General features: G+C 44.0%; 20 protein-coding genes across 23 annotated transcripts; 2 read left to right on the top strand and 18 right to left on the bottom strand.

Moving 5' to 3' along the window:
• The first annotated feature begins 33,247 nt into the window (after positions 1-33,247).
• Positions 33,248-52,658, top strand: LOC134761469 (protein diaphanous homolog 1-like). 2 transcript variants are annotated; one of them, XM_063724508.1, is made up of 10 exons: positions 33,248-33,346; positions 37,922-38,016; positions 38,346-38,447; positions 38,678-38,917; positions 39,037-39,166; positions 39,918-40,043; positions 41,157-41,320; positions 41,444-41,579; positions 43,387-43,473; positions 48,679-49,194. In XM_063724508.1, exons 2-10 carry the CDS (start codon positions 37,945-37,947, stop codon positions 48,879-48,881), a joined length of 1,260 nt encoding a protein of 419 aa, XP_063580578.1. In that variant the 5' UTR covers positions 33,248-33,346; positions 37,922-37,944; the 3' UTR covers positions 48,882-49,194. The 2 variants fall into 2 exon arrangements, with proteins under 2 accessions (XP_063580578.1, XP_063580577.1); XM_063724507.1 differs by lacking the exon at positions 48,679-49,194 and adding an exon at positions 50,673-52,658 and having other exon boundaries at positions 33,252-33,346.
• A 2,052-nt stretch (positions 52,659-54,710) lies between these two features.
• PCDHGC5 (protocadherin gamma subfamily C, 5) lies at positions 54,711-228,352 on the bottom strand. Of its 2 annotated transcripts, XM_063723858.1 has the most exons (5): positions 225,647-228,352; positions 220,593-223,097; positions 72,776-72,834; positions 62,194-62,282; positions 54,711-56,739 (listed from the first exon to the last, which is right to left on the bottom strand). In XM_063723858.1, exons 1-5 carry the CDS (start codon positions 228,068-228,070, stop codon positions 56,510-56,512), a joined length of 5,307 nt encoding a protein of 1,768 aa, XP_063579928.1. In that variant the 5' UTR covers positions 228,071-228,352; the 3' UTR covers positions 54,711-56,509.
• On the bottom strand, positions 85,059-92,771 carry PCDHGC3 (protocadherin gamma subfamily C, 3). The gene has a single exon (XM_054555987.2). It carries the CDS (start codon positions 91,527-91,529, stop codon positions 88,938-88,940), a length of 2,592 nt encoding a protein of 863 aa, XP_054411962.1. The 5' UTR covers positions 91,530-92,771; the 3' UTR covers positions 85,059-88,937.
• On the bottom strand, positions 128,320-139,594 carry PCDHGA12 (protocadherin gamma subfamily A, 12). The gene is made up of 2 exons (XM_063724504.1): positions 133,998-139,594; positions 128,320-133,906 (listed from the first exon to the last, which is right to left on the bottom strand). Exon 1 carries the CDS (start codon positions 136,712-136,714, stop codon positions 134,075-134,077), a length of 2,640 nt encoding a protein of 879 aa, XP_063580574.1. The 5' UTR covers positions 136,715-139,594; the 3' UTR covers positions 128,320-133,906; positions 133,998-134,074.
• Positions 139,245-139,589, bottom strand: LOC134761470 (protocadherin gamma-B1-like). Its single transcript, XM_063724512.1, has one exon. It carries the CDS (start codon positions 139,587-139,589, stop codon positions 139,245-139,247), a length of 345 nt encoding a protein of 114 aa, XP_063580582.1.
• On the bottom strand, positions 142,762-147,142 carry PCDHGA11 (protocadherin gamma subfamily A, 11). The gene has a single exon (XM_054555988.2). The coding sequence runs from the start codon at positions 146,202-146,204 to the stop codon at positions 143,694-143,696; it is 2,511 nt and encodes an 836-aa protein (XP_054411963.2). The 5' UTR covers positions 146,205-147,142; the 3' UTR covers positions 142,762-143,693.
• LOC129059554 (protocadherin gamma-B7) lies at positions 147,146-149,906 on the bottom strand. Its single transcript, XM_054555994.2, has one exon. It carries the CDS (start codon positions 149,570-149,572, stop codon positions 147,146-147,148), a length of 2,427 nt encoding a protein of 808 aa, XP_054411969.2. The 5' UTR covers positions 149,573-149,906.
• Positions 151,695-154,690, bottom strand: PCDHGA10 (protocadherin gamma subfamily A, 10). Its single transcript, XM_054555989.2, has one exon. The coding sequence runs from the start codon at positions 154,237-154,239 to the stop codon at positions 151,723-151,725; it is 2,517 nt and encodes an 838-aa protein (XP_054411964.2). The 5' UTR covers positions 154,240-154,690; the 3' UTR covers positions 151,695-151,722.
• On the bottom strand, positions 154,695-161,991 carry LOC129047348 (protocadherin gamma-B6). The gene is made up of 2 exons (XM_024246626.3): positions 156,805-161,991; positions 154,695-155,482 (listed from the first exon to the last, which is right to left on the bottom strand). Exons 1-2 carry the CDS (start codon positions 159,220-159,222, stop codon positions 155,459-155,461), a joined length of 2,442 nt encoding a protein of 813 aa, XP_024102394.2. The 5' UTR covers positions 159,223-161,991; the 3' UTR covers positions 154,695-155,458.
• Positions 166,714-171,104, bottom strand: PCDHGB5 (protocadherin gamma subfamily B, 5). The gene has a single exon (XM_054555992.2). It carries the CDS (start codon positions 169,358-169,360, stop codon positions 166,904-166,906), a length of 2,457 nt encoding a protein of 818 aa, XP_054411967.2. The 5' UTR covers positions 169,361-171,104; the 3' UTR covers positions 166,714-166,903.
• Positions 170,855-174,691, bottom strand: LOC129059551 (protocadherin gamma-A8). Its single transcript, XM_054555991.2, has one exon. The coding sequence runs from the start codon at positions 174,689-174,691 to the stop codon at positions 172,229-172,231; it is 2,463 nt and encodes an 820-aa protein (XP_054411966.2). The 3' UTR covers positions 170,855-172,228.
• On the bottom strand, positions 174,820-179,705 carry PCDHGB4 (protocadherin gamma subfamily B, 4). The gene is made up of 2 exons (XM_054555995.2): positions 177,208-179,705; positions 174,820-174,949 (listed from the first exon to the last, which is right to left on the bottom strand). Exons 1-2 carry the CDS (start codon positions 179,602-179,604, stop codon positions 174,926-174,928), a joined length of 2,421 nt encoding a protein of 806 aa, XP_054411970.1. The 5' UTR covers positions 179,605-179,705; the 3' UTR covers positions 174,820-174,925.
• On the bottom strand, positions 182,110-186,415 carry LOC100455994 (protocadherin gamma-A7). Its single transcript, XM_002816005.5, has one exon. The coding sequence runs from the start codon at positions 184,582-184,584 to the stop codon at positions 182,131-182,133; it is 2,454 nt and encodes an 817-aa protein (XP_002816051.4). The 5' UTR covers positions 184,585-186,415; the 3' UTR covers positions 182,110-182,130.
• On the bottom strand, positions 194,277-196,974 carry PCDHGB3 (protocadherin gamma subfamily B, 3). The gene has a single exon (XM_054555993.2). The coding sequence runs from the start codon at positions 196,782-196,784 to the stop codon at positions 194,340-194,342; it is 2,445 nt and encodes an 814-aa protein (XP_054411968.2). The 5' UTR covers positions 196,785-196,974; the 3' UTR covers positions 194,277-194,339.
• LOC100454534 (protocadherin gamma-A5) lies at positions 199,384-203,816 on the bottom strand. The gene has a single exon (XM_002816002.5). It carries the CDS (start codon positions 202,821-202,823, stop codon positions 200,382-200,384), a length of 2,442 nt encoding a protein of 813 aa, XP_002816048.1. The 5' UTR covers positions 202,824-203,816; the 3' UTR covers positions 199,384-200,381.
• On the bottom strand, positions 204,568-207,306 carry PCDHGB2 (protocadherin gamma subfamily B, 2). The gene has a single exon (XM_002816018.6). It carries the CDS (start codon positions 207,055-207,057, stop codon positions 204,583-204,585), a length of 2,475 nt encoding a protein of 824 aa, XP_002816064.4. The 5' UTR covers positions 207,058-207,306; the 3' UTR covers positions 204,568-204,582.
• On the bottom strand, positions 208,622-212,865 carry LOC129047347 (protocadherin gamma-A4). Its single transcript, XM_003776682.5, has 2 exons — positions 209,532-212,865; positions 208,622-208,910 (listed from the first exon to the last, which is right to left on the bottom strand). The coding sequence occupies exons 1-2, from the start codon at positions 212,043-212,045 to the stop codon at positions 208,875-208,877; spliced, it is 2,550 nt and encodes an 849-aa protein (XP_003776730.3). The 5' UTR covers positions 212,046-212,865; the 3' UTR covers positions 208,622-208,874.
• PCDHGB1 (protocadherin gamma subfamily B, 1) lies at positions 213,386-218,336 on the bottom strand. Its single transcript, XM_002816006.5, has one exon. It carries the CDS (start codon positions 216,851-216,853, stop codon positions 214,421-214,423), a length of 2,433 nt encoding a protein of 810 aa, XP_002816052.3. The 5' UTR covers positions 216,854-218,336; the 3' UTR covers positions 213,386-214,420.
• A 2,292-nt stretch (positions 228,353-230,644) lies between the features above and the next one.
• On the bottom strand, positions 230,645-246,188 carry PCDHGA1 (protocadherin gamma subfamily A, 1). Of its 2 annotated transcripts, XM_063724506.1 has the most exons (3): positions 245,917-246,188; positions 240,406-242,291; positions 230,645-239,281 (listed from the first exon to the last, which is right to left on the bottom strand). In XM_063724506.1, exon 3 carries the CDS (start codon positions 236,377-236,379, stop codon positions 233,908-233,910), a length of 2,472 nt encoding a protein of 823 aa, XP_063580576.1. In that variant the 5' UTR covers positions 236,380-239,281; positions 240,406-242,291; positions 245,917-246,188; the 3' UTR covers positions 230,645-233,907. The 2 variants fall into 2 exon arrangements, with proteins under 2 accessions (XP_063580576.1, XP_054411965.2); XM_054555990.2 differs by having other exon boundaries at positions 230,645-242,291.
• A 47-nt stretch (positions 246,189-246,235) lies between these two features.
• On the top strand, positions 246,236-248,526 carry TAF7 (TATA-box binding protein associated factor 7). Its single transcript, NM_001132839.1, is given in 1 exon segment — positions 246,236-248,526. A coding segment is annotated over 1 exon segment (1,050 nt). The 5' UTR covers positions 246,236-246,972; the 3' UTR covers positions 248,023-248,526.
• The last annotated feature ends 8,908 nt before the right edge of the window (positions 248,527-257,434 follow it).

Here is a 257,434-nt window from a genome sequence, read left to right as displayed (position 1 = left end):
GAGTTCAGCCTGCTCTACCTTGTTCAGTGAGTCTCTTAGCAGAAAGATGTCTGTTCCATCAGTTTCTTATTCCACTCAAATCGGTAGGATTAGGACTAGAGGTACTAGTCAAGTGAACACTTGTTGGGAGTCTTACCTTTTAATTACTTAGCTTCTCTTGGGTTTTGAGTAGGGTCAGACTACTAGCACAAAGAAATTGGGAAGTTCTATAATATCAGATAATAGTCCCTTGTGATTTAAAAACATAGATCTATCCCTATTATCTGGGGTTACCAGAACTTCCTCACATGGAAAAAGTACCATACCTCCTCCAGGTTATCATCTCACTGTCACTAGTGATATAAAAAAGGAACCTAAACTACCCCCTCATATACCCCTCTACACCCCAACCTTTCCATCACCATTTTCTTTTAATCCACTGGATCTAATATTATGCCATTTATCTTGGTTTGTGTCACTTACCACAGGCAGCCCCAGACTCCTGGGTCGTCCATCATCTCCCATAGTTTAATTGCGATAAGGTTCTGTGTGGTTCCTATTCTGTCTCCTCCCATCCCACCTAAGCTCCTGAAACTGGTCCACTGTACCCTCTGGAATTCATGGTCCATTACTGGCAAAACCTTTTTCACTTTGCTCTACTGGAAACCTGGTTTTCTTTCAATACCACGTTCCCTTTTGCTTGCTTATGTGGTTTTGTTTTGTTTTGTTTTTGAGATGGAGTCTTGCTCTGTTGGCCAGACTGGAGTGCAGTGGCAAGCTCTCAGTTCACTGTAGCCTCTGCCTCCTTGTCACAAGCAATTCTCCTGCCTCAGCCTCCCGAGTAGCTGGGATTACAGGTGTGCGCCACCACACCTGGCTAATTTTTGTATTTTTAGTAGAGACAGGGTTTCACTATGTTGGCCAGGCTGCTCTTGAACTCCTCACCTCAGGTGATCCACCCACCTTGGCCTCCCAAAGTGCTGGGATTACAGGCGTGAGCCACCAGGCCCAGCCCATGTGGTTGTTTTTCTTTGTTCTCATAGACCTCACCCCAGTGGGCTTGGAGATGGGGTAGATGTAATCTTTGTTCTTCATTGCCACTCTCAGATCATTTTGCCTCTTTACTAAAAGGAAACAATTCCTAAAAACCAACAACTTCAAATCTTATGACATCAAGTTATGTCACCCATTTTCTCTCTTCGTGTTGTCATCCACTGACACCCACGTTACTCCTCATTTCTCGAACAATTTAGCTCTTGACTCATATCCACTCTTCTATACTCCAGTACTACCTCTGACTTAATTCTTAGGAATTTTTATACGAAAAGGTCATGATCCTACCAATATTCTGGCCTTTCAGTTCCTTGAATTCTTCTACTGATTTTGTCCTCTATCCTACCTCAACCATTCCCCCCTTCTAGGATCTCATGTCATACCACCTAGGTTCTATCTTTTTACCTTACTCCCTTTGCTATCCTGACCCCAACAGTCCTCCAGCCCCGCTAATCCATTTGTCCTACCAGCATTTCACTGTCCTTCACCTCTGATGACTTCACTCTTTCCCTGAGCTAAAATTTCTTGGTTAATCATTATAATCTTCTCTTGGGTTTTGTTCTTCCATTATCTCTCTCATTTCATACTCGATTGGCAAAACCACAATCCTGGTTAATTCCTTTTCTGTCTTTGTGCTGCTCCTGTAGCTGTGCAACTGAACATGGCTGGAGAATACCACACAACTGGGCCCTCCTTTGACAGACTTTCTTCTCTTAGCTTTCAGGACAGGAAACACTTACTTTTCCTGCTAACTCACTGGCTGATCTTTTTCCCAACTCTCGTCTGCTTAATTTGTGAAGTTGCTTGCCCCTTGATACTGCCAGGCAATCATATTTGAAGCATTACAAATTCATTGTATTTCCTGCTCTCCTAAAGGTTATTTCACACCTTTTTTTCCTCCTCAACAGCCCAAACCTCCCTCATCCTCATTCTCAGTTCAGGATGTTTTCTTTCTACTTCACTGACAAAATTGAAGCAATCAGAAAAGGAACTTCCAAAGACTTCCATCATTACTTTTACCTAGCAGAATTCTGTCTTCCTCCGTTACCATGGTCCTGTCTAAAGCCAGTTCCTGGACTAATTTGTTATCATCCTTTTAACAAATATGTAGAATACACTGGAAATACAGGGTAAAAAGGTGTCCTCCCCCAGAGTGACTGTGGTTAAATCATACTTTTTATATGCATATGTTATTCTAATAAAGGAATGGGAAAACCCTTTTCTTCTTTAGTTCAAGTGAGAAAGGTAAATTTTTGAATAAAACTTTACTGGAAAAGGGGCAAGGGAATTAAAAATAAAATTACAGAAACATGAGGGTATACACACTTCTTTTTTAATGTAATTGGTGTGATCTTATACGTATATACTGTTTTGTATTTTGCTTAACATGTTTTAGCATCTTGATGTCCTTACATATAGATCTGTGTCATTATTTCTGATAGTTGTATTCTGTCATATAATACAAATAAGTTTTCCATGTTTTTATTACAAGCAATGCTGAAGGAAACATCCGTTTTTAATGGTCTTTGCAAACTTGTATTTCTGCACAGTAAATTCTTAAAAATAAAATTTCTGGGCCCAAGTTGCTAGGTACAAGATTGTAGTAATTTATACTTCCACCAAAAATAATAAAGTATTTATGGTAATGTCTAGTAGGGGAAAAGTGATATGTTGTTTTAGTCTGACCACTAATAAGATTGCACCAAAGGTTATCTTTCATACCTTGACTCTCTCTGTAAAGTGAGATACATGAACCTAAAAGATATCTTTCAGCTTTAAACTTCTGGTTCTGTTACTTTGTTTTTTTCCTTGCAATAAGCTGTCTTTGGTGTTATCTGTCATGTCAAACTCTTCTTTTGTTTCTGACAGCCTTCCAAGTCCTTTTGTTATTTTGTTTGTTTTAGTCTGAGTTTCATTCTCTTATTCTATGCACCAAACGTCAGGCATCAGGAGCTGCTGCTTGCTTACAACCAGTGTTTAGGAGTATAGAGCTAAACTGGGGCAAAACTTTAAAACTATTGCACAAAGGCTGCTGATGTAGTTTCCACAGAAGACTTACTGGTGGAGATTTAAGGGACTGCATCATCAGGTAAAGGAATTAAGTTTTAATTTTCTTCTCAACCATAGGAATTTGATATTTTATTTCTAGCAGTGTGCTTTACTGCTTTCTGCCACCAGATGGCACATGGATCCCTTTTATTTTAGATGTGTCATTGTTGCGTTTGGTAGTGATGTCATCACGTTAGAGAGAGGCAACCTCTGTCCTTTCCAAATACAAGCGGCTTAGTATACTGCCCTCTACCTGTCAGGAAATTTATTTGGAGGACTGATCAAGAGTTAAATTATGCAGAAAGCTACAGCTTGCCCTTTTACAAAAGGATCTTGTCCTGTTGCAGCTAGTATTTTCAATAGTAGCAATATTCGTGTTCTTTTTGGGGTCCAGAGGCTGGAAAGGGTTTTTTTTCTTTAGTCTGATACCTTCATGAAAGCATAGCCTTCCTTTGAGAGGGCTCAAAGAGAGGTTTGTATTTTATCAGCTTGGTAGCTCATTGTAGCCTCATTATATACACACTCATAATCCGATCTCTGTCTCAGTTTCTGCTGAAAAACTACTTTAAGCACATAATAGAACCTACCCACATTATATATTGATAACTAGCTTGAGATAATATACTGAATCCATTTCTTCAGGGAATTCCCCTGGTCTAACTTGGATAGAATATGCTGGTGCAGAAAGATTTTCACAATCAAAGTCAACCCTTTGTGTCATATGTTAACTCCTAATTATCCCCAGCTAGTCTCATTTTTAGAGCCTCTTTCTAGCCATCCCAGCTTTAGTGTGTGCCTGTATTACTCTTTTCTAGAAACATATAGACTGAAATGGTATCTTTTAAATCCAAGGTACCATCTGCCATTATCTGTGGATTCCAGATTTTATTTCTAACCAAATGTCCTTTTAAATGTCATTGTCTGAGACTCAGACCATCTAGTTAGGGGATCAGTATTACTTAAACTTCTAACATCTTGGTACAGTCAGTTCCTAGCCTTAAATGTCTGTTGATACCAGTAAATCTCAAACTTTAGTATAGGGATTACGTGAGGAGCATGTTTGTAACATGTAACATGTTTACATGTTAATGGTGTGAATTAAGCCACTCTTCACCTGTTCTCTTAATAATATTTTAATATCTGTATCTGAATAGGTATTATATTAGTATTATTATCCCTGTTCTTATGGAGGTCATATGAGATTGATTAGGAAACAATTCCAACATTTTCTGTTGACTTGGCAGTCAATTTTGGAGTCACTATTTCAGAGGCACTTTTCTTGCCATCTTCCAAACCAGGTCTCAGTAGCCATCTTAGAAGGACATTTTGAAGAAGTCCTCTGTGGTCAGTGAACTAGCTCGGAACCACTTAGAGATTGACTCAGCTGGAGAGGATGGATGGGATGGAGGGCAGAGTGATTAGGGCAGAGTATTGTGCTGAACTGGGGCTTGTACAACACGGAAGGAGTTGTGAGAAACTGGAGGAGATAGAGATCAAGATGAAGAATGTTACAGTTATACAGACATAACTTTTGTTCAAGCTTGGTTATTCTCTTGCTGTGGAGACCTGGAGTTGGTAGAGATCAGAGATATGTTTAGGTGAAGAAATGGGATATCTAGCAAGTGTCAAAGCAGAACTAAGGATTGGGGTGAACATAAGAGTGATCCAGTGCTCTCTTACTACATACTAGAACTCAAAACTGTTGCCTTAAGGAAAAGGCACTGTTTTGAGGATCCCTTGACCTTACACTATTTGGGAATCGTTGGACCTGAAATGACTTTGCTGCTGATGCTGAACAAGTCTCCCTCCAAACATAAGGTTGTAGACAGGCTAGTTTGCAAGGAGTGCTAAGGATGTCTCCACAGAATGTTTCCTCTGGGGCTTTCCTTTCAGCTTCTCTGTTATCTGTTTTTTGTTTTGTTTTTGTTTTTGTTTTTTTTTTGCATAGATAAGTGGTTCAGAAGTCAAAACAGTATAAAAAAGTCTCATTCCCACCCTAGTATTCATCCATGCCATCCTTCTCCCTCCCCTACCTTCTAGAGGTAACCATTTTTATTAGTTTGATTATCCTTTAGACTTTCTTAAAAAATGCAGTTATAAACAAATACTGACACAGATTCTTGTCCTTCCTCTTACCAAAACAAGGAACATACTATCTGTACTGTTTCTATACCTTGCTTCTATATCCTGGAGAGTCTTCATATCAGTATGCAGAGACTTTCCTCATTAAAAAAATTATAAGTTTTTAATAAGCAGGCATTACTTTTATAATGAACACAAGGATAAAACAAAAGTAATGAAATAATTGTTCTTTTTTTTTTTTGAAACAGTAGCTACAGTAACCCATTTGATCTGACTGCATCTTAGCATGTATACATGTCCTTTTGATCTTCCTAAAAAAACTCATACGTAATAATGAATTGAAGAGTTAGTTACCCACATCAGCTCTGTAAATGTATGGCAACTTATACTAGAGCTTATAGCCATTATGACATGGGGAAGAGAGACTTGCAGAGTTCAGCCAGGGGACCTTCCAGACTTCACTCGAATGTGATACTTGAACAGGAGGAGATCTTTGTACTGCTGGCAAAAAGATGCTACTCTATAAAAGGTCTTTAAAGGAAAGGAGTGGCGTACCTTATTTTTTTTCTTGCTTCCATTTCAGTTTTTGTTCTGGAGATGAATTGCTCTAGAACTTAGTGTCCTGTAACTGTTCCATGTATTAGAACTCTCGTCCATTGCCTTTGGAGCAGTGTGGAGGAATGCTTGTGATTCAATGTTTGGTGGGAAAAGCAGGAAACAAATTATGTACACCTTATTACAATTGTTTCATATTAAAAAGAAATGCATTAGTGAAAGATTAGAAGGGAATATACCAGACTACTGTAACAGAGATTTTGTTAGGGTACTACATACTTTTTCTTTTAATTTTTCTATAATGCGGTTATATTGTTTTTATAATGAAAAAGACACAGGGTTAAAAAGGAAATTTCAGTGTCTGAGATGCTTGGAGAAGATTCTAGAGCACTTCTAGATTTCTAGAAGTACTTGGACCTGAGATTTCATCTGCCAAGCCAAGTACTAGCATTCAGTTCTATAAAGCAAGTAACAGTATCCTTTACTTCACTCTTAACAGTTTCTTTTTGAAAAAACAGATTCCAATGTAAAAAAAAAAAAAAAAAACTTTTCACTTCTAAGTACCATTGGGCAAGAGACCCCAGTGATGTAACAGAAGGGCATTGGTAACCCCATTTCTGCAAGATGGGATGGAACCATTCTTTCCTCCTGATCCTACAATAACCCCAACTCTTCTTAGAGCCAGTGATTTCTTCTTTTAGATCTATTAGATGGGAAGATACGGCACTCTCCTGTGTGTGTTTGCATTTCTTTTAGCAAGAAAAACTGCAAAAATCCTTCCCAAGAATTTCCCGTTTTTCCTATTCTGCTTGCATTTTTCTTTTCGGCCACGGGGGGAGCGCAGTTGAGCTATTTTGGCTCAGGTTCCAGATTGTGAGGTCAGAGACTAGGGATTGGAGGAGAAGATCAGGTGACTTTCAGTAACAGAGATGGCGGTCCTCCCATCTCCACCCCTTCCCCCCTCCTCTTTCCCCACCCTTTCCTGGCTTCCACCTCAGGAACAAAGAAGGGAAAAAAACAGCAGTATGACGAAAACCAGCAGCTGTCTCTGCAGGCTCAGGCTGGGGGCTGGGTGTTTATTCCATCTGTTCTCTTTGTTCTGCTCTTACCCTGTTACTTCCCTTCCCAACCCTGAATAAAACAGAGTATTTCTAGAATCCTTTGTTATGGAGAATGGTTTAGAATTCTGCAGTTTACTCAGTATTTATTTAGGTTAGCGTGGGTGAGACACAGCAGAGATTAAAACTGATCTGGAGCACCTAAAAAAAAGATGAAGGTACTTTGCCTTCTCATTCAGTCTTAAATTATGAATACCTATTTAATGTCAGATTTGTGACAGGGGATTATCAACTATTATTTCCAATTATCGAAACATTATTTCCATAATGCCTAATTGGTATTATCTTTGTTTTATAATTGAGAGATATAAAAGAGAATTAATATGTCCTTTGCTTATTAAGATTTTATAGCAAGTAAACCCCAAGCCAGAATTTGAGCCTAGATATATTGGGCTCAGAATCCAGCACTTAGTGAAAGGGAGTGGCAAGAATGCAGGCATGTTGAGAGAAACCTCAGGTGCTTGCTTCCAGTGACTGACAGTGTAAAGTCACTGTGCTAGTGCTTCTGCTTTTTACCAGTGATTAGTGTCCTGATTTCTTCAACAAATAAATTTCAGGGGAAAAAATGAGATGGAGAGGAACATATAGATTGAGAGAATTTTAAATTTTATCAACCAGTACAGTATATGGAACTTATTTAGATCTTGATCCAAATGAACTATACAAAACACTTGACATTTGAGACAGCTGGAAATTAGTGTGATAATGGTTTCATGGCATTTTTTAAAAAGCCATCATCTTTTAGAGATGCGTATAGAAATAATTGTGGATCATTATGGGATTTAGAAGTGGGTTGGGGTGTAGATGAAACAGAATCGGTCACGAGTGGATAACTGTTGAAACTGAGTGATGTATGCATAGGGATTAATAATTCTTTTTGTATGTTTAATTTTTCCCATAATAAAACATTTTTTAATCCAGGAAAAGAGTTTTATTCCTAGTACCTTATTTTAATGCCTTTTCTTCTGCCCTCTAGCCTGTTGTTTCCTTGCATAAACCTGTCCTCTTTGCTGACATACCTGAGTCCTTGTTTGGGATAGTGCCTGTCCTTCCAGTCCTTCCCCACCCACATCCTAGAAGCAGACCTCTTTTTAGCACTCCCTAATTGAGTCACCATCCTGGGTGTGCTGGGAAAGTATCTGTGGGAAACTCAATGACTATATTATCTGAAAGACCAAATGCTTGGTGAAGTGCCCAAATTTTTAATACTGCTTTTCTGCTACCCTTCCAGACTTACATCTGTCCCCTTCTTTATAACTCTCAGCATCTGGTTCTTCCTTTGGGATTCTGTGTGGCTTTGTTCTTGTCCTTTAGGTTTGTTCATTAATGCCAGTTTGCTCTGTCCCTCCTTACAGCTTGCACATCTGTGATGGTCTAGTTCTGTGGGATTTTGCAGATAGTTGTATATTTTGGCCAAGATATCAGTGATATGGTTACCTTTGGGCAGGGATAACTGCTATTCGGTTGGCATGATATTTTTTCCTTCTATAATGTATACCTTAGTGATTGTTTTAAAGTGCTGAATTTATCCCTTATGTATAATTACAACCATGAAGAATATAAATCAGAAGTCCTCCATTTGGGCAGCTTCTTATATTAACACTTATATTAACATTAAGACCCTCTTACTGTCTCCTCTTCCCAGAATTAGAGAGTTGATGTAGTGTTTAATAGACATGGCTTATTGTATGCTAGGTGAACTTGGCAATTCCATAGCTATGTTACCCTCACAGAAAGTTATTTCCTGGAGAGATTATTAAGTGTTCTGATCTTTCATATATGCCTGAGAGATCTAGGATTCTTCCACAAAGACCCTATTTCTTCAGGGAAAACTATAGTGATGCCAGAGTCTTTTTTTTTTTTTTTTTTTTTTAACAACTTGTGATTTTTGTGCACCTGTGTTGTATGTGTTGCCATTATCGCACATTAGGGACGTTGGATAAACTGGAGTATTTGTGCAGCCTCATTTAAGTAGTGGCAACCATTAATGACTTGTACCCACAAGTTTTTCCAGATAATTTCTGTTTTTTCCACCTTTCTTACATGTTCTCTTTTAGTCATAGGTACTTGGCTTACTCAAGGGAGGTGTAACGTAAGATAAAGATAATGGAGGGTGTTCCCTGTAGAATAGGTACAAATGCTGCAGGCTTTATCTTGGGCAGAGCAAGTAGGGTTTTGGTCCTGAGTGAGTGAGTGAGGTTAGGTGGAGCTGCCTGTCTTCCAGCCCTGCGGATATAACTGACTTTAGAGTCAGTCCGTGTTCTCAACAGTTTTTGAAAAGCCCATTTTTCTATCCCACTTACTCCCACCTGCAGTTCTTAAGAACGTAGTTTCCAGGATCTCAGGCAACTCCCCACTCCTCCATTTCCTGTTTGTGGTCTTCATTGAGAGACGCCTGCAACAGGAATTCCTGGGGAAGTGAAGGCTATAGCGGTGGGATTCCGGGGGTCATTAGTCCATTATTGAAGCTGGGGAATCATGTACTATAAAAGGACCTCCCTTCCGTTCTGTTGTCTCCTAGAAACTACTACTAATCATAACCAAGCAGTAACTGCAACTGAGGGCTGTTGACTTGTGCCCTTTGTCTTTAGAGACTGAAAATTATTTTCCCTTCTTATGCCTCAGTTTCAATTATTTGAATTTTAGAGCTCAACATCAAGATTTGTGACAAAATTAACTTGGACTCTGTAGGACTGATTAGTTTGAAATGCAAAAGTAGTGAAGAACATAAAACAGACTCCCTATCTTGGACGCCAGGGGGTGCCCTTTCCCTTCGCTTTACTGTCTGGCACTCCTCACTGCATTCAGCCATTTTAGACAGATTGTTTTTGCTCCCAGCTAACTCCATTTTGTATTTGTGACGCAGGAATAAAAAAACGAGTTAGGCAAAGGAGGAGTCTGGTTTGCAGAGGGAGGGAGACTGGCTGAGGCGCAGCTACGTACTCTTTTACTCAGCAGTTGCTCATCAGGGACACACCTTGCTGCAGGCTGCCTGCATCCTGAGCAATCGATGCCGCAAGTCCTTGCCAGCAGAGCACAGAGCAAAATGGTTTGGCTGCCGGACACCTACTAACAGTGACAAGGTGCTAGCTTTTGAGGCAGCAGGCCAGGGCATCCCCTCTGCCTCATGTAGACTCTAATCCTGGGTTTAGGTGTTTTTGCTACAGAGATGTTTAGGGCAATATTCTTAATTATAGGATCAGATAAGAAAAGATACCCCCCCAAAAAAAAGAAAAAAAGGAACCCCTTTCACTCAGCTGTCTGGGAAGAATCAAATGCCCCAAGGACTCTAGGGAAATGGTCTTGAATTAAAAAAAAAAAAAAATGTTATTTTTGAAACCATGAAAAACACGCACACATACACACATATATGTAAAGAGACTAGTATGAACACCCCTATGTCCATCACCCATTTAAAAAACTTAATCAACAGCCAGTCTTGTTTCATATACCTGTATCAACTTTGTCTTTGCCACCCATTATTTTTACATGTATCCTTGTTCATATTATTTAATCCTTAAGCAGTTCAGAATGTGTGTCAAAAAAATTAGGACTTTTAAAAGAAGATAATTACTACCATTATCACATCTAAAAAATTCTTTAATATCAGATAGCCAGTTAGTATTAAATTTCCCAAATTATCTTATGATAGTTGTTTTTTTTTTAAATAGTTCATTTGAATCAGAGCCAAATAAAGTCTACACATTGCAGTTGGTTGATGTCTCTATAGGTTCTCTCTTGTGCTGTCTCTTTTTTATTTTTTATTTTGCAATTTATTTATAGACTTAATTTCTTTTAAAAATAAGATCTCTGCCAGGCGCCGTGACTCACGCCTGTAATCCCAGCACTTTGGGAGGCCGAGGCGGGCGGATCACCTGAGGTTGGGAGTTTGAAACCAGCCTGGCCAATATGGCGAAACCTCTTCTCTACTAAAAATACAAAAATTAGCCGGGCCGCCTGGTGGCGCATGCCTGTAATCCCAGCTACTCGGGAGGCTGAGGCAGGAGAATTGCTTGAACCCGGGAGGCGGAGGTTGTGGTGAGCCAAGATTGCACCACTGCACTCCAGCCTGGGTGACAGACTGAGACTCCATTTCAAAAAATAAATAAATAAATAAATAAATAAATAAATAGAAGATCTCTCAGGTTGGGACTGAGAAGATACAAAGCCAGACTTCCCTTCTTGCCAGAGCACAGCCTCTTCTTTAGGATTTCCCCCAGAGGCTATTGGTGACGAAGTGAAGGAGCAAATGCCCTGCCACCTTCAGAGGGAGAAAGGGCTGGACTCTTACTTTTCTCCTGATGTGATAATCTGTTACCCAAAGTCTTGAGAAAAGTTTGCACACTGCTTTCAACAGAGAACATGGTCATAGAAGTGGACCTCACCCGTTCTAAGAATTAAAGGAGAGCTTTTAAGCTTTGGGACAACTGTGTTTGGCCACTGTGTAATAGCTGCATCCCTATGGTGATTCTAGAGTATCAGCTTTTTTTTTCCCGAATACTTTTTTTTACTTAAGTAGCAACTTTCTCCCTGGTAAGACTCAATGAATTAACAGCACTTCATGGACTTTTACGGAAAGAAAAAGTCCTTTATGGCTTCAGGATTATAATATCGCTGCTCCTCCCCTTGACCTTTTTGGAGATACTCCCTGAGACTGACTTAGATGCAAATGATCAGATGAAAGTTCTTGCTTAATATTCTTCTCCCCCTTCTGAAATGGGTCAGTGACTCTGACTTTCAGCAGCCACAGCAAGCAGTCTATTCCCTTGCCCAAAGGGAGGGCACAGGTGATAGAAGGGAATTAGCAGGGTCTGGCTTCTTGGCAAGGCTGGCAGGACACTCATAGAGTCTGGTCTGTGGAGACTAGATTGGCCCCATGTCTAGTTTGGAAACTATAGTTCCCACTAGCAAAGGGTTTAGAATCTGCTGAATAGGTCAGGATTGCAGCAGCTAGAAATACGGATCCTGGCACGGCCACTTTTTAACCACATAGCTAGGTGTAAGGGTCTCTCTTTTCTACTATTGTCTGTTGAGAGTCACAGCCTTTGCAGAAAAAATTTTCCTCTTTTCCTTTGTGCTAAGGTGCTATCTATACCCACCTATTTTGGTCCGTTATTTCACACAATTCTGTAAACTGAAATTACTCAGCCCTTGATGTTGTTTTTAGGGTGAGGGACAGCATGAGGCCTTTGTTCTGGACTTCTCATCTTTGCTCTTATGAAAATGGGGGCTGGAACCCAAGCATTGATAAGGTTGTATATTAGGTGCTTTAGTATCTGGATGATTAATTAGTGCACCATTCCTGTAAGAAGGCTGGGAAGGCGGCAAATGGGAGCATTCTATGAGTTCTATATTTGACTGCCTGTCTTTGCTGCTGGTTGTCAGTGGGAGTTCTTCCTAACCCACCGTCAAAGTTGAACCAGGCCTACCTGTCTAAGGATATGAAAATAAAATAGGTGGTGCCCAGAGCCATATCTGTCTTACCTTTCTCACAGTTTCCTGGTTGGTGACAGTTTTTAAAATTTACACATAGTTACATTATCACACTATGTTAACAAATCAAACTGTTTTAATTTGTTCATATTCCCTTGTAGTCTTTGCCTGTGCTGTATATATAGCATTTACATGGTTGTAATCAGAAAGGGACGTGTGTGTGTATCTTAGTTCTTCTTCTTTATTTCAGGTCGAAGTTCACAACTCATTATGCAGCATTAAATTTAAAAAAATTAAAAAGGAAATTTACATTCATGTAATCAAGGTCTGAGACCAAGATGCCCTTTGTTATGTACCCCCCTTGCAGTTATAACTGAACCTCCACCCCCAACTTAGAGTACCCACCATCCTGAAGGGTTTTGCCTCTAGCTTTTGGTATATATACACGTTGTCAAAGAAGTTTCTTCGATTTCCAGTATGCTAAGACTATTTATTCTGAATGGATATTAAATTTGGTCAGATTTTTTTTTTTGTATTGTTGAGAGGATCATATAATTTTCTCCTTTAATCTGTAATTGTGGGAAGCATATTAAATGATTTCTGTTACACCGATTTTGCATTCCTAAAACAAATCTAACTTGGATGTGATGTTATTATTTTTATTTTATACCCCTTAATTCACTTTGCTATTAGGAATTTTGTGCCTATGTTTATGAGTGAAAGTACCTATGATTTTTTTGATACTGTTCTTTCACATTTTGATAGTGAAGTTATGCTAGCCTCACAACATGAGTTGAGAAAATATACTTCTGTGGAAAATTTTTTTGCGTAAAATTGGTGGAATTATTTATTCCTTGAGTGTTTGAAATAATAGCTGGGGAAGTCATCTGGGTCTCTGAAGAAATTTTTGATCACTGATTTAATTCTTTTATGGTTATAGGACTGGTTTTCTCTTATTGGATAAGTTTTGATATGTTATTTTTCTAAAATTTATCAATTTTATCTAAATTTGCAGACATATTTTGTATGATATTATTCCTTTTTTTTTTTTTGAGATGGAGTTTTGCTCTTGTTGCCCAGGCTGGAGTGCAGTGGCACAATCTCGGCTCACTGCAACCTCTGCCTCTCAGGTTCAAGCGATTCTCCTGCCTCAGCCTCCCGAGTAGCTGGGATTACAAGCATGCACCACCATGCCTGGCTAATTTTGTATTTTTAGTAGAGATGGGGTTTCACCATGTTGGTGAGGCTGATCTCGAACTCCCAGCCTCAGGTGATCTGCCCGCCTCAGCCTCCCAAAGTGCTGGGATTACAGGCATGAGCCACCGCGCCCTACCTGATATTATTCCTCTTAATGCTTGAGCCTGAGCCATATTTAGTTCAGTCCTGTATTTTGTTCCTGATGTTATACTTATGCCTGATTTCTCTGTTTTTCTTTCTTGTTTTAAAATACTGAATTTAACTTGTCTTAAAAAAAGTGTTTTAAGCCAAAACTGTTGACTTTGTGAATCCCCTCTGCTACAGATTTCACTAATTTCTGTTCTTGTCTCTATCTTTAAATTTTTCTTTCGGTTTATTTTACTATTCTTATTCTAATTTTTTTAAATAGGTACTTACCTCTTTCGTTTTTAGTCTTTTTTCCCTGTCATGTATGCATTTGAGACTATGTTTTCTTGGGGGGTTTTTTTGAGATGGAGTTTTGCTCTTGTTGCCCAGGCTGGAGTGCAGTGGTGCGATCTTGGCTCACCGCAACCTCTGCCTCCTGGGTACAAGCGATTCTCCTGCCTCAGCTTCCTGAGTAGCTGGAATTACATAGATGCCCACCACCACGCCTGGCTAATTTTTTGTATTTTCAGTAGAGTTGGGGTTTCGCCATGTTGGGCAGGCTGGTCTCGAACTCCTGACCTCAGGTGATCCACCCGCCTTGGCCTCCCAAAGTGCTGGGATTACAGGCGTGAGCCACCGTGCCCGGCCGTGACTGTTTTTGTTTAAATTATTGTTTGGGACATATCTCTTAAGTTGTTTTTTTGAGACAGGGTCAAAAAAAAGACAGCCTGTCACCCAGGCTGGAGTGCAGTGGTGCGATCTTGGCTCACTGCAACCTCTACCTCCTGGGATCAAGCAATTCTTCTGCCTCAGCTTCCCAAGTAGCTGGGGTCACAGGCGTGTGCCATGACACCCGGCTAATTTTTGTATCTTTAGTAGAGACAGGGTTTTTTTCACCATATTGGCTAGGCTGGTCTCGAACTCCTGACCTTAAGTGATATGCTCGCGTCAGCCTCCCAAAGTGCTGGGATTACAGGAGTGAGCCACCATGCCTGGCTCACATCCCTTAAGTCTTGATAGGAAGTGTATTTGTTTGCTAGGGCTGCCGTAAGAGAGTACCACACAGACTGAGTAGCTTAAAAAACAGAAATTTATTTCTCATAGTTCTGGAGGCTTGAAGTCCAAGATCAAGGTGTTAGCAAGTTTAATTTCTTCTGAGGCCTCTCGCCTTCTCTTGCAGATGGTTGCCATCTTGCTGTGTCCTCGTGTGGTCTTTTCTTCTGTGTGCGCATTCCTTGTGTCTCCTTGTGTGTCCAGATTTCCTCTTCTTTATAAGGACACGTCAGATTTGAAGTACTTAATTTCCATATATATGGAGTGTATTAGTTTCCTATTGTTCCTATAACAAATTACCACAAATTTAGTGACTTAAAACAATGCAAATGTATTATCTTACAGTTCTGGAGGCCAGAATTTCTAAAATCAAAATGTTGGCAGGGCTGTATTCCTTCTGGAGGCTCTAAAGAAGAATCTATTTCCTTTCCTTTTCCAATGTCTAACGCCTGCCCAGATTCCTTGGCTTATGGTCCCTTCCTCAATCTTTAAAGCCAGCAGCATAGCATCTTCAAATCTCTTTCTCTGACCTCTGCTTCTGTCATCACATCTCCTCTCTGACTCTGGTCCTCGTATCTCCTTCTTATAAGAATCCTTGTAGCTAAGTGTGGTGGCGTGTGCCTGTAGTCCCAACAGCTCAGGAGGCTGAGGCGGGAGGATTGCTTGAGCCCAGGAATTTAAGGCTGCAGTGAACTCTGATTGCACTGCTGCTCTCCAGCCTGGGTGACCGAGTAGGACTGCAACTCTAAAAAAAAAAAAACAACAAACAACAACAAAAACAACTTGTGATTATGCTGAGCGTACCCAGATAATCCAGATTAATCCTGTCATCTCAAGATCCTTAATTAAATCATGCCTGCAAGTCTCTTCCGCTGCATAAGCTTGTTCAATATGTACAGATGGTGGGAATTAGAATGTGGACATCTTTGGAGGACCATTATTCTGTCTACCACATGGAATTTTCAGGATTTTTTGTATTTCTTGTTAATTTCCGGCTAATTGCATTCTGGTAGGTGCTCTTGTGATTTCAGTCTTTAGAAATTTGTAGAGTTTTGCTTTATGGCTCAGAATATTGCCAAATATTATAAATGTTCTGTGTGCACTGAAAGAACACGTATATGGTCTTCAGTTACGTGAAGTGTTCTGTATGTCTCCATTTGTTCTTGTCTGTTAATTGTGTTGTTTAAATTTTCTGTATTCTATTTGTTTTATCAATTACTGAGAAAAGTAGTCAAAATATCTCACTTTGTGGAGTTAGCATTGTAGTTCTATTTGGTTTTATTTTATATTTTTTCTTTTGATTTTTTATATTGACATAATTTTAGACATACAGAAAAGCTGCTAGAATAGTACAAAAAAATTCCTGCATTTGGTTGACCACTGTCATGGTCAACCAAATCAACTGTTAATATTTTACCTTTGTCTTACCCTTTTCTCTCTCTGTGTGTGTTATGTGTGTATGTGTATGTGAGTATAGTATTTTTTATTGAACTATTTGAGGGTAAGTTAGACACGATGCCTTTTTTTTTTTTAAGAGACAGGGTCTTGCTCTGTTGCCCAGGCTGGAGTGTGGTGACACTGCAACCTTTGAACTCCCTGGCACAAGCAATCCTTTCACCTCAGCCTTCTGAGTAGCTGGGACTACAGGCGTGTGCCACCGCGCCTGGCTAATTTTTTGATTTGTATTTTTGGTAGAGATGTGGTCTCACTATGTTGCCCAGGCTCTTCTTGAACTCTTGGGCTCAAGTGATCCTTCCTCCTTGGCCTTCCAAAGTGCTGGGATTATAGGCATAAGCCTCTGAGCCCGGCCCAGTGTGTTTTCTAATAACAGGTCCATAAACACGGTACGGTTGTCAAAGTTAGAAAATTAACATAAGTGCAATACTGTTATTTAATCTACAGACTTTCTTCAGATTTTGCCAATTGTCACAATAATGTCCTTTATAAAAGAAAGTCCTGGATCATGCACTGCATTCATTTGTTTTTTATCCTTAGTCTCATTTAATTGGGAACAGTTCCTGTTATGGTCACCTGCAAGGGCATTATAGACCCCCACTTAAAATTTGGTTTGGATGTTAAGACTATTGGTGTTACATGCATAACAAGAGGGTATGAAAAGTTTTATTAACTTACATAATTGAGGTCCAGGAGAGCAGGGCAATCCTCTCAAGCAGGTTTGAAATGGTTGTAGAGAACAAGGAAAGGATAGCTGGGTATGGTGGTGTGCACCTGTATTCCCAGCTACTCAGGAGGCTGAGGTGGAAGGATTGCTTGAGCCTGGGAGGTGGAGGTGAGCTGAGATTGTGCCACTGCGCTCCAGCCTGGGCAATAGAGTGAGACTCTGTCTCGAAAAAAAAAGAAAAGAAAAGAAACAACAGGAAAGGAGATTCGTTTGGGCTTTTATTGTGGTTAGGGGCTTGGGCTGGAGTGAGAGTTCTTGCACAAGAGCAGACTTTGCCTAGTTTGGATTTCTTGCTGGTTCCCAAGGAAGGAACATCTAGACTTTCGTATCAGCTTGCCTGGATAAGGGACTTAGGAGAAAGAAAAAGAGGTGAGGTTTACATCTGGCTTATGTCCAGATATAGGACATAAGAGAAAGAGGAAGAGGTGAGCTGTCAGCAGTTAAACATCAAAAAATGAAGTCAGACTCTTTGTTATAGTTCCTCAGTTTTTATTTTTTATGACCTTAACGTGTCCATCAGTTTGGATTTGTCTCATGTGTTCTCATTATTAGATTCAGGTTATACATTTTTGGTGCTTTATTTATCTTAAGATAATGTTATTCGGTGCATACAAATGTAAAAAACCTACATTTTCCTGATGAACTAAACTTTTTTTTTTTAGTCAATATGGAAAGTCCCTCTTTATCTTCTATACTGCTTTTTGTTACCTTAAAGACTATTTTCGTCTGATGTGAATGCAACTTGGGCAACTTTCTTGTAGTTAGAATTTGCCTGGTATAGCTATACTTTTTCTTCCTTTCTGTATCCTTGCTCTAGATGTTTCTCATAAACAGCATATCCTTGGACTCTTGTTTTTTAATCCACTTGACACTATACTATTGGTCTTAACCAATACAGAGTGTGTAGTCTATTTACATTTAATGTAATTACTGAAATATTGAGGTTTAAATCTACCATCTTATTTTGTGCTTTTTTATGAGTTCCATTTGTTGCATATGATGTGTTGATTTCATTCCATTCAAAATATTTTTTTGTTTCTATTTTGTGATTTCTTACCTGACTCCAGAGTTATTTATATATTTGCTTAATATCCAAATAATTGGGTATTTTTTGGTTATCTTTTTACCGATAGCTTAGTACTTTGAATTATTTCTATCCTTTGAAATTTGTTGAAGCTTGCTTTTACCCGTATATGGTAAATTTTGGCAAATATGCTGTATACGTATGAAAAAAGATACGTTAGTATTATTGGGTACATTGTTCTAACATGTCAGTTAACTTTGTTAGATGTGTTCAGATTTTCTATATCCTTTCCAAGTTTTTATCTGCTTGTTTTATTAGTATTGTGTGAAGGGTGTTAATTCTTCCACTGTGGTTGTGGATTTGTCTTTTTCAGCCTTTAGTTCACTCAATTTTTAACTTTATATATTTTAAAACTAAATTATTGGATATTTTTAGATTTAGAATTATTATATTTTCCTCAAGGATTGACCCTTTATTATGAAATGTATGTATCATACCAGTTATTAGAGATGATATCTCTATCTGATATTAGTATAACTACACCAGTTTTCTCTTGATTATTGTTCTTTTGATTAGTATATCTTCTTCCACTATTTTACTCTCAATATATCTGTGTCTTTATTTAAGGTGTGTCCCTTATAAGCAGCACATATTTAGTATGTTTTGTAACTCCAGTCTGACAGTTTTAGTCTTTTCATATATTTAATCCATTTGAGTTGATATATACCCTATTTCTATTTGATTTCTGTTTGATTTTCATGATTTATGTTCTTTTTTCTGTTTTTGCCCTCTACAGATTAATTTAGAACTGTATTATTTCACATTTCCCCTGTTGTTATATACCTTTTTACTGTCCTCCTAGTGAGTATCTTAAAAATTACAGTATACATACTTGACTTATGATAGTCTAATACAAATTATAATTTTACTACCCTCTAGATAATGCTAGAACTTTACAGCATTTCTTTTTTTATTTTTCTTTTTTGAGGCAGGGTCTCACTTTGTCACCCAGGCTGGAGTACAGTGGCATGATTGTGGCTCACTGCAGCCTCAGCCTCCTTGGGCTTAGGTGATTCTCCCACCTGAGCCTCCCAAGTAAGTGGGACTACAGGCACACATCACCATGCTTGCTAATTTTTGTACTTTTTGTAGAGACAGGGTCTCAACCTTATTGCCCTTATTGCCCAGGCTGGAACATTTTAGCTCTGTTATGTACCTTCCTTTTGAGTTATTGGTGTCATGCATTTTGATTCTGTAGGTGCTTTAAACCCCACAAATATTTTTACTATTACTTTGTAATACCAATAGTCACTTAGAAACACCTTTCTAGTGTTTTTGCTTCCTGTCTACATTTTTGTATTTCCTTCGGGATAATTTTTTCTTTCTTCTGCCTGAATAAATACTCCCTTTACTATATTAGTTCAGGTCTGCTGGTAATGAATTGTGTTTTTTTGTGGATATATCTTTATTTCATCCATATTTTGGAAGATGTTTTTTCTTTCTTTTTTTTTTTTTTTAAAGAATTCCACTGTCAGTCTTATTGTTTTTCATTTGAAGATAATATGTTTCACCCCCTGCTATTTTGAGGGTTTTTTTTTTTTTTGAAACAAGATCTTGCTCTGTCGCCCAGGCTGGAGTGGAGTGGCGCAATCATAGCTCATGGTAGCCTTGAGCTCCCAGGCTCAAGGGAGCCTCCTGCCTCAGCTTCCTGAGAAGCTAGGACTACAAGCGTGCACCACCGCACCCAGCTAATTTTTTAGTTGTTTTGTAAAGATGGAGTCTCACTGTGTTGCCTGGGTTGGTCTCAAACTCCTGGGCTCAAGGAATCCACGCACATTAGCCTCTCAAAGTGGATTACAGGTGTGAATCATCTGGATCACCACGCCCAGCAAGGATTTTTTTTTTTTTAACTCTGATTTTTAGCAGTTTTACTATGATGATATGACACAGTGTGGTTTTCTTTGTATTTATACTTGAGTTTCTCTGAGCTGCTTGATTCTGTTTGTTGAAGGCTTTCATCACTTCTGAAAAATACACAACTATTTTCTCTTCAAATCTTGCTTCTGTCCAATTTTTCTTCTCTTTCTGGGCCTCCAGTTATACATATGTTGGACCATTGGCCTTTTCAATGTGTCTCACTTGTCCATTACCTTCTTTTTCATTCTTACCATTTTTAACCTCTGTGCTTTTAGTTTGGATCTTTGTTACTATCTTCCAGTTCACCCATTCCTACTGTGTCTACTGTTAAACCCATCTGTTGAGCTTTTAGTTTCAATTATATTAATATTTTTTAGTTGTAGAATATTCATAGATTTTTATTTTTTATTTTTATTTATTTATTTATTTTTGAGGCGGAGTCTCGCTCTGTCACCCAGGTTGGAGTGCACTGCCACGATCTTGGCTCACCGCAAGCTCCGTCTCCTGGGTTCACGCCATTCTCCTGCCTCAGCCTCTCGAGTAGCTGGGACTACAGGTGCCTGCCACCACACCTGGCCAATTTTTTGTATTTCAAGTAGAGACGAGGTTTCACCGTGTTAACCAGGATGGTCTTGATCTCCTGACCTCATGATCCACCCGCCTTGGCCTCCCAAAGTGCCGGGATTACAGGCATGAGCCACCATGCCCAGCTGAATGTTCGTAGATTTTTTAAAAGTAAATTCTATTTCTCTGATGAACTTCTCCGTCTTCATTTATTTTTATTTTTTCCTCTATATTCCAGAACATGATAACCAGAGTGATTTTAAAGTCCTTGTTGGGAAACTGTAATGTCTGAGTTGTATGTGAATCTGTTCCTGTTGGTTTGTTCCTTGAACTTTGGGCAAATGATCCTCCCTTTTGATGTTACTAGTAATTTTGATTAAATGCCCAGGCATTGCATATAACAATGGTGGAAACTCCAGATGATGTTACTTTTCTCTGAAAAGAGAAGTCATACTTTCCTCTCTAGACAGATAATAGTAGAGGCTGATTGTGTTAATCCAGTCAGGAATTGAGCTGTGCCAAGACATGGTTGTGGTTTTGGAAAAGCTTGATCTACCTCTTTCACCCTGTTCCTAGAGTGTAGTCTTTCTAAGGCTTTCAGCTGTGAGCCTGTTTTATTCAACTTTAAGGATATAGCCTTTTGTGCTCCCAGCTTAAGGAGGAGAGTCTCTCTTTTTTTTTTTTTTTCAGACAGAGTCTCATTCTGTCACCCAGGCTGGAGTGCAGTGGCACGATCTCAGCTCACAGCAACCTCCACCTCTCGGGTTCAAGCAATTCTCCTGCCTCAGCCTCCCAAGTAGCTGGGATTACAGGCGCCTGCCATCACGCCCGACTCCTTTTTGTATTTTTAGTAGAGACGGGGTTTCACCGTGTTGGGCAGGCTGGTCTTGAACTCCTGACCTCGTGATCCACCTGCCTCAGCCTCCCAAAGTACTGCGATTACAGATGGAGCCACTGTGCCTGGCTAGTCTCATATTTTGTTTGTTTGTTTTTTGAGACGGAGTTTTGGCTCACTTCAGCCTCTGCCTCCTAAGTTCAAGCAGTTATCCTGCCTCAGCCTCCCGAGTAGCTGGGATTACAGGCATGCGCCACCACGCCTGGCTAATTTTTGTAGTTTTAGTAGAGACAGGGTTTCGCCATGTTGGCCAGGCTGCGCTCAAACTCCTGACCTCAGGTGATCTGCCCACCTCAGCCTCCCAAAGTGCTGGGATACAGGCATGAGCCACTGTGCCCGGCCCCAGAGTCTCATATGTTTTACTTTATACCATCTTGATTTTTTGTTATTCTTAGGGAAGTTTTCATTTATTCAAGATTATATTTCTGTTTTTTATAGTTAGATTTTTAATGTATCTAGAATTTAGTTTTGTGAATATCATAAAATTAGGATCTTACTATATTCCTTTAAAATGGAAAGCCAGTCATCCCAACACTATTGGTTAGACCAGGAGTCAGCAAACTACGGCCAACATGTTTTGTTAATAAGGTTTTATTGGAACACAGCCATTCTATTGTCATTGTCAATGACTATTTTCATGTTATGCCAGCGGAGTTGAGTAGTTGCAACAGAAACTATTAATATATGGCCCACAAAGCCTAAAATATATGTCTGTTTATGGAATTTCTTTTATTTCTTTATTTGCTTAATGTGTTCTTCTCTCATCGTCTCACACTGTTTTTTGTTGTTGCTTTTTTTCTGACAGGGTCTCATTCTGTTGCCCAGGCTGAGTACAGTGGCATAATCACAGCTCACAGCAGCCTCAGCCTTCTGGGCTCAGGGGATCCTCCTACCTCAGCTTCCTAAGTAGCTGGGACTATTAAGCATGTGCCACCATGCCTGACTAATTTTTTATTTCTTGTAGAGACAGACTGTGTCGCCTAGGCTGGTCTCGAGCTCCTGGACTCAAGCAGTCCTACCACTTGTCCTTCCAAAGTGCTGGGATTACAGGCATGAGCCACTGTGCCCAGCTGTTCTCACACTATTATAGTTATTTTAGCTTTATCCTACTGTATTGGCCTTGAAGATACAATTTGTTTAGTCAGGTTTGATGAGATATAATTTATATATAGTAAAATTCACCCTTTTTATGTGTACAGTATTATATGGCTGACAAATGTATACAGCCATATAATCACAGTCACTCCAAAAAGTTCCTTCATGTTCATTTGTTAGTCCTCCTCCTTATTGCCAAACCCTGGCATACCACTGATCTATTTTCTGACAGTTTTGTCTTTTCCAGGCTGTCATATAAGTAGAATCATACACTAAGTAGCCTTTTCAGTCTGGATTCTTTGATTTTAGCATAATGTCCATTATGTCCATTCACTGGCTGATGGACATCTGGGTTGTATCCAGTTTTTGGAAACTATGAATAAAGCTGATAGAAACATTTGTATACAAGATTTTGTCTAGACAAATATATTTTCATTTTGGAGGGATAAACACCTAGGGTTGAGATTGTTTGTTTGGTTTTGTTTTTAGTGATTTTAAAAGATTAGACTTTGTAGTTTTAATTCCTAATGAGTTTAATTCCTAGTACATAGTTTTCATGACTTACTGATGATATTGAGCAGCTTTCTCTGTGCTTAATTTGCCATCTGTATATCTTCTTTGGTAAAGTGACTTTCCAAATCTTCTGTCCATTTTTTAAAATTGGGTTGTTTTCTTATGATCGAGTCATAACTTTTTAATCTGTGTTGGGTATACTAGTTCTTTATCGGATAAGTGTTTTGCAGATATTTTCTCCCAATCTTGTCTTCTCATTTCTTAATAATGTCTTCAAAAGAACAGAAGTTTTTAATTTTGATGAAGTCTGCTTCATCAATTTTTGTTTTTATGTTTTGTATTCTTTTCTTTTCTTTTTTTTTTTTTTTTTTGAGACGGAGTCTCACTCTTGTCGCCCAGGCTGGAGTGCAGTGGCTCCATCTCGGCTCACTGCAAGCTCCGCTTCCCAGTTTCACACCATTCTCCTGCCTCAGCCTCCCGAGTAGCTGGGACTACAGGTGCCTGCCACCACGCCCGGCTAATTTTTTGTATTTTTACTAGAGACAGGGTTTCACCGTGTTAGCCAGGATGGTCTCGATCTCCTGACCTTGTGATCTGTCTGCCTCAGCCTCCCAAAGTGCTGGGATTACAGGCGTGAGCCACCGCGCCTGGCTGGTTTATACTTTTTTGTGTCTTACCTGAGAAATTATTACCACCTCAAAGCTGTGAAGATTTTCCCCTGTTCTCTTCTAGATGTTTGGTAGTTTTAGGTTTTCTATTTAGTTCTGTGGTCCGTTGTATAGATGCATGCTCGTCTATATGCAGGTATACATTTATTGATTGATTGTATTGACATATAATTCACATATGATAAAATTCATCTTTAAAGTATACAATCCCATTTTTTGTGTGTGTACAGATGCTCCTTGACTTACAGTAGAATTATGTCGTGAAAGCCATTGTGAGTCGAAAATATTGTTAAGCTGGAATGCATTTAGTAACACCTAACTCACCAAACATCTTTCTTAGCCTAGCCTTAAACATGCTCGGAACACTTATATTAGCATACAATTGGACAAAATAATCTGACGCAAAGCCAGTTTTATAATGTTGATAATGAATTTTGAATCAAAATTTGAAGTGCAATTTCTACTGAATGCATATGGCTTTTGCACCATCATAAGCTAAAAAAAATTGTTAGGTTGAACTATCTTAAGTCAGGGATAGTCTGTATTCAGAAAGTTGTCCAGCCATTACCACTATCTAATTCCACAGCATTCTTATCACACTTACAAGAAACCCTGAATCCACTAGCAGCCACTCCCTACTTCCCATTCCACCCAACTTGGCAACTGCTAATTTACTTACTATCATATGGATTTACCTGTCATGGACATTTTGTGTCAATATAATTAATAAAGTATGTGCCCTTTGTGTCTGCCTTCTTTCACTAATCATGATGCTTGCAAGGTTCGTGTTGCAGCATGTATTAGCACTTCATTCCTTTTTATGACACCACATTTTGTTTTTCCATTCATCAGTTGATGGACATTAGGATTGTTTCCACTTTTTGGCTATTATAAATAATGCTACTATGAACATTTTCTTTTCTTTTTTTTTTTTTTTTTTAACTAAACTGAGATGAAGTACCAACAGCATGACCTTTTACCCTTAAATTCTTCAGCATGCATCTTCTAAATACAAGTTCTATAACCACAGTGTAATTATCACATTTAGAAAATTTATCATTGATAGGATACCGTTATCTAATATACAATCCATATTCAAGTTTCACCAATTGAATTAGTTTTTAAACATGTGAGACAATAAACAATTTTATTGAGATAAAATTCACACAACATAAAATTAACCATTTTAGAGCAAGCAATTTAGTGGCATTTAGTATACTCGTAATTGCCAACATCATATCTATCCCCAGTTCCAAAACATTTTCATCACTCCCAAAAGAAATCCTTTACACTTTAAGCAGTTGCTCCTCATTCCTCCATCCCTTTAGCTCCTAACAATCACCAGTCTATGTGTGTCTCTATAGATTTACCTCTTCTGAATATTTCATATAAGTGAAATAATATATGTGACTTTTGTGTCTGGCTTCTTTCACTTTAGCGTGATGTTTTTGAGAATTCTCCACATTGTATCATGTTATCAGTAGCTCATTACTGTTTATGGCAGAATAATATTCCATTGCATATGCCACAGTTTGTTTATGCATTAATTGACAGACAATTCTTTTTTTTTTTTTTCCAAGACAGAGTCCCACTCTGTTGCCCAGTCTGGAGTGTAGTGGTGCGATCTTGGCTCACTGCAACCTCTGCCTCCTGGGTTCGAGTGATTATCTTGCCTCAGCCTTCCGAGTAGCTGGGATTACAGGCATGTGCCACCATGCCTGGATAATTTTTTGTATTTTTAGTAGAAATGGCATTTCACCATGTTGGCCAGGCTGGTCTCAAACTCCTGACTTCATGATCCGCCTGCCAAGGCCTCCCAAAATTCTGGGATTACAGGCATGAGCCACTGCGCCTGGTGGACAGTTAGACTATTTCTACCTTTTGTCTATTTTGAATAGAGCTGCTATGAATGTGCATGTACTTGTATCCATTTGAATAGCTGTTTTTGGTTTTGGGGAGTATATACCTTAGCAGTGGATTTGCTAGATCATATGGTGATTCCGTTTAATAGGATGAAAGGATGTGTTGAATCTGTAGATCGATTTGGGGAAAATATACATCTTTCAATGTTGAATTTTATGTTCTATGAACATCATGTATCTTTCCATTTATATAGGTCTTTGATTTCTCTCATCAGTGTTTTGTGGTTTTTAGCATACAGTTTGGTCACGTAACTTTTGTTCACATAACTGAAATGTAACTGAAGTGTTTCTTTCTCTTCTTTTCTATTTATTTATTTGCTTTTGTCTTATGGTACTTAATTTCTCTTTCTAGTTGTTCATTTCTTTTTCTTTCTTTTTTCCTTTTTCTTTCTTTCTTTTTTTTTTTTTGAGACAGAATCTTGCTCTGTTGCCCAGGCTGGAGTGCAGTGGCACAATCTTGGCCACTAGAACCTCCGCCGCCCGGGTTCAAGCGATTCTCGTGCCTCAGCCTCCCGAGTACCTGGGATTACAGGCACACACACCACCACCAGCTAATTTTTGTGTTTTTAGTAGAGACGGGCTTTCACCATGTTGGCCAGGCTGATCTCGAACTCCTGACTTCAAGTGATCAACCTGCCTTGGCCTCCCAAAGTGCTGGGATTACAGGCATGAGCCACTGTGCATGGCCCGTAAATATATATAAAGAAATATAATTTAGAGAGTAGTGAAAGCAAACATATTTACCTTGTTTCTGGTTTCTAGAGTCTCAGAATTCAATCTTTCACAATTAAGCATAAAGTTATTTGTAAATTTTTCATAAATGTACTTTATCAGGTTGAGGAAGTTCCCATTAATTCCAAGTTTACGTAGAGTTTTAAATCATGAATAGGATTTTAAATTTTGTCAAATGCTGATATGATTTTTTAAACATCTCTGAAATCATGATGTTTCTCACAGTGGATGTCATAGTTTCATTGGCAGGACTCTTTCATTTTTAATGGTGCATAAAATAGTGTGTATTTTATAATTGCTGCCATCATATATTTGATGAAATGGCCCAAGCTGGAGTGCAGTGGCGTGATCTCAGCTCATTGCAACTTCCCCCTCCCGGGCTCAAGCTATTCTCATGCCTCAGCCTCCAGAGTAGCTGGGACCATAGGCGAGTGCCACCACACCTGGCTAATTTTTTGCATTTTAGTAGAGATGGGGTTTCACCATGTTGCCCAGGGTGGTCTCGAACTCCTGATCTCAGGGGATCTGCCCACCTCGGCCTCCCAAAGTGCTGGGATTATAGGCGTGAGCCACCGCACACGGCCTGAAATGGCATCTTTTGATAGGTGATAGTGCTGGTATCATGTCTGTTTAAAAATTTTCCTGAGACCAGGTGCAGTGGCTCATGCCTGTAATCCCAGCACTTTGGGAGGCCAAGGCGAGTGGATCACCTGAGGTCAGGAGTTCAAGACCAGCCTGGCCAACATGGTGAAACCCCATCACTACTAAAAATACAAAACTTAGGCCAGGTGCGGTGGCTCACGCCTGTAATCCCAGCACTTTGGGAGGCCGAGGCAGGCGGATCACGAGGTCAGGAGTTCGAGACCAGCCTGGCCAGTATGATGGAACCCCATCTCTACTAAAACTACAAAAATTAGCCAGGCGTGTGGCAGGCGCCTGTAGTCCCAGCTACTCAGGAGGCTGAGACAGAAGAATCGCTTGAACCCGGGAGGCGTAGGTTGCAGTGAGCCGAGATTGTGCCACTTCACTCTAGCCTGGGTGATAGAGCGAGACTCCATCTAAAAAAAAAAAAAAAATTAGCCAGGCATGGTGTCATGTGCCTGTAATCCCAGCTACTCGAGAAGGAGGCTGAGACAGGAGGATTGCTTGAACCCAGGAGGCGGAGGTTGCAGTGGGCTGAGGTCATGCCACTGCGCTCTAGCCTGGGCGACAGGGCAAGACTCTGTCTCAAAAAAAAAAGAAAAAAACAACCTTATGCCTTATGGGATTTACAAAAAGCAGTAGTTAGAGGGTAATTTATACCTGTAAATGCCTATAGTAAGCAGGAAGAATGATCTCAAATCAATAACCTAACCTTCAACCTTAAGACACTAGAAAGAGAAGAGCAAACTAAATCTAAAGCAAGCAGAAGGAAAGAAATAATAGAGATTAGGGAGGAAATTAACAAAATAGAGAATAGAAAAAAAAAATAGAGACAATCAGTGAAACCAAAAGCTTATTATTTAAAAAGATAACAAAATTCATAAAACTTTAGCCAGATTGACCAAGAAAAAGAGAGACTTGAATCAGAATGAAAGAGTAGACATTACTACCAACCTTCCGGAAATAAAGAGGATTACAAAGAATACTGTGAACAACTATTCACCAACAAATTAGATAACCCAGATGAAATGGCAAATTCCCAGAAATATACAAACTACCAAAACTGATGCAAGAAAAAATAAACAATCTGAATAGATCTGTAACATGTGAGGAGATTGAATCATTAGTCAAAAACTACCCAAAAAAGGCTGGGGGCACGGTGGCTCACGCCTGTAATCCCAGCACTTTGGGAGGCCAAGGTGGGTGGATCACGAGGTCAGGAGATCAAGACCATCCTGGCCAACATGGTGAAACCCTGTCTCTACTAAAAATACCAAAAAAAAGAAAAAAACTACCCAAAAAGAAAAGGCCTAGATATCTTCACTGCTGAATTCCACCCAACATTTAATGAAGAATTAATACAATTAACACTAATTCTTTGCAAACTCTTCCAAGAAATAGAATATTTCACAACTCTTTTTTTTTTTTTGACACATGGCCTTGCTGTGTTGCCCAGGCTGGAGTGCACTGGGGCAATCTCCGCTCACTGCAACCTCCACCTCCTGGGTTTAAGTGATTCTCGTGCCTCAGCCTCCCAAATAGCTAGGATTACAGGTGTGCGCCACCATGCCTAGCTAATTTTTAAATATTTTTAGTAGAGACAGGGTTTCACCATGTTGGTCAAGCTGGTCTCGAACTCCTGGCCTCAAGTGATCTGCCTGCCTCAGCCTCCTTAAGTGCTGGGATTACAGGCGTGAGCCACCACGCCTGGCTCACATCTCATTTTATGAGGCTAGTATTACCCTGATGGCAAAATCAGACAATGACATTATAAGAAAAAACTATAGAGCAATATTTTTTATGAATATGGTAGCAAAAATCTTTAATGAAAAACTATGGACTGGGTGTGGTGGCTCATGTCTATAATCCCAGCACTTTGGGAAGCTGAGGTTGGTGGATTGCTTGAGCCCAGCCCAGCCTGGGCAACATGGCAAAACTGTGTCTACAAGAAATATAAATGTTAGCCAGGTGGGCTGGGCACGGTGGCTCATGCCTGTTATCCCAGCACTTTGGGAGGCTGAGACAGGTGGATCACCTGAAGTCAGGAGTTCGAGACCAGCCTGGCCAACATGGTGAAACCCTGTCTCTACTAAAAATACAAAAATTAGCCGGGCATGATGGTGGGTTCCCGTAATCCCAGTTACTCGGGACGCTAAGGCAGGAGAATCACCTGAACCCAGGAGGCGGAGGTTGCATGGTGGTGGGTACCTATAATCCCAGTTACTTGGGATGCTGAGGCAGGAGAATGGTGTGAACCTGGGAGGCGGAGCTTGCAGTGAGCCGAGATTGTGCCACTGCTCTCCAGCCTGGGAGACAGAGCGAGACTCCGTCTCAAAAAACAAGCAAACAAAAAGCCCAGCGCAGTGGCTCACGCCTGTAATCCCAGCTCTTTGGGAGGCCGAGGCGGGCAGATCACGAGGTCAGAAGATTGAGACCATCCTGGCTAACACAGTGAAACCCTGTCTCTACTAAAAATACAAAAATTAGCCGAGTGTTGTGGTGGGTGCCTGTAATCCCAGCTACTCAGGAGGCTGAGGCAGGAGAATGGCATGAACCTGGGAGGCGGAGCTTGCAGTGAGCCAAGATCGCGCCACTGCACTCCAGCCTGGGCGACAGAGCGAGACTCTGTCTCAAAAAAAAAAAAAAGCCAGGCATGGTGGCTCATGCCTGTAGTCTCAGCTACCTGGGAAGCTGAGATGGGAGGATTGCGTGAGCTCAGGAGGTTGAGGATGCAGTGAACCATGATTGAGCCACTGCACTCCAGCCTGGGTGACCAAATGAGACCCTGTCTCAAAAAAACCCCTCAAAAACAAAGATTCTATTTTGATTTATTTGCAGTGTGTGAGTATATTGCTTTATATAGTTTTCTTAGATGTTGTTGTAGGTATTACAATATACGTATATAACCTATCCCAGTCTAATATATAACCTGTCCCAGTGTTTTACCAAGTTGAGTGAAGTGTAGAAACTTTTTTTTCTATTTAAGTCTCCTTACCCTCTTCACTTTTTAAATATAACTGTCTTAAGTATTTCCTGTACATGAAGCTACTCCATTTTGGTGGAACTGGAAGTGCATATGCTTGTCTTTTGTCTGTCAACCTTACTGAATGATTAATTCTTGTAGTTCTTCCTTGGGTTGTCTTGAATTGCTATATACAAAAATGACATTTTCATCCCTTCCTTTCTTCTGTCTATACCTTTTATTTTTCTCACTACAAGCAGAAAAAAATGAGTATGGTTTTGTTTCTCAACATCAATAATGTATGTATATTTTTTCACTTTTCCTATGTAAAATGAGATACTTTTTTTCTCCTTCCCTGCTTCTAAGTTTTTGTGATATAATCTGGATGCGTTTTGTCTCCATTTTTATCTGACCATAATTTTTTTTTTTTTTTTTTTTTTGAGACGGAGTTTTGCTCTTGTTGCCCAGGCTGCAGTGCAATGGCGCAATCTCGGCTCACCACAACCTCTGCCTCCCAGATTCAAGCGATTCTCCTGCTTCAGCCTCCCTAGTAGCTGGGATTACAGGCATGTGCCACCACACCCGGCTAATTTTGTATTTTTAGTAGAGACGGGGTTTCTTCATGTTGGTCAGGCTGGTCTCGAACTCCCGACATCAGGTGATCTGCCCGCCTCAGCCTCCCAAAGTGCTGGGATTACAGGCGTGAGCCACCGCGCCTGGCCAATTTTCATTTTTTATATGATTTTCTTTTTTTGGAGACTAGGGACTCTCTCTGTCATCCAGGCTGGAGTGCAGTGGCACAGTCATGGCTCACTGCAGCCTCAACCTCCTGGGCTTGAGTGATCCTCCTACTTTAGCCTCCTAAGTAGCTGGGACTATAGGCATGTGCCACCACGCCCAGCTAAATTTTTTTTTAAATGGAGACAGGGTCTCACTATGTTGCCCAAGCTTGTCTCAAACACCTGGACTCAAGTGACCCTCCCACCTCGGCCTCCTAAAGTGCTCAGATTATAGGCATGAGCCACCATGCCAGGCCTATTTTTTTTACGTGATCTGTCTTTACCTACTTCTCTCACTTCATCTCCTGCTCTTTCCTTCATTCCATCTACTTTTAGCCTTAGTGACGTTTTTGCTCCTCCTTCAACAACACATCCAACATGCTCTATCTCAGGCCTTTGCATTTGTTATTGCCTCTACCTGGAATGCTTTTGCCCCTTTCCTCTGGATATTTATGTGGCTTGCTTCCTCACTTTCTAAGAGGTCTTTACTCAGATGTCACTTACAGTGAGATCTTCCCTGACCATCCCTCTAAAATTGTAAACTGCTCCCCTCATCAAATCCCTGTTTTTCTTTTCACAGCAGCTATGATAATATAGTATACTATTTTATCTATTAATTGGTCTAGTTTATTTATTTTTGTTAGAACCTAAGTTCCATGAAGGCAAGAATCTTTCTCTATTTTGTTCACTTCTTTTATTTCCGTTGCCCAGAATGGAGCCTGGCACATATAGGTACTCAATAAATATTTATTGAGATAATTAATCTTTGTGTATTTAGTATTTTTCTTCCTCAGACTGGGACTACTGAGCTCCAAAACAGTGAATTTTTTTGAGACAGGGTCTCACTGTGTCATCCAGGCTGGAGTGCAGTGGCACCATCACAGCTCACCGCAGCCTCAACCTCCTGGGCCCAGGTGATTTTCCCACATCAACCTCCTGAGTAGCAGGGTCTACAGGTGCGCGCCACCATGCCCGGCTAATTTTTGAGTTTTTTTTGTAGAGACAGGGTTTTGCCATGTTGGTCAGGTTGGTCTCAAACTCCTGAGCTGAAGTGATCTGCCCACCTCAGCCTCCCAAAGTGCTAGGATTACAGGTGTGAGCCACTGCGCCAAGCCAAGAGTGAATGTGTTTCATAGTTCTTTGTACCTTTTGTATGTAACTTTTTTGTTTTAATTCTTGTTTATTTGTACCAGGTAATACTTTTCATATGGTTTAAAATTCAACTGGTATAAAAAGGTTGTGTTCAAAAGTATTCCTCCCACTGTCGTGTTCAAACACCCCATTCCTCTGCTCAGAAGCAGCTAGCTTTGTCAGGTTCTCAACTCTCCTTTCAGGGATATTCCCATATGACTTTCTGAAAATTTGATACCAAGTTACACTATAGTACAACGTATTTTACAATTATATCTGTCCAGAATAGTTACTTGGTTTTTTTCTATGTATTGCTCAACCCTCCTTGGATAGCCAGCATCAACCATTTTTCAGAGAATGTTACTATCATGAGAGCCATTAAGGGAGTGATATAATGAAATACTGTTTTGCTCATGCCCTTGAAGTTCAAAATCTAGGTGGGATGAGAAGTATCCACACTTATTAAATAACAGAGGCTTTAAAAAGATCAAGATAATACGTATGCAATGTCACAAAACATTGAATAATTAATTGTTGGATAAGAGATAGATAACAAATACCATGAAAATAAGTTTATCAAAGCAGAGAGCGAGTATCATTTATCAGGGAACGTTTCACGAGAAGGGAAGAATATGATGGCTTTGGATAGTCTGAAAAGAATGTAGAAGGCAGAAGTATATTTTACCTCAATCATAGGCAGTTGAGAAAACAAAATTTTTTTAGAGAAAGTCATGTTCAAGATGGAGCTTAAGGTGGGGCAACAGTGGCTCATGCCTGTACTCCTAGCAGTTTGGGAGGCTGAGGCAGGCAGATTGCTTGATCCCAGGAGTTTGAGGCCAGCCTGGGCAATATGGTGAAACCTCATCTCCACAAAAAATACAAAAGTTAGCCAGGTGTGGTGGCCTGCACCTGTAGTCCTAGCTCCTTGGGACACTGAAGTGGGAGAATTATCTGAGCCCAGGAGGTCAAGGCTGCAAGTGAGCCATGATTGCGCCACTGCACTCCAACCTGGGTGACACAGTGAGATGCTGTCTCAAAAAACAAACAAACAAAAAAGATGGAGCTTGAAAGATAAGTTGGATTTTTAAATAGGCACAAAAGGAAGGATAACATGGTGGAAGGGAACTGCTGAACTACTACTAACCAACTGTTCTTGTGAATCAAGTTTTAATGGAACACAACCATGCCCATTCATTTATGTATTGTCTATGCCTGCTTTCATGCTACAGTGGCAGAGTTGAATAATTGAGACCATATGGCCTGCAAAGCCTAAAATAGTTACTGTCTGGTCCTTTACAGGAGGCTTGCTGATCCCTGCAAGTAGATAGGATGTAGGTAGGAAAGCATTACTGATAAATATTGAAGAAATGAAAATGAGATATTTATTAGAGTTGGGGGAGGTTCAGTAATAGAAGGGTGGTTGGTTGAAGAGGAGGTTAGTTTTGAAGGAATACAATAGAGAGACCATTATAATAGAGAGGAAGTGAGGGGCCATTTCATGCTGGACAGTAGTTGCTCAGTAAAGCACAGAGGTGGCTTACTCTTAATCATGCTTTTCTAATCTTTTCCCTGCTAGCCAAGAAGGATCAAGAAGGTGGAGAAGAAAAGAAATCTGTGCAAAAGAAAAAAGTAAAAGAGTTAAAGGTGTTGGATTCAAAGACAGCCCAGAATCTCTGTGAGTAGCTCTTGGTCCCAACTATTCGAAATCTGAAGGAGTTCTTTTAAGAACTTTTAATTCTCTTGAATCTATGGTCCCTTGATATAGAACTTTAATTGTTCAATTCCTGCTATATACCAAGCATTGCACAGTGAATTTTCAGTATCATGTTTAATTTCTTCAGTAGCACTGCAAGATTTTTAAGTATCCAGTTTTATGTCAAGGAAACAAGCTAAGACTTTTAGGAATTTGCCTAGTCATAAAGCTAGTAAGAAGGAGGTCTGGGATTTGAGCCTTTGTTTTTTTTTTGTTTGTTTTGTTTTGTTTTGTTTGTTTGTTTGTTTTTGAGACGCAGTCTCACTCTGTTGCCCATGCTGGAGTGTAATAATGCGGTCACAGCTCACTGCCACCTCAGCTTCCCGGGCTCAGTTGATTCTTCCACCCCAGCCTCCCAAGTAGCTGGGACTACAGGTGTGCACCACCATGCTCAGCTAATTTTTTGTAGAGATGGAGTTTTGCCATGTTGCTCAGGCTGGTCTCAAACCCCTGGGCTTAGGTGATCCGCCCAGCCGTGCCTCTGACTTTCTTATTTAAAAGTCCTTACTATGTCCATTGCATTCACAGAAAGTCTGCCACAGATGGTCTAGCCACTGGACATTTCCTCTTTCCCACTTTTGCTTTTTTATTAAATAAATAGAGAAGGGGTCTCGCTATGTTGCCCAGGCTGGTCTCAAGCTGCTGGCCTCAAGTGATCTGCCCACCTCAGCCTCACAATATGTTGGGATTACAGTGTAAGCCCAGCTTTCACTTTCTGATAAGTAAAGGTACTAGCTTGGCTTCAATTAAATTTAAAATTACTTTGTGATTTAAAATAACTAAGGTAAATTTTGTACTTCTCAGAGTAGGATCAGTAACTCCAGAGAAGGGTTCTGTTCTGAAGTTTCCACATATACTCGTAACTGTTTGGTAGCAAAATTTCAAATAAGAAATTCCTCTGCAAAGTTGATATAGGTAGTACTTATTTGATGATCAGGACAAATGTTAAATTTTTGTTCTTTTTAATTATTCATCTACCTACTTCATACCAAGAAATATAGACTTAAATATTTATTTGACAAATATTTCAGGGTCTACTATGTTATAGGCTCTATTAGGCACATACTAGGCATGTGTTCCAGAGATGAAAGGGTATTTTCCATAAAACCCACTCACAGTCTTGTGATGCAGTTATTGTCCCTGTTTTTCCAAATGAGAAAACCAAAGTTTAAATGATGCAAAGTGCCCAGATCACACAGCCAAAAGTACACATACCCATAAGTAAAGTTAGTGATACAATGAGACCAGTAAACTGTCACATTATTCTTGATTATATAATCTTAAATTATTGTCAATAACTATTACTACGTAGTGTCTGTGGTGCAGTCTTATGGAGACTAAAGTGTATTGTGAGTCAGTTCCTCTTCCCAGGAGTATCTCTAGGAACATAAGACATGAGTAATTGGTTTAAAAATGATACAAGAAAGACAATGGTGTAGTACATTATGATTTCTAGTGTTATGGTATTGATATGGAAAACAGAATTTAAGAAAAGAAAATTGAGAGTAGTATAGGATAGGATGGTCTGGAAGATGGAATTTAGTGATTCAACAGTGATTAAATGTCTCTCATGTGCTAACGATACAAAGCTGAATAAGACAATAGTCCCTGTCTGCATGAGCCACGTATTTGGTAAAGGGAGAAAGGCAGATGATAACAGCACAGATTGATAAATGCTATGATGGAGGTATGCTAGAATGTTTATGAGAGTATTAGGAAGGGAGGGATCTAAATCAAGTGGGGGCAGTGTTGGAGGGGCAAATCCCAGAAGATATTCTAAAGGAGGTACTACTTAAACTGAGTTGAAAGACCAATTAAGGAATTAAAGAGGCTGGGCGTGGTGGCTCATTCCTGTAATCCCAGCAGGAAGCTGAGGTGGGAAGATTGCTTGAGACCAAGAGTTCAAGACCAGCCTGGGAAACAAAGCAAGACCCCTGTCTCTACAAAACATAAAATACTAGCTGAGCACAGTGGCGTGTGCCAGTAGTCCCAACTACTCAGGAGGCTAAGGCAGAAGGATCACTTGAGCCCAGGAATTTGAGGTTGCAGTGAGCTGTGATTGCACCACTGCACTGCAGCCTGGGCAACAGAGTAAGACTCGTCTCAAAAAAAAAAAAAAAAAAAAATTAAGTGAAGGCGGGAAGGTTGGCTTGTTTCGGGAGAGAGATCAGCATGTATGAGAGCATGAGATAACATTGTGCAGTTCAGGAACTGCAAGTAGTTGAATACAACTGAGTAAAGTTTAAATCAGGAAAATGAGTGAGATTATCCTGTGTAATTTTTCGGAAGGCTGCTTTGGCAGTGATTATGAGGCTGGATTGCTAAGGTAAGAGGAGACTATAGGCAGAGATGAGTTATGTCATTGTTTTAAACTAGGTGAGATGTGATCAGGGCCTGAAACTAAGGTGATGAGAATAAGAGAGAGAGAGGATATTAAGATGGTAGAATTAGGCTAGGTGCAGTGGCTCATGGCTGTAATCCCGGCACTTTGGGAGGCCGAGGCAGGTGGATCACTGGAGGTCAGGAGTTCGAGACGAGCCTGGTCAACATGGCAAAACCCTGTCTCTACTAAAAATAGAAAAATTAGCTGGGCATGGTGGAGCACCCCTATAATCCCAGCTACTCATGGGGCTGAGGCAGGAGAATCGCTTGAACCCGGGAAGCGGAGGTTGCAGTGAGCCGACACCACGCCGTTGCACTCCAGCCTGGGCAACAGAGTGAGACTCATCTCGAGCAATAAATAAATTAAAATAAAATTAAAAACTAGCCAGATGTGGTGCCGCATGCCTATAGTCCCAGCCACTTGGGAGACTGAGGTGGGAGGAGGATTGCTTAAGGATGGGAGGTCCAGGCTGCCATGAGCTATGACTGCACTGCTGCACTCTAGCTTGGGTAAAATTAATGGAATTTAGTGATTGACTTGGGATAAGGGAGAAGGTGATTAGAGGTTTAGGTCACTCTGTGGAAAGTGGTACCATTACTGACATTACTGAAATAGGAAAATTCAGCAAGAACAGGTTATCTTTTTGGGGAAGTGGATGTGAGAGGTAGCAGGATGGTGTCTTACCTAAAGTATATTTTCTAAGTGGCTGCCATCTTTTCATTGGCTTTGTGGTGATGGAATAAATCAGAATCGTGGAAGTGAGAGAGAATAGGCTAGTTTAGATTGCTATAAAGTGAAAGAAAGAGAAACTGGTAATTTAGAGAGGAACATTGAGTAAGAGTAAAGAAACTTGATTATGTATATATGCTGAAGGGAAAGGTCTGTGGGGCTGCCTCTTCTGTTGACACATGAGGAAAGGATGAGTACATGGGAGTATATATACTTAGACATAAATACGTATATGAACGCATGCCTCCTATAAGCTTACGAAAGTGTTGGTATAGTTTTCTTCTAGGCGATTCCAAAAGGCTTATCTGAGTCTTTTCTAGTCTGGCTCTAACCAAGAGCCCTAGTGCTTTATTTTTAAGTAGGATAAGATAAAGCTGAGCAAGTAATTTGACCAGTGGCTTTGATTTTTCTCAGTGAAGAGGAGCAGGGTCTTCCTGGAACAAATGGGGAAGTGGTGAGGCAGTGGGGAAAGTGGGAATATGTTGGAGGACCTGCCAAGAAGGGTTGGAGAAAGTGGAATTGGGACACAGAATTGCTTACAGCGCGGAGGCCCCAGTTATCATTGGTGCTACTGCAAATTCATAGACTCCAGTCTGCATCAGCCCAGGTGTCAGAGTAGAAAAATGAAATGGCTAGACTGACCAGGGACCAGAAGGAGAAGGAAGGAAGAGAAAGGTAATAGTAGGAGTAGTAATACTAATGGGAGTCATAGTAGAGAGCAAATGAACTGATGGTTTAGAGGCTCCTAATGAAATAGGAAAGGCAGAGTGGAACTGATATATCGGTGAAAACGGAATGGTCAGGAGACTGGAAAGAGAGGTCCTGATAAGGCTGAAGAGTCAAGTGAGAGATTAGAAAGGGAGAGTTGAAAAAACAGGATGTGTTTGTTAGGGAATAAGATATGGCGGTTTAAGGTCAAGGCAGCTTTGAGGATCAAGTCCTGAGAGTGGGGAACTAAAGTAGAGTGGGGTGAAAGTCTTCGATGTATATAGACTTTTTTGAGACGGGTCTCGCTCTGTTGCTCAGGCTGGAGTGCAGTGGTGCAGTCACAGCTCACTGCAACCTGGACCTCCTGGGCTCAGATGATCCTCCCACCTCAGCCTGCTGAGCAGCTGGGGCTACAGGTGCACACCACCACGCCTGGCTAGTTTTTGTATTTTTTGTGGAGATGAGGTTTCCCCATGTTGCCTAGGCTGGTCTCAAACTCTGGGGCTCAAGCGATCCGCCCACCTTGGCCCCCTGAAGTGCTAGGATTACAGGCATGAGCCACTGTGCCTGGCCTAAAAGAGCCCTGTTAGGAAGATTATCCAGCATAGGTTTGCAGGATGGGTTGGAAGCGGGAACAGACCAAGAAGAACATGTCTTAATATCTCATTTTCTGGCAGCAATCTTTTTGGGTTCCTTCCGCATGCCCTATCAAGAGATTAAGAATGTCATCCTGGAGGTGAATGAGGCTGTTCTGACTGAATCTATGATCCAGGTAAGGAGTAAGGTGGTTCTGCTGGAACAGGCTCTTCTGTGTCGCTGGGCACTGGCCTCATCTCTGTGTAGATGAAGAGGATCCTCCTCCAGCATTGCTGACTTATGAATGCTGGCTTTGAGAAACTGCCTTTTCTTTGGTGGTCAGATTACTTCTGGTATATTTTGCAAAAGTCCCCCCATCTCAGTAGCTGCCTCTCCTCTCCCACCATATGTTTCTTTCTGTATGGTCCTTGAGCAGAGTGTGGGACTGACAACAGAGTAAAAGTTGTTTAGGCTTGAGTTGTTGGCGAATCCCCCTCCAGCTGAAATGTCTCTTCTCTCTTTCAGAACCTCATTAAGCAAATGCCAGAGCCAGAGCAGTTAAAAATGCTTTCTGAACTGAAGGATGAATATGATGACCTGGCTGAGTCAGAGCAGTTTGGCGTGGTGGTGAGTGAGGCCTGTGGCAGTAAGCGGTTCTCCACCTCCTGTATTCCCCTCCCCTCTAGAGAGCAGCCTGGGCATATGCTCCTTGCCGCTTGTCTGTTTTTGAACCTGTCTTAATCTCTCTCTTCTCCCTGCTCTGGAGCTCTGATCCTCCCATAGGAGGCTCAAGCCTGTATCTTTTTCTGACTTCGCCCTCTTTTGACTGTAATGGAACTGCTTGTGTTCTCTACTAGATGGGCACTGTGCCCCGACTGCGGCCTCGCCTCAATGCCATTCTCTTCAAGCTACAATTCAGCGAGCAAGTGGAGAATATCAAGCCAGAGATTGTGTCTGTCACTGCTGCATGTGAGGAGTTACGTAAGAGTGAGAGCTTTTCCAATCTCCTAGAGATTACCTTGCTTGTTGGAAATTACATGAATGCTGGCTCCAGAAATGCTGGTGCTTTTGGCTTCAATATCAGCTTCCTCTGTAAGGTGAGCCAAAGAGTTAGGGCAGGACAACACAAGGAAGGCTGCAGCCTCTATGAGTTCAGTGTTGGCAGGAGGCCATCTTGGACATGTCAGGATTTAACAGTTTCTCCTCTTTCTCTAAGCTTCGAGACACCAAGTCCACAGATCAGAAGATGACATTGTTACACTTCTTGGCTGAGTTGTGTGAGAATGACTATCCTGATGTCCTCAAGTTTCCAGACGAGCTTGCCCATGTGGAGAAAGCCAGCCGAGGTGGGGCAGTTTGGAATGAAGCTAGAGCCCAAAAGTCTCTGCATGGGGAGGGAAATAAGACACAGTCTAGATTTGAGAGCATTTTCAGTTCAGACTATTTCAAGTAGAAATGAGATAGGATTTAGGCATGGTGCCTAAGTCACAAGGGCAGAGCGTAAGGTAAGGCTGAGGAGAGATCTTTATGTGTAGAAATAGGAAGCACTCTTTCTCTTCCTAAGGAAACACCAAACACCAAAAAACAGCTAGAAAGGCAGGTGTTTTTAGTCTAGGTTAATAGTTCTTTTCATTAAGAAAACATGGACTATATTAACAAAAATTAGGCCTTACTCTCCTGGAACTAGACAAAGAAAAAGCAGCATTCACTGGAAATTGGAACAGATTTCTGCCCCCGCCTCTATATTTCTATGTATATCTCCTTCCTCCCAAACCCTGTTCTCTAAAATAAATGAGACCAAGATCTCAGGGGATTTCATAGATTCATGTTAAATTAAATGAAGTCTCTCTTCTATTCCTAGTACTGCATACCTTGTGAAGGCTGGAGGTTCAATGATCAAATAATTTGTAGTCTCACTGGAAAGATGAAAACTTAAGTATGTGACACAACTAAAGTACATAAGGAACTAAGATTATTAAGTACCAGAATGTGTGTATAGACTGAAGCTATGCTCTGAAAGGTGAAACTAAGGGGTGTTGAGGCTGGGATTATTGGTAAGCTCTTGCTGTGTTTTTATGGTGTTTTTTTTTTTTTTAGTTTCTGCTGAAAACTTGCAAAAGAACCTAGATCAGATGAAGAAACAAATTTCTGATGTGGAACGTGATGTTCAGAATTTCCCAGCTGCCACAGATGAAAAAGACAAGTTTGTTGAAAAAATGACCATATCCTCTCTTGAAAGGAGGGAGTTGTTCCTAGGAAGGGAAAGAAAACTTCCTGTAGTGGGGGAAAAACAGGATAGATAGGGCAATATGCAATTTTTTTTCTCTTAAAAAACTCTTTTTCTTTAAATACATAGTTTTTTGGGTTTGTCAGTATTTTGAGACAGGCTCTCTCTGTGTCACCCAGGCTGGAGTGCAGTGGTGCCATCACGCCTCACTGCAGCCTTGACCTCCTGGACTCAAACGATCCTTACCCACTCAGCCTCCTTGGTAGCTGGGACTACAGGCATGTGCCACCAGGCCCTGCTAAACTTTTTTAACCTTTTTTTTCTTTAGAGATGGGGTCTCACTTTGTTGCCCAGGCTGCATAGTTCCTGAGAGCATTCCATTGTTGTGGAGTGGAAGCAAACCATGCAGATCAACTATAAAAGTCCCCCAACTCCCCTGCCTGTACCCCATCTCCACTACATACGCTCACACATGCTTCCCTCTCCTTCCCCTCCCCAAAGGTAACCACTGCCACTGGACTTTATTCTGATTTGCACCTCATACATTTATTTTAAACAAAAACTGCATTGTATTGTGTTTTGCACGTATGTCTTGGCCATGTTTCCATAATAGTATTTATAGAAAACCCCCTTTTAGGTCAAGAGATCAAGACCATCCTGGTCAGCATGGTGAAACCCCATCTCTACTAAAAATACAAAAAAATTAGCTTGGTGTGATGGTGCGCACCTGTAGTTCCAGCTACTTGGGAGGCTGAGGCAGGAGAATTGCTTGAACCCAGGAGGTGGAGGTTGCAATGAGCCAAGATCGCGCCACTGCACTCCAGCCCGGCGATAGAACAAGACCCTGTCTCAAACAAACAAAAAAACACAAACAAACAAAAAACAACCGTTTAAACTGCCAGCTTCTTTTTTTATAGGTGTACCATAGTTCATGGTTTACTATTCCCCTATTTAGGGGTACTTACATGGCTTTGGTTTTTGCTATTATAAACAGTGCTGTATTGAACATCCCTTTGCATGCCAGTACTCATCTTTGAGTAATTCCTTGGGCTAGAGAAGTGTGTCTGCTTCTTGGTTTTGGTCTTGGTCCTTTACTCCTTGGCTGCACAGCTTTGTGAAGGATGCACAGGAACAGTATAACAAGCTGCGGATGATGCATTCTAACATGGAGACCCTCTATAAGGAGCTGGGCGAGTACTTCCTCTTTGACCCCAAGAAGTTGTCTGTTGAAGAATTTTTCATGGATCTTCACAATTTTCGGAATATGTTTTTGGTGAGCAAGGGATACTTGCTGACTGAATCTTTTGTGGGCATTTCTCGCTTTCCCCTGGGTTCCTGTTGGCTGGTAGTAGGTATACAGTGCCCATGTGTTCCTTCCTCCTCTTCCCTGCCCCAGCAAGCAGTCAAGGAGAACCAGAAGCGGCGGGAGACAGAAGAAAAGATGAGGCGAGCAAAACTAGCCAAGGAAAAGGCAGAGAAGGAGCGGCTAGAGAAGCAGCAGAAGAGAGAGCAACTCATAGACATGAATGCAGGTGAGGAGTGAAGACGGGTTGATGGGCTGAGATAGGAATGTTGGGAAGACTTCTCTGCCTAGAGTCTAGAGGCAGAGTCTCATGTCTGAGCTCACCTCCTGGCAAATGATTTTTGGCAGTCTTCTACCTCCAAGATCCCGATGCCGGACTTTAACCCCAATTCAGATACATGCGCATTCCAACTTGCCCTGGTTAAACTATTACCTTTTCTCTCCTTTGCTGGCTCTTGCATTCTCTGTCATTCCCCTGTGATTGTGGTATTGCTGTGATATATACTGTCTTCCTTCTGTCAGTCCAAACGTTCCTCTGGCCTGTTCTCATTCCCTCCACTACATCTTTCGGGTTTTTTTCTCTAAAATATTTTCCTGATGCTCCTCCCATCTTTTAATTGTGGCGTGTCTTCCCTTTCTGCTTATTTCACAAAGTACTATGTCCCTAGTACCTTAGCCCAGTTGTACACACGATTAGATTTTAAATGGATTGAACTTTTGGAGCGGGTGGGGAGCCGGTCACCCTCTTCTTTCTTCAGCAGAATCTCTGTTTCACCAGAAGCATGTCTTTGTTGAAACATATGGTTTCAATTACTGGCCCTCTGTTTCCTGTCTCTGCTTGTTTCCTGCTGCAGATTCCCTACCCCTTCGCCCCCACTGCTCTCTCTGTGGGCAGCAGAAATACAGCATACACTGCTCACACAGCACTGAGCTGATGCCACCCTCCTCCGAACCTGAGGGGCCACGAGCCTTCTGCAAATGAAGAGGTGTTCACAGAGCTGCTGAGTTTGTTAGGAATCAGTATTTTACAGAGCACAGGCACAAGGGCTGGTCTGATACCTCTTGCTACCAGGGACTTTTTATACTTTTCTGTAAAGCAATTTCCTTGCCCTTAGTTGTAAGCCACAACTTTGTAATGCTATTAAAGCCTACACCAAGTATCCTTCCCCTTCCCCTGGGACTTCAGGGTTTGTCCCCAGGTACTGGCTAGGATGCAGTGGGGGAAGGTGGAGTCCCGCTGACATGTGGGATGAGGGCTGCACACGGTCAACAGGTGGCGTAATGGACCTTGCCCAGTTTCCAGTACCCAGGTCAAGCAAATGAGGGTGGAATGTAGGGCAGCTGCACTGGTGATGCTCAGCCAGCAGGTGGCGCTGGGAGCAGTGAGCCCCAGCCTTGGATCTGGCAGCCTATGGACTTTTTGGGATTTCACAGTTTCAGATTTCACTATCCTAAGCTGTTGCCATGGAAACCGAGCCAGGCTAGAACAAGGATTCTACATTAACTCTTTGTATTCCAGCCAGGCTGCTCCTCTTAGATGCAGAGGACTTAGACATCAGGAAGACTTAGGCACTGGAGGCAGTACTTCAGGAAAGTGCACTCTTTGATCAGTGGTCTTTCTTCAGCCCTGCTCTGAAACCTAACCAGGCGAAACACTTTAGGATAAAGAGGGAGTGATATAGTTGCTTACTAATTTCACAATCATAGTCTCTACTTATCCTGGTCTTGGAGTTGGGCAGTTGTATAATTTTGTTTCTAGTCCTGATTGGGTGGGGAGGATGGCATTGCGGGAAAATATCCCAAGGTCTGCGTTGGATAATAGGCAATGAGATCTTTTGTTTTAACCATTTTTGAGCAGATACAAGTAAACATGAGCGTGTGAGACTTAAGGCTGAGCTCTCTTTGTCTCTTCTTAGCTGCCAGCTGCTGTGGGAGAGGGGAAATCAAGCAATGGCCATGCATTTTGTGTGGGGCTTGATACTTGCCATGCTGCTCTGGCTGAAGAGTTCACATCTCCATCTTGTTCTTTATAACAGAGGGCGATGAGACAGGTGTGATGGACAGTCTTCTAGAAGCCCTGCAGTCAGGGGCAGCATTCCGACGGAAGAGAGGGCCCCGTCAAGGTAAGTAAGCACATGGAGCTTATCCTGGGTGTCGAAGGGGGTGAGGGCTCTCTACTCCTGCCAGTCTGCGGCTAAAGAGCAAATAATGATGCTCTAAGCATCTTTTTAGTCCCTGCATCCAGAACGGATTATCTAGTCCTCTTCTTCCCATGTTACAGAGTAGCGACTTAGAAAACTGGGGTTTAAGGGACTGGCAATAAATCATTTACATTGGATTAGGCTGCATTTCTCCCCACTCTTGAAGCAGATATTTGGAACAAAGGAACTGAGCTGCAGGACCCAGGGATTTGAGTGGGCATTTGTGTGTATGAACAAAAGTTGATCTAAATACAAAATGTATATTAGGTATGGATTGAAATTCAAAGAAAAAATAAGAGTCCTTACTCTGGACTTCACAAGCAGAAGACATACATAGAGAGAACTAATAATAGAAAGTATAAAATTTTGTAGACAGGTTTAGGCATCATTATTCCCAGATAGAAAAATATAGAGGAGCATCTCAATTGAAGGATTATGGCGTGTCTGAAAACTACCTTTCCCTTGAGTGCAGTTAGCCTCTATTGCCCTTGCCTTCCCCCCATCACTGCCCTGCAATCTCCTTTCACATCCTTTGGAAGATCTAAGTGGATTACATTGAGCTAGAGATTCTAAAAAGAATTATGGAGCTAGGACAAGTGATCCAGGCATTAGTATGGGAAAAGATTAATGAATAAGTTCCCTTTGAGGGAAGCTTACAGTGGCCAAGGGACTAATTCAAAAGAAGGTATAGGCAAGGCTGCCCGTCATGTGGAGTTGACCTGCACTATCGTGTCTAGTGAAGGTCTTTTGAGGCTAGGAGTGGTGGCTTCTTTACTGATTTGAAGAGTGGGAATTACAAAAAAAGGCATCATTAAAGGTTTCTACTTCAGAGGGACTTAAATGTATGTTCCCTATTTCTTGGCTGTTGCATTGTGTAGGCCCATTTGATAGTTATACTTTGAGATTATTGTAAACAGAAGGAGTTACACAGCTTGCTTTGGCCAGTGCTTAGCTATTAATACAGTGGTATCTGTAGGGCCTGTAGTACCTGCCACAGCCTGGAAAGGGGGACCTTAGAGCATGATAGCCTATGTAAACTCAGTATTCTGGCCCAACAACAGCCATCACTGTGAGTTTCATCTGTAGTGGCTGGCTGCCCATTTCTACCTGTACTCTGAATAACCAGAGTGATACTCCCTTCTGAGGGTTCTCCTGTATGACATCAGAATGTTCCCCAAACTGAAAGCTCCCGAGTCAAAGTTCTTACCCATTTTCTGGCATTCTCTGAGTACAGGCTTTCTAAAGGCGGGGGAGAAGTGGATATGAAGAGCTGAGTACTCTCTGGGCTCGAGCATTTAGTCTTATAGATAGGTGTTTGCAAGGAGAGTACAGCTAGAGGTACTATTACTCCTGTATTTCGTCTTTATAGGTTCTTACAACGTTATTTCCTACTGATCACATAAGGTGATGTGGCCTTAACATTAAGCATTTCTAGCCTTACAAAAATACATTGCATCTTATTGTTTTTGTTTTTGTTTTTGTTTTTGACCCCGTCAGCTAAGTGCCTGGCATCAGACTTTTTGGTGGGGAATTCCCTTTTAAGCCTCTTCCTGTGGAACTATACTAGAATCCCAGATGCTTCCTGTGCACAGGTAGCCAGACATCAGTGGCTTCCCTCTGCTGGGGAAGCCCCATTCTTCACTTCTTTCCAAGTGGAAAATCAGAACTCACAGGTGGAGGAAGGAGGAATTTTGTTGGAAACTAACCTTCCAGCAGAGGACCTGAATTAGTCAAAGTACTCTCTCCCATGCAAGAGGGAATAGGAGGAGACTTATATTAGGAGATACTAAATTGGAAAGTAGGTGAAATGACAATTACATATATTTTAAGTGGCTCTAGCCTATAAGCTTATCTTTCTAGGCTCTGGGTCCACTAAATACACTTGAATATATCTGGGAGAATCTCAGGGGAGACATTCGTAGTTATTCTGGTAACTCTTTAGACCTTCGTGCATTCACATCATGTAAAGTGATGTGATGTGGCCTCACATTAAACATAAACAGGAGGATAGCCATCAGAGTAGATTACAAAGAACACAGGGCTAGGTAGGGATCAAAAGACCTAAAGTCACATCTAGTTTTGATGCTGTCTGTGTTATCCTAAGCAAGTCACTTAATGTTTCTGGGACTCAGTTCCTCAGGTATAAAATGAGAGTTGGACTAGAATGAATGGTCTCCAGGGTCCCTTCCAGCTCTAATATTTTTTTGTGCAGTGACAACAGGATTAAGAGGAGAAGAGAGAGAGGCTGGACTTAGATGGCCCCATTCTCAAAATACAAAGTCTCCACTGGCTATAGGTTTCTCTATGCGGCTACTGGATTTCGCTGTTCCACCCCTTGCCTGACTGTCTCTGACTATTCCTCTTGGCTGATTGCTTTGAGCTAAAAAAAAACAGAGGCACTGTGGAGCATATCTGCCTCATAGCCCTCCTTTTTTCCAGAGAGGCAGCTGTCCCTATTCAAAGACACTAGTTTTTTCCCTAGAATTTAAAGGAATGTTAAATTCTTCCGGTCTCTGGAGACCTGGGGGAGTGACCAGTATACAAAGACTCATTGAGGAGTTGGAAGAGGAGAGTTACTATCAGGCTTGGTTCATTAAAAGCAACATGTAAACTCCTGTGATCCGCAGGGTGTGGGAGAACAATGGTTTGAGTGTCAAGGGGAAGAATCCATGTGATTGTATTACAGCTGCTATTTCAGGCCCATGATTGAGTCAGCTTGTGGTTTTAATGACTCAACTTTATCTCCATGTCTGAATTGTGGCCTCATGTATACAAGTCATTTGCTCACTGGGATAAAAGCCAAGGGAAGAAAGAAATTCAACTCTTCCTTTCCTTCCCTCTACCATTTCCCACCTTCCCTATAAGCTCCATCCATCTAATAGAACCATAGAGTTGGAAAGACTCTAAAGACTTCCAGTGATTAGTATCTAACCTGCTCATAGGGGAAGGAATTAAAACCAGATAAGGTGACTAACACGGTGAAACTCTGTCTCTACCAAAAATACAAAAAATTAGCTGGGCGTGGTGGCAGGCACCTGTAGTCCCAGCTACTCAGGAGGCTGAGGCAGGAGAATGGCATGAACCCAGGAGGCGGAGCTTGCAGTGAGCCAGGATTGCGCCACTGCACTTCAGCCTGGGTGACAGAATGAGACTCCATCTCAAAAAAATAAAAATAAAAAACAGATAAAGTCTTGCCTAGGTCTACATGGCTATCTAATGACAGAGCACTGTAGCCCACTTTTGTGACTCCAAGTCCAGGCCTGTTTCCCCTCAGCCTGCGTGATTGAACAGGAGACGGCAGTGAACCCACAGTATGGGCCAGAAATACTCTTTCATACCTTCCAGCAAGGAGAGTCTTGGACATGATGACATTGCTTCAGGAAGGTGCTCTCATGACCACCTGTGTTAGTCTATTTTGTGTTATTATAAAGAAATACCTGAGACTGGGTAATTTATAAAGAAAAGGGGTTTATTTGGCTGACAGTTCTGCAGACTGTATAGAAAGCATGGCGCCAGCATCTGCTGTGGAGGCCTCAGGAAGCTTCCAATCAAGGGGGGAGAAGGTGTATCACAAGGCGGAAGTGGGAGCTAGAGAGATGCCAGGCTCTTTTAAACAACCAGTGCTCGTATGAGCTCATTACTGTGGGGAGGGCACCAAGCCACTCATGAGGGATCCACCCCATGACCCAAGTGCCTCCCACTAGGCCCCACCTCCAACGTTGTAGTCCACATTTCAGCATGAGGTTTGGAGGGTCGTCCATCCAAACCATGTCACCTCCTATCTAGAGAAGGTTGCTAAGAATATTTCCTGTACCACTACTTATTCTCCCCCCTACTTTTATAAATAGGACAAGAAACATAATTAGGAGAGTTTGAGACAAGAATGAGTTATTTAGTGTGATGATGATTGCCCCATCTGTCCTAGTTTCCTCTTCCCTAAGGAAGCTTATTTTATTAACAAGAGCACTTCCTCTTTAGTAATAGTTCCTAGCCTATGTTTTATAAAGGTCTTTTTTCAAATCACTAACCTTTTTAAAACTTGCGTTATATGGTTGATTTTGCTGGTGTTTTTATCCTAGCCCACTCCTAACTTCTAGGAATCTGTCCTCAGAGAGCATTCACCAGTATCTCAACATTGTTCCCTTTTCCCACACAGCCTATAGGCCTGTTCTCTTGGAGTTAATGATCCTCCCTGATCATTAACTCCATCTAGTCAAAAGATTTTTCTGGTTCTATAGCTACTTTTCAATAGTCTTATAACAAGTGAGTAAGTTGGGGGAAGCATGGGGAGGTCAGTTTTTCTTGACTGTTCAACCTGCTGAGCATAATGGTGACTGAGTGGAAAGCTGGGAGACCTGTTCCAACAAGAGCTTTCTCATCCCCTGACCTTAGGCCACATCACACCCTCCCTGGTGTGTAGGCTTTCAAGGCTTAAAAGGGAAATTTTGATCTTCTCCCTGCCTACTCTCTGCTCCTGGTTCTTATGAAGTTTGTAATACATCAGAAGCTTCTTGAGTCCAGAAAAGTCTAGAAACATCACTTGGTTAGGTACAACTGGTATCTTCTTATTTTGGAGGAAGAAACCACAGAAAGCAGCAGCTTAAGACCTACCACATGGGACCTCTGCCTTCTCCTGTGTTGCCCAGGACAAATGGCCCAGTGTTCTTTTCCCAAGGTCTGGAGTCAGATGTTATTTCAACATATATATACCACTAGAGTTACACACACACACACACACACACGCACGCAGAGTCGCAGTGTCTTCTCAACTGCTGGAGACTGAATTCAAAGAAATAATAAAATGATAGGAAACTACTGCCCTTCTGGATATGAGAAATGGGGTCTAGAGAGGGAGTACTTCAGAAGAGAGTGGAAATGTAGGAGGCCTGAGGAAGATTTTGGTGGTAAGGACAGTATGAGAAATGCACACATATAGACCATCATAGTCACACTCACATAGGCTCCTTTTCCTCACTTGTCTCGGTCACGGGGCAGTAGTTTATGTTCATAATCCAATACGTGGTTTTGTGAAATTCCCACAGTCTCAGTCACATACCTATGATCTGTAACTAGATAAGTCCTGTGGCTGTCAGTCAGGGTCTTCACTATTCTTTCTCCTCTTGGTAGACAACCTCTTGTGCCCCTGGGAAGTAGAGGAGGAGGAGGAGACCTTTAAATTGGTAACCTGTGTGCATGCTGCGTGTTCCCTGCTTGATCTATGGGCAGCCTCTCCTGGGATGGAAACAGTAGCTCTGGGTCATGGCTCTGCAGGGAGAGAAGACCTGGTTAAGACCTGGGCTTTGGCAGGCTGTGGTGACTCATGCTTGTAATCCCAGAACTTTAGGTTCCAAGGTGGGAGGATTGCTTGAGCCCAGGAGTTCAAGACCAGCCTAGGCAACATGGAGAGACCCCATCTCTGCAAAAAAATACAAAAATAGCCAGATATGGTGGCACATGCTTATAGTCCCAGCTGCTAGGGAGGCTGAGGTGGGTGGATCACTTGAGCCTGGGAGGTTGAGGCTCAAGTGATGTGATTACACTGCTGCACTCCAGCCTGGGCGACTGAGATTCCATAAAAAAAAAAAAAAAAAAAAAAAAAAAAGACGGGCTATCTGATCCTGTTTGGCTTCTGCCTACCTAAAACTTTTTGCTGGTCCAAAAAGGCGCTTCATTCCAGTCATGCAGCTGCCCTAGTCTTGGTCTTCATTTAGGAGTGCTCGGCTCTTTGATCCGGTCCTGCTTCTAAAACATTCCGGTACTGCTTTCTCCACTCCAGCTTTCCCAGATCTCCAGGAAGTCTTTTTTTTTTTTTCTTTCCAATTGGGATATCATTTACATACCTAAAATTCACCTTTTAAAAATGTATAATTCAGGGGTTTTAGAATAGCCACAAGATAGTGTAACCATTACTACTATCTAATTCCAGAACGTTTTCATCATCCCCAAAAGAAAAACTTCATAATACCCATTAGCAGTCACTTCTGATTCTCCCCTCCCCTTGCCTCTGGCAGCCACCAGTCTATTTTCTATCTCTGGGTTTGCCTGTGCTGGACATTTCATAGAAGCTGACCCATAACATATGGCCTTTCGTGTCAGGCTTCTTTCATCCCAGACAGCTCTTTGTGTATACACAGTTGCTCTGTGCTGTTCTGGGGCATGTGAGGAGGAGACATCATGAGATGGGCATGGTCTCAAGGAGTCGCCTTCTTGCTGCAGATACTGGGGCCATAAGCCTAGATACCATAAATGAATATGAGAGTCTTGGGGATGAAACCCAGCAGTTAGAACAGAAACTTGTGGATTGATTTGGTTCTTCTTTTCTAATCTGGTATGACAGCCGGAACTTGACCATCCCTTAGCCACATGGGCTGAGATTTCTTGGTAGGGGTCCTCTCCTGTCCATCTTGATCCCAGTTCTGCTTCCCTAACATAGCTTTTATTACTACCTCCCCCCGCCACACCACCCCCACATACTCTACACACCTTGTAGGGCCCTTGGCATTTGTATTACGGCTGCTACCATTGAAGGGGTGGGAAAGAGCTAAGGCGTGTGGGCATCTGTTGTTGGAGGAACACGTGGGAGTGCGGTGCCAGTGCGTGGCTGCTGTTCCTCTTTGCGGGAGTCTCTCCAGCCACTTATGGAAGGTCGCCTTCTGCTAGGGACAACCCTCCCAGGGCTGACTGAAAAGTGTTTTGGCCTAGGAGTTTCCTGGGACCTGTCAAGAAAACAAAAATAATACTATGTACTAAACTTCAGTCTATTTAATTCCAACATCCCTATTACGAGAAAATAGACTTTGAGTACTTCATCTCTCCCTAAGTCACATAGCTAACACTTCAACCCAGTTCTGTCTGTGTTCAAACTTTTGTGCTATTTTCACACAGGGAAGCAAGGGGGCAAGGCTTGCTTTCCTGTTGCACCACACTCTCTTACATTCTTTGCCACCCAACAATATATTCCACATGCTGGATCTCTGCCCCTCTTTCTTCAAAGTAAAGGCCTCTATGAAGTGGCCAAGGTAGTCACATCTGCATGGCTTATGCTGATTATCTGCTGTAAAGTTTGAAAGAAATTAGAAATGAGGCCTTCCATGGACAGAATCTCTCGTCTTCTCTTGCAGCCAACAGGAAGGCCGGGTGTGCAGTCACATCTCTGCTGGCTTCGGAGCTGACCAAGGATGATGCCATGGCCGCTGTTCCTGCCAAGGTGTCCAAGAACAGTGAGACATTCCCCACAATCCTTGAGGAAGCCAAGGAGTTGGTTGGCCGTGCAAGCTAATGTGGGTCCTGTGACCGCGGCAGCTCCTCAGCAGAGCTGCAGACTGTCTTGCCCTGCAGCATGTGCCTAAAGGCTTCCTCTGGGGTGGCCGCTCCCACCACCCTGACCCTGTCCTCCTCTCTGGCCTGCTGCTCTCTCAACGTCACATACAGCTTCAGTTGCCTGGAGGCCAGAAGGAAAGGGCAGTGTGGGGGAGGCCTGAGCCCAAGCTAGCCAGCCCTGGCTGTTGTATTACCAAAGCAGGGTCCATGTTTGCTGCCTTAACCCTGTCTCCTCTCTGTTACTCAGAGGGCCTCATCTCAGACAAGGCCCAGCCTGCTTTTTCTCAGCCCTGACTTTCTAATGGGCTTTCCCCCCAGGTCAATCTTGCTGGATTTGTGCTTTTCTTTTGTGGTTTCTCTGGCCCTGAGAACAGCATGGGGCTTGTAAACCTTTGGGCTAGATCCCTCCTTTCATTGCTGTTGTCTCTGCTCTTCCCTCTCCTGGCTGTGGTTATTTATTATTAGTGGTGTGGCACTGGGAGCTGCTCCTAAGGAAGCAGGGAGCAAATCCCACCTTTACCCCACCTTCCTGGGAAAGGCCTCCAAAGCAAAGGATCTGGACCACTTTCCCTGCTGTGCTGTGGCCCAGGCCGGAGCCTGTGGGCAGGCAAGCAGGGCATAGCGACAGCGTGGGACCTGCCCCCAGCTTCTGCCACGCTTTATGCCCTTGCCTCTCTGGACGCTCTGCACCAACCCCAGGCTACTGAGCCACCTTCCCTCCTCATGCCTTCCCTAAGCTTTGGTGTATCTCATCTGGACTATGGGTTGTATTGTGACCATCCCAACACCTCACCCTCTGTCTACAAGGAAATGGGAGGTGGAGCCTCCTGGCTGAGAAATTGTTTTGCAAATGGATCTATTTTTGTATGAAAAAAAAAATTTTTTTAAAGAAAACTGCTCCTTCCCCCTTTCCCCTCCATAATGTAAGAAGCTTTGGTGGCAGGTTACAGAGTTCCTGGGATTTCTCCTCACAGGCCCAATCCTGAATGTGCCCCTGGCCCTTCTGGACCCTTGAGTCCAAGGCAGATCCTCTCTCCCAGGGAATCCGACACAGGAGGAACCCCTTCTCTGGTTGAGCTGGGCCAGGCCTAAGAGTAGCGGGAACTCTAAGACCACAGAGTTTTTTATAAATGTATAAATGTATCAAGCCAAATGTGCAGATGCTAACTGGACATTCTGGGGAACTGGGCACCAGGAGTGCCTTCATACACTGTACCCCAGCTCTCTTCTAAAAGAGAAGTGGGTGGGCACACTGAACTGTTTGGTAGCCCCAACCACAGGAAGCTCCAACTGTCTGGCTTAGGGTGACACTTTTGCCCTCCTTGTGCCCCTCTCAGCTTTCCATCCCCAGCTAGGAAGAAAGAATGGCACTCTTGGGCTTGGCCCAGAATTAGAGTTATTAGAGCAAGAGAGAGCTTAGGAAGCATGAGGGCAACTATAGTGAGGCCTTACTGCCAGGAGAGGGGGTTTTGGTTGCTGGCACTTGTGTATAAAGGGGCAAGAGCAGCTCCTTTGGACTATTCCTGGGAGGACTCTGATGCAGGGCGTCTGTTGCTCCCCTGGGTCACCTCCTCCCTGCTCGCTGACATCTGGGGCTTTTGACCCTTTCTTTTTTAATCTACTTTTGCTAAGATGCATTTAATAAAAAAAAAAAAAAAAAAGAGAGAGAGAGAGGTGTGGGGGGACAAAAGGCAAACCTATTTCCCTTGCCTCATAGGCTTCTGGGATGTCATCACCTCCAGTTTGTTGGTTTTGTTTCCAACTGTTAATAAAGCATTGAAACAGTACTGCCTTACAGCTTCCTGTGTGAATTTCTGAGCTGTTTTCTTTTCACTGTAGTCCAGGCTCCTCTAGTCTTTCCTGCCTCAAATCCCTGGTTGACCTGACAAATCACTGTGAAAAAGCTAAAGGTGCCAGACACTTTACTTGGGCACAGGGCTAGAGATGATTAATACATGGTGGCTGCTGCCCCACCAGAGCTCACCTCAGGGCCGTTTGACCACAGTAAAGGAGTGGGCGCCTGGTTCCGCTCCCTGACTCTTCTACATTGCGGCTCCTTGGTTTGGAGTCCCTTTTTGGAACTCACTTGTAACCTTTCATGTTCCCAGATGTCACACAAGGTTTCCTGGCAGTACCTGTGTCTCTTGCTGAGGGAAGCATCTGACTCCCATTTTCCCATCCCCTCTGCTCTGTTGGTGGCCACAGACCACATTCTAGAGTAGAGGGGCTTACCCTGGGGTAGAAACCTGAGCCTGCCCAGCAGAGGTTGGGAGCCTGAGGTCATGCTCCAGACGACTTGCCACTTGGAGCCATACTTGTCTGAGCGTGTTATGACCTGCACAAAAAAGCCAGACCAGCAATGAGCAGGCCCAGGATAGACAGGGAGAGGCCTGGAGAGGACCACAAACCCATTCGGGCGAGCTCTGGAACTGGAAATAAAAGCCTTTTAAATAGCCCTGGAGCCTGGGCAGCTGCCTCCCCAGTATGTCCTGAGGTGTGGGGATGGGTTGCCTGCCACCTCCCTCCTGTCCCCCCGGAGGCCACGCGTTTCTGGCTCAGAGCTTTATAGGCACACATACCAATTAGGGGACCAACCACAGCTGCTCACGCGCTCTGCCAGTCTGCTGCTGTGCCTGGAATAGAACCCAGGCGCCCAGCACCCCGCCCCTCCGCAGCCTGGCTCTGAGTAACAAAACCCTGCTTCCATCTCAGCAACCTTGCACACCACCCTTCCTCCCACGCTAGAAAGTCGCCCCCAGATTCTTAAGTTGGAAGGTTTGGTTTCCATGACAACAGACTTGAGCTGGTAGAATGGTGACCTGGCTCTGGGAGGCTCCGCAGCGCGGAGGAAGCCGCATACCCTTGCTGACCAGCCAGATAACCCCAGTGGCTCTGTCTTTGTGTTCTTGGGTCCTTCCGGGTAGTTCTTCCCCTTTTAAGTCCCCCTTCACCCCCAGCTCCGTGTTTTCTGCAGCTTCTCTGGCTGCAGCAACCTCGGAATCCCACAGTGCTTCGAGGAGGCAGGCGGAGGGGGCGGGGAGATGGGAGAGCAGGCGAGTGAGTGGAAAAGCACCGACAGGAAGGAGGGAGGGGAGCTGAGTCCGATGGATCTCATTTCCTGCACGTCCTTTCAGTCCCCTTGACCCCCTCAAGAAAAGGATGAGCCCTCCAATTTCTTATGCTTCGCTGCGGAGATGTCAGCGGGAAGGCGAATTCCAGATGGGGAAACTGAGGCTCGAGCTGCAGACTTGGCTTTGGAAGACTCGCCTCCCGCATTCCCTCCCACTCCCCGGCTTTCCCAAAACCCCTAGGCAGCGGGGGTGGGGGTGCGGGGGCAAAGGAGAGTCCACCCTCCTCCCGTGAAGCCTTCCGGGGCGCTTCGAGTAGGCAATTTTAGTCAGGAAGGGGCGGGAACTAACGAAACGTCCTCTACCCTCTCCCCAAGGCGTTTGCCCGTCGCCAACCCGCCCCCGCCCGCGCCGGGGTCTCCTCTTCTGCCTGGAGACAGCCGCAAGCGTAGACTGCACACTCAACTGCACACTGACACGCCGCACTCAGATCCCCACCCCCACAGCGGACCGATCACACAACGGCACACGGTACACAGATCCACAGGCACACAGTCAATCGCACACTCTCATAGGCACAACGGCATTGCAAGCATACACAGCCATACTGCAGTCACACACACACACACACACACGCAATTCGGAAACATCTAGAAGCGCAATGACACAAAGTGGCCTCCCGATTCCGCCCTTCTTCCAGCACCCACCTCAGCTCATCACTTCATGCACACATGCCAGGAGCTTCCATCGCTTATACAGAAACGTTCAGCCTTTCAGAAGAAACCTTTTTATTATTTTTTTGTCGAAGAAAAAAGCCATATAAATATTAGAGTATAAAACTTGCGTGAGACACAGGAAGAGGGTGGGGTGGGAGCTACGTGACTATGCGAAGAGAAGCGCTTATAGGAGAAGTCAGTACGGGGGAGGGGGTCGCCTTAGCGCGTGGACACAGCACAAAACACAACACGGGCCGCCGCGGGCAGATTAAGGACAGACGGCTGCGCGGAGCCCGCCGCCCGCTGCCCACCCGCCATCACGTAAAAGCACACCGCACTACACTACTGGCTATTCTACACCAGCCGAAAGAGGGAGGGGCGCTACACTACTGTAAGGGCAGGTCTGGGGTTCTCTGGCAGCCCCGCTGGATGGCCGGGGACCCAGGGGCAGAAGGGGGTGGGAGAAGAAGGTCTATGCACAAGGAGGCACTGGGGAACTTTAACCAGGCTATGGCCACTAGGGGGCGCACTGGGGACCTGGGCAGTGGCCTTCACGGAATAGAAACGGCACCTGGCAAGGTGAAGGACTGAGGCTTCAGGAGGGCAGGGGCCCTGTTGAAGAAGCCCCATCCTGGGCTGAGACTTTGTTGATTTGGTCCCTGCCCTAGCTCCCTGCCTCCCCAACCCAGGGACTAAGAATGGCCTGGCTGGCCCGCCCTTCCTGCTGGGGCTCCACTGACACTTCCACCAGTGGCACCTCTGGAGTACCCAGCACCCACAGAGGCCCCTCTGACCTCTCAAGGGGACCTGGTCCTAAACCTGCTTCGAGCTTCCTTGGACTGAAATGCCAGTTTAATCCATTGGTCCTGTTAGCTCAGCCCAAAGCTGGCTGCCTGGGCTGAGCCCTATTATGTAGTGGGAAGGGTCCAGCCTAGTTATTGGTTTATGGCTGGAATCTGGAGGATGTTGTCAGTCCCCTGAGGACATACAGAGCCACCTCCAAGGCCTTGATAACTTGATGTGTCAAGCTTTGTCCATGCCCCCACCATCCACATCCACACACTTCCCTTCTTTATCTTACCATCCCATACGTCTTGGAACATGCAGTGGAGTCTCTTGTTTGAGGAGGAGGTGGGGGAAGTCACAGCATGCAGTGGAAACATCAAACAATGAAAAACAAAACAAGACTGGTCCCCAGGGCATTGGGAAGAGGCTTGGTAGCAAAATGCCCTCCCTAAATCCAGCAAGCGTCAGTACCATGGGGATGGTGATCATGTCCTCCAAAACTTGAGCATTGATCTCAGGCTCTGGAAGGAGGTGAAGGGGCTGGCACCAAACCATGCTTTGGGGGAAGACTGAGAATCAAAGGAGAGGCCAAGAGGTCATGATGCCCTTCCAGCTTCTCAGAACTAGGAGCCTTGTAGGTTACCTCGTACTTCAACACCCCAACCACCTTACTCAGGAAAGAGGAACTGTTGGAGTGGGGTGGGGAGGAGGGAGGCATAGGGATGGATGGGCCTGATTGATTTGGAAAATGGAGGAGTTCAGCTGTAACTAAGTGGGGTGTGGCAAATGGTTCTTGGTGTCTACACTAACCCCACTACCCCCATGGGTACAGCAATTGATTGGATGGGGGTTCCCAGCAGAACTCCCTTTGCATATTCAACCCCCTGGCGGGGGGAAGGGGGTGGGTGTTGACTGGGCACTTGTTTCTGTTTCCCAAGGGGAGCATGGCCTTGGCCCCTACCAGTATTCTGGGGGTTAGCCCTGAAACTCTGAGGCCTGGGTACAGGTAAGGAGATGCTGGGCTGGTTGGGGGGAGGCTGTCCTGTGGCTGTTGGCCTGGCCTCCATGTTACTTCTTCTCCTTCTTGCCCGACTTCTTCTTGTTGCCATTGCCACCTGCTGGGGCCTTGCCATCCCGCTTGCCAGCTGCGTTGTTGGTCAGTGTGGCATTGCTGCCTGGGATGTAGACATTCTGGCGGTAGTCGGGCACATGCTGCAGGGTGAACTGGGGTCCGTAGCGGGCGCTCAATCCCATGGTGCCGGCACCCCCTCCCAGGGTGGAGCTCCCATCAGCAGCTTCTGCAGAGACAGAGGAAGATCAGGTGGGAGCTAAACTTAGGGTCCTCAACAGTCACTGTCTTGTATCCCCAGCAGTTAATGAATGCCTATATAGCACCCTGGGCCCTGACCACGCTGAGCACTGCGAATATAGGGGTCACCAGCGTAGTCTCTCTTCTCAAGAGTTGAGGGTAGAGGTTAAGAGGCTCTGGAGTGAGAAAGTCTAGGTTTGATTCCTAGCTCCTTTCCTTACTCACTGTGGTCCTGGGCAAGTCTACCTAACCTCCCTATGCCACTTCAGTTTTCTCATCTGCAAAATGGGGATGATAATGGTAACCACCTCTTCTGGTTTTAGTGAATGCTAAATAAGAAAATGTATGTAAGGTACCTAAAATAGTGCCTGGTAGATGTAATTGCTCAAAACACATTCGCTGGTATTTCTCTCAGGGCTGTGACACGGGCTCTCAGTTCCTTGCCCTGGCTTTCTCAAGGGAGCCTCTGACTCCCACACTAGACCATGGGCTCCTGGAGGGCAGCAGCCATGGTTTGCACATGCCCCTAGCCTTTGCCAAGCAAGGCCTGGCATGGAGTAGAGATTCGGTAGTTCCGTTAGTAATTAGGTGGGGTGGGGGTGAAGAGCGCTCTTCCAAGCCTCCATTTCAAAACAGCATTTTTTTTTTTTTTTTTTTTTTTTAAGATGGAGTCCTGCTCTGTCGCCCAGCCTGGAGTGCAGTGGCGCGATCCCAGCTCACTGCAACCTCTGCCTCCTGGGCTCAAGTGATTCTCCTACCTCAACCTCCTGAGTAGCTGAGATTACAGGTGCACACCACTAGCCCAGCTAATTTTTGTATTTCAAAACAGCATTTGAGCACCTACTGTGTGCCAGGCACTCTGCTGGATGCTTCACATGCACAATCACTTTTAACCTCTACATAACAGCCCAGCCAGGTATGTGGTATGACCCCCATTTTACAGATGAGGGAACCAAGGCTTAGAAGGACCAAGGCCATACCAAGTAGCATTTGTTAGAGGGGAATTCAGGCCCAATGTACCTAAGCGCATGCTGGAAGGGACAGTCAGTCACCATCACCACCAGCAGCTTGGACCTTATCCCTGTTCTGAGTGAATGGGAGGTGGAGAGAAGATGGAGAAGAGCCCTGCTCTATGAAGCTGAGGAGATGATGATCTCAGGGACTAGACATCTCAGGGACACTTTAGGCACAGGCTCAGAGTGTCACAGCTAGGTGACATCAGACAGCACCTCCAGCCCAACGTTCCACTGTTCAGAAGAAGAAACTGGGGCCCAGAGAAGTCCACACTCTGGCCCTGGCTCAGCATCACCCAGGAACTTGTTTAGAATGCAGCCTCTCAGAATTGCCAGCTGATTTGTACGCACTGTGAAGGCTGCTGTGAGGACTAAATGAGATGGTGCTTCATCCTGTGCAATACATCATCAACACCGTCATCATCCAGCATGCCATCACCTCTACCCTTCACCTGCCCTGACAGGTGAGAGGAGGAAACAGGAGTTTGACTCATTGGGGCTCACTGCTGGAGGCCCTGAGATCCTCTGTGGTTAGGAGACAGTTAAAACCTCAGGGATGCCCAGGCCAGCCCAGGCCCAGCTGGCAGTAGAGCTGCTCTCCCAGCCTCCCTCTGCCCCCACCCTGGACCCTGGGAGCGGGTAGAGAGAGTGACTAAAGCCGGAGAGGCTGAGTAATCCTGGGACATCAACCAGGGATTGAGAAATAGACAGACAGGAAATATTTTCAAGCCGGCATAAGAGGAGGAGGGCACACGGGAGGGGAAAGCCGGGATGCGCCTCGGTTTTCTCTTCACGCACCAGCGCTCAGGTTTCTACAGCCTCCATTTCATGTCGCAAATCCCCAGAGCTGAGAGCTTTCTGAGGGCGGGGGAGAGGGGCTGAGTGGGAGGGAGCAGCTGCCCACTTCCTCCCCTCCTACCCCAGCTGGCCCCCCACCCCCAGCCCTTTCATTCCGCTGACATTTCTCTGTTTTCCCTAATTAACTCCAAAAGGAAGCCAGATCCGCCACCGCCCCGCCCCCTCCCCTCCAGCCGTCAGCCTCTTCAGCCTTTCCCAGCCTGGGAATGGAAGGGGTAGGGGAGGGGGGCCCAGATCTGGCTTCAAAGAGCTAGGATTCCAGAGTGATTTAGGGGCTAGAGGGGGGACCTCAGAGGCGCCAGAGAAAGAGCGGGGTGGGGGGTGTAGTCTCCCTGCACACAGAAAAGAATGAGGAGGAACACGGAGAAGCAGGGAGAAGGGAGGGAGAAACAGAATGACAGGAAGGGCCTGACGGAGTAGCTAGAAGCTCGGCCCACCCACGTCCTATGTGCACCCAAGATCTCTGAGTAGCACCCCGAGTGGGTGCAAGTGACAAAGCCATCCCCCGCCCACCTCGTGGGGGGTGCCCTGAGGTTGGGCTGGACCAGGAGGGAGAGAAGATATGGAAATCCAGAATGTAAAAGAAAGAGAATATCTGCTCTGCTCTGCCACTAAGGAACTGTGTGAGTTTGGTCAGGTCTCTGCATGGCTCAAGCCTGTTTTCCCATCTATAAATCTGAGGGGAAGAAGTTGGATTGCCAGCTTTGACTTTCTGTAGAGTCAGTTCTCCAGTGCCCCTCCCTCTACACCCCACTCCCCCCAAGGCCCACCTTGGTCAAGAACCGGGATTTTCTCTTGGTCCAAGGAGAGGCAGACTTAGGAGAGCCTCAAAAAGTTGGACATCTGGCCTGGACGAGGTGGGGGTGATGCCTCCTCTCCTGTGCCAGCCTCTACTCAGGGAAACTCAGCCCCCAGCTCCCTGACCTCCCTCTGTCCTCTTAACCTACCCCATCCCAGGGCTGAGGCAGCAACTCCAGAGTAGCCCAAGGAGGCCTGATTAGCTGGAACACAGCTGGCTGAGCTGCAAACCGCAGCCTCCTTGAGAGCATCCCTCCCCCGAGATGTTTATTTTAAAAGCCTCCTCCCAAGTGTCGGTTTTTACTTTCCCTCTTACTTAACCCCTCTCAGCAGCCCCATAGGCCTGGCTGGGCTGGACTTCAGGAACCTCTCTGGTTTCAGGGCTAGGAAGTGGGTGTGAAAGTGAGAGCAGGGCCTGACCCACCACCTCCACCCCCAGGGTCCGTTCCCCAGGGCGCACGCAGGCTTAGACGAGGGTCAGGCCCTGTGTGGGCCAAAGGAGGGAGGCCTTGACAGGGGAATGAGCTGCATGACTTGCTTGGAGGGTTTCGGGCCATAAATACTGATTTCATTTCTGTTTTTAACATCTGGATTTAGGCTAAAAAGCTGCTTCCTGGCCTCAGGGCGCAAGGCCACAACAGCTAAATATACCTGTTTATTTCCCTCAAGAGCCCAACTTGGCATCTCCTCAGACCCAGCCGCCTGCCACTTTCATACTCAGTCTCTGGCCTCTCTGGAATCATAGCCCCACCAGACCTGGGAAAGCTCTGCCTCAGGAGGCCAGCAGTCCCTGCCACCTCTCTCTCTGTCCTTCCATCAACCGTAGGCCTGGCCCCACTTAACCTCACAGACAACTGGGGTAGAGTTGCCAGATTTAGTAAATAAAAGTACAGGGCTCCCAGTTAAATTTGAATTTCAGGTAAACAATGAGCATTTTTTTTTTTTTAGTACATTATGTCTCATGCAACATTTGAGACTGACTTATGCTGAAATAGTACTTGCTGTTTATCTGACATTCAAATGTAACTGGGCATCCTGTATTTTATCTGGCAACCCTGATCTGGAAGAATAAAGCAGAGCTTGAGGAAGAGGTCAGCCTCTCCTGCTCAGGTAATAGAGAAGCTGAGGCTGGATCCAAACGCAGCCATGGTCTCTATAGTAGAAAGAGCATAAACTTAGGAGTTGAGCCAGGTTAGAACCTCAGCTTGGCAGCTCAAAACTGAGGACCCTGGGGCAAGTGCCTTCTCGGTTCTCTCATCTGTCAAATGTGAGAAATCAGACCTGCCTTGCAGAGCTATTGAGAGGATTCATTAACAGGAGGCCCCTAAAGTTTGTTTAGTGTGTGCCCAGGTGTGATGACAGTGCTTCTTGTGATTTCACCTGGTTCTCTACCCACCAGTCCTCCAGACGTGCTGGAGGGCAGGGCTATCAGTTCATGATATAGGGCAATGCCTTGATCCTCTGCCGGCCTCCTTATAAGCCCAGGATTTGCTGCTCCAGAAGCTAGTCTGTATTAATAGGCATCATTCTAATTCTGCTTTCTACCCAGTAAAAAATGGGTTTGGGTCAGCAAATGTAATAGTATATTGTGCCCTTACTCTCTGCCAATCCTGCGCTGAGGGACTTGCATTTGGCCCTGGTAACACCACAATGAGATCCGTTAATACTGTGCCCATTAATAGTAAATGAAACCGAGGGGGTTTAATAACTTACCTAAGGACTCATTGCTAAGTGGTGGTGCCAGGATTTGAATCCAGATTGGCCTGCCTCTAAAGCCTGTGCTCTTTTTTTTTTTTTTTTGAGACAGAGCAAGACTCTGTTGCCCAGGCTGGAGTGCAGTGGCGTGATTTTCTGCTCACCACAGCCTCCACCTCCCAGGATCAAGCGATTCTCCTGCCTCAGCCTCCCAAGTGGCTGGGACTACAGGCACGCACCACCATGCCCAGCTAATTTTTGTATTTTCAGTAGAGACGGGGTTTCACTATGTTGGCCAGGCCGGTCTCAAACTCCTGACCTCATGAACCTCCCGCCTCAGCATCCCAAAGTGCTGGGATTACAGGCGTGAGCCACCACGCCCAGCCTAAGCCTGTGCTCTTAAGGACAAATGATATTCTTCTTCTCCTGCTCTGGGCCCTAGTGACTCTTCAGGGACAACCACCACTGGCCAAATCTCTACTACAAAGGAAGCCCTTGGTCAACCTTATGGGAAAACCAGAATCCTACTCTGGAGTTAGGGGCAGCAAAAGAGGAACCTCGCATAAAGAGGAGGTGTTCTCTCTGCTAGGGATTTCTACACCCACTTTCATTGCTTGAGGGCTTCTAAGCGCCAGGCCCAGAACTCTATGCTTTGCGGTATCATCTCATTTAATCTCTACAACAACCCTTTGGGGTCCCTGTCCCCACTTTCTAGGCTGAGGAAACTGAGGTTTAGAGAGATTAAGCAAGTTGATCCAAGTCCCAAGGATAGTAGCAGAGCTAGGACCTGAGCTACACTGTCCCATTCCAGAGCTAGACGACTTGTAACCACTATTCCCTCCATGAGTCTTTTCCTTGTTCGCTCTCCTTCAGGCATCCCAGGACCCCCAACCCCTCTGCTGTTCCTTAGCCACAATTCCAGGCTTTTTATGTTTGGAATTGTGGGTCCTTTCAGACCTGCTGAAAGATCCGGAGAAATTACACAGGTTTGACATCCAGTCTGCGGGCATGGTGGCTGTGAGATGCACCCCAGAACCCCAGGTCTCCCACTCTTCCATACACACACTGACACCACTTACCACTGGCGGAGGCCAAGATCATGGCTTGCAGCATCTCTGTGTCAAACTGGTTGTTGGGCCAGGTGCCGGTGTCATCGCCATTTTGGGAGCTGGGGAGAGAGTAGGATGGTGAGCACAGACTCCCAGGCCGGCACAGCTCATGCCCCTCCTGTCCTCTCCCAGGGCTCCCAAACCTAGTACCCTAACCCTAACCCATGCCCAAGACCTGTTTCTCTCAGCAAGGTAGGAGGCACTTCTACAATCCTTCAGAAGCCAGAATCCCACAAGTCAGTCCCCCAAACCAGCTCTTTGCTGTCTCCAATGCTTTTTTCTTTTTTTTTTAGACAGGGTCTTGCTCCGTCCTCCAGGCTGGAGTGCAGTGGCGTGATCTTGGCTCATTGCAACATCCACCTCCTGGGTTCAAGTGATTCTCCTGCCTCAGTCTCCCAAGTAGCTGGGATGACAGGCACCTGCCACTGTGCCAGGTTAATTTTTGTATTTTTAGTAGAGACGGGGTTTCACCATGTTGGCCAGGCTGGTCCGATGCATTGAACGTAGTGCATTCCCCCACCCACCATGAGAGAGCCTGGCTTCCTGTCACAGTGAGGGAGATCAGACCTTCTCCAGAGGACTGTGAAAGTGGGAAATGGAAGAGAATGTTCCAGAGCTAGAGAAAAAGTGGGGACCTAGGAAGTACCTAGGGGGAGATGTAGGAGGCCCCAAGAGACCCTGGAGCAGGGAGAAGAAATTTCTAAAATTCAATGGCTTCCTAAGCCCTCAGAGTAAAATCCATGGCCATATAAGAACCTGCCCCTCCTATTTTACAAGAACCCCCACCCCCCACCCTCAAACACTCTATCATCAAACCTTTTCCAAGGTGCACTTTCCTATCCCTCAAGTTCCCTCTTGCTGTGAATCCTGGGCAGATGGTGTTCCCTAGAATGCCAGTCCCCCAACATTTGCCATGATGACACGAATAAAATGTATCAGAGGAGATCCACTCAGACGGGGCAGGTGCCTCCACTGTACTCCCATCCCAGCGGCTACCCCACATGGCACTAGTCACACTGCAACTGTTGTTGTGCCTGTCTGTTCCTCCCCCACACTGACTTCTGTGAGGCAGCGACTCCACCTGCTTCCTACTGAAGCACCTAGCACAAAGCCTAGCACTTGGACCTAATTGAGACTTTTAGAAACTCCGAGTGTTGAAAAGACTTGAAATGATTCATAATTTAAAAAAAATACTAAACCAAAAGAAGAATTCTCTACTTCTTAGAAGGTTCAGCTCTACTTGGAATTTTCCCACAGTGACAATTTCCATGATTTTTTTGAATTTCCAAGGATGAAATTATTTCAATTTGCAGGGGAAATTATTTCAATTTGTTTCCTGTTGGCAGGAAACAGCCCTGGCACACACACAGTCTGCCCTTTAGGTAACTGTTTGGCACCATCTGGCTCAGAGAAGTTTTTCAATAAATATTTGTTGCCTAAATGAGTGGGAAGAGGCCAGCAGAGACAGTGAAGTGACTGTAAGGTAAGAAGAAGGCTTTGGCACCATGGGAAAGGCTGTAGGGTAGGCCTTGAAGGCATGAAAATGTGTGTGTGTGTGTTGTGTTGTGTGTGTGTGCATATTTTCTCACGGTGGGTGAGCACAACTAAGAACTGCTTTACCATTTTTCCAAGGTCTGTCCCTGCTTTTGGTTTCGCCCAATCTGGGATTCCCAGTCCCTAAGTAGATGAACTCAGCTTAAGAACAGACACAAGGCTGCCACGTGTGACCTCTATACCATCACAACAAACATAAAGCTAGGGTTGAAGGGGAAAGCAGGAATCTCAATTCTCCTTCTCAAAAGTGGGAAGAGTTGTAATTCTGTTTCCATTGATTCAATAATGATTTCTTTTCTTTTTTTTTTTTGAGCTGGAGTCTCACTCTGTCACCCAGGCTGGAGTACAGTGGTGCAATCTCGGCTCACTGCAACCTCTGCCTCCCAGGTTCAAGTGATTCTCCTGCCTCAGCCTCTTGAGCAGCTGGGACAACAGGCGCACACACGCCACCATGCCCAGCGAATTTTTGTATTTTTAGTAGAGACGGGGTTTCATCATATTGGCCAGGCTGGTTTCGAACTCCTGACCTCATGATACACCCGCCTCCGCTTCCCAAAGTGCTGGAATTACAGGCGTGAGCCACCGTGCCCCTCCAACAATTCTTTCTTGAGCAATTACTATGTACCAGACACAGAGCTAGGTGCTGGGGTTATGGCTGTGAATATGATAGAAATTGTCCATCTTTACGGTGCTCATGGTGGGCACTGAGAGGCTGATTTTAAATAATTACATAATAGAGTAATTGCAATTGTGATACTTGCCATGGGCTGTGTCAGGGGCTATCAGAGGGTATGAAGAGAGGCAGGGGTGGGCAGACCACGAGGTCAGGAGATCGAGACCATCCTGACCAACATGGTGAAACCCTGTCTCAACTAAAATATATATTAAAAAAAAAAATTTAACCGGGCATGGTGGCACACGCCTGTAGTCCCAGCTACTTGGGAGGCTCAGGCAGGAGAATCGCTTGAACCCAGGAGGTGAAGGTTGTCACTGCACTCCAGCCTGGCAACAGAGCTAGACTCCCTGTCAAAAAAAAAAAAAAAAAAAAAGAGAGAGAGGCAGGGTTAGGCAGCTCAGCCAGTCCAGGCTTCCCCGAGGAAAAGACAGTGAATTTAAATCTGAAGAGATTATCCAGGTAATTTTCAGAAGAATACCAGCAAATACATGTAGAAGGAATGACAGAACATCACCGCTTTGTAATCACTGATGTAAAAACAGATACAGGCAAGGATCATCAGGGAATACTAAAATTGCATGAAGGGTTGCTGCCTATCTCAAAGTATCATCCACAGATTACTTATATTTTCACAAATATTTTAAAATATCTTTATAAAAATATATTTTTATAATGGAGAGATCTGGGACACTGTTTTTACCACACAAACGAACTCAGCATCACTGATAGTGGGACAGGCCGACGTTAGATGAGTCCCAGTGTGATGTTGCGGGAAGTATTCCTACCAAGGTGTGTAATCTGAATCTAACCATCAGAGAATAGCCAGCAAATCCAGGTTTGGGGACGTTTTAAAGGACAACTGGCTTGGACTCTTTAAAAATATCCATGTCATTAAAAAAATAAAAAGACTGGGAGCTGGCTCCAGATTAAAGGAGAGGAAAGACGTGACAACCAAATGCAATCTATGCTCCTTGATGAAATCCTGGATTTAAAAAAAGGATAAAAGAACACGCAGAACATTTATGAAAATCTGCTGGTGGATTCTATATTATTGTATTAATGTTAAATTCCTCAACTGAATATCTGGGGTCCTTACTTCCTGCCCGACTGAGCTCTCTCTGGGCCTGGCTGAGGGTGCAGGGTCAAGGCCAGGTGTTCTCAGCCCCAGGTGAAGAGGGCTAATGGGAATAAAGTAGGGAGAGCAGGCAAGCGGCGGGGGTTGCAGGGAGGAGAGCATGGGGGTTGTGAGGGAGACAACGGGACCAGATGCCAGAGGTTAGGAGGATGACCTGTCACGGGGAGCAGTGGTGTTGAGGGAATAAAGCTGAGTGGAAAAGTGGGCTTGGAACCATGATGGTCAGGAGTGTAAGGAGGAGTCCTGGGAAATGGTTGAAGGTTGAGGGCCAAACAGGTGGGTGGGCTGCCAATTATGTGAAGCTGGGTAAGAGATGAGCAGAGGGAGAGAGACCTCTTTTTTAACCATTTACTGAGAGCTTCCTATTCTAAGCTGACTGGGTAATATATTTGTTTTTTTAATCCTCAGAACCACCCTGCAGATAAGTGTTGTGATTATCTATATTTTCCAACAGATGAAAACAGGGCTCAGAGAGGTTGAGAGACTATACCAGAGTCACACAGCTGGAACTGATAGAGTTGCAACCTGAAAGCCAGCCTAATATGATTCCAGGGCCTATGATCTTATACACAACAACGTACTGGGCTTCAGCACGGAGGCCTTGGAGCCCCAGCAGCAGATATAAGGGACTCTTCCACGATTTGGGGAGTAGTGAAAAGTAAAAATGGAAGAAATGGACTACATTTAGTCAACTGTTTTCCAAGCAGTGGCCTGTGACAGGACCTAGGATTTAAGAGATGATGAATATGGTTCTTGCCCTATTGAGTTTGGGGGGTGTGTGTGTGTGTATAAGGGAATATCCCATAGACTGGACTATAATAAAATACTCCCTACATCATGCTCAAAAAACTGAGAAATCTAGGAAATCACCCTGACAACAGCCTGAATTTAATTGTGTTAAAATGTAAATGAGGCTGGGGACGGTGGCTCCCACCTGTAATTCCAGCACTTTGGGAGGCTGAGGCAGGCGGATCACGAGGTCAAGAGATTGAGACCATCCTGGCCAACATGGTGAAACCCCGTCTCTACTAAAAATACAAAAATTAGCTGGGTGTGGTGGCGCGTGCCTGTAGTCCCAGCTACTCAGGAGGCTGAGGCAGGAGAATCGCTTGAACCCGGGAGGCGGAGCTTGCAGTGAGCCGAGATGGGGCCACTGCACCCCAGCCTGGAGACAGAGCGAGACTCTGTCTCAAAAAAAAAAATGTAAATGAATGTGTATGTTTTCTAATGTAGCAAAAGCCCATTAGCATTAGAAAAATAATATGTATATTCATATGAGGACTTGTTCTGTACAATAATATGTATATTCATAAGAGGAGTTACTCTGCAAATGACTTGGGAAGAATTTTGAAAGACATGGGGAAATTCTCATGATACACTGCAAAGAAGAAAAAAGCTATAATTCTGTTGGACAGTATGGCCTCAGGTGCTATTTTTAAAAAACTAGTAGGAAATGTACCGTATGACTGGGAATAACAGTTCTTAATATGTGAATAAAGTGTCACATGAAAGTGTGACAAGTTTGTGAACAACTTATTTAGGTGAATGAGATTTTTTAAAAATGAAGCTTGGCTGGGCGCGGTGGCTCACACCTGTAATCCCAGCACTTTAGGAGGCCGAGGCGGGCGGATCACGAGGTCAGGAGATTGAGACCATCCTGGCTAACACAGTGAAACCCCATCTCTACTAAAAATACAAAAAAATTAGCCAGGCGTGGTAGTGGGCGCCTGTAGTCCCAGCTATTCTGGAGGCTGAGGCAGGAGCATGGTGTGAACCCGGGAGGCGGAGCTTGCAGTGAGCCGAGATTGCACCACTGCACTCCAGCCTGGGTGACAGAGCGAGGCTATGTATCAAAAAATAAATAAATAAATAAATAACTAAAAATAAAAATGAAGCTCATGCATGTTCTTTGATTACACAAAGAAAAGTTTAGAAAGATACATATGAAAAGGTAAGGATTCAACAAATAAATTGCAAAAATGGAAGATGAAGGGGAAGTCTTTTACATTAAAAGAGCGTAAGATACTTACAAGACACTCACTCAAATATAAAATGTGGACCTTATAAAAGAATCATCTGGCCGGGCAAGGTGGCTCACACCTGTAATCCCAACATTTTGGGAGGCCGAGGAGGGTGGATCACTTGAGGCCAGGAGTTCAAGACCAGCCTGGCCAACATGGCGAAACCCTGTTTCTACTGAAAATACAAAATATTAGCTGTGTGTGGTGGTGCACACCTGTAATCCTAGCTACTTAGGAGGCTGAAGCATGAGAATTGCTTGAACCCGGGAGGCGAAGGCTGCAGTGAGCTGAGATTGCGCCACAGCCTGGGCGAGAGAGTGAGACTCTGTCTCCAAAAAAATAAATAAATAAATAAATAAATAAAAGTCATCTGTTAAAGATGGTGGAGACCAAGATGAAATTATATGATGTCTGAGATTTGCTTCAAAAGAATCCAAGGACAGGATAAAGGTAGGGATATAGGTGAAACAAGATAAGGCATTAGTTGAAGCTGGATAGTGGTATCATACAGGTTCATGACTCCATTTTCTCTACTTTTGTACATATTTGAAATGTTTCATATTAAACTGTAGTTGGTGGTGGTTCTCCTTAGATTGTAAAATGATGGGTGGTTTTCCTTTTAATTTTTTTTCTATTTTCATGTTTCTATAGTGAGCATGTACTATTTTATAAGCAGAAAAATATTAAGTTGCTATTTGTTTGTTGAATGACTGCCCAAACTGAGAGAGAGCAGGGATACTGTCTCTCAGAGGAGGGATGGTAGTGTGGAGCCATCAGAGAACAGGCTAGGGACCAAATGGAGACTCTTTGTGCAGAGGCTGGGGACAGCTGCAGGGCAGAGCCTGGGTTATAGCCTAAGAAGGGGGAAATGGTTTGCTGGGCTCAGAGCTTGAGACAACAGCTATTGGGATCAGACACCCAAAGGATGACCTGAGAAGGGATAGTGGTGGGGAGGAGAAGCATGTGCCAAGCAGGAACTTCAGAATGTAAGTCTTCTTCATTTTTTCTCCCTTTTTCCTTCCTTCCTTCCTTCCTTTCTTCCTTCCTGCCTTCCTTCCCTCCCTCCCTCTCTCTCTTTCTTTCTTTCTTTCTTTCTTTCTTTCCTGATGGAGTCTCGCTCTGTCACCCAGACTGGAATGCAGTGGTATGATCTCAGCTCACTGCAACCTCCGCCTCCTGGGTTCAAGCGATTCCCCTGCCTCGGCCTCCTGAGCAGCTGGGACTATAGGTGTACACCACCACACCTGGCTAATATTTTGTATTTTTACTAGAGACGGGGTTTCATCATGTTGGCCAGGCTGGTCTCAAACTCCTGACCTCAGGTGATCCACCCACCTCAGCCTCCCAAAGTGCTGGGATTACAGGCGTGAGCCACCACACCTGGCCAGGTCTTCTTCCTTCTGTCTAGGCAGTGTGACCCAGTGCTGACTTGAACTTGAACCAAGTTTACTGAAGAACTCAACAGTAGCCCTGCTTTGAAGCTGGTGTGTCTGACCAGACGAGGCTGGAGGGCAGTGGGCAAGATGGTGGGGAAGGAGTGAGGCAGGGCATCAACAGAAGGCTGGAACCAGGGTTAGACTGAATAAAAGGAACCTCTCCTCTTCATCCCCTCACTCCAGTGCCAGCAAAGAGAAAACTCCCTGCCATTCCCTTGATCCCAGGAGGCCTCACCACAAAGCTTTTGCATAGGCTTTTCCCATTTGGAATGCTCTTCCTTCTTTGTAGGCAGTGCGACCCAGAGCTGGCTTGAACTTGAACCAAGTTTACTGAAGAACTCAACACTAGCCCTGCTTCGAAGCTGGTATGCCTGACCATCTGGAATGCTCTTCCTTCTTTTCTTCAGCTGGTTAATTTGTATTTGTCTTTCAGATCTCAGCACAACTTCATTTCCAGGATGTCCTCCTGCTCCCTAAATCAAATCCCTATTATACGCCCATACCACCAGATACAATTCTACCTAGCACTTATGACAGTTTCAGTCTCACATTTATTGTTGTAATTATTTGGTCAATATTTTTCTCCTTCAATGTGCTGTAAACTCCTTGAGGGCAGGGGCCTCCCACATCGAGAACACTGCCTGGCCAACAGAAAGTGCTCACTGACCATTTGTTGAATGAATGAAGGAGAGAAGTTGAAGTTACTGGAGTAGATCCTAACGCTTATTTCACTTTGGAGCCACTGAATCAAAAATGTTTGTTGTGGCCAGGGGCGATGGCTCACACCTGTAATTCTAGCACTTTGGGAAGCTGAGGCAGGTGGATCAGTTGAGGTCGGGGAGTTTGAAACCAGCCTGGCCAACATGGTGAAACCCATCTCTACTAAAAATACAAAAATGAGCTGGGTGTGGTGGTGCACACCTGCTGTCCCAGCTACTCAGGAGGCTGAGGCAGGAGAATCGCTTGAACCTGGCAGGCAGAGGTTGCAGTGAGCCAAGATCGCACCACTGCACTCCAGCTTGGGCAACAGGGCAAGACTCTGTCTAAAAAAAAAAAAAAAAAAAGTTTGTTGCATCCTCCACAAGTTAACTAAGGCAGCAGAGAGAGGAGAGAGAGAGAGGTTCCGCACCTTCTCCTCCATATCTCCAAGAGCTCCCACATGTATTCCAGGCCACTAAGCCTCTCATTTGATGAAAAGGGAGTTGAGGCAGGGGTAAGGTGCTCACCCCAGAGGACACATGAGAGGCAGTTGGTGGGGCTTCCAGGTTCAATGGTGAATTCTGCTTCAAAGCCAGTGTATGGCCTGGGGTGGAGGTAGGTAGAGGGAACATAAATGGCCTAGAACTTCTCAATGTCACCTCCTCCTAGAAGCCTTCTCTGATCTTTCCCCCCATTACACTCACATTGTTCTCTGCCTCTCAGAACTTACTGTGATTTGTGGCTAGATTATTTTTTTTTTCGTGATCTCGGCTCACTGCAACCTCTGCCTTCCGGGTTCAAGCAGTTCTGCCTCAGCCTTCTAAGTCACTGGGATTACAGGTGCCTGCCACCACGCCTGGCTAATTTTTATATTTTTAGTCGAGATGGGGTTTCACCATGTTGGCTGCCAGGCTGGTCTCAAACCCCCGACCTCAAGTGATCTACCCACCTTGGCCTCCCAAAGTGCTGGGATTACAGGCGTGAGCCACAGCGCCCGGCCTTTTTTTTTTTTTTTTTTAAAGTGTTACTTGTTGCAAATTTTCAGTCTCCTCTGCTGGCCTGGAAGCCTATGAGTTCTGGGATCACATCTACTTGTTCACTTCTATAGCCCAATGTTTAGCATAAGGCCCTGCTCATAGTAGATGCTCAATAAATATTTGTTGAATAAATGAATGAATGAATACATTAATGACTTAATGGATAACTTATGAGAAGGTTGGCAAGGCCAGCAGGGAGAAGGACAACAGCTGGGGTCAAAGGAAGGGCAAGGGCAGCCCAAGCCTTTTGATCTGCTGCTTTTTAGGGGCCGTCTAAGAAGCGCTTCGCATTCCTAAGATGGGTGACAGGACTGTGCATGCCCAGGAGCTAGAATCTCTGCCATACACCAAGGGCTCCTGGGTCCTTGTGGCAACAAGGGTTTGGTTGGTTGCAGGATGGGGAGAGAGAACTCTTGGAAGCTCAGCATCTGTAGCAACTTGGCAAATGTGGACAGCAAGTACTCAACCATTGAGGAGGTAGGGTAAGGTGGCCCAAGCTCCTGCTTCTCTCCCTGGGCTCTGAGACTCCTCCAGGCTCCTGACTTCTAACTGGAAGGCCTGGCCCAGAGCCTATCCCACTCTGCTCAGACCAACTGAAGGTCTTTCTGCTGAAGTTTCCCTCCCCTTCAGCCCGCAGGGGGTTCCTGTCTCAGCAGGAATTCATACCAGATTGAAATGAGCAGCTGGGGCTGCTTGGATGGGAGGGTGTGTGGTGGAGAGCTGCGATCAAAGGCTCAGTGTGTGAGGGGCAGGGAAGGAAGAGAGCGGGGTGTTGGTGGGTGGTGGGTGGGGGGTTGTGTGTGCTGGCTTGCCCACAAGCACAAAAAAATGAGAGACTGAGACAGAGGCTCAGAGGAAAAGACAAGATAAAAGAAAAAGAGATATAAAGAAAGAGTAACAGAGAAAGAGGCAGAAAAAGACAACAGGCACAGAGAGATACACAGAGACAGAGACAGAGAAAGAGATGCAGTGAGGCTGAGAACAGAGAGGAAAGCAGAAATAGTGAGAGACAGAGAAATATAGAGGCTGAGGATAGAAGAGCACAAGGCGCTAGGAAATGGTGAAAGGAGAAACAGAAAAGAGGTCCAGGACAAGGACAGGGAGGCAGAGATAGAGAAAGAGAAAGAGACTAAGGGTCCCGTGTAGTTACTCACTCCACATTTATTGAGCACTTATGCCATGGCAGGCACAGTGGGTGGCACAGATCAATGCAAGTAGACAAATGAAAGGGACTGAGGCTGAGGTGCAGCAATCAAGACGGAAGCTAAGACAGAGATGGAGAAGAAAGGGAGAGGCAGAGATTGCAAAGCGAAATAGAGACTGAGGGAAGGACTGAGAGGTAAGAGAAAATGGCAAAGACAGAAACTCAAGAAAAAGGGGCAGAGACACGGAGACCCCATAGACAGAGAGCAGGACAAGTAGGGGCAGAGGACAGTGGGAGGAGGGGCCGGAGAGGGGGGCATGCTCCATGCCCTGCCCAGTCCTTCCTCAGTTCCACCTCCAGCTGTGCTGCCTCCACTCTCCCCAGGCTGCAGTCAGCCTCGGCTCTGGAGGCTCTGGAGAAGGCGCTGAGTGCAGACGGCCTCCTCCGGTCAAATGTTTTTCTGCCTGAGCCCCAGGTCAGAATGGAGCCCAGCTCAACTCAGGGGAGGGGGTTAGGCAGTACATGGGCATAGAAAGCCTCGCTTTCACCCAGAGACCAGCTTAAGACCGTCCTTTGGTTCCACAGTGCCCTCAGGGGATAGGAAAAGGTGCCAGTCGTGGGGAGGAGGGAAGGGGCAAGCATGTGAATTGAGCTTCCTGAACAGTCAGGGCAGTCGCCTCTTCCTTCTGGGGTCTGTGTGCCAGCTCCCCACACACCAAGACCTCCCTGGGATCTCAAACTGAGGGAGAAGCCATTTGTAGCAAATGCTGAGCCCTCCCCCATCTCCTCCCACGTCATCCCTGAGAAAATGCCGCAGAGAAGAGGGTGGGCTGGAGAATCAGTCACCTACCCGCTGGTGCCGGGTCTCTGGGCCTGAGAGAAACGCCAGTCCGTGTTGGGCGGGGCTTGCTGTGGAGAAAACAGAGGGAAAGGGGCTGAGTACCCATGAGAAGTTAGAATGTCACCCGAGCCCCTAGTGATGGGCCGGGAGAGAAGGAGGGGAGTGGGCACAGAGAAGAAAACAGGCTAAGAGGGGGCAGGGTTGGACTCATCTCCAAAGACAAAATACACCTCAGGTCTCAGAGGTCTGAGGTACCAGAAACCAAGAGATAAATCACATTTCATCTGACCACAGTGAGCAAGCTGAGACTCCTTTCCTAAAGAAATGGCCCCTTCCTCCCTGCCCCCAGAGTCAGAACTCCTGAGCCAAAATTCAAGGACTGAAGGCATCTTCTGTGGAACTGGGGGAAGAGGTGCAGAGAAAGCCCCCTAAAGTGGCAGAGGAGGCTTTTCAGTGAGAATTCTACCAGCCCTAGAATGAATTTATTCAACTCCTCAGCTGGGAACAAAGCATCCTCTGCAGCAAGATGGCTGCTGCTCCTGGTAACCCTTTTGGTGCCAGGTTGTGCAGTGACACATTCACAGGGACACCTTCTCTGGGCCCTTGGCTCACAAGAATCTCTTCCCACAGCTAAATACATTATTAATTTAGGAGTCATGCCAGATTGGGCCTTTGCAGGGCATCCAAGTCCCGGGACACTTCTCACCCCTAGAACTCCGTGCCAGACAATGGTCTGTGACTAAGGAGAAGAGAACAAGGCTGCTCTGTCTGAGATGGAGAAAAATGGAAGGGATGCAGGGGGGAGGGATCCAGCTCCCACAGCCTCCAAGCAGGGCCAACTAAGTCTCCAGGGCTCCCAAGGGGCTGATTTGTAGCCATCTCCCACCTAGCTGAAGGTGTGGGGCTCTGGCCAGCCACTTCATTCCTGAGTCCCTTCTGGTCTTTCCAGGGGATGTGTTATCCCATCACACACTCTCATGGAGCACTCCTAGAGCCACCTCCTCACTGGTTCTGGGGTGGGCTGGTAATTAATAATCATACTTGCTCCCAGAAGCAGAGAGTGTGAGTATCTCAGATTACTCCAGGGAGAAGGAAGCTCCAGAACTGCCAGTGCTCACTCAAGGCTCACAGGTGGCAGTGATATGAGCAGAACCCAGAAACCTAGCATTCCAGGTGTATCGGGAGTCACCAGCACCATTCTGGGGCTGCCACGGAGAAGGGCACAGGGATGGCAAGCCCTCAGCCACTGTTTTCTTAGACACAGCAGAATCTACATGGAAATGCAGTGATTGTGATAGGAGGAAAGGGAGCTGGGGGAACTCAACCTACATAAGGTGAGTTTGAGCCAAGTTTGCGCTGCGGGGACTGCTCAGAAATGAGGAGCCGCAGAAGACTTTCCCCACATGTAAGGTCCTAAAAGGGAAGGAACCCCACCCTTGCCCCATCCCAGCAGAAGCAAAATCCCAGCAGAGGCAACTCCCCTCTCCTGTCCTCAAACTTTTAAAGTTCCAAGTGCCAAGAAATTAAAAGCACACTTTCTGGAGTTAGACAGGGGTTAGAATCTCTCTTACTTGCTCTGTCACTTGCAAGTCACTTGACCTCTGTGAAGCTGTTATAAGAGAGGTATGTTAGTACCTAGCCAACAGCAATGGTGGGAAGAGCAAATGAGATGAGGTTCTCAAAGGAGTTATATAGTAAGTTTCTCTCAATCAGCTATCAAAATCACCTGGGGGTGTTTCAAAATACAGTCCTAGGAGCAGAGTTAGGCATAGATATATTTTGAATAAAAGCTCCTGGAGTTGGGGAAACTTGTGTTTTTTACTATTGTAGTTTCCTCACACATAAGGGCACCCTGGCATCTGGCAGAGCCTATAGCTTTCCATCCGCCAGAGGAGACAGGACTTGTTAGAGTCTCAGATAGTTTGGTCACCTCCAAATCTCTGACCCTAGATCGCTGGGCACATTGTGATCACGACGGCGCCAAAAGCCTGTATCTCTGGGGGTTGAGAGCCAGGGCGCTCCAGGCTTTCACTTCCTGCGGGAGGAAGGGGCCGCTGGTGCCACTGGAGTCCCAGGCCTGCTGTCCTATAGAGGCTCACTCACTCGCCCAACGCCGAGCCCTGCCGCGCCTCAGGCCACTGGGCAGCTCTGCCTGTCCGCCTGCTCGAGGCTTCTGGGTTGAGGGGTCGCCACCCCTGAGACGGAGTCCCGGGACCATCCGGACCTCTGGCCCAAGGATCGTAGAGTCCCACCCGCCCGACACTTAGAGCGGGAGTCGCTCCAGCGCTCCTGGCCCCGCGCCTCGCTCAGGCCGCCCCCCAGGCGACCCAGCCCAGCCCGGGGCGCAGGTGGGAGAGGTGAGAGGAGGCTCTGGAGTCCTTGCCTGGTCCTGGGCGGCCGCGATCTGGGACCCTCACTCAGGCGCGCACAATCAGCTACGAGTACCCCTGAGCCCGGCGGAGGGAGCGGCAGAGGGGAGCTGCGAGTGGGCCGGGACAGGCCTGTGAATCTGGCCGCGAGCGAGTGGCAGTGAAAGCTGGTATTCGCGTAAGCCCACGTGCGAGGAGTGCGTGCGTGCGTCCGCGCACGTGTTGGCGGGGCGTGGCGAGCCCGTGCACCTTGTGTGGGCTGTGGGGGTGGCCTGCAGGGAGGACACGCATGAGCCCCGCGCGCACACCTAAGTCCTGCAGACAGGTGCGGTTGGGTGATGCGGGGATAGGGAGGGTAACAGTGAAGTCACAGATGCTGGGAGCTGGGGAGAAATCGAAGAGGAAACCTACAGACCCGCGAAGCGTGCCGGAGCCGGCGCCTAGGAGGCTGGCTGCAGGGGTGGATCTGTGACTGCCTCCTCCCGGGATCCCCGACACCCGCGGAAATCGCCCGAAATTCACCGGAAGCTCGAAGGGGGCCCCAGCCTTTTTTGAGTGTAGGGGTGGGGGTCAGTCCCACCTCCCCTCGCCCGCAGTCGCCACCACCCCCCGGTGCTCGGAGCCCCATCCCTTAATCGGCCACTCTGGTTCCGCGCAAACGGTCCAATGATCCCGAGAATCGGGTGGAGCGCAGCCAGCGGCCGAGGCGGCCGGAGAGGAGTGGATGCAAGTTCAGTCCCTTATGAGGACGGGCGGCTTCTCCAGTGCCGCCCCCAGGGGTCGCCCGGGGCGGCGCCGAGCCCCTCACCTGGCTCCGCTCCCGCAGCGTATTAGAGCGGGACCGGATGGCGTCAGGCTCCAGCGCCAGAGCTGTGGGCTGCTGAACGCTGAGGGGTCTTAGAAAAGTGAAGTCACTGCCGTCCGAGGCCGGTGAAAAGCACGTCCTGTAGCAGTGGCTCTGCGAGTCTGTGGGCCGCAGCGTCACCTCCATGTACTTGAGCGTGCCGTCCGAGCTCACCTGCAGGTTGGGGCTGGACTGCTTATAGAAGTCCCGGGAGGGTGAGTCCTGGCGCCTGCAGCACTGCCCTCCACCCCCGTCCCCGTCTGCGTTTCCCTGAAGGCACTTAGCTGACAGAAAGGTGAAGGTGACTAGGGATAAGAGACTGACGGTCGCTAGAGCCACAATGAGGTAAAGGGTAAGGTCTGAACGCTCAGGAGGGTGTATGAGGAAGTCACTGGATTTGGGCATTTCCTCAGGGTCCTCATCCTCCAGAACCAGCAGCACTGTGGCTGTGGAGGAGAGTGAAGGGTCACCATTGTCCCTCACCAGGACCACCACCTGCTGGGTGTCAGAGTCATCCTCCAGTAAGGCCCGGGCTGTGCGCACCTCACCAGTGTGTGTAGACACGAGGAACAGTCCTGGGGCTGTGGACTGTGGCAACAGTGAGTAGGAGAGCCACGCATTGTGGCCTGCATCAGCATCCACGGCTGTCACCTTGGTGACCAAGGAGCCAGGAGGAGCAGAGCGAGGGAGACGCTGGGGGGCTGAGTGTTCCCAGCCTGGCCGTGGGTGCAGCACAGCTGGGGCATTATCATTCTCGTCCAGGACAAACACATGCAGAGATGTGTTGGCATGCAATGGGGGAGAGCCGGAGTCTCGAACCCCAACCACAATCTGCAGCATCTGCAGCAATTCATAGTCAAAGGTACGCTGGGCAAAGACCCGTCCATCCTCTGGGTTGACATACACAAAGGAGGAGGCTGGGGCTCCCTGAACCTGATTTCCTACAATGGAGTAGGTGAGGCGGGCATTATCCCCAATGTCTGGATCTGAGGCAGCCACAGTGCAGAGAAGGGAGCCTGGAGGCCGGTTTTCTAGGATGTAAGCAGTGTAAAGCTGCTGGTTGAAGCGGGGTGCATTGTCATTGACATCTGAAATGTTGAGCCTGATGGTGAGATGTTTGTGTAGGGGAGGTGAACCAGCATCGCTGGCCAGCAGCTCGATGGTATAGTGGGATGTGGCCTCCCGGTCCAAAGACTGGCTGGTTAGCAGCGAGTAGTGATTCTCAGAAGGCTTAATCTGAAATGGCAGGTCCGGAGAGATATCAAGGCTCACTTCACCATTTCTACCTGAGTCTCGGTCTCGCACATTAAACAACCCCACTACTGTGCCCACTGGTGTGCTCTCTAGGACAGGGTTGGCCAAAGAGGCCAATAGCACCTCTGGGGCATTGTCATTGACATCACCCACATCCACTTGAATCACACAGTGGCCCTCCATGGCAGGCTGTCCCTGGTCACGGGCTTTTGCATGAATTTCATAGAAACGTGACTCCTCAAAGTCTATGGGACCCAACACATGGATTGCCCCACTGCTAGGGTCTAGGCCAAAGAGGTTCCGCACTGCCTCAGATGTGTGGTCTCCAAAAGAATAGTCTAGTTGGCCGTTGGTGCCCTCGTCTGGATCAGTGGCATTGAGGCGGAGCAGCAGAGTACCAATGGGTGCATTCTCTGGGATTCCCACACGTAGAACTGAGGATTGGAAGGTTGGAGCATTATCATTGATGTCCAGCACGATGACAGAGATAAGGGTGGTCCCTGAGTGGGCTGGGGTCCCCCCATCCACAGCAGTAAGCACCAGCTGATGTCTTGCCTGGGTTTCACGATCCAGCTGCTGCTCTAGCACCAGCTCTGGGAATGGCTTCCCATCTTTTAGGGTCTTCACATTCAGAGAGAAGTGGCTGTTGGGGCTTAGAGTGTAAAAGCTCACGGTATTGGTGCCCACATCCGGATCCTGGGCACTGTCCAGTGGGAATCGTGCCCCAGGTGCCGCTGATTCTGAGATGCGCATCTCTCGCTCAGGGGTGGCAAAGCTAGGAGAGTTGTCATTGAGATCCAGGATCTCTACCTCTACACGGATTAGCTCCAGGGGGTGTTCAGTCACCACCTGCACTGGCAGCAGGCAGCTGGTGCTGGCTCCACATAGGCTTTCTCGGTCAATCTTTTGATTCACTGCCAGGGCACCACTCATCAAGCTGAGGGAAAAATAGCGCCCATTCTCCTCAGAGCCCAATTGCAGCCGCCGGCTCAACAGATCTGTCATCTTTAAGCCCAGATCCTGAGCAACATTCCCCACCAGCGTCCCCGGCTCAGACTCCTCCACCACTGAGTAACGAAGCTGCCCAGACACCCAGCCCCAGCAGCACAAGGACAACATGCACAGCACTTGCCATTTCCCAGCGAGCTGTGGGGGTGTCTTGGGCCCCATGACCCAGAAGTCCCTTTGTGGAGAGTAAGTCTGTGCTGTCCTGTCTCCAAGGTAGACCCAGGGCTTGGAATGCAGCAGCTGAAGTCTCTTATGTCTCCTTCCAGCCTCTTAAAAACTGCTCGGAGGTTTGCCTGCTTGCAGCAGTTCTTCTTAGTCACCGAGTGGCGGGGGTGGGGAGGGGGGAGGGGAGCTGAATTTGAGTGGAGCTGGGGAGCTGGAGGAGGAGAGGCGGGCTGGAAGAGCAGATCTCCCACCTCAGCTCTGAGTCTGATTGGCCAAAAAGTCTGTGTGCTCTCAACCAATTATGGAGTCTCCTCAATCCTGGAAACCTTGGGAACACAGGCTGCAAATCTGTGTCACAGAAGCTTCCTACCTCCCCACTCACTTCGTGCTGCAGGTTGATTCAGCCCCCTTGGCAGCAAAGTTTGACAGCTCAGATGGTACTCAACAGGGAAGACAAAGTGATACAAAACTCCTCAGCGTTCTGTCCCAGCAACTTCCTGCATGACTTCAGAAGCTTCCACCACTTTGCTTGAACCAGCAAAATCTTGTCCTTCTGGGAGAGGCAAAGCCCATGTATTCCCCCACCCTCCCCCATCGTGCTGAATGCTGCTAAGGTGAGAGAAAAGATTAGTAAGAACCTTGTAAAGTCTTGCCCTGACTCTCCAGCAATGCTTTGAGGAAATCTCAATGTCAGCTGACATGGGACTTAGCTTTTCTGACGCCCCAGACCCCAAATGTGGAATGAGTGTTACAGTTTTTGGGTAGGGGAACCTTTCTGGGGCTGAATCAGGTCACCCAGGAGGGTGGTCAGAGGCCAAGCATGGATGGCTTCTAGGTTTCATGGTTTCACCAAATTCAGGAGAACTCAACTTAAAGATGCACAGGGTGGCTGTTTCTATGAATCAGCCAACTGTAAACTAGTTTTCTGACATAAGTGATTTCACTTACTGCTTTTTTCCAAAGGTGATGAGCAGCCCACACCAACCTTCTAATTTACCGCATCTAGTTGAAATCCCCAGTAGGGACTTGATATGAGTCCTGAGACCCAGACCAAAAGATCTATGCTACCACTCTGATGTGTGCCTCTCTATTCCTTTAGTTCTCTCCTCTTTCTGCTGTCTGCTATGTTTCAAATAGAGAGATCCCTTCACAGTGTACTAGATGCTGTGAGACAAAGATTTTATTTCCCCTCAATCCCTTGGAAAATGGTAACCTAGAGTTAAGGTACTTCAGAATCTGATCCCCTTTTTCAGGAAGAGTAGAGAAAACAGCCACCTTTGTCCAAGTGACTGCCTGGTGCACTGTACCCTGTGCACTGTAGCCTCCTGTGCTCCCACATTCCATCATCATGCTTCCACAACAGCCTGGCTCTTGATCACCAATTACTTTCATTTCTTACTCAGATATAGGCATGACCCACCCCCAATGCTAAATAGTGACAACTCTGGTTAATTCATAAAATAGTTACAAAGCACAGCGTCTACCACATAGTTACCTCTTACAAAAATGGTGACATCACTATGGGCTCTTACTGAGAGGCCAGTACTCTCTAGGACATGGCCTAGCCATATGCCTGGATCAGAATAACCCTCAAGCATTGGCTGAGCCTGCAAAGGTCTCACCTCTAGCCCATACAGAAGATCAGAGGGTGGGCAGCTTGGGCGAACAGGCTCCCCTGCCATAGGTGCACTGGGTGACTTCACCATCATGAAGCTATCACTCCGAGTGGGTGCAGAAGCCAAGGGTGTACAGCCGTGAGAGTGGCCTCCCACATCAACAAACTTGATAGGGTCATCTGACCCTAGCTGGATTCGGAGGATCCCATTGGAAGGGGGAAGCCCCTCCCTCCTTCGAGATCTGGTGAGACAGGCACAGGTGCCAGCAGGAAAGCAGGTCACTCCGCAGGCTGCCCCACGAAGACACTTAGAGAGTAGTGCCACGAATGAGCCAAAGGAGACAAAGCAAATTGCCACTAGGGACACAGCCAAGTAGAGGGTTAGACGAGATTCTCCTTCCCTTGGAGCTGAAGATTCTCGAAGATCTGGGACAACTGGATGAGTATCTTCCTCTAAGGACACTAAGAGAGTAACAGAGGTAGAGAGTGGTGGACTACCACTATCCTTTACCACAATGACCAGCTTCTGTGGTGGGAGGTCAGCTGGGATGGGAACAGCCGTCCGCACCTCCCCAGCATATCGAGAGACTGCAAACAGGCTGGGATCTGGGGCCTCCAGGAGCTGATAAGAAACCCAAGCATTGTAACCTGAATCCAAGTCCACAGCAGTCACCTTTGTGATTAGGTGGCCAGCACCAACTGATGGAGGCAGTGCTTGGGGACATAAGGAACCAGGCCGGGCCCGAGGACGGAGCACAGCTGGGGCATTGTCATTGAGGTCCAACACAAATAGACGAACTGTCACAGTGCTGCTAAGGGGTGGGTTGCCCCGATCCCGGGCCTGCACCTCAAACTGCAGTGTCTGGGTTTGCTCATAGTCAAAGGATCGAGTAGCATGAACAGCTCCTGTCTGGGGGTTCAGAGAGATGAAGGAGGAAGCTGATACATCTCGATTCCTGGGCTCCAAGAGCGAGTAGGAGATAAGCGCATTCAAGCCAGAGTCTGGGTCAGAGGCTGCAAGGGAGCAAAGCAGGTCCCCTGGGCGATTGTTCTCAGGAACAAACACCTCATGTGACCTCTGAAAGAAAGAGGGTGGATTATCATTCACATCTGAAATATTGAGGAAAATAGTTCTGTGGGTACTGAGAGGAGGGTTCCCAGCATCAGAAGCAGTGACCATGATGTCATAGCTAGATTTGGCCTCTCGATCCAAGGGTCCAGCAGTCACCAGGGAGAACTGGTTCCTGAAGGCAGACTTGAGGGCAAATGGCAAGTGGTCGGGAATGCGGAGGCTCACATCTCCGTTTGACCCTGAGTCCGGATCCTGCACACTGATAAGTGCCACCACAGTGCCAGGTTCTGCACTCTCGGGGAGGGTTCCAAGCTCTGAGGTCACCGTGATGTAAGGCGCATTGTCATTTACGTCCAGCAGATCCACTCGAAGGCTGCAATGTTGCTCCATGGCTGGAGAACCCCCATCGCGAGCCCGCACATCAAATTCATAGTAATTCTCACTCTCAAAGTCTAGGGGCCCCAAAAGAGTAAGCTTTCCAGTAGTGGGGTGCAGGCTAAAGAGGTTTCTTACACGATCAGGGGTATGACCACTGAAATAAAAGGTGACGTTACCACTGGGACCCAGGTCCGGGTCTGAGGCATTGAGCTGGATGAGCACCATGCCCGCTGGTGCGCTCTCCAACACACTAATCCTGTAGCTGGATTGCTGGAAGGCTGGGGCGTTGTCGTTTACGTCCAGCACGGATACCCGGAGCTCTGCGGTGCCAGATCTCGGCGGGTTCCCTCCATCGACAGCAGTCAGCACCAGGCGGTAGTCCGATTGCTTCTCTCGATCCAAAGGCTTCTCCAGGAGCAGCTCTGGGACCAGGCTGCCGTCGCTGCGCTTCTTCACATCCAGTGCAAAGTGTTCATTGGAGCTCAGCCTATAGCTGCTAATCGAATTGCTCCCCACATCTGCATCCTGAGCCTTTTCCAACGGGAAACGCTGTCCTGGAGGAGCTGCCTCCCCAATTTCCAAGTCCAGCTGCTGCCGCGGAAAACGGGGGGCGTGATCATTCACATCTACGATCTCTACCTCTGCTCGGTACATTTCCAAAGGACCTTCGGTGACAAACTCCAGGGGCACGATGCAGCTGGCACTGAGCCCACACAGTGCCTCTCGGTCGATTGGGTTCTTGATGAGCAGGGCTCCGCTGTCCAAATCCACACGGAAGTGTCTTTGGTTCACCTCTCCAGCGACCTGCAGCCTGCGAGCTGACAGACTGTCCGTATCCAGCAGGAAATCTTGGGCGACATTCCCTACAAAAGTCCCTTCCTGTGACTCCTCTGGGACCGGGTAGCGGATCTGCCCACAAACGTAACCCAGGTGGTAAAAGAGGAACAAAGGGGTAGCCCACCGCCAGATTTCTGTCCAGCTTCTCACCTTGAGGAGCATTGCTGCCGCCCGCTAATTCTCTACTTGCTCCTGAGACGCGGATGAAGCCGACCCGCCCCAAACAGCCACAGCAGCTGGAGACACCTATCTCCCTTTCCCCGCGCCAGCTCTGGCGCGGTTCGGCCGGCGCCGCAAGGGTTACGCGCCGTTTTTGCTGGTGGCGGGGTAGATTTGTCTGCCTTTCACCACCCGATTGGCAGACAGCGGCTCCCCGGCTCAGCCAATAGGCTGAGCAGAGAACGTCCCAACAGCAGCAGGGTTAATGCGTCGCAGCACTGGAGGGGAAAAAGCCCACCCTATCTTCCACGCTCCCCCACCCCGCAAAAACCCAGCCTATCTTTTCACCTTCCTCCCGCTCAACGGCATGTTTTTCCAAAGGTTGTTACCTCTGTGGGGAGGCAGACAACATATATGGTTTTGTTTTTTTTTCTAACACACCGACTGACCCCGCCCCTTTTCGGCGGGGAAAACAGCCACAGCCTGAGCCCTAGCAACCTGCGGCCCACTGAGAGGGAGAGTAGCCATTGGAGAGTGGTCACTTTGTTCAAGCCAGTGTTGTCATCAACCAGTATTCTAAATGAGTAGCTTCCGTCTCAGTCTGATTGTATTAGAGCAACTGCTAATTAGAACCACTGCCATATACTCAAAACTCTGCCCTTAGAATATTCAGAAACGGATCCATCTCTTTGCAGAAAAGGCTTACACATTAATGTAGCCAATTAAATTTATGCAATACATGTTCTCATTGTAACAGGAGGCACAGCGGAAACCAAACCTCTCTTATTCAGACATTTGCTAGTGATACACTAGATACACTAAATTACCATTTATTGCTTTCAAGGACAGTATGGAAGCAGGGTGGAGGAAGCCAGGAGAGGGAGATGTTTCAAAACAGTAAAGAATCAGTGTGTCTGGGAGGTGCTAAGAACCAGATCTCTTTACCTGGCAGAATGCTAATATTCACAGATTTAATAGCTTCCTTGAATGATTGAGCTATGAACCAACAGCATTGTGCCTACAAATTCCCTTTATTTGACACCAAGGTATTCTTGATCTGTTGTTAATTACCAACGAAGACCATTTCAAAAGAGCAAGCTTTTCACTTAGCCCCAGGGGACCACTTGGAGCTGGAGACTTGATCTCACCCCACCCCCACCCTCATCCAGACCTCCCAGCAACCTAGCTACTCCCTTGCGCAAGCACAGAAACAGCACAATTCACACTGTAGGTACATACAACCTGCAATCTGAGTGGGAAACACACCAGAGCACAGAGAAAGAGAAAAATCCATCCTGATCTGGACACGAAATTTCTTAATTCAACCAAGTCCTTACCTAGGTTACACTGGCTGCCAAAAAAAGCAGCAACAACTGGAGTTCTTATCCTTCCCCAATATTTTTCCAAGCCTCGATCCTCAGGAATATCCTTTTGACTATGGTGGGAACCAATATTCTGGTGTCAAAAAGAGGAATCTGGCTTTCTGTGTTCTTTTACACACACACACACACACACAAACACACATCCCTCTATACCTTCTCCCATGGGAATGATGGAGGTGTAAACCAGCCTGACCTATTAGGTGTTTATGCCAGAATTCACTGTCTCTGTGAATGGCACTGTCATCCCCCCAGCTGCCTTAGTCAGAATCTAGGGGGATCAACCTTGACTCATCCCTGTCCTTCACTTCCTATATCATGTCAATCAACAAGTCCTGATGATTTTATTGTAGTCAGCTCCCTCCATCTGTACTGCCACTGTGCTGGTTCAAGCATTTATCAATCTTCTCTTCAAATATTGCAATAGCTTTCAAACTATTGCAAAGAGATAAGATCTCTTTGCCTCCAGTCCCAATGTCCCCAGTCCCTTCACTTATGACTGACAGAATAATCTTTCTAAAACAAAAAAACCTCATGATATCATATGCATATCAGTTCAAATTTCTGCAGTGACTCTCCTCTCATCTATATGGAATAAAATAAAAACTCCTTGGCATGGCCTACTTGCTTCACCTCAGGATCTAACTCCGGCCTACTTGCTTCACCTCATCTCCTACAAAGACTGTCTGTTTTACACACACACTTTTTTTTTGAGATGGAGTCTCTCTCTGTTGCCCATGCTGGAGTGCAGTGGCCTGATACCAGCTCACCGCAACCTCTGCCTCCCGGGTTCAAGCAATTCTCCTGCCTCCGCCTCTCAAGTAGCTGGAATTACAGGCACCCACAACCACGCCTGGCTAATTTTTTGTATTTTTAATAGAGATGAGGTTTCACCATGTTGGCCAGGCTGGTTTCAAACTCCTGACCTCAAGTGATCTGCCCACCTTGCCTCCCAAAGTGCTAGGATTACAGGCATGAGCCACCGTACCCGGCCACACACACAGTTTAAGGTTCAGTGATAATGAAATACCATAATCCCTCTGCATGGAATTTCTTGCAATGGCCCCTCCCTGCCCTGTCCTTTCCCCTTTACTGTCTGACAAACTACTACTCAACCTTTAGTTCATAGCTCAAGCATCACCACCTCTATCACTTCTTCCTGGTTTCCCCAGGCTGATTTAGGTGTTTTTTCCCATTTTGTCCCACTGCATCTTATGCTATGCAGAACTCTATTATCTTTTTTTTTTTTTTTTGCATATCTGTCTCATACTGTATTCTGGGTACCAGAATGATAACTTTTAATTGTTTACAGTGTCTGGCACATAGGGATGCTAAGACATGGTGAATGTCAGTATTATTATTTTTAGTTCAACAAATAGTTATTGAGTACTTGCTCCATACAGGGACTTTATATGCATTACTTTTCACTCTCACAACAAGTTTGCAAAGCAGATATTCTCTTTATTTTATAGATGAGGAAACTGGAGTTTAAAGAGATTAAAAGACTTATCTAAAGCTAAACAACTAGTATGTACAGTACTATACTTACATTGGCAATTTCACACCAAAACAAGTACCCAGTCTGTTTTACTAGAACTAGAGCATAAAGCCTTAATCTTACATATCTTTGACTTGACCTTTTTATGCCAGCCATATGATTCTCCCAACTCTAGATTTTTTTTTTTTTTTTTTTTTTTTTTTGAGATGGAGTGAGTTTTACTCTTGTTGCCTAGGCTGGAATGCAACAGCATGATCTTGGCTCACTGCAACCTCTGCTTCCTGAGTTAAAGCGATTCTCCTGCTTCAACCTCCCAAGTAGCTGGGATTACAGGCACCTGCCACCACACCTGGTTGATTTTTTTTTTTTTTTTTTTGAGATGGAGTTTCGCTCTTTCACCCAGGCTGGAGTGCAGTGGCGTGATCTCGGCTCACTGCAACCTCCACTGTCAAGTGATTCTCCTGCCTCAGCCACCATGCCCGGCGAATTTTTGTATTTTTAGTAGAGACGGGGTTTCACCATGTTGGCCAGGCTGGTCTTGAACTCCTGACCTCGTGATCAGCCCGCCTCCGCCTCCCAAAGTGCGGGATTACAGGCGTGAGCCACCAGGCCCGGCCTGATTTTTGTATTATTAGTAGAGATAGGGTTTCACCATGTTGGCCAGGCCGGTCTTGAACTCCTGGCCTCAGGTGATCCGCTGGCCTCGGCCTCCCTAAGCACTGGGATTACAGGCGTGAGCCACTGAGCCCAGCCCCATCTCTAGATTTTTATTGAGACATAATTCACATACCATACAAATCACATATTTAAAGTGTACAATCCGATGGTTTTCAGTGTATTTACATATACTAAACTGATGCAATCATCATCACAATCTAATTATACAACAATTTTGTCACATCCCTCCAAAAAGAACCCAATACCTATTGAACAGCTGTAGATGTTTAAATAATAGTTGTCCAGGGGCTAGTGCTTTAGGAGGGTTTTTCCCTTAGATGACTGAAATACCATTTTATGTCTTCCTGCAGTGATCTTTTAGAGCTATTCTATGTAATACTTTAAAGCTGGGAGACCTTACCATGTTTTTTAAAAAATTGGGCCTGGCCCAATAAAGCTGGATTCTGGTTCTGCAAATACCAGAATAACACTTTACTTCACAAATATGCTAAATGAGGGATTGGCAGGTTCTAGAGTACTGCTTTTCTTTTTTTTTTCTTTCTTTCTTTTTTTTTTTTTTGAGGCGGAGTCTCGCTCTGTCGCCCAGGTTGGAGTGCAATGGTGTGATCTGGGCTCACTGAAACTTCCGCATCCTGGGTTCACTGATTCTCCCTCACTGATGCTTCCGCCTCAGCCTCCAGAGTAGCTGGGACTACAGGTGTGCGCCACCATGCCCAGCTAATGTTTGCATTTTTAGTAGAGACGGGGTTTCACCATATTGGCCAGGCTGGTCTCAAACTCCTGATCTTATGATCCACCCACCTCAGCCTCCCAAAGTAGTGGTTTTCAAATTTGTCTGCACATTAGGATCAAGTGGGGACCTTCAAAAAATGATGCCTGTGTCCCACCCCCAGAGATTGTGCTTTAATTGGTTGGGGTGTGGCCTGGGTTTCAGAATTTTTAAAAGGTCTCTAGGTGATTTTAATGTGCAACCAAGTTTGAAAACATTGTTCTAGGGAAAATGCCAGTTGTTTTCCAGGCTGACCAGGAGAGCGGCAGTTATTTCTTGCTGGCTTTCATGCTTTCTTAGTCTTTTCATATGTGCTTCTACTTTGTCATTTTTGGTTGTTCTCATATGTGTATTTCCAAGGTGTGTTTAAGATTTTAGGTGGGTGAAGAACTAATAAAAATAATAATAGTAATAGCTGATAATTTTTTTTGATACAGGGTCTCACTCTATTGCCATGGTTGAAGTGTAGTGGTGCAATCACAGCTGACTGTAGCTTCAACTCCCAGGCTCAAGCAATTCTCCCACTTCAGCCTCCCAAGTAGCTGGTACCACAGGTGCATGCCAACATGCCCAGCTAATGAAAACACAGTTTTGTTTTTTTTTTTTTGTAGAGACAGGATCTCACTATGTCGCTCAGGCTGGTCTTGAACTGCTGGCCTCAAGCAATCCTCCTGCCTCAGCCTCCCAAAATGCTAGGAGCTGGCTAATAATTGTTTAACAGTTATGATATGCCAGGCACCATGCTAAACACTTTGCATACATTATGTCATGCATGAATCTTATAAAACACTTATTATTCCCTTTTTGCATATGAGGAAGAGGCTTAGAAAGGAGATTGAGTAACTTGGCCACAGACTCATAGTTGGTAAATGGTAGAACCTCATTTGTCTAACTGCCAAATCCAAGAGTTGATAGCAACGATGCACTAAGTAACAAAATAACAGTGGTTCTCCTACAGTTAAGAGTATGTATAGGGTTCTCTCCAGGGCAAAGGCCTTGCAGTCACCTTGCACGGATACCATGCCTTGGATAGTATCCTTGCATACCACCCTGAATTAATGAATGCTTTACCTTTCTAAGGACATGAATTTATCTACTTTTCACATTGTGCATATACTTAAGAAAAATAAGGCTGGAAGGACAGGGACTAACACTGGAGGCACCAAAAAGACTCTCCTTTTGTAGTTTCTGGGATTTTTGTTGTTGTTGTTTTTGTTATTGTTAAAGAGACATGGTTTCCCTACATTGCCTAGGCTGGAGTGCAGTGGCTATTCACAGATGTCATCCCACTACTGGATAGCACAGCAGTTTTTACCTTCTCCATTTCCAACCTGGGCCAGTTCACCCCTCTTTAGGCAACCTGATGGTCCTGCCCTCCCAAGAGGTCACTGTATTCATGCTGAACTTAGTGCAGACAGTGGATTGATCAATTGATCAGCATAGTGCACCACAGCCCAGAACTCCTGGGCTCAAGCAATCCTCCCACCTCAGGCACTGAGCAGCAGGAACTACAGGTGTACACCACTGAGTCTGGCTACTTTATGTTTTCTTGGGTTGACTAGATTTATTTTTGAAATAAATTATTACTTTTATTTATAATTCAAAGTGGATATCTTTGGGTTTGGAGATTATAGTTTTAATTTTTTAAATACTTTTCTGTATTTTCTGAATTTTCTAGCAAACATGCATTACTGTTATAAGGTAAAAATATTTTGTAAGTAGGGTGCACATCATTTCCAGTAGAGTGCTTGAAATAAAATTTAAAGGATGCCTGGAATTTCATTTCATTCATAAAAAATTATCTGAGAATGAGGTACACGATCTGTATAAACAAAGGAAAATTATCAAAAAGCTATTAGTTTTACTACAAATGTCACAATCACTTGAAAGGTGGAGGAATGAGGTAGTTTTTGTATTCCTAGAAGCTGCCACTGGTTAGAGGTATCCAGCAGCTTATTCCTAATGTAAATGATACCAAGCTAAACTCTGATCGCTGAGATCTTGTGTTTTGGCTTAACCATCCCTTAGTAAGATTGGTTAGTTGTGACAGCAAATGAGTGCTGAGGATGTGAATTGGGTCCACAGATGAGTCAAGTATCTTCCCCCTGAAATGGGACCACAAACCACACTCTGGCAGGCCACCATCTCACAAAGGCACTAACTTTGATCTAGGAAGGGCCAGGTGAAAGTGTGAATGCATCATCAGGAAAACATCTTTATCACTAAAAAAACAGCTCCATTCCTTCCTCAATATGATGTAGGAATAAAAAAGCACTAACAGGGTCAAACATGACTTGCTAAACCTTACCTGTCCGGGAGGGGCGCTCTCTGCACCCAACACCTGCCTATAGAACACGGGATCACAGCTCCGCAGCGTGTTCTGGCGGCTGGCCAGTGGACTGGCTGCACCAGGTTTCTTCAGCAGCGGGTCGCTGCGGCGGGAGTCCGTGGTGAGATACACCTGATGGTAAAGGTGCGGCGACATCAGGCCTCCCCGCACGGCGTCCGCGTGCAAGGAGGGCCCTGGTGTTCGGTACAGTGAGCTCACCGGGGCTCGGTATAGGTCTCTAGACTGCTTCCACTTGTAAACTTTGAATATGATTACTCCGAACACTGTGACCACGAACCCCACAGAAACCAGGATTAGAGAAAGAAGTAGATAAAAGGTGAGATTTTTGTTCTGCTCCCGGGGGGCAGAGCCAGAGGGGAACTCGGCTCGGGCTTCAGGAGAGTCCTCGGTTACTGACACAGTGAGGGTAGCAGTGGTGGAGAGCGAAGGCTCCCCATTGTCTTTGATCAACACCGTGAGAGTCTGCCTGGGTGAATCTGTGTCCTGGACTGGACGGGCAGTACTGATTTGACCAGTGTGGAGCCCTATGGCAAAAAGGCTCTGGTTAGGGGATCCCAAGAGACTGTAGGAGAGCCAGGCATTGTGCCCTGCATCCGCGTCCCAGCCTACCACCCGTGACACTAGGTGGCCTGCTGAGGTACCTCGAGGCAGCATCTCCACCGAGCTCCCACCTGGCCGAGGATACAGGACCTGGGGGGCATTGTCATTGCGATCAGTGACAAATATGTTCACGCTGATGTTGGTGGCCAGGACTGGGGTGCCCCCATCGCTGATATGAGCTGTTAATTCAAATTCCCGCCGATCCTCATAGTCTAGGGGCACTAAGGATGACACTATGCCATTGTCACGATTTATTGTGAAATAGCGACCCACTAGCCCAGTTTCAGCTCCTTGCTCCAAGAGAAAGAAAGAAAGCCGAGCATTCTGCGGGGCGTCGGGGTCCCAGACACTTAGGTTTAGTATTGGAGCCCCGGGGAGGTTGTTTTCCTCAATGTAAACGTCGTAGGAAGATTGAGAAGATTGTGGAGGGTTGTCATTGATGTCGGACACTTGAACACGCACTATTGTAAGGGCTGAGAGGGAAGGGGTTCCGGCGTCTCGGGCGGTGATGCTGAGGTTGTATTCTGGCACAGTCTCCCGATCCAGGTCTGCACTGGTTTTCAAAGTGAAGTAATTCTTGAGGGAAGAAGTAAGGCTGAAAGGGAGACCCGGTGGAACTTCGCAGGTCACCAGACCGTTCTCGCCAGCATCCAGGTCAGTCACACTGAGCAAAGCGATGACAGTCCCCAGAGGGGCATCCTCGGGTACTGGGCTGTACACGGAGGTGACTGTGATCTCCGGAGCATTGTCATTCACATCCACAACCTCCACCAACACTTTGCAATGTGCTCCTTCGGGATTGGCGCCCTTGTCTTTGGCCTGGATGTAAATCTCATGGAGTTTGGTGTCCTCGAAGTCCAGTCGACCCTTGATTGTCAGCATCCCGGTTACAAGGTCTAAGGCGAATAGTTCCCGCACGCCAGCGCGGTTGTGGCTGCCGAAGGAGTAAATAATTTCACCGTTGGGGCCTTCATCCAGATCCGTTGCAAGGACTTGTACCACGCGCGTGCCGGAGGGTGCATCCTCCAGGACGCGCGCCCGGTACAAGGACTGGTTGAAGACAGGCGCATTGTCATTCGCGTCCAGCACCGTGATGTGAATAGGCAGGCTGGCGGAGAGGGCTGGGGTCCCCCCATCCAACGCCGTCAGCACTAACTGGAGACTAGGCTCCCGTTCTCGGTCCAGGGCGCGCTCCAACACCAGCTCCGCGTACTTGGTGCTGTCCTCCCGCGTCTGCACGCGAAGCGCAAAGTATTCATTTCGGCTCAGCTCATAGGTTTGTAAAGAGTTGCTTCCCACATCGGGATCGTGCGCGCTCTCGAGCGGAAAGCGCGTCCCCGGAGCCACGGCCTCGCTAATCTCCAATTTCATTTCCTGGGTAGGGAAAGCAGGATTGTTGTCGTTGATGTCCTGGATCACCACTTCCACGCTGAACAGCTCCAGCGGGTTCTCCACTACCAACTCCAGAGTTACAGTGCAAGAGGGCAGTGTCCCACACAGCTCCTCTCGATCCAGACGGTCGTTCACAAACATCTCTCCGGTCTCCCGGTTCACCTCAAAGAATCTTCGGCTAGCTCCAGACACCACCCGGAGCCTGCGGGCTGACAGGCTACCGAGATCCAAACCAAGGTTCGCGACCACGTTGCCCACAGCGAAACCCTTCTCTCTTTCCTCCGGGATCTCATAGTGAATGACCGTGGAAGCCTTGTTCAAGGCACCAAGCAGAAGCAAAACTCCGACTACCCTCCCGGTGCTTACCAGTCCGCTCCTCCAGGCCTCTGGGACCATCTCACTCAAAAGCAATTCCTTTCAGCGGGATCCAGATCGTCCCTGAGATTTCGCTGAGAAACTTTCAGCGGGTTAGCGCTTGGGCGCTGGGCGCCGAGTCCGACATGGCTTTCTGGATGCCGTTGATTTGCTCGCCGGCTGTTCAGTCTCTGCCTCATCCCGGGGCGCAGAAAGGGGACGGGCAGGGGCCCGATCTCCAGCGTCTTCATTGGCCGACAGCGGCACACAGAGTCCCAGCCAATAACTGCACGAAGAATGAGCTAGCGCCGGGCTCTCTGAGCAGGACACGCGCTAGCGCCAGGAACTTCACTTTCCTTTGGCTTCCTTCCAGAGTTTCCAGCCAAAGCGCCTTGCCAGTATCGGTGCATAGGAAACCTACCTTAGGGAAAGCCAGCCTTGGGGCTGTGAGGCTAGCCGTTCTGCAAGTCTCCAATCCAAATCAAGACCCATTAAACATTTGAATTACTTTCTTTGATCACAAGAAAGGGGATCGAACCAAACCGAAAACTACGCAACGTTGTCTGGAAAAACACCAACAAATCTGGTTTGTTGGAAGACAGACAATTAGCCGGACCCTACTTGTAAGGAGGCATTTAGCATTTCCGTGGAGACATTAATAATTTCAGTTTTATCTCTTACCAAATGAAATTAGCATTCCCTGTCACTTCCTCATTATCTGGAGCTACTATCAAATTAGCAGGAGTTACAATCTATTGGTTTAACTCTGGCTTATAAAGTTTAAAAGTACAATTCAGATTTTATTTCTTTTAAAACTGGATGTCATTGTTAGCTCTCATTTCTTAAGAACCAGGGAGTAATAAGAAATTTCCCTACTCTGTCTTTCACAAGGAGCATGATCTCAATTGTAGAGCACACTCTCTCTATCGTTTCCCTTTACTTGATCAATCCTTTTCCCAAGATCTTGGGTATCATATGCCACAAGAAGTTGCACTGCTAATGAAGAAGAAGACGGAGAAGATTTTAAAAAGAAAAAAAGCCAGGCCTATTTATCACCTAGGATCTTTATAAAATTATTGAAATAATGGCAGCAAAGCTCCACAAATCTTTAGAAAATACAAAGCCTTTAGTCATAGAATAAAGAGCCTTAAGTTTTCTGCATTTAGAATTGTTGTCACCAAACAAAATTATAATGATTAGGATAGTGAATAAAAGAGTCCACTGTGATATAAGCCAGAGATGAGATGTATATCTTTGAACAAGAAACGAACCTCTAAAGTTCCTGCTCCTATCCTATTAAATGAAGAAGGCAGGTAAAGTGCCTGGCACAGAGTAAGCCTCAATTAATGATGCAAACCACTCCATTAGATGTAAAGTGTTAGAGCCTCATACTATTTCTGTATATTTGTCTTGGACATCACTTTGATTGCATAGAGTCCTTTTGAAGTATAACAGAACCGTGAACATAGGTGAAGGGGTAAGCACATAGGTTAGGTAGGTAGAAAAGAAGTAAGGATATATAGGATATTTCCCAAAGAGATGAAAAGCCATATGTGACCTATATTTCCATGTCTTTAACACTTCAATTAATCTCTGAAAACCCCCAGTTTTAAATGCTCAAGTTTGATAATTAGCCAGACCAGCAAGAGGGCTGATAGGCATTAGAAGATAGAATACATTTAGAATTTAGAATATAGAGTATAGCCCAATCACTTGCTACTCAAAGTGTGAGGACCAGTGGTCTAGGCATCACTGGGGAGCTTGTTAGAAATGCAGAAATGCCCTCCTCTAGACCTACTGAGACAGGACTTACATTTTAACAAAACATCAGGGTGATTTGAAAACACATTAAAGTTTGGCAAGCACTGATCTAGTGGGTTATTCAGAGATACACTGGTTCATCAATCTTTTTTTCCCCTATTCAGCATCACTTAATTCACAATCTGGTTTTTGAAAATCAGCTTTTAAAAATGTAAGTAGTTTTCTCAATAATAAGGCCTGTCATTTTCTTGATAATAAGGCCTGTAGTTTTCTGAGACTTTTGTTGTTGTTGTTTTTGTGGTTGTTTCTTTTTGGTTTTTGTTTCTGAGGCAGGATCTCGCTCTGTCATCCAGGCTGGAGTACAGTGGAATAATCATAGCTCACTGTAAACTCCAACTCCTTGGGCTCAAGGGATCCTCCCGCCTCAGCCTTCTAAGTAGCTAGGACGACAGGCCTGAGCTACTGCACCCAGCTCATAGTTTTCTTAAGACCTCTTCATGAACCAACAGAACCCTTGTGTATGCATTCTCCACAATAGTGAGGTTGATCTTCCTAAAATTTTAATTGGATCACACAATTGTCCAGCTGCTCCTCAGTAGCATCATATTGCTCTTGAATTAAAATACCAAATCCTTTGCATAGTATCCAAGTTCTCATGTCTTCTCCCTCTCTCACTATACTCCATTGCACCACTTGGAGGGTGGTCAGAACCCCAGCCCTTCCCTGTCTCAGGGCCTTCACACAAGTTGTTCCTTTGCCAGGAAAGCTGCTTTCTCCTCCCTCCCTTTGCTTTGCTAATTTCTACAGGTCTTTCTGGTCTTAGTTTAAATGTTATTTCCTAATAGAGGTCTTCCATTAGGCCCCAGTTAAAACCAGGATCCTTTGTTATGCTCTCTCAGAACACCTTATATTTTTTCCATTGAACTTGGCACAACTTTAAATTTTGTAATTATTTTTGCATAAGCAAAATGTCTGCTTCCCCCACTGAAAAAGAAAAAAAGAAGCTCCAGGAGGGCAGGGACCATGCTATTTTGGTGGCCACTTGTATCCTTACTGTCTAGCACAGCAGGCACTTAATGCTTATTAATATAGCAATCTTTATGCTACTGACATAGTAAAATAATCATGGCATACACTAAGGACTATATATGTATTCATTTGTGTGGATCCAGTCTCCCTGGAAGTAAGTATTTTTTAGAAGATATATTTACTCCTTCAAGTTACCAGTGGGCCTTCCTAGCCCTAATGATCTGAAGAGATAATATAGTTTGCCAAAGAGCCAAGTAAGGTGTGGTAATACAACTCACAGTGGATAATAAACAAAGATGCCGTAACTTGTTGTATCACTTCTTTCTTTCTTCTTTCCTTCCTTCCTTCCTTTCTTCCTTCCTTCTTTCTTTTTCTTTTCTTTTTTTTTTTTTTGAGTTTCACTCTTGTTGCCCAGGCTGGAGTGCAATGGCGTAATCTTGGCTCACCACAACCTCCTCCTCTCGGGTTCAAGCAATTCTCCTGCCTCAGCCTCCCGAGTAGCTGGGAATACAGGCATGTGCCACCACGCCCAGCTAATTTTCTATTTTTAGTAGAGATGGGGGTTTCTCCATGTTGGTCAGGCTGATCTTGAACTCCCAACCTCAGGTGATCCGCCAGCCTCCACCTCCCAAAGTGCTGGGATCACAGGTGTGAGCCACAACGCCTGGCTTGTATCACTTATTTCTAGGGGAAATGGAAGGACCAGTATACAGGATTTATATACTGATTCAAAACAATTTCCCAGTCTTTATCTTTTTTCTTCTTTGTTTTATAATTTCAAGAGAGCTTCTGACCAATGAGATGCAGCATTTATAATATAATTTTTTTCTCTTGAGATGGTGTCTCACTCTGTCACCCAGGCTGGAGTGCCGTGGCATGATCTCGTCTCACTGCAAGCTCCGCCTTCTGGGTTCAAGCGATTCTCCTGCCTCAGCCTCCCTAGTAGCTGGGCTACAGGTGCGTGCCACCACGCCTGGCTAATTTTTTCTATTTTTAGTGGAGACGGGGTTTCACCATGTTAGCCAGAATGGTCTCGATCTCCCAACCTCGTGATCTGCCTGCCTCAGCTTCCCAAAGTGCTGGGATTATAGGTGTGAGCCACTGCGCCCGGCTATAATATAATTTTAAAATAGAAAGTGAATGTATTATATGATCGAGAGTAAGGTCTTAGTGTCAAAAAGATTCAAATTCCAATACCTAGTAGCTATGTAACCATGAAACTTTTATTTTTAACTTCTCTTTTATTTTCTTTATGTATAAAATGGGAATAATAATAGTACTCATTGTCAGACATATCAATCATTTTAAAAATCTTTTCACAGCTTTCTACATACAATATAGTGCCCCTACATGATGCAGGGATTTTTAATAAATTTATACAGTAATGCAACCAACCCCACAATCCAGTTTTAGAATACTCTCATCACCCCTAAAATTTCCCTCATGCTTGTCTGTAGTCAATCTTCCTAGCTTCAGCCTCAGGCAACCACAGTTTTGCTTTTTCTGAATATTTTATTAAAAAGGAATTATAAAATAGGTAGTCTTTTATATGTCTTTTATATGACATAGCATAATGTCAAACTCATCTTTTGACCACACCCTCAAATATGTTATGTCTCCAACCTTCCTTACCTGGTAAGTGGCACTTCTATTCCAGCCAGAATTTCAGAAGTAATTTTAAATATTTTTTTCTGCATCGCCACATCCAGTATATTACTAATCCATATCAATGCTTACTACTCCCAAAATATATTTTGAAACTATCAATTACTTACCCTATCTACTGCTACCCCTGAGTCAAAGCAACCTTAAATGCCATCATAGCTTCCTCGCTGTTATTTTTACTCCCTCTCTTGCATTCCCTAAATTCCATTTCACATGCAGAGACCTGAGTAATCTTTCAAAAGGTACATGAGATTATACACCTTCCTTGCTAAAAACATAACTAGGCCTAGCTATGTAGCTTGTAGCGTCAGTGCAAAATAAAAATAGGGGGCTTGGAGGCCGGGCGCGGTGGATCACACCTGTAATCCCAGCACTTTGGGAGGCCGAGATGGGTGGATCACTTGAGGTCAGGAGTTTGAGACCAGCCTTGCCAACATGGTGAAACCCCATCTCTACTAAAAATACAAAAAAATTGCTGGGCGTGGTGGTGGGTGCCTGTAATCCCAGTTACTAGGGAGGGTGAGCCAGGAGAATCACTTGAACCCAGGAGGCAGAGGTTGCAGTGAGGCAAGATCGCACCACTGCACTCTAGCCTGGACAACAGAGGGAGACCCTGTCTCAAAAAAAAAAAAAAAAAAAATACAGGGCTTGGGCTTGTTAATAAAAATGATTGACCAGGCACAGTGGCTCATGCCTGTAGTCCCAGCACTTTGGGAGGCTGAGGCGGGAGGATCACTTGAGGCCAGGAATTTGAGACCAGCCTGAGCAACATAGGGACAGTCCCATCTCTACAAAAAACAAAAAACAAACAAAAAACTTATCTGAGCACGGTGGCATGTGTTTGTCATCCTAACTACTCAGAAGGCTGAAGTGGGAGGATTGCTTGAGTCCAGGAGTTCAAGACTGTAGTGAGTCCACTGCACTCCAGCCAGGGCGACAGAGCAAGACCCTGACTCAAAAAAATAAAATAAAAATTATTAAGAATTTCAAGACAGTAACAGCAAAGCCCTAACCAAAGGGTAGGGGCCTTCAAAGCAAGGGGGCCCATCTAAGCATGAAGCCCTGTGTCCCTGCATAGGTCGCTTGCCTATGAAGTTGATCCTACTTGGCACAGAGGAAACTCTCAATAAATATTACCTAATATATATTTTAATATTAGCTAATTGTCTAATTACCTAATATTATTCCCAGAGGGTTAGTAATATCAGAAAATCCTATTCAAGATGCTATTAAATTACTGCACACAAGGAAAAAATACATAAAATCCTCTTAAAATCCTAAATATCATCGAGTAGTCTTTCCATTCAACCTAATGTGTCTATTTGAACAGCTTCCTAAGGTCAAATTATGGGATCATTTGAGGAAAAATGGAAGAAAAACAGTTAACCAATAAATCAAACAAACATGTATCTCAATTTAGACAGGTGGGACATTCAAGGGTTTGGTGAAGAAGCTGAATGGTTTAGCCTTCATATTTATCTGAAGTTTACCTGAATATTTTGCATACTTTGATTTGATAAGATGATCTATGAATCTTTTTTTTTTTTTGAGACGAAGTCATGCTCTATTGCTCAGACTGGGATGTAGTGGCATGATCTCGGATCACTACAGTCTCTGCCTCCGGGGTTCAAGCAGTTCTCGTGCCTCAGCATCCTGAGTAGCTGGGATTACAGGCGTGCCACGAAGACCAGCTAATTTTTGTATTTTTGGTACAGATGGGGTTTCACCATGCTGGCCAGGCTGGTCTCAAACTCCTGACCTCGGGTGATCTGCCTGCCTCGACTTCCCAAAGTGCCAGGATTACAGGCGTGAGCCATTGCACCCGGTCTGAATCTTAAGAATAAGTTTTATATGACCTCCATTCTATCTACAATGTTTTTGCAATTACAAATAACGCTGTAATAAATAACCTGGTACATATGTATTTTTGTAATTTTTGAGGTGTGTATGATAAATTCCTAATAGTGTGATTGCTAGGTCATAGGACAAATGCATATGTAGTTTTGTTAGAACAAGAAGAAATTATGTCATCAAAATATTTTGGAAGTACAAACATTTATTTTATTTTACTTATTTTGTTTTATTTATTTATTTATTTAGAGACAGAGTCTCACTCTGTCACCAGGCTGGAGTGCAGTGGCACAATCTTGGCTCACTGCAACCTCCACCTCCCGGGTTCAAGCGATTCTCCTGCCTCAGCCTCCCAAGTAGCTGAGACTACAGGCGTGCACCACCACGCCCAGCTAAGTTTTGTATTTTTAGTAGAGACGGGGTTTCACAATGTTGGCCAGGATGGTCTCGATCTCTTTACCTCATGATCCATCTACCTCAGCCTCCCAAAGTGGTGGGATTACAGGCGTGAGCCATCGTGCCCACTCTATTTTGTTTTTATTTTTTGAGATGGGGTCTTGCTCTGTTGCCCAAGCTGGAGTGCAGTGGGGTGATCATGGCTCACTGAAGCCTCAACTTCAAAAGGCTCAAGCAATCCTCTTGCCTCAGCCTCCCAAGTAGCTGGGAATACAGGCATGTGCCACCATTTCTGGCTAATTTTTAAATTTTTTTAGAGACAGGTTCTTGCTTTGTTGCCTAGAATGGTCTCAAACTCCTAGGCTCAAGCAATCCTCCCACCTTGGCCTCCCAAAGTGCTGGGATTACAGGAGTGACCCACCGCGCCCAGCAAAAACAATAATTTTGGAGGTCAAAAGCCTAAGGTAAAAAAAACCCACAGGTTTACCCCATCTCCCATTTTAGTGCTACTCTCTTCTAGTCTGGATCATATTAGTACCTTCTTCTTCTTCTTATTTTTTTTGAGACAGAGTCTCACTCTGTTGCCCAGGCTGGAGTGCAGTGGCTTGATCTTGGCTCACTGCAAGCTCTGCCTACCGGGTTCACGCCATTCTCCTGCCTCAGCCTCCCGAGTAACTGGGACTACAGACACCCGCCACCACGCCCGAATAACTTTTTATATTTTTAGTAGAGACGGGGTTTCACTGTGTTAGCCAGGATGGTCTTGATCTCCTGACCTTGTGATCCGCCTGCCTCAGCCTCCCAAAGTGCTGGGATTACAGGCGTGAGCCACCGCGTCCGGCCTTTAGTACCTTCATATTGTTTACTATATCACAAATGTTAAATATGTCAGGAAACTGCCTGCAAAAAATTTACTAAATTTGTCCACATGAAAATCTTCCATGAGACCTACATTCTCCTCAGAAATAATTTGTTTTAATTTTGCACCCATATTTTGCTATTACCTTGCTATCTAACTTATTATTAGTTCTCACCAAATGGGTAGCCTTGTATGGCTGAGTTATTTCTTTTTTCTTTTTTTTTTTTTTTGAGATGGAGTTTTGCTCTTGTTGCCCAGGCTGGGGTGCAATGGCGTGGTCTCGGCTCACCACAACCTCTGCCTCCCAGGTTCAAGCAATTCTCCTACCTCAGCCTCCCAAGTAGCTGGGATTACAGGCACCCACCACCATGCCCAGCAAATTTTTCTATTTTTAGCAGAGACAGGGTTTCACCATGTTGGCCAGGCTGGTCTCAAACTCCTAACCTCAGGTGATCTGCCTGCCTCAACCTCCCAAAGTGCTGGGATTACAGGTGTGAGCCACTGTGCCCGGCTTAGTTTTCTAAATGAAGTAATTTACTTCAACATATAACAGAGGAAGAAAGAATTGTGGTTTTCTGATCATTAAAATTTTCTGGCAGCCGGGTGTGGTGGCTCATGCTTGTAATCCTAGCATTTTGGGAGGCTGAGGTGGGCGGATTGCTTGAGCTCAGGAGTTTGAGACCAGCCTGGGCAACATGGTGAAATCTCATTCTACAAAAAATATAAAAATCAGCCTGGTGTGGTGGCATGTGCCTGCAGTCCCAGCTACTTGAGAGGCTGAGGTGGGGGCACTTGAGCATGTGAGGCGGAGGTTGCAGCGAGCTGAGATTGTGCCACTACACTCCAGCCTGGGCAACAGAGCCAGACCCTGTCTAAAAAAAATAAAAATCTTCTGGCACTATAGAAGTTTGGTACATGATAAAGATGCTATCTCAAATCACTGGGACAAAGAAGAAGTGCTTAATAAATGGCATTGGGACAACTGGATAGCCATTTGGGAAAAAAGATATAATCAGATCCATATTTCAGCACACACAAGAATAAACTCCAATTAGATCAGAGATCTAAATGTGGAAACCAAAAACCATGCAAGTACTAGCACTGGAAGAAAAAAGTAATGAATGTTTCTGTAACCTAGGTGTGGGGAAAGGCTTTCTAACTATGACTTAAAACCTAAATGCAATATAAGAAAACGTTGATTTGGCCGGGGGCAGTGGCTTACGTCTGTAATCCCAGCACTGTGGGAGGCCGAGGTGAGTGGATCACTTGAGGTCAGGAGTTCGAGACCAGCCTGGCCAACATGGTGAAACCCCGTCTCTACTAAAAATACAAAAATTAGCCAGGCATGGTGGCATGTGCCTGTATACCCAGCTACTTGGGAGGCTGAGAGATGAGAATCGCTTGAACCTGGGAGGCAGAGGTTGCAGTGAGCTGAGTGAGATTGCACCATTGTACTCCAGCCTGTGTGACAGAGTGAGACTTGGTCTGAAAAAAAAAAAAAAAAAAAGAAAACACTGATTCATTTCATTACACAAAAAACAAAAACAAAGGGAAAAAAATTGCATCGCAAAAAAATGCCAAAAGGTAAATGATGAGCTGTGAGAAAATATTTGCAGTCTATTTATTGGACAAAGGACTAATATTCCTAATACAAGGAGTTTTCAAAAACTTCATGGAAAATGCATATTATGAAAAAAAATGCGTGGATTTCAAAATATTTCTTGCACCAAAATAAACCCATACTAACTTGTTATAACATGTCTGAATAGGATCTAGTTTGAGGCACTAAGAAGAATTAAGATAACAGTTTGAAAAGAGCCCCTATCAGAGTAACATGAATTCTGCTAAAATGGAAACAAGAACAGACATCAAATTTATGATGAAGCTTGAGTAGAAGAATGGTGAAATCATTGATGTTTTGTGAAAAGTTTATGGAGACAATGCTCCAAAGAAAACAGCAGTTTACAAGTAGCTAGCTTGTTTTAAGAAGGGATGAGACAATGTTGAAGATGAAGCCCATGGCAAAAGACCATCTACATCAATTTGGGAGGAAAAAAATGATCTTGTCTGTGCTCTAATTACAGAAGACCTACAATTAACAGCAGAAACAATAGCCAACACCATGGACATCTCGGTTCAGCTTACACAATTCTGACTGAAAAATTAAAGTTGAGCAAACTTTCCATTAGATGGGTGCCAAAACCATTACATCTAGATTAGCTGCAAAAAAATTATCCAGGCATGGTAGCATGTGCCTGTAGTCCCAGCTACTTGGGAGCCTGAGGTGGGAGGATTGCTTGAGCTCACCAGGCCAAGGCTGCAGTGAGCCATGATGGTACCACTGCACTCCAGGCTGGGTAACAGAGCAAGGCTGTGTCTGAAAATAAAATAAAATAAAATAGATCAGCTGCAGTAAGACCAGAGCTTTCACTTGATTTTTTTTTTTTTGAGCTGGAATCTCGCTCTGTTGCCCAGGCTGGAGTGCAGTGGCATGATATCAGCTCACTGCAAGCTCCGTTTCCTGGGTTCATGCCATTGTCCTGCCTCAGCCTCCCAAGTAGCTGGGACTACAGGCGCCCGCCACCACGCCCGGCTAATTTTTTGTATTTTTAGTAGAGATGGGGTTTCACCATGTTAGCCAGGATGGTCTTGAAATCCTGACCTCATGATTTGCCCGCCTCGGCCTCCCAAAGTGCTGGGATTACAGGCATGAGCCACTGGGCCCAGCCTCAGTTGAAATTTTAAACAAATGTGATCAAGATCCTGAAGGGTTTCTTAAAAAAAAAAAAACTGTAACAAGAGATGAAACATGACTTTACCAGTCTGATCCTGAAAACAAAGCACAAGAGGTAGAAGTGGTCTAGTTAATGCAAAAGCAGACTGGTCAAGAGTAAATGTCATGGCAATGGCTTTTTTGGATGTTCAAGGCATTTTGCTTGTTGACTTCCTGGAGGGCCAAAGAGTGATAAGATCTGCTTATTATGAGAGTGTTTTGAGAAAGTTACCAAAGCTTTAGCAGAAAAAATTCCTGGGAAAACTTCTCCAGAATCCTTATTGACCACGACAATGCTCCTGCTCATTCCTCTCATCAAGCAAGGGCAATTTGGTGAGAGTTTTCTTGGGTAATCATTAAGTGCCCACCTTTCAGTGCTGATTTTGCTTCTTCTGACTTGTTTTTGTTCCTAATCTTACAACTTTAATGGGCACCCATTTTTTCTTCAGTAACCAATATAAAAAATACTGCATTGACATGGCTAAATTCCCAGGACTCTCAGTTCTTTAGGGGTGAACTAAATGGCTAGTATCATTGCTTACAAAAGTGTCTTGAACTTGATGGGGCTCATGTTGAAAAATAAAGCTTATATTTTTATTTTTATCTTTTAATTAAATTTCTTCATAAACATTTAGAGTTCCTTCATATATCCCCTAAACTTTTTACAAATTTAGGCTAAAACACTTTAAAAAAAAACTACTAGAAAAATGAAAATAAGACATGAACAGACAATTCAAAAAAATATATAGGGTCATTTGTGGTGGTTCATGGCTGTAATCTTAGCACTTTGGGAGGCTGAGGTGGGAGGATCACTTGAAGCCAGTAGTTCAAGACAAGCCTGGGCAACATAGTGAGACCCCACATCTCTACAAAAAAATAAAAAAATTAGCTGGACATGGTGGCGTCCATCTGTAGTCCTAGCTACTTGGGACGCTAAGGTAGGAGGATTGCTTGAGCCCAGGAGTGCGAGGCTACAGTGAGCTATGACTGCATTACTGCAATTTGGCCTGGGCAACAGAACAAGATTCCTGTCTCTAAAAAAACAAAAAGATATAAACTGGCTTTTAAACATATGAAAAACTATTTAACCTCATTCATAATAAGAGACATTTTAATTACAATTATTTGGAGATATCTTTTTACCCATCAGGTTGGCAACAATTAAAAAGCTTGACAATATACTCTGCAAAGGAGACTATGGGACAATGGACATTCTCATCTATTTGTAGGAATGCAAGATGGGGAATAGCTATATTTAACAAAACTACATATGCCTTTACCTTATGATGCAGCAATCACACTATTAGGAGTTTATTATGCATACACACTTCAAAAATAACAACAACAACAACAAAAAACACATATATCTATATATATAGATAGATAGATATATCTCAGGTTCTTCATTAGCATTTTTTATATTGCAAAAATATTGGAAACTACCTAAATGACAAGTCATAGATGGGTTGAACAGATAATGATATGTGCACATACAATGGAGTTTTTTTTTTGCTTTTTTTTTTTTTTTTTTTTAGACGGAGTCTCACTCTGTCGCCCAGGCTGGAGTGCAGTGGCGCGATCTCAGCTCACTGCAATCTCCGCCTCCTGGAATCAAGCGATTCTCCTCCCTCAGCCTTCCAAGTAGCTGGGACTACAGGTGCCCACCACCACACCCAGCTAATTTTTGTATTTTTAGTAGAGACGGGGTTTCACCATGTTGGCCAGGCTGGCTTTGAACTCCTGACCTCAGGTGATCCACCTGCCTTGGCCTCCCAAAGTGTGGGATTACAGGCATGAGCCACCGCACCCGGTTTTTACAATGGAGTTTTATGAAACTATTTTAAAAATGAAGATTTCTATAAATTTATATAGAATGATTTCCAGGATATATTATTAGTACAAAAAGCAAAGTGAAAACTTTTCCTTTCAGTCATGTGAAACCAGATATACCACTATAACAACTAGGAAGTGGATCAAAATGTGTGATAAAAGCTTTTAGACATTGGTTCAAAAGACAGTGCAGGATTCTAATCCATAAGAGAAGAGAAGCAGGCCGGGCGCAGTGGCTCACGCCTGTAATCCCAGCACTTTGGGAGGCCGAGGTGGGCGGATCACGAGGTCAGGAGATCCAGACCATCCTGGCTAACACGGTGAAACCCCGTCTCTACTAAACAAAATACAAAAAATTAGCCGGGCGTGGTGGCGGGCACCTGTAGTCCCAGCTACTCGGGAGGCTGAGGCAGGAGAATGGCATGAACCCGGGAGCCGGAGGTTCTAGTGAGCCGAGATCACGCCACTGCACTCCAGCCTGGGCGACAGAGCGAGACTCCATCTCAAAAAAAAAAAAAAAAAAGAAAAAAAAGGAGAAGCAAATGAGGATCCGCAAACTAGGATCTCCATTTTTTTGCCTGGAGACAACTTTCAGACTGTGGGGCAGGAAAGGGGAAATCCAAGAATAACACCATGGTTTTGCTGAGTTGAGGAATAGATATTAGAGTTTGAGGAGATTAGGAGATTGAGGCAGCCAGAGTTTATGGGATAGAGTACTAAAGAGAATGGAGCTACACAAAGAACTCCAGGAATATTAATATGGATCACCAAGTCTTTGGCTAAATAATAATCTAAGCATACATAGAGTGCACTGACACTTCTCTGCAGCTGGGCGAAGAACTGCCAGGGAGCTATTAGCTGAATTCTTAGTGGTCACATAGGGCTGGAAAATGTTTGAATTTCATTTAGCCATAATAAAGAGATGCTGCTGAACACTCAGATTAATCAAAAAAGTCAGAATTAAGTGGTAGACCTAAATTAGCCCAAGGCAAAAGTTACTATAGACCTGTCCTAACAAAGCTTAAAAACAAGCCTTGAAAAGATCAACCTGATCTGCAAAAAACATAATAGCCTTCCAAAACAAACTGCAATAGTTCTTAAAGAAAGACAAAATCCAAACACTCAAAAATATAACATTACAATGTCTGCTGTCCAATAAAAACATTATTAGACATGCAAATAAGCAACAAATTGTGACCCCAAGCCAGGAAGAAAATCATCACTAGGAATTACAGAGGTGACAAAATTAGCAGACAAGGACTTTAAAACCTCCATTATAAATGTGCTCAAAAATTTAAAGAAAAATATGAAGATAATGAGGAGAGCAATGAAAGAGTCAAATGGAACTTCTAAAAGTGAAAAATACACTATATGAAATGGAAACTTCACTGGATGGGATTAGCAAATACAGTAAACACTGAAGAAGAAAAGATCACTGAACAACACTGTTACTATCTTGACCTAGTTGACAATTATAGGATACAACAACCACGAGAAGCAGAATACACAGTTTTCAGTTACACAGTTGTGTGTAAGCAACACTTACCAAGATAAACCATATTCTGTGCCATAAAAGAAATGTTAAGGAATTTAAAAGAATAGAAACCATACAATGTATATTTTTGGATCACAATACAATTAAATTAGAAATCAGTGACAAATATATTTGGTTAATACTTACATATTTGGTGACTAAACAATACACTTTAGGCCGGGCATGGTGGCTCATGCCTGTAATCCCTGCACTTTGGGAGGCCGAGGCAGGCAGATCACCTGAGGTCAGGAGTTCAAGACCAGCCTGGCCAACATGATGAAACCCCATCTCTACTAAAAATACAAAAAATTGGACTGGGTGCAGTGGCTCATGCCTGTAATCCCAGCATTTTGGGAGGCCAAGGCGGGCAGATCACCTGAGGTCGGGAGTTCAAGACCCACCTGACCAACATGGAGAAACCCCGTCCTTATTAAAAATACAAAATTAGCCTGGCGTGGTGGCATATGCCTGTAATCCCAGCTACTTAGGAGATTGAGGCAGGAGAATTGCTGGAACCCAGGAGGCAGAGGTTGCAGTGAGCTGAGATCGTGCCATTGCACTCCAGCCTAGGCAACAAGAGCAAAACTCTGTCTCAAAAAAAAAAAAAAAAAATTAGCTGGGTGTGGTGGTGGGCACCTGTAATCCCAGCTACCTGGGAGGCTGAGGCAGGAGAATCGTTTGAATCTGGGAGCCGGGATTGTGCCACTGCACTCCAGCCTGGGCAAAAAAAGTGAAACTCTGTCTCACAATAAACAAACAAAACAACAAACTTTAAAATAATCCATGGGTCAAAGAAGAAATTGCAAGGTGTATTAGAAAATACTTTGAACTAAATTATAATGGAAATATAACATCCAAAATATTATCTTTGCAAAGTACACATCTGACAAAGAACTAGTATCCAGAATCTACAAGGAACTAACAAATCACCAAGAAAAATAAAACACAATCCCATTAAAAAGTAGGCAAAGGACACGAATAGCCATTTCTCAAAAGAAGGTACACAAATGGCCCACAAACATATGAAAAAATGCTCAACATCGCTAATCATCAGGAAAATGCAAATTAAAACCATAACGAGATACCACCTTGGTCCTGCAAGAATGGCCATTATTAAAAAGTCAAAAAACAATAGATGTTGGTGTGGATGTGGGGAAAAGAGAACACTTATACATTGCTGCTGGGAATATAAATTAGTACAGCCTCTATGGAAAACAGTATGGAGATTCTCTAAAGAGCTAAAAACAGATCCACCATTCAATCCAGCAATCCCACTACTGGGTATCTACCCAAAGGAAACTAAGTAATTATATGAAAAAGACACTTGGACACATATGTTTATAGCAGCACAATTCACAATTGCAAAAATGTGAAACCAACCTAAGTCCCCATCGACTAATGAGTGGATAAAGAAAATGTGGTATATATACATATATATATATGTGTATATATATATGTGTGTGTGTGTGTGTGTGTGTGTATATATATATATATATATATATATATACATATACACCATGGAATACTACTCAGCCAGGAAAAGGCATGAAATAATGTCCTTTGGAGCAACTTGGATTGAACTGGAGGCCATTACTTTAAGTGTGTATATATGTATACATACATAAATAAATATACTTCATGTGTATATATGTATACATACACATGCAATATGTATATGTTCACATACATATATAATGTGTATATATACTTATAACAATAGTTTATTCTCATTCAACTGTTGGTGGATATATAGATATATAACTGTGTTTACAGTTACATATGTGCAAACACAGTTATATATCTATATCTGTCTATCTATCTATCTAACACAGAGAGACCAGAAAAAACCCACACCTACATATGTACATGGCCAAATGATTTTTTATTAAGATGCTAAGATTATTTGGTGGGGAAAAGATAGCCTTCTCAGCATATTTTTCCAAAGAGACAATTGGATATTCCTTTGGAAAAAAATATGAATCTTCACTGTTACCTCACACAATACACCATACATAAATATCAACTCAAAAGGATTCATAGACCAAATTATAAATGGTAAAACTATAAAACTTCTAAAAGAAAATATAGGAGAAAATCATCATAAGATTTCAGTAGGCAAAGAGTTTTTGAATAGGACATAAGAAATACAAACTATAAAAGAAAAAAATAAATTGGGCTTTATCAAAATTACAGCTTCTGCTCTTCAAAAGACACAACTAAGAAAATGAAAAGACAAGTCATAGTCTGGGATAAAATATCCACAAAATATGTATGTGACAAAGAGCTCACATCAAGAATATATATATTGTATATATTATAATCATATATAATTACATATATAATTATTATTTTTTAGACAAAGTCTCACTCTGTTGCCCAGGCTGGAGTGCAGTGGTGCAGTCTCGGCTCACTGTAACCTCCGGCTCCTGGGTTCAAGCGATTCTCCTGCCTCAGCCTCCTGAGTAGCTGGGATTACAGGCACCTGCCATCACGCCCAGCTACAAGGATATATTTTAAAACTCCCATAGCTCAATTTTAAGAAGGCGTTCAACTCAGTTAAAGATGAACGAATACTTCAAGAAGATATACAAATAGGCAATAAACACATGAAAAGATGCTCAGTGTCTCTAGTCAACAGGGAAAAACAGTTGAAACTTCAATGAGATAGTATCACACACCCACTAGAATTGCTAAAATTTAAAAAATTGACAATAGGAAGCATTGGTGAGAAAATGTAGCAAGCGGAACTCTTTATGCATTGCTCATGAAAATGTAAAGTGATATTACCACTTTGAAAAATAGTTTGGCATCTTCTTATAAAGTTAAGCATATACTTCCCATTTCATACGACCCCCAAAACAATTCTGTTTTTGGGTATTTATCCAAGAGAAATAAAAAAAAATGCCTACAAAAATACTTGTACATGATTGTTCACATCACTTTAATTCAGAATAGCACTAAACTGGACACAACTCAAATGTCCACCAACAGTTGAATGAATGAACAAATTGTGATATATCCACACAATGCAATACCGCTCAACAATCAAATGGAACACGCTGCTGATACACACAGGAACATGAATGAATTTCAAGAACTTTTGAGCAAAAGAAGATGGATACAAAATAGTATATGTTATAGGATTCCATTTAGATGAAATTCTGAAAGAGGCAACACTAATTTATAGTGACAGGAAGCAGACCAGTTGTTGCCTGGAGCTGGAGAAGTAGTGAATTGATTGCAAAGGGGCATGAGGGAACTTTTGAAGGTTATAGAAATGTTCTATATTTTGATTGCATGGTGGTTACACAGATGTAAACAATTGTCAAAATGCATTGTGCTGTATAATTTTAAAAGGTAAATTTTACGTTATATAAATTATACTTCAATACAGCTGGTAAGGCTGGACGTGGTGGCTCATGCCTGTAATCCCAGCACTTTGGGAGGATGAGGCAGGAGGACTGCTTGAGGCCGTGAATTTGTGACCAACCTAAGCAACATAGTGAGACCCCGTCTCTACAAAAAATAGAAAAAATTAGCTGCACATGGTGTGCATGCCTGTAGTCCCAGCTACTTGGAAGGCTGAGGTGGGAGGATCACTTGAGCCTGGGAGGCAGAGGTTGCAGTGAGCTGAGATCACACCACTGCACTCCAGCCTGGGTGACACAGCAAGACCCTGTCTCAAAAACCAAAACCAATAGCTGGATGTGGTGGCGAATACCTGTAATCCCAGCTACTCGGGAGGCTGAGGCAGGAGAATTGCTTGAACCCGAGAGGTGGAGGTTGCAGTGAGCTGGGATCTTGCCACTGCACTCCAGCCTGGCTGACAGAGTGAGACTCGTCTCCAAAACAAACAAACAAACAAACAAACACCCAAAACCAAAACAAACAAAATAAAGCTGATAAGTTTTAAAAAACAAAGTGTCAAACAGTATGTACAGGCAGTCCTCATTTTCCGCAGTTGTACAGTATTTTAAAAATTGCTAATGTGGGGGACCTCCTCTTTCAGCTTTGGAATGCCCCCTCCCTCTGTCTCTGCAAGGGGGAGCATCTTCCTTCTCTCTTCTCCCTTCCTTCTTGCTTATTAAACTCTCCACTCCTTAAAACCACTCCACGTGTGTCTGTGTCATTTTATCTAAACCGGCATGAGGACCAGGAACCCTGTTTTTCCTCCACTCATCAGAGCTGTATCATTTTGGTGCATGGACTGGGAAAGGAAACTTATTTTAAATTATTTATGGCCTTTAATAATCAAGTAAGGTATACTACTGTGAACAAAATTTGGAGCATGTTCATTTTTCTCTGCCTTGTTCCTCTAAAATTTGGAGACTACCTGTAAGTACTCTTAACTTACGGCCATATAGTTGTTCGCATCAGTGCAGTAAGAATCCATTTTTCTTTGTCAACAGAACACAATTGGAAAAACTGGTTATTTTACCAAGGCTTTAACTGAAAGGGTGTGTTTCCCTTTAAGGAATCAAGCTTGACATGCAGAGCCAATAAAAGCCCCTTGGGGAGAACTGGCCTTGCACCTTGTCTACACAGTCCCCACACAGGGTTCCTAACCTGTGGTCAGTGAAGAATGTCACTTTCTAACAGGTCTGGAAACTCTGAGTTTATCTTGGGACCTCAAGAGGAGAGGATAACCCAACTCACAGGTATTAAAGGATACAAACCCATGTCTGGCTCAGCTTCAAAAGTCTTATCTGAAATTCCTGTGGAACAGTGTTTCATCAAAGCCAATCCAAAAGTCCTATGTAGAAATAACCATTCTTGCTGCACTTCATGCAAATAATCAGGCCAAGTATAAGACTAAATTTCATTCATAATTAGTTTTTACCAAAAATGAGGACTGGAGAGAAAAATTTTGCTCCAAAGCTTATCATACATTTGTCATTAAATTCTAGTCTCATTAATTGTTTTTAAGCTTTTTGCCTACATTTTAGACTAACCCTGCTTATTCCTGTGAATCAAGTGGTGATCTTCTGCAGCTTGTGGGGGTCAGAAAAAGGGATGGGTAACGTAAAAATGTGAATCAATATGCTAGTTCTGGGCAATTATTTTGCAAATTGTGCCAGGTAATGAGAGTAAGTAAGGTGCCCGTAACCCAGAGGTTTCTTTGTTTGGGAAAATAAAACCAAGGAACTTCGTAGGCCCACAGAGGGGAATTCTATATGTTGGCAAGTAAAATTTTAGATGGAAATTACCTACCACACCACACTTGTGGGAATTGCTGTCCTCACTCTACTATTTGCAATAGGGTTATCCATGGTGGCACCTTCTAACTGAAATATTCGACAGAGTTTCCATTGCTGTCATATTTTGCTTAATTAGTATCCTTATAGCAGAGATAATAGTTACTGGCAAAAAGGAAGCATGAAAGTTTTACTATCACTGAGTCTACTAGGACTTTTTATTGGATTTAGTAATGCAGTTTTTGTTTGTTTGTTTGTTTTGTTTTGAGACGGAGTTTTGCTCTGTTGCCCAGGCTGGAGTGCACTGGTGCGATCTTGGCTCACTGCAACCTCTGCCTCCCAGGTTCAAGCAATTCTCCTGCCTCAGCCTCCCAAGTAGCTGGGATTACAGGCGCCCGCCACCACGCTGGCTAATTTTTTGTATTTTTAGTAGAGATGGGGTTTCGCCATGTAGGCCAGGCTGGTCTCAAACTCCTGACCTCATGATGCTCCCACCTCAGCCTCCCAAAGTGCTGGGATTACAGGCGTGAGCCACCACGCCCGGCCCGTAATGCATTTTTAAATGAAACATGCTGCTTTGGGATTAACACCTCTAGTAAAGTAGAGGAAAATCTACAGGTACTTAAAAATCAAATCAAAATTATTGACAGGCTCAGGGAAAATGTGGGCTTCAGCCCCGAGTGGCTACAATCCCTCTTTAATTACTTCCAGTCTTCTTTATGGAATTGGTTAACCTCTTTATTAAGCACTCTCGCTTATACGTCTTGTGTTGATATTTGGACTCTGTATACTCAATACTACAACTTGAATTGTTTCTTCTCGCCTAGAAGCAATCAAACTCCAAATGGTGCTGTAAACTGAACCACACATGGACGCCATTCTTCTGAGGACCCTTAGATCGACCCCAGGAGGAGCCCTAGCTGCTGTTCTGTTCTCCATTTGACGCCCCTTTTCAGCAGGAAGTAGCCAGAAACAATGGTCGCCCAAAGCCTCCTAACAGCAGTTAGTTTGATATCGCCACAGGGAGGAATGTGGTAGGAGTTATTAAGAAATTATTCTGTAATCCCAGCACTTTAGGAGGCCGAGGCAGGCGGATCACGAGGTCAGGAGATCAAGACCATCCTGGCTAACACGGTGAAACCCCGTCTCTACTAAAAATACAAAAAATTAGCCGGGCCTGGTGGCGGGCGCCTGTAGTCCCAGGTACTCGGGAGGCTGAGGCAGGAGAACGGCATGAACCTGAGAGGCGGAGCTTGCAGTGAGCTGAGATCGCGGCACTGCACTCCAACCTGGGCAACAGAGCGAGACTCTGTCTCAAAATAAATAAATAAATAAATAAATAAATAAATAAATAAATAAAATAAAAAATAAAAGAAATTATTTTATGCAGATAGACAGGAAAAGGGGTCCTTGGGAAGTTTTCATTTTTTAATGCATTTCTGGAAAAGTTTCTTTTAAAGCCCCGGCTCTTAGAGCCAGGCCGGCAACCTTTGATATGCAAATGCAGGCCATTAGAAACTGGGTCCATTCAACTTGGCGATTCCCACAGCCTTCTTGCCCTTGCCCCACAAGTTCCTGGCCACATGGCTGCCCCCACATATCTCCACGTGTTTAGAACATCCAGGGCGCCCTACATTTGCATATTAAAAGACTGGGGAGGGAGGGACAGCTTTTTCTCGGGCCACGTGAATGACATGCCTGGTCAAACCAATCCCCTGAGCCCTATGCAAATCAGACATCACCTCCTCCAGCCTCTGCATATATACCCAGCTGGTATCTGTGGTAGATGGGGACCATCTCTTTTGGAGCCCCACTCCCTCTGTCTCTGTATGGGGGAGCTCCTTCTTTCTGTCTTCTCCCTTCCTTCTTGCCTATTAAACTCTCCGCTCCTTAAAACCACAAACACACACAAAATTGCTAATGCAAGATGAAACTATGTAAAGTGATGTTAATAATCAATGGGAAAAAATGCGATTGTACTATGACCTTTAATATTTTTGTCAAAGCATTAAAAACTCTTATTATTGGTTGCAAATTTGTAGGGAAATAAAAAAACTAAAAAAAACCCCAAAAACTAATATTTATTTAACACAGTGTAATTTAAAACATTAGACCCGCCGGGCGCAGTGGCTCAAGCCTGTAATCCCAGCACTTTGGGAGGCCGAGGCAGGCAGATCACAAGGTCAGGAGATCGAGACCATCCTGGCTAACACAGTGAAACCCCGTCTCTACTAAAACTATAAAAAAAAAATTAGCCAGGCGTGGTGGCGGGCGCCTGTAGTCCCAGCTACTCGGGAGGCTGAAGCAGCAGAATGGTATGAACCCGGGAGGTGGTGCTAGCAGTGAGCTGAGATCGTGCCACTGCACTCCAGCCTGGGCGACAGAGCGAGACTCTGTCTCAAAAAAAAAAAAAAAAATTAGAACCATGGAGTAGTATTTCATTGTAAAAAATATGTCAAGATTAGTTTGGCCTCTTTTCATCCTATAACATATAATATGGAATAAGCAGGTGGAGCATGGTGGCTCATGCCTGTAATCCCAGTGTTTTGGAAGGCTGAGGTGGGCAGATCACCTGAGGTTGGGGGTTCGAGACCAGCCTGACCAACATGGAGAAACCCTGTCTCTACTAAAAATACAAAATTAGCCGGGCGTGGTGGCACATGCCTGTAATCTCAGCTACTTGGGAGGCTGAGGCAGGAGAACTGCGTGAATCCGGGAGGTGGAGGTTGCGGTGAGCCGAGATCATGCCATTGCACTCCAGCCTGGGCAACAAGAGTGAAACTCCATCTCTAAATAAATAAATAAAAAGGAATAAGCACCTTTTCTTCATCTTGACAAGTTGCCATATTCCTTTCTAAGTCTGGATCAACTTCCAACATTTTATTTATTCTTGGAGGTTTCAATGTTGTGAAATATCTGAGAGTTCCTTTAATGTGAAGTTTTTGCTGGCATTACTTTCTCTGGGACATCTTCATCCTTTTCATCACAACTACTTTTCTCATTCACGTCAATAAATTCACCTTCACTAAGCCCCTTTAGCTGCCCTTCTAGAGATTCTTGAAAGTAGCAGTGTGAACATTCCCATGGTCAGCTATTTCTTCTATAACTCCATTTATGTTCAATTCAGATTTCACTGAAAACATTATCACTTTTGTTTCTTTGCTGCACTTTTATCTTTGCTGGCCAATTCTTAATATATTTTTGTAAAATGTTATGTGGGTTTATCACTGGAAGGCAACACGACTACATGCTTTGCTGTCTGTGCATGAACTAAATAATAGGCACATGGTGACTAATCACTGACATACTTTGAAAGAATTCATGTGATTGGTCACATTATTTTGCTCATCTGTTATTTTCAAAGTGATCTGTGGACTGAAGGGCTAGCAGCCAAGTTTGTCCTTTATGGAACTACTCAAAGTTAATATAACATGGTAACTAAAATTTGAATTATTTTTAGGAGACTTATGTTATTTAAGCTGTAGTAACAAATATTTCTATAGTGAAACTGTTCAAAGCCAGGACTACCTACATAGTGTGTTACCTTTTGTGTAAGAAAGAAGAGGACATAAGAAAATATAAATATGTATAGGTTTTGTTTTTGTGTTTTGCAAAAAGAAACACAGTGAGGATAAACCACAGACTAATGAAATTGATTATCTACAGAGTGTGGTGTGAATGAGGCAGAAGGTACAGGGGAGGAATGACAATTTTCTGAGTACACCTTTTTTTAATAGTTTTGACTTTATGTTAATGTTTTACATATTCAAAAAAGAATACTAGGCTAGGTGTGGTGGCTTATGCCTGTAATACCAGCACTTGGAGGCTAAGGCAGGAGGATCACTTGAGCCCAGGAGTTCAGGGTCAGCCTGAGGCAACATAGTGAGACCCCATCTCTAAAAAAAAAAAAAATTAAAAAATTAGCCAGGCATGGTTGTGTGCACTTGCAGCCCCAGCTATTTGGGAGGCTGAGGTGGGAGGATCGCTTAAGTGCACAAGGTTGAGGCTGCAGTGAGCTGTGATTGTACCACTGGACTCCAGCCTGGGTGACAGAGCAAGACCCTATCTCAAAAACAAAACAAAACAAAAAAGCAACAGAAAATATACTAATCAACCAGAGTGTGGCAAAACTCTAAAACCGCACATAATAGAAACAAATTTTATTTTAATGAATCACATAACTATACTACAAGTAACTTTTCAGCACTGTACTTTGACAATATACCCTCAGTTTAAAGACAACCAATTGCAAGCAAATCTTCAGCAGCTCTTTCTTACTGTATAATGCCAACTAATAAAAGTAGAATAAATTATTAAAAATGGAGTTAGAAAATCATCTCCCCAGAGTGTGGGCTGGACCAAGTGATTTTGCTTCTTATGAACAAACTACAGCAAAAATGATGGTATGTCACTTTCTCAGTCTTTCCCTCCCTCCCTTCTCTCTCTTCCTCTCTCCCTCCCTCCCTCATTCCTTCCTTTCTTTCTTGACAGGGTTTCATTCTGTGGCCTAGGCTGGAGTGCAGTGGATGGAGCAAATGAGTAAATATATTCATAGCGCTGGGAGCCAGGGTTCTTACTGTTGGAAAATAAAAATACAAAGATGGAAAGGGGGAAGGCTAGGAAGAACCAGAACTGGAGGTATCAATATGAACTCATGATTTTGAGGGAGTGTGTGTACAAATATAAATATGGGTGTGTTTATGTGTGTTTTTCCTAGCTCTGTCTGCTGACAAGGCCTAGAAACAGTGATAGCCCATTAGCAGTGAGCATACCTCACACCCAGATCTTAGTTTCTAAATACTATTCCCTACCAAAATGAAGTAAGGCTTTTGGATAAATGGTTCATCTCAGAACTGGAACAAGGAAAGTATGAGTCTCTAATATCTTCTTATATCAGAAAGTAAGAAAGGGTTCAAGAAAATGAGAGAGTTATGGCAAAAGGACACAAGAACCAGCTTGAAGAGGTTCTTATTGGCAATATCTAAAACAATTTGAGGTCAAAATAAAAAATGGCAGTAATGGAATATAACTCATTGGAAAAAACACATGAGCCATACATGAATAAATAAAAAGAGAAAAGAAAGCTCTTTCTTACTGTATAATGCCAACTAATAAAAGTAGAATAAGTTATTACAAATGGAGTTAGAAAATCATCTCCCCAGAGTGTGGGCTGGACCAAGTGATTTTGCTTCTAATGAACAAACTACAGCAAAAACGATGGTATGTCATTTTCTCAGTCTTTCCCTGCCTCCCTACCTCCCTTCCTTCCTCCCTCCCTCCCTTCCTCCCTCCCTCCCTTGTTCCTTCCTTTCCTTCTTGACAGGGTTTCATTCTGTGGCCTAGGCTGGAGTGCAGTGGTGTGATCTCGGCTCACTGTAACCTCCGCCTCCTGGGTTCAAGCAATTCTCTGGCCTCAGCCTGCTGAGTAGCTGGGACTATAGGCACGCACCACCAGACCAGCTGATTTTTGTATTTTTAGTAGAGGCAGGGTTTTGTCATGTTACCTAGGCTGGTCTTGAACTCCTGGGCTCAAGCAGTCCACCCGCCTTGGCCTCTCAGAGTGCTGGAATTGCAGGTTTGAGCCACCATGCCTAGCCTGGTATGTCACTTTCAAAATTAGGTTTATAAAAAGATTGTGGCTTTCATCACATTTGCCCTCTCTGGCACTCTCCTTTACTTGCTCTAACAGAAGCTGGTTGCCCTATGGAGGTCCACATGGCAAGGAACTGAGGTAGACCTCAAGCTAACAACCAGCAAGAAACTGGAACCCTTATTCTAACAATCCACAAGGAACTTAATTTTGCCATTAACTATGTGAGAGAGATTAGAAGCAGATCCATCCTCTGTTGACCCTTCAGATAAGACAATAGCCTTAGGTGACACTTTAATTGCTGCCTTGTAAGACTTTGAGGCAGAGGCACTCAGCAAAGCTATACCCAGTCCTGATCCACAAAATTTATGAGATAATAAATGCTTCTTTTAAGCCAGTAAGTTTTGGGATAATTTGTTACACAGCAATGGCTAAATAATATACTACCAAAAAAATGTCTAGTTTAAATACAATCATAAGGCTGGGTGCGGTGGCTCACGCCTGTAATCCCAACACTTTGGGAGGTCAAGGTGGGTGGATCACAAGGTCAGGAGTTCGAGACCAGCCAGGCCAATATGGTGAAACCTCGTCTCTACTAAAAAAAAATACAAAAAAATTAGCCAGGCGTGGTGGCACATGCCTGTAATCCCAGCTACTTGGGAGGCTGAGGTAGGAGAATTGCTTGAATCTGGGAGGCAGCGGTTGCAGTGAGCCAAGATCGTGCCACTGCACACCAGCCTGGGTGACAGAGCAAGACTCCATCTCAAAAATAATAATAATAATAATAATAATAATAAATAAATAAATACAATCATGAGGTCCGGGCACGGTGGCTCATGCCTGTAATCTCGGCACTTTGGGAGGCCAAGGCGGGCGGATCACCTGAGGTCAGGAGTTGGACACCATCCTGGGCAACATGGCAAAACCCCATTTCTACTAAAAGTACAAAAATTAGCCAGGCATGGTGGCAGGCATCTGTAATCCTAGCTACTCAGGAGGCTGAGGCAGGAGTATTGCTTGGACCTGGGAGGCAGAAGTTGCAGTGAGCCGAGATTGCGCCACTGCATTCCAGCCTGGGTGACAAGAATGAGACTCCATCTCAAAACAAACAAGCAGACAAACAAACAAACAAACTCTCTATATATAAAATCATGAGGAAACATAAAACAAATATAAATTAAAAGCATTATACAGGACAAATGGCTTCTAGTCTTTACAAATGTCAGTTTCATATAAACAAACAAGGCTGAGAACTGTTTCAGATTAAAGTAGATTAAAGAGACATGGCAACTAGGCCACGCATGGTGGCTCACGCCTGTAATCCCAGCACTTAGCTGAGGTGGGCAGATCACTTGAGGTCAGGAGTTCAACACTAGCCAGGCCAACATAGTGAAACCTTGTCTCTACTAAAAATACAAAAATTAGCTGGGTGTGGTGGGGGTGTGGTGGCACATGCCTGTAGTCCCAGCTACTCAGGAGGCTAAGGCAGGAGAATCATTTGAACCTGGGAGGTGGAGGTTGCAGTGAGCCAAGATCATACAACTGCATTCCAGCCTGGGCGAAAGAGCGAGACCCTGTCTCAAAAAAAAAAAGAGACATGGCAACTAAATGCAATGCATGATATTTTGGACTAAAAAAAATTACTCTAAGGTATAGTAAAATATACTATAAGGTATGGTAAAATTTAAATATGGACTATACGCTAAATAATTATATTGTATTGATGTTAAATTTTCTCATTTTTATTATTGAAATTTAATTATGTAAAAGAATGTCCTTGTTAGGAAATACACAAAGAAGTGTTTAGGAACAAAGAAACATAATTTCTACAACTTACTCTCAAATGTCATAAAAATAATCATGTCATAAAAAATCATATATAAAAATAATGTGTGTGTGTACATACACACAAACATATACATACACACTTGGGTGTGTACGTAAATATGTATATATAGATACATCTTTTTAAAAAACTTTTTTACTTTTTTTTTTGTTTGTTTGTTTGAGACAGAGTCTTGCTCTGTCGCCCAGGCTGGAGTGCAGTGGTGCGATCTCGGCTCACTGCAACCTCCGCCTCCCAGGTTCAAGCATTTCTCATGCCTCACCCTTAGGCGTGGGGTACCAGGCCTGGCTAATTTTTGTATTTTTAGTAGAGATGGAGTTTTATCATGTTGGCCAGGCTGGTCTTGAACTCCTGGCCTCAAGTAATCCACCTGCCTCAGTCTCCCAAAGTGCTGGGATTACAGGAGTGAGCCACTGCACCTGGCCTATAGATACAATTATATAATACACCTATATATATATATATACACACACACACACACACACACACAGAGTGATAAAGGAAATTCAGCAAAATACAAAATGTTAACAAAGGTGCATCCGGGTGAAGGAGATACAGTTCTTTGTACAATTCTTGCAACTTCTTTGAAAATTTGAAATCATTTCAAAACAGAAAGTTAAAATTAACACTTCTTGTGAAAATACCTAAGAAAATTACACCTATTTACTCTTTGACCCAGCAATTTCAATTCCACTTCTGGGAATTCATCCCAAAGATATACTGCATAGGTAAAAACTGATGTAGGTACAGGGCTATTCAATAGCGTTCATTTATGAGACTGGTTAATAATCCAAAGGAATACTAAGCAACTGTTAAAAAAAATAGCTTTCTATATATTAATATGGAAGTTTTTTTTTCTGTTTTGTTTTTTGAGTTGGAGTCTCGCTCTGTCGCCCAGGCTGGAGTGCAGTGGCGCGATCTCGGCTCACTGCAAGCTCCGCTTCCTGGGTTCACGCCATTCTCCTGCCTCAGCCTCTCGAGTAGCTGGGACTACGGGCGCCCGCCATCATGCCTGGTTAATTTTTTTTTTTTGTATTTTTAGTACAGACGGGGTTTCACCATGTTAGCCAGGATGGTCTCGATCTCCTGACCTCGTGATCCACCCGCCTTGGCCTCCCAAAGCGCTGGGATTACAGGCGTGAGCCACCGCGCCCAGCCAATATGGAAATATTTTTAAAGGATATAATGTGAAGAAGGGAAGATACAGAGTGGTGTATAGTATTTTATCTTTTTGTGAAAAAAAAATGGGGAAATAAAAATATATGTACATATTTGCATAAGAAATGCTGACAGGATACTTAATAAAGTTATAAAATGTTTACCTACAGGGGACAGGAGGAAGCAAGGGTGGAATAGGAATAGGATAGGGATGGAAGTCAGACTTCTCAATATATACATAGTATATTGTTTTGATTTTTAAAACCATGTAAATGTATTTCCTATTCAAAAATAAAATAAAGAAAACTACTAAGATTGAGGTAGATGGCTATAAAGATTCAAAGAAAAGGTTCCTTGAGATATTAAGTGGGAAGAGCAAGTTGCACAACAGTATATATACCGTAAAATGATCCTGTTGTGCAAAGAAAACCCCAAACATACATTCGCATACACACAGAAAATGTTTGTAAGTGTACATAACCAGGGATGAATAGTAGTGATATTTCAGGGGTGAGTCTGAGGCATAGTGAGGGTGGGGGAGGCTAATTTTCTTTTCTTTTCTTTTTTTTTTAAGATGGCATTTCGTTCATGTTGCCCAGGCTGGAGAGCAATGGCGTGATCTTGGCTCACTGCAACCTCCACCTCCTGGGTTCAAGCGATTCTCATGCCTCAGCCTCCCGAGTAGCTGGGATTATCGGTGTCTGCCACCACGCCCAGCTAATTTTTGTATTTTTAGTGGAGACGGAGTTTCACCATGTTGGCCAGGCTGGTCTCGAACTCCTGACCTCAGATGATTCACCCACCTTGGCCTCCCAAAGCACTGGGATTACAGGCGTGAGCCACCACACCCAGCCAATTTTATTTTCTTAAATTTATTTTCAATTAAAGTACAATTTATATACAGTCACATGCAAGACTCTTAAGTTCAATGGGTTTTGGAAAATGTGTACATCCTTATAACCCATCCCTCTATCAAGATATGGAACAGTTCTAACTTCCTGGGGGGGAATATTCTACCATCATTAATACTATTGGTTTCGACTTTAAAATGCTGAGGACTCTGTAGGATATTTAAGGTATGTGTAGACATAGGATCCTCCAAGTGTACTCATAACATTAAAACCCAACAATTTTGTTATGATTGTTATGCATCTTTTATCCTAAACATTCCTTCTATGCAGTTTTACAGATGGTGAAGAAAAACTGAGGTTAAAAATTTCCGCCGGGTGCGGTGGCTCATGCCTGTAATCCCAGCACTTGGGAGGCCAAGGTGGGCAGATCACCAGGGTCAGGAGTTTGAGACCAGCCTGACCAATATGATGAAACCTGGCTCTACTAAAAATACAAAAATTAGCCTGATGTGGTGGCATGCGCCTGTAATCCCAGCTACCTGGGAGGCTGAGATAGAAGAATCACTTGAACCCGGGAGGCGGAGGTTGCAGTGAGCCGAGATCAAGCCATTGCACTCCAGCCTGGGCGACAAGAGCAAAACCCTGCTTAAACAAAAACAAAAACAAAAAACAAACAAACAAAAAAATCCATGGAGCACATATAATCATGTGAAAGAAAATTAAACAACAAAAATTAAAACAGCCTGACACATTTTAATAGATTTCCAGACAGAAAAAAACCAAAACAAAACTGAACACTAGGACTAGTCTGAAGAGTGGAGTATCAATTAGACAGCAAATTTCCCTGGGTGCTGGATGTTTCTTACAGTGAAAAAGAGATCAGGAAGATAAATAAAACACAAAAGTAGCTCAGCCATGAACCCCAAAACATACCAGTGTAGAGCTATCAGGAAGCTTATTATGCTCAGCCTTATAAGGATCTACCCATCTGACTAGATGATCACAACGGAGGAACTCAGAGTAAAAGAATGGTAACCAGCTGGGCGCGGTGGCTCACGCCTGTAATCCCCACACTTTGGGAGGCCGAGGCGGGCAGATCAGAGTTCAAGACCAGCCTGGCCACTATGGTGAAATGCTGTCTTTACTAAAAATACAAAAATTAGCCAGGCGTGGTGGTACACGCCTGTAGTCCCAGCTACTCAGGAGGCTGAGGCAGAAGAATCACTTGAACCTGGGAGGCAGAGATTGCAGTGAGCTGAGATAGGGCCACTGCACTCCAGCCTGGGTGACAGAGCGAGACTCCATCTCAAAAAAAAAAGAATGATGACCATATGTCTAACCACACACTGAATATCTGCACTGTTTCTCAGATCCTTCAAATGAACATGACTGGAACTCAACTCTTGATTCCTCTTAAATCTACCATTCTCTAGTCTTCCATTCTCACCAAATGGTAGCTTTGTCCATCCAGATCCTTAATGTGGAAACCCAGGAATCACTCTTAATCCCTGCTCCCCATTTATCCATTGTATTTATTCAGTTAATAATATTTCACTGAAGATCTACCACTTGCCAGGCAAGACAACAATTTTTTCAGACACCTAGGAATATAATAATAAACAAAACACCCCCTGCCCTCATGAAATTTATATTCCACCTATCCCATTATTAAGTCTTATTGAACCCATTTCCTAAATATATCTATAATTCATCCATTTATTTATACATCCACTTCCTCCCCTTTAATCCAAGCCAGCTCTTCTCCCATTTCTTACCAGGAATATTGCCATAGTCTCCTATCTTGTCTTCCTATTTCTATTTATAACCCTCATAAATCAATTCTCCATCTAGCAGCCAGAGTAAGCTTAATAATTCAAATATCTTGTCACTGCCTTGTTTAAAATGTTTTAATATCTCCTAAGTAGAAGGGTATTTAGAACAAAATCCAGAATTTTAAGTGTGATTTACAAGGCTCTCCCTGCCTTTTTAGTCTCATTTATTTATTTTCTGTTTCTAGCCTCCCTAGCTCTTTTCAATTGCTTGAGTCACACCTTTTATTTTTTAAAAAGATCTTTACACATGCTATTTCCTCTGCCTGACAATTTCTTTTTTACTCTCCTTGTTACCTAGATAACTTCTACTCATCCTATTAATCTATTCATCTCTCTAAATATCACTTTCTGAAAAAAAGAAAGCCTTCCTTGACATTCAGATTAGGCGAAGCTCCCCTACTATAAGCTTTCTTTTAGTGCTTTTGTATTTCTCCTTGTTGGCTTTTATCAGACCTGTAAAATATCATGTATTAGAATGGGGCCCATTAACTCAGGAATCATATATGCCTTGTTCATTGCTGCATCCTTAGTTCATAGGTCAGTGCCTTGCATATAGCAGACAGTTAATAAATATTTGTTATGTAAATGAATGAATGAACCACCCAGGACCAGACTTGGGCAGACACCAATGTTTACTGTTTCTGGATGGGTTCTCTCAACCTACAAACTGAAGAGAATGGAAGCCTGAACTTATGCAGAGTGGTTTCGACTTATATTCTCACACAATATAGTGTAAGAATAGAGCACCTTGCACCTCTTACTTTTCAAAAGCATATAGAATACATAAAAACAATAGTTTTTAGTTTTTCTGTAAACTAGAAATGAACAATTAGAAAATACAATTTTAAAAGTACTATTTACAATAACATTCAAAAACATCAAATATGTAGGGACAATTTAATGAAAGGCATACATGACCTCTCTACCCTGAAAACTATACAACATAGCTGAGAGAAATTAAAGAAGACCTAATTAAATGGAAATATATACCATGTTCATGGATTGGAAGTGTCAATATTGTTAAGATTATCCTCCTCCCTCCTTCCCTCTTTCCCTGATAAAGCTATAGATGCAATGCCATCCCATTAAAAAATCCCTACAAGCTTTGTCCTGTAGTAAGACTTTGTAGCAAGACTTACTGTAAAGCTACAATAATTGAGACAGTGTGCTATTAGTAAAAGAATAGACAAATGAAACATGATCAAGAATATAGAAATAGAACTACATATATCAGTGAAATGACTTTCAACAAAGGCACCAAGCCAATTCAACAGAAAGAGGAAAATATTTTTAATAAATGGTATTGAAAAAAAATGGGAAATAAAGAACTTCAACCCCTACCTCAATGAATTGGTGCCTCATGCCACATGCAAAAATCAATTTTAAATAAGATAAGTAGAAAGGAAGAGTCAGAAGTGTCAAATAAGTGCCTTTTGCTCACTAGACACAGTCACTGTCTCACCTACTATACTGCTAGAGCAAAGTATTACACAATATAAATCTAGTATGCTACCAGGTGCGGTGACTCATGCCTGTAATCCCAGCACTTTGGGAGGCCAAGGCAGGTGGATCACCTGAGGTTGGGAGTTCGAGACTAGCCTGACCAACATGGAGAAACCTTATCTCTACCAACAATACAAAATTAGCCGGGCGTGGTGGCACATGCCTGTAATCCCAGCTGCTAGGGAGGCTGAGGCAGGAGAATCACTTGAACCTGGGAGGTGGAGGTTGCAGTGAGCCAAGAGCATGCCATTGCACTCCAGCCTGGGCAACAAGAGTGAAACTCCATCAAAAAAAAAAAAAAAAATCCAGTACACACAAGTGACACATATCTGTTGAGATGCTTCACTTTTCTTGGTTTCCAAACCTTAGCAGACTTTTCAGGTGAGCATCAGAATCTAGATTGAAGATGCCAAATTATCTGATTTACTGAATTCCTTTTAGAAGCCAATACCCAGGTAGCATTTAAAATAAAATTAACATAGCTTAGATGGACCACAGAATCCATATCAATAAGGAAACCTGCTATGAATAGTCAGATACAATTTTATGAATTTTCCTGCGAATATTCCTTTTCTCTTGACTTACCAGTAATTTTTTCACTGTTTTCAGACTTTCCATATTACCCATTTTACCTAATTATGTTTTCCAAAGGTAACTGTTTCCTTTTCATTTTTTTTTTGTCTTTTTGGTAATATTTTATATTGTAAGCTTCCAATTCACTGATAGGGAAATATATGAGGAATTTTACATGCAAATATTATTCTATAATTTTTGAAGTGTTTGTAAACTACTAGTTCAGTAAAATGCTATGCTAACATTATCTGGATCAATTTTTACAATCACCTGATTATAAGAACATTTCATATACAACATTCTGTTTTAGCTCAAGTCCATTTAAAGCATTTGAATTGGAACAATTTCCCAAACTTTAAATAAGTCATAAGGAGAGAAGCTCTTTATTTGTTTGTTTGTTTTGGGACAGGGTCTAATTCTGTCACCCAGACTGGAGTACAGGAGCGCAATCACAGCTCACTGCAGCTTCAACCTCCCCAGACTCAGGTGATCCTCACACCTCAGCCTCTCAAGTAGCTGAGACCACAGGCATGGACCACTACACCTTGTTAATTTTTCTATTTTTTTTGTAGAGATGGGTTTTTGCCATGCTGCCCAGGCTGGTCTCAAACTCCTGGGCTCAAGTGATCCACCCGCCTTGGCCCCCCAAAGTGCTAAGATTACAGGTGCGCCTGGCGAGACAAGCTCTTTGTACTATAGAGAATGATGCAGTGGACATGGGTAGGGAAACACAATGCAGTATCACTTATGATAGTGTTCTTAATCTGGTTTGAAAAGCAAGGTTCAGCTTGAGAAGGAGACTGGAACACTCAGTCATAAGACGCTCTTCAGTGGAACAATAATTTTCAAAGTTTAGGTCTGGCAACTTCCATTAGTCATATTCTTAGATTTACTGAAATTATAGGCTAACTTTATCAGCCAGAATGTCTTTTTGCAGTGAGAGGAAGTTTCTTAAATAGAAAATGAAACAGTTGTGTGCTGAAGGAGAAGTGATAAGCAGGGATTCTGAGTTGTAAATTTACATCTCTCATACTACAATGGCCAAGATTTGTCCCTCCCTTATTTTTGGATCAGTACAATTTGAATATCAAAGTAAAATTATAAAATATAATCAAACACATATAAATATATATAATCAAAACATGTTCCCTACCTACAGGCCCCAAATGCTCTGGCATGTCTGATACTCTTGTCTGCCTGACTACTGTCCCTCAAGCTCACCATGCCAAATATTTCTCAGGCCTTTGGTCTTGCTGCTAGAAATGCTTTTTACTGAGATCTCTGAAAATATTTAACGCTAGAAGAAAACCTGCTTGTGACTGAACTTAGTTTCATCAAGAATTTTTCACCTTGGAGAGTGGATTCTGCCCAAGCAATTAGAATAATCACGATCATCCCCTTCCCCAAGGGGCTTTCTGCAGTGAAGCTGCTATTGAGTCCTGAGAGGTAGGGATTCAAAAAAGAAGTTCACTTAGCCCTGGATTAGTAGGAGAAGCACACACTTGGTAGGAATATGGCATCACAGAGCTACAGTTACCCAGAAACCTGGGGCTTAGCGCGGGATAGACATCCGTGGGAAAGACTCAAAGACAGGATCATTTTGGGGTCTTCGGCACTTTAAAACCAGCACAAACAATGCAATCAGGAAGAATAAAAAGGAAATTAAAGCTAAGGCAATCACCAGATATAAATTAATTTTGGATTCAGACTGTAACTTTGCAGAGTGATCGCTGAGGTCTGGCAGAGCCACCTGCAGGCTGTCGGCGAAGAGAGGCGGTGGTGGTGGTGATGTGGCGCTGGCGAGTCGCTTTCCTGTGGCCCAACGCGCGAGCTGTCCGCACCTCGTCGGTGCGCATTCCAGGCTGAAGAGCCTGGGCTTGCTGGCCTGCAGCACGTGGTAGCACAGCCACGCATTGTGTCTCACATCTGCATCTACAGCCACCACCTTGGTGACCAGGTAGCCACGCTCCGCGGCGTGCAGCACCATATCCAAGAGCACGAAGCCATCGCGCTCCAGAGCTGGGGTACAGCACCCACGGTGCGTTGTCATTGAGGTCGTCCACCAACACGCGCAAGCTCACATTGGCGCCGAGCGCGAGCTAGTCCTGGTCGCGGGCCTGCAGCGTGAGCTTTAAGGCTCGCGGCTGCTCTTGGTCGAAGGCACACTGCGCGCTCACGGACACCTAGGACCACAGCGCCTGTGGCTACAGGTCACTGGCCACCATCGAATAGGGGACTTGGCTGTTGGGTCCCAAGTCTAGGTTGGAGGTGTCTACTTGCACACTATGGAGGCTTTGGGAAGATTGTTCTTGGCCACGTGGACGACGTAGGAGGCCTGGTAGAAAACCAGAGCATTGTCGTTGACATCGCCAATGAGTAGGGTGACGCTTGGGCTGGAGAAGAGGGTTGGCTTGCCTCTGTCAGTGGCAGTGATGCTGATGTTATACCTTGGGTCTGTTCCTGGTCCACGGCCCCATTTGTTACAAGCATGTAGTTAATCATTGGAGGAAGATTTTTCTCAAGGTGCATTTTCTTACATCAGACATCTGACCTCATTTTCTCCTGAATCCAGATCTTGTGATTTAAAGATCTTGTGATTTAAATCCTGGACAGTGATTACCGTCCAAGGTGCAGAATCTTTGGGAATCATTGTGGAATTAGAAGTAAAAATCGCCTCTAGGATATTGTCATTATCTTCTAGAATTTCAGTCTCAACTGTACACTGGACAATGAGTCCCTCTCTGTCACTTGCTACCAAAACCATGGAAATTTTAAAATCTTTAAAAGTCCAATGTACTTAAGGTTTTCATTTCTCCACTATTTGATCAAGGCCAAACTAGATATGGGTACTCTGGATTGCAAAGCCATATGTGATCTCTGCCTTGACACTCTAGTCCTGGTCGCTGGCCCTCACTTTCAGCACATAAGTGCCCGGATGCACATTTTCCCGAAGGCTGACGCTGTACACATCCTAGATGAACACAGGGTTGTCAATGGCTGCAACCAATAGGATCAGGAGCTGAGTGATGCTGCTTTGTTGGGGGCTGTCTAAGGCTGCTAGCACTACGGGTTGGGAGCTCTGCTTTTCCTAGTCAAGCGGCTTCTCTAACACATGATCAACATATGTCTTTCCACTGTTGGTCACTTTTACTTCAAAGAGAAATATAGAGTTGCTGCTAAGGTGATAATTTTGTAAGGAATTTCTCTCAACATCAGGATCTTCTGCAGGTTCTGTTGCAAACCTTGTTCCAGCTGGGTAAACTCAGAGATATGTAACTTAATAATATTCCTGCTGAAACGTGGTGCATGATCCTTCATATCCTGAATCTCTATATTAATGTGAAAAACATTTAAAGATTTTTCAACTACTGTTTGTTCATTTTTTTTGAGATGGCATCTCGCTCTATCACCCAGGCTGGAGTGCAGTGGTGCAATTGCCTCTCAGGTTCAAGAGATTCTCCTGCCTCAGCCTCCCGAGTAGCTAGGATTAGAGGTGGGAACCACCATGCACAGTAATTTTTGTATTTTTAGTAGAGACAGGGTTTCACCATGTTGGTCAGGCTGGTCTCGAACTCCTGACCTTGTGATCTGCCCGCCTCGGCCTCCCAAAGTGCTGGGATTACAGGTGTGAGCCACCATGCCTGGCCTTCAACTATTTCAAATCGTTATGGCCCAAGCTATAATTAGGGGGCGTATCTGCTCCTGATCCATTCAGTCACTCACAAGTAAGTCTCCACTTTCCCCACTTAGAATGAAGTATTATTTCTCAGCATTAACCCGAAGCTTTCAAGTGGGCATGTCCTGGACACTGAGTCCCAGATCCTTGGCAAGGTTTTCCACCACCAAACTCTTGGCCAGCTCCTCTGGGACTGAATAACGGATCTGCATCATAGAGAATGCCCAGCAGGATAGAAATAGCAGGAAAGGAAGCAGTAGTTGCCTTGGTTCTACCCAGACTGTCAGTCCAGCACCATTCCCCATCTCTTCCACAGTTAGAGTTGCTGCTGCTCCGGCCCAGATAAGCCCCTTTTCAAACTCTTCTTGGATTATAGGGTCTCCAGCCAAGAAGGAGCTGAACTCATTGCCTGTAAATCCGTTCCATTCCTGCTTGTAATTTGTAGAACTAGGAGCCATAATAGGAATGTTGTGGGTCTGCTCTTGGATTTGCATTCCATGAAATTAGAAAAGCCACCAAGCGGGAATGTTTGGGGATCGGCTCATTTATCTCTGTTTCCAGACTGGCCAACGGTGGCACTCTGAGTCCCTACTCTAGAACTGCAGCCTGAAGAAATGGGAGGACAGCATTCTGTAGAATTAGTTGAGAGCAGAGAGAAAGACGTTTCTCACTGGAACTTGCAAGCTGAAAGGCAGTAGTGCAGTCTTGCTCCTGCAATAAAATATTCCTGGGAATTTATAACCTCAGTGATGTCAGCTCATGAAGTCGAAGTGATGACTTATTTTTATTTCTTCTTGATGTTTGAGTATTTGTAGGCTTAGAATCTTTCTTTCTATTCCCACTTCCATGCCTGGGCTTTACTTTTTCCATGGAACACAGTCTCAGAATGAACTGTTGGCTGAATCTTCAGCTGAAATTATATAGGAAGCTTCTAAGAAGTTTCACATATGGATTTTTTTTTTTTTTTGTCAGAGTCTTACTATGTTGTCCAGGCTGGAGTGCAGTGGCGTGATCTCAGCTCACTGCAACCTCTGTCTCCCGGGTTCAAGTGATTCTCTTGCCTCAGCCTCCTGAGTAGCTGGGATTACAGGCGTCTGCCACACAATATGGAAATCTTATGAACTGAGGCATCTATTTTCAAAATTTGACAAACAAACCAGGTCCTTAGCCTTTTAAGATAAGTCAGACAGTTGGCAGGGTGCGGTGGCTCATGCCTATAATCCCAGCACTTTGGGAGGCCGAGGCAGGTGGATCATCTGAGGTCAGGAGTTCAAGAGCAGCCTGGCCAACTTGATGGAACTCTGTCTCTCCTAAAAATATTTTTAAAAATTAGCTGGGCATGGTGACAGGCGTCTGTAATCCCAGCTACTGGAAAGGCTGAGGCAGGAGAATCGCTTGAACCCAGGAGGCAGAGGTTGCAGTGAGCTGAGATCACACCACTTGCACTCCAGCCTGGGTGACAGAGCAAGACTCCAACCCCTACTCCAAATATACATATATATATATATTTATCAGACAGCTGCCTCTTATTAGGGTTTAGATATAGAGGAAAAGTCCATGTAAAATAATTGGTTTTGCACTATGGTTCTTTTTTCTCCAAGAGACCACTTTCCAATAATTGAACTCAAGCATTGTATTGAGTACTTAGAAGGTGTACAAACTACTGTGTGAAATACTTCAGAGAGTTAATGATGAACTAAGAAATTATATCTGCCCTCAATGACAATACACAGAGTAGATCCTTATATGACATGTATAAGAAAAATTATGGTGGTACCAACTTCTTTTACATACAGATTAAATTATTTTGTTTGATTCTATGTTCTCTTCAATGACAGTTTTTTAAAAACATTTTCCTGAACCAGAGCCCTTCCCATATGCTATCCAGAAGTCTCATCCTTTATAAAATATTTTTTCCAATTAGCTTTGCCATTGGCTGGCTATCTTTTGTCATCAATATTTTAGGAATGCATCCTAAACAGTATGCCCTGTTATTGGTAATTTTCCATTAAGTATGGTTTCTTAAAAGTGAGCTCAAAGTGGTTGGGCACGGTGGCTCACACCTGTAATCTCAGCTACTTGGGAGGCTGAGGTGGGTGCATCACAAGATCAAGAGATCGAGACCATTCTGGCCAATATGGTGAAACCCCATCTCTACTAAAAATACAAAAATTAGCTGGGTGTGGTGGCACGTGCCTGTAGTCCCAGCTACTTGGGAGGCTGAGGCAGGAGAATCACACGAACCCAGGAGGCAGAGGTTGCAGTGAGCCAAGATAGTGCCACTGCACTCCAGCTTGGTGACAGATTGAGACTCTGTCTCAAAAAAAAAAAAAAAGTGAACTCAAAGTGTAACATTAGAGGGTGACTGTGTCTCTTTCTTGAGATTTAGCCTCATCAGTTTGATCAATATCCCTTCAAAACTATGTGTTTGCTTTTCTGAACCTGACATCTTATATGAGGATAAAGCAGATTTTTATACCAGAACTATTCAATTCATGATCACAGCTATACTCTGTTACATGTCATAAAGAAAACTGATACAATTTGCTCATTTGTCATTAGCCTTATAATTCATTGAAAAGTGATGTATGAGATTAAATACACTATAAAAGTGCAGTATAGTCTCCTCTACATTCCTATGCTATTGCTGCTTCAAAAAGCATAATACTTCTGGAATGAAAGCAGTGGAAGAATGTCTTCTGATTGATTACATTCCAATTTTAGGTACTATAAAACAGTGAAGCTACAAATTTTAAATTATAGCTGAATGCTTTAACTTATTAGATGAAATGGATACATACACATCTGTCATACACATAAGAAGACAAGGAAAGTCCTTGACATAATTTTATGACTGGAATCAGAAGAAATGTAAACACATCCAAACCCACTGCCCAGTTAGTCTCAGAAAACAATCAATACATATCTTAATTATGAATCCTAAATTATCAACAAGTGTCCTAAAAATCCTAAAGCTAAGCCATTAGTTTCCATTCTTACATGGCCCAAACCAAATAATGATCACCAGCCTTCTGGTTTCGGTGATCCATTTTCTGGTGAAATTATCTAAGATCCCATTGAAGTAAACTGCTTCTTTAAAATAAGTTTCACAAAATCCTTGTTTAGATTTCACTATAGTTCAGACAAAGAAAAAGTAACACTCACAAAATTGTCTCATATAAAAATCTTTCCCCCATCTTTTATGGCCTAAAACTGTGGCTTCTAAACCAAGAATGTGCCTAGGCACTTAAGATTTTTAAACCAGCTTTCACAAAAATTCTAGAACAGTTTTATTTCCATCCACAAATCATCCCATTGTACCACATGGAGAAGCACACAAAAATCATTATTATTTTTCCCAACAGAACATCGAGTGTGCTGGCATTGAAAATATAAGTCCTTTTTCTTGTCAACCATTAAAAATGGCTACTGTTAATTAATTGCATGTTGTGAATCAGATTTTTGTTAGCCCTAGCCATCACCACGACCTTTCAAATTAGATATGATTATTCCTACTTTGCTGAAGCTCAAAGAGATTAAATAACTTGCTAAAGGTGACACAGTTAAGAAGTTACCTAATTGCAAAGCTGCTATCCTTCTATGATACATCCGAAAATTCAGAATCCTGGTATCAGGTAATCCCCAGAGTACATTATTTGTTTATCCATTCATTCAACAACTATTTAATAAAGCCTATTCAGCTCAAACTGGAAACATAGTTGATTGAAACCACTGATATTTGAGATATGGTCTAAAGGTCTTGACTATTCATGCTCTAACTCTCAATGATTTGTTCCTAAATCAAGTTAGGTGAGCAGAGGTCAGAATAATTAGACCATGTTAGCTTAGCTTCCCAAATCATTTGTTTTCCTATTATGTCTTTCTTTCTATTTGACTATATATGAGAACTGTCCATGTGATAAACATTTTGGTAGTTCATACAAGATGATGGAGGAGAGAAGTTTCATTGTCCTCTATTTCTCAATATTACTTATAGAACACTGTACTTATTAAATTCTATTTGAAAACTAATGTAAATACAAATTTAGTATTTTTAGATAAATTCAAATACTTTCTTTAAAAAAATCACACAAGTAGAACCACACACTCTATATTTTGCATCCTTTTTTGGTCTCAGAAGCAGCAACTGCCTCATTTTAGAGTCCTTGGATGTCTTTCATTCTCTAAGTGGTTTCCAATCTCTTTTCTGAGTTTTAACTATTGTATCTTTCAAAGTAGATAGGCAGCTAACAAAGAAGAAAGAAAAAATAATTGGGATGTTATGTTTCCCTAAACCTTTACAGAATTCATCAAAAGAAATCAAGCAATGCTTTTCAAAGAGTAATACACTTTAGCATTCAGTATCTGTAAGCACTCTACAATAAGCATAAAGTTCTCAGAAAACACTTAGAATCTGTGCACGTTTCAGAAATTTTCCCATAGTTGTAAAAGTTATGGGGAATTTAATGTAGAAAGCAGGCGATATTACTGCAAATTTGCCCCAGTACTAAAAAAAGTACTCAAAACACATTTTGTTAATTCTGAATATTCCACAAAGTCATCATTAGTATTATTAGTGTAGGAAATGGGCAAAAGAAATGTCTAACTTGGAAACACATACAGATATTGTATTAATGAAATGCATAACAGAAGTGAAAAATAGTCTTTACCATTTTTCGTCATGGCAATACAGTATATTGTATATTTAAGTGATAAAATTTTAAATACAGAAGAAATAAATTCACTATATTTGTAAGTTCATGAATGATTTAAAACTATGAAATGACTTGGGATACTGAGAAAGTATAAATGGACATATCCCTAATGGCCAGAAAGAATTTCTGCACTTTGAAAGAAACTAAATTCACTTTATGAATTTGCTAGCAATCTCAAGTATAGTTAAAAGCCACTCTATATACAAAAGTTTATTAAAATTTTATTTATATTTTCCATTGAATTAGATTTCTCCCCCCTAGATAAACAGATCAGTTGTTATCAGATGCTCTACACAAAACTGCTGCATGGTCAATGGGAAAAAAATGAAAGTGGGAAAAGAGCATTATCATTGATAAATTCAGCTAGAAAATGATATAGAGTATTAACAAAGTAATTTTATAAATTGTTAATAACTTATATCTATTATATAAAATATATGTACATAAATAAGGTATGAGGGAAGGTGACTGGATTGTTGTTGGTGTCTGTCACATATATATAAATTTATTGATGTCTGCTTTATAAATTCCAAGTGTACTAAGGGATATATATCTCCAAGCTCAGAAAAAAAAAATATATATATATATATATTTTTTAGAGGTGTAAAGTGGGAAATCAGGGGTCTCACAGCCTTCAGAGCTGACAGCCCCCAACAGAGATTTACCCACATATTTATTAACAGCAAGCCAGTCATTAGCATCGTTTCTATAGATATTAGATTAACTAAAAGTATCCCTTATGGGAAACGACGGGATGGGAGGAAATAAAGGGATGGGTTGGGCTAGTTATCTGCAGCAACGGCATGTCCTTAAGGCACAGATCGCTCATGCTATTGTTTGTGGTTTAAGAACACCTTTAAGCGGCTTTCTGCCCTGGGCGGGCCAGGTGTTCCTTGCCCTCATTCCGGTAAACCCACAACCTTCCAGCGTGGGCGTTACGGCCATCATGAACATGTCACAGTGCTGCAGAGATTTTGTTTATGGCCAGTTTTGGGGCCAGTTTATGGCCAGATTTTGGGGGGCCTGTTCCCAACACAAAGAGACAAGCAGCAAGAGGAAGAAATGCAAGATCCTACAGGAAAAACAGAGAATACCTCTAATTTCCACCTCCCCCACAATGCCCAAGTCATCTAGTCCAGAAATCGTACTTTGCTTACACTGACAGAAATAAATACACTGGAATTACAAATCTTGGATATAATCCCAAGCTTGCTGTAACAGAAAGGACACAGAAATCAGCCTAAAGGGAGTCCCAAAGGCCAATCCTGGGACAATTTCAGCATCAAAATAAATAACTGATATTAACAGATTACGGGCCATTGAATAAAATAGAAAACCATGCTTCCAGAATCATAGAAACAAACATATATAGAGAATATAAAATTCTTCTTCAAGGTAGAAAGCCAATTAACAACTGTAGAAGAAACAATGGAATTATAAAATCTTCATTTGGAAGCGATTATAATAAGTGATTAAAGCAAGTGTCATCAGTGGATGAAACTAGAGGATAAAGTTTTTTTTTGTTTTTTTTTTGAGATGGAGTTTTACTCTTGTTGCCCAGGCTGGAGTGCAATGATACAATCTCAGCTCATTGCAACCTCCACCTCCCAGGTTAAAGCAATTCTCCTGACAGCCTCCCAAGTAGCTGGGATTACAGACATGCACCACCACGCCTGGCTAATTTTGTATTTTTTTTAGTATAGACGGGGTTTATCCATGTTGGTCAGGCTGGTCTCAAACTCCCAACCTCAGGTGATCCAACTGCCTCGGCCTCCCAAAGTGCTGGGATTACAGGCGTGAGCCACCGCGCCCAGCCAGAAAAGAATATCTGATAAGGGCGGGGCACTGTGGTTCACGCCTGTAATCCCAGCACTTTGGGAGGGAGAAGCAGGAGGCTCGCCTGAGCCCAAGTTCCAGATCAGCCTGATCAACATAGTGAGACTCCTGTCTCTACAAGAAAGTAATAAATAGGTAGATAGATAGATAGATAGCAGGTGGCTTGCACCTGTAGTCCCTGTTACACCGGAGGCGAAGGTGGGAGAATTGCTTGAGCCTAGGAGTTTGAGGCTGCAGTGAGCTATGATCGTGCCGCTGCATTCCAGCTTGGGCGACAGAGCAATTAAAAAAAAAAAAAAGAAAGAAAATTTGATATAAACTCACCTGAATTAACCCATGACTGTCTTTAGAAAATACCGAATCACCTGACAGCAAAAGGGGCTCGCTTTTTTCAAAGCTCTCCTGGCTGACGAGCATGTCTGCATAGTTGGGCTGCGGGAAGATCAGGTGACTCTTCCGCGAGTCCGTGGTGAGGGAAACCTCGTGGGAATAAGTTTGCAGAAAAGCCTGCACCCCGTCCACGCCCACAAAGTGCGACGCCGGCGCTCCTGTCAAGCCGCCTCCTGAAGCCTGCAGCAGGCGTGACTGGTGCCAGCGCCGCAGCCTGAGCGCCAGCAGCACGATGACGAAGGCCAGGAAGACGCAGGAGACCGCGGCCACCGCTACCACCAGGTACAGAGTGAGGTCTGAGGTTTCAGAGTTAGCCAGAGACTCGAGGCTGCCGAGGTCCGCCAGGATTTGGGGGATGCTGTCGGCCACGGCCACGGTGAGCGTGACAGTGGCGGAGAGAGGGGGCTGGCCGTGGTCCTGGACGGCCACTACGAGGCTCTGCTTGAGCGCTTCTCTGTCCAGCAGGGCTCGCGCCGTGCGCACCTCGCCCGTGTGCAGACTCACCGCGAAGAGTCCCGGCTCGCTGGCCTTGAGCAGACGGTAGGACAGCCAGGCGTTCTGGCCCGAGTCTCTGTCCACCGCCACCACCTTGGTCACCAGGTAGCCGGGCTCTGCGGAGCGGGGCGCCAGCTCCACGCCAGTGGAACCGTCTGTGGGGAGGGCGGGGTACAAGATCTCGGGCGCATTGTCGTTCTGGTCCAGCACAAACAGGCTCAACGACACGTTGCTGCCGAGGGGCGGGTGCCCGTTGTCCCGCGCCATCACTTTCACTGGCAAGTCTCGGAACTGCTCGTAGTCGAAGGAGCTCAGCGCATACAGTACCCCAGTGTCGGAGTTGATAGACACGTAGGACGATAGGGGTGCCCCTTGGATGGTGTCCTCAGCCAGGGAATAAGTGATCTGGGCGTTCTCCTCACAGTCGGGGTCGTGGGCGGTCACAGAGACGAGGGAAACTCCTCTGGGATTGTTCTCTGGGATATAAGCGGAATAGGAGGCCTGAGGGAAGACCGGCGGGTTGTCGTTGGTGTCTGCCACGTTCAGCGAGATATGAGTTTCCGTGGATAAGGGCGGGGTTCCCCGGTCAGTGGCGGTCACTGTGATATTGTAGTTAGGAACTTGTTCCCTATCCAAGACTATGTCTGTGACTAAACTATAGTAATTTCCGTAAGATTTTTCTAATTTAAAGGGCAGATTTCCTTGGATGAAACAGATCACTTGTCCGTTTTCCTCAGAATCTTGGTCATTTACATTTAAAAGGGCAATTAATGTCCCTCTGGGAGAGTTTTCGGGAACCGAGCTGGCGAGAGAGGTGAGGACCACTTCTGGGGCATTGTCGTTCACGTCCAGAACAGTGATCAGGACTTTGGCTCGCGCAGAATATCCTGCATTATCCATTGCTTGCACTTCCATCTGGTAGAATCCTGACTCCTCGTGGTCCAACTCCCCTATTGTTGATATTGTCCCTGAATTACAATCTAGTTTGAAAACTTGGGCCGCCTTATCGTCCACATACCGGAAGGAATACCTCACTTCCGCATTGACTCCTTCGTCAGGGTCGGTAGCGTTGACTACAAGCAGCTGCGTGCCCACGGCCAGATTCTCCGGAACGCTCGCGCGGTACTCGGGCTGAGCAAACGCTGGTGCGTTGTCGTTCGCATCCAGAACCATCACGCGGATGCGCGCGGTACCTGTGCGCACCAGGTCGCCCCCGTCGGAGGCCGTAAGGACCAGGTGGTGAGCAGCCTTTTCTTCGCGGTCCAGGGCGCGTTTCAGCACCAATTCGGGGTACTTACTACCGTCGGCTCCATTTTGCACGATCAGGGAGAAGTGAGTATTCGGGCTGAGCTCGTAGCTCTGCAGAGAGTTCTTCCCGATATCCGGATCCCAGGCGTGGGGTAGAGGGAACCGCATCTCAGTGGCTGCGTTTTCACTAATTTTTATTTCTAATTCACTTTCACGAAAGTAAGGCGCATTGTCGTTAATGTCCCTTACTTCTACTTCTACTCCATATATTTTCACTTTATCCTCCATCAGAATGTCTAGATTTAATTGACACTTGATGGCCCCCATACAGAGCTCCTCCCGGTCTATCCTGCCCGCCGTGACCAAGCTGCCGCTGCGCGGGTTCAGGGCGAAAAGCTGCGTCCTACCTCTGGGGATGATGCGGACTCCGCGTTCCGCCAGCTCCCGGGGCTCCAGCCCCAGGTCCCTGGAGATGTCGCCCACCCTAGAGCCTTTCTCCAGCTCTTCCGGAACTGAATAGCGTATCTGGGTGCATCCAGTCTCCCACAGAGTCCCCAGGAGGATTCCCAGCAGGACAAGCCCTTTGCAGTGCCGGTGCGGTCGCGCAAGAATCATTCTCATCTTCCTCCAGAATTATTTTCAATTCTGCCCTTAACCACTGAAGTCAGGAGCAGTTCCTTCGCCCATAGAATGGGACAGTTGGGAAGTCAGAGCTCCTCCGTTGTTTCCTCATAGTCCCAGGGATGGTTGATTCCTAGCTATCTGCTTTGTGCTTCAGGCGCGTGCAAGGCGAGCAGGATCTCCGCTTTTCTCTCCCCCATTGGTGAACAGCGGCGCTCAGAGTCCTAACCAATAACTGCACAATCTTGAACTCCCAGAAAGGAAATTTCGTTTTTATATCTTAAATAGCTCCACCTACTGTTCTTCAAAAGGGGATGGAAATCTACAGTATTCGCTTTAGTAGAAACTTCAGTGAGCTTCTTTTTTATTTATTTATTTTTTACCCAATGAGCTTTTTTTCCCCAATGAGCTTTTAAATGAATTGTAAGTTTCTATAAACAATGATTTTAATCTTATAATGTTAGTGCATATGCTTTGAGATTACTGTTCCCCCAACACACCTATTATGGGGTATGTCTCCCTAGGAGTTTCTCTTTTTGACAAATCATATAATATAATAATTTAAACTTTCTGATTCAGCTATAATTTGGGGAAAACATTTTTAAATAGATTCCTTGAACGATCCTGAATGGAAGGATTACTTTACCAGGTTGTTGACATTTAACGCTTAAAAATCAAATTTTCATGATATTATGGAAACCTAAAAATGATATGTGATTGTATACATTATCAAAATCACACTTAACAAGAACCCAAGTGAAAAAGAAACATTAATATTTTTAGCATAAAGTAGAAGCATTCCAACTTGCATTGACTGGAAATAACGGAAGTACTCCAGAATACTATTAACACATTATATTTCAAAAATATTTATTGTTGAGGAAACTTAGTAAAAGAAAATTGGTAGTCCAAAGAATGTTACAGACTTACCTTTTCCTGGGTAACTGACCTAATTGTAATTACTAACAATTACTGGTAATACTTTTGGAAGCCCATCAAAATATAGGGAAAAAATTCTCCCTAAGAAATAACTGGCTACTGTACTTTCATGAGCGTAAATATTTATACTGTAAAGATAAGATATTTGCTAGGCATAAAATAATATATTTTAAATTGGGAAGAAATATATAGGTAGCTGTGAGAAAAGATCAGACATAAAATTGAGTTTACTTGAATTACAAGAATCACAAGTAAATGTAACTGAATATTACCAAATCATTACTATGTTCTTATTTTTTTAACCTTTTTTCTCTGCCAGGCACAGTGTCAGGCAACTGTAGTCTCAGCTACTCTGGAGATTGAGGTGGGTGGATCGCTGCAGCCCAAGAGTTTGAGTCCAGCCTGGGCAACATAGTGAGACCTTAATCTCAATTTTTTTTTTTTAAAAAAAGCATTTTCTCCATTTTCTCATGAATTTTCTTCAAAATTTATAGTTAATGGATTAAAGATAAAGCCTTATATACTCAAATATTGATGTCCCAAGAAACACCACAGGAAAAAAATTTATTCCTCAATTAAAATATCTCAATGACAGCAGTATCATAATACCCACTTTTCACACGTGTGTGTGTGTGTGTATAAAGAATGTCTCCGGGCAGGGCGCAGTGGCTCACGCCTATAATACCAGCACTTTGGGAGGCCGAGGCGGGAGGATCACGAGGTCAGGAAATCGAGACCATCCTGGCTAACACGGTGAAACCCCGTCTGTACTAAAAATACAAAAAATTAGCTGGGCGTGGTGGCGGGCGCCTGTAGTCCCAGCTACCCGGGAGGCTGAGGCAGGAGAATGGCCAGAACCCGGAAGGCGGAGCTTGCAGTGAGCCGATATCACGCCACTGCACTCCAGCCTGGACCACAGAGCGAGACTCCGTCCAAAAAAAAAAAAAAAGTCTCCTGTAAAAATGGTCAAAATGTTTCAAAAATACATGAAAGCTAATAATGAAGTTACTGGCCCACACAGAAAGGAACAGAAAATATTAAGAGTGGGCAAACAAACCTGAAGCAATAGTAGATATAATATGTTTAAGATTTTCTTGCCAAAATATTGGTTTGAAAATTAAACCACACCCATTTGTAAATGAAAGACATTTATTGGAACTCATGTGAGTAGGAGCAACAGAGTTAGAGCTTATCTTGTTATTCTCTTCAGTGAAGCTTGCTACCAGAGAAACTTCATTAGAAAGATCTTGTGGGGGGACTGTTTCTGGTGTCATGGTGAGAAAATTAAATCTTTTTCTAGAATCCGAGGGAACATAGAGATTGCAGGAATAAAGCAAATTTCCCTCATTGTAGTTGGGAGAAACCCTTGGTCTAGTCTTAGAACACAGACCAGGGTTAAAGCAACCCCAGGCAGAGGGGCTGGAAGAGCATCGCAGGTGCAAGGCGATCGCCAAAATCACTGCGAGGAAGAAGAGCATAGAAATCAAGGCCAAGGCCCCGACCAGGTAAATCTGCAGCTTTGCCTGGGAATCAGAGGGCACAGGACCGTCACTGAAGTCTGGCAGTGCCTCCTGCAGGCTGTCTGCGAAGACTAGGTGAAGCGTAGCGGTGCAGAGAGCGGCGGCTTTCCTCCGTCACGCACAGCAACCAGCAGGTTGCCCGTGTGCAGCCCCAGGCTGAAAAGCCTGGGCTCAATGGCCTGCAGCACGTGGTAGGACAGCCAAGCGTTGTGTCCCGAATCTGCGTCCACCACCACCACCCTGGTCACCAGGTAGCCGGACTCTGCGGCGCGTGGCACCATATCGAAGAGTGCGGAGGCATCGGGCCCCAGCGCGGGGTACAGCACCTGCGGCACATTGTCATTGAGGTCGCCCACCAACATGCGCAGGCTCACGTTGGCGCTGAGCGCGGGCGAGCCCTGGTCGTGGGTCTGCATCGTGAGCTCAAAGGCGCACAGCTGCTCGTGGTCGAAGGCGGGCTGCGCGACCACCACCCCGCTCTGTGCGCTCACCGACACGTAGGACGACAGTGCCCGCAGCTCCAAGTCACTGGTAACGATGGTATAGGAGACTTGGTCATTCAGCCCTAGGTCCAGGTCAGAGGCGCTGACTTATGCCATGGAGGCTCCGGGAAGGTTGTTTTCGGCCACGTGGACCACGTAGGAGACCTGGTGGAAAACCGGAGCATTGTCGTTGACTTTACCAATGCGTAGGGTGACGCTTGTGCTGGATGAGAGTGGAGGCTTGCCCCTGTCAGTGGCAGTGATGGTGACGTTGTACTCCGGGATCCACTCCCAATCCAGGGTCCCATCTGTTACAAGCTTATAGTAATTATTGGTGGAAGATTAGATACTAAAAGGAACTCTTTCGTTTATGAGGCATGTAACCTCTCCATTTTCTCTCGAATCTTTATCATGTGTTTTGAACAGAGTGATCACCGTCCAGGGTTCTGCATCCTCAGTTACAGAACTGGACACTGAAGTAAAAACCACGTCTGGGGCATTGTCGTTCTCATCTAGGATTTCTAGTATAATTTTACATTCGCTGGTCATGCTTCCACCATCCTTAGCTTCTATGCGCATGGTATAACTGCTACGAATTTCGAAGTCTATTAAGTCTTTGGATTTACTTTCCCCATTTTGATGGTCTAGCACAAACATATTTCCAATATCATCTCGTAGGGATTTGAAAGAGTAGGTGATCTCCGCATTGACACCTTCATCCTGGTCAGTGGCTGTACAGAGGTGCCTGGGGGCACATTCTCTCTAAGGCTGACTTTGTATACATCCTGACTAAAAACTGGGGCATTATTGTTGGCATCAGTGACCTCAATTTGAATTGCAGCAGTGCCATTTAGGACTGGGTCACCCACGTCCATTGCTTTCAGGACCAGGAGATGAGAGCTCTGTTGCTCCTGGTCCAGGGGCTTCTGGAGCATTCTTGCCGTTAGTGTTGTCCATCATCAGAGAGAAATGTTCATTAGAACTGAGCTGGTAACTCTGGAGAGAGTGAGGCCCTACCTCTGCATCTATAGCAGATTCCAGGCCAAACCGAATGCATGGAATTGCTAGTTCATTGATTTGTAAAACAATGCTATTTTGGGGAAAATGAGGTGGATTATCATTTATATCTTCTATCATCACATTTATGTGAAAAACATTTAGAGGATTCTCTGCTACAATCTCTAAGGGTATGACATGGAGGATTTTGAGGACAGTGACTCTCAATCTATTTTGTCACTCACAAGTATGTTCCCATTCTCCATGTTCATGGTAAAGTATTGTTTCTCTGCACTAACTCTAAGGTTTCAGGTCAATAAATCCTGAACATGCAGCCCCATGTCCTCAGCAAGGTTCCCCACCATGGAGCCCTGGACCGTTTCTTCTGGAATAGAGTAGCAGATCTTCTCCGAGGGCGCCCCGCAGAACAAAGGCAGCAGGAAAGGGAAGAGTGCTTGCCGCTGCCGGGTCCTGCTTCTCTACTTCACCCTGTTTCCCATCCTTCCCGTGCGTTGCTGCAATCTCCGACGTTAAGAGAAAATGTTTCACAAAGTGCTTTTAAAATATTTACTTCCACACATAGAAAACTCAATGCTCCCAGTTTGAGGGCACCCCAATCCATATGGAATCAGATTTGCAGGAGCAGAAAGCCCAAGTCTTGGCCACTCTCCAACTTGCTTCTGTGACTGAACAGAATATTGTCCTGGTAGATCCCAGGCTCCAGTTCTTGCAGCACATTGGCCAACAGCGGGGCTCTGAGTCTATTTAGAAAACTGCAGCCGGAAGCCTTTGCTAATTCAATGGGATTCAGAATTTACACAGATGTGTTGGACTAATGTATAGGAAACTAGACATTTTGTGAGTTCTGGTAGTGACTATTTTCCAGTGTTTACTACCAAAGAAGATTCCTTAGAGATGGGATCCTACAGAACAGTCATTAACCCAGTAAAGAGAAGTTAAAAGTTTGGTTTTTTCTAAGCAGAAGCAATGCACATGTTGCAAGAACTAGGCAGTCTTCTCTCCTGATGTAGAACGAAAACCATGTGGGAAAACATCCCCATCAAGTGGTATGGGAAAATTTTGACCACTATGAAATGATATGCACTGTTATTTTCAATCTGATGTGCAGATAATTTTCCTCCTAGTTTTATCAGAGAAAACTGGAGGAGCACTGAGAGCTATATAGGGCATATTCAGAATAAAGTTAGCCACACCCTTCTTATCACTTATAAAAGAGGTTTCTGAAAAGGATTATTAAGTGTTTCATGCTTTTATCATAAAGAGAATATAAAGCTATAGCCTAGTAGGTTGCCATAGGAATTAATAACATGAAATGTGATGGTGTTTTATTTTTATCCTCTGTTTAATGGGACTATATGTTATACATTAACAGAACTTTATCACTACCTCCAAATCAACATAACCCTCTTAATATCACATTTCAAAGCCAACCCTTCCTTTTTGTTCTCCAAGATCTTGGGAAGTTAGTATAGATGAGGTTTTATAATATGGAACAATCTCCTTTTCCCAGCCAAATACCTCATAACCTTTTTATTTAACTAATTCCAGTTAAAGTACAATGCCTTACATCATTTTTCTCAGTTTGGAATTCCACAAGTATAAATCCTATCCCTAGATGCTCAAAATACCCGAACATTTTTCTTGACTTCAAGAAAAATGTAGGCATCTGTTGGAAGACTTGCCTTTCCTACAGTTGAAATTATTTTTGTCTGAGCCCTAGATAGTCAGTTTACAACTAATGACATAAGGTAAATTCCTAAATGAGAAAACTAAACTTGAAAGGGAACATAAATATGCAAGTAATTTGGGGCAAATACCTAGAAGTGATGTGAGAGTGTTGACTGAATTGATTATGGAAATGATTCCTGTGATCAAAAACCCTAGATAAGTCTCCTGTCCTCATTTGGCTTTCCTAGGCATTGCTTCAGATAACATGTATGTCAGGCAACTATCAAGCTTCAATAACAAGTTGGTCTGAATAAAAGAACTGAATGTACTATTTGCCATAAGAATGACCTTATAAAGAAAGAAAGAAGGAATCTATGACTCCCAAGTACACTGAAAATGAACAAAAAAATAGCCAGAAGGATACTAGCTAAATCAGTTTAATTAAAGTCCAAATACCTTCAATCTATTTATATATTCACAAACTACTCTATTTGAATAAATCTGTAGACATCTTTAGCACATTTGAAAATAGGTTTTTGAGAAGCACTGAATCAAAATCAAGTTATTTCTATATATCGATTTACTACATTAAAAAACCTTCCATACATACAAACACAGACACCAAAGTAAAAGAATAAAAGGAAATAATACCAGTTCAATAGTTCAATTATTTCCTCATAACAGTAAATGTAACTTCACCATAGTAATGGAAAAGACATCTAGAGCTTAAGAAAAAATGTGATCTAAATTTTATCTCCCAAGGAAATCCAGTAGTTAAAAGCCAGTCAATATGTCTGTGTTGATAGGATGAAGAAATGAGACAAAGTTGAAATAGTCAACAGGATCTAAGCATATTACCAGCCACCAAGAATCAAACTAAAATTGCTCAGAGAAAAGCTTACATGTATAAGTGTGTGTGCATGTGTATAGATAGATAGATGAGAAAGAGAGCTAGAGGGAGCATGCTATTAAATCAACAGGATCAAAATTTGAACATTAGCAGTAATAGCAAATAATGGTGGAATATAACTACAAATCAGTGAAGGCACAGCAAAATTGAAATGGAAATAAAAAGTGTCTGTGAATCATTAATTTGTATCTATATATAATAAATTGAGAGCCTCATACACTGATAATAGAAAAATAATACTAAAATTCAACTTACTCCAAACCAAGCCAGCATAGTTGAATGGCCCCGTTGAAATCAAAAGAAAATATGCCAGGACTGAAAAATGACTTTCACAAAAACGTTCTGAAAGATTATGGTAATCTCATGAAAGGCAAAGTAAAACTCACATGTATTGCTCTAAATATATATGAACTAAATATATGCCGCCGCCCCCCAAACAGTTTTCATAACAGGCTCAAAAAACATCTCCTTAAAAGACTTGTGCCAAGACACCAACAATTAGGAGGCAGAGAAATAAATCTCACCTGATTGCTTGTCGGGTCACATTTGCCTAAAATGATAGCCGAGTCTTCAGCTATCAAGAGTGGCTCGCTTTTCTCACAGCTCTCCTGGCTGATGAGCGTGTCCCCATAGTTGGGCTGGGGGAAAATCAGGTGACTCTTCTGCGAGTCCGCAATGAGAGAGACCTCGTGGGAATAGGTCTGCAGGAAAGCCTGTACCCCGTCCACGCCTACAAAGTGTGAGGTGGGCATACCTGCCAACCCGCCTTCAGAAGCCTGCAGCAGGCGTGACTTATGCCAGCGCCACAGCCTGAGTGCCAGCAGCACGATGACAAAGACCAGGAAGATGCAGGAGACCGCGGCCACAGCCACCACCAAGTACAGCGTGAGGTCTGACGTTTCAGAGTTAGCCAGAGACTCGAGGCTGCCGAGGTCCGCCAGGACTTCGGGTATGCTGTCGGCCACAGCCACGGTGAGCGTGACGGTGGCCGAGAGAGGGGGCTGGCCGTGGTCCTGGACGGCCACCACGAGGCTCTGCTTGAGTGTGTCTCTGTCCAGCAGGGCCCGCGCTGTGCGCACCTCGCCCGTGTGCTCCCCCACCGCGAAGAGTCCCGGCTCGCTGGCCTTAAGCAGGCGGTAGGACAGCCAGGCGTTCTGGCCTGAATCTTTGTCCACTGCAACCACCTTGGTCACCAGGTAGCCAGGTTCTGCGGAGCGGGGTGCCAGCTCCACGCCAGTGGAGCCGTCTGTGGGGAGGGCAGGGTACAGGATCTCGGGCGCATTGTCGTTCTGATCCAGCACGAACAGGCTCAGCGACACGTTGCTGCTGAGGGGCGGGTCCCCGCTGTCACGTGCTATCACTCTCAGTTGTAAGTCTCGAAACTGCTCATAGTCGAAGGATTGTAGGGCATAGAGAACACCAGTGTTGGAGTTAATAGAGACATAGGAGGACAGAGGCACCCCCTGGACAGTGTCATCCTTCAGAGAGTAAGTGACCAGGGCATTCTGTTTGCTGTCCGGGTCGAGGGCGGTCACTGAGAAGATGGAGGCACCCCTGGGGTTGTTTTCAGGAATGTAGGCAGAGTAAGAGGAGTGAGGAAAAACGGGAGGGTTATCGTTGTCATCTGCCACATTCAGCCAGATATGAGTTTCTGCAGACAAAGGCGGGCTTCCCTGGTCTGTGGCTATCAATGTTATATTGTAGCTCTGGACCAACTCCCTGTCCAGCACTCTGCTTGTTATCAATTTGTAATAATTTCCATAAGTCTTTTCTAATTTAAAAGGCAGGTGGTTAGGAATAAAACAGGAGACTTGACCATTTTCTCCAGAATCTTGATCTTGCACATTTAGAAGAGCAATGACTGTACCTGGAGGAGAGTTTTCCAGAATTGAATTAATAGAAGAGGTGATAGTTATTTCTGGAGCGTTATCATTCACATCCACAACAGTGATCAACATCGTCGCGGTGGTAAAGAGACCTCCACCATCTTGGCCTTGAATTTCCATCTCATAGAATCTATATTTTTCAAAATCCAGAGACCCCCGTACTTGAACTTCTCCAGTTTGTGAATCCAATTGGAATATTTCAGAAGCCTTGCTTTCCATGCTCCGAAATGAATACATTACTTCCCCGTTGATTCCCTCGTCTGGATCCGTTGCATTAACCATCAGCACCTGAGTTCCGGAGCTGATGTTTTCTGGAACACTCACGCGATATACGGACTGTGTAAACATTGGGATGTGATCATTTACATCGAGGACCACCACACGAATGGGAACTGCGCCCTTTCGGATGGGATCGCCTCCATCTAAAGCTGTGAGGAGGAGCAGGTGAGCAGCCTCTTTCTCTCGGTCCAGGCTTCCCTCCAGTACTAGCTCTGGATTCTTGGCCCCATCCGTTCTGCCCCGCAGTTGCAAGGAAAAGTAATTATTAGGGCTGAGCTGGTAGCTCTGGAGGGAGTTCACGCCCACATCTGGATCCCTAGCATTAGGAAGAGCAAATCGCGCCCCAGGAATTGCGTGCTCACTGACTTTTATCTCCACTTCTTCTTCCTGGAAGCTGGGAGCGTTATCATTAATATCTATTATTTCCACCTCCACTCCGTAAATCTTCAAGGTGTCTTCCACGAGAAGTTCCATATTTAAAAAACAGGAGGACACCGTCTCACAGAGCTCCTCCCGGTCTATCCTGCCTGCCGTGATCAAGCTGCCGCTTCGCGGATTCACAGCGAAAAGCTGTGTCTTCCCTCTGGAGACGATGCGGACTCCGCGCTTCGCCAGCTCCCGGGGCTCCAGCCCCAGGTCCTTGGAGATATTGCCCACGAAGAAGCCTTTTTCGGTCTCTTCTGGCACCGAATATCGGATCTGCCTGGCCCTGAACCCCCGCAGCGTCCCCAGGAAAATGCACAGCAGCACCAGCCGACTGCGGTCCAGGCGCTGTAGCCGATTCGCCATCGCAGGCTCTAAGCCGATATTCCGCGGTTTCTTGAGCTGGTTGGTTGTGAATCGGCTTATGTATCTATGAAGTCCTAGGCCGACTGCATCCAAAATATATCAGAAAGCGAAGGAAAATACTTCTAAGTCTCCAGTGTCAGGATCTGTGAGTATCCATCTCATTCCGCTTTGTGTGGTAGAGGCGGGGGAGGGAGGGACTCAATGGCGCGCAGCTTCCCATTCCCTGATTGGTGAACAGCGGCGCCTAGAGCCCATTCTTATTATTGCAACGACTAAGAAATTCCGGAAGAAATGATTACGCTCACCTCTTTGTGAATCACACGTTATTTGTAGAGCTTAAAAACGATGATACACAATACTTATATTATGTGATGTTAAAACTTTACCAAGAACACCCACGAAAGGAGTAATTATTAAAAGGGCTTGCTTAATTTTTAAAAAGTTTTCAAAATATTACTGGAGCTGAAAACTTGTAGGTTATAGTTGGTTCCAGTTGATTTTAACTGACTGAAAGGAACGACATTTCTGGAAGTGGAAATAATACGGTCCCGATAAAATCATCAGGTAGGATGCCTAACTATAATTCTTACAAGTGTTCCTTTATTGAGTAAATGAAGATGAAATACTTGAGAAAAATTGAGTAGCATCAGGGTTTCAATTAAAATACCATGCCATAAAAATATACCAGTATTTTATATTTTTAACGGAAAGGTATTTTCATAAAAATGTCACCGCAGATTACCCATGTAGTTTGCTTTAAAATGTCTTTGAATAGTAGGAAGACTGAGGCATTTAATTTAAACTTTTGTTTTAATAATGATAACCATAAATTTGACCTATATTTTGGGAACTCTATGAAGAGGTTAACTAGAATCTTAAAATAATACCACTATATTGGAATATATTGTCATAGTGTAATATAAAAAGGATTAAATACATTTTTAAATACTTACCTGTTTAAGAATCTTCTTATCTGCTTCAACGCTGGGAGTTAAAATGTTAGCCAGTAGCATGCTATCTTTGTTGAGGTTATCTTGTGTGGCTGGACAATGATCAACAGATGTGAAAAAATTAAATTCTGGATTCATTTGATCCCCAGGCACACAAAAATTATAGGCATAGGGCAACGTTCCCTCACCGTAGTTGGGGGGACCCATAGGTCCGGACTTGGAGCAGAGAACTGACTCAAAGCAGCCCCCTGCAGTAGGGCTGAAAGACTGTCGTAGGTGTAGAGCAATAGTTAGAATCACCGCGAGGAGAAAGAGCACAGAAATCAAGGCCAAGGCCACCACCAGGTAAAACTGCATCTCAGCCTGGGAGTCAGAGGGTGTGGGACGGTCGCTGAAATCCAGCAGTACCTCTTGCAAGCTATCTGCGAACACCAGGTGCAGCGTGGCAGTGGCTGAAAGGGGTGGCTGTCCTCCATCTCTTACAGCGACTAGCAGACGCTGGCGGACCGAGTCCTTGTCACCCAAAGCACGCACCATGCGCACCTCGCCTGTTCGCAGCCCCAGGCTGAAGAACCCGGGCTCACTGGCCTGCACCACGTGGTAGGACAGCCAGGCATTGTGCCCCGAGTCGGCGTCCACGGCCACCACCTTGGTCACCAGGTAGCCTGGCTGCGCGGCCCGCGGCACTGTGTCGAAGAGCGCGGAGCCGTCGGGACCCAGTGCAGGGTACAGCACCCGCGGTGCGTTGTCGTTACGGTCGCCCACCAACACGCGCAGGCTCACATTGGCGCTGAGCACGGGCGAGCCCTGGTCGCGGGCCTGCAGCGTGAGCTCGAAGGCGCGCAGCTGCTCGTGGTCGAAGGCGCGCTGCGCGAACACCACCCCGCTCTGCGCGCTCACGGACACGTAGGAGGACAGCGTTGGTGACTCCAGGTCGCTGGCAATGAGAGAGTAGGAAACACGGCCGTTGGGCCCGAAGTCTGGGTCAGAGGCACTGACTTGCGCTATGGAGGCACCCGGCTGGTTGTTTTCTGGCACGTGGACCAGGTAGGCTGACTGTCCGAAAACCGGTGCGTTGTCATTGACGTCAGTAATGTGCAGGGTGATGGTTTTGCTGGAGGATAGTGGAGGCTTGCCCCTGTCGGTGGCTGCGATGGTGACGTTGTACTCTGGGGTCTGCTCCCGATCCAGGGCCTCATCTGTTACTAGCTTGTAGTAATTATTAGAAGAAGAATGAATCTTAAATGGAACACCTCTACTTAAACTACACCTGACTTCCCCATTTTCCCCTGAGTCTCGGTCCCGTGTTTTAAAGAGGGCAACAACCACTCCTGGAGGGGAATCCTCCATAATATGATCAGAGAGTGACGTGATGATTATTTCTGGGCTGTTGTCGTTTTCGTCTAGAACTTCTATAATTACTTTACACCGTGTTGAGAGAGATCCTCGGTCTTTTGCTTCTATGTTCATCGTATATCTTTCTACTTCTTCAAAATCCAAAGGCTGCTGAGTTAGAATGTTTCCTGTAGTGTAATCCAGAGAGAACACGTGCTGAGCTTTGTCAGCCACACCAGAGAAGGAATAAGTGATCTCTGAGTTGATGCCCTCGTCCTGGTCAGTGGCCTTCACTCTCAGGATGGAGGTGCCTGGAGGCACGTCTTCCCGAAGGCTGACCCTGTACACGTCCTGGCTGAACACTGGGGGGTTGTCATTGGCATCTATTACCAGGATTCTTATCTGAGCAGTACCGCTTCGGGGAGGGTCCCCACCATCTAAGGCGGTCAGTACCAAGTGGTGAGTGCTCTGCGTTTCTCGGTCCAGAGTCTTCTGCAATACTAATTCTGGATATTTGCCACCATCAGGATTGTCTTTCTCCACCAATGAGAAATACTCGTTAGGACTTAGTTGGTATTTGCTCAGCGAATTCATACTAATATCAGGATCTTCTGCAGACTCAAGAATTGTTCCCATCCCCGGGCTGACGGATTCACTGATTTCTAAGTTTATTTCATCTTTCTGGAATTGAGGGGCGTGGTCATTAACATCCTCAATCACCACAATGATATGAAAAATATTTAAAGGATTTTCCACCACAGCTTCCAATTGCAACTCACATCTTCTTCTCTCTTTGCATATTTGCTCACGGTCTATTCGGTCCTTCACAAGTAAGTCCCCGCTCTCCGCGTCTACGCTGAAGTGCAGTTTCTCCGCGCTAACTCGCAGCTTGCGAGCCGACACATCCAGGACACTGAGCCCTAGATCCTTAGCGAGGTTCCCCACCACCGACCCCTTGGCCAGCTCCTCCGGAATCGAGTAGCGGATAGGCTCACACAGCGTGGGGTAGAACAAAGGCAGCAGCAAAGGAAATAGTACCTGCCGCCGGCCGGCCCGGCGCCTCTGCGCCCAGCTCCCTCCCATCGTTCGCTCGGGTTCTCGCTGGGTCCCCGCTTTTCCAGTTGGAAAAAGTGCACTCTACCGCGCTAAAAGAGCGTTCGGCCCAGGACAGGGGGAGTCCCGGGTCTCGGAGTTGGGAATCCGGTGTGCTGGGCAAGGTCTGCGCAGCCGGGAGGCTCTCTGTGGGAGGTGGTTTTCTTCTTTCTGCTGTTGGCTGCGCAGGGAATCCTAGGCTAGAAGCTGAGGGATCCCCGGCGTCAGCGCTTGCTCTGCACTGGCCGACGGCGGCGCCCAGAGGCTCCGTGTGGGACTGCAGCTTGACTTTATCTCTTTCAAGAAATTTTTTTTTTTAACTACGAGTTGACAGCCAAAATATTTTAATCTTTTTCCTCAGTGATTCCTTTTACATCAGGAAATATATTTCCACGTGGTCATAACTATATCTTTTTAGTTACTGAATTTACATATATCTTGAATAAATGAATATTTTTTCTTCAAAATTTAAAAAGGCACAAAAGAATATAGCATGAAGGTTTATAGGTCTCCTATCCCACGGCCCATTGCTATCCAATTCCTCCATCCAGAGGCAGTCATTCTTGTTCCTTTTAAGAGCAATTATCTATGAAGCTGGAAGTACTGAAGATAAGCAACAAATTTTTTTGTCTTCAATTCTAGCCTATATTCACCTAGAAAGCAATAATTCCTTATTTCATACTTAAGTACTGGAATGCAACCATTGCCCTAGTCATTACCATCATCCAGGGTGTCCTGTATTGCTTTTAAATAATTATATTTCAAAATATTTTCTCACAATAGCTACAATGTCAAGAGTAGTTTTAAAAAAAAACCTGTATTTTTCAGAATAGATTTGAGATGAATGCAGAATAATTTTGACTCTCATTAACACAAATATAAAATAATAGTTTCAATGGTTTAATAGTTAATAACTATGACCCTAAAGAGTGTGCTTTCCTTCCACAGACCTATCATTCAACAAATATTGACTGACCTGAAAAAAGTCATGGAATTATAAGGGTCTTGAGAAACTTCAGAATGCTTTTTGACTTTATACTACCACATTTAGTAGAATACTAGTAATAAAATTAAGAGATCTACCTAATACATCACTATTTTCATTGAATTAAATGAACTCATCAGTACCTCCAATGATCCTTTGTTTATATAATTTCCCTTACTTCGTTACATATATTCTTTTCTTTTTTACAGCTGTGGTTGGTGTTTGTATTCTGATCTGCAGAAATGGCATTTCTTTCTTGACTCTAAGTTTATTTTGCCTCTCAATTTCAGGGTTTTCAGAGTTTCGGGTGTTTGCCTCCTTATACATTAAAGAGCCACTGAAATAGCTTTGTCATATATCTCTTGCTCCTGTTCTTGGGAACATGTACAAATTTATCTGTCTTCCCAACCCATATTTACTTTCAGCCTTAGTCATTAGAAAATTTAACAAAAAAGACAAAAGCAGAATCCCAAATGTTCTTAATTTCACCCTCTATAGCCTTCTCAGGATCCCTATTGAGCAATGAAAGTTAAATTAAAATGCTATATCTTCCACATAGTAGTGTGAAATTAAAGAATTGTATGCAAAAAGGATGCTGCAGTGTTATCAGGTATAAATAGGGCTCGAAAAATCTAAGCATACATTGTTATAAATAAATTGTTAATTCAATATTAATGAAAAACTTAGCATATTCAACTGCAACTATCACCACAAAGTGTAGATTGAAAAATATATAAAATGTAGTTTGAAAAAGGCCTATTGCCCTTCTCCTTGGGAAGAACTGCATTGAGTATCTTGGATTTGGGTTGTATTTCCAGAGGCCATTTCTTTCTGATACTTACCTATTCTTACCAGACCTGCCTTCAGAACAAGAGGGTTGATTAAGGGGCTGGAGTTTCAATATGTGACCACCCAGGAGGAAATATAAATTGACAGGCACTTCTGTATGGAAGTCTGTCTTAGGAATTGTCAATATTGTACTCAACAACACTATAAACTACAAGGTTCTGCAAAGCTAATCATAACAAAGCCTTATGACATATAGGCCTTGATTGAGACTAGGTGAATTTTACCAGAAAGTCAAAAAAAAAAAAAAAAAACACCTTAATAAACATCAAATTCTACTCATCAGTGTTTTAGCATTTACTTTCCACCATCATGCCTCAAACTTCAAAGTAAAAACCAATCTTTTTTTTTTTTTAACAAGATAAAAAGTAAAAATAAAAATAAAACTCACTGGAACCAATGGGGTATCCTCTATAGCAAACTTCGAATCATCTAACAAAGACAAAGGATCCTTTTTCTCACAGGTCTCCTGGCTGATGAGCGTGTCCGCATAATTGGGATGGGGGAAGATCAGGTGACTCTTCCGCGAGTCCGCGGTGAGAGAGACCTCGTGGGAATAGGTCTGCAGGAAAGCCCGCACCCCGTCCACGCCCACAAAGTGCGAGCCGGGCACGCCTGTCAAGCCGCCTCCTGAAGCCTGCAGCAGGCGTGACTGGTGCCAGCGCCGCAGCCTGAGCGCCAGCAGCACGATGACGAAGGCCAGGAAGACGCAGGAGACCGCGGCCACCGCTACCACCAGGTACAGAGTGAGGTCTGAGGTTTCAGAGTTAGCTGGAGACTCGAAGCTGCCGAGGTCCGCCAGGACTTGGGGGATGCTGTCGGCCACGGCCACGGTGAGCGTGACAGTGGCGGAGAGAGGGGGCTGGCCGTGGTCCTGGACGGCCACCACGAGGCTCTGCTTGAGCGCGTCTCTGTCCAGCAGGGCTCGCGCCGTGCGCACCTCGCCCGTGTGCAGACTCACCGCGAAGAGTCCCGGCTCGCTGGCCTTGAGCAGACGGTAGGACAGCCAGGCGTTCTGGCCCGAGTCTCTGTCCACCGCCACCACCTTGGTCACCAGGTAGCCGGGCTCTGCGGAGCGGGGCGCCAGCTCCACGCCAGTGGAACCGTCTGTGGGGAGGGCGGGGTACAAGATCTCGGGCGCATTGTCGTTCTGGTCCCGCACAAACAGGCTCAACGACACGTTGCTGCTGAGTGGAGGATCTCCGCTGTCGCTGGCTGTCACCTGCATCTGTAGCTCATGAAACTGCTCATAGTCGAAGGATCTGAGAGCATACAGGACGCCAGTGTCTGAGTTGATGGATATGTAGGAGGACAGAGGTGACCCCTGGATGGTGTCTTCAGCCAGGGAGTAAATAATCCGGGCATTCTCTTTGCTGTCCGGGTCCAGCGCTGTCACTGAGCAGATGGAGGCACCCCTGGCGTTGTTCTCTGGGATATAGGTAAAGTAGGAGACTTGAGAGAAGGTAGGTGGGTTGTCATTGATATCTGCCACTTGTAGCGTAAAGTGAGCTTCCGTTGATAGAGGTGGACTTCCCCCATCTGTGGCTGTTACTGTGATATTGTAAGAGGATACCTGTTCCCTGTCAAGGGCTCTGTGTATCACCAATCTGTAATAACTATCAATGGACTTTTCTAATTTAAATGGTAGATACGCCAAAATGGAACAGGTTACCTGTCCATTCTGCTCAGAGTCTAAATCATGCACATTTAAAAGGGCTACGACTGTTCCCAGAGGTGAATCTTCAGTCACTGGACTAAATAGAGACGTGATGGTCACCTCTGGACTGTTGTCATTTACATCTTCTACTGTAATCAACACTTTTGCAGTTGCAAGATATGCTCCTCCATCTTCTGCTTGTATTTCTATTTCATAGAAACCGGTTTCTTCATAATCTAGATTTTCTGATATTTTTATTTCTCCAGTATATTTGTTTAGTTGGAACTTCAACAATTGCGTGTCAGGTAATTTTCGGAATGAATAGGTCACTTCTCCATTGGCACCTTCGTCCCTGTCGGTGGCTGTGACTGTCAGCAGCTGAGTGCCCACAGGCAAATTCTCAGGAACACTCACTCGGTATTCTGGCAAGGTGAAGACCGGCGCGTTGTCATTTGCATCGAAGACAGTCACATTGACAAGGACAGTGCCAGATCGGAGAGGGTCACCCCCGTCGGAGGCGGTGAGGACCAGGTGGTGAATGGCCTCTTCCTCGCGATCTAGGGAGTGCTCCAGTACCAGCTCCGGGTACTTGACGCCATTGGCACGGCTCTGAACTCTTAGGGAGAAGTGCTTATTGGGGCTGAGCTGATAGCTCTGCAGGGAGTTCACGCCCACATCCGGATCAATAGCTTCCGGGAGAGGAAAACGCATTCCCGTAGCGACATTTTCATTAATTTTTACGTCTAGATTTTCTGCTTGGAATTTTGGAGCATTGTCATTGATATCAGTTACTTCTATTTCTATCCCAAAAAGTTTCACCCTGTCTTCCACAAGGATATTAAAACTCACCAGGCACCGCGCGCTCTGAGCGCAGAGCTCCTCCCGGTCTATCCTGCCCGCGGTGACCAAGCTGCCGCTGCGCGGGTTCAGAGAGAAAAGCTGCGTCCTACCTCTGGAGACTATGCGGACTCCGCGCTCCGCCAGCTCCCGGGGCGCCAGCCCCAAGTCCCTGGAGATGTTGCCCACGAAAGAGCCTTTCTCTAATTCCTCAGGAATTGAGTAGGAGATCTGCCGGGCTCCAGCCTCCCATGGAATCCCGAAGAAAAGGCAGAGCAGGACCAGCCCGCTGCAATCCTTTGATTCCTTTGAGCGATTCCTTTGAGCGGCCATTGTCGTCTGGTTACAGAATTCTGCAAAGTCCTCACTGGACACGTTGTGTGTTTCAACCGGTTCCTTTGTCTTTCTGTGGCTTCAGGGTGTCTCTGTAGCCTGGGCACTTTAAATTCTGGAGTGAGCTTCCCTGCAGCCCAGCAGCCGGTTTGTGGGGCTTGTGTAGTTGAAGCCCTGAGAATCCGGATTGAGCTCTGGCTGCGTTTTCTCTCCTAGTAGGTGAACAGCGGCGCTCAGAGTCCTAAGAAGTTACTGCACCCAAGTGATAACATGCAATGGAAAGTAAACTCTATTCTGTTGGATTATTATATTTTACATAGATTCTTTGGTTTCTCCACTCCTATCTTTAAATAATTTACTATATGTAGGTTTCTTACAGGAGGTGTGATAAAGTGGAGTGAAAATATTGTAAATATTTCACGATAATGTTTGGTTAAATATATATTTGCAACACGTTTTCCCAACAGAAATGTACATACTTTAATAAAAGGTAAATAATACTTATTTTAGATCATATTAGTGTCTAGGTATATTCAGAAAAGTCTTATAATTTAAAATTGTGATTTGAATGGTTCAATTTTATTTAGTATACATTCATACAAAGATTATATTAAATAAACTCTTCATGAGATAATTCGCTCTGAAGCTTTATAATTTTAACTACTTAATTCATTAAACTTATTTAGCTTAGGATTGTGTAAGAGGTTTTAAAAGAACTCTTCTAGAATAGTTTTACTGAGCTTTAATGAACCTTTTTGTGTAAAACATACTTTATCTTACAGGGATACAAGTTAAATGGACCTATTTAAATGATTAAGCAGGTAATCACAAACTAAAATGAACATATATTACAGTTGCAAATTAAACTGTTTGCATTGTAATGAGAAAAGAAATATGTAGAATTTGAAGTACTAAAAGTTTTAGAAAACAAAATTAGATGTAGTGATATAGGTTTTTAACAAGTAAGTGTTTATGTCAAATGACCTGTTTTCATCAGAGCATCAATACCAGTATAAATAATCTCTTCTCTTAGGCAGTTTGTATGAGACGCCAAAGTCCAGTGGTTCACATATCTTCAACTGTGTGTGCCCATCAACCCAGTAGCAATTATTCCCTCAAATGCAAAGGGTATAGAAGTTCACTTCTTTCACACAGAGAACAGGACGTTCAGAAGTGTTTATGTCACTATGCCTTCCAAGTATAGAACTCTTCAAAGATTTTATCTTTTTTCTTCAAAAATATTCTATCAGAGAATCAGAGACAGAGACTGAGTGCAAAGGCAATAGCATTTCATTTCATTTCTTAGAAATGTCTTTTTTTTTTTTTTTTTTTTTTTGAGACAGGGTCTCACTCTGTCACCCAGGCAGCTCACTGCAGCCTAGACTTCCTGGGCTCAAGCGATTCTCCCACCGCAGCCACCAGAGTAGCTGAGACCACAGGCATGTGCCACCACACCCTGCTAATTTTTAAATTTTCTGTAGTGATGGGGTCTCCCTATGTTGCCCAGGCTGGTCTCAAATTCCTGGGCTCAAGAGATTCTCCACCTCCACCTCCCAAAGTGCTGGAATTACAGCACACTTGGCCCTGCCTATTTATTTATTTTAGAGACAGAGTCGCACTCTGTCACCCAGGCTGGAGTGCAGTGGCAAGATCAGGGCTCACTGCAACCTTGACCTCCCAGGACCAAGCAATCCACCCAGCTCAGCCTCCCAAGTAGCTGGGACCACAAGGGAATGCTACCACACTCTGCTAATGTTTTTTTTTTGTTTTTGTTTTAGTAGAGATGGGGGGTCTCCCTATATTGCCCAGGCTGGTCTAAATTCTTGGGCTCAAGTGATACGTTACGCTTCAGCCTCCCAAAGTGCTGTGATTACAGGTGTGAGCCACTGGGCCTGTCTTCTGAATATTTTTAGGCTTTAAAAATATATAAATAAGATATGGTAAATTCACTAAGTCTTCACAAATTTGGACAGGTTACTTGTTTGTTTTCTTAGGTGCCAAGACCACTGCTTCTGTTCGATAGTCAGAACTTGACAAAATATGGTGGCCCACACCTGTAATCCCAGCACTTTGACAGGCCAAGGTGGGAGGATCACGAGGACTGGAGCTTGTGACCAGCCTGGTCGACATAGTGAAACCCCATGTCTACTAAAAATACAAAAAATATAGCCGTGGTGAGGGGCACCAGTAATCCCATCTACCTGGGAGGCTGAGGCAGGAGAATCGCTTGAACCCAGAAGGCGGAGGTTGCAGTGAGCAGAGATCACGCCACTGCACTCCAGCCTGGGCAACAGTGCGAGACTCTATCTCAAAAAAAATAAAATAAAATAAAATAAAAGACAAAGACAAAATATCTTCAATCTGGTGACATTCTTTTACAAAAAGATAGAGCAACTTATGAACCAAATATAGTGAAAACTATAATTGAAAAAACATTGAGAAAATATTGTAAAAAGCTATGGATTTTAAACATATGATTCTAGATATGAAAATAAAGTAGTATGCCCAAAATATGAGAAACTAGTAGACTATTAGATAAATCACACATAAAAAAGAGAAACTCACCGAAGTTAGAGTCTCAGGATGTGAAGTCAAATCCTCCCCACCATGAGGTGGAATTAAGGCTCCAGGAGAAACACTGCAAACCATGTCTTCATTGGAATGTATGGGCACACTGCATTTTAGGAAATTAAACTCTTTTGTACCCGTATGGGCAATGCACAGATTATAAGAATAAGGCAAAGTCCCCTCACTGTAGTTGGGGGGAACTACAGGTCCAGACTTGACACAGAGACCAGGATGGAAGCAGTCCCAAGTAGCAGGGCTGAGAGAGCGTCGCAGGCGCAAGGCAATGGCCAGAATCACGGCGAGGAGGAAGAGCACTGAGATTAAGGCCAAGGCCACCACCAGGTAAAACTGCAGTTCAGCCTGGGGGTCAGAGAGTACAGGGCGGTCGCTGAGGTCTGGCAGTATCTCTTGCAAGTTGTCTGCGAATACCAGATGCAGCGTGGCGGTGGCAGAGAGTGGCGGCTTTCCACCGTCACGCACAGCTATCAGCAAGCGCTGGCGGGCTGCGTCCCTGTCGCCTAAGGCTCGAGCCGTGCGCACCTCCCCAGTGCGCAGCCCCAGGCTGAAAAGCCCGGGCTCACTGGCCTGCAGCACGTGGTAGGACAGCCAGGCGTTGTGTCCCGAGTCGGCGTCCACCGCTACCACCTTAGTCACTAGGTAGCCGGGCTCTGCAGAGCGAGGCACCGTATCGAAGAACGCGGAGCCGTCAGGACCCAGAGCTGGGTACAGCACCCGCGGTGCGTTGTCATTGCGGTCTCCCACCAACACGCGCAGGCTCACGTTGGCGCTGAGCGTGGGCGAGCCGTGGTCGCGGGCCTGCAGCGTGAGCTCGAAGGCGCGCAGCTGCTCGTGATCAAAGGCGCGCTGCGCGAACACCGCCCCGCTCTGCGCGCTCACTGACACGTATGACGACAGCGCCAGGGGCTCTAGGTCACTCGCCACGATAGAGTAGGAGATGCGGCCATTGAGCCCCAAATCCGGGTCAGAGGCGCTCACTTGCGCAATGGAGGCTCCTGGGGGGTTGTTCTCGACCACGTGAACCACGTAGGATGTCTGGTCGAAAACTGGGGCGTTGTCGTTGATGTCAGCGACATACAAGGTGATGCTTCTACTGGAAGAAAGGGGCGGCTTGCCCCTGTCAGTGGCTACGATGGTGACATTGTATTCTGGTGTCTGCTCTCGGTCCAGGGCTCCATCTGTCACCAGTTTGTAGTAGTTATTGGAAGAAGAATAAATCTTGAATGGAATGTCTGTTTCTATATTACACCTGACTTCTCCATTTCCTCCGAAATCCAGGTCCCGTGTTTTGAAGAGGGCAACAACCATTCCTGGAGGGGAATTCTCCAAAATCTGATCAGAGAGAGAAGTGATGATTATTTCTGGGCTGTTGTCGTTTTCATCCAGGATTTCTATGATTACTTTACACTGGGTAGAGAGACCACCTCCGTCCTTCGCTTCCACTTCCATGGTGTACCTTTCTACATCTTCAAAATCAAATGACTGGTTATTCTTAATCATACCTGTTTTCTCATCCAATGAGAACATATGTTTTGTGCTCTGGGCAGTGCTTCGGAAGTAGTAATTTATCTCAGCATTGACCCCCTCATCTTGGTCAGTGGCTGTCACTTGCAACAGGGGGGACCCAGGGGGCAGATTTTCACTAAGACTAATTCTATATTCGTCTCTGCTGAAAACCGGGGGGTTATCATTGGTATCCTTGACAGAAATTTCTATGTGAGCGGTGGCACTTCTTGGTGGGTCCCCTCCGTCCAAGGCAGTCAATATCAAGCTATGAGATCTCTGTTCTTCCCGGTCTAGGAGTTTCTCCAGAGATAACTCTGGGTATTTGCCACCATCGGAATTAACTCTAACCATTAATGAAAAATAAGGATTAGAGTTTATCTTATAATCTTTAATTGAGTTTATGTTTATATCAGGATCCGTCGCAGGGTCAAGCGATAGTCGTGTACCAGCGGATGCAGATTCGAAAATTTCTAAATGTATTTCCTTTTTATCAAATTGAGGGGCGTGGTCATTAACATCCTCAATCACCACAATGACATGAAAAATATTTAAAGGATTTTCCACCACAGCTTCCAATTGCAACTCACATCTTCTTTTCTCTTTGCATATTTGCTCACGGTCTATTCGGTCCTTCACAAGTAAGTCCCCGCTCTCCGCGTCTACGCTGAAGTGCAGTTTCTCCGCGCTAACTCGCAGCTTGCGAGCCGACACATCCAGGACACTGAGCCCTAGATCCTTAGCGAGGTTCCCCACCACCGACCCCTTGGCCAGCTCCTCCAGAATCGAGTAGCGGATCGGCTCACACAGCGTGGGGTAGAACAAAGGCAGCAGCAAAGGAAATAGTACCTGCCGCCGGCCGGCCCGGCGCCTCTGCGCCCAGCTCCCTCCCATCGTTCGCTCGGGTTTTCGCTGGGTCCCCGCTTTTCCAGTTGGAGAAAGTGCACTCTACTGCGCTAAAAGAGCGTTCGGCCCAGGACAGGAGGAGTCCCGGGTCTCGGAGCTGGGAATCCGGTGTGCTGGGCAAGGTCTGAGCAGCCGGGAGGCTCTGTGTGGGAGCTGCTTTTCTTCTTTCTGTTGTTGGCTGCGCAGGGAATCCCAGGCCAGAGGCTGAGGGATCCCCGGCGTCAGCGCTTGCTCTGCACTGGCCGACAGCGGCGCCCAGAGGCTCCGTGCGGGACAGCAGCCCGGTTTTTCATTTTGAATTCGGTCTCCGAAATGTATATATTCTTCGAAAATGCAGGTGTACATTCCCCTCAAATTTTGCTCTCACCATAATATTATAGTAGATATTTCTATGCTTTGTGTTTTAAATAAATTTATTATGCACAATTTCAAACTTATACAACAGTAGGGAGTATATATAGTGAACCTTCACATAGCCATCACCCCACCTTCAACAATGATCACTACAAAGTCAATCTTTGTTTAATATATACTGCGCTCCCCCATTATTTTTAAGTAATACGAGATATAGAATGTCAATCAATATTTCTTTTTAAGATGAGACATTAGGGTCAAGAATTTTATCTTTCAGTTTATGTTCTACAATGTTACCAATGCACAATAAGTTAAGTCCTACATAGCTTAAGAAAAACAGAAATAAACATTTTCCATTCCATTCAGTCATCTGTCTGGTGAGCCTCGTGTTCTGCTTTTAAGGGCAAGAGACATTTTTGTGGTATCGAATAGTAACTACCTACCATGACATACAAGCCTTCGTGGATATCTGTTATGCTTTCCCCAAATTAACACACATTTCAATATTTATAAATACTAAGTATGAAGGATACTCCTCAGAACAGAAATTGTAACAATTTTCTTGTTGCATGGTTAAAAATATGAGCCTAAAGTATGCTTCATTTTTTTTGCTACCCGCTTAAGGGGGAAAACGTGTTTGAAATAATTAAAATGTCTGTATGTCATAAAGGATTACCAGACAGTTTAGCTTTTTTTCTTAAAAATAAAGCAACTGAAACCCAAGTAATTACAAACAAATAAAACAATTCTTCATTTCCACAGAAATGCCAGCAGTCATCAATGTATCTATGGATCACATGTTTAGCATAGAATTTTGAGTCAACTTCAAAGCTTATTTTCAAATGTCTTGTGAAATGTTATTTACTACTTGAAATGACACTATGTTTAAGATAACATTAAATAATACATTATTCTCTTCCTTATAGCTAAAAACAGTAAAATCGTTTTAGAATCTTCCCAGCAGTTCCTGAGAATATTTTCTTAAATTATATCTGATATGCAAGTTCATTTCTAGCCTCAAAAGTTGGAGAATTGAGCCAGAAATAATATATAAGTGAAAGAAATATTTTTAATTCCTTGTTTTGTCATTTCACAGTGTCCAGTCTTAGAAACTTCTCTTGAGCAAGCATATACTATAGAAAAGAAGAATGTCCTACTATTCTCCATAATTTAACATTAAAGCGTTAGGAAATTAAGACCTTTGAAGATATGAGAATAAAAGATGTTACAACTTTCACCATTAAAGGGAAAAAATTGGCTTACTAGGGTTTGGAAGTGGATAACTGAAGTTTGAATCTTCGTCAGAAAATATCTATAAACACAAACAGACTTTACACACTTGTGATCCGAAAAATATAACCTCAAAGCGGTGTTTTCCTATCATAGAAATGGAAGAATAGAAGCAATAAATTTGGGCTTTCGGCTGTTTCTCTAAGAAGAATACATTTACCTTTTTATCAGTTTACCCTTACGAACATAGTATGACCTGAATAAATGATCTTAGGAGTAAGAATTTGCTGGGTGAGGTGGTTCACACCTCACCAGTGCTTTGGGAAACTGAAGCAGGAAGATCGTTTGAGACCAGTCTGGGCAACATAGCTTGCTAGTCCTCCCACCTCAGTCCTAGCTACTGTGAAGGCTGACGTGGGAGGATCCCATAAGCCCAGGAGGTTAAGACTGCAGTGAGCTTTACTCACACCACTGCATTCCACCCTGGACAACAGAATGACACCCCCATCTCTTAAGAAAAAAAAGGAGTAAGAATTTTATGATATGAGTCCACTGCAACCAATGAAGCAACCCTACCCAAAAAGCCCACATCAATGCAGGCTGAGAGCTACCCCATGAAGAATGGTTTACATTGACAGCAGGTTAATTATTATGAGAACATCAAAGTTATATCAGCAAATATAACCAACAAATGCCTCCTTTCAGTGTTGGAGCAACAATTAGGCCCAGTGAAAAGTGATGAGAAACACACTGATATCAACTTATACTACCTTAAGTACAAACAGTTAAAGAGAAAGATAACTATAATAGAAAGTTAAGGACCAGGCGCAGTGGCTCATGCCTGTAATCCCAGCGCTTTGGGAGGCTGAGGTGGGTGGATCACTTGAGGTTAGGAATTCAAGACCAGCCTGGCCAACATAGTGACACCCCGTCTCTACTAAAAACACACAAAAAATTAGCCGGGCGTGGTGGCATGTGCCTGTAGTCCCTGTTATTCTACTTGGGAGGCCTGTAGTCCCAGCTACTGTACTCTAGTCCCAGCGACTCTACTTGGGATGCTGAGGCAGGACAATCACTTGAACTTGGGAGGCAGAGGTTGCAGTGAGCCGAGATCACACCACTGCATTCCAGCCTGGGTAACAGAGTAAGACTCTGTCTCAAAAACAAAACAAAACAAAACAAAACAAAAAAAAAAAAAAAAAGAAAGAAAGAAAATGAACTCACCGGAACCAAAGGGGTGTCTTCTATAGGAAACTTGGAATCTACGGAGATGCACAAAGGCTCATTTTTCTCACAGCTCTGCTGGCTGATGAGTGTGTCTGCATAGTTGGGCTGGGGGAAGATCGGGTGACTCTTCCTTGAGTCAGCGGTGAGGGAGAACTCCTGAGAATAGGTCTGCAGGAAAGCTCGAACCCCATCTACACCCACAAAGTGTGAGGTGGGCACACCAGCCAACCCATCACTTGTAGCCCGCAGCAGACGCAAGGAGTGCCAGTGCCTCAGCCTGAGGGCCAGCAGTGTGATAATGAAGGTGAGGAAGACACAGGAGACGACTGCCACAGCCACAACGAGGTAGAGGGTAAGGTCTGAGGCCTCCAGGTCTGCAGGGATCTGAAGACTGCCCAGGTCAGCCAGGATGTCTGGGATGCTGTCAGCTATGGCTACTGTGAGCGTGACAGTGGCCGAGAGAGGGGGCTGGCCATGGTCCTGTACAGCCACCACAAGGCTCTGTTTGAGCGCGTCTCTATCTAGCAGGGCCCGAGCTGTGCGCACTTCACCTGTGTGCAGCCCCACTGAGAACAGCCCTGGCTCACTGGCCTTGAATAGGCGGTAGGAGAGCCAAGCATTCTGGCCTGAGTCTCTGTCCACTGCCACCACCTTGGTCACCAGGTAGCCGGGCTCTGCAGAGCGGGGTGCCAGCTCCACACCAGTAGAATCATCAGTGGGGAGGGCAGGGTACAGGATTTCCGGGGCGTTGTCATTCTGGTCCAAAACAAACAGTCTCAATGACACATTGCTGCTAAGTGGTGGGCTTCCACTGTCGCTTGCCCTCACCTGCATTTGCAAATCTCGAAACTGCTCATAGTCAAAGGAGCGTAGAGCATACAGCACGCCAGTGTCCGAGTTAATAGATACATAGGTGGAGAGAGGAGACCCTTGGATGGTATCCTCTGCCAAGGAGTAAATAACTCTAGAATTCTCATTGCTATCAGGGTCATAGGCAATCACCGAGAAGATGGAAGTACCTCTGGCATTGTTTTCCGGGAGGTAGACTGAGTAGGAGGCTTGAGAGAAAGCAGGTGGATTATCATTGATGTCAGTCACTTGCAGGGTGATGTGAATTTCTGTGGACAGGGGCGGAGTTCCTCTGTCCGTTGCAGTCACCGTGATATTATATTCTGAGGCTTTTTCTCGGTCAAGAATTTGGGCCGTCAACAATCTGTAATAATCTTCTTCTGAATTTTCTAATTTAAAAGATAGATTCTCCTGGATAGAACAGACAACTTGACCATTCTTCCCGGAGTCTCGGTCATGAGCATTGAAAAGAAGAATTACTGTTCCCTGAGGTGCATCTTCTCTCACTGGGCTAAACAGAGATGTAATGGTCACTTCAGGTCTATTGTCATTTACATCTTCCACCGAAATGAGCACTTTTGTCCACCCTTTCAATCCCCCACCATCTTCAGCTTGTATTTCCATTTCATAAAATGAACATTCTTCATAATCTAGACTTTTTGCTGTTGATATTTCCCCAGTATTTTCATTAAGCTGGAATAACAGAGATTGTTTTTCATTAATTTTCCAGAATTTGTATGCCACCTTCCCGTTGATTCCCTCATCCAGGTCGCTGGCTGTTGTAGTAAGCAGCCAGGTGCCTGGGGGCACGTTCTCAAGGACTTTAACTCGGTAAATCGGTTGAGCAAAAACCGGGACATTATCATTTGTATCCAACACTGTCACACGGATGCGCACTGTGCTGGAGCGACGCGGCTCGCCGCCATCCGAGGCGGTGAGGACCAGGTGGTGAGCAGTTGCCTCCTCCCTGTCAAGGGCGCGCTCCAGCACCAGCTCTGGGTTTATGGCTCCATTGTCTCCAGTCTGCACGTTCAGGGAGAAGTGGTGATTGGGGCTGAGCTGGTAGCTCTGGAGGGAGTTCACGCCAACATCCGGATCAATAGCTTCTGGGAGTGGATAACGTGCTCCAGGAACCGCGATTTCGTTGATTTTTACTTCCAGACTTTCGGCCTGGAATTTTGGGGCGCTGTCGTTAATATCAGTTACTTCTATTTCTATTCCGTACAGTTTCACTCTGTCTTCAACCAGGACTTTAAAGTTCACCAGACACCGCGGGCTCTGAGCACAGAGCTCCTCCCGGTCTATCCTACCCGCGGTGACCAAGGTGCCGCCGCGCGGGTTCAGAGAGAAAAGCTGCGTCCTACCTCTGGAGACGATGCGGACTCCGCGCTCCGCCAGCTCCCGGGGCTCCAGAGCCAGGTCCTTGGAGATGTTGCCCACAATATAGCCCTTTTCTGTCTCTTCAGGCACTGAGTAGCGAATCTGACTGGCCCTGGCCTCCCATAGCATCCCCAGGAGCGAACATAGCAGGACTAATCTTCCGCGGAGCTGGCATTTGGTTGGAGCTGCCATTGCTGCCTCGCTTTGGAATTTTCTCAAAAGGCTCTCTGTGCGCGCTGCTTCATCAGGTTCTTTCTTCCATCCTGCAAAGTATTGTGATCCTTTTCCTTAGGAGAAAGCCAGAGTGCCCTAAGTTAAGAGGCTGAGTTTTGCTGCAGCCTGGGAGCAGGTATGTGGTATCTGCCGGGTTTTGTGTAGTCGCAGAACTGGAAATCCGGATGGAGTCCTGATTTTTGCGTAGAGTTGATCAACAGCGGCGCTCAGAGTCCTAAGCCGTTACTACACCCACTGATGTGTAACATATCCGATGGCTGATAAAGAAAACACTACTCTCTTCTAATTATGATTTTAGATTTCTCCAATTGTTTCTTGCATTTGTATTTCAAAAGCAATCTATTTTTTAGATATCTGAGTTGTAAATAAAGTGGAATAAAATTTCTGTAAGTGTATTATTAAATCACAAACCTTCGCTTAATATTAATTTACTCTTACTCTTGGTAGAACTTTGCACTCTATTTCTAGATATGTAAACTATTATAATTTCCTTTTTATGATGCTTCAATTTTTTCTGTATATCAACAATTTTCTGAAGTAATTTTTATGTGCAATCTTGTTTGCAAGTACATTCATTTTTAATTTTTATACCTATATTACATATTTGTAAATGTAAAATATATAATTGTATTGAATACATATATAAGGATAGATTATCCACTTTGAAATTATTTTCTGGGGTTAATTTATTTTGATGGTAAAATTCCTGGAAAAACGTTTCTTTTAAATTTTTGTATTATAAAAGTAATATTAATTCAGCAATAGTTACAGATGTTCTCACCTAATATTGCTAAATATTAACAGGATTAAAGTTGGAAATTTTTACATTTTTGTAATTGCTTAAACTTTTCTGCTATTTCAAAAAATGCTTAGTTTTTTTAATGTGAATATGTAATGCATGCACAGACTGTGTTTCAATGATTCAAATGCATATACACTGAAAAGCAAGTTTCTATTTTAATCCTTCATCACTAAATTATGCAATTTTAAAGTGGTCTTAAACATTATTCTAAGGATCACTTAAACTTATATAATAATTTGGGAAAAAGAACACAAAATATACAACAAAGAAAACTACTGAAAGGTTAAAAGTAAGTGGTATTATAAGAAATCTCAGCACTTTGTAAGGAACCCATTTACTGAATCACATACTAAGGAAAACCAAGCAAAAGACTTATACCATGTAATGGGAGCTTTGTATGTACACAAGACTAGTAGTTTTTGTCTTGAAAATGGAATAATTCTGTATTCACCTTCCGTCCTACAAGGATGTTGAGAAAACATCCAGTCATTTATATTTAAAGCTCCAAACGATAAGACAAATCTGGTGTCTTTTTCCCCTTCTTCAAGAATATATGTTAGGATTCCGAGCAAGAGAAATTCAGGCAATAGGATTTCCTTTTCTTGTAAGTTTCTTCTGGTAATTATATAGAGGTAGAGAAGGATTTTGCATCCAAGAAAACCTGGATAAACTTAGAAAATGATTTGGATGATTTGGACCTTCTCAGTTCAGTGAATCAGTCTCTCTCTTTCTCTCTCATGCACATAACATATAGTATTCTTCCTCTTCCTCCTCCTCCTCCTCCTCCTCCTCCTTCTTCCTCTTCCTCTTCCTCTTCTTCTTCTTTTTTTGAGATGGAGTTTTGCTCTTGTTGCCCAGGCTGGAATGCAATGGAGTGATCTCGGCTCACCGCAACCTCTACCTCTTGGGTTCAAGCAATTCTCCTGCCTTAGCCTCCTGAGTAGCTGGGATTACAGGTGCCCGCCACCACACCCAGCTAATTTTTGTATTTTTAGTAGAGACGGGGTTTCACCATGTTGGAGTTGGCCAGGCTGGTCTTGAAATCCTGACTGTGTGATCCAACCGCCTCAGCCTCCCAAAGTGCTGGGATTACAGGCATGAGCCACTGCACCCAGCCAACATATAGTATTTTTAATAAAATTTTAGGAATTCAAAAAATCATAAATCCATTAGGTAGGAATAAGAAAGTATATATGAGGAACGTAAGAAAGAGATGAAAACTACCAGTGAAATCAGTGAAGAAAGACACCTACTAGCAGTTTCTTTGCTTTAAAAGATGAATTAAATGATTACATACATTAAGTTTAATGGCTTATCTACATATAATAAAATATAAACATGTTAAAGAATGAGACAATGAATGGGTAAATTTCATTAGCTTTGAGAAAGAGGACAAGAAAAAGCACCAAATGTTTTTGCTAGCTAGGAAGCTAAGAGCAAACTCTCACTACTTTGTAAATCTATAAGGCTACTTCTTTTATGAGACATAAGAACTCACAATTTACTGCTCCTCTTAAAGAATGGTAGGACAGCTTTCTGAGCAGCTATAACTTCCCTAAGACAACTCATTGGACCTGAAAATATACGGTAGTTTCATGTAAATACAGAAAATTGGGTGGGTAATGAAAAAGAATAGACATAAATGAAACTCACCAACTCAGGATGGGAAGTCGACTCGCTGGAATTACAAAGTGGAAATAAGGCCCCAGATGAATCACCACAAAGTATGTCTTGTCCTGAACTCAATTGCTCACTACATTTTAGAAAATTAAACTCCGTCTTTCCTGTATGTGCAACACATAGGTTGTAGGAATAAGGCAAAGTCCCCTCACTGTAGTTGGGGGGAACCACAGGTCCAGACTTGACACAGAGACCAGGTTGGAAGCAGCTCCAGGCGGCGGGGCTGGAGGAGCGTCGCAGGCGCAAGGCAATGGCCAGAATCACGGCCAGGAGGAAGAGCACTGAGATCAAGGCCAAGGCCACCACTAGGTAAAACTGCAGCTCAGCCTGGGGGTCAGAGGGTACAGGGCGGTCAGTGATATCCGGCAGCACCTCCTGCAAGCTGTCAGCAAAGACCAAGTGCAGCGTGGCGGTGGCGGAGAGTGGCGGCTGTCCACCATCACGCACAGCGACCAGCAGGCGCTGGCGGGCCGCGTCCTTGTCGCCTAAGGCACGCGCTGTGCGCACTTCGCCCGTGCGCAGCCCCAGGCTGAAGAGCCCGGGCTCGCTGGCCTGCAGCACGTGGTAGGACAGCCAGGCGTTGTGTCCTGAGTCTGCGTCCACCGCCACTACCTTGGTCACCAGGTAGCCGGGCTCTGCAGCGCGCGGCACCATATCGAAGAGCGCAGAGCCGTCGGGACCCAGCGCGGGGTACAGCACCCGCGGTGCGTTGTCGTTTCGGTCGCTCACCAACACGCGCAGGCTCACGTTTGCGCTGAGCGCAGGCGAACCCTGGTCGCGGGCCTGCAGTGTGAGTTCGAAGGTGCGCAGCTGCTCGCAGTCAAAGGCGCGCTGCGCAAACACCACCCCACTTTGCGCGCTTACGGACACGTAAGAGGCCAGTGCCAGAGGCTCTAGGTCGCCGGCCATGATGGAGTAGGAGACTTGGCCGTTCAACCCCAAGTCCGGGTCCGAGGCGCAGACTTGCGCGATGGAGGCCCCAGGAGGGTTGTTTTCGGGTACACTGACTAAGTAGGACGCCTGGTGGAAAACCGGAGCGTTATCGTTGACGTCTCTAATATGTAGGATGACGCTTATGCTGGAGGAGAGGGGCGGCTTGCCCCTGTCTGTGGCTGTGATGGTGACATTGTACTCCGGGGTCTGCTCTCGGTCTAGGGTTCCATCTGTTACCAACTTGTACGAATTTTTGGATGAAGAGATCATCTTAAAAGGGACTTCGCCTTGTAATTGACAATTAACCTCCCCATTTTCCCCAGAATCTTGGTCATGTATTTTAATCAAAGCAATTAGTGTTCCAGGCACCGCGTTTTCCAGAATCATTTCAAGTAGAGAATGGAATGTAACTTCTGGGCTATTGTCATTTTCATCTTGAATATTAATTTCAACTGTACATTGTGCAACCAGTCCACCACCATCCCTCGCTTCTACTACCATTGAATATTCCTTGGTTTCTTCAAAATCCAGTTTCTTTTGAGTGGTAATTTCCCCGCTCTTTGAATTCAGACCAAAGATTTGCCCGGTTCTGTAGAAGGAATAAGTAATTTCTGAGTTGATGCCCTCGTCTTGGTCAGTGGCTGACACTTGCAGCACAGTGGTGCCTGGTGGCACGTTTTCCCGAAGGCTGACTCTGTACACATCCCGGTTGAATACCGGGGGATTATCATTGGCGTCAGTTATCCGGATCCGGAGCTCAGTGGTGCCGCTTAGGGGTGGATGTCCACCGTCCAATGCAGTCAGGACTAAACGATGGTAACTCTGTTGTTCCCGGTCTAAGGTTTTCTCCAGTGCCAGTTCCGGGTATTTACTACCATCTTGTTTCTCCTTAATTATTAATGAGAAACTTGGGTTAAGAGAGAGTTTATACTTCTGTAGAGAGTTTAAGCCAATATCTGCATCTTCTGCTACTTCTAATATAAATCGTGTGCCAGGCTGTGCAGACTCACTTATTTGCAGCTCAAAGGAATTTTGCGTGAATTTTGGCGTGTGGTCATTAATGTCCTCGATCTCCACATTCACGTGATAAAAGTTCAGTGGGTTTTCAGCAACAGCCTCAAATTCCAGAGCACAAGCTGGCTTCTTCCCGCATATCTCCTCCCTGTCTAGCCTGCTCCTCACAAGCAACTCCCCGCTCTCTGCGCTCACGGTGAAGTAAGGCTTCTCCGAACTGACGCGCAGTTTTCGAGTCGGTAACTCCTGGACGCTGAACCCCAGGTCCGTGGCGAGGTTCCCCACTACGGAGCCCTTGGGCATTTCCTCGGGAATCCTGTAGCGGATCTGCTCACAGAGCGCCGGGCAGAACAAACGCAGCAGGAAGAGAAAGAGCACTGGCAGCCTCTCAGCCCGGCCCAGCTCCCCGGCGCCGCTCCCCATCCCTCTTGCTCTCCTCAGCTTGCTCACCAACCTGGAGTCTCCGGGTTACAAATGACCTCTGTATTGCAGATTTTTGGATCTCCGAACGGACTTTAGTTCCAGTTCCAGTTTAGGAAAAGATTCTTCTTTTTCTGAGGAGGAAGCGGTGTGAAGGCTGGCGCTGGGGAGTCTGAGCTGGGGCTGCCCTGGAAAGCGCGCTGCGGCTGCGCGAGGAGATGTGGAGCGCCAAGCTCTCCACTTTGGCCAACAGCGGCGCCCAGAGTCAGCACTAGGAAACTACAGCCTCTGCTGCTTCAGTTTAACCAGTGCAGTAATTGTATTTGTGTGCCTAACTTAACAAGCCAAGGTTTTACGTTCATATACTTAATAAAAAATTATAACACCCTCTTTAAGGTATCTTTCTCTGCTTTCCAAATTATTAGAAATATCACGTTGAGTTTTTATACAAACCTGCATATACTGGTCCATTCTTTCACCATTCTGCAAACATACCTTGAACTCTTAGCTAGAACTAAGTGTTGTCCTTGTCACTGGCAATATAATAATTAATATGATACAGTTCTTGGTCTCAGAGGCTTCATACTATACTGATTTCAAAAATTCATTTTTTATTAGCTATGGTATGTCAAAGCAATTTTATCATTCTTCTGTTCATTTCTATGATTTCCAACTCCCCAATATTTCTAGTGTTTTATATTACACATACTAGGGAAATCTATACTATTTAAAACTATTTTGTAAAGTTGTGGCAATTTTATACCAATCCCCAAACATCTCCTCTTCCTGACAATATTAACATTCTTTATAAAAATAATTTTTCTTTACTCTTCTACTTCAGGAAATATTCTTTCAAGTATACGGCCCATATGATGTAGCTAAGAAATGATATACCCTACTACGTTGCTCTTCTTCATATCTCAAAATACTTGTCTTATGTCATATCTTTTACAGTACATAAATTCATTCTTAAGAGTTATTGGGGAAATGCTTATCTATTCTGCAATACAAGGTACAAAGGGATATTCTAGTGGATTGCATTATTATCCTATCTATGTACCATCACTGTAGTGAAGAAATGACTTTGGAATTGGATAAATGAAGCTCATAAGTTCATTTACATAAATTTGTGGACATTGGTCAACCTTCTTTAGTCCTTTTGTCAGATTAATAAAAACAACTAGCCAACATTTTTAGGGAGAGTAAGGATTTTCTTTCCTACTAGGGCAACTTTCATCCCAGTTTTTAAAATTGCAAAGTGTCAATAATATGTTGTCCTCTCAAATGTGCATCCAAATGGTACACAAACTATGAAGTTAACTCCCACTCCACTGAATATGCACCATACAGTAGAACACTACACAATCCTTAGGAAATGTCCTTTTTATTAATAACAAACATTTATTGGGTCATCTACTTCTACCTTACGACAATCAATTCAAGGATTAGCTGTATTCAAATGCTACAGGAAGGTATGCAGGAATACAGTAATGGATAGCCTATACTGAGTTTTTACTATTAATATTAGTTTTTTTTTTTTCTTTGAGGCGGAGTCTCGCCCTGTTGCCCAGGCTGGAGTGCAGCGACAGGATCACGGCTTACTGCAACCTCCACCTCCCGGGTTCAAGCAATTCTTCTGCCTCAGCCTCCCGAGTAGCTGGGACCACAGGCGCATGCCACCATGCCCAGCTAATTTTTGTAGTTTTTAGTAGAGACGGGGTTTCACCATGTTTGCCAGGCTGATCTTGAACTCCTGACCTCAGGTGATCCACCCACCTCAGCCTCCCAAAGTGCTGGAATTACAGGCGTGAGCCACCGCGCCCGGCCTAATATTAGTTTTTTTAGATACAGGGTCTAGTTCTGTCACCTAGGCTGGAGTGCAGTGGCATGATCATAGCTCACTGCAGTTTCAAACCCCGGGCTCAAGCGGTCCTCCTGCCCCAGGCTCCCAAAGTGCTGGAATTTCAGACATGAGGCACTGTGTCCAGCCAAGACTGAATAACTTTAATTGAATTGATCAGCTTATTTAGAACTTGTGTACTTGAAACATTGGTTCTTAAAATCAACATTCTCACCATTTCACATCGATGCACAAGCGAAACAGCTCATTGGAATTGTATTGAAATATGTTATTTCGTATTTTACAAAAGTCACTTTCAACAGTTTAAAATTACATTTTAATTCAGATCTAATGTTTTTGCTTTTGTTTTTTGTTTGGGGGAGCAATGGACATTCTAGGCTTTAGATTTCATTTCTCCATGGGCATGGAGCCCAGGTGACCACTGACACACATACTTAATATTTAGTAACCAGTCTCATCTCCCACCAAGATCCATCTTTAAAGTTTGTTCATGTTTTGAAAGATGGTAAGAAGTATTAAAGTTTTGAAGGGCACTGGTACAGAAACAGGGCTCAGAAAAGAGGTTTAAAGTGAAGAAACCTTCAAGAGCCTAGTTATAGGTTCAAATGTTAAACATAACCCTAAAAATTCTGAGATATATTTTACTTTTGCTAAGCTAATAACAAGGCTTTAGACTTCTTGATAATTTTCTGAAGTTCTAGTTTGGGATACACACACACACACACACACACACATGCACACACAAACAATAACAAAATTACAAGTTTGGACGGGTAGGTACTTCTTAAGTGAATGAGTGATAATAGGAATAAAATACTGGAAGGTTTAAAATGGTTGAACAATCTTTTCCAAGTCGTTTAAAAGCAAATGAAACAATAACCTACGACTATTAGAGTTCAATTTTATAGTAACACCACCAAAATAAACCCAAAACTCTGTGATACGCCTTAAAAATTATTTTCAACTATCTTCACAATGTTTTTCAAAACATGATTTATGCCAAATAAAATTCATCTGGAAATTAAAAGCAAGCAAAGAACTAAACTCACCTGACCATGATCAGCTTCATTCTTATATTCATGAAAATCTACGGATGTTAACAAAGAATCATTTTTCTCACAGCTCCCCTGACTGATGAGAGTGTCTGCGTAGTTGGGCCGGGGAAAGATCAGATGACTCTTCCGCGAGTCGGCGGTGAGGGAGACTTCCTGGGAATAGGTCTGCAGGAAAGCCTGTACCTCCTCAACACCCACAAAATGTGAGGCAGGCACGCCCACCAATCTGCCACCGGAATCCTGGAGCAGGCGTGACCTGTGCCAGCGCCTCAGCCTGAGCCCCAGAAGCACAACGACAAAGGCGAGGAAGACACAGGAGATGGCAGCCACTGCCACCACGAGATAGAGTGTAAGGCTCGAATCGTTCGGGTCGACCGAAGGCTTCAGACTGCCCAACTCGGTCAGGACTTCGGGGATGCTGTCAGCCACGGCTACGGTGAGCGTGACAGTGGCGGAGAGAGGGGGCTGGCCGTGGTCCTGGACGGCCACCACGAGGTTCTGCTTGAGCGCGTCTCTGTCCAGCAGGGCCCGAGCCGTGCGCACCTCGCCTGTGTGCAGACTCACCGAGAAGAGTCCCGGCTCGCTGGCCTTGAGCAGACGGTAGGACAGCCAGGCGTTCTGGCCCGAGTCTCTGTCCACCGCCACCACCTTGGTCACCAGGTAGCCGAGCTCTGCGGAGCGTGGAGCCAGCTCCACGCCAGTGGAACCGTCTGTGGGGAGGGCGGGGTACAGGATCTCGGGTGCGTTGTCATTCTGGTCCAGCACGAACAGGCTCAGTGACACGTTGCTGCTGAGGGGCGGGTCCCCGCTGTCGCTGGCTGTTACCAGTAGCTGTAGGTCTCGGATCTGCTCATAGTCGAAAGATTGCAGCGCATACAGGACACCGGTGTCAGAGTTGATGGAGATGTACGAGGACAGGGGCGCCCCCTGCAGCGTGTCCTCGGTCACAGAGTAAGTGACCTGGGCATTCTCGTGGCTGTCGGGGTCGTGTGCAGTCAAGGAGAAGATGGAGGCTCCTCTCAGGTTGTTCTCTAGGATATACGCTGAGTAGGAGGCATGAGGGAAAGTAGGAGGGTTGTCGTTAATGTCTGCCACGTGCAGAGCGATTTGAGTTTCAGTGGACAGAGGCGGTGTTCCTAGATCTGAGGCCATCACTGTGATATTGTAGATAGAGACATTTTCTCGATCCAAATATTTCCTTGTCACTAATCTATAATAATTATCTATTGACTTTTCTAATTTAAAAGGTAAATTATCAGGCGTGTAACAGACAACTTGACCATTCTTTCCAGAGTCTTGGTCATGCACACTCAAGAAGGCAATTATTGTCCCAGGAAGAGAATTTTCTAACACTGGGCTAAATAAAGACGTAATGATCACTTCTGGTCTATTGTCATTTACATCTTCCACCGAAATGAGCAACTTGGTCCTCCCCAGAAGTGCCCCCACATCTTCGGCTTGTATTTCCATTTCATAAAACGAACATTCTTCATAATCTAGACTTTTCGCTATTGATATTTCCCCAGTATTTTCATTAAGCTGGAATAACGGAGTTTGTTTTTCATTAATTTTCCGGAATTTGTATGCCACTTTTCCGTTGATTCCCTCATCTGGGTCGCTGGCTGTTACAGTAAGCAGCCGCGTGCCTGGGGGCATGTTCTCCAGGACTTTCACTCGGTAAATCGGGTGAGCAAAAACCGGGGCATTGTCATTTGTATCCAACACTGTCACATGGATGCGCACTGTGCTAGAGCGACGCGGCTCGCCGCCATCCGAGGCCGTGAGGACCAGGTGGTGAGCAGCCTCTTCCTCCCTGTCCAGGGCGCGCTCCAGCACCAGCTCTGGGTTTATGGCTCCATTGTCTCCAGTCTGCACGTCTAGGGAGAACTGGTGATTGGGGTTGAGCTGGTAGCTCTGGAGGGAGTTCACGCCCACATCCGGGTCAACAGCTTCTGGGAGTGGATAACGTGCTCCAGGAACCGCGATTTCGTTAATTTTTACTTCTAGATCTTCGACCTGGAATTTTGGGTTATTATCGTTAATATCAATTATTTCTATTTCTATCCCAAAGAGTTTTCCTTTATCCTCAACCAGGATGTTAATATTTATCAGACACCGCGGGCTCTGAGCGCAGAGCTCCTCCCGATCTATCCTGCCCGCGGTGACCAAGCTGCCGCTGCGCGGGTTCAGAGCAAAGAGCTGCGTCCTACCTCTGGAGACGATACGGACTCCGTGCTTCGTCAGGTCCCGGGGGTCCAGCCCCAGGTCCTTGGAGATATTACCCACGAAGGAGCCTTTGTCCGTCTCTTCTGGCACCGAGTAGCGAATCTGTCCCCTCCCGATTTCCCACAGCGTCCCCAGCAGCGCGCACAGCAGGATCAGCTCGCCGCGTCTGGGGCGACTCTGTGGAGTGGCCATTGTTGTTTTGCTGCAGAATCCTCTCAGAATCTTCACTGTGCATAAATGGGTCTTATTTAGTTTCTTGCCGCAGCTATGGAGATAATAATCCTCCGGAAACCTGGAGTGCCTCCAAACAGGGGTGGGGTTTCGCTGCAGTCCAGCAGTTAGTTTGTGGCATCTGCGGGTCTTTGTGAGGTGTGAGATCTGAGTGTTTTCGGTTGCATTTGTCTTCCAGTAGGTGAATAGCGGCGCTTAGAGTCCTAAATAGTTACTGCACTGAGATACAGATTACTTCTAAATGTAATACTCTACTAGATTACTGAGGAAAAAAAATCATTTGCTTATTACTTTGTTTGGAATTTATTTGATTTATCCCTAAACCCATATTTTAAAAGAAACAGCCAAAGAATGTGAGATGAAGGTTTTATTTAGTGTTATTAAATGATCAGTTTAGATCAGAATGATCAGATTGTAGCATCGGATTAAATTACTCACATTTCTGTAATACATTTGTTCTTAAAAAAAAAATGATACTTTCATTTCCCATTGTGCTCTAAGCTTTATTGTAAATGTCTCCAATATATACTAACAAATAACTAAGAACTTCAGTTGTCACCAGAAATGAATTTATCTTGAGACTAAAATAGACCTACTGGAGATGACTGACTCAGAAATTGTTTTATTTGGTTTAAACTACTTAATCGTTTTACAAGCTTTCTATAGAGTTGTTGCTTTTAAATTATTCTTCTAAATGCCTCTTGAATTACATGTTGATAATATTTTCAAATAAAAATTGTGGAATTTCAATAGGATAAATGCTTTTACCATTGCAGTTTTATGAGATATTATATTGTTTTGCTGTTTTATTTACATTGTTTATATTTTTCTATTTGAATACTTGAAAGGTACAGATGAATATATGATAAAAAGCAAAGCTCCATCCCATCCCTCTCGCCAAAGAGATAATTAAATTTAAGCAGACTTGACTTTTACATATATTCTAAAGTTAACTTTACCTACATTAACACTTTGATCTAAAAAACTGCAAAGAGTAATGACTATATAATACTTACTAAGAAGCCAAATGATAAGTATGACTACAAAAAAGTCTGTTTCCCTTCAAGACCAGCCTGGCCAATGTAGCAGATCAACTTATTTCACCCTTCCTTTGAAGAATGGTATGATAGTTTTTTCACTGACTAAAACTTTCTTAAAACCACTCATGAAATCTGAAAACTTTATATTTTCCTGTGAATATATTTTCTTATGCATATGGAAAACTGGGTAGACAATGGAAACCATACCAGTTAAATTAGTGAAGGAAAATATTGTCTCTACTGAAAACAGAAAAATTAGCCAGGTCTGGTGGCACGAGCCTGAGTTCCAGCTAGTCAGGAGGCTGATGCAGAAGGAATGCTTGAGCCCAGGAGTTTGAGGCTGGAGTGAGCTATCATTGTGCCACTGCACTAGAGCCTGAGTAATAGACAGAGACTCTGTCTCAAAAAAAAAAAAAAAGAATCAAAAGAGGTTTCCTTCCTTCAGCAATTTGTAAAGTGGCCATTAACTGAAGCAGTTGCTTAGAGATACCTAGCAAAAGGCTCATATAATGTTCCTTGGTATTTTGTATATATTTTGTATGCACACCAGACTGGCAGTTTTCAAGACTATATTTCTTTCCTAGAGGTAGCAGAATGATTAGAAGACCTCTTTTTTATATTAGTTTAGGGCTGCAGATAAGGCAGTTACACATTATATATTAGGGCTGTGTGTGAGAGGGACAACAGACACAAAACATTGTCTTTTCTCTTTGATGAAGGGTATAGAATGAGCTTGGATACAGATTAATCCTGAAACTCCTATGTTGCAAGTAAGGAGAACCTGCTTTTGATCCTCTAATGAGCATAGCAGACCTTTTTCTAAGTAAAAGGATCACACACACACACACACACACACGCACACACAGCGTACACTGCATATAATCACAAGGGGTCCATGGACATAAAAATCCAGTTGACTCCTTATTCTAAGAGCTTTTGAAACAAAAGGGAAGTTAACACATGAAACAAAACAGTAGACTACTATGGAGACCATACCAGTTAAATTAGTTAAGAAGAGTGTTGAATTTTAGCTTAAATTCTTTGGCTTTATTTTTATATTTATGGTATGTCCAATCTGAAAAAAAGTATTCATCATATATTAGTCAACAAGAAGGAAAATGTATAGGAAAAATCTCATTCACTTTTTAGGAGAGAGCCAACTGTCTAACACTTTCACTTTGTGGTTAAAACCGCACCCTCATTGCTTTATAAATCTAAGCTTGACTAACAAACAAACAAATGTTGGGCCACACAATTGCTCCTACTTCACTCCTCCTTTGAAGAATGATACGACAGCTTTTTAACTGACTACAACTTTCCTAAAATGATTCATGAGATCTAAAAATTATATATTTTCCTGCAAATATGTATATTTTCTTGTGAATATGGAGAAATGGGTAGGCAATGAAAATTAAATTATACTTAAAGGAAACTCACCTGATGGGAAGTCAATTCGCTGGAATTACAAAGTGGAAATAAGGCCCCAGATGAATCACCGCAAAGTATGTCTTGTCCTGAACTCAACTGCTCACTACATTTTAGGAAATTAAAGTCCCCCTTTCCTGTATGCGCAACACATAGATTGTAGGAATAAGGCAAAGTCCCCTCGCTGTAGTTGGGGGGAACCACGGATTCGGATTTAACACAGTGACCAGGCTGGAAGCAGCTCCAGGTGGCGGGGCTGGAAGAGCGTCGCAGGCGCAAGGCAATGGCCAGAATCATGGCCACGAGGAAGAGCACTGAGATCAAGGCCAAGGCCACCACCAGGTAAAACTGCAGCTCAGCCTGGGGGTCAGAGGGGTCGGGGCGGTCAGTGATATCCGGCAGCACCTCCTGCAAGCTGTCGGCGAAGACCAGGTGCAACGTGGCAGTGGCCGAGAGTGGTGGCTGTCCACCGTCACGTACGGCGACCAGAAGGCGCTGGCGGGCCGCGTCCCTGTCGCCTAAGGCACGCGCTGTGCGCACTTCGCCCGTGCGCAGCCCCAGGCTGAAGAGCCCGGGCTCGCTAGCCTGCAGCACGTGGTAGGACAGCCAGGCGTTGTGTCCTGAGTCTGCGTCCACCGCCACTACCTTGGTCACCAGGTAGCCGGGCTCTGCAGCGCGCGGCACCATATCGAAGAGCGCAGAGCTGTCGGGACCCAGCGCGGGGTACAGCACCCGTGGCGCATTGTCATTGAGGTCGCCCACTAACACCCGCAGGCTCACGTTCGCGCTGAGCGCTGGCGAGCCCTGGTCGCGGGCCTGCAGTGTGAGCTCGAAGGCGCGCAGCTGCTCGTGGTCGAAGGCGCGCTGCGCGAACACCACCCCGCTCTCCGTGCTTATGGACACGTAGGATGACAGCTCCCGCTGCTCCAGGTCACTGGCCATGATGCAGTAAGAGACTTGGCCGTTGGGCCCCAAGTCAGGATCAGAAGCGCTGACTTGTGAAATAGAGGCTCCAGGCGGGTTGTTCTCCGTCACGTAGACTATATAGGAAGACTGTGAGAAAACCGGAGCGTTGTCGTTTACATCACCAATGTGCAGGGTGATGCTGGAACTGGAGGAGAGGGGAGGCTTGCCCCGATCTGTTGCCGTAATGGTGATATTGTACTCTGGATTCTGCTCGCGGTCTAGAACAGCATCTGTCACTAATGTATATGTGTTTCTTGAGGAAGTTAATATTTTAAATGGAACATCACCTTCCAATTTACAAGTAACTTCTCCATTGTGTCTGGAATCCTTGTCACGGACTTTGAGCAAAGCAATATGTGTTCCCAGCTCGGCGTCCTCCATGATTAGGTTGGGTAGAGACTGGAATATCACTTCTGGGACATTGTCATTTTCATCTATGACTTCTACCTCCACTGTGCATTGCGCAATCATTCCTCCACCGTCCCTTGCTTCCAAAACTATGGAATATTCTTTGACTTCTTCAAAATCTAATGCACTTAAAACAGTAATCTCCCCGGTGTTAGAGTTCAGGTCAAATTGGGTGATCTGGCTAGCTTCACTGAAAGAGAAAGTAATCTCGGCATTAACACCCTCATCCTGGTCCGTGGCAGTCACCTGTAGCACCGTGGTCCCCGGGTGCACGTTTTCTGAAAGGCTCACCCTGTATACGTCTTGACTGAACACTGGAGCATTATCATTGGCATCAGTCACTAGAACGTGTATCTGTGCAGTGCTGGTTAGGGGTGGAGCTCCAAAGTCCAAGGCAGTCAAAGTCAAGTGGTAGGATTTCTCCTTTTCTCTGTCCAAAGGTGTCTTCAATACCATCTCAGGGTATTTACTGCCATCTGATTTCTCTTTATTTATCAGTGAGAAATGATCACTGGGGCTGAGTTGGTAATTCTGCAGTGTGTTGCTACCAATATCCGCATCATGGGCAGATCCTAATATAAATCGTGTGCCAGGCTGTGCAGACTCACTTATTTGCAGCTCAAAGGAATTTTGCGTGAATTTTGGCGTGTGGTCATTAATGTCCTCGATCTCCACATTCACGTGATAAAAGTTCAGTGGATTTTCAGCAACAGCCTCAAATTCCAGAGCACAAGCTGGCTTCTTCCCGCATATCTCCTCCCTGTCTAGCCTGCTGCTCACAAGCAACTCCCCGCTCTCTGCGCTCACGGTGAAGTAAGGCTTCTCCGAACTGACGCGCAGTTTTCGAGTCGGTAACTCCTGGACGCTGAACCCCAGGTCCGTGGCGAGGTTCCCCACTACGGAGCCCTTGGGCATTTCCTCGGGAATCCTGTAGCGGATCTGCTCACAGAGCGCCGGGCAGAACAAACGCAGCAGGAAGAGAAAGAGCACTGGCAGCCTCTCAGCCCGGCCCAGCTCCCCGGCGCCGCTCCCCATCCCTCTTGCTCTCCTCAGCTTGCTCACCAGCCTGGAGTCTCCGGGTTACAAATGACCTCCGTATTGCAGATTTTTGGATCTCCGAACGGACTTTAGTTCCAGTTCCAGTTCAAGAAAAAACTCTTCTTTTTCTGAGGAGGAAGCGGTGTGAAGGCTGGCGCTGGGGAGTCTGAGCTGGGGCTGCCCTGGAAAGCGCGCTGCGGCTGCGCGAGGAGATCTGGAGCGCCAGGCTCCCCACTTTGGCCAACAGCGGCGCCCAGAGTCAGTACTAGGAAACTACAGCCTCTGCTGCTTCAAGTTAACCAGTGCAATAATTATAACTGTGTGCCTAACTGAAAGAACAAAAACTACGTGGATAGGTCTGTATATTTAATGACGTCTAAAAATGTACTCTTAGGAATGCCTTCAACCCAACTTTGAAGATTTTTAGGCAAATCATGTAGATTAAGTACATAAACATCTATTGACATAAGCTTTCCCCAATCTTCAAACATGCACTATCTATATAAAGATAGCCGTAACACAGACTTGGCCTAAACCGTCTCAGAGTACAGTAATTTTCCATACTTACTCATTAGAAATATACTGGATACACTTTATCTTTCTTTCATTGTTCCTAACATTTTCTCCACTTTTCTAAGTACCTCCAAGTTGATTTATTTCAACTTTTTGCGGAGAGTATCAGTAATGCCAAAATTGCCTTTTAGAAGGTGCAATTTATACTTATCTTCAAATACATCCCCTTTCCCAATAGTTTCAGTGATTTCATTACAGGAATATTATGTGATTCTCATTTTGATGATCACAGGCAATAGCCTACTCCTCTCCTCATTATACAATTATTTTCCTGGTTATGAAATACAACATTCATCTTCAAAGTTATCAGGAGGATAATACACAGCCTCAAAACACAAAGTCACTGAGATCTGCTGCACTGCAGCACTGTTTCCTACCTCTGCACTTATTTTACTTTCCTTGGTGACCTCTGATTGAAGGAAACAATCCCTGGAAAGTTTGATTGCAATAGCTCACTGAGTTTAGTGATTATGTCTCTCCATTGCTTAAAAACAATTTTATGCATCTAATAAATTTTGGTCAGGAGATTTTCTTTTACAAAATACCTTATAACCGTATTTCTGCCGTAGGACCTTCCCTCAGTAACATTGTTGGTGTCAGCAACGTTGTCTTCTACCCCAAGTGATTGTACATCTGAAATGTGAACACTGCAGAACTTGTAAAATGTATCCAGCGTGGGTGACAGAGCGAGACTCCATCTCAAAAAAAAAAATGTATCCCCCACACTATTGTACAGTCTATCGTGCAAAATACTACCAAATACAACACTAGTCTAAAAAGAAGTCTTTTTCTGAAGAGACAGAGTCTTGTTATATTATCTAAGTGGGCCTCCAATTCTTGGGTTCAAGCTGTCCTCTTGCTTCAGCCTCCCATGCAGGTGGGCTATAGCTTGCAACACCATACCTGGCTAAAAGTGTCTTTTTAATTAATACTCAAAGGTCTCTGGAATCAAGATTACCTTGTCATCCACCCCTTCTGGATGACAATCACTTGATATATTGAGCTTTACTAAAATGTTATACAAAAGAATATGGAAGTAGTTAATCCCAGATTGGGTTATTTCCAACTGAATTTTTCAGTAGGCCTAATAAATAAAATCAACTACTGGTCTAGGATCTGTGTGCATAAGATGGTCTAAGGTTTGAGTACACGAGACAGTTGAAACAAAGCCAGCATCCCCAATCTCTCACTTTGATAGCCCACAGACAAACTTCATCTGGCTGTACCACTAAAAAAGCACACTGGAATTCTCTGTTAAAATATGTAATTGCCTATGTCACAAATGCCAATTACAATACTTAAAATGACATTTTATTTGACATATTTTATTGGTTTTGTCCAATGGCCTTTAGTGTGGCATTAGACTTGATATCTGTCTTTGATATAGATCTTAGTGAAGTGTGATACACACACATTTCATTCTTTAGGCATAAATCTAACCTTCTACTACCACCCCATTAATAGATGATTATACTGTAAATACATCAAGAAGCAATCAAGATTTTTTAGGACGACCAAGCTGAGGTACATGGAGGCAGAATCAGGCACAGAAAAAATCTTCACATGGAAGAAATCTTTCAGAACCTCTTACATATTTGAATGCTAAAGAGAATCCTGAGAAGGCAGCTGAGGTGTGTTTTATTCCTGCTAACCTTGTGCAATATGAAAGACTCGATTCATTCCAATTTATAAAATGTATGAGTTAAGAAAGTAGGTTGGAACATAGATTGGAAAGTAGGTGGAAATTATAAGATATGATAGTCCACATATTCATAATCTTGTCCACAGGCTTTCACTAAAGAAATATTATATCCTATGTGTTCTATATTAAAGTGTCACCACTGAAGGAGACTGGTAAACTCATTTTTACCTCTATAAAGTTTTTTAAATCCCTATTTTCAAAACATTTGTTTTGCAAAATAATAGAGAAATATCATGCAAATAAATTCCTCATGGAAACAAAGGAAGGGCTGGGCTCACCTGAATACTTGGCACTTTGTCTTTACATTCCTGAAAATCTACGGATGTTAGCAAAGAATCATTTTTCTCACAGCTCTCCTGGCTGATGAGCGTGTCTACATAGTTGGGCTGGGGGAAGATCAGGTGACTCTTCCGAGAGTCCGCAGTGAGGGAGACCTCATGGGAACAGGTCTGCAGGAAAGCCCGCACCCCGTCCACGGCCACAAAGTGCGAGGTGGGCACGCTCGCCAAGCCACCTTCTGAAGCCTGTAGCAGGCGTGACTTGTGCCAGCGCCGCAGCCTGAGCGCCAGCAGTACAAGGACGAAGGCTAGGAAGACGCAGGAGACTGCGGCCACCGCCACCACCAGGTACAACGTGAGGTCATAGTTGTAAGGACCGTCGGAGGGCTCAAGGCTGCCCAGGTCGGCCAAGACCTCGGGGATGCTGTCGGCTACAGCCACGGTGAGTGTGACGGTGGCTGACAGAGGAGGCTGACCGTGGTCCTGGACGGCCACCACGAGGCTCTGCTTGAGGGCGTCTCTGTCCAGCAGGGCCCGAGCCGTGCGCACCTCGCCCGTGTGCAGCCCAACCGCAAAGAGTCCTGGCTCGCTGGCCTTAAGCAGGAGATATGACAGCCAGGCGTTCTGGCCTGAATCTTTGTCCACTGCCACCACCTTGGTCACCAGGTAGCCGGGCTCTGCGGAGCGGGGTGCCAGCTCCACGCCAGTAGAACCGTCTGTGGGGAGGGCCGGGTACAGGATCTCGGGCGCGTTGTCATTCTGGTCCAGCACGAACAGGCTCAGTGACATGTTGCTGCTGAGAGGCGGGTCCCCGCTGTCACGTGCAGTCACTCTTAGTTGTAGTTCTCTCAACTGCTCATAGTCAAAGGATTGCAGTGCGTACAGGACTCCAGTGTCAGAGTTTATGGAGACATAGGAGGACACTGGAGCCCCCTGGATGGTGTCTTCAGCCAAGGAATAAGTGACCTGGGCATTCTCCTCACTGTCGTGGTCCTGTGCAGTCACTAAGAAAATGGAGGCCCCTCTGGGGTTGTTCTCAGGGATGTAGACTGAGTAGGATGAGTGGGGGAAGGTGGGTGGGTTATCGTTGGTGTCTGCCACCTGCATGAGGATGTGAGTTTCCCTGGACAAGGGAGGAGTTCCACCATCTGTGGCTTTCAGTGTGATGTTATACAAAGAGAGTGTTTCCCGGTCCAAGTTTTTGGTTGTGACCAATCTATAATAATTATCTATTGATTTTTCTAATTTAAAAGGTAGGTTTTCTGGAATGGTGCAGGTCACCTCACCATTCTTTCCAGAATCTCTGTCTTGTAGGTAGAAAAGAGCAATGACTGTCCCAAGAGGTGTGTCTTCAGGGATTGAGCTACTTAAAGACGTCATAGTCACTTCTGGAGCATTATCATTTATATCTAAAACTGTGATCAGTACTTTTGCCTTTGTCAGACTACCAGGACCATCTTGAGCCTGAACCTCCATTTCATAGAAGGCAGTTTCTTCATAATCTAATCCTTCTAAAGTTGATAATTCTCCTGTAAGCGAGTTCAGATGAAACATCTGTAGAAGTTTAGGAGTTATTTTCCGAAAAGAATATGTCACTTCCCCATTGACTCCCTCGTCCAGGTCGATAGCATGTATCGTGAGCAGTCTTGTGCCCACTGGCACATTCTCGGGGACAGTTACTTGGTACTGAGGCAGAGAGAAGACAGGCGTGTGGTCATTCACATCCACCACTGTCACCTGGATGCGGGCGGTGCTGGATTGGGGCGGGTCGCCGCCATCAGAGGCTGTGAGGACAAGGTGGTGAACCCGCTCTTCCTCCCGGTCCAGCACCCGCTCTAGCACCAGTTCCGGGTACTTAGTTCCATCGTCTCCACTTTGCACAGCCAGGGAGAAGTGGCGATTGGGGCTGAGCTGGTAACTCTGGAGGGAGTTCGTGCCCACATCTGGATCCCCAGCCTCGCTTAACGGAAACCGAACCCCAGGAGCTGTATTCTCCATTATTTTTACATTTATTTCTTCCGTCAAGAATCTTGGAACGTTGTCATTAATATCTATTATTTCCACGTCTATAGGGTAAAGATTCATTTTATCTTCCATCAGGATGTTAAAGTTTACCAGACACCGCGCGCTCTGAGCGCAGATCTCTTCCCGGTCTATCCTGCCCGCAGTGACCAAGCTGCCGCTGCGCTGGTTCAGGGCGAAAAGCTGCGTCCTACCTCTGGAGACGATGCGGACTCCGCGCTCCGCCAGCTCCCGGGGCTCCAGCCCCAGGTCCTTGGCGATGTCTCCCACAAAGGACCCTTTGTCCGTCTCCTCCGACACGGAGTAGAGAATACGTCCTGCCCAGGCTTCCCACAGGGTCCCCAGGAGGATGGAGAGCAGGACGAATCCTCTGTAGTCCCCGCCCCTCGGCTGAGCCGCCATAGTCGTCCTGCTTCTCTTGCTTAGGCGCCGGTCTGGGGAAGTGCTGCAGAATGCGGGTGTATCCGGGTGGACCCCTCTGTCTTAGGAAGGGGAGCGCAGAATCCAGCAGGATAGAGGCTTGAGTTTAGTGTAGCCTGGAAGAGGGCTTATCGCAATCTGTCGTTTCTCTGTGCTGTAAAACTCGGTGGTTTCTGTGGGATCTCTCGCACCATTTTTCCCGGTTGGTGAACAGCGGCGCTCTGAGTCCTTACTAAGTTACTGCACCAGATTGATGCACACAATACACTGATTTCATAGAAAATTGTTTCATCTTTCAAAATTTCCCTGTTAGATTTCTTTGCTCTAGATATCCCTGATAATTAAAAATCCTTTTTAAGACACTGAATTAATGCAACAGTGTTCATGGACGGGTGTTTGATAATCTTAGATAATTTTTAAAAAACTGCTTTGCCTTGCAACTTTCAAGTGACTCTTTTGGGCACTGACTCACACGTTATTGCACATGGGAAAATCAGTCATTGAAGGCAAAAAGGTAAATTTTATTTAAATATGTATGAAAGATTTTACGTAGAAAATATTTACATCAGTGTATATAAATTTTAATTAATTCAGTATTAATTGAACACATATGTTCTAGACACCATGATGCAAGATTCAGAAAGTCAAAATTGTTGTAAAATATACAGACCTATTTTAATAAATTTTTTATTGTATAGAACCTTAGAGACGGTCTAACACCTTCATTTTAACCGTTTAAAAAATGAGAGGGGGGGCCAGGTGCAGTTGCTCACACCTGTAATACCACACTTTGTGAGGCTGAAGCGGGCGGATCACCTGAGGTCAGGAGTTTGAGACCAGCCTGACCAACATGGAGAAACCCCGTCTCTACTAAAATTACAAAATTATCCGGGCGTGGTGGCGCGCGCCTGTAATCCCAGCTACTCAGGAGGCTGAGGCAGGAAAATCGCTTGATTTTCCGGGAGGCGGAGGTTGTGGTGAGCCGAGATCACACCATTGCACTCCAGCCTGGGCAACAAGAGCAAAACTCTGCCAAAAAAAAAAAAAAAAAAAAAAAAAAAAGAAAAAGAAAAAAAGAAGAAAGAAAGAAAGAGGGAATTGCCTTGCCTGGTTCCTGATTGTTGATTATATAGTAGTAGAACAATGTCGGAATCCAAATATTCTCACTCCCAGTCTTGTGAGAAAAAAAAGAAAGAAATCACTGTTTGTCTTGGCTGCAACAATCAGCTATAGAAGCAACCCATTTTCTACAGAAGGCAGAAACCTGCAGAGATCCTACTGGGCTGTGAATTCATAAGAAACTGGATAATGGATTGGCTGATTCTTTTCATTATGCAATTCAATTCAAGTATTCATCCTAGTATGAATTCAAATCTTCATCCTACTCTATTCTAGTGTAATTGAGAAAACAGGGATCTCTAGGCAGCATTTGAGCAAAATGCAGGACTGTCCTGACAGGATCCTTAGAGGTACTCATCTCTCCACTGATGTTGCTAGAGTAAAACTAAATTATTGATGGATTCAAGCCTACCCTCTGCTAGCAGAAAGAAAAGAAAGCTCCTTTCACATAGTTGCAGAATAAAAGAGAATGACCTGCCCTGGAATAAAGACCTGAAAAGAAACGGCCTTGGTTTGTAAATTCTTCTAGGTCCTGGAGAGTAGTTGGTGGAACCAGGAGGAGAATCCAGAACTAACACTAAGAAAGCTTAACTTAGTTTTGTGGGAGACTCCTAAGTAACCTATTTCTGCTTTCTGGTGGCATTGCTCCAGAATACAGGGAACACTTTGAAGGAGATTCTGTTTTGATCTATCAAAATAATCCATAGTTATCTTTGCATTCACAAAGTAGATAAATTTTGTTTAAAAGAACTAATAGAGGTATTATAGATGAATTCTGTAAACTGGAGTTAAATTCTATTTGTTTAATAGTACTTTTGAACTTCTTGCTGAGGCAAGCAAAGTGTATGATTATTAAACAACATAAGTACTTGTAGACATTTTCAAACAAACTTTCATGTTTGGAGGTTATAGCTCTCAATGTCTTGATCCATTTCTACCTGATGCCTCAAAATTCATAGTTTCATCTCACATTTGTTTCTTATTCTACTGTTTTAAAAAAGTCTCAATTAACTTATTGTGTCTTGGTACCTTCTTTGGAGAAAAAGAAATAAGATCTAGTTAAATTAAATTATAGACTACTCTGAACACAAAGCATACATACCCCACGGAGTAAATGGCTTCATTATCTCTAGCATTTACATTTTCTAAGTTACCGAACATCATAAAATTAAATATTAAAGATCTTTACTAGACCACCAAGATATGTTTAATAAAATCTAACATAAGCTCATTGTATCAAATTGAAATCATTTCATAGTTTAAAGAGTGTATATTATTGTTGACTAAGATATTGGGAAGAATCCTGACCATTTGTTTGGTTGCATTAAAAAGAATTCTATGTAAAGTCTATTTGGCTTCCTGGGCATCGAATTGATTATCTTCTCTCTTTTCTTTTTGGGACCTTTTTTTTTTTTTTTTTTTTCTCTAAAAAACAAACAACAAAACAGTTCTTTGAAGTTCCATTTAGATTTTCATTCTCAAGCAAAGATATAGGTATTTTCCAATGTTTCTCCTCTGAGATTTTACTCCTTCCCCTTTGACAATTGCCACCTCAACAGAAGCCTGATCAGAAATGAATGCCTTTCAGGCAGGTCTCAGTGGCTCATGCCTGTAATCCCAGCACTTTGGGAGGCTGAGGCGGTGGATCACTTAAGGTCAGGAGTTTGAGACCAGCCTGGCCATCATGGTAAAACCCCATCTCTACTAAAAGTATGAAAATTAGCTAGGCATGGTGGCATGCACCTGTAATCCCAGCTACTTGGGAGGCTGAGGCAGGAGAATCGCTTGAACCCAGGAGGAGGAAGTTGCAGTGAGCGGAGATCACACCACTGCATTCCAGCCTGGGAGACAGAGCAAGACTCTGTCAAAAAAAAAAAAAAAGTTTTTCACAGACCATAAAATAAGAATAAGACAATCATTTGGTAGTTTTTTTTCCTGATGCTTCAAAATTCTATACTGAACTCTCAAAACCTCAGATAGCCTATCTTATTATTAATGATCTGTATTGCAGGTGGATTAAAGAAATTCATTTAGCCATAACTTAGCAAATTTCATGATTGCCAGGATGTTTAACAGTTGGTCAGTCCACAAGAATGAATTACTTTTGTGAGAGTAGAAGTTGGTAGTTTTTTCATCAGTGAAATATTTTATTTGTTTAAATGAAATGGTCACAGGTAATAAGAGAATAAAATAAACCAGCCTGATCTCCATGAAAAGTAGTTAGTGAGCTTTCCCTATAACAACAAATGCTCAAGATGTAGTTTAACATCCCAAATTGGTGGTATAGTAAAATAACATTCACACTTTCAGAGTTTATGAAATAATCATATGTATAACAGCCCATCTAACTCATGAGACTAATATCCAAGATTCAAGTTGTTTAAAATTGTTATTTTATCAAATTATATCACAAAGATACAAGAAAATGAGCTTTGAAGATGTGTATGATTAGATCTCTTGTTTAGGTATATACCCTTGGAAACTTGAAATAAATAAATCTATAACAATTTCTCAAATGTAAATACCACAATATTGGTTCAGAAAAACACATATTACTCTTAGCACCTTATTTAAAAACACATCAACTCAATGTTATCATTATGAAGATTGACAAAGTCAGGTTACAAAGGAGGTTCTCATTTATTTTCAAGGTATCTTCTCAATTACTTTTTTCTTACACATTCATAACAAATTCAGATGCACAAGTGGCCAATCCATTCTATAATACCACCAGATTGTAGAATCTTCCAACTCATGACTGGAAAAAAAATCTTGACTATAATGTAGTTCAACAAGTCATCAAATTATAGAATCCCCTGTACTCCATTAATTCCAGGGCCATCAACTTACTTTTGAAGACTGTCGATAACAGAATCTCCTATCTCCTTAGTGATCCGTTTTCTATTCAAACATCATTGACAGTGAAAAACTCTGCTGTTTTCTGTTCATGAAACAATGATTCTGTTTGCACATTTCAGTCATAATAAATAAGACTAATCAGTCTTCTAAATGATAATCCCTTTTTTCTTGAAATATTTCAATAAAGAGTTCCTATATGATGAAAGCCTTATTGTCTGGGTTAAAATGCTAAAATATTTAAATTTTTATTTGAACCTCTTAACATATGTTCTCCTATTCACCAGTCAGTCATCTATTTTTAGAGATATGTCCTATAAGCAGACATAAAACCGAGCATGTTTAAAAATTCATGTTCACTCTTTATTTATTAATTATTATTATTATTTTTTGAGGCAGAGTCTCACTCTGTCCCCCAGACTGGAGTGCAGTGGCATGATCTTGGCTCACTGCAACCTCTGCCTCCCAGGTTCAAGCGATTCTCCTGCCTCAGCCTCCTGAGTAGCTGCGATTACAGGCCCCATGCTACCCCACCTGGCTAAGTTTTCTATTTTTAGTAGAGACTGGGTTTCACCATGTTGGTCAGGCTGGTCTCAAACTCCTGACTTCGTGAGACGCCTGCCTTGGCCTCCCAAAGTGTTGGGATTACAGGCGTGAGCCACCACACCTGGCTATTTTCACTTTTAAATACTATCAGGCACACAGTATGCAAAAGACATTGTAGTAGGCACACAGGATCGGTGCTTAGTTATTGTTAACAACCCGATAATTATAATAATGGTGATGTCAACAAATACGTGTTCACTATGCTGCTTTATAGTTTGAAAAAAAGTTATAAAATTATTTTCTTAGAATTTGAGTCAGTTAGATAAGGAAAGTCTTGTTTTAAAAAATAATATAAGTAGAGCTTATTTGAGCCAAGCTTTAGGATCGCAACCCAGGAACACAGATTCAAGTTGCCCTGGATACACACTGTGTGAGCAGCAGTTACAAGTGGATTTTTACTCCAGACTGGGCAACAGAGGGAGATCCCATCTCTGATAAGGGAAGTCTTTTAAATCTTAATTTTAATTGGAAGATAACAGCGATTGTAACTGGCCCAAGTAAATGACAGATAGTTACAGGAATGTTATTCAGGTCTTTTAACACCAAAGATCAGGTGTTCTCTGCTGCAGTTACCAATGATTCTTATCTTTTTAAAAATAATTTTTGATTCCTAAGTAGTAAAGGTGAAAGATCTCTTGTATGAACCTCCGTCATTTATAATTATTAAGTAACACTAAGAAAAAACAAAAATTTTTTTTTTTTTTTTTTGAGAGAGAAAGAGTCTCATTCTGTCTCCCAGACTAGGGTGCAGTGACACAATTATACCTCACTGCAGCCTCAAACCCCCGGACTTAAGCAATCCTCCTACCAGAGCTTCTTGAGTAGCTGGGACTACAGGTGTACACCACACATCTGGCTATTTTTTTTTCTTTTTGGTAGAGACAGAGTCGTGCTATGTCACCCAGGCTGGTCTCAAACTCCTGGTCTCAAGGGATCCTCCTGCCTCAGCCTCCTGAAGAGGTGGGATTACAGGCGTGAGCCACCATGCTAGCTAAAAGCAAGATCTTGATCTTTAACACTGACCTAAATTAAGGTTATTTTTTTCCCACATTAGAAAAAGAAAGAACCTTACAAATGTCACATAGTAGGAAAAAACCTAAGAAACGAGATGTACTCAATCCAAGACACAAATAGTTTGCCAAGAAGAGAAAGGTAAAGAAAAAGTAGGACATGCATTATTTTCCCCCACAAAATTAAGACTTCAGAACATTCTTTTGATATAAAAGAAAAACATTAGAATTATGTGATTCTCTGCAAAGGACTAAGAAAACTAAGCACTAATCAAAGATAATCTTTAATTTTCCTGTCAACCAATGAAAACAATACCCTTACCTGAACAAGGGAGTCTTCTACTTTACAAAATCACGAATCTTCCTGTACCAAAAGTGGTTCGCTTTTATAACAGCCGATCTGGCTGATGAGCCTGTCTGAATAGTTGGGCTGCGGGAAGATCAGATTACTCTTCCGCTTAGGCGGAAAGAAACTCACCTGAAGTTGCCTGGGGTCTCCTTTCTTTTCAAGTAAATCCTGAGTTATGAGAAGAGGCTCGCTTTTCTCATAGCTCTCCTGGTTGATAAGCCTGTCGGCATAGTTGGGCTGGGGGAAAATCAGATGACTCTTACGCGAGTCTGCAGTGAGTGAGACCTCGTGGGAATAGGTCTGCAGGAAAGCCCGAACCCCGTCCACGCCCACAAAGTGCGAGCCGGGCATGCTCGCCAAGCCACCTCCCGAAGCCTGCAGCCGGCGTGACTTGTGCCAGCGCTGCAGCCTGAGCGCCAGCAGCACGATGACGAAGGCCAGGAAGACGCAGGAGACCGCGGCCACCGCCACCACCAGGTACAATGTGAGGTCAGAGTTGTGAGAAACGTTGGAGGGCTCAAGGCTGCCCAGGTCGGCCAGGATTTCGGGGATGCTGTCCGCCACAGCTACGGTGAGCGTGACAGTGGTGGAGAGAGGGGGCTGGCCATGGTCCTGGACGGCCACCACGAGGCTCTGCTTGAGCGCGTCTCTGTCCAGCAGGGCCCGAGCCGTGCGCACCTCGCCAGTGTGCAGCCCCACCGCAAAGAGTCCTGGCTCGCTGGCCTTGAGCAGGCGGTAGGACAGCCAGGCGTTCTGGCCCGAGTCTCTGTCCACCGCCACTACCTTGGTCACCAGGTAGCCGGGCTCTGCGGAGCGGGGCGCCAGCTCCACGCCAGTAGAACCGTCTGTGGGGAGGGCGGGGTACAAGATCTCGGGCGCATTGTCGTTCTGGTCCCGCACAAACAGGCTCAACGACACGTTGCTGCTGAGTGGAGGATCCCCGCTGTCGCTGGCTGTCACCCACAGCTGTAGGTCTCTCAACTGCTCATAGTCGAAGGAGCGCAGGGCGTACAGAATCCCAGTGTCGGAGTTGATGGACACGTAGGAGGACAGGGGCGCCCCCTGGAGGGTGTCTTCTGCCAGTGAGTAGGAGACTTGGGCGTTCTGGTCCACGTCTGGGTCCAGTGCATTTACAGAGAAGATGGAGGCACCCCTGGGGTTGTTTTCAAGGACATAGACTGAGTAGGATGAGTGGGGGAAGGTAGGCGGGTTGTCGTTGGTGTCTGCCACATTTATAGAGATGATTGTTTCTGTAGACAGAGGTGGTGTTCCTTTGTCCGTGGCTGTCACAGTGATGTTGTACAAGGATACCTCTTCCCGGTCTAGAGCTGCCTTTGTCACTAATCGATAATAATTGCCAACTGATTTTTCCAATTCAAATGGGAGACTTCTCGGGATGGAACAGGTTACCAGGCCATTCAGGCCAGAGTCTCGATCGAACACTTGAAAAAGAGCGATTACTGTTCCCGGAGGTGCACTTTCAGCAATTGTTCTGCTTCCAGATGTAACAACCACTTCTGGTACATTATCATTGACATCCAAGATAGTTATTAAGACTTTCGCTCTGTCTCGAAGACCTGGCCGATCCCGGGCTTCAACACTCAGCTCATAAAAACTCGAGTCCTCATAGTCTAGATTTGCGGAAGTTGAAATTTCTCCAGTCAAAACATTCAAACAGAAAATTTGTGAGATCTTTTCTGTAATCTTCACAAAGGAATAAGTTACTTCCCCATGGACTCCTTCATCCTGGTCCGTGGCATTTACTGCCAACACTGGTGTGCCTACTGGCAGGTTTTCAGGAACACTTACACGGTAGACAGGCTGAGTAAACACTGGAGCATTGTCATTCGCATCTAGAACTGTTACCAGAATTTGGGCGACGCTTGAGCGGACAGGGTCGCCGCCATCCATGGCAGTAAGGACCAGGTGGTAAACGGCTTCTCCTTCCCGGTCCAGTGTGCCCTCCAGCACCAGCTCCGGGTACTTGGGCCCATGGGCTTCGCTTTGAACGTCCACTGAGAAGTGGCTATTACCACTGAGCTTAAAGCCCTGAAGGGAGTTCATTCCCACATCAGGGTCATAGACTTCCATTAGTGGAAAACGAGAGGATGGAGCTGCGTTTTCGAGAATTTTCACTTCCAATTCTTCCTTTAAGAATCGGGGTGTATTGTCATTAATGTCCACTATTTCCACGTCCACGGGATAAATATTCAGTTTATCCTCGACAAGGATGTTAAAACTCACCAGACACCGCGGGCTCTGAGCACAGAGCTCCTCGCGGTCTATCCTACCCGCGGTGACCAAGCTGCCGTTTCGCGGGTTCAGAGAGAAAAGCTGCATCCTACCTCTGGAGACGATGCGGACTCCGTGCTCCGCCAGCTCCCGGGGCTCCAGTCCCAGGTCCTTGACGATGTTGCCTACGAAGGAGCCTTTCTCCAGCTCCTCGGGAATAGAGTAGCGGATCTGCGCTGCCGCGGCCCCCCACAGTGTCCCCAGGAGCGCGAGGAGCAGGACCTGCTCGCTGCGCTGCGGATGCCTCTGTAGAGGCGCCATTACTGGCTTATTAGAGACTTCTCTGGGATTAAGAAGAGGAAGAGCAGGTCTGCATCACTTTTGCTCTTCTCAGAAATAGCGGTGAAGGTCCTTCAACAAGCAGAGACCAGATGCGAAGCGTTTCAGGTCAGAATTTCTGCACAGCTTTCCTGCTTTCCCGTCTGATTTGCTTTGTGGTTGGAGGATGTAACTTGAGTTTCCGTTGATTTGCTTGCCCAGGTTAGTGAACAGCGACGCTTAGAGTCCTAACTTAATACTGCATCGTTTTGTGAAACTATCACACAGAGAATTCTATTTCTGCTAAATCTGCAGAGATGACACTCAATATTTCCCTCCCCAAGATAATGAAGCATTTAGAAGAGTGCAAGAGATTATTTTGAATAATTTTAAATGTTCTCGGAAGTTTACCATTCATTTTTTATGTAAATATCTCTTAGGACCTTGGGGAACAGAAATAATATTACAATCTTCTGTAAATTTTGAATTATCATCACATTTCACCATCATTTACTCTAGTCCCATTTTCAGTAAGGGTACCAACAACCACAGACACATTTTTTTGAGACAAAGTCTCGCTCTGTCTCCCAGGCTAGAGTGCAGGGGCACAATTATAGCTCATTGCAGCGGCAACCTCCTGGGATCAAGGGATCCTCCCACCTCAGCCTCCCAAGTAGCTGGGACTACAGGCATATGCCACACAAACACGTTTTGAACCAATTCATTACAGTGCCCATTACAAGAGTTGCCATTTTAGATGCCATTATTTCTTTTGATTAGCATAGAAATTAAAAACTGCCGTGACATAGGCAACATCTGTGTATACTTTTAAAAACATGCAAAGGGAAGCAAAAATATTATATATAGCTTACATTAAGAATGTGTTAAGATATACATTATGTTTCATATATTTTAGGATTGACTGCATTAAAACTAAGTAAACCACTTAATTGTGCAGATTTGTGTCTAATTCTGGATAGATATGCCTGAAAATGACAGTGTGAGATAATACTGTATTTAAAATGTTTCAGATTATAGTGTATTAGGATTAACAAAAGTTTCAAGACTATCAAAAGGAGGCTTTCTATGAAAGAACAACTGCAACGCAGATATTATATAGGAAATTCTACAAAGAATTTCCTAGACACCCTACTCTACACCAGAAAATCAATAAAATAATGTAATCAGGGAATATTTAATCTGTATTCTTTTTATCTCTAAATCAATGAATCGAAACCCAATTATATTTATGGAAGGAAAGGTTTGAAGAAACTCACCTTTTGCAAATTGCCTGAATTAGAAGGCATTTCTGGATTGTCATTACTTTCAAACCAAGGCGCTTCATCACATAGAAGATCTTGTGGTGCAGAATTTTCAGCCTTTATATTGAGAAATTTAAACTCGGTGTTTGAGGAATGTGAGGCAGCACACAGATTGTAGGAATAAGGCAAAGTCCTTTCGCTGTAGGTGGGGAGAACTCCAGGTACAGTCTTGGAGCAGAGACCAGGCTGAAAGTAGCCCTCAGTGGCGGGTCTGGAGGAGCGTCGCAGGCGCAGGGAGATTGCCAGAATCACCGCGAGGAGGAAAAGCACTGAGATCAAGGCCAACGCCACTACTAGGTGAAACTGTAGCTCCTCCTGAGGGTCAGAGGGAGTGGGGCGGTCGCTAAGGTCAGGTTGTATCTCTTGCAAGCTATCTGCGAAGATTAGGTGCAGCGTGACGGTGGCTGAAAGAGGCGGCTGTCCTCCATCACGCACAGTGACCAGCAGGCGCTGGCGGGCGGCCTCCCTGTCGCCCAAAGTACGCGCCGTGCGCACCTCACCCGTGCGCAGCCCCAGGCTGAACAGCCTGGGCTCGCTACCCTGCAGAATGTGGTAGGACAGCCAGGCGTTGTATCCCGAGTCTGCGTCCACCGCCACCACCTTGGTCACCAGGTAGCCAGGCTCTGCAGCGCGCGGCACCATATCGAAGAGCGCGGAGCCGTCGGGCCCCAGAGCTGGGTACAGCACCCGCGGTGAATTGTCGTTGCGGTCGTCCACTAACACGCACAGGCTCACGTTGGCGCTGAGCGTAGGCGAGCCCTGGTCGCGGGCCTGCAGAGTGAGCTCGAAGGCGCGCAGCTGCTCGTGGTCGAAGGCTCGCTGCGCGAACACCACCCCGCTCTGCGCGCTCACGGACACATAGGACGACAGCTCCCGAGGCTCCAGGTCACTGGCCACGATATAGTAGGAGACAAGGCCATTAGGTCCCAAGTCGGGATCCGAGGCGCTGACATGCGCAATGGAGGCTCCAGGCGGATTGTTCTCAGCTACATGCACCGTGTAGGAGGCCTGGTGGAAAACCGGAACGTTGTCGTTGACGTCAAGGATGTGCAGAGTGATGGTCTTGCTGGAGGAGAGCGGTGGATTGCCTTTGTCGGTAGCTGTGATCGTCACATTGTATTCTGGGATCTGCTCCCGGTCCAGGGCTCCATCTGTCACCAACCTGTATGTGTTTTTGGTATCTTGAACGATTTTAAAGGGGAACTTTCCTTTTAGTTGGCATAGGATTTCTCCATTAAATCCAGAATCTAGATCATGTGTTTTGATCAGGGCAATAGCAGTTCCCAGCTCAGCATCTTCTTGTATATGTTGGGATTCAGAAGCCAGGGTTATCTCCGGGGCATTGTCATTTTCATCTGAAATATCAATCTGTACTTTACAATATGCAGTGTGATGTCCACCATCCTTTGCTTCCACACCAATTGTGTAGCTATCTCTCTCTTCAAAGTCCAGTTCTCCAATAGTGGTGAGTTCCCCCGTTTTACTGTCCAGCTTGAACAGTTGTCTCACTTCCTTACCAATATTGATGAAGGCATAGATGATTTCGGCATTGATGCCCTCATCCATGTCAATGGCCATCACTTTTAATACCGAGGAGCCAGCGGGCAGGTTCTCTGCAACATTGACCCTGTACATGTCCTGAGTAAATACTGGGGGGTTATCATTTGCGTCTGCGACAATTACCCTGATCTGGGTGGTACAGTTTCTGGAGGGCTGGCCCCCATCCACAGCTGTGAGGACCAGGTGGTGATGTGGCTGCTCTTCCCTGTCCAGGGGTGCTTTCAGTACTAGCTCTGGGTACCTACTGCCATCCAGGTTCTCCTTCTGAATCAAAGAGAAGTGCGGATCAGGGCTGAGGTAGTACTGCTGCAGCGAATTGACACCTACATCAGGATCTTGCGCAGATTCCAGGGCAAATGTGGCTCCAGTGAGCGCCAGTTCGCTGATTTCCAGTTCAGTGATATTTTGGCTAAAGGTCGGTGGGTTGTCGTTAATATCCTGGATCAGCACAGTTACATGAAAAAAGTTTAAAGGCTTTTCGGCAACCATTTCAAATTCCAGAATACACGACGACTTCTTGCCACAAATCTCCTCTCGGTCTATACGGTCGCTCACAAGTAAGTTCCCATTTTCGGGGCTCACGGTAAAAAATTTCTTCTCTGCAATAACCCGCAGGTTCCGAGTAGGTAAATCCCCCACGCCAAACCCCAGGTCCTTGACGAGGTTCCCTACCAGCGAGCCCCTGTCCAGCTCCTCGGGAATAGCGTAGCGGATCGGTTCGGAGAGCGCCTGGCCTAACAAAGAGAGCAGGAAGAGAAATAGCATTCGCCTCCGCCCTGCTGGGCCCCTCCATCCGGGGCTATTTCCCATCCCGCTCTGTGCGCCTTTGCCTTTCTAAATCCGAGGACAAGAGATCTTTAAATAATCCCAAGAGTTCTCTGAGCAGAACAAACTGTTTGCTTTGTCTTGGTGCTTGGGTTCTCTAATGGGTGTCTCCGCTGCAGGAAGCCGGATAGAGAGTGCACTTTTCTTCCGAGTTGGCTGCGGCGGGAGGAGCCAATATTTTGCACAGCATTAGCCAAGAGCGGCACCCGGCGCCTCTGCTGCAGAACTGCAGTAGTGGTGACTAAATCAGCTCCAAATAAAGAGCCAGTTAGGAGAAAAATCGGCAGTGTACTGATAGTGATACTTTCTTCCCATTTTAAAAGGACTTTTAAAAAACATTAAATATATTTACTATGTCTTTAGTCTGTTATTTCTTTTAATTTGAGCTTTAACCATCCAAATGAAGTACCTTTTACTTGTCAAAGGGCAGAGATAATCTTGCTCAATCCCGTCATGTTTTTAGTTTCCATTTTCATAAAATGGCCATAATAATATCTTCTTTGCTTACTCTAGTAGAAATGAAGGCCAAATAAAATAATACATAGAAAATCATACAAATGAAAGCTATTTTTGGTGATGGCAGAAGACGTAGTATAAAGAGGCTTGAAATATCAGCTTCACGTGTATTCTTATTGCATTCTATTTCCTTTTCTTCTAACTTCTAAAAGTTATAATCTCATAGCTTTTAGTTTTATTCTATGTTTCACTTTCTTCTCTTTTATCTTTATTATCTCCCCCCAAAAGAGGTTACGGGTAATGAGGAAATGATTGACCTTATAAAATAGAAGTATAGTAAGAAGCAAGAGGGTCTCTTTTCCTTTGTTTCCAAGTGTCTACTTTTAATTAAATAAGCATGATTGAAAACTTTTTTTTTCTATAGAGGTGGGGTCTCATTATGTTGCCCAGGCTGGGCTTGAACACCTGACTTTAAGCAATCCTCCCACCTCAGCGTCCCAAAGTGCTGGGATTATAGTCATGAACCACCCTGGCCCAAATGAGAAACTTTTACAAAGGATGTTTTTTCATACTACATCACAATTGTCCTGAACTGTACTGTTTCTTCTCAAGTAGCCTAACAATGATGCGTTATTAGGATTGGGGAGTGAATTGTAAGTCCTTATAATTATATTATTTAATTATATAAGTAATCTTCCTGTCCACTTTTCCTTGGCCCTCAGTTAACCATCTGATCATCCCAACTTTTGTTATTTACACTTTTCCCTGGTCAATAACATGCCATTTTCCATGTTTCTGACAGGTGTCTTACAGTTTTAATTCCATTTCCAAACCAGAAAATCTTCCTAAAGAAATTATCTTTAGCCTACATAATGTATTGTTACTCTAAAACTAGGCAAGTGTGCAGCAACAAGCAATGAGTTCCACACTGAATTCACCTTATAGTGGAAAAGCATTACAGCATCTTAAACTACTCACGGTATCCAGAATTCTAGACAGCCACTCATTGTCACCTTTATACAAACATCAAAAATATAACTGACTCAAGACTTTGCTCCAAAAGCAAGTGCCTTCCAACACAATGCCAAGTGCTCATTGTATGAATACTTCAATTAGTATGAAAAATTATTCTTCAGAACACATATAAAACTAAAGATTCAGATATTTAAAAGTATATGGTATATATAGTACATACATTCAGAATGTATGGATCAAGCATTTTATAAAGTCTGTTAGTAGTTTATAGAGGGTTTAAAGATATTTTTCCATTGCACAAAAAATTTAACTCAGAGGAAATGTACCCAAATCTGTAACCTTTACTTTTTTCCCAAACACCCTACTCTAAGAAGCTTATAACATTTTCTTTAAAATAATAATGGAAAAGCAAGTTTTCACATAGGAGTGAATGATGTCGACACCTATTGTATAGATTCTCTTATTACTCTTTGGCTGCATTCACTATTCGGTGAGTTTGTACATTTTACCTTTTGGTCAGAATGTCCGTGTGTGTGTGTATGTGTGTTTGTGTGTGCATATGTGTGTATATATATGTGTGTGTATATGTATATAGATATAGATATACTTGAATGCTCTTTAACAATGTTTAAAAAATAAAAATCAAGTGGTCTTAGGTTCTTTAATGTGTCAATTAACCTTTCATGTGGTTGAGTAATGTAGCTTAATATCCCATTTGTAATATTTTATTACCTTTTCCCCTTATTTAGTCATTATTTGAAGCTGATGCTTAAGGTGCTTAAGGTGTTAAAAGTACAAAATTGGAAGGATTAAGAATATTTTAATAAGAAGCATCTGAAAATCATCTTCAGCAAATCAGATGCAGAAGGGAAATCTAGTAGTTCTTTCATTACATAACACACCCTCCTGGAATTTGAGGCACATAGACCAGTATTTCATTAAGACAAATCTATTAGTTTAAGATGAGCACATACATTAGATATGAAATTTAAAATTTTGAACCATCCTTAAGTTGAATTCTTTTTTTTTCAAATACAACCTTAGACTCAAGTAATAAAGAAGAATTGCATCTACACTTAAAGAAACGCTAACATTTCAGTAGGTATTGATTCTAATAAGTAAAGGGTTTATCTATAACAGAAGATGCCAGGTGTGTGACATATTTACATTTATTGAATGCAGCAGTATGTAACTCTTTGGAAGCTTAATGTCACAGAACGAAGCCCAACTTTGAGGTTCATTTACACGATTTCTTCTCTCAACAAGCCCACATATCCAATAACTACATGGCTTAACACAAACTTTCCAGACTTTAGAATGCTACATGTTATCATCAATATAAATTGAATCTACTTTTCTGATATTTATTTATTTATTTATTTTGAGACGGAGTCTCACTCTGTCTCCCAGGCTGGAGTGCAGTGGCACGATCTTGGCTCACTGCAAGCTCCACCTCCCGGGTTCACGCCATTCTCCTGCCTCAGCCTTCTGAGTAGCTGGGACTACAGGCGCCTGCCACCAGGCCCTGTACTAATTTTTTGTATTTTTAGTAGAGACCGGGGTTTCACCGTGTTGGCCAGAATGGTCTCGATCTCCTGACCTCGTGATCCGCCCGCCTCGGCCTCCCAAAGTGCTGGGATTACAGGCGTGAGCCACGGCGCCCGGCCTCTTTTCTGATATTTATGACCCAGAAGTTCTCTGTACCTTTCCACTGATCTACGTAAATACTGTAAATTATTTCCTTAAACAAATTTCAGGTAGACTAAAATATCAGTCCTACACATTATCTTTTCCAAAACACATTCACTAATGGTGTCTAGGCAGACACTCGAAAGAGAACAATATATCTAACAATTTGAATTAATAAAACATCTTTTCTGTTAATAGAACTGCAGTTCCAATATAACAAAATATTTGGGTAAAATGATTATATTTAACCACTTTCCTTTAAGGTATTTGTTTCACTTAAGTCTACAGATATCAGCTAGACTTCCCAAAACAGAATTTGAAAACAAATGGAGAAAGCATGAATTACAAAAGAAAAATTAATCTCCAATAGAGCAAATAATGTTCCACTATTTACATAACTAGCTGATTTTGAATATGACAGAAACATGAAAAAGGAAACAAATGAAAATGTTCAGGTCATCCTTATCGAAAGAGAAAACTAACCTGAACTCGTCGTTCTTCTTTGTTTGCATCTACCTTATCAGATATCAGAAGAGGCTCGCTTTTCTCACAGCTCTCTTCACTAAGGAGCGTGTCTGCATAGTTGGGCTGGGGAAAGATCAGGTGACTCTTCCTCGAGTCCGCGGTGAGGGAGACCTCGTGGGAATAGGTCTGCAGGAAAGCCCGAACCCCATCCACGCCCACAAAGTGCGAGGCGGGCACACCCACCAACCTGCTGCCTTCAGTCTGAAGCAGGCGTGACTTGTGCCAGCGTCTCAGTCTGAGCACCAGCAGCACGATGACAAACGCCAGGAAGACGCAGGAGACTGCAGCCACTGCCACCACAAGATAGAGTGTGAGGTCCAAATCCTCAGGGTCAATGGGGGTCTTGATACTGCCTAGGTCCGCCAGGATGTCAGGGATCCTGTCGGCCACGGCAACGGTGACCGTGACGGTGGCTGACAGAGGGGGCTGGCCATGGTCTTCGACGGCCACCACGAAGCTCTGCTTGAGCGCGTCTCTGTCCAGCAGGGCCCGCGCTGTGCGGACCTCGCCCGTGTGCAGCCCAACCACAAAGAGTCCCGGCTCGCTGGCCTTAAGCAGGCGGTAGGACAGCCAAGCGTTCTGGCCTGAATCTTTGTCCACCGCTACCACCTTGGTCACCAGGTAGCCAGGTTCTGCGGAGCGAGGCGCCAGCTCCACGCCGGTGGAACCGTCTGTAGGGAGGGCGGGGTACAGGATCTCGGGCGCATTGTCGTTCTGGTCCAGCACAAACAGGCTCAGCGACACGTTGCTGCTAAGTGGAGGGTTCCCACTGTCGCTGGCTGTCACCCACAACTGTAGGTCTCTCAACTGCTCATAGTCGAAGGATCTCAGCGCATACAGGACACCGGTGTCAGAGTTAATGGAGACATAGGAGGACAAGGGCGCCCCCTGAAATGTGTCTTCAGCCAGGGAGTAGGTGACTCGAGCGTTGTCGCCGCTGTCGGGGTCATGGGCTGTCACAGAGAAGATAGAGACACCTCTGGGGTTGTTTTCTGGGAGGGAGGTGGAGTAGGAGGCTTGAGGGAAATTGGGTGGGTTGTCATTGACGTCTGCTACTTTCAAGGGTATGTGGCTTTCTGTAGAGAGGGGCGGGGTTCCATGGTCAATGACGGTTAAAGTGATATTATAATCTGAAGTCTCTTCTCTGTCCAGGTCTCTAGTTGTTAATAGGTGATAGTAATTATCAACTGACTTCTCCAATTTAAAAGGCAAGTTCCTAGGAATAGAGCATGCAATCTCACCATTTTCTCCAGAATCACCATCATGTACGCTAAACAGCGCGATTACAGCTCCGGGAAGACAGTCTTCAGAGAGCGAACTGGTCAGAGAGGTGAGGATCACTTCGGGGGCATTGTCATTCACGTCCTGTACTGTGACCACCACCTTAGCGCTGGCAACAAGAGCGCCTCCATCCTGAGCTACCACTTCCATGAGGTAGAATCTGGATTCTTCATAGTCCAGTGATTGTAGAGTTGAGATTTCCCCCAGGTTGGAATCAAGTTGGAAAGTCTCCGAAATTTTGTCTTCTTCATTGCGAAAAGAGTAGGTCAATTTCCCGTTTATTCCCTCATCTGGATCCGTGGCGGTTAGCGTGAGCAGCCGAGTGCCCACAGGTATGTTCTCTGGAACACTCACGCTGTACTCAGATTGGGTGAACAGGGGCGCATTGTCGTTTGCGTCGAGGACTGTAACACGGATGTGCGTGGTGCCGGAGAGTACCGGGTCTCCGCCATCTAAAGCTGTGAGGAGGAGGTCGTGAACGGTCTCTTTCTCGCGGTCTAGGGGCTGTTCCAACACCAGCTCCGGATACTTTTGTCCATCAGTTCCGCTTACCACGTCCAGAGAGAAGTGCAGATTGGAGCTGAGCTGGTAACTCCGGAGGGAGTTCACACCCACATCTGCATCCCGCGCGAAGGGAAGCACTAACCGGGTCCCTGCAGCCGCATTTTCATTAACTTTTACTTTTAACTCTTCATCCCGGAAACGCGGGAAGTTATCATTAATATCGATTATTTCTACTTCTACTCCATAAATCTTCATTTTGTTCTCAACCAAGATGTTAAAGTTCACCACACACAGCGGGCTCTGAGCGCAGAGCTCCTCCCGGTCTATCCTGCCCGCGGTGACCAAGCTGCCGCTTCGCGGGTTCAGGGCAAAAAGCTGCGTCCTACCTCTGGAGACGATGCGGACTCCGCGCTCCGCCAGCTCCTGGGGCTCCAGCCCGAGGTCCTTGGCTATGTCGCCGACGAAGGAGCCTTTGTCCAGCTCCTCCGGCATCGAGTAGCGGATCTGCCCAGATCCTGGCTCGCACAGCGTCCCCAGGAGCATAAAGGGCAGCAGCAGCTCTCCGCAGCCCCAGCCCCTAGGTGGACTCGCCATTGCCTTCTCTCTGCCCAATTTTCTCTTAGTTCTGGTTCAGCGTGCTGTTTCCTTATTTATCTAAAGCCGATGGGTACATATTCCCTGACGAAAATGGGCGTGGAGGGTTGGGTTTTCCTAGGAGCTTGTCTGTTCTGTGTGTTTAGTATGGAGGGAGCAGAGTCGGGTCGCCTCTGCGGCAGCTTCTTTCCCAATTTGGTCAACAGCGACGCTCAGAGTCCTAACCAGTGACTGCACCACATTCCATTTTTATTTCTCCTAAGTTTTAGTTATAATTTTATTTCTAATAATGTTGCCATATCCTTAATGTTTAACTGTGAAACATTGTTTATGACCGTTAATTCAGCTTTAATTCTGAATAGCAAGACTTCCACAATCCCTGAGATCAATATGATTATTAGATTCCAATACCTTACAAAAATTTTATTTAATGCGTCATTGGGGGAGCCTATGTCCTTTATTTATCTCTTATCTATATTTAGTCCATTAAATTAGGACATTCAAATTCTTACCTTTGTAGGATTCAAGATTTCATCTCTTTATTAGGATACATTTAGGAAAACGTGCTTATTTGCACATAAGAATACCAAGGAAACAAACCCAGTTCTCCATGCACCTTTCCAAACAGGCCTACTGATTTATGTAAGTTATATTAGCTGTCATATGCAGAAGAAATAAAGATCTTTGTTACTTGTGAGGACTTTGAGAAAGTCTCTCCACTATCTCAGACAGCGTTTGAGTTGGGTTAACTATGCATTTTTATGTTTTTCTATTACCATGTTCAAATATTTGTAGTTCCAGTGACAACCAGTATAGTAACTGTGGAGGATGGGGTTTTATTTCATCATCCATGCAGGAAAGCATGACCAGATACTTGTCGAGCAGTACTGAGTGGCCTTTCTATGTTGAGACAGATATTTACTGCTATCATCTTTATATGACAACAGAAATAGAAAAACCTCTTGATTGAAAAAAAGGACATTTCAGAAAGTCATTTCATTTAATAACACTTTCATATAAAACTAAGAAAATAAAAATTCTATATAATTGGGAAATTCAAAAGCAAAGTTTTAAGTAATATTTTGTAGAAAATGATGTGAACATAGGTTGTAAGATTTTTCTCAATGTGTAATTTTTCTCAAGAGCAATTTGTTAAAATGCATATTAGAGAATGATTTCTCACATTTGTTAAATGCACTCTTTCTAGCAGACACCTCAGACCTCAAACATTGCCTGTCCTTTAGAAATACATTTGTGATTCCAAGACATTTAGCTTACTGAGTGTTGGTCTTCAAGTCAATGGGACAATGTCCTACCCACGCCCTGTGATTAACAAGCCATGCCATTATGCAAAAGTCTTTCTTCTTTGGTTCCCAATTTCCAAAGACTACTAAAATGAAGACTCTCTTTACTCTGAAGTACTATGATTCTAAGAGGAAGTAAAACTAAAATTTGAATAACAAAGAGCCTGAAGGTGAAAGTAATTGCCTAAAGTCTCAACAGTAACAAATCTGCAGAGAGAAGTAATGTAAAGATGAGGAAGAAAAAGAAATACAGTGCAGTATCTCATGTGATAAAGGTTTGCATTCATGGGTAAATAAATCTCACACTTCAGAGAGAAAACACTTAAAATTCAGTTAGATAAGATTAAGATAATTAAGGCACAACATTGGCCAAATCTAACTTACAGACAAAGAAATATGCAATGGAACTTCCTACCCAAATTAGATGAAACAGTAAAACCAGAAGTGAAAATAAATTAATTAAAGCTCACCTTCAAAGTAGTATCTGAGGCAAAAGGGACCCCAGCGGCTCCATGATTTGTATTTTGTTCCCAAGAGGCATTGTCACAGAGGAGATCTTGTGCGGGAACCAATTCCGGGGTTACGTTCAGAAAATTGAACTCTGTCTTGGCTGATTGTGAGGCAACACACAGGTTGTAGGAATAGGGCAACGTTCCCTCACTGTAACTGGGGAGAACCCCAGGTCCAGGCTTGGAGCTGAGACCAAGCTGAAAGCAGCCCCAAGCGTCTGACCTGGAAGAACGTCGCAGGCGCAGGGAGATTGCCAGAATCACCGCGAGGAAGAAGAGCACTGAGATCAAGGCCAAGGCCACCACCAGGTAAAACTGCAGTTCTGCCTGGGGGTCAGAGGGCTCCGGGCGGTCGCTGAGGTCTGGCAATACCTCTCGCAGGCTGTCTGCGAAGATTAGGTGCAGCGTGGCGGTAGCAGAGAGTGGCGGCTGTCCTCCATCACGCACAGCGACCAGTAGGCGCTGGCGGGCCGCGTCCCTGTCGCCCAAGACACGCGCTGTGCGCACTTCACCCGTGCGCAGCCCCAGGCTGAAGAGCCCGGGCTCGCTGGCCTGCAGCATGTGGTAGGACAGCCAAGCGTTGTGTCCTGAGTCTGCGTCCACCGCCACCACCTTGGTCACCAGGTAGCCGGGCTCTGCGGCGCGTGGCACCATATCGAAGAGGGCGGAGCCATCAGGCCCCAGCGCGGGGTACAGCACCCGTGGTGCGTTGTCATTGAGGTCGCCCACTAACACGCGCAGGCTCACGTTGGCGCTGAGCGCTGGCGAGCCCTTGTCCCTGGCCTGCAGTGTGAGCTCGAAGGCGCGCAGCTGCTCGTGGTCGAAGGCGCGCTGCGCGAACACCACCCCGCTCTGCGCGCTCACGGACACGTAGGATAAAATCTCCCGCGGCTTCAGGTCGCTCGCTACGATGGAGTAGGAAACTTGGCCATTGGGGCCCAAGTCAGGGTCAGAGGCACTGATTTGAGCGATAGAGGCGCCAGGAGGATTGTTCTCTGCCACGTGAACCATGTAGGAAGTCTGTTGGAAAACTGGGGCATTATCGTTGACGTCGGAGATGTGCAGGGTGACAATTATGCTGGAGGAGAGGGGCGGCTTGCCCCCGTCGGTGGCTGTGATGGTGAGATTGTATTCTGGGATCTCCTCCCGGTCCAGGGCGCCGTCTGTCACTAGTTTGTAATAGTTCTTTGAGGAAGATTTCAAAATAAACTTGGCATTTCCCAACACTTGGCAGTAAACTTCTCCATTTTCTCCAGAGTCTCTGTCTCTCGTTTTTATCAAGGCGATGACTGTTCCTGGTGGCGAATCCTCTGGTAGGGGAGTAAATACTGAAGTCACAATAACTTCAGGTGCACAATCGTTGTCATCAAGAATTTCCACTTGGATATTGCAGTGGGCTGCTAGATCTCCAGGATCTTTTGCTTCGATACTGAGAGCGTAACTACTTGCAATCTCAAAATCCAAATCATCCTTTGTCGTGATTTCTCCTGTTTTTTCATTTAAGTTGAAAAAGTGTTTCACTTGTTCGTCCACATTATGAAAGGAGTAGGTGATCTCCGCGTTTATGCCTTCATCCCGGTCGGTGGCCGTCACTTGAAGTACAAAGAAGCCCGGAGGCACGTCCTCCCTCAGGGTGACCCTGTACACGTCCTGGCTGAACACTGGAGGGTTATCGTTGGCATCCGTGACTTTGATTCGGATTTGGGTCGTGCCACTTTGAGGTGGGTCTCCGCCATCCACAGCTGTGAGGACCAATTGATGGAAACTGTGCTCTTCTCTGTCCAGAGAATGTTTTAGAATCAACTCAGGATATTTACGACCATCTGGAGTCTGTTTCTCAGCGAGATCAAAGTACTCGTTGTCATTAAGGTGATATCTTTGTAGTGAATTAGGACCAACATCTGAATCCAGGGCTGGGTCAAGTGGAAATGTTGTACCTGGCTTAGTGGATTCGCCAATTTTTAAATTAATCTTAGTCTGTTTGAATAGTGGGGTATTATCATTTACATCCTGCACAATTACTGCTATGTAGAAAATATTTAGTGGATTTTCAGCGACAGTATCGAAATCCAGAACACACAGAGGCTGCTTCCCGCATATCTGTTCTCGGTCTATTCTGTCACTCACAAGTAAGTCCCCGCTTTCTGGGTTTACTGTGAAATATTCCTTCTCCGCGCTAACCCGCAGCTTCCGGGCCGGCAAGTCCCGGACGCTGAGCCCCAGATCCTTGGCGAGGTTTCCTACGACCGAGTTTTTGGCCAGCTCCTCTGGAATTGAATAGCGGATCTGGTCTGGGAGAGCCCCGGGGAACAAAGACAACAGGAAGGGCAACAGTACCTGCAGCCACCGCAGCAGCCCGCACCTCCCTGCGCTCGCCTTCATCCTCTGTCTCCCTCCGGCTCCCTTTGCTCTTTTGCCCATAGGAGGAATAAGCCTTCCGAGGATGGCAGAATCCGGGCTAATCACTCTTCCTGCTTTTGTTTTCTGTTTCCGAATCTATACTGGCCTCCTCTGTGTGGTTGGTTTGTGCAGGAAGTTCCCCTCTAAGAGGCTTCCAAACGCTTCTCTTCGTTCTTTTGACCGACAGCGACGCTCAGAGGTTTTCTCAGGAAACTGCACCAATGGCTTGTCAACGTTTGCTAAGAACTTTTTTCTTTTTTTTTAATTAATAAAGTTTTCATTTGTTTTAAAATATGTGAAATATTCATATAGTTCCAAATTCAAAATGTGCATTCAGCATAGGTTCTTCCTTTCCTCCCTGCTTTAGATGAGGAGAAATGCTTTCACAGGGGAAATGAGTGTTAAAGTTTCTTAGGTATCCTTCCGGAGATATGTCTTGTATAGTGCAACGGATTTTTATAAATATTCTGTCTCCTTCTTTACACAAATGTAAGCATACAACATACCATGTTCTGCACATTGCTTTTTTATTTGTTATATCTTAAAGATCATATCAGTACATAGAGAGCTTTCCCATTGATTTCTTATAGTTATCTAGTGGCCCATAATATAGTTATCTAGTAGTCCGTAATATGAATATACAACAGTTTGTTTAATCAAAATTGTTATTTGCTAAAAGAAACCCACTGCCCATTCTAACAAAAACACATTTTTAAAAAAATTTGATTTTAGGTTATAAATTATCTACTGCTTTCCTAGGCCTTTAAAACATGTGGCACTCTCATTCTGGAATATATTCTTAATGCCAGCACCTGAATATGCTTGACACAGTTTCAGGCCAATTGAGCATTTCCAAATTATATTTTATGGCTTAATTACTTTAAACAATCTCTCCTCAGATGTGAGTTGTCTCTCAACATTCACTTGTTATTTCTGCTTTCTGCTCCCCAAGCCAGGTAACTGCATCATATCATATTCCAGCTTACTCTATGTATTGCACCACAACTTTCTATGAATACAAAACCATGTAGAAACTAAAACTCTCCTTTGTAAGTCAAATTGAGGCATATTCTACAGTCTATCGCTACAACTTCCAGTTATCAAATTACACTAATTTGTGTAAGCATATGCATTCATCAATTTTGAATTAACTCACAGAACTAAATGAAAGCACAAAGAACAAGTGTTGTATATCCCCTACACACAAAATATTTTCCCTCATATAAAATAATCCCAGAGCCACACGATGACAAAAATATCTGAAAGCAATTTTTAGCAATAGGGATGAGGCCACCTTACTAAGCAGCGTAAATCATATCAGTCCAGAACCCAAGTAACTCAATCTTTGAAAGAGGCTCACATGATGAAAAGAGAAAAGACTCCAAAAACTTATATTTTCCTTAGAAATCAAGAAAGTCTCAATAGTGATGTCATGATAGGCAATTTAAAAATTATTAAAGTTACTCCTAGAATCTACTTAAATATGAGTGAAATTAACTTGGAAATATTTCTTATAATCACAGGAGTGCACCAAAGGAATCACGCATAGTCACTTCTGGGGCATCTCAGAACAGCAACAAGAAAATATTTGAAATATACCAGTTTATTGAGAAAATATCCTGTTAAAGTTATATCTAAAAGTTAAACTCATAAATTGCCAGTATTCTTAAGTTGACGTTGCCTATTATAATGCAAAATACCCTTTCAAGGAAGGAAAAGTAAACTTCAAGCAAAGCATGGTACAGTGTGAAAATAGGAAATTAAAAAACCCTAAGTCCAGATCCAACAATAGCTTTATGAGAAAGAATACTGTAAATGTGAATTTACACAATTGCCTTCTATTTCACAGGTCTCTTGTATCTTTTCAGGAACACCTAAGGGAAAAGGAAATTTATTCTTTATTTTACTTTATTTTATTTTACTTTTTGGAGACAGAGGCTTGCTCTGTCGCCCAGGCTGGAGTACAGTGGCATGATCTCAGCTCATTGCAACCTCTGCCTCCCAGGTTCAAGCAATTCTCATGCCTCAGCCTCCAGGGTAGCTGGGACTACAGGTGCGCACCACCACCCTGGCTAACTTTTTGTATTTTAGTAGAGACTGGGTTTCACCATGTTGCCCAGACTGGTCTCGAACTCCTGAGCTCAGGCAATCCATCCTCCTCACACTCCCAAAGTGCTAGGATTACAGGTGTGAGCCACCACGCCCAGCACAGAAAAGGAAATTTAAGGAAATAAGGTGGCTCAGAGTTGTAAAATTAGAAAATTCTGGTTGAAACTACAATTGAATGAAGACCAAAAAGGATGAGTAATAAACAACATTTTTGTGTGGTAAATACTGTTGATCATTATTGAAAGGTCATCCACAAGTTTTCTTTAAAGCAATAAAATATTAAAAGAGGCACCTTTATTTGATATATTACATATATAATGGGAGACATTTACACAACTCTTTGTCTATATTTCAGTGTGGTATGATCTATTATAAGATTGACTCACCTGAAGACTAGCGTCTTCTTTTGTTTCAAGTAAATCCTGAGTTATTAGAAGAGGCTCGCTTTTCTCACAGCTCTCCCGGCTGATCAGCGTGTCTGCATAGTTGGGCTGGGAGAAGATCAGGTGACTCTTCCGCGAGTCCGCGGTGAGGGAGACCTCGTGGGAATAGGTCTGCAGGAAAGCCCGAACCCCATCCACGCCCACAAAGTGCGAGGCAGGCACACCTGCCAACTTGCTGCCTTCAGCGTGAAGCAGGCGTGACTTGTGCCAGCGTCTCAGCTTGAGTGCTAGCAGCACCGTGACAAAAGCCAGGAAGACGCAGGAGACAGCGGCCACTGCCACCACGAGATAGAGTGTGAGGCCCGAGTCGTCTGGGTCTGCTGAAGGCTTGAGGCTGCCCAAGTCAGCCAGGACATCTGGGATGCTGTCGGCCACAGCCACAGTGAGCGTGACGGTGGCCGAGAGAGGGGGCTGGCCATGGTCCTGGACGACCACTACAAGGCTCTGCTTGAGCGCGTCTCTGTCCAGCAGGGCCCGTGCGGTGCGCACCTCGCCTGTGTGCAGCCCCACTGCAAATAGTCCCGGCTCGCTGGACTTGAGTAGGCGGTAGGACAGCCAGGCATTCTGGCCTGAGTCTCTGTCCACTGCCACCACTTTTGTCACCAGGTAGCCGGAATCTGCGGAGCGGGGTGCCAGCTCCACACCAGTGGAGCCATCTGTAGGGAAGGTGGGGTACAGGATCTCAGGGACATTGTCGTTCTGGTCCAGCACAAAGAGGCTCAGTGACACATTGCTGCTGAGTGGAGGGTCTCCACTGTCACTGGCTGTCACCAGTAGCTGCAGGTCTCTAAACTGCTCATAGTCGAAGGAGCGAAGTGCATATAGGATCCCAGTATTGGAGTTGATGGAGACATAGGAGGACAGAGGTGCACCCTGGAAGGTGTCTTCGGCCAGGGAGTAAGTGATTCGGGCATTGTCACCACTGTCAGGATCTTGAGCAGTCATAGATAAGATGGAGGCTCCTCTGGGGTTGTTTTCAGGAATGTAGGCAGAGTAGGAAGCATGAGGGAAAGTGGGTGGGTTGTCATTGATGTCCATCACCTGCAGTGAAACATGAGTTTCTGTAGACAGTGGAGGAGTTCCCTGGTCAGTGGCAGTTACAGTGATGTTATATTCTGAGACCTCTTCCCTGTCCAGTGTTTTGTGTGTCAACAACCGATAATAATTTCCATAGGTCTTTTCAAGTGTGAATGGCAGATTATCTGGAATAGAACATGTGACTAGGCCATTTCCTCCTGAGTCACTGTCATGCACGTTGAAAAGTGCAATTACTGTACCCGGGGAAGAAGTTTCCTGGACTGAGTTGGTGAGAGATGTAACTGTGACTTCTGGTGCATTGTCATTTTCATCCAGAACTGTCACCAGTACCTTGCTTCTAGCTCGGAGACCAGGCCCATCATGGGCTTCTACATCTATGTAATAGAATCCAGAGTCCTCATAATCTAGATCCCCCAATATTGTTATATCCCCACTCAGAGAATTCAACTGAAATAGCTGTGATATTTTGTCTCTTACTTTCCGGAAAGAATACGTCACGTCTCCATTGGCTCCTTCATCTGGATCAGTGGCTTTTACGGTGAGTAGCCGAGTGCCTACAGGAACGTTCTCACGAACACTTACGTGGTACTCGGGCTGAGTGAACACGGGAGCATTATCGTTGGTATCCACAAGTATTATGAGAATCCTAGCAGTGCCAGAGCGAACCGGGTCACCTCCATCGAAGGCCGTGAGAACGAGGTGGTGAACCGCCTCTTCCTCGCGATCTAGAGCGCGTTCCAGCACCAGCTCTGGGTACTTAATCCCATCGGCCCCGCTTTGCACGTCCAGGGAAAAGTAACCGTTTGAGTTGAGCTGGTAACCCTGCAAGGAGTTTACCCCTACATCCGGATCAAAAGCTTCAGGAAGAGGAAATCTTGTCCCAGGATTTTCATTTTCAGCAACTTTTATTTCCCTCTGTTCTGTCCCAAAACTGGGTGGGTTATCATTAACATCGATTATTTCCACCTCTACCCGCAAAATCTTCACTGTATCTTCTAGAAGAATCTCCAGGTTTGTCACACAGTTTGGAGATCTGTCGCAGAGCTCCTCCCTGTCTATCCTACCCGCGGTGACCAAGCTGCCGCTGCGAGGGTTCAGGGAGAAAAGCTGCGTCCTACCTCTGGAGACGATGCGGACTCCGCGCTCCGCCAGCTCCCGGGGCGCCAACCCCAGGTTCTTGGCGATGTTGCCCACCACTGAGCCTTCTTCCTGCTCCTCAAACACCGAGTAGCGGATCTGTTCGGCCCTGATTTCCACCAGAACCCCCAGGAGAAGGCAGATCTGGAGCAGCCGTGTGTGGTCTGGGCGAGCAGGAGGCGCCGCCATTACAACCCCGCCGCGGAGTCGCCTGTGCTTCGGTTTTCCCTCTGTCGAGGCCGGAGGAGCCCCAGGATCTTCTGGGTCCAAAATAAAGTGCATTCACAGCCGGAGCTCTCAGGGCTTCCGCTTGAAGCTTTCATAAAGCTCCAGAGCCAGTGCTTTGTGCTGCAGAAATCTTGTGATTCTGATTAAATTTCTGGTTTGTCTTTTCCCCCGATTGGTGAACAGCGACACCCAGAGTCTTAACCTGTTACTGCAATTTATTCTTGGTTAAAAAAAGTTTATTTTTTATACACGTTTCTATTCCTATTTCTCCCAAGATAATAAAAGTCAAATTCCTGTTTTTGATTTGCAATGAAAATTCAAGAATGATCCAAGTCTTCCTGTGCAGTAAACTTTATGAAGTTATTTATTTTCTTAGAGAAAATATGACGATTTTTTTTTTCTAAGATATGTTCTGCCTCTTTTCAGTTTTCACATTGTTCATCCCCACAGCCCATTCTCAGTATAGCGTATTGTGTGAGGGACATAATTATCTCTCCTAAAGACAAAGGTGGACTTGAAAAATGGATGAGACAGATAAGTAAAAAGACAGTGGGACAGGAACTTGGAGGTCTGGCTTTAGTCCCAATTTATGCAGTAATAAGTTTCCTCACATGAGTTGACCCTCTAGAACCTGGGGCAACGCTTCAATTCCCTTGCAAAAAACTCACCTACTGTTCAAGAGTTAGCCTTACCCTGTACAAATGAGATTGACAAATAGGATAATAGGTTTGGGAAGAGAATTTGCTCCTTAATTTTGTATACAGTAGATTCTTGGCCACAAGCTATGCATATGACTATCTTGTTCACAATGTGTTCTCAATCTTTAGAACAATACCTTTCATAGAGTAGTAACTTTTATGAAACCTTTCAATGTTTTATGAATGACCAGTTCAAATGCAAAGCCTAAAACAATGGGTAAATAACTCTGATCTTAAAAATAAAAAAGAAACAAAAAGAAAAGTTAGACTGAAGAACTATAAAGTGCAGATAATAGTTTAGTGATTTTTTTCACATGACACATTCAGTATCATTTTACAATTTCTAACTTTACTTTAGCTCTAATTTTAGAAATAGCCAGTAAAAGGCAATGTTTTGGTAGCCGAACATGGATTATGATTGCATGGGCCATCGCTTTCTTGCTTATGAATACTTACAGTAATTTACTAATCTGTGAAAATTTGAGATAAAGCAGTACATCAGCTCTTAAGCTTATTCCTTACTTAACAATTAGCAGTAGAAATGACTCATACAAAAGGGCATTAGCTATACAGAATTTAAAAACCCTCAGACTTTGAGAGAGTAGATTAAAGGTGTTTTTCACAATCCTCAAAGACTGCACAAACTGCGGATGATTGACAGGTGAAATAAGATGTTTGGAAATAAATTTGACAGTATGCATTAAAAAAACTCAGCATGTTTATAGATTTAACTAATTCCTCAGAAATCTATATTAAAGAAACAAGAAGTATGGAAAACGCTTTATAAACCCAAATGTTCATTACATTCCTTGTTTTAATAGAGACAAAATAGAAAGAGCATGGAAATAAATAATTTAGGAATGGTTAAGAAAATTATGAAATATCATTGACTGAAATTATAGAGTGGGAATAATATTGACCCAAAATTAGTGATGCAAATGTAAAATTGGACAATATTTGCTACTTGTGATGAGACAAAGTGTTAAGAGTCTTAATAATTGGAAGGCTGTGTTAAACATACATGTTGCATGCATACATACATGTTGCTGCAAAAAGACAAACTAGAATGTAATTGATGAAGATGAACATAAACTTTAACTTGGGCGGGAAGAACTCTAAATACGTTTATAAAGAGCTAAGAATAAAATGACTTGAAAATACAGTATCGCATATCAACTAAGAAAAAGCACTGCTATTACTAAGTGTTAACATCTAGGAAACAGTTCTCTTTAGCAAGATTTGCCAACCATACAGAAATGCCAACAGTAAAGACTGAAAATTAAATTGCCAAGACTACTGAGCAATCAAGAAAGCAATCTCCATCTATCCAGTACCCCCTCCCCCAGTAGATACCATCACTAGAACAACGAAAGAAAATCAAAATTACTTATACACCAATAAGAAGAAAATGCAATATATAATTTTTGTTTGTTTGTTTTTTTAGACAGAGTTTCCCTCCCATCACCCAGGCTGGAGTGCAGTGGCACACACTTGGCTCACTACAGTCTCCACCTCCCTGGCTCAAGCGATCCGCCTCTCTCAGCTTCCTGAGTAACTGGGACTACAGGCGCGTGCCACCACACCCAACTAACTTTTGTAGTTTTAGTAGACCGGGTTTTACCATCTTGGCTATGCTGGTCTCAAACTCCTGACCTCAACCACCTGCCTCAGCCTGGTTAAGTGCTGGGATTACAGGCTTGAGCCACTGCGCCCGGCCGCAATATATAAAATTTAACTAGATTTGCAGAAACTCACGTGCGAAGACAAAGAAGGGTCATAAGCGATTTTGTGATCTTCATTACTGGCACATACAACCATAGAAGGATCATCATACAGCAGATCCTGAGGGGGAGCCATTTCCGGTGTCAGGTTGAGAAAATTAAACTCTGTCTTTGCAGAATGAGAGGCAACACATAGATTGTAGGAATAGGGCAAAGTCCCCTCGCTGTGGTTGGGAGGAACTCCGGGCCCGGACTTGGAGCAGAGACCCGTTTGAAAGCAGCCCTCAGTGTAGAAGCTGGAGGAACGTCGCAGGCGCAGGGCGATCGCTAGAATCACCGCGAGGAGGAAGAGCACTGAGATCAAGGCCAAGGCCACCACCAGGTAAAACTGCAGTTCTGCCTGGGGGTCAGAGGGCTCAGGGCGGTCGCTGAGGTCTGGCAATACCTCTTGCAGGCTATCCGCGAAGATTAGATGCAGCGTGGCGGTGGCGGAGAGTGGCGGCTGTCCTCCATCACGTACAGCGACCAGCAGGCGCTGGCGGGCCGCGTCCCTGTCGCCCAAGGCACGCGCTGTGCGCACCTCACCAGTGCGCAGCCCCAGGCTGAAAAGCCCGGGCTCGCTGGCCTGCAGCACGTGGTAGGACAGCCAAGCGTTGTGTCCTGAGTCTGCGTCCACCGCCACCACCTTGGTCACCAGGTAGCCGGGCTCTGCGGCGCGTGGCACTATATCGAAGAGTGCAGAGCCATCGGGTCCCAGCGCGGGGTACAGCACCCGTGGCGCGTTGTCATTGAGGTCGCCCACCAACACGCGCAGGCTCACGTTGGCGCTGAGCGCGGGGGAGCCCTGGTCCCTGGCCTGCAGAGTGAGCTCGAAGGCGCGCAGCTGCTCGTGGTCGAAGGCGCGCTGCGCGAACACCACCCCGCTCTGCGGGCTCACGGACACGCAGGACAACAGCTCCCGCGGCTCCAGGTCACTGGCCAGAATAGAGTAGGAGACGCTGCCGTTGGGTCCCAAATCCGGGTCGGAGGCGCTTACTTGTGCAATAGAGGCTCCAGGTGGGTTGTTCTCAGCCACATGGACCACATAGGAGGCCTGATGGAAAACAGGTGCATTGTCGTTGATGTCGGAGATGTGCAGGGTGATGCTTGTCCTGGAGGAAAGGGCTGGTTTGCCCTTGTCGGTGGCTATGATTGTGACGTTGTAGTCTGCTGTCTGCTCCCGGTTTAGGGCTCCACCAATCACCAGCTTGTAATAATTCTTCGAGGTGGATTCTAATTTGAAAGGAACTTCTTCCTGAATATAGCTTGTCACCATGCCATTTTGCCCAGAATCCTTGTCTCGCACTTTTATGAGGGCTATTACAGTTCCAAGCTCTGAATCCTCTGGAATCTGGTTAGAGAAGGACATGAATGTCACCTCTGGGGCATTGTCATTCTCATCAACAATTTCTATTTGAACATTACAGTGAGCTGTGTGTACTCCTCCATCCTTGGCCTCCACACCCAACACATATCTACTTGTCTCTTCAAAATCCAGTGTGCCATTGGTTGTGATGTCGCCGGTATTTGGATTGAGATTGAAGAGGCTGGTACTTATTGGGGAATTGAGGAAGGCATAGGTGATCTCTGCATTAATGCCCTCATCCTGGTCTGTGGCCATCACCCTCAGCACGGAGGTTCCCCAGGGTACGTTTTCTTGGAGGCTAACCCTGTATACCTCCTGGCTAAACACGGGGGCATTATCATTGGCATCAGTGACTCGGATCCAGATATGGGTGGTGCCGCTTAGAGGCGGGTCCCCGCCGTCCATGGCAGTCAGGATTAAGCGATAAGAGCTCTGATGTTCCCTGTCTAGAGGTTTTTCCAGCAGTAATTCTGGATATTTACTTCCATCAGGACTTTCCTTCGTTGACAGAGAGAAGTATTGATTGGGGTTGATGGTGTATAACTTCAGTGAATTGCCTTCCACATCTGCATCTTGCGCAGAATCCAGAGAGAATTTTACCCCGGATAAGGCTGACTCACAAATTTCTAAGTCAATGCCTTTGACAACGAAACGTGGTGCATTGTCATTAATATCTTGGATTACAACAACCACGTGGAAAACATTCATTGGGTTTTCAGCGACTGTTTCGAATTCTAGTGCACACTCAAGTTTCCTTCCGCAAATCTTCTCTCGATCTATCCTACCGTTCACAAACAAATCCCCGCTCTCCAAACTAACGTTGAAATAATCCTCTGCACTAACCCGCAGTTTTCGAGTTGGCAACTCCTGGACACTGAGCCCCAGATCCTTGGCAAGGTTCCCCACCCGTGAGCCGTTGGCTAGCTCTTCTGGAATCGTGTATAGGATCTGCTGGGAGATGGCGCCGCAGAACAAAGACAGCAGGAAGGGAAACAGTACCTGACTTTTCATCATTTCGGCTTCTCTGGCTCTCTGCATTTCAGGAACTCTCCGCGGAGCTTCTTTCCTTTGGGATGTTTTTTAAAAAGCAGTGGCAGCACCCTGGACTTCTGTGATTTGAGCTTAGTTAGGACTTATTAGTTAGGCGCTCGAGGGTGAACAGGAGCAGCGTCTGTGCTCAGTGCACCCGACAAAGCAGGAAGGCACCCTGCCTGACGCTCCTGCAGAATTGAGAAGCCTTCACTTCCTTTTGGTCGACAGCGGCGCCCAGAGGTTGTCTTGGAAAACTGCACAGTGCCCAGCTATTTATCCTCAAAGCGCAACCTCTTGAATCTATGTACCCTGTCTTTAATTTGCTGGAAGGAACCAAATACTCACATTTTCCCCTTTACATTTCGGTTTTCTAGTTTTTCATCATCAAATAAGGGTCTTCATCATTTCGTATTCTTTTTTCATTTAAAAAATTCACAAGGTACACTGCCATTTTTTCAGTTTTGAGGGCAAAAAAAATCTTCAATGATTTCACTATATTTACAAACTCTGGCATGACTGCTGTATCCAAATAAGTGAATTGATAATTTTTATTTATATTTTTAGTGGACTAAAATTCCTACCTTTCTGTGAATTCATCGGAATAAGCTCCCTTATCTAGTATTTTAAATCTCTCCATATATATGTTATCAATTCAGTAATACTTTTCAAAGATAGTTTTTGCAAAAAAGAGGAAATCACAGCCTTACGATTATGTTAATATATTTCTCTTCTTTATAAAATATAGATAATCTTTCCAGTTAAGTAGGGCAAAGTCTGATATTTTGTTAAAAGGGCCAGTTTAGTATTGGGGTGCACATACATGCTTTTATGAAGTGGAATCTCATATAATGTACATTTGTTTTATGAAACCAGTGCTTCTTTTTTATATGAATGTACATGAAATACTCTAGGCTGGGTGCAGTGACCTGTGATCCCAGCACTTTGGGAGGCCAAGGTGGGAAGAACACATGAGGTCAGGAGTTTGAGACCAGCCTGTCCGACATGGTGCAAGCCGTCTCTACTAAAAAAATAAAAATTAGCTGGGCATGGTGGCGGGTGCCTGTAACCCCAGCTACTCAGGAGGTTGAGGCAGCAGAATCACTTAACTCAGGAGGCAGAGGTTGCAGTGAGTTGAGATCATGCCACTGAAGTCCATCCTGGGTGACAGAGCAAGATCTGTCTCAAAAACATTCTCTATAATGTCAATTCTCAGCTCCAGCCGATTTATACCATTAATGAGCAAAACGAGTTTGACTTGACCACTGGTAAATATTGGAGAGGTATTCAGAGTTCTTAGACACCCAATTTTGGAACTTATTCTGTAGTTCCAGGCTTAGAACCAGTCTTGGTTCAAAGCAAATCCCTTTATTTCAAATGCATTACCAAATGAGATCCAACTCAACAATTTATTCTACTATTTTGCAGTGCTCACCCATACTCATACTCCAGTAGAAACAGCCTATTGTCTGTTTTCTTAAAATACCTTTTCACTTGTTTCCTTACATCATGCCTTTATACTTTCCATTCCTTTTATTATGAACTTCTCCTCCATTTCTGTTGTAATGGATTCTTGCCCGTTCTTCAAAAAAATAAAAATAAATCCTTTTTAGTGAAAATGGAATGTCTTAGATCTTCCATTACCTGTATAAGTAGGTGAAATTGTATGGGTTCCATATTCTTAGTGTATTTTCATGACACGTATGTAGGCTATGTTTCATATAGAATTCTTAGAAATTCTCTTTGAGCATCCAAATTTCCCCTGACACAGCTAATGAATTTTTTTCTCCTTACAGGGAAAGTGACACTGATACTATAAACCTTTTTTTTCTAAAAATGATATGTTAAAAGTTACGTGCCTTTTTCTTTTGAGACAGGGTCATGCTATGTTGCCCAAGCAGGTCTCGAAGTCCTAGGCTCAGAAGTCCTCCCCTGGCTATGGGCCTTTTAAATTCTGTGATGTATTTCCATGTTTGAGTGAGAATACACCTTACTCTGCTTACAGCTTTTGTGTTCTGGCCCTGTTGTCTCATACATTTAAATGTGCCTTTTCCTAATATATTGAGGGAGGAATCTATTCTTTTGTTTGAGTTCTAATAAAACATATTTTGGTCTAATTTTGGATGACTCTCATATGATTTCATGAGTGAAAGTAATTTCATAAATTGCAGAATAAGCCAACAATTTCTGGCTCAAGAAAGTTGTAGAACATGACAAAAGAAGGGACTTCTATTCCATTGTTGGAAGAGATTGTCTGGAAATCTCCCGCAGAGGCTAAGACATATTCCTTTACATGTTTTTAATGTCCTTCTCAAGGGCAAGAAATACCATTCCAAGGCTCATAATAGTTTAGCTAGGTGAACTTTCCACCCTCAGGCAAAATGTTGAAATCAATATGAATACACACATAAGCATATACTTTAGGCATATATAACAGGCACTATAGGTAAAACCATTTGACCAGCCTCTACTTTTTTTTTTTTTTTTTTGAGATGGAGTCTCTCTCTATTGCCCCAGCTGGGGTGCAGTGGCCCAGTTTTGGCTTACTGCAACTTCTGCCTCCTGGGTTTAAGCAATTCTCCTGCCTCAGCTTTCTGAGTAGCTTGGATTACAGGCGCCCGCCACTATGCCCGGCTAATTTTTGTATTTTTAGTAGAGACAGGGTTTCACCATGTTGGCCAGGGTGTTCTTGAACTCCTGACTTCAAGTGATCCACCTGCCTTGGCCTCCCAAAATGCTGGGATTACAGCATGAGCCACCGCACCCAGCCTCTACATTTTTATTCTCCAATTTTTATGTTATTGAGATGAAAAGAATAACAGGCCAGGCATGGTGGCTCATGCCTCTAATCGCAGTACTTTGGGAGGCTAATGTGGGTAGATCACTTGAGCTCAGGAATTTCAGACAAGCCTGGGAAACATAGCCATTGTCCCATCATCTCTACAAAAACAAAAACAAATTAGCTGGGAGAGTGGCTCGTGCCTGTAGTCCCAGCTACTCAGGAGGCTGAGGTGGGAGGATCACCTGAGTCTGGGAAGTCAAGGCTGCAGTGAGCCGTGATCATGCCACTGCACTCCAGACAGAGTAAGACTCTGTCAAGAAAGAAAGAAAGAAAGAAAGAAAGAAAGAAAGAAAGAGAGAGAGAAGGAAGGAAGGAAGGAAGGAAGGAAAGAAAGAGAGAGAGAGGAAGGAAGGAAGGAAGGGGAAAGAAAAAAAGAGTGTCATCTGTCTTGGGAGAAGTCAAACAATTTAATTTCATGGGCACATAAAATATCTTTTATTCATATGTATTTTTACTTGTATGTATCAGGATAAGCTATATAAGTTGGAATGACAAACTCCAAAGCACAGGGATTTAAAATGAAAAAGGCCTATTTATCACAGGTATACAGACCAGTGTTGTGTTTCTCTCATCATAGTTACTCAAGGACCCAGGTAGAAGGAGCAGTCACAATTTCAAGTAGTAACTTGGAGATCTGAAAATTCTCACAGTGGCAGATTCCTCTAGGAAGTGACACTTTACTTCCACTCACGATGTATTATTTTTTCCCTACGCCCACACAACCACAACCAGACCGGGGAGTGCAGTCCTACTATAGGCCCAGAAAGAAAGGGGGACAAATATTTAGTCCAAGGGTTAATGACAACCTCATGGCTTTATTTCTCATATACATATGTGTTAAAGCTTTATAATAACCACATTCTCATACTTGTTCTTAATAATATTCAAAAAAATAAATAAACTCACCTGAAGTAGGTTGGAATCTCCTTTCATTTCAAGTAAATCCTGAGTTATCAGAACAGGCTCGCTTTTCTCACAGCTCTCCTGGCTGATGAGCGTGTCCGCATAGTTGGGCTGGGGGAAAATCAGGTGGCTCTTCCGCGAGTCCGCAGTGAGGGAGACCTCGTGGGAATAGGTCTGCAGGAAAGCCCGAACCCCGTCCACGCCCACAAAGTGCGAACCGGGCATACTCGCCAAGCCGCCTCCCGAAGCCTGTAGCAGGCGTGACTTGTGCCAGCGCCGCAGCCTGTGCGCCAGCAGCACGATGACGAAAGCCAGGAAGACGCAGGAGACAGCGGCCACCGCCACCACCAGGTACAGAGTGAGGTCCGAATCGGGTTTGGCGGAGGGCTCGAAGCTGCCCAGGTCGGCCAGGATGTCGGGGATCCTGTCGGCCACGGCCACGGTGAGCGTGACAGTGGCGGAGAGAGGGGGCTGGCCGTGGTCCTGGACGGCCACCACGAGACTCTGCTTGAGCGCGTCTCTGTCCAGCAGGGCTCGCGCCGTGCGCACCTCGCCCGTGTGCAGACCTACCGAGAAGAGTCCCGGCTCGCTGGCCTTGAGCAGGCGGTAGGACAGCCAGGCGTTCTGGCCCGAGTCTCTGTCCACCGCCACCACCTTGGTCACCAGGTAGCCAGGCTCTGCGGAGCGGGGCGCCAGCTCCACGCCAGTGGAACCGTCTGTGGGGAGGGCGGGGTACAGGATCTCGGGCGCGTTGTCGTTCTGATCCAGCACGAACAGGTTCAGCGACACGTTGCTGCTGAGTGGAGGGTTCCCGCTGTCGCTGGCTGTCACCAGTAGCTTCAAGTCTCTAAATTGCTCGTAGTCGAAGGATCGCAGGGCGTATAGGATGCCAGTGTTGGAGTTGATGGAGACGTAGGAGGACAGGGGTGCCCCCTGGAGGGTGTCCTCGGTCAATGCATAAGTGATGCGGGCGTTGTTGTTGCTATCTGGGTCCTGGGCAGTCACTGAGAAGATGGAGGCTCCTCTGGGGTTGTTTTCTGGAATGTAGGCGGAGTAGGATAAATGAGGGAAGGTGGGTGGGTTGTCATTGATGTCAATCACATGCAAGGTGATGTGAGTTTCTGTGGACAGTGGCGGGCTTCCCGCATCTGAGGCTCTCAGACTAATGTTATATTCTGATATTTGTTCGCGGTCCAGGGATGTGGCAGTCACTAAGCGGTAATATTGATCTATTGATTTTTCTAACTTAAATGGCAGATTTCCCAGGACAAAAACTTCAACCTGCCCATTCTGCCCAGAATCTCGGTCATGCACGTCGACAAGAGCAATTTCTCTTCCAACGTTGCCCTCTTCTGGGACTGAGCCTGTGAGAGACGTGATTGTAATTTCTGGAGCATTGTCATTCACATCCAGAACCGTGACTAGAATCTTGGCTCTTGAAAGAAGACCTGGTCCATCCTGTGCTTCAATTTTAATTTCATAGAACATGGCATCCTCATAATCTAGACTTTTTAATATTGATAATTCTCCACTCACTGAGTTAAGATGGAAAATCTCAGCGATTTTCCCAGGTATTTTATCTAGAATATAAGACACTTGAGCGTTGAATCCCTCATCAGGGTCAGTGGCATTCACCATGAGCAGCTGGGTACCCACAGGCACGTTCTCCCAAACACTTACACGGTACTCGGGCTGAGTAAACATTGGTGGGTTGTCATTTGCATCCAGGACTATCACTTGGATATGCAAGTTGCCAGAGTGGACAGGGTCGCCACCATCAGAGGCAACCAGGACAAGCTGGTGAATTTCTTTTTTCTCACGGTCCAGGGCCCGCTCCAGCACCAGCTCTGGATACTTGGCCCCCTCAGAGACGCTATTCACAGCCAGGGAGAAGTAGTCATTGGGGCTAAGCTTGTAGTTCTGCAGGGAGTTCATGCCTACATCTGGGTCAAAAGCAGTTTTAAGTGGAAATCGGGTTCCAGGAACCGTTAGTTCACCAATTTTTATTTCCAATTCCTCTGTTGGGAAATTAGGAGCATTATCATTAATATCTTTAATTTCTATTTCTACTTCAAAAATTTTCAATTTATCCTCAACCAGGATGTTAAATTTTACCAGACACAGCGGGATCTGAGCGCAGAGCTCCTCCCGGTCTATCCTCTCCGCGGTGACCAAGCTGCCACTTCGCGGATTCAGAGAGAAAAGCTGCGTCCTACCTCTGGAGACGATGCGGACTCCGCGCTCCGCCAGCTCCCGGGGCTCTAGCCCCAGGTCGTTAGCGATGTTGCCCACGAAGGAACCTTTATTTAGCTCCTCAGACACCCAGTAGCGGATCTGACCGGATCCTGTTTCGCACAGCGTCCCCAGGAGCACGCACAGCAGGGCCAGTCCTCTGCCATTTCGGAAACTCAGGCAATTGGTCATTTCCTTTTCGGTGAATCGCTTTCTCTGAATTCGGTTCCAGTTTCCCAAGACGGACTCCAATCTTATTTTCTCAAGAAACGAAGTCTTTTACGGGCCTAATTCACAGGTCAAACAGCTGGTTGACTAAGAGGTGAGGTTGGCAGCCGCCCCGGATCTTCTGAGTCTGATTTGCTGGTTCTTTGCATTTTAGGAGCAAGGAAATGGTGGGCTGCGTTCTCCTTCTTGAGTGGTCAACAGCGACACTAAGAGGCCTAACCGTTTACTGCATCCTCTCAGACAAACAGATTATTATTTTTGAATTATCCAAGACCTGAAATCCTTCTTGTCAGAGATAAGAGGACTAGTGTTGATTGAACATAACTGAATTGATATATGTTAAACAGTGTGACCTCAAGTTATCTTTCTTGGGAATCCATTCGCTAACCTTAATGCCACCAATATTGCTTCAAACATAGTGGAGTTAACTGTTTTGAATTGTTCAGTTTAAGAAACACACAGTAACAAAGAACTGGCCCTAAGGACCAACACAACTATTAAAAGACATGACCACCACTTGTTCTTCCACCACTGAACCTTGATAATGTGTTTATTGTTATACTTACTACATTTATCAGGGTTATTTGATAAGATATCCACCTCCTCTTTCACCTTTCCCTCTCTATACTCTTAACTCTCTAAGAGCTGAGACAAGGAAAAAAAGAAAAGAAACACACAGAAATATCAGCCATATTTATACATTATATTTCTTTAAGTTTGTTCTTGGTGACCTTATAACTTAGTTTCAAAATTTGTTGTTATTTAATATTCATTAAACAAACGCATAATTAGGTGTCAGACAATATGTTTCGGGATTTAAGGTGAACAATATAGACACAGTAGCTTCCTTCACAGAGATTATAGGGATATAAAAGCAAAGAGGGAATTGCAGTGTACTGAGATAATTACCATAATGGGAGAAGCCAAGGGGGTTGGGGGGCCTTCGATTGGGCCTTTAATGTTAGCAAAGGCTTTCCCAGGAAACATGAGAGGAGTGGATCAGTGAAAAGGCCTGGATGTGGGAGAGAACAGCATGACAATGCCTAGATGTGAGAGAGAAATCACAGACCTTCAGGGTGCTGAAAGAAGTTTGCTTTGTTTAAATCTAGACTGTAAGGATGTTTTTTCAAACCCCACAACTGAAACTAGTAGAAATATGCTTTTATGTTCCAGAATCTCTTTCCCCATAAGTTTCCAAGCACAGAAATATAAATACAATATATTTGTCATTTCAATCATGATGCATTACATAACTATGCATAGGGCATTTATTCTTGTGGAGTTACTACACACACTAAAAATAACTTTGCTTTAATTTTCCTGTTTATACTTTATTATTCACTTACAAGTAAAGATATTATGACATATTATTCCACAGTGAGTTCCAATTTTACTCATAGAGAATTATGTAATAGTAACCAAAACAACACGTTGTCTCAGAAAATTTTTTCTTTATCAAATGCAACAGAAAGAATCACAGCACTTTGAGAGATATGGTATCATTCAATAAAAGGCTCAATTGGTACATGATAATTTCCAAATAAAAACAAAAAATGATGCCAGTTACATAGAACATTAGTGTGCTTATTATTCTCTGTTATTAAATACATAACCAACATACTAAAAGCCAACATAGGAAGAGGAATGGGAAAAGAAAATTGATCAGAGGGAAACTGGGATTGGGTGAGGGACTGGGAACATTTCTAGCAGCTGCTGTGAGTAGAAACCTTGAGAAGAGAGATGTATAAAGAAGATGGTTCTGGGCAATTGTATGATATGAATCTTTTGTATCTTTTCTTTAAGCAAAACTATATTGAGGATATACATTATTTTAAAGATTAAAAGGCAGTATGGTTCCCACGATGAGAAATATTAAAAAAAAGGAGAAGCCTGTTTATTACTACTCTACAGCTTTATTATAGAGCAGATGATAAGTCAGTCACTTCTTCAAGAAGCATATAGCTGAGAGGCTAATGTGATTTTTAAAACTAAGCCAAAATAATATGACATACCTTCCTGAAACACTGTAAGGAATGTATATTTCTAAATTTCCATATTTTTAACAGGGAAGGGCATGAAAGTTAAGGAAAACAATTTTGCTGCCAAACTGAAAGAAATGTATTAAGACTGAATGAGAAAGAACTAGCCAACTAAGATGTTTCACTGTTCATATGCAGATTCAAATATAAAGTAAGAGTCATAATTTAAAAGAAGAAAGGACTTGAGTAAACATAAACTCCAATCTTTATGTTTTTAACAAAGAAAAAATTGTTGATCCTGGTGGATGAGATGATTTGCCCAGGGATGGAGAAGAAAGTATGAGAAACCAGACACCCTAGTTACTAATGCAGTGCCCTTTGGATAATCTTATCTATTAACTCCTGGTTTACATTTATTGCACAAAGATTCTCATGTCTCTTCTTCCTCTTACAGCCTGTGAACACTAAGACCTACCAAGAAATAATTCACCAAGACTCACTTCCTAAAACTTGACTCTACCCTGAAGGAAATATGGGGAACAAAATAGATATAGTAAACAAGTAAGTGAATTACTTCAGCAAACTAGCTACTACGTATGTTATGAAAAGATAGATTACCTGAGAAAACGTTTCTTCTCTTTCTTCTTCGAGTAGAGATTGAGGTGCTGATAAAAAATCCTTTTTCTCACAGCTCTCCTGGCTGATGAGCGTGTCCGCATAGTTGGGCTGGGGGAAGATCAGGTGACTCTTCCGCGAGTCCGCAGTGAGGGAGACCTCGTGGGAATAGGTCTGCAGGAAAGCCCGAACCCCGTCCACGCCCACAAAGTGCGAACCGGGCGTACTCGCCAAGCCGCCTTCCGAAGCCTGTAGCAGGCGTGACTTGTGCCAGCGCCGCAGCCTGTGCGCCAGCAGCACGATGACGAAAGCCAGGAAGACGCAGGAGACAGCGGCCACCGCCACCACCAGGTACAGAGTGAGGTCCGAATCATTGGGTTTGGCGGAGGGCTCGAGGCTGCCCAGGTCGGCCAGGATGTCGGGGATCCTGTCGGCCACGGCCACGGTGAGCGTGACAGTGGCGGAGAGAGGGGGCTGGCCGTGGTCCTGGACAGCCACCACGAGGCTCTGCTTGAGCGCGTCTCTGTCTAGCAGGGCTCGCGCCGTGCGCACCTCGCCCGTGTGCAGACCCACCGAGAAGAGTCCCGGCTCGCTGGCCTTGATCAGGTGGTAGGACAGCCAGGCGTTCTGGCCCGAGTCTCTGTCCACCGCCACCACCTTGGTCACCAGGTAGCCAGGCTCTGCGGAGCGGGGCGCCAGCTCCACGCCAGTGGAACCGTCTGTGGGGAAGGCAGGGTACAGGATCTCGGGCGGATTGTCGTTCTGGTCCAGCACGAACAGGCTTAATGATACATTGCTACTGAGTGGAGGGTTCCCGCTGTCCCGCGCTATCACCCACAGTTGCAAGTCTCGCAACTGCTCGTAATCAAAGGAGCGCAGTGCATAGAGTACTCCAGTGTCGGAGTTGATAGAGATGTAAGAGGATAAAGGTGCCCCCTGAACAGTGTCCTCCGCGAAAGAGTAAGTTACATGAGCATTGTCGTTGCTGTCGGGGTCATGGGCCGTCACTGAGAAGACAGAGGCTCCTCTGGGGTTGTTTTCGGGAATATAGGTGGAGTAGGATGTGCGGGAGAAGGCGGGTGCGTTGTCGTTGATGTCTGCCACCTGGAGCAAAATGTGAGCATCCGTGGACAGGGAGGGGTTCCCTCCATCTTTAGCTGTTAGAGTGATGTTATAAAAGGAAAACTGTTCCCTGTCAAGGGCTCTGGTTGTAACCAGTCGGTAGTAATTGTCTATTGACTTTTCTAACTTAAAAGGAAGATTCTCGGGGAGTGAACAGGTGGTGAATGCGTTCTGCCCAGAGTCTCTATCATGTACATTAAAAAGCCCAATTATGGTTCCTGGAGGAGAGTCTTCAGAAACTGAGCTAGTAGCAGATGTCATGTAAAATTCTGGGGCATTGTCATTCACGTCCAGAACCGTGACGATAACCTTCGTTCTGGTTAGAAGGCCCGGACCATCCTGAGCTTCAATATCAATTTCATGCAATGTAGCATCCTCATAATCTAGATCTTCTATGATTGTCAGATCTCCAGATGTTGACTCAAGCTCAAATATCTCTGAGGTTTCTCCAGGGCTTTTCTCTAGAAAATATGCCACTTGAGCGTTGTAGCCCTCATCTGCGTCAGTGGCGGTCACCGTGAGTATCCGGGTGCCCACGGGCGTATTCTCCGGAACGCTTATGCGATACTCGGGCTGTGTAAAAACAGGCGCGTTGTCGTTCGCATCCAGGACCTTCACGCAGATGCGGGAGGTGCCAGATAGCACTGGGTCACCCCCATCAGAAGCCACGAGAACGAGGTGGTGAACAGCCTCGTCCTCGCGGTCCAGAGCGCGCTCCAGCACCAGTTCTGGGTACTTGTTCCCATCAGCTCCGCTTCGCACGTCCAGGGAGAAGTGGTCATTTGTGTTGAGTGCGTACTTCTGAAGGGCGTTCTCACCTACGTCTGCATCATGCGCATTCTTAAGAGGAATACGGAATCCTGGCGTAGTGGTTTCACTGATTTTTAGCTCCAGTTCCTCTACTCCAAAGCGAGGGGCATTATCGTTAATATCTGTTATTTCCACCTCTACTGAATAAATAGTCAATTTATCCTCCAGCAGAATGTTAAAATTCAACAGACAGGGTGCGCTCTGAGCGCAGAGCTCCTCCCGATCTATCCTGTTCGCAGTGACCAAGCTGCCGCTTCGCGGGTTCAGAGCAAAGAGCTGGGTCCTACCTCTGGAGACGATGCGGACTCCCTGCTCTGCCAGTGCCAGGGGCTCCAAACCCAAGTCCTTGGCGATGTTGCCTACGAAGGAGCCTCTGTCGATCTCTTCCCGCACAGAATAGCGAATCTGTCCAGCCCTGGCCTCCCACAGGGTCGCCAAAAGGAAGCACAGCAGGACCAGCTTTCTGCAGTGTGGCAACTTTTGCAGAGCCGCCATTTCCCTCCTGTCGCAGTTTTCTCCGAGTCAACTTCCAGCATCCAGTGCGGATTCCAATCTTTATTCCTCAAGGTGTGAGATGACCAGCATTCAGGGGACCCAGGTCCTTATGGAGAGAACTGGTGGGCTGTTCGACTGAATTTCTTTGGTGTCCTGAAGCTTTAGGGCCAAACCTCCAGCCCCTTGTGCTGTGGGAGCCGTATTGCTGGATTGGATGTCTCGCTGCCTTTTACTCCTTAGGTGGTCAACAGCGACGCTCAGAGGCCTAAATAATTTCTGCACCTGCTCAGGAAAACCTCAGTTACTTCTTGTTTGTTTGCCTTTGTCGACTTTCAAGGTGCTTTAAAGAATCTTACAGCTCTAAGATACCCTAGAATTAGATCTTCCAAAACAGGAATCTTTTTATCAGGATTAGTAAGCATGGTATAAATGAACATGACCTTGATAATAGTTGCTAGGAAAGTATTATTGACTGCTCAAGGCATTAATCTATGCCACCACTGCCCTTGCTCCAAACATCTTCCATCTCTGATTGTATAATCAGAAGCAGTAAGATCAATTACAAAACATTAGCTACGTTTTCTTCTAAGGTTATATATTTTGAACTTTTGTGGTTGATGGCTTAGCATTTACCTTCAAAATCTGCCTTTAAATTATTGAATCATCAGACACTTAATTGGGTACATGTGCCTCCCACTTTGCATGATTGTGGCTGGAGATAGAAATGGTGAACATGATAAACACAGGCCCTGGTCTCAAGCGTGAAGGTTGGAGGAGGACATAAGAAAGTAAAGAGCGTGTAATAGAGTATGGTAACTGCTGTGATATGAGGTAGGAAACACTGGGTGATGGAGGAATACCTAGGAAGGGTATCCAGTCTAGATTTGGTGTTAGAAAAGTCTTTTTGAGGGCGTGATTGAAGCTGAATCCTAAAAAGTAGGATTGAATCAAGAAAAAGGCTGAAGAAGTGTTCTAGAACCTCTGAATAAATGCTTGAAGGTAAGAGACAGCATGGAACATTACAGAAACAGAAAGCAGGTCTATTTGATAAAGCTAGAGCCGGAAGGGGTTTTTCACCACACTAGGAATCAGTCACTCAGAATTGTTTGAGGTTGTCAAGTTCTTTTTCTGATATTCATTTTCCAAGGGTGTAAAATACAATGCAGTGGATGTCTTCTTACTCCTGTTTCATCTTTACCATTTTGACCATTGTCAAGCATACAATTCTGTGACATTAAGTACATTCAAATTACATTCTGGTGTGACCATTACCACCATCCACCTCCAGAACTTTTTCATCCTCCCCAACTGAAACTCTGTACTTATTAAATAGCAACTCCCCATTGCCTTTCACCCAGTCCCTGGCAACTACCATTCTACCTTTTTTCTCCATGAATTTGACTAATCTAGGAAGTTCATATATGAGGAATCATACAGTATTTGTCATTTTATGACAGGTTTATTTCACTTGACATCATGTCTTCGAAGTTCGTCCATATTGTAGCATGTAAGAGAATTCCCTTCCTTTTTAAGGCTGAATAATAGCCCATTGTATATGTGAACCACTTTTTATTTACCCATTCATCTGTCAATGGACACTTGGGTTACTTCCACTTTTCAACTATTGTGACTAATGCTGCCATAAACATAGGTGCACAAATATCTGTTGAAGTCCCTACTTTCACTTCTTTTGGGTAATAACCAGAGTGGAATTGCTGGATTATATGGTAATTCTATGTTTACATTTTTGAGGAATCACCATACCATTTTCCACAGCAGTTGTATCATTTTATATTCACCAGCAATGCACAAGAATTCCAATTTCTCCATATTCTTTTTAAAATTTCTTTTCTTTTCTTTTATGACAGCAATTCTAATGAATGTGGAGTAGTATCTCATTATGGTTTTGATTTGCATTCCCCTAATGACTAGTGAGTGATGTTGAACATCTTTTCATACGGTTTTGGCCATTTGTATATCATCTTTGGAGAAATGTCTATTCAAGTCCTTTGCTCATTTTAACATCCAATTGTTTGGGATTCTTTGTTGTTGAGTTGGAGTTCTTTATTCTGGATATCCATTCTTAGATACATGATTTGGAAACATTTTCTCTCATTCTGTGGGCTGCCTTTTCACTCTATTGATATTGTTCTTTGCTGCACATAGTTTTTAACTGTGATAAAGTCCAGTATACCATTTTCTTCTTTTGTTGCTTGTGCTTTTGGTGTCATATCCAAGAAATCATTGCCAAAAATCAATGTTGTGAAGGTTTCCTCCTGTTTTCTTCTAAGAGTTGTATAGTTTTAGTTCTTAAACATAACAACTAAAAGGGTTTTATTGCTTCTGAATATTGCTTCTTTGATCCATTTTGAACCAATTTTTGTATGTGGTATAAGTGAAATTGCCCACTTCTGGTGACACTTTAACCTGTTTGCCTTTTGGCTCCTTCCTTGTTGAAATTTTCTCATTTTTACTTTCATCCATTCCTCTTAGAAGACTGAAGAAAAATGTATTGGAAATAATTGATACCAACTCACCATGTTTTCTTGTAGAGCTACTATGGTATATGTTGCTTTTGTTTTTTATTTTTATTTGTGTGTTTGTGTTTGTGTTTTTTTTGTTTGTTTGTTTTCTAGAGATTGGGTCTTGTTATACTGCCCCGGCTGGATTCAAACTCCTGGGCTCAAGCAATCCTACTGCCTCAGCCTACTCAGTACCTGGGATTATAGGTGTGCCATTGTGCCTGGCTCTCTTACAGGAGTCCTAACGTTAGACTTGACAGAATTTTCATTTTCTCCCCACTGGTTTTATTACATTTATTGTCTGCTTCCATTACTTCAGCCTCAGAATTCTTCCATGGTTACATTTCAAAAATGTATCTCTTTGTTATTTTTTCCATCATTTTATTTTAGTATATACTCATTATATGTTTTTTATCTTACTTCTTGAATGGCAAGCTAAATTCATGTATTTTAAAGAGTTTTGTTTGCTTTTAAAAAATTATTGCATTTGTCTATAAACTTACTCCTAATTAGTTTTAGCTGCATCTCACAATTTTTAATAAAGAATATTTAAGTCCTTTTTTTCTGAGTAGTTTTCATTGTCATTGTGATTTTTGAAATCCAAGAGTTATTTAAGGGTGTAGATGTAAATATCCAAACTTTTTCCCCTTTTCTATTTTTAAATGTTTGCTTTGTGATTTAAGTATGTGTTGTAAGGCAAGTATATTATTGGTACTTTGGAATTTGCTGAACCCTTTTTTGTAATGACTAGGTAATAAACTTGTAGATTGTCTGCTTGTTCAAGGATGACTACTCCATATTTGTTGTGTGTAGAACAGATCTATTAGAATCCTAATAGATCAAGCTTATAAATTATGTTGTTCAAATCTTCTTTATGTTAACTAACTTTCTTCCTGTGGGGTCTATTATTTCTTATGGAATTATGTTAAAATATTCTGGTATTTTCTAAGCTGTATTTTTCGGTAATAGAAGCTCATATTTTTATATCCTTTTGATCATGTGTTCTTTTTACAACTATAATCAGTTCATTTTTTAAAATCACAATTTGTGTTTGTTACCTTAAGTATGACTTTGTTGTTACATTAATATTAACATGACTGCTTTCTTTTTTGTGTGTGCACATATATATTTAGTTTCACTGTTTCAGTGTATTTTTATTTTAAGCATGTGTATTATTAGAATATGGATTTTAAAAATCAACCAGTTTTGTAATATTTGTCCTTTAATAGGTAAATGTAGCTCACTTGTATATACACAGAAAAAAATTATGATTATAAGAGCTGAAAAAGTCCAGAACTGAGATAACTTAGTTATCAATTGAGAGTATACTCTTGGTACCAAGCAAAAAATAAAAATAAAAATGCAACAGACACACAGCAAGAATGAGAGAAAGTCTTCAATAGTTGTCAGAGAGAAAACAGAGATTACCTTAAAAAATAACAGTGTGCTGACAGAAAGTTTCTCACTAGCAACAATAAATTCTATGAGACAAGTGTGTTTTGAAATTTTGGTTTGTATATTTATTTTTAGTGGAAGAGCTCTGTTTGTTTTTAGTTTTAGTTTGTTTTTTTCTCTTCCACACTATATCCCTCTCTCCTTCCCTCCTGGGTTCAGTGCTCGTTTATAATGGTTTTGAAATAGTTTCTGTCTGACCTCAGGTCCCAGGCCATAACTAGGTCTCTTAATGACGCTTTAATGATGCCCAGCAGTGATATTCTGGATACCACAGCTCACATATGAGATACTTGGTGTTCGCTGTCTCTATCCAGCATCCGTGTCTGTCTCTCTCTTGGTCTACACAGCTTACGAAGAAAGCTATAACCACCGGAATTGGGAGGCAGCTTTTATTATTATATTTATTTATTTATTTAACAGGGTGTGGCTCTGTCGCCCAGGCTGGAGTGCAGTGGCGCGATCACGGTTCGCTGAAGCCTTGACTTCCTGGGCTCAACGGATCCTCCCACGTCAGCACCTGCCCCGCCCCGCCCAGCCCCGCGTAGCTGGGACTACAGTCGCAGGCCACCGTGTCCGGCTGGTCTTGAACTCCAGGGCTCCAAGGATCTTTTCGCCTCAGCCTCTCAAATTGTTGGAAATACAGACGTGAGCCACTGCGCCCAGCTAGGCAGCATGTTAATGCATCTTTCTTTTCCTTTTTAACCAGCTGAAGGGCCTCATTGCTTATTTTGGAATCAGGCAGTAAGCCTGGTCCAGATATTTATCTAGTCTGAAGCACTTCTGTCCCTATTACATTGCTGGAGGCAGTTTCCTAACCTTCAATTTCTGCTTTTAAGTCCAAGACTATAACTCACATGGCTTTAGACCAGCTCACCATTTTGCTTTTGCTTTCCTCTTATATTTTATGTGTCTCTGTATTTTATTGGAGCACAGTAAATACATCAAAGCATGGACTTACTCCCTGACCATACTTTTTTTTTCTTCTGAAAAGTTAACACACATTAAAATACGATGTATACTTGATTTTTGTTAGTTGATTTCATTACAGGTATAATGTATAAGTCAGGAGGCTTCAAAGCTATTTCTCAAGTTGCATGATAAATTTTCTGTTGTTCATTTTGTTACTTCATAAATTACTTCAATAGATGTATTCTTCAGTACAGTCACCACAGCTCACACCTGTAATATCAGCACTTTGGGAGGCTGAGGTGGGAGGATTTCTTGAGCCCAGGAGGTAGTGGCTGCAGTGAGCCATGATCATGCCACTGCATTCCAGCAAGACCCCATCTCAAAACCAAAAGAAATCTGATAATAAAGATAGAATAAAGGGCTAAAATATTCAACAATAATTTAAAATTGCAGTTTATATAGATCTCTATAATCTTATATGAACACAACTAAAAATACTACTTTAGACAATCTTCACCTCTTCAAATGTTCCCAAATAAAATATTACAGTGTCCCGATAGACGACATCTACATTAAATTCAGGGGGTAGATTAGCGGGTACTTATAACAAGAAAATTTGAAAATAGTGTTAGTCATTTAAATATTGGTGAGCCTTTTCTAATCAAACCCTTTAGCCCAGAGGCATGTAAGAAAATGTTAGAAGCTAGATCGCCCTGTTTCTAATGCAGTGCTCTTTCCAAACAGAGATGGCATCTCACACATACCTTCAACCCAACCACCTACATTATGATCACAGTCTCCTTTTCAATGCAAGAACAATTATAAATATACCTGCATATGAAGGTGTAGACTCACTTAATCTTGATTTTGCAGGACTTGTAATAAAAAGCTACAAAGATACATGGGTTAGAAGAACTATCTGTAGCAAAGAGCGAGCGCAAGTAAGTTAAATCAAGAATTATTTTTCTCTAGATAGCTTATACATTCATCACAAAAGTTTACCTGAGAAAATCGTTCCTTTTTGTCTTCAAGTAAAGACTGGGGTGCTGATAGAAAATCCTTTTTCTCACAGCTCTCCTGGCTGATGAGCGTGTCCGCATAGTTGGGCTGGGGGAAAATCAGGTGGCTCTTCCGCGAGTCCGCAGTGAGGGAGACCTCGTGGGAATAGGTCTGCAGGAAAGCCCGAACCCCGTCCACGCCCACAAAGTGCGAACCGGGCATACTCGCCAAGCCGCCTCCCGAAGCCTGTAGCAGGCGTGACTTGTGCCAGCGCCGCAGCCTGTGCGCCAGCAGCACGATGACGAAAGCCAGGAAGACGCAGGAGACAGCGGCCACCGCCACCACCAGGTACAGAGTGAGGTCCGAATCATTGGGTTTGGCGGAGGGCTCGAGGCTGCCCAGGTCGGCCAGGATGTCGGGGATCCTGTCGGCCACGGCCACGGTGAGCGTGACAGTGGCGGAGAGAGGGGGCTGGCCGTGGTCCTGGACGGCCACCACGAGGCTCTGCTTGAGCGCGTCTCTGTCCAGCAGGGCTCGCGCCGTGCGCACCTCGCCCGTGTGCAGACCCACCGAGAAGAGTCCCGGCTCGCTGGCTTTGAGCAGGCGGTAGGACAGCCAGGCGTTCTGGCCCGAGTCTCTGTCCACCGCCACCACCTTGGTCACCAGGTAGCCAGGCTCTGCGGAGCGGGGCGCCAGCTCCACGCCGGTGGAACCGTCTGTGGGGAGGGCGGGGTACAGGATCTCGGGCGGGTTGTCGTTCTGGTCCAGCACGAATAGGCTGAGCGACACATTGCTGCTGAGGGGCGGATCCCCACTGTCCCGCGCCATCACTTTCAGTTGCAAGTCCCGGAACTGCTCATAGTCGAAGGATCGCAGCGCATACAGGACCCCAGTGTCGGAGTTGATGGAGAGGTAGGCAGATAGGGGTGCCCCCTGGATAGTGTCCTCTATTAGGGAGTAAGTGATTTGTGCATTCTCATTGCTGTCCAAGTCGTGGGCCCTCACAGAGAAGATGGAGGCTCCTCTGGGGTTGTTTTCGGGAATGTAGGCAGAGTAGGAATCTTGATGGAAGACTGGGGAGTTGTCATTGATATCTGTCACTAGCAGTGAAATGTGAGCTTCAGTAGATAGAGCTGGAGTTCCTTGGTCTGTTGCTGTTACTGTGATGTTGTACCCAGAGATAAGTTCTCTGTCCAGTGTTCTTTCGGTCACTAAACGGTAATAATTATCAACTAACTTTTCCAATTTAAAGGGTAAATTTCCAGGAATGAAACATGTGGTGTAGCCATTGTCTCCTGAGTCCTGGTCATGCACACTGATAAGAGCAATTATGGTCCCAGGAGGAAAGTTTTCTGGAACTGCAGTGGTGACAGAGGTGATGGTCACTTCTGGGGCATTATCATTTACATCCAAAACTTTGACCAGTACCTTAGCTTTAGCCATGAGCCCGGCACCATCCTGGGCTTGAACTTCCATTGAATACATTTTGTATTCTTCGAAATTTAGTGGTTCTTTATTTGATATTTCTCCTGTGTAAGAATCTAAATGAAATATTTGGGCCACTCTGTGGTCTACATTGTGAAAGGAGTATGTTACTTCCCCATTGGCTCCCTCATCAGGGTCAGTGGCATCTACCATGAGCAGCTGAGTACCCAGCGGCACATTTTCGGGGACATTTATATGGTATTGTGCCTGAGTAAATGCTGGAGGATTGTCATTTGCATCTACCACCTGAATGTAAATTCTGAGGGTCCCTGAACGGACTGGTTCACCCCCATCAGAAGCTGTGAGGATGAGGTGGTGGACAGGTTCTTCTTCTCTGTCTAAGGGACTCTGCAGCACCATCTCTGGATGTTGGTGCCCATCGGCTCCGTGTTGCACATCCAGGGAGAAATGAGGGTTAGAGCTGAGTTGGTAGTTCTGGAGTGAGTTCATACCCACATCAAGGTCTTGCCCAAAAGGCAATGAGATTCTGGTACCTGGAGTGGTTATTTCATTCATTTTAAACTCCAGTTCCTCTAACTGGAATTGGGGAGTGTTGTCATTAATATCAATTATTTCTACTTCAACAGGAAAAAGCTTCATTTTATCCTCAACAAGGATATTAAAACTCACGAGACACGGCAAGCTCTGAGCGCAGAGCTCCTCCCGGTCTATCCTGCCCGCGGTGATCAAGCTGCCACTTCTAGGACTCAGAGCGAAAAGCGGCATCCTACCTCTGGAGACGATGCGGACTCCGCGATCTGCCAGCTCCTGGGGTTGTAGCCCTAGGTCCTTTGCGATGTTGCCCACGAAGGAACCTTTGTCTGTCTCTTCCGGCACTGAGTAGTGAATATTCCCAGCCCCAGCTTCCAACAGCAGCTCCAGAGAAAGACACAGAAGCATCAGCCTGCTGCAGTCAGTCAGCTTTTTCTGAATCTTCATGGCTCTCTCACTTCGTAGTTTTCTTCCAGTCCAGTACCAAGGGTATCGTTTCTGCTTTTCTGAGCTGAAATTAACCCAATTTTCAGGAGAATTCTGCGTGGAGAGTCATCCAGAAGTAGGATTTAGGCAGTCTTGGACAGTCTGTTTTCAATCTGGCGGTTATGGAGGTTCTAAGAGGCACAAGGGCTTTTTTCTTTTTTTTTTTTCCTCCTCCTGACGTGTGTGTACTGCCTGTATATACCAGATTAGTGAACAGCGGCGCCCACAGTCCTAACCAGTTACTGCATTCCTAGCAAATACTTAAAACCTTCTCATTAACTTGATATTTTCTTAAGTTTTAGTCTATTGTCAAGGAAATCATTCTACAATATATGTATGAAAAGGAGAAACTATTCGTTCACTTCTTTAAATGTGCCTAAATGTCACCAAATTGAAATATACAGGAGAATCCCAGTATTCCCATGTTATCTGCTTTCCTTGTTTGCTATTCAGGGAATGATAGTAAAAACCTAACATCACAATGAGGACAAAATCATCCTCCACTTTTTCTGTAGTAAAGCTTGACCACTTGGTAATTTCCAAGGCCACATAGAGCAGCTCCCCTTTGACTGGAGGATGAAAAGTATTAGAGGGAAAAATAATCTTTTAGAACATAAGCTAGACTTTAAAAAATCATACCATCCCATTTCCTTCCCATTATGATTTGAATATTTATCAGAAACTTTGGGATTTTGAAGAGCATGGTTTAACCCTATCCTTATTTTTCCTCTCTTTTTTGAAGTGTCTTTGCATTATGTAGGTTTTTAAAAATTCTTAAGATTCACCAAAGGCAATATATTTTGAAAAAAATAAAACTGGGCTCTTGGAACTTCATTGAAAAGTCATATGAATATACAATTTAGATTTCAAATTTCAGAGACAAAATCTATGATATTATTCTTCACAGCTGAAAAGAAAAATGGTCTCATCTTTATTTTTAGATAGGCTCTTATTATATGTATTCCCCTATAATCGCGCTTAATATTTTCTCCAAGAGAAGTTGGTTTTCTCTTAACAGTATTTTTTAACCAGTTAAGATGAGGATGTGGCCTTCTTTTTTTTAATCACTGCACTATTAGCAAAGGGTTACTAATTAAAATGTCTCAGGCTTAGAGTGACTTACTTATCTTTACCCCAAAGTTAGAGAAGCATGCTATCCGTACTCCAGAGTCTGATAGTTTCAGGAACAAATTTGGCCAGCCAACCCATGGACACCATGACTGAGAAAAGTTAAAAATGAAGAAAGAAAGAAAACAATGAAAGGTCTCAAGAATAGTTTTTGGAAAGAGAACTTTAGTTCTTAACCAAATCTACAGTTTCTCACCTTCTCAAAGACAAGTATATGGAGCCAAAGAGTAGAAATTTAAAGGTGCAATAAATCACCTTCAATATTGCAAGGAAGTAACTCTTTAACAGAGAATGTAACTTTTCAGAACACACATTAATAGGCACAAACTTTTCCCCAAAGAAATTGTGAGTTAATGAGGCAAATTAAAATGTACATAAGAACTAGTAAGTAAACCTGAAGAGCTCCCTACTCTCAGCAACCAAAAACACGCAGGAGTGATTTATAAAAGGATGATAAGTATAAAATAAAAATGTTAAAATATCACACAAATACATTTGAATCAAATGCAACATTTAAAGCTTCATTGCTGGCCATGTGCAGTGGCTCACGCCTGCAATCCCAGCACTTTGGGAGGCCAAGGTGGGCAGATCACTTGAGGCCAGGAGTTTGAGACCAGCTTGGTCAACATAGTGAACCCCGTTTCTACAAAAACAAAAATAAAACAAAGCTTCATTGCTGGCACTGCAGAGAATAACTGGTTGAAAGCTGTTTCTTGAGTTAAAGAAATTAAAATTTTAAAATATCTAAAACCACACATACGTTGTAGGAACAGGGCAAATTTCCTTCCTTTAAGTTGGAGACAACTCCATATCCCGGCTTGGACCAGAGATCCGGCTGAAAACAGCCCCAGGCAGTGGGGCTATAGGGGGCATTGCAGGTTCAGAGAGATGGCCAGAGTCACACTGAGGAGAAACAGCATGGAGATCAAGGCAACAGCCATCATCAGCTGTTGGGTACTGTCTGCTGCCTGCTGTTGGGTGCTGGGCGATTGCTGAGGTCTGGCAGCAACTCCTGCAAACTGTGAGCAGCAACCAGGTGATGTTTCAGTGCGATGATTCACCATTGACTACGGTGACCAACAAACCTTGGCAGGTTGCATCTCTGTTACCCACAGTGACACAGCACACATCTAGCTCGTGCACATCCCTAGTTTGAAGAGCCACATTAGCTGGCCTGAGGCACATGATAGGACAGTCAGCCTTTGTGCCCCAGCTGGTGTCCACTTTGGTGATGGGATAGTTGGGTTGCATTGTGAGTGGTGCAGCATCAAAGAGGGCCCCACTTGGCTGCAACTCCTGGCATAGTGTCCTTGCATTTTTGCAATGGTCATCCACCATCACATGCAGGTTCAGGACGACACTGAGCAAGTTGAACCCTGGTCACTGGCCTGCAGAGTCAGCTCAAAGATAGTTTGCACGGACACCACAGCACTCTGCACTCACTGACATGTAGAATGACAGTGCCCACAGTGGCAGGTCACTGGTCAAGAAGAAACGGGAGGCATATGGGACCCTAAGTCAGGGTGGGAAGTGCTAAAGTATGTGATGGAGGTGCTGGGCAGTGTTCTCAGTCACCCAAAAGAAATAGGAGGCTTGTTGAAGAATGAGCATTTTTGTGGATGCAGATGGTGTGCAGGGTGATGCAGGAGAGGGACAGTTTGTCCTTGTTGGTGGTTCTGATGGTGACATTGTCCTTCAGGGTCTGCTACCACTTTAGAATTCCATCTGTGAGTAGCTGACAAAGAATCACATCATAATTCTTGGAGGTGAATTGTTTGCCAGTAGGATCATTTCTCTCTATAATAATTTTCATCTTTCATTTAAGGTCTCTTAGTCCTACTGTTTTGGTTAGGGCAACCACAGTTCTTACCTCTGATAGGACTAGACACCCAGCTGAAAGTCACCTGCACTGACTGCATTATACTTCTCAACCTCCATTTCAACCAGGACTCTGAAGTGGGCCCTCAAACTGCCTCCAGTCTTCTATTCCATGCTATAACTGTTACTCTTCAAAATCAAGTATTTCTGTCATTATTGGACAGGAAATATATTCTGTATGCCCTGTAAAATTGTGTAGAAAAAATCAGAACTCTATATTAAAGATATTGTCTAGGTCAATGGGGATCACCTGATGAAGAGGAGGAGGTGGCAAGCTCTCCTGCAGGCTAACCCCACTTACACATTGCTCAATATCTGAGGGCTGGCATTGGCATCCAAGGCCTGTGTCTTGCCCTGAGCTGTTCTGCCCCATCCCTACCACTAAGTGGTGGCAGCTCTGCTCCTCTGGTTCAGGGTTTCTTTTCTTTTCTTAAGAGATGGGGTCTGGCCATGTTACTCAGGCTGGAATGCAGTGGCTATTCACAGGTGTTCTCATAGCGCACTGCAGCCTCTACCTGGCATCAAGCAATCCTCCTGTCTCAGCCTCCTGAGTAATGGGGACCACAGGAGTGCCCCACTGCACAGGCTCAGGGGTTCTTCAATAGCAGCAATTCAGAGTACATACTGCTGTAGTACTCTCCTTTACTTGTAGGGGAAGGGGAGATGGCTATTAAAACTAATCTGATATATTTGTACAGAGTTACTGCCAGTGTTCAAAATCTACTGCAGACTTAAGAGTAAACATTCCTCTTATTAAGACGTTTTTCAGGATTTCCAAAACAAAATTTGCGCTAAAAGCCATTTTGTTATTTATATCAAAGATGCATACGTTTATATGAAAACATTTATACGATTTTCAGTGCCTTCAAATTCAAAGGGCCGAGGGTCTTCCTTGGGCATAACTGCTATATCTATCCTGTCATTCTCAAGCTCGGCTCTCGCTCGTTCTCTGGCTATAAAGAGAGGCTTCTCAGCACTTACCCTTAGTTTTTCCCGTCACCGAGACGCAGATCTTCTGAGAGATTACCAACCTTAAACCCCTAGCCTTCTCCTCCAGAATCTTACAGCGTATCGGCTATGTAGAATAAAGACCTAGTAGAATAAAGATCTCAGGCAGGTAAACAGCGCTTCCTGCGCTCCTCACGCCTTCCTTATCGGGGACTTCTTCCTCTGTTTCTTCTTCCTGCTGGTACTCAGATCGGAATACCTCTCGCTACCGTTGCTCCCTGCTTCCTGCTTCCAAAGATGCTCAGGAATAAAAGGCAGCACCTCACTCAGGGTCACTAGACATCCTGAGACTCCTGACCAAGATATTTCGAGCAGATTGTGAGAGAGACAGTGGGCAGAGTCCTCTCCTAATGTGCTTCTCAAAAGCCTGCGGGGACTGCTCCGTCAGTGGATTGCTTTGTTTCCCTCCAGCCACGGATTGGCGGACAGCGGCACCCAGAGGCCCAGTATGATATCCCTAGCAGGTTAGTTTTCAAGGTCCTCACAAGAGACTGTATTGGCTTTTTTCTTGAGACATATTTTAAAACACCAGCTGCTTTACTAAGAAGGGTACAAATCATTATTTTTGATAAAATATTAACAAAATGATCATTTCACAAAATTTAGTTCAAACATTTTAATTTATTAAAATTCTTAATTTTTTTTTTTTTTTTTGAGACAGAGTCTTGCTTTGTCACCCAGGCTGGAGTGCAGTGGCACAATCATGGCTCACTGCAACCTCCACCTCAAGGATTCAAACAATTCTCCTGCCTCAGGCTCCCTAGTAGCTAGGATTACACATACATACCACAATGCTCGACTAATTTTTGCATTTTTAGTAGAGATGAGGTTTCGCCATGTTGGCCAGAATGGTCTCGAACTCCTGACCTCAGGTAATCCATCCACCTTGGCCTCCCAAAGTGCTGGGATTACAGGTGTGAGCCACCGCACCCAGCCTAAAACACGTTAAAATTTGACTAAGAATTCTTACGAATTTTTCCCTCTTGACATTTCCTTTTCAAGATGACACACTACTGAAACTTATTTTCTGTAAAAATGGCTACTCAAGAAATTATCCACTGTAAAAAAATTACTATAAAAATTCTCATTGTAAATTCAATATATTAAAGGAGAAAATTTCACTATAAAAGGTAGAAAATACTGATAAAAATGTAAAATTGTGAATAATTGCATTATGTAACTACTGATATAAAGAATTTACATTTGATGCTTATCCATACTTTTAAAATAGATATATACTTTTACAATTACAAAAATAATCAGCTCTTTTATGGATACTATTGGTTGCTAATGCCCCTTTTTCCTCTTGTAACACTTCCTTTTAGTTTAGGTGTTTGCCCTTAATGTACTAGGGAAGCAGAACCTATTCAGAGCTGTAGTAGGTTCTGATAAATTTAATCTAATAATGATAATCTCATCCTCTTGACAGTGCTTAGTTAGGAATATAGACTTATAATAATAAGCTTAAAGCAGGGCTTCTCAACCCTGGTACTATTTTGAGCCATAGTTCTGTGCCTTGTAAAATGTTTAGCAGTATCCCTGGCCTCTATGTACTAGATACCAGTAGGACCCACCCGCCACAGTTGTGACAACCATAAATGTCTCCAGACATTACCAAATGTCACCTCACCTCTCCCCAACCATTTTCAGAAACACAGGCTTAGGGTATTTTCCTAGTGAGTATTACTGAGCTAAGAATGGGAACATGGCCTAAGTTGGTCCAGTTGGATTGAAAGATAGACTGTTTGGGGAGAGTCACTCTCTTGTCACAGACAAGGAAGAAAGTTCTCCAGTTATTGCTGCTGGCTGGTATCTTGTGACTACAGCCTTTGGAATTCCACAAGGAGAGGAAAGCAGAGCTGAAACAATAGAAAAAGTATAAATAAGTGCTCATTCTTCAAAATTAGGAAGAAAAAACAATTTGTGCTACACCATGATTGTATCTGGCCTAGAGGCAGTGAAACTTCTAGACTTGCACTGTCCACTAGAGTAACGACCAGCCACATGTGGCCACTGAGCACTTGAAATGCAGCTAGTCCAAACTGAGATGTGCTGTCAGTGTAAAACACACACTAGGTGTTGAAGATTTAGTACAAAACAAGAATGTAAAATGTATTATTAATATCTTTACATTATCGTAAAAATATGTTGCAATTATATCTTAGATATATTGGATTAAAATTATTGAAATTTCACTTGTTTCTTTTTGCTATTTGAATGTGGCTACTAGATAATCTAAAATCACATCTGTGGCTGACCATCTGTGGCCCACATTGTATTTCTATAGGACAAAGCTGTGCTAGACTACCTGTTTTTTGGGATCATAGATTTTCTTACTGTTTAAACCAGCATAAATTAGATTTTAATGTTTTCCTATAGAAAACATCCTACTAGATACAAGAACTGCTATATATTTTTAGTTAGCCTTTTTATCTTTAAAATATATGGTGATAAAGCAATATGTAAGCTGGCTTTTCTGTGGTATTTGCTATTTCCTCACCCTTATAATTTTCTACCTCTTAAATATAAGCAGGATTTCTCCCATCACCCATAATTTAACCTCCGAAGTATAAGCAGCCCTTTAAGGAACTAAAAAGTGTATTAAAGGGCAGCTTATACATTGGAGCCCTTTAAGGAACTAGAAAGTGTATTAAAGGGAATTTTCAAACATACACGATTATTAGTAACCTGATTGCCACACTCCTTAATCACAGGCAGGAAGCCTTTGGAGGACTTGTTACCACACTGGGGAATTTACTGCTCTCCCCAAATCTTTTGTTCACTGGTATCACAGATATTCCATGGAACAACCACAGGAGTGTAATTCATCAATTCAGAGTTTTTCTGAATGTCTAATGGAACTTTTTTTAAAAAAAAACTGGGGATTTATCAGTAGATATTAAGATAATGTGATGTGGCAGAGGCCTTAGGCCTTAGTGATAGGCAGAGGCCTGCCACATCACATTATCTTTTTTTTTTTTTTGAGATGGAATTTTGCTCCAGTGTTGCCCAGGCTGGAATGCAATGGTGCAATCTTGGCTCACTGCAATCTTCACTTCCCGGGTTCAAGTAATTCTCCTCCCTCAGTCTCCCGAGTAGCTGGGATTACAGGTGCCCGCTGCCAAGCCTGGCTAATTTTTTTTTGTTTTTGAGAATGAGTCCCGCTCTATTGCCCAGGCTGGAGTGCAGTGGCGTGATCTCGGCTCACTGCAAACTCTGCCTCCCGGGTTCACGCCATTCTCCTGCCTCAGCTTCCCGAGCAGCTGGGACTACAGGTGCCTGCCATTGCGCTTGGCTAATTTTTTGTATTTTTAGTAGAGACGGGGTTTCACCGTGTTAGCCAGAATGGTCTCAATCTCCTGACCTCGTGATCCACCCACCTCCGCCTCCCAAAGTGCTGGGATTACAGGCGTGAGCCACTGTGCCTGGCCTTTTTTTTGTATTTTTAGTAGAGATGGGGTTTCACCATGTTGGCCAGGCTGGTCTCGAACTCCTGACCTCAGGTGATCCATCCGCCTGGGCCTCCCAAAGTGCTGGGATTACAGGCATGAGCCACTGCACCCAGCAGATTATCTCAATGTCTACTGATAAATCCAATTTTAAAAAATATTTAGGGTCAATATAATTTCCTCTCCTAAAAACAGCATATAGAAAATGTGTTAAACTCAAAAGCAGAAAATGTATTTCAGGACTGAAGGAGCTAGATACATTAAGAAAACCTTAGTTAATCCTTTTAACTATGTCTGGCAATATTCCGTGTAAAGAAAGGTTTAGAAACTAAAATACACAGTAATTTTGGAAAATGAAAAATTGCATACAATTTATCTCAAGTTACCTTCTATGATAAGAATATTTGAGCATCATAAAACTCATAGGGAAGATGCTGAGTAGTATTTGGATTATTTTCATGTATAATGACCTCACATTTTATATGGTTAAACAAAACACAGCCAGGCAAGGTGGCTCAAGCCTGTAACAGAAAAAACTTCATCTTTGAAAAAGAGGAAATAGATCATTCTGGAAATTATAGGTAAGTCAGCTAACATTCTTCAACACATTATAAGCAAAGAGAAATAATTTACCATTATCTGGAAGGGCATACTTTCTCTTTTAAAATTAACATTAAAAACCAAACTAACGTCAGGTCATTTTAATTTCCTCCCACAACAGTATCTCATTCTAGCTCAACCACATTCACACACACTATTAGTAAACCTCCCCACCTCATAACAATTAGAATTGTCCTTGACTAGAAAGGAAATGTATGTAAAGTGGCTCTATCTCATTTTAAAGTGACAAAGAATGTATTTTCTCTCAGAAATCACTACAGGATTTAAGACTATGATCTTTCTAGACAGATCAGTTTTTTCATTCAATTAGCAAATTTTTTTGTGTATCTCCCATATTCCGGTACTAGACACTGGGACACAATGACCAGGATAGAAAAAGATCACTATCATGGAGCTTTCAATCATACAAGAATAAAGTGAATTTTGGAAATGCTAATTACATCTTAAGAGAATTCTCTTAAATTTAGGGGCAATTGTTAATATTTTAGAGGATAGAAATTAAATATTAATGGCCTTGATGCTCTACCAAACAGATATTTTAAAAATAAATGGAAATAAATAGAAATAAGTACCAACTGTTACCCAGTTATGTCAAAATACTAAAAATATGTGTTGATGAATACCTGACTATTGATAGAAAAGACAAGCAGAAAACAGCAAAATAGTAGCGGTGGAGTTAAAAAAAAAAGTCAAAGTAATTTAAAATTACTTGTACATGAGAGACAGGAAACAATACTTCAATTATATCTACTTTAACCAGATGCTCAGTCTATCAGACAATTCTGTCCAAAAGAACACTTCCTTCTCTGTTTACATTTACATCTAAATCAAGCATATAAAAAGGAATCACCCTTGTTTCCCCAGAAGTATTATAGAACACAAGTAAACCCAGAGACACAATTCCCCTACAGGGAATGATATTAAAAAAATACAGACTTTGGGCCAGGCGTGCTGGCTCACACCTATAATCCTAGCACTGTGGGAGGCCAAGACAGGCAGATCACCTCAGGTCAGGAGTTCGAGACCAGCCTGGCCAACATGGTGAAACCCCTTCTCTACTGAAAATACAAAACTTAGCTGGGGTAGTGGAACGTGCCTGTAATCCCAACTACTCAAGAGGCTGAAGCAGGAGAATCACTTGAACCCCGGAGGTGGAGGTTGCAGTCAGCCAATATTGTGCCACTGCACTCTAGCCTGGGTGACAGCCTGAGACTCCATCTCCAAAACAAACAAACAAACAAACATATATATATAGGGAGACTTAGAATTATATAGTGAGCTGCATGTCCTCCTCACTCCATTGATTTGGGTACTTTAAAATCCATTGTATAGTAGCTACACATTCTTGTATTGGCACCAGCTAGGCTAGACTCTAGGGAACATCCGAGATGTTTCCAGAAGCAAAGACGCTTACTGCAAGGCGTCCCCCATCTCCTGGAATCACTCGGAAGTCTAGAAGCCATCCGGCTCCACAGCGATCCCGTAAAAGTGCTGGCTTAGCGGGGGATGAATCTGTGTCTTTCTTGGAACTTCCAAGCTCTAAATAGTTTGAAAACAACAGCTCTTCCGAAACACTGTCATTTTCATCCCGGAAAAACAAGTTCTCGCGAAAAGATGAGTTTCACGCTGGCCAGCGTAATTGCGCTATTGCGCCTGCGCCAGCCGGGCCTCCGCCCTTCCGCCCGGAGGGGCTGTCACTCACAGCCACCTCCCGCCCCGCGTCGCGACGTAGCACTTCCGTTTTCGCTGGGTAGGCGACCCGGGCGGAGGGCCGGCGAGGTGCCGGGTCTGGTGATCCGAGCTGCGCCTCTCGGCAAGATTTCGCGCTGCCCATCCCGGGCTCTTTCATCAGTAATCGGTAGTGGATCACTCTGCCAAGCGGCAGGAAGAATTAAAGAAACGGCAAGGAGACGCTCGGCTCTCTCCCGCTTGGCTCCTTGCGGCCTCCTCTTCCCTTCGCTCCGGCCCGGTGAAACTGAACTTATAATCGTCACTGGATTGTAAGTACCCGAGGCGAAGAGAGCTCACTGAGCCCTGATTTTTTGAGTGTCTTTGTTCCGGGAGAGTTTGTGAATTGAAAGTATCTCTGCTGGGCTTTCTGGGCCGAAAACCGTTCCGCGGGAGCCGCCATTTGCTTTCCTGCTCCCTAACTAGCTAGCTCTTTCCGCGTTGTCCGGCAGCGGCACCTAGAGGTTGGGACTTGGCATTGCATCTGATTTAATGAACTTAAAGTCTGTGAATAAGCCATTGTGTTCACGACTGGTATTCGGTCACAGCATATTTAGAGAAAAGACTTGGAGCTTAAATAAAAACTAAGGCAAAATAGACGCTTAGCTGCTGATCTACAGAGAACTCCTTGTAATTAAAAGATTTCAATTCATAGCAAACTGGTGTTTTAAACTATTGCAGTAGCTGGAACTTTTTAGTGTAACCAGCATTTATTGGAGAAGTGAATCACAAGGAAATAAAGATGAGTAAAAGCAAAGATGATGCTCCTCACGAACTGGAGAGCCAGTTTATCTTACGTCTGCCTCCAGAATATGCCTCTACTGTGAGAAGGGCAGTACAGTCTGGTCATGTCAACCTCAAGGACAGACTGACAATTGAGTTACATCCTGATGGGCGTCATGGAATCGTCAGAGTGGACCGTGTTCCATTGGCCTCAAAATTAGTAGACCTGCCCTGTGTGATGGAAAGCTTGAAAACCATTGATAAGAAAACCTTTTACAAGACAGCTGATATCTGTCAGATGCTTGTATCCACAGTTGATGGTGATCTCTATCCTCCTGTGGAGGAGCCAGTTGCTAGCACTGATCCTAAAGCAAGCAAGAAAAAGGATAAGGACAAAGAGAAAAAGTTTATCTGGAACCACGGAATTACTCTGCCTCTAAAGAATGTCAGGAAGAGAAGGTTCCGGAAGACAGCAAAGAAGAAATATATTGAATCTCCAGATGTTGAAAAAGAAGTGAAACGATTGCTGAGTACAGATGCTGAAGCTGTTAGTACTCGGTGGGAAATAATTGCCGAAGATGAAACAAAGGAGGCAGAAAATCAAGGCCTGGATATCTCTTCTCCAGGAATGTCTGGTCACAGGCAGGGCCATGACTCCTTAGAACATGATGAGCTTCGGGAGATATTCAATGACCTCAGCAGCAGCAGTGAGGATGAAGATGAGACCCAGCATCAAGATGAAGAAGATATAAACATCATTGACACGGAGGAAGATCTGGAGAGACAGCTACAAGACAAGCTAAATGAATCAGATGAACAGCACCAGGAGAATGAAGGAACCAATCAGCTGGTTATGGGAATTCAGAAGCAGATTGACAACATGAAAGGCAAGCTCCAAGAGACCCAGGACAGGGCAAAACGACAAGAGGATCTCATCATGAAAGTGGAAAATCTGGCTCTCAAGAACAGATTTCAGGCTGTACTGGATGAGCTCAAACAAAAGGAAGACCGAGAAAAGGAGCAACTCAGCTCTTTGCAAGAGGAGCTAGAATCACTCCTAGAGAAGTAAAAAGAACTGATACTTAATGTCAGTCTTCAGACTGGTCAGCATTAGAAAATTTTTGGCTTTATTGTACTGGGTATTAAGACCTTGTGCTTCCTAGTCCTTTTAATGCTGTGTGTTCTGTTAAGTTCTTTCATTTGTTTGTAATTTTGTTTTTCAGCAAATTTACATTGTTTTGCTAGGTGTTCATCCTGTAAGAAGCAGGATTGTATAGGCAGAAAAATGATTGTAGGAAAGTTGCAGGATTAGTGGAATGTATGGTTCAACCTTAATTATAGCTTCATTGCAGGACTTTACTGTTTCTCCATTTTCTAGAAGCTGCTGTTGCTGCTTTGTGATGACATGAGATCAATAAGAAGAACCTAGTCTAGAGACAATGATGCTAGTTTGCATATGTTTTCCCATGCAATGGTTGTTTTCCCAGTTATTCAAAGCAGTTTCCCATATGTAGAGATGCAAATTATTTTATTAAGTTGTTTCCAATACAATAAATAAAAGCATCTGTTTTTCACTTTATAGTATATCTTGTTCTTTCATGGTTGGTGGGAGTCAGGTCCTCTTGTGAGGTGGTTTCATGGTATTTAGTGACTAAGCAATTTGATCCTGTTCTGCAGGTAGAGGCAGTTGGGTTTATGAAAAAAAGGAACACAGCAGGGGTAAAGAAATTGGGAATTGTCATGTTTGCATCATATTAAGATTCCAATTCTATCTGATCTACTTGAAAGCTGGGAAACATTAGATACAGAGCTTTCTTAAAGAACCCTAATTTTTATAGATGAAGGCCTTTGTGCCTTTTTTAGAAAGTGCTAAATCTACCTGCATAAAATGTTGGAAACAAAGCAGTGGTTATCAAGTGCAGTCCAATGAACCATTCCATTGGTTTGGATTAATATTTTATTTCTAATTTTCTTCAGTTGAGTTCCTATAATTAATATTCTGAGAACTGAGGTCATTTGTCAATGTCATTTCATAAAAATTGCTCATAAAGGAAGTTGGTACCAAATTTCTCATGCTCTAAAGATAATCTAATGCCTCACAACATGAGCTATTTTTGAAAAATCAGTTACTGATAAAAGAGGCAGAGTTGTATGCAATTTGTTTGACAGGTTGGTTTATGAGAAGCTTGGGTTTGAAAATATTTAAAGTCTTTTTTTTGTTTGAGATGGAGTCTCGCTGTGTCGCCCAGGCTGGAGTGCAGTGACGCCATCTCGGCTCACTGCAAGCTCCACCTCCTGGGTTCACACCATTCTCCTGCCTCAGCCTCCTGAGTAGCTGGGACTACAGGTGCTCGCCACCATGCCTGGCTAATTTTTTTTTGTATTTTTAGTAGAGACGGGGTTTCACTGTGTTAGCCAGGATGATCTCGATCTCTTGACCTTGTGATCTGCCCGCCTTGGCCTCCCAAAGTGCTGGGATTACAGGCGTGAGCCACCGCGCCCAGCCTTTTTTTTTTTTTTAAGACAAAGTTTTGCCATTGTTGCCCAGGCTGGAGTGCAATGTGTGATCTCGGCTCACTGCAACCTCTGCCTCCTGGGTTCAAGCGATTTTCCTGCCTCAGCCTCCCGAGTAGCCGGGATTACAGGCATGTGCCACCACACCTGGCTAATTTTGTAGTTTTTGTAGGGACAGGGTTTCACCATGTTGGTCAGGCTGGTCTTGAACTCATGACCTTAGGTGATCCTCCCACCTTGGCCTCCCGATGTGGTGGGATTACAGGCCTGAGCCACCACACCCGGCCTAAGGTCCATTTTACTTCTATCTGACAAACAGTATTAAAATGTTAAAAAAAAAAAAAAGTCAGTTACCTAGTCCTCAGGTCTACAATTATATATGCTGACATTTGCAGACTTCAGAAGGCTAATTTATCTTTTTAACTGAAACGTTTTTATGAGTAAGTTTTTTTTTTTTTTTTTTTAGATGGAGTCTTGGTGTGTCGCCAGGCTGGAGTGCAGTGGCGTTATCTTGGCTCACTGCAACCTCTGCCTCCCAGGTTCAAGCGATTCTCCTGCCTCAGCCTCCGGAGTAGCTGGGACTACAGGCATGCGCCACCACGCCCAGCTAATTTTTGTAATTTTAGTAGAGATGGGGTTTTGCCATGTTGGCCAGGATGGTCTCGATCTCTTGACCTTGTGATCCACCTGCTTTGGCCTCCCAAAGTGCTGGGATTACAGGCGTGAGCCACTGTGCCTGGCCATGGCTAAGATTTTAGCACAGAATATGTAAGCTTAAGCAAGGTTTCCCTCAATATCTAGGTTTTGTATTATTTCTTGAGGTTTCCAAATAATATATATTAAATAACAACAAAAACGCAGTTTAGGATGCTAGGTGACAAAATTTCCTGTTTTGGTAATCAGGTATTTTGCTACACTTAGAAGATTGACACCTGAAAAGCTCCCACCATATCTGGCTTTACAGTGGATCATTTATCAGGTAGTTTATTCTTACCAAGATCTCAACACCAATGGTGGCAGTTCCGTCAATAACAGAAAGGAAAGATTCTGGATACAATAACAAAATAGTATATTGATCTCACTATTCCTGTTTCAGTTATGAGTTCTAAATGGATTCTAAAATCCACATTTCCAACCTTGATTCTTCTGTGCTTCAGGTTTAGTTTAGCCAGATGGGTACTAGAAACATACTTGAAAGTATCTCTCAGACAACTCAAGTGTAAATGTTCAAAATGGCCGGGTGCAGTGGCTCATGCCTATAATCTCAACACCTTGGGAGGCTGAGGCGGGTGGATCACCTGAGGTCAGGGGTTCAAGACCAACCTGGCCAACATGGCAAAACCCATGTCTATTAAAAATACAAAAAAAAATTAGCTGGGCATGGTGGTGGGCACCTGTAATCCCAGCTACTTGGGAGGGTGAGGCAGGAGAATAGCTTGAACCTGGGAGGCGGATGTTGCAGTGAGCTGAGATCATGCTACTGTGCTCCAGCCTGGGCAACAGAACAAAACTCCATCTCAAAAAAAAAAAAAAACAAGTTCAAAATGGAACTTTTCCTCTTCCTCGAAAATTTGCTTTTCCTTCTGGGTTTCAGTAAAAATAGATGGCATCACCACACATCCCAACTGTGGAAGCTGGACACTAGAGCCATAACTTTACATGTCTCCTTTTCCCTTGCTACTTTTGATTTTACTTCTTAAGAAGCTCTTCACTCACTCTACTTCATCCTTACAGCCACTGTCCTATTTCAAGCCATTATTACCATCTATCAAATGGCAATAGCTTCTTTACCATCCAATTTAGTTTTCACTGCCATCAAAATGATTTTTCTGAGACATATTTGATTGTGTTACTACCATGCTGAAAACCCTTCAGTGACATCTCATTGCTCTCAGGGCTAGGTTTGTATTTCTCAAAAAGATGCACAAGATTATGAGTGCTCCATTTACCTTTTCAGCCTCAGCTCCGCATTCAGTATATGGTCAGTCCACTCTGAACTTACATTTTTTTCAAGGCGCTTACTCATTCTCCCACTCCTGGGCCATAGATCCTTTTAACAAGCTGTTCACTCCACCTAGATGACTTTACCCTTTGTCTGAGTCCTACTTAACCCTCAGGTCTCAACCTAAGTGACTTCAGCAAGGCTTTCCTGACCCCTTTGTCCCTCTAGGTTAAGCAACTCTATTATGGCTTTGTACTTTGTGCTTCCTTCTCTCATTTATTTGACAAACATTTTGTGTGTGTGTGTGTGTGTGTGTGTGTGTGTGTGTGTGCACCAAACTACAAGCTACTGGATATGCAGTGATGAACAAAGCATTTAGTGTCTATAAACTCATGCACTGCATGGTCTACTGGGAAGAGTATCTGTAATAACTAAAGTGTAAATTACCTTTGTTAGTATCTCCTGCTTGGCTTTAAATTTACTGAGGTATTTTGCTGCATTAGTGACTGTAAACTTACTGAAGAATAGTAGAAAGATCAAAATCTTAACATCAAGACATGTCATGCATGGTTTGTATCCTAGCTCAGTTACCTATTAGTTGTGTGACCTTGCACAGGTAGCAATCTGTTTACCTCAATTTTCTCATCTCCAAAGTGGAGGCAATAATACTACCTACCTCATAGGGTTATTGGGCTGTTGGCTGCTGGCTGCTGAATCATATAAATGACTTATTTAGAACAATGCCTGGAACATAGTAAACAACAGAAGTAAATTTACCATTATTACAACCCATTAAGGTATGGACCATAACAGATACTAAATAATTAAAGAGTGACTGAAATGTTAGAAAAAGTGTTTATAGGGAAACAACTATTCTAAATGTAATTGATTTCAAATTTAAGAAATTTTAGAGATCATTTTCAACCAAATTCAGATGGGAAAAAATTTCTAAAAGCTTATAAATTAGGTTACAGCAGAAACAGTTTGCTTCAAATTTATCTGCAGCATAAACAAATTTACTCAGCTCTTTCCTTCTATAGTTTAGCACTTACAGTTCTCTTTTCTTGGAATAGTCACCAGATATTCTCATGGATAGCTTTTTGTCACTGAAGGCCCAACTCAACCCTTATTTTCTCTGGTAACCCTATCTGGCCATTCAATCTAATTCTTAAGAAGCATGTGATTTAGATGTTTCATCATGTCAGGTGCTATGTCAAGTGCAGTGGTCTTCATTAAATAGTTGGAAGTTTCTTTGCCATTATTTTCTAATATATGTGTTCTGGAGGATATGTGCTTAAAAACAGAAGCAGCATCATTTTGGTTAGTTGGAATCAGGGAAATGGTTTTAATTGCTTAAGATTGCCTATTACCTTGGGCAATGTTACTGTATATGCTTGGCTCTGTTTTCTCCAAGTCCAACTGTATGGTCAAATGTATTTCATAGAACTTGACCTCAGGGAATCTGCCTCTCTTACTTGTGTTATTATGCCTGACAATTCATTGAAGGTATTAATGTTCTTGTACTGATCCCTGGCCTTGGTGTTATGGAGTATGGTTTCCAATGTGATATTTTCCTCCAAACAGCTTTGTTTAATGGAACTGGGGCATACTGGGACACTGTCATTTACATTTATCTTTAGTTATGGGTATGTGGGCTCCTCTTACTGTTTCACCTCTGGTGGTCACAATGAGATGATGAAAGACTTCCTCTTTCTTTTCTAAGTCGTTCTGTAAGATCAGCTACATGGTGGTGTCTTTTTTTGTTCTAATTTTAATATCTAGGGAAAAATAAGCATTGCTTTTCAAATTCTAGTTTGCAGACAACATATTCTCATGTTGAAGTTTCAGGTACCCCTTAACTGGAAACTCATGTCAGGCAATAGTCTTACACTAATTTTAGTAGATGTCTTTCTACTTGTAAAAGAACACCCGGCTGGGCATGGTGGCTCACGCCTGTAATCCCAGCACTTTGGGAGGCCAAGGCAGATGGATCGCCTCAGGTCAGGAGTTCAAGACCAGCCTGATCAACAAGGTGAAACCCCATCTCTACTAAAAATACAAAAATTAGCCGGCTGTGGTGGCAAGCACCTGTAGTGCCAGCTACTTAGGAGGCTGAGACAGGAGAATTGCTTGAACCTGGGAGGCAGATATTGCAGTGAGCCGAGATCGTGCCACCATGCTCCAGCCTGGGTGACGGAGCAAGACTCCATCTCAATAAAAAACAACAACAACAAAAAAACAAAAAACAAAAGAATACCCATGAATTGTCACTCATAACTAGAATTTCACTATCTGGTTTTTCAACATCTGCAGATATTTTCAATATCAGCATGGGTTTTGTACAATTTTTCAAAATGTATAAGGCCTTGGCTTTTCTCATCATGTATCTCTTCCTAATTACTGCTCCTGTTGAAACATATGACCCCATTCTGTAAGCTTCACATGAAATGTGTTCTACCTTAAGAGACAATGTCCTGAGAGAGCACTATTCTGAGGTCCTTGGTTGTTATTCATGAGAAAGACTTGTGTCATTTCAGGTACATTATATGAAGAATGCTCAGCAGGGCTGGGCACAGTGGCTCACTCCTGTAATCCCAGCACTTTGGGAGGCCGAGGCAGGCAGATCACTTGAGGCCAGGAGTTTAAGACCAGCCTGGCCAACATGGTGAAACCCTGTCTCTACTAAAAATACAAAAAATTAGCTGGGCATCGTGGTGGGTGCCTGTAATCTCAGCTACTCAGGAGGCTGAGGCGGAAGAATCGCTTAAACCTGGGAGGCAGAGGTTGCAATGAGCCAAGATCTGGCCACTGCACTTCAGCCTGGGCAACAGAGCAAGACCCTGTCTCGGGAAAAAAAAAAAAGTGCTCACCAGAAGAAGCCCACTGCAGGGACAGTGTTGCAGTTCAGCCATTTTCTAGTACTTCTAATTCCTCAAATTTCTCCAACATCTGTGCTTCAGTTTCTTTTTCTTATAGTAGCTAGTACATTGACTCCCATTAATAGCAAGCATATGGTTAATGTAGCATATTCATTTAAAAAAATCCTGTTCTTTCTGTTGCCATATGCTGTTTCTATATTGTATCTCCTTATAGAAGAGCAAAAGGGGAAAGGTTAGATGTCTCTCTTTTCTCTCCTTCATAAATGAGCAGCTAAATTCAGAATACAAAGTAAGTTACTGTACTAACATGAGAGAAAATTGAAAATAAAACGATTATAGTCCAGTATTGACTTTCCAAGTGCACACATTCCAAGTCAGTACTAGACAATAAACGCATCAAGAGAAGAGCAAGAAATAAGTAAGAAAGGAGCACTTACCCAGTGAAACATTTCTCCTTTCTTGCTTATTTCCTGCTTTTCTCTTCATGCATTTATTCACTTGGCCCCATCAAAACTCTCATGTCCTCTATCAATATTTATGATATACTTTTATACAATCCTAACATTTTTTCTTATAAAGAAAACATACTCCTAAGCAGAAAAAGTAACTTTTCATTGGTATCCTTATCATTGGGATATTCTTTTCTAGGCAAGAGCTACATTTCCTGGATTTACTTCCATTTCCTACATGTCCTGAACTCAATGCCCACCCTTCCTATTCACCTGAAGCCTGAGAGTGACCCTTCCATGGAAATTATCTCCCACATTCTCTCTACAATCTTTTCTTAAATTTTTTTTTTTTTTCTCACAGGTACTGTGATAGCTAGCCTCCAAGATGGCTCCCATTGATTCTTATCTCCTGGTATTAATCTTGTATAGTCTTCTCCTACATTGAATGGGAATGTCCTGAGTAAATGATAAGCTATTGCAGAAATAATGATTTGTGACTTGCAAGGCGAGGTCATAAAAGACATGTGACTTTTGCTTGCTCTCTCTTGGATCACTCACTCCAAGGGAAATCAGCCACAATATTGTGGGGACACTCTTTAGAGAGGTCCAAGTGGTGACAAACTGAGGCCTTCTTGTGAATAGCCAGCAGAACTTGCCAGTCATGTGAGTGATCCATCTTTGAATCAGATTTTCCAGCCCCTGGTCAAGGCTTCAGATGACTGAAACTGTAACTGACATCTTGACTGAAACCTCATGAGAGACCCCTAAGTGAGAAATACCCAGCTAAGCTGCTCCTAAATTCCTGATCCACAGAAACTATATGACATATAAATGTTTGTAGCTCTTTTATTTCACTTCATTTTGGAGTAATTTCTGATGCAGCAGAAGATAACCAATACAAATTTTTGCTACCTACCTAGAAGTGAGGTGCTGCCATAAAAATACAAAGTGTGAGAGTGGCTTTGAAATCAGGTCTGTACACACTTCTCAAAAGAAGACTTTTATGCAGCCAACAGACACATGAAAAAATACTCATCATCACTGGCCATCAGAGAAATGCAAATCAAAACCACAATGAGATACCATCTCACACCAGTTAGAATGGCGATCATTAAAAAGTCAGGAAGCAACAGGTGCTGGAGAGGATTTGGAGAAATAGGAACACTTTTACACTGTTGGTGGGACTGCAAACTAGTTCAACCATTGTGGAAGACAGTGTGGCTATTCCTCAAGGATCTAGAACTAGAAATACCATTTGACCCAGCCATCCCATTACTGGGTATATACCCAAAGGATTATAAATCATGCTGCTATAAAGACACATGCACATGTATGTTTATTGCAGCACTATTCACAATAGCAAAGACTTGGAACCAACCCATCAATGATAGACTGGATTAAGAAAATGTGGCACATATACACCATGGAATACTATGCAGCCATAAGAAAGGATGAGTTCATGTCCTTTGTAGGTACATGAATGAAGCTGGAAACCATCATTCTCAGCAAACTATCACAAGGACAAAAAACCAAACACCACATGTTCCCTCATAGGTGGGAATTGAACAATGAGAACACTTGGACACAGGAAGGGGAACATCACACACTAGGGCCTGTTGTGGGGTGGGGAAGGGGGGAGGGATAGCATTAGGAGATATACCTAATGTAAATGACTAGTTAATGGGTGCAGCACACCAACATGGCACATCCATACATATGTAAAAAACCTGCACGTTGTGCACATGTACCCTGGAACTTAAAGTATAAAAAAAAAAAAAAATCAGGTCTGCATATGGAGAGAAACCGCTCTGGAATTTTGGACACACAGAAACTATGGGATATAACAAATGTTTATTGTTTTTTAATGCCACTAAGTTTTGGGAGTGATTTATTGTACATAAGTATATAAGTAATGCTTGTACATAAATGTCATTTGAAAAAATAAGCAGAGTTCATTAGAAGAGTAGATGGAATTGGTACATGGAGACCCTTCAGCGCTTAAATTCAAGATCTAATATTGGTCCCCTGGTACAAGTGTTTAGAAAAAAAAAGATACAATATTGGATGTTGGTATCAATTGGGAGCAATTGTTATTTCTGTGTGTTCTTGATCCGAGAGACAAAGTGAAGAAAAGTGTGATATTGTGAAGTATGTATTTGGTCTTTGACTCGTTTCCTGGTATAAAACTGCTAAAATCCTTAGAAACTCCCAAGTGATGTCTTTTTCTATGCTAATGATTGACTTGAAGGCTGGCAGCCCCTAGGTAGCCTTAGGATGGGGTCTGGTGGCCAGAAAGACCAAGGCAGGATTAGGATCAACCTCTAGAGAAGGGGAGAGGGGCTGAAGGTTAAGCTGATCACCACTGGCAAATGATTCAATCAACCACTCCTATGTAATGAAGCTTCCATAAAAACCCTGGGTTCAGCGAGCTATCTGATAGCTAAACACATGGAGGTTCTTGGATGATGGAGCCCTGGGGAAGGCATGGAATTTCTGTGCCTCTTTCCCTATGTCTCACCTTATGCATCGTTTCATCTGTATCCTTTTGTAATATATTTTATAGTAAACCAGTAAACGTGTTTCCCTGAGTCCTGTGAGCAGCTCTAGTGAATTAAACCCAAAGAGGGGCCATAGAAACCTCAACATGAAGCTGGTCTGTTAGAAGTTCTGGAACCCCGGACTTATGACTAGTGTCTG

This window comes from Pongo abelii, chromosome 4, assembly GCF_028885655.2.
Source record: "Pongo abelii isolate AG06213 chromosome 4, NHGRI_mPonAbe1-v2.0_pri, whole genome shotgun sequence".
Classification (NCBI taxonomy): Eukaryota; Metazoa; Chordata; class Mammalia; order Primates; family Hominidae; genus Pongo; species Pongo abelii.
The sequence above is the reverse complement of the archived record's forward strand: the minus strand, read 5'-3'. Positions and strand labels throughout refer to the sequence as shown.

What these genes read in the sequence shown, in the direction of transcription:
- LOC129059551 (XM_054555991.2), bottom strand. Translation starts at nt 174,691, where the DNA reads ATGGCCACTCCACAGAGTCGCCCCAGACGCGGCGAGCTGATCCTGCTG.
- PCDHGA12 (XM_063724504.1), bottom strand. Translation starts at nt 136,714, where the DNA reads ATGAGAATGATTCTTGCGCGACCGCACCGGCACTGCAAAGGGCTTGTC.
- PCDHGC5 (XM_063723858.1), bottom strand. Translation starts at nt 228,070, where the DNA reads ATGGCGGCTCTGCAAAAGTTGCCACACTGCAGAAAGCTGGTCCTGCTG. An exon ending in GAGATTCCAACCTACTTCAG is followed by an intron (nt 72,835 to 220,592) that starts GTGAGTTTATTT and finishes TTTTCTCCACAG; the next exon opens with CAAGCCCCGCCCAACACGGA. An exon ending in GATCTTGGCCTCCGCCAGTG is followed by an intron (nt 56,740 to 62,193) that starts GTAAGTGGTGTC and finishes CTGTCTCTGCAG; the next exon opens with AAGCTGCTGATGGGAGCTCC.
- PCDHGA11 (XM_054555988.2), bottom strand. Translation starts at nt 146,204, where the DNA reads ATGGCGAATCGGCTACAGCGCCTGGACCGCAGTCGGCTGGTGCTGCTG.
- LOC100454534 (XM_002816002.5), bottom strand. Translation starts at nt 202,823, where the DNA reads ATGGCGAGTCCACCTAGGGGCTGGGGCTGCGGAGAGCTGCTGCTGCCC.
- LOC129047347 (XM_003776682.5), bottom strand. Translation starts at nt 212,045, where the DNA reads ATGCACTTTATTTTGGACCCAGAAGATCCTGGGGCTCCTCCGGCCTCG. An exon ending in AAGAAGACGCTAGTCTTCAG is followed by an intron (nt 208,911 to 209,531) that starts GTGAGTCAATCT and finishes CTTTTCCCTTAG; the next exon opens with GTGTTCCTGAAAAGATACAA.
- PCDHGB1 (XM_002816006.5), bottom strand. Translation starts at nt 216,853, where the DNA reads ATGCAGAGAGCCAGAGAAGCCGAAATGATGAAAAGTCAGGTACTGTTT.
- LOC129047348 (XM_024246626.3), bottom strand. Translation starts at nt 159,222, where the DNA reads ATGGGAGGGAGCTGGGCGCAGAGGCGCCGGGCCGGCCGGCGGCAGGTA. An exon ending in ATCCTGAGACTCTAACTTCG is followed by an intron (nt 155,483 to 156,804) that starts GTGAGTTTCTCT and finishes ATTCTCTGATAG; the next exon opens with AATATTTTTGAAGAAAAAAG.
- PCDHGA10 (XM_054555989.2), bottom strand. Translation starts at nt 154,239, where the DNA reads ATGGCCGCTCAAAGGAATCGCTCAAAGGAATCAAAGGATTGCAGCGGG.
- LOC129059554 (XM_054555994.2), bottom strand. Translation starts at nt 149,572, where the DNA reads ATGGGAGGGAGCTGGGCGCAGAGGCGCCGGGCCGGCCGGCGGCAGGTA.
- LOC134761470 (XM_063724512.1), bottom strand. Translation starts at nt 139,589, where the DNA reads ATGCAGACCCACGACCAGGGCTCGCCCGCGCTCAGCGCCAACGTGAGC.
- PCDHGC3 (XM_054555987.2), bottom strand. Translation starts at nt 91,529, where the DNA reads ATGGTCCCAGAGGCCTGGAGGAGCGGACTGGTAAGCACCGGGAGGGTA.
- LOC134761469 (XM_063724508.1), top strand. Translation starts at nt 37,945, where the DNA reads ATGCCCTATCAAGAGATTAAGAATGTCATCCTGGAGGTGAATGAGGCT. An exon ending in TGACTGAATCTATGATCCAG is followed by an intron (nt 38,017 to 38,345) that starts GTAAGGAGTAAG and finishes TCTCTCTTTCAG; the next exon opens with AACCTCATTAAGCAAATGCC. An exon ending in GAAGAGAGGGCCCCGTCAAG is followed by an intron (nt 43,474 to 48,678) that starts GTAAGTAAGCAC and finishes TCCTCTTGGTAG; the next exon opens with ACAACCTCTTGTGCCCCTGG.
- PCDHGB4 (XM_054555995.2), bottom strand. Translation starts at nt 179,604, where the DNA reads ATGGGGAGCGGCGCCGGGGAGCTGGGCCGGGCTGAGAGGCTGCCAGTG. An exon ending in GCGAATTGACTTCCCATCAG is followed by an intron (nt 174,950 to 177,207) that starts GTGAGTTTCCTT and finishes TCTGTATCTCAG; the next exon opens with TGCAGTAACTATTTAGGACT.
- LOC100455994 (XM_002816005.5), bottom strand. Translation starts at nt 184,584, where the DNA reads ATGGCGGCTCAGCCGAGGGGCGGGGACTACAGAGGATTCGTCCTGCTC.
- PCDHGB2 (XM_002816018.6), bottom strand. Translation starts at nt 207,057, where the DNA reads ATGGGCAAAAGAGCAAAGGGAGCCGGAGGGAGACAGAGGATGAAGGCG.
- PCDHGA1 (XM_054555990.2), bottom strand. Translation starts at nt 236,379, where the DNA reads ATGAAGATTCAGAAAAAGCTGACTGACTGCAGCAGGCTGATGCTTCTG.
- PCDHGB3 (XM_054555993.2), bottom strand. Translation starts at nt 196,784, where the DNA reads ATGGGAAATAGCCCCGGATGGAGGGGCCCAGCAGGGCGGAGGCGAATG.
- PCDHGB5 (XM_054555992.2), bottom strand. Translation starts at nt 169,360, where the DNA reads ATGGGGAGCGGCGCCGGGGAGCTGGGCCGGGCTGAGAGGCTGCCAGTG.